Below are 243,793 nucleotides of genomic sequence, written 5' to 3'. Positions count from 1 at the left end.
GTGAAGAGCGAGTACGTTTTGTTAACCCTTTCGCTGAGTATGCTCGGGCGAGCACCGAGTATTTATAGCTGCTCGGTGATATGGTTGAATCGCTCCCGTGTGCATGATTTGCAACTGTTTGACAGCTTTAATACATGTGAGGAATGTCTGCTTCTTACACATTCCTCACATGTAATAAAGCTGTCAAACAGTTACAAATCATGCACACGGGAGTGATTCAAACATATCACCGAGCAGCTGTAAATACTCGGAGCTCAGCCCGAGCATACTCGCTGAAAGGGTTAACAGAACATACTTGCTCTTCCCTACTCACTAAGTCAACCACGGTCCCTGTAGCTTTCTTCAGAAACATAAATGTCCTAGAAGGCGTTCTCCTGCTCAGGACTGCTCTCATTTAGCCAAAGCCGATAAGAAATAGTGTTGCCATAGACTTGGCCCAGTCATCTATCAGAAGGTAATCAAGGGCTTCCCTGGCAAAAGATGTGGCAGGAAAGAAAAATCGGGGAGGGTGAATTTTAACACCTGATCCTTTGTTTTCCCTGGGGATAAGCAGAGATGTTTGACTGCAGCTTAAGCTTGCTATCTCTCCCAACACTCCCCTACACAAGGGTGCTCAACTCAGTAGAGCATTCATGCGTTTTCAATGGGGAGAGAGGAAAAAAACCCTGAAAACTTAAAAGACCCTCAAATATGTCAGATGGTCCTTCCGAAACTGGCAAGTATAGCCTAATTTAATCTAATGTGTATGTTGGCCTTTACTCCTCTTTCCCTTTGAGAACACACGCACGCTCAGCCGAAACGAGCATCCATGCGTATGGAGATTTCAGAAGCAATAGCTGTTTGTCCATAGCTATTTAAGGTATGCGACATACCAGTTTGTGTTAGCTTTAACCATTTAGTGTATAATTAATTTTGTTTAGCGTTCATGTACATATTTTCATTTTTTATGGGTAGGGCAACATTGGCTACTCTATTGCCGTACCACTGCAGCCACAGTCCTGGAAATCCTGAACCAGTGTGGATCATTTCCATACCTTACACAAGCCATTGCATCAAGGTGGTTATCCTCAACACCACACCTATCCATGGGTTGTCTCCAGTACTGCAGCTTGGCCCAACTTCATTGGGAGATAGTTGCATTACCAGAATGATTCTGTTCCTGGAAGAATGTAGCCATGTTTTTCTAATCCAGGCCTATTGGCCATGTGGTCACCAAGTTGCCCACGTTGCACTACCCCAGGTTTGTTCATACCTACTATTTACACCGCCCACATCCTTGACAGCAAATTCTAACAATGTACAAAAAATAGCTTGCTATAAAACGGATCACACTTGCACTAGAAGGACTTTGCATATTAACACGTATCATTTCACTGCTGTATAAAAACAAACATGTACAAGACAGCATGCTGTCCACCTCAATGCATGGTAATCACTACAGGGTGTTATACGGCTGGCTGATAGCAGTGATGTTGCAGGAACTGGATTCTCCTTCTTGCATTGAGTCACGGGGCGTTTGAAGCACTTCCGGTCAGAATTCATCCTCTGAGCTGTCCGCCAGGAGCATCACACGGTCTTGCATGCTGTTAAACTCTCTCTGCTGGCGAGACACAAGGAAAAGCAGTGATTTCTTGAGTTCTGCAATACTGGACATGGAGTTAGTAGTTTCTGCACTTTGTCAAGGTTAATTATGTCCCGGCAGCGATCTTGTCATGTATGGATGAGTGCAGGTGGTTGCTTACCTTTCTTTTATGTCGTTTGAAGCCGTTTCTCCTGCGGCGATTCATAATCTTTATGCTGTACAGAACTCCGAGGATGAAAAGTGCTCCAGCTATACCAACTCCCACAGGTACCAGCATACCAGACATGTATCCCGCCTGCATGGGAAAAAGCCGCCACATAAATATTCAGCATTATTCTGCCTCTTTGGTGCTATTAACCCGATAAAATCCCAAGACTAAATATAATACCTTACACAGCCCTGCTTCAGAATTATATTACCTTCCATTGAACATGTACTTGCAACTTTCCCAATTAGTCTCTTTTAGTTTAGCTTTGTTTATGACTACTGTCTCTTTAAGAGTAACTTTAAAGACCCCATTTTATAAGGCCCTGAATAAAATAAGGAAAGGGCCTAGGACTGTGAGGGAGTTGGTGGTGGGTCCCTTGAGGGTTAATTAAAAGTGTGGGAAGTGGCTGGGGCTGTACAAGAGATTTGGGGGCGTGGTATTCAAATAGTTATACACATGAGGGAAAGGCGGCAAAGATCAATCACACAGCGTCTTACCTGAGAAGAAGAAACCCGCCCACCCCCCCTTTCATTATTTTACGGATGCTATGAAAACAAGTGGAAGAAGAAATTTTTTGGTTTATCAGTGTGGTTTTTGCTAGTTGTCACAGCGTGGCGGTTCTCGTCCATGCTCGATAAGTTTTATTCACAAGGCCCGCTGTAAACCAGCGGTTGGCCTTTGGCATTTTATTGTTGGTTAAAAAAGCAGAAAAGTAGCATGGACGATGAAGGTTTTTTGGCAATGTATGTACGGTGGTTTTTTGGTTAAATAAAAAAGCTGTGGCCAACCCACATAACCCAACATTGGTTTTACAGTATCTTTATTAAAGGTGGCTCCTCAGGCCACGGTCAATGTTTGGTTAATGCAGCCCCAGGACACTGGTAAGAAAAGGTATCGTGATGTGTTACACTCCTCGCAGTCTTACCATCCTCCCATATTGTATTTACCTGTGGTCACATGATATGAAGATCTTGGAGGATACCATTGATCGACTTCCTCTAAACCATAAAAACCCTCATCATCTGCAGGGAGTTTTATCATGATCTGCCCCATACATTTTATAACTAATACCCTGAATACTTGATCTAAATCTAGAATTCTAAAGTGATCAATGAAGATGAACATGTTTCATGTGCTCATACCATGCCTCCCAAACGTCACTGATCCAGGAGGACAGTTCGGGCTTTGGGAAGCTATCTTGCTGTCTGGAGAGGTTGGTGGCATGTCCCGCTTTCAAATGTATCTGCATCTTTAAGATGGAGAACAGGGAACCGTCATCTTCCAGCTCCAACATTCACCTGTGGCATCTGAGGATCAGGGCAGAAGGTGCAATGACATCTCTACATTGTGCCTGCTGCACCTGGCCACAGACACCATGGAGTGGAGATCTGCTCTGCGTATCACCGAAATGGGGCTAGGTAAGTATTTTTTTTATTAGCCAGTGGGGTGGAAGGGCACCATACTGGGAAAAGAGGGCACTGTGGTGCATCATATTGTTTGGTATGGACTGTAGGTGCATCATATTGTGCGTGGGGGCATAACTGTGGGGATGGGGGCACAAAAATGTGTGAGGGGCATTGTGAGAGCATCATACTGTGTGTGTTGGGTCACTGTGGGGGCATCAGTCTGTGGGAGAGACAATATAGGGACATCGTGATGTGTGGGACGGGTACTGTGGAAAGGCATTATGCTGTAGAGGGCACTGAGGAGCATCACAATGTGGGGGGGGTATAATTTAGTGTAGGGGGTACTATGGGGGCATCATACTGTGTATGGGGGTCTGTGGGTGGCATTATAATGTAAGGAGAATCTATGGGGGCATCATACTGTATGTTCAGAGCACCATACTGTGTGTGGAGGGCATCATTTAGTTTACAGGGTACTATGGAGGCATCATACTGTGTATGGGGGAACTGTGGGTGGCATTATTTGTGTAAGGAGAATCTGTGGGGGCATCATACTGGGTGTTCGGAGCATCAAACTGTGTGTGTAGGGCATCAATTAGTGTAGTGGATACTATGGGGGCATCATACTGTGTATGGGAGAACTGTGGGTGGCATTGTGTGTGTGTAAGGAGAATCTGTGGGGGCATCATACTGTGTGGTCGGGGCATCATACCGTGTCTGGAGGGCATCATACTTCTTGGAGGCCATAAAAGCGGTATTAAACTGTATAAGGACACTAAGGGGATTCACTAGGGGCACTATTTCTGTGTGAGCCGACAAAAAGGACTAGGCTAGATTAGAGTTATGGCTGAGCTGTAAAAGAAAATGTTGCCCTTCTTTCCATCAAAGTTGGGAGGTAAACACGATTCCAAAGTTGATGACCACTCATCTGGAGGAAGCAGAAGGCACCCCAGGATCTCTGTATTGGCAAAACATATCAGGGAAATGCTACGAAAATATGGTTGACAGCCTGAGTATGAACTAAACTGAACTAAAAACCGGTGATGAGGTAGAATATTTCTTCTAGTCCAGCTTCTGTAGAGGCACACACATATATTTATGGATACCATTAACTCTTTCATAGAAAGCGCTTGTACTAGGAAATTTATGGCAGATTCTATCAGATCATCTGAAGAGAAGAACAAACACTGGGCTCATCTGGAGTGAGTATCTAAAGCAATTGCCCATCAAAAAAAACAATTTTCAACTAAGTGCACAGGGACCAGGAGCGTCTATGAGCTATGCGCATTAGGATCAGTGCTGCCTATACAATGCAGCCAGACTCCTGGACAGCAGTTGTCAGCTCCATGGAGATGGTCAGGAGACATCCAAGGCTTCAGACAAGAAGATTGTAATGTAACATTACAATATCACATAATGATTGTGAATCTGTTTGTGTCGTTACACGCAACAAAATGTGACCGCAACTGTAGTCAAAAATCCGAAGCTGCCGAGTATGACTGCCATTTGATTGTGACCAGACCAGCTGTTGTTTTTTTTTTAATACAGTCAAATCGCAACTGTAAAAGTGTTACATGATAGCAAATCAATGACATATTGCACCATTTTTTTGTTTGCATGACTTGTCTGAGGCTCAATGCCATGTGTACCCCTAGTTTTGCATATCGCTAATACTGGTAACATTCCCTATGAGTCTAAAAATCTCCAAGACTGTACAGCGCCAGCATATGGGTGGTACCCCCAGTAGCTTGACAACCCTGGTCTCCAGGAAAACACTCAAGATTATAGTAAAAAAAACAGCAGATTTGGTCCCACAAGTAATGAGTCACTCACTGCCAAAAATGTCTGGCAGCAGTTTATATACTTCTACCCATCAAAGTAAACATGCACGCTCAGCTGAGCGTGCATGCTTCCAGGAGAGTTTTGAGAGATAAATATCTGCTATCCAGGGGCCTAACTACAATAGGTGCAGGGGTTGCAATCGTACCCGGGCTCTGGAGCCTAAGGGGCCCAAAAAGTCCCTTTGGCCTATATGAAAAGACCTGTCATGGTACTGTTGCAGGATTTCATGGGGAAAGGGGCTCCTTCCCTATCCCTCATGCTAGGGGGCACCCTAGTCTATCCCTGTTCCCCGGATTACCCCAGAAGGTGGAGACGCCAGGGTCACATACCTTGCTATGCTCCTGTCTTACGCTTATCTGTTCCCTCCCCCACCCAAGAAGGTGTGAGGTGGAAGTGTATAGGATTACACTAACAAGACAGACAAGGGAAGACAGACAGGGATAAATTAAAACTACAATCATACAAAATATAACATCAAACAACAGAGTGGAACACAGGGGAGGGTAAAGTAGGTGAAACCAAATAGGAGAGGATGAGGATGAACACTCAAATAAACTCCACACCGAAGTCTCCAGAACAATGCTCCAAACGCAAACTCCAAACACCGAACAACTCCTCCAACTCCAAACCAGGCAGAATGAACTATCACTGGCAATTCCCAAATGCCAGTAGCAAACATATATACCAGAGGGGAGTGTCCAACACAAAACAGCTGAGACAATCCAGGATGGAGAGCTTGAAATCAACTGAACTGTTTAACTCTAGCAATACAAGAGCAAAGAATACCTGCACTGTTAATTATGATGGTGAAGCAGATCTAACCAGTGCAGGAGTCCGGGTAACCAGACGCTGCAATCTTCTGGTCTCTCTCTGTCGTGGTACCCCTGTGACAAGACCATCATTGTTAAAGACTTGCAATAATCGGGGGCCCTGGTTTTGCATTGGGGCCCTTGAGTTTCAAGTTACGCCACTGCTGTTGGCTTATGTCATTAGGGGTTTCAACACTTAAAACAAAGAGGTACTCATTTTGTGGAGTATCCAGTTTAGTACTGACCATAATTGATCCAAATTGTCTATTATGCCCGCCTTTACACAACCAGTATCGGTCAATGACCGGTGATAACATAAGAAAGCTGCCGGTAAATACAGAGGACATGAATGTTAACGCAACGACAAATTAGCAATTATATTTAAATCAAGAATGGGTTAATAATATGATGTTGTGAACAAAATTCCAATTACAAATTAAAACAGAAATCCAATTATTTTTTCTATAACTTTAGAGTTTTATTCAAAAGTCCAACATTGATATCAGTGAAATGTATATTTTGGGTATTGTAGCTTAGAGGTCAACTCTGCTTCATATTTTTGCTACGTCGTATAAAATATATATAAATTCTGGTAAGATGTCTGTAATGTGCGGTAATGTATACATTTTTCAACAGCTGTCATCTATGCTTCTCTGAACAATGATCAAACAATATAATAAATCTTGATGATTACACACTCCGGCGACTATGAGTGCATATACCGCTATATTAGAACGGCAGGATTATGAGATCTCTGTCATAAAACAGTGCATTATTTTACAGGTATGACAATCATCCTGTCTATTGTCAGCCATTCCATGTCGTCTCTTCCTTATAAATCACAACCCAATATTAATGATATTGTATTTTAAATAGTGGCATCTGTTTTAAATGGATTAAATGGTTAATAAAAGAAACTCCTTGCTCAGGTCCCTTATTTATCATCCAGATAGAGTGATCTATCACTTTGTAGGATTAGAGAGATCTATGAGAACCATGCAATGCTTAAAGAGTAACCGACGTCTTTATTTTTATTTCCTAAATCAATAGTTCAGGTGAAAATAAGAAACTTTGTAATATATCTTATCACAGACATCTGCTTCTTTCTATTCCGGGATTGATCTTTCATTCACAAAATTCTTGATTCTTGGGTAAAATCTGTCTTCACTGAATACAGATTTGCCCATTACTGAGATAGGAGATGACAGTTGGGGCTTATAATGTTCTATGGAGAAATGTAACTGTTGTTTCCGGAGAATGTCTGTGTATGCTCCTAGCTCCTCCCTCTTCATAGAACTTTATGAGCACCAACTGTCATCTTCTATCTCAGTTATGGGTAAACCTGTTTTCACTGAATACAGATTTTACCCATGCATTGATAATGAAAGATCAGTCCAAGATGAGAAAGAAGCAGACTCCTCAAACAAGATATTTATTACAAAGTTGCTTAATTTTATGTGAGCTATGGATTTATGAAATCAAAATTAAAATGATGCTTACTCTTTAATAGCCCCTGTGGTGACGCTGCAGAACATTCGCTAGAAGGTTTCCACACATCTGATTGGCAGGGGATTTCTGCAGCAGGACACCCTGTCATCAGCTTTTTATTGAGCATGCTAACGAAAAGGGATTTCAGAGATGATAATTCCTTAAAAGTAAATGTATGGCTTCTTTTTTTTTTATGGTGATAGATCATTAAAACCATTTGTCCATCTGTACTGATTTGCTAGTTACGTCCTACAGTCTTGAGAACCTGTTGGTGTCACGCAAGGTGTAGGAAAGGCTAAGTGCAACACGAAGGGAAGGGGGCAAAGGGGGCTCAGACTCTAGGGAAAGGGGTAGTGGAGACCTCCTAGGCTGACCTTATATCACCCTGTCTCTCCTAGCGTCCCTATATTGGTTCCACACCAATCGCCGCACAGGAACCTTGCCTTGTCTTTCCCTGGCATTTGGCCCTGGCTAGGGAAGGGAGAGGATGAGCACTAGTCGATCCCCACTGACAACTAAAGACAACAAGCGGGAACAAACAAGGGAAGATAGCTTATCTTTAGTTGACTTCAGAGAGATGAACACACGTCCTCCTAGCTCCAGGGAAGAAGAATTAGCACTCTTGTGCAAGCCTTCACAAGGGGTCATGTGAATATCGCCGGCACCTCCCTCTTACAAACAGCAGGTATTTATACACACAGGCCAAGGTGTTAATTAGCAAGAGGAAGGTAGCCGTTGGGTCCTAGAGATACAGCTTCTAAGCAGGTGTCTGTAATGACAAAGAAAGATCTCCTGGAACCAACTAGGGCTACTATCTGCCACTTCTGACACACCCATGACAGTTGGCTTGGGTTCCACCACAGAGTCCACTAGAAGGTCCTATAGTGACTAACCGAGAGTAATGACATACAAACTGATTGCCATGTAAGCGGCATACTGAATTTTCCATGCTATAACTGCCTACTTGCCAAGAGTCTTGCTTTTCCAAAGAAAATTCCAAGATCCAAACCTCAAAGAAGCATTTTGATGGCAAACCATGCCCAAAAGTGGACATTTTACTGTGGTTCCTGTTTGTTTTGGGGAAGTTTAGTTCCTAACATTATCAAGCCATGACTTGCATGTCCTTGTGAATGCTTATTATAATGAGCATTCACTGCAATGGACAAAAGAGCTCGAGCAATGATCATTCTCCTTCTAGTAACTTCCAAAAAAGGGACCCTTGAGCAAGCAGGTCCCTATATACCAGTCTTGGTGGAGCCAATTCGATAAATCAGCATTTTGCCATGATAGTGGCTAAGTATACCAGTCTTCAAAGAAGCATGAGGATCCAAATAGTCACCTTTTATAAGAATTTCACTTTAAAGCACCACTCCAGGCTTTTTTTTTCTTGCACCGCTGGAGTGGTGCTTTAAATGTAAGTCCCCTGCCCCCTGTCTCATACTCACCTTCCGACGTTTTCATCCGTTTTCGCTGCTGGTCCCGTCGGTCTTCGGCGAAAAGTGATCTGCCTACAGCTCCAGTGTTTCATGGAGCTGTGCGGAGGTCGCTTTAAAATGTATGAAGATGAGAAAGTCTATAGACTAGGATGAAATATTAGTACGGTATATTATAGAATATTTTGTCTGTTTTGTCTTTTATTTCATCTTTTGTTAAAATGTTTATCAAATATTATAGACATCAGTCAAACTGATGACAGACAGGACATTGGGCTCCTCTTATCATCATGACGCCTTTCTAAGAAAGAAAAATGTATCTTGTATTTTCCTCCCCAATGAAAGTGACTGTGGGCCAGGGACGTCTGATGAGAATAGATGAAGGTTGATAATAAACGGTTAAAGGCTGCTGCCCTCTCCAGGGTATGCAATCCGTTAACCTTGAAGACTGTGATGTCATTTCTGACACTGATCGGATTCTTGCAGACAACGCATGGTCTCAGCTCCTAGTACAGCCCTTACCCTTTGCTCCTGGGATACAATGTCAGACAGGAATATTTCGCCTGCTCTTCTCATGACATAACAGAATCATCTCCCTGAGGATCTGGATCGGAGAGGACTTCTGCCATTGTGAGCTAGGTTACTGGGAGAAAAGATGGAGATCTCAAATAGATCAAGACCTCCATTCTAAAAATACAACAGCCTGATAAGAATATAACATGCGTGGTGTAAGCATCAATTAACATTCTGTTGTCGGAAACAAAAGTCGAAAGTCCATACTGCCATTGCTTTGTCACTACTGTCAATGGCAAAGCTGAGTGGCAACCCATATGGCCTTCATGGCTCACACTGGAATAGGTCATAGAACAATAGAAATGATACCGGTTTTGTATTAATCCAATGTGCCAGCCCTGAGAAATCACATGGAAGTGCACTGGGGGGTGTTGATGCACTTGGGGTAACATGACATACCCCCAATTCACTTCCGTGCTTATTTGCTCGTGGCTACTAAGATTGTTTTCTCACCTATACAGCCATATCACTAGTTTAATTAAAAGGGCAACTGTATAAGAAAAAGTTATCACCTATCCACAGGGTAGGTGATAACCTCTAGATTGACTGCTGGGGACCCCCATGATCACCAGAATGGGGCACACCCTTAGAATAAAGAGGCACTGTGCATCCTTGAACTCCGGGCTATTTATTCCCTATGGGACTGCTGGAGCTCTGTATTCGGCAGTCCCATAGGAAACGAATGGAGTGACGATTGAGCATACGTACCCATAGATTTTCACTTCATAAACCTATTAAAGGAATTATAAAAAAAAAATCCTCCAAGAAAGTTTCTTTAATTCAGTCTTGTGAATCGAGATAAGATACAATACCAGACACAGTCCATAAACAAAAGTGGTGCTGCAACCCTTTCATTAGTCTTTTACCAAATGTGTTTACAATTAGTGATTTGTATGGAAAAAAAAGTTATATTTCATCAATAATAATATTTAATTTTATTATTTGACATTCTTTTTAAGTGTTTCCAAGCTGAAGAGCAATCCATAAAAAAAGAATTTTCCTTGGATGTTACCAGGTAAGACAGCGAAGATGTCATTAATGCAGACTAAGAATAGGGGTCAGCAATGCAGGACACGCAGTACATGATGGTGGGAGATTTATGAGGGTTGACTCACGCTTGTTACAAGGGCTCTGTCTCGATCAATACTTAAGAGCAATTCCACTTTGGAATTGGAAAACTGGGCTGTGGTGACAGTAAATGGAGGAGAAGAATTGGAAGATAATACCACAAACGGGGACAATCACAGTGACGCAAACAAGCATAAAAAGACATTATAAGGGCAAGATGACTGTAACATATAAGTGGGCGACTTAATGGTTTCTCAATTGTATTTTACTGATTGTCTGCTTCATAAGGTATAAGGGCACTAAAATAGGCCCAGGACTGATCTTGATAAAGTAATATTGAATATTAGGTTTGTATACCATACTAACAGAGGACCTACCTCCTGGAAAACTTCATGATGTAAAAGGAGACCAAAGAAAGCCTTCATCAAATATATACAGTGCCTACAAGTAGTATTCAACCCCCTGCAGATTTAGTTGGTTTGATAAGATGCAAATAAGTTAGAGCCTTCAAACTGTAAACGAGAGTAGGTTTTATGAACAGAAGCATAAATCTTACAAACCAAAAAGTTATGTTGCTCAGTTGAATTTTATTAAATTTTAAACATAAAAGTGTGGGTCAATTATTATTCAACCCCTATGTTTAATATTTTGTGGAATAACCCTTGTTTGCAATTACAGCTAATAATCGTCTTTTATAAGACCTGATCAGGCCAGCACAGGTCTGTGGAGTTATCTTGGCCCACTCCTCCATGCAGATCTTCTCCAAGTTATCTAGGTTCTTTGGGTGTCTCATGTGGACTTTATTCTTGAGCTCCTTCCACAAGTTTTCAATTGGGTTAAGGTCAGAAGACTGACTAGGCCACTCCAACACCTTGACTTTTTCCCTCTTGAACCAGGTCTTGGTTTTCTTGGCTGTGTGCTTTGGGTCCTTGTCTTGTTGGAAGATGAAATTACGACCCATCTTAAGATCCTTGATGGAGGAGCGGAGGTTCTTGGTCAAAATCTCCAGGTAGGCCGTGCTATCCATCTTCCCATGGATGCGGACCAGATGGCCAGGCCCCTTGGCTGAGAAACAGCCCCACAGCATGATGCTGCCACCACCATGCTTGACTGTAGGGATGGTATTCTTGGGGTCGTATGCAGTGCCATCCAGTCTCCAAACGTCACGTGTGTGGTTGGCACCAAAGATCTCGATCTTGGTCTCATCAGACCATAGAACCTTGAACCACTCTGTCTCAGAGTCCTCCAAGTGATCATGAGCAAACTGTAGACGAGCCTTGACATGACGCTTTGAAAGTAAAGGTACCTTACGGGCTCGTCTGGAAGGAAGACCATTGCGGTGGAGTACGTTACTTATGGTATTGACTGAAACCAATGTCCCCACTGCCATGAGATCTTCCCGGAGCTCCTTCCTTGTTGTCCTTGGGTTAGCCTTGACTCTTCGGACAAGCCTGGCCTCGGCACGGGAGGACACTTTCAAAGGCTGTCCAGGCCGTGGAAGGCTAACAGTAGTTCCATAAGCCTTCCACTTACGGATGATGCTCCCAACAGTGGAGACAGGTAGGCCCAACTCCTTGGAAAGGGTTTTGTACCCCTTGCCAGCCTTGTGACCTTCCACGATCTTGTCTCTGATGGCCTTGGAATGCTCCTTTGTCTTTCCCATGTTGACCATGTCTGAGTGCTGTTCACAAGTTTGGGGAGGGTCTTAAATAGTCAGAAAAGGCTGGCAAAAGAGATCTTTAATCCACACATGTGAAGCTCATTATTCTTGGTGCCTGAACTACTTCTTAATACTTTAGGGGGACCAAACAGAATTCTTGTGGTTTGAGGGGTTGAATAATAAATGACACTCTGAATTAACTTTTAACGTTTTAAAAAAAAAAAAAAAAAATTTGCTGCAGTGCATTTCCCACTTCCAGGCTGATCTACAGTACAAATGTCACAATGCCAAGTTAATTCCGCATGTGTCAACCAGCAAAATCTGCAGGGGGTTGAATACTACTTGTAGGCACTGTATTAATGTGTAAAAGTTTTAGGTAGGTGTGAAAAAATGCTGCAAAGTAAAAATCTTTCAAAAATTGAAGTGTTAATAGTTTATTTTTATCAGTTAACAAAATGGAAAGTGAATAAACAAAAGAAAAATCGAAATCACACCAATATTTGGTGTGACCACACTTTGCCTTCAAAACTGCATCAAACCATCAGTTCTTCTAAATACCCTTATGCAGAGTTTTTGAAGGAACTTGACAGGGAGGTTGTTCCAAACATCTTGGAGAACCAACCACAGATCTTCTGTTAATGTCAGCTTCTTTTGTAGGAGTCTTTCTGACTCTTGATGTAATCGCAAACAGACTCGATGATGTTGAGATCAGGGCTCTGGGTGTTTATGCTGAAGACAGTACTTAATGACATTGGCTGTATGTTTGGGGTCGTTTTCCAGCAGCAGAATAAATTTTAAGCTAATCAGACGCCTCCCTGATAGCATTGCTTGATGGATAAGTATCTGCCTGTATATTTCCGCATTAAGGACACCATTAATCCTGACCAAATCCCCAACTGTTGCCTGTAGACACTCATTATTGTAGCACTTCAGAGAATAAACTGCCTTCTGTTACATCAAAATATTTCGCATTTTGACTCATGTCCCCTGCCGCCATTTTTCGGTGCCCCAGCTTCTAAGTTTTTGCGCATAGACGTAGGAGGTACACTTGTATGGAGTGAGGCAGCTCCCTCTAGTCGTCCACACCCACTAGACGGCTACGTCACTAGACGGGGTGCAGCTTCAGCTCAATGCAAGTGTATGGAGCGAGGCCGTGCTCACTGGCATGTATAACTCATACATACCCTCCGGTCCCGCATCAGAAACAGGGGAATCCCCCCAGAGCACAGTGCGTACGCTGAGGGGATTCATAAGACTGCAGTCACACAGAGTAACGGCAAACTTATTGGTTTTGACTGGACTACCCCTTTAAAATGTCCCTCAAAGTTTCCCATTAGGTTTCTGACCTGGGGCCGGAGGGTATGTATGAGTTATACACTAGCCGGGGGAATGTATAACTCATTCATATCCTCCGGTCCCAGGTCTGAAACCGGCGAATCCCCGCTGCGCACTAACCCCATAGTAAAAGTTTGCAAATAAAGACACAGCACGAAAAAAATCGTTTATTTGAAATAAAAGTCCACACAGTTTTACACATTTATTTAAAAATAAAAAACAAACAGTTATACTCACCTAACACCTGATCCATTGAATTCATTTTCCCCTGTAAAAAAACAAAAATATAAAAGCAAATTTATACTCACCTAGCACCTAATCCCCGCAGCCATTGTCCCCTATAAAAAACAAAAAAGCAAATTTACACTCACCTAACACCTAATCCCCACAGCCATTGTCCTCTATAAATAAAACAAAAATAAAAAAGCACATTTATACTCACCTAACACTTAATCCCTGCAGCCATTGTCCTCTATAAAAAAAACAAAAATAAAAAAGCTAATTTATACTCACCTAACACCTAATCCCCGAAGCCATTGTCCCCTGTACAAAAAAAACAAAAATAAAAAAAACAATATCCCTCACCCGTCCGAAGTGAAGAGATAATCCATACTGTCCCACGATGATCTAGATGACTTGGAGATCAGTCACATTAGCAGTCACTGATGTGACTGCTCTCCAAGACAGCAGGCTCCCACTGACACAAGAGTTTAATCCTGTTAGTGTGAGCCAACTGCCGAGGAGAACAGACAGATGGATTATCTTTGCGGCGGACATGTGAGTATTATGGTGGTTTATTGTTTTTTATCATTTACAGGTGATAAGGGCAATGGGAATTACGTGTTAAGGTGAGTATAATGCTTTTTTATTTCACTATTCATTTTATTTTTTATTTTCTTGGAGCACAAGCACCGCCTGATGAATAGTCCCATCAGCGGCACCTGCTCTCGCTGTTACTAGCAACAGCAGGAGTAGGCTGATGGGAGTAGTACTATCATCAGCCGATGCCTGTGACCAGCGGTAAGCTTTTTACCGCCGGTCACAGTCACAGCTGGGGGCTCACGCTGTCATCTGACAGCGTGATCCCGCAGCGCTGAGACCAGAGGTAAAGATCTTACCGCCAATCAGAGCCCCTGTTTCCCACGCTGTCACGCACATGACAGAGTGGGAAACCACGGATGTTCGGGCCCTCCATTCATATGAATGGGGTCTGGGTTAGAGTACCGTTCTGGTAGCTGAACCAATATTTTTATGGATGTTCGGTCGAACTCGCCGAACCCGAACATCCACAGGTTCACCCATCACTACCAATGACATATATTTGAGAACAGTCTTATTCTTTTATCCACTTTCACTTTTTATGTCTTTCTAATAACTGATAGTTTCTCTTTAAGCCCCGTATTTGTTAATAAATATGAACTACTCATCTATTGTATTTTACTGGCATTTTCTGGTTGTTTTTCTTTTTCCATTCAACAATGAAGAAACTGATGGGAGAACACGCAAAAATATGTCTGGGCATCTTTTCAGTCTTCCCATTGACTTTTATTGTAAAGTATAGAGCGACTTCCGAGCAAAGATGCCTGAAGAACGGGTCTGGTGACTTCTTTTAGCTTGGCGTCTTTTGAAACATGAAGCGGTTAGAAGACAAGTCGTTTTTCCATATAAATGCATATGTTCATTCTTTTGAGAGCTTTATGGGTGTTTTTTTCACATGGATTTTAGGCTGAATCTGCTTGAAAAACATGCTGTGTGCACACACCCTTTTTACATACAAGAAAAATGACTTGCATTGGAACAAGGCCTTAGGTCACGTTCACACGTTCAGTATTTTACATCAGTATCTGTAAGCTAAAAGCAGGAGTGGAACAATCAGAGGGAAAGTATAATAGAAACACGTCACCACTTCTGTATTTATCACCCACTCCTGGTTTTGGCTTACAAATACTGATGTAAAATACTGACCAAATACTCATCGTGTGAACGTGGCTTATATAAGACACCCCCCCCCCCCCCCAACAGGCCTGTCTGATCATTTGGCCTCATTCAGGCGTCAGTTTTATTCACGTCGAAGAAAAACAGATCGAGTATCATCAGTGATTTTCATCAGAGTTTGGTCAGAGTTGCATCAGTTTTTACCACTGATGAGGAAATAAAAAAAAGTTTCTCAACCTTCTCCCACTGTATCGGTCAGTGAAAAATGGACAGCATATGGATGGCATCAGAGTGCTGTCAGATTTTTTTCATGGACCCATAGACTTTCATTGCCGACTTTAATCCAGAACTTGGATCCATATCCAACAAGTGTCTGCAATTTTGCATGGACCACTCGATCTGCAAAAAATCACAGCCCCATAGACTGTCATGTACGAGTGCTATTCATGGAAAAAAATGGATAGCACTTGTACGTGAAAAACTGAGACCTTAATCAGACCATAGAGCAGACTCCTAAATCACTCAAATTTGAGAGCAGACGCCTGGATACATATACGACATGTACCATATATACCAGTCAGCATCATACGTAGAGAGCGGAACCTGCAAGGGGTAACTTCTTTAGGTGTACATTATTATTATTGTGTGTGTATATATATACACATACATTTATATATATTTATTTATATATACAAAAAGAAAGCACAGCAGCACTCAGTAAGGGCCAAGAACCATGAAAACAATGGAAACATTGAATGCAAACTGTATTATTGCTCAGCAAGATTCAGACAAGAGTCAGACAGGAGGCAGTTACAACCTCCTATAGTTGGCTGGCACCAGTTCACACTTAGGAGGTGCTGGTCAGGTTTTTTCACTCATATATACCGTATATGTTTATTTATATATTATCTACAGCTGTGTAAATCCACAAAGGCATAGGTAACAAAGTAGCTTTGTGAGTAAAAAGCAACATGTCAGAAAGTAAATATTTATGTTGTACTATGAGATAAGTAAAATAAGATTATGCGTAGAACATGATCCATCAAGACGGACATGTAGAAATGTTCTCATATCCAGCCTCTTGGACCTGATTCTTCTCCATGTCCAGTGATATCAATCATGTGGATTAATCTGCACTGCACCAAAATGAGCTGCCGCTGATTGTTTAATTATAAGGCAGCGGCTGTCAGCGAGTGTGGGTAAACCCAGCGCTTCTCATCCAATTATCCATGCGAGCATGTAGTCTTGCTGGACTGTTTATTGCGCTTTATTAAATTCCTCACCCACAAACAAGCGCCTGCGCTCCCTGCACTGATTGTGTGCTAGAAAAAACAGCAGGCGCGCTGCTAAGAGTGATAACATAAGGGGAGATTAGAGAATCCAATGGCTTCAACATTTCGCTTTTCTTGGCAGACTCTTGGGACAGTGACGTGCAAAGAGGCACTACATCGTTTTTAGGACCAATGTTACGTGCTGATTACTGAGAATTTCTTAATACGTTCTCACAGCTGTCAGGTCTCCATGTTTCTAAGGCTGGGTTCACACTGTTTTTCACGTTTCACTCTCCTCTCCTCTGAGGAACAGAAAGATTTAAAAAAATGCCTTTTTAAAGGGAATGTGTCAGCAGGTTTTTGCCACCTACTCTGAGAACAGCATGATGTAGAGACCGAGACCCTGATTCCAGTGATGTGTCACTTACTGGGCTGCTGGCTATGGTTTTGAGAAAATCACTGTTTTATCAGCAAGAGATTATCACTAGTGATGAGCGAGCATGCTCGTTGCTTGAGATTTACGAGCATGCTCGGGCGAGCACCTATTATCTTCAGCGTGCTCGGGCTTTAAGTTTTCGTTGCTCTGTGAACATGATTTGTGACTGTTTGACAGCTTTAATACATGTGAGGAATACTGGAAAAACAGACATTCCTCACATGTATTAAAGATGTCAAACAGTCGCAAATCATGTTCACGGACCGACAAAAACTTAACGCCCGGGCACGCTGAAGATAACAGGCCCTCTCCCGAGCATGCTTGTAAATCTCGGGCAACGAGCATGCTCGCTCATCACTAATTATCACTAGATGACTAGTAAACCTTCTGGTTACGCCAACCCCGCCTTCACCACTGATTGGCAGCTTTCTGCCTATGCAGAGTGTACACATCAGCCAATCAGAGGAGTGGGTGGGGCTATACAGAGCTCAGCATTTAAAGGACTGGTTGATCTGCAGTAGATAAAACAGAGATTTTATCAATGCTGCTATAAGCAGCCCAGTAAGTGACACATCGCTGGAATCAAGGTCTCTGCCCCTACATCATGGTGCTTTCAGATGGGGTAGCAAAAACCTGATGAGAAATTCCCTTTCAAGGATGTGAACACCTTTGGGGGCAAAAATGTTTTCACTTAAATGTATGAATTTTAGGCAAAAAAAAATAAATAAAAAATTACATTTGCATTTCATAAAAAATGTTGAACCGTTTGGCTTTTACAGATTTTTTGTGTCTATGCATTAACTATTCATCAGGGAGCTCCTTGTGATGACGTTTGTAACTTTATCTGGCTTTTTTTTACTCCTCTCTGCTGATTTTTGACCATACTGTAGTTCAGCTCCACTTTGATGCTGTCTGTGGCAATAAATTTGCCTTCAAGAAATCTTTACCTTGCAGCCATTTATAGGGATGTATAAAATCTGGAACTGGTAAACACTTAAACAAAAGGCGCATAGTGTATGTGCTTGTTTGGTATGGATGGAGCTAAATACGTTGATTTCTGCTCCAATAATCCTGTACAGAAAGCTGTAAGCATTTATGCAGCGGCAGTAAGTTTTCTGCATCTGCGTCTCTCTGTATCCCACTCCTGTGTTGCGGCCCCCGCAGCAGAAGTTAGTTAATGCACATATACATCCTGACTGTATTCTGTCATATAGGGCAGTTGCAGTAGGCCGTGTTCTGCAATGTACCCAAATTTATCGTTACCAAGTAACATAATAGGGATATCTGTATCTTCTATATGAATTTTTGAAAGGATTTTCTATTCATCCTTGGCTTCTAACAATGATTCCAGGCAACCAAATAATACTAAATAATAATACTTCTACAGCTGTCATTGAATCAACATAATTATACAAGATAAGTCCAGTCTTGAAGCTGACTTATGTTGCTTTTGAACGGTATGAATACATTTGAAACCCATTTAGGAGCGCTCCAATACACCTCAAATGAAGCATTGATTAAAAATATTCCTTATACAGCACCTATGCAGCTGTATGTGTTTTAATAGAAACCAACTACAAGCTATCTCTATATATTAGGTGCTATTTTTATGTTATATGCTGTTTTTTTGCCCCTGTTAATTGTGTGTGTGACGACACCACGTTTATTCTTAATTATGCCTGACGTATTATTGAGTAGGCCCAGGGACATGAGCAATTGTTCATATGAGACTGAACGTTGACTCTTGTTGTAGGTTGAATTGATGTTTGTTGAAGACCTGTTGATTATCCATTGTATCAGCCCTACAATTTATTCTTCTAAATAACCTTAGAGGACAAAGACGCAGGTTAATTGAACAATCAATGTTTGTTGTTTTGCAAACATTACAGGACAAAGTATGCAGGTTAATTGAACACCTGAGCAATGAGAGAGAACCTCTTCCCACCTTCCCCCAAACCTGTGGATAATGCGATGAAGGACAGCTGTGGGTATAAAAAGGATCTCTCTCCTTCTACAGAGAGAAGCTAGAAGACAGCAGCCAAAGCATCATGGCTCCAACCGGAGGAATACAGATGTGACCACTGCCCATCACTGAACCTACGGAGAGGTTTGTAAAAACCACTTGGGGACAATCAGGGTACCTGGCCACATATATTAATGTACTCTGTTAGCTTCCTAAGCTTGCCGCTACCTCCTGAAAAGCAGGGTCCTAATGGTTGGGATAGTTGGCCATGGAAGCCCCAAAGTCGCAGATGTTTTATTTCCAGGCGAGCCAGTGGAAGGATGAGACTCTGTAATTTGCACCATCTTGGGTATTTGCTGGGACTATACTATATGTTATTGTCTATTGAAGGTTCAATAAAGTATTGTCACACTGTTTTACCCTCACCCTGTGTTGTCTGAGTAGTGTTCTGCCCATGGGAAAAGTGTACGGGTGTTTAGTGGGATGAGCCCTGGTCCATGTGGTCTTTCTAAAGACAGCCAGGCCAGCGGACTAGAGCACCCACTGACCCCCGTGTCGCCACAATGTACTATTTTTATTCCTTTAATATTAGCATTAAAGGAATATTCTCATCTTTTTTCTCCAGGAGCGCTCTGCTCCTCTGACTCCTGGCTTCCTGCCTGTCACGAAGAGTGGCGCACCTGGAGATTGACAGTTCAGATCAGTGGCATGGTCACGCCGCTGGCTGGAACTACGTACGCCTTCATGCTGCTAGTAGAAGCAGCTCTGCCTCTCCAGCATTGGAGGAGCACAGGGGCTCTAAAGCTGGCTGGATACAAAAATGCAGCCAGGTTTAAAGAAGCTCAGAAACTATAGCAATCAGCATGCAAGTGCTGAGCTACTTGCCTATGAAACAGGCCACCACTGATAGACTGCAGAGGTGGCTGGTACCTAGGCAATGAGGTGTAAACTACAGAATTAAAAATTCTACCTTTCTTTAGAAAGAAGAGGATTTTTATTAAGAGATAAATTACAAAGTTGCTTGCTTTTATAAACCATTTGCAAATTTGCCTATTTAAGAAGTATAAACATCCCCTTTAAGGTTAGTATATCAGTTGTAAATGTTAAGTATTCTTGTTAATTGGACAGTCTTGTGTGTATGGGTACAGGACCTCTAAAAAAGCAGAGCTAACATTAACCACATGCGATTCATTAGATATCTCCTTATCTTGTGAGATATAAAAAGTATTGTTCCTGTGGGTGTGCAGGGAACATGAACTGTAAAATCATCTGCCAAATTAAAATAATTCTCACATAAGATGATTGTGAGTTGCATTTGCTACCATTACTTAACAGACATATTAGACTTTTAATATTGGGCAGCACGGTGGCTCAGTGATTAGCACTGCAGCCTTGCAGTGCTGGGGTCCCGGGTTGAAATCCCACCAAGGGCAACATCTGCAAGGAGTTTGTATGGGTTTCCTCTGGGTTCTCCGGTTTCCTCCCACACTCCGAAGACATACTGATAGGGGATTTAGATTGTGAGCCCCGATGGGGACAGTACCTATAATGGCTGTAAAGCGCTGTGGAATTAATGGTGCTATATAAGTGAGTAAAATAAATAAATATTGCCAATTTTCTCCTTAAACTGAATATGAATTAGAACATGATTTTGTAACCTTACCTTATCTTTAAGTTTTTCCATCCAACTTCTTACTAAAGAAAAAGAAAAGATACACAAAATAACAATATGTAAATAAAAAATAAGCAATAATATAATATACACATTGTATTATTAAATAATATTGTAAAGAAAACCTCTTGCATTCACACTACATTGGGCACATATGGCAAAAGTATCCATAGAGCCCTGTTGACACATTTTATGCCAAACGAGTGTCTTTTTGACACATAACTCTATTCACTGCCATATCTTTCAACTACAATTTTCAATGCAAAAAGTTATGCCAGTGTATATATTTTTTGCATCGGACCCCATCAGCGACATGTGTCACTGTGTGGCATAGAGTGGAATACATTTGAGCTTTACATCCAGGGCATGTTCTGGGACAGTTTCCTTGTGTATGAGTCTAATGTAAAGTCTGAAAGTAATGTGAACAGAACCCTATAGAGTCAAAGTAGAAAAATGGATATCATCCTTATCACATCGTGATAATCTATGCTTTGCCAAACTACTATCTGGACAATACTCTCCTCCAGCCACGAACTTGTAGTGACGGCTTCTACAGATGTTATTTCCTTACACATCCCCATCTTGTTCCTTACAGTACTGCCCTATCTGTGCGATTTGTCTCATTGAGATCTAACCAAGGTAAAAAAAATGAGCGCAGGAAGCATAATTGCCAAATGTCCATCGGGGCTCCCGAAAAGAGGAGAGACCTCCTGGACTCTTAGAAGAGTTTGGAAGTTTCCTGGGCACTGCTGAAACCCCCCGAACTTCTGAAATGTTTCATGTGCATGACCCTTGAATGTTCTGTCTTTAAATGGGGGCATGGAAGAGGTACAGATGGGCATGGCAAGAAAAGGGCATGGTTACATGGGAAAAATTCCACCATCTTCACCATCCTGGAGGGGAATGTCAAAAAGTTAGTACATATAATCAGAAAATAGTAGTTGCACATTTGAATCCAATTCCTTCTCTCATTTAGAAGATATTTTTGAAAAAAAAAAGTATCTCATTAATTGCCATGGGTAAACTCTGTTCAACGTACTATATTTCTTTTAGTTAAGAACATCTCCATCATTTAACGGAACATACCCATTTTCCTATTGTTTTTCTTTTAGTTGGAGTCTGGACCAAAAAAACCTAAAGCCTCATCAACCATGGAATTAGAGGCATAGGGAGGTACAGTAGGGCCCATATCCAGTATTACGGCTCCTTATAACGCAATGCTTGCAGGAAATATGGCAGTGTACATAAAGCCTAAGGGGCACGAGTCCTGCTTTAGGGTATATTAACTCTTGGTGCCCTTGTGCTGTCAATTCTGATTACAGCTTTTGTGCTAACAAATCCAGACAAGCACGAAAACCATGTGGAGAAGGAAAACAGCCACACACTTTGCCTAAGTTTATTCAATATCAATGTCATGAAAGCCTTTGGGGGGGGATGAGACTCATGTGCATCCTACTGGGACACGCTCTATCATTTCACTAAATGCAAAAACATGATTATGTTGAAAAGCTCTCATTGTGATACAGAGGCAGTGTCTTCTGCAGCCACGAGGCTTTCCATCTCGCTTTTGAAGAAGATATTAGAGTTCTGTTAATATTTAATATTGCAGAGATGTTCTTTTTGTTAATAATACCCCGAGGCTGTTGAAGACCTTAAATACGACTGTGACATAGTGCTCACTACGGAATAATCATCCGCTTGTATAAACAGAAATATTATGTTCTGGGCAGGTTTACAGCAGTCATTCACATATGAAAAGAGCTCTCTATAAAGATGATTATTTGGGAGATAAGTGGAATGGATATTGATGTGCTGATAAAAAATGAAGGGACATTCCCATCTTTGCCTTACATGGCTGAAATTGTAATACCTGCTTCTTTGTACAGGCCACCAGATGAGCTGTAACGCACCTGTCCCGGATCCGGGCTTTGCTCCCTTCACCCAAGTCCGCTAATTCTGTTGTACTCCATATCTTTTCAGTTGGCCTGGCGTGAACCCATGCGATCATTTGCCTATATAAGGCCTACCAAGACACAGGTAATAAGACTCTTAAGTGTTTTGGAGTTCTGTGCCTGCAGCCTCTTGGATTTCTGCTACTTGTTCCTGGTCTCTAATTCGCCAGTGGTCTCCAGGACCTCAGCTACCTGTTCCTGATTTCCTGTCCACCTGCAGTCTCCAGGACCTTTGCTACCTATTCACGGTCTCCAGGACTTCTGCTATCTGTTCCTGGTCTCCTGTCCGCCTGCAGTTTCCAGGACCTTTGCTACCTCTTTGCGGTCTCCAGGACTTCTGCTATCTGTTCCTGGTCTCCTGTCCGCCTTCGGTCTTGGGGACCTCTGCTACCTGTTTCTGGTCTCCCGTTGCCTGCGGTCTCCAGACGTTTGCTACCTATTCCCAGTCTCCTGTTTGCCTGTGGTCTCCAAGACCTGTGATACCTGTTCCAGATCTCTTGTCTGCCTGAGGTCTCCAGGATTTCTGCAACCATTTCTCAGGCTCCTGTCTGCCTGCAGTCTTCAGGACCTCTGTTACCTGCTTCCAGATCCCTATCTGCCAGGGGCTCCAGTACCTCTTTTATATGTTTCCCCGCTTGCCTCACCTGCCTGCTGAACTGATGCTTGTTGCCCATGTGCCCACCCAGACCTTGGGCTTGGAGGATCCACCTCACCAGGTGAGCCTACCGTGGGCGTTCCAAAAAACAATAGGACTTACAGAAAGAGCATTGCATATCTCATAAAAACAGATTTCTGCCAACCATGTAGCTGACTGCTACGTTGTTTTCATAACTCATGTTCATTTCTTAGCGCAACTGCACTGGACTGTTTTCGCAAGTCCACCTCTGGTGGCCGAGGCCTAGAAGCTGTTATTCACAGAGATGGGAATAACCCTTTAGTTGGGTTACCAATTTTCTAAAAAGGTGTACAGCTTTGAAAATGCTTCCAGAATGGCATCCAAATACACTTTTTACGCTTTCTTTATTTCCGCTGTCAGCTCTACACACCTTGTGACATTTTCCATCTCTCATTGACTACATTATCCACCACGCCTTGCACTAGCTTCTCAGCCAGCATTAGCTCCATCCAGCCAAGCCTATGTTTATTGACCCGACTGCTTCTAGTACTCGTTTATTGGCTCGACTACTTCTCCTCTAAGTTCAATCTTGTGACGGCGCATGCGCCAGAGAGGAATGACTAGTCCTCAGATACACTCGGCTTGGAATGTGAATGACGTCAAAAACTTAACAAGTCTGAAAATCGAGGACCAGAAGGTTCATGTGACCTCTATGAAATAAGGGAATCGGCAAGGTTAGTGTAGGGATCAGTTTTGTAACAGTTGAGGAAAATCTTGAAGGTCACATTTGCAAGGAGTTTGTATGTTCTTCCCGTGTTTGCGTGGGTTTCCTCCCTCTTTCCAAAGATATACTGCTAGGGAATTTAGATTGAGCCAAAATGGGAAAAGCGATGATGTCTGTGAAGCGCTGCGGAATATGATGCCGCAATATAAGCCAAGCATAATAAAAGTCCTATGGTTCTGTACTATGTAGCCATGCGCAGTGCCCATCTCGTGTCTACCTGTGCCCATGTCAGACCTTCAGTCCATCCATCTATATGGAGTACTTTTATACAGTTTACAAATATCACTCCCACGTAGCTGTCTAAGTAACCATGCAAGACAGTGCTGCTACTTGCACACTAATCATATCATTGTTCCATACATTAAAAGGTTTTTACAAGAATTTTTACTGAGACGATTAGCAATTAGCTAAATGGGAAAACCTAGCAGTAAATGTTAAATTTTCCTGCACCGCCCCCACAGGGAAAATGTAGCATTACACTGTGATCATTAAAATCAAGGGGATGTCCATGTAATGAATGCTAAGATACAGAACTGCCAAGGAATATTGTTAAACATCTACATAAAGTAATTCAATAGTTGAAGCCTCCGGAGATCTATGTATATTTTAAAGAAAGCAAATTTGTAAGGACAGCCATAAGTTTAAAAGGGAACTTACTTTGTATTTCAAATCCTAGAATAATCTTTGTTCATCATAATTTAGTTAGAAAGGTCATATTTTCCAAATTTTGGGCCATAAGAATACATTAAAAAAGTTTTCATATGCTTCATCAAATCCTTTATTCAGAACACCCCTTTATTAGCCAGACAGCAGGACTTGGCCAATCCCTACATTACATAGAAATTGTCACCATGTAATTTATTTGTCTTGCAGCAGATTGGGAGAATATGGAGAAGGGTCGTCCATTTGGGACAATTCTTTTCAATGCATGAGTCAACTTAACATTAACAGCTAACTTTGATCATATTGCATATTATCTATGTTGGCTAAAAAAAAATTTAAATGTCCCCCATATTGCACTAAAAAAGTTACAAAATGAGTCAAAGACAAAAATAAGAGATTTTTTTTTTATTTTGCTCAAAATTCATGAACCACATGTGTCTTTTTGAATTTCAACAGATACAAGACGATAAGAAAAGAAAAGTGACTAAAACGCTAATGACGTATCGAGTCCATTGTCTACCATCAGTGTCAGACTGAAGAACATTGGGCCCACCAGAGGATTTGATTCTGAGGGCCCACCTTTCTCCCCCCACTCAAGAGCCCCATAGCAGCAGCAAGGTTTGCACTAAGAACTCTCCTGAAGGAGAAGCCAGGGCCCACCGGAGGATTCTCCAGTTCTCTGGTGGGCCAGTCCAACCATGTCTACCATTGTCCACGTGAAAAAAATCGCAGTATGCACTACAGTCTTCTGTACTTCAGATGAGACTCGCCTATTCAAGTCTTTGGGAGCGTAAAAAAAAATTGGATCATCAGAATTGCGTCCACTTTTTATGGATACATAGCCATTCTTATCCTAGGAAACTGTATTTGGTCTTGTTTAATTCTGATGTATAAAAATAGGTGCCACATGGATAGAAAATATGGAATACGGATGAAAATGAACACTATTTTAAACATCATTGTATCTTTAACTTTTAGCACTCCTTCCTCCCATCACATCATCATTGACTTGAATAGAAGGTCAATGCTTATACTGCTTGCCTTGAGTAAAGGAACTATTTCCCACATGGCATTGAATTACAGGAAGCTTAGCTTTCACTCTGCCCACCCAAGATAAAGAATGGTTTAGGTAGCAAAAAGTTACACTGATAGAGTTCGTCCTCATCGTGACACTTGGAAAAATGGAAGGACAGTCTCTCATCCAGCTGTTAACCTTCAATAACCCCACACGTGAGACAAACCAATTATGTAATGGAAACTAGGAGGCATACTGCCAAGAGTACTAAGAATATTCTGTATAAATATAGATTTACCCGCTGATCTCGTAATTTTTTTTCTATCACAAACAACCACAAATGTCATTTACTTCTACTTTTGCAAGCAATTATAGAACGATCTGTGCCACAATTATACAACGATCTGTGCCACAATTATACAACGATCTGTGCCACAATTATACAACGATCTGTGCCACAATTATACAACGATCTGTGCCACAATTATACAACGATCTGTGCCACAATTATACAACGATCTGTGCCACAATTATACAACGATCTGTGCCACAATTATACAACGATCTGTGCCACAATTATACAACGATCTGTGCCACAATTATACAACGATCTGTGCCACAATTATACAACGATCTGTGCCACAATTATACAACGATCTGTGCCACAATTATACAACGATCTGTGCCACAATTATACAACGATCTGTGCCACAATTATACAACGATCTGTGCCACAATTATACAACGATCTGTGCCACAATTATACAACGATCTGTGCCACAATTATACAACGATCTGTGCCACAATTATACAACGATCTGTGCCACAATTATACAACGATCTGTGCCACAATTATACAACGATCTGTGCCACAATTATACAACGATCTGTGCCACAATTATACAACGATCTGTGCCACAATTATACAACGATCTGTGCCACAATTATAGATGCATTACACAATATAGTTTTTTCCCATCAGATAGTTTACAAGAGCACAGCATGGTGCATACTTCACACAGGGTAGGATGGAAAGGATATCATAATGGCGTGTAATGAGACGCCGGGTTACCATTGTGGTTACATCATGGCACTCTAATGCTGGGTCACATGCAGTGCATGCTGATTGCCCGTGAATTTAGCTAAAACTTGAAATCTTAAAGTCACTCTTCTTATTTTGTGTTGTGGAATTTGTTGCCAATTTTTTGCACCAAATTCTTCAAAATGACAAAAATTTTGGCCAAAAATGCTCTTTAATTTTGACATTTCTGGAGTGAAAAATTGCAAGATCTAAAATGTTAAACGGAACACTAACCTTTGTATTAAAATTTTCATTGTATAAAAATAAATCAGAGAAGTACTGGTGTATATTTGAGCAAATAATGAATTGGCTGCAATCATCAGGATTAAAAAAAAAACTATGTCAACGATAAAAAAAACTATGCCAACGATGGCAATGGCAAACAGAGGAAAGAATAGACAACCAAAAAGAAAATAGACTTAAAAATAGGTGCAACATAAAAAAAAGAATTTGACGCAAAACAAAAAACAGCCTCATAATATGAAAAATTATATAAATATAGGCACAGATGCAATAATCAATAAGGCCCTATATCTGCTAAAATGTAGGTGCAGTGCTACAAATGAAATTAAAGGGGCAGTCCAGTGAAAACAGGTTATCGGCTAGGGTCACACCACAGTATTTTCTCATCCGAGATAATCGGGCCATTTATTCTAATCACACTCTGATCATAGTGTGATCTGATTTTATCAGATTTGGAGAAGAATAAATGTCCATCTTCTCCATTCTCTCAGTCTGTGAAAATTGCACTGGTCTTGGATGTCATCCGAGTGCAGTCTGATGGTTTTCACAGATTCATTAACTTGCATGGCAAATCTGAATTTCGGATCAAACTTGGGCATGCTGCGATTTTTTCCTCAGACAGACTTTGAGGAAAAAAATCGGATATGTGCGCGGCGCCATAGAATAACATTAGTCCAAGAGCAATTCCAATGTTTTGTCGGGTCGCACTGGGAATGAAAATATGGTCGTCTCTTCGAGCCCATCCTCTGGTCACTGACTGGTGGGGGGTCCGACCACTGGAACCTACACCAATTGGCAGAATTGGGGAACTTTTATCCTTGGCAGGAAACTATTATCCCTGTTAGAAAATGGAGTGGCAGGTCGAATGCTTGATCCCGCTCCATTCATTCTCTATGGGATCGGTGGAAAAAGTTGAGCACAGTGCTCGTCGGACTCACATGGAATGAATGGAGGGGCTGTTGAGCATGCACGATGCCGCTCCATTGTAATGAAGATAAGAGTGCCCAGTTCTACTGATCAGTGCGGGTCCCACCGATCAATAATGGCACCAGTCCTACAGACAGGCGATAACTTGTTTTCAACGTACAAATCCTTTAGGTTATGTGCGCACAATCTATTTGCTTGCAGAAATTTCTGCAGCATTTCTGCATCTCTTGGCAGCAAAAACGCTGCAGAAAATCCGCCGCGTTTTTTGCCTGCGGATTTGCCATGCGTTTTTCCAATGCATTGTATAGGAACAACGCAGGCAAAAAATGCACAAAGAATGGACATGCTGCTTCTTTTAACGCGCATAAAATTTTGTAAGGAAAAATCCTGATCATGTGCACAGATCTTGCAAAATCTCATAGAAAATGCTGGGATAAGGTTTGCAATGCGTTTTTGGGGCCAATTCCACACAGATTTACCGCATCAAAAACGCATAAAAAACCCACCGTGTGCATTTAACCTTAGGCCATAGACAGTGAATATTCAAATCAATAAGAACAAGTCATCCAAAGCAAGGGACACTTTTTGCAAGTACTCTCATTTCTATCCCCTATTGTGATCTTCATCTCAATGAAAATGGGTCCTCTAGGCCGGACATCTTTTTAAATGTGAAGGAGACCTATGGGAACTTAGGTAAAAACGTATGTAAGGATACATTTGGGGCCATTGATGAGCGTATATCATCCTGAAGTGACCTCAGTCTAGATTGATGCAGTGCTATTCAGCATAGGGACAATTGCAAAAAAAAAGTACAGTATATTGCACAGTATATGTTTTTTTACAGTCACCCTCTGTGTAGGAAGGAGCAGACGGACGCTTAGAGGACATTTTTTGGCCTCAATCTGGTAAACGTGAGCCGATGAGAATGTTAAAGCCTACGCCCAGAGCTTTTTCCACTTTTGCCTAAGTGCACAAACGCGGGTGCACTTAGCATTAGTGGTGAAGAATAAATGAAATCATTAGCGCAAGTTTTAATTCTACGGGTTTTTTTGTTTGCAGCCCCTTAGATGTTAACGACTGAGCATAGAATTGGCTGAGCAATCAATAGTTCCCTGTTGGCTCCTGCTGAAAAATTAGTAGCAAGCACTTCATTTGCTTACATTGATTCCTTGAGCCGCATTCTGTTTTCCTACTTTCACTACCAACTTGATCTATTAATATTCAATTAACCTCAATCCCCGGGATTTAACACAGTGATGAGCATTTTTGTTTCCCCGCAAAATTCCTTCTGCGATTATTCTCCACTGCAACAATGAATATCTTCGATCTTTTCTGCTGCTCTTCTTTGTGAAATGAACTTTAGATGAGAAAAATTTCCTAACATGCGATGTTCCCCTGCGCTGCAGTGCATGTGATGCAGACATATCATTGGCTACATTTTCTACATTTTCTACATTTATTTAATTTCATCCTCTACAGAAGTCATTTATGAGGAAATGTTATCGGCGGCAATGACAAGACATTTTATTAGATATAGTACTGTCTTGCTCTAAACTACACCAAAATCACTTTTACCCTGGCTGGAATATTACAGTGATTCCAGATTATGTCATTTTGACGGACTATGGGCTTCAGTTATCAAAATGGTCTAACTGGAAAACAAGACCAGTAGATGTAAACCAGTAATGTACATTTTATTGGGATGCCCCATGTCCAAGTCAGATTGATTTCTTCAGTAGGGCTCATACAAATTATACAAAATGGTGGCCACTTCTACTCCTTCATTAGCATTAACAGAGTGGCTAGGACTATGTGCCAACATCTTCCTCAAGTGGCCCTGGCAATGTAATAATGGACATGTTGTTATTCCAGGTGTGATACTGTGCATCCGCTCAGCCAGGTGCAACAGTACTCATTCTCGTCAATGGTGCAATCCCAAAATCAGTCGGTCTACCTCCACAGCACCAACTCTTACCAACTGTACAGCCCCAATTATCATTTATTGTATCTTCACAACATTCATGTGTGCCAACACAATACTTGGCCAGGCTAACAAACAATGTCAACCAGTAATGTAAAAAGTAGTTTGATTCCAATAAAAGTTTCTGTGTATACATACAGTACAGACCAAAAGTTTGGACACACCTTCTCATTTAAAGATTTTTCTGTATTTTCATGACTATGAAAATTGTACATTCACACTGAAGGCATCAAAACTATGAATTAACACATGTGGAATTATATACTTAAAAAAAAGTGTGAAACAACTGAAAATATGTCTTATATTCTAGGTTCTTCAATGTAGCCACCTTTTGCTTTGATGACTGTTTTGCACACTCTTGGCATTCTCTTGATGAGCTTCAAGAGGTAGTCACCGGAAATGGTCTTCCAACAATCTTGAAGGAGTTCCCAGAGATGCTTAGCACTTGTTGGCCCTTTTGCCTTCACTCTGCGGTCCAGCTCACCCCAAACCATCTCGATTGGGTTCAGGTCTGGTGACTGTGGAGGCCAGGTCATCTGGCGTAGCACCCCATCACTCTCCCTCTTGGTCAAATAGCCCTTACACAGCCTGGAGGTGTGTTTGGGGTCATTGTCCTGTTGAAAAATAAATGATGGTCCAACTAAACGCAAACCGGATGGAATAGCATGTCGCTGCAAGATGCTGTGGTAGCCATGCTGGTTCAGTATGCCTTCAATTTTGAATAAATCCCCAAAAGTGTCACCAGCAAAGCCCCCCCACACCATCACACCTCCTCCTCCATGCTTCACTGTGGGAACCAGGCATGTAGAGTCCATCCGTTCACCTTTTCTGCGTCGCACAAAGACACGGTGGTTGGAACCAAAGATCTCAAATTTGGACTCATCAGACCAAAGCACAGATTTCCACTGGTCTAATGTCCATTCCTGGTGTTCTTTAGCCCAAACAAGTCTCTTCTGCTTGTTGCCTGTCCTTAGCACTGGTTTCCTAGCAGCTATTTTACCATGAAGGCCTGCTGCACAAAGTCTCCTCTTAACAGTTGTTGTAGAGATGTGTCTGCTGCTAGAACGCTGTGTGGCATTGACCTGGTCTCTAATCTGAGCTGCTGTTAACCTGCGATTTCTGAGGTTGGTGACTCGGATAAACTTATCCTCAGAAGCAGAGGTGACTCTTGGTCTTCCTTTCCTGGGGCGGTCCTCATGTGAGCCAGTTTCTTTGTAGCGCTTGATGGCTTTTGCAACTGCACTTGGGGACACTTTCAAAGTTTGCCCAATTTTTCAGACTGACTGACCTTCATTTCTTAAAGTAATGATGGCCACTCGTTTTTCTTTACTTAGCTGCTTTTTTCTTGCCATAATACAAATTCTAACAGTCTATTCAGTAGAACTATCAGCTGTGTTTCCACCAGACTTCTGCACAACACAACTGATGGTCCCAACCCCATTTATAAGGCAAGAAATCCCACTTATTAAACCTGACAGGGCACACCTGTGAAGTGAAAACCATTTCCGGTGACTACCTCTTGAAGCTCATCAAGAGAATGCCAAGAGTGTGCAAAGCAGTCATCAAATCAAAAGGTGGCTACTTTGAAGAACCTAGAATATAAGACATATTTTCAGTTGTTTCACACTTTTTTGTTAAGTATATAATTCCACATGTGTTAATTCATAGTTTTGATGCCTTCAGTGTGAATGTACAATTTTCATAGTCATGAAAATACAGAAAAATCTTTAAATGAAAAGGTGTGTCCAAACTTTTGGTCTGTACTGTATATATATTCATCTACTAAATTGGAAAAATATAAAGATAATAAGAGCCGAGCTGCAGAACTCAAGAACGGCCATTACGCAATGTATGGAGCTTTGGTATTCTGCCTTCGTAATCTGTGTAGTTCCGGAGTCTATAGGAGCTAATAGCAACTGCTTGGTGGGGTTAACAGGTGTCGGACCCCCAGCAATTTGATACTAAAAGGGTTGTCCAGTGAAAACATATTATGTCCTATTCACTGGATAGGTCATAACTTGTTGATTGGAAGGGGCCCAACTACTGGGATCCAAACTGATTGGCGGAACAGGGAATTTTTATCCCCGTTGGGGAACTGATATCCCCGTTAGACAATGGAGTAGCTCGTCAGACAGCCGACCGCCGTTCCATTCATTCTCTATGGAGCAGCTGGAAGAAGCTGAACACAGCGCTTGGCAGCTCCTTAGGGGAATGAACGGAGCAATGGTAGAATATGTGCACTGCAGCTCCATTGTAACGGGGATAAAATTGGGCCGTTCTGCCAATTGGTGCAGGTCTCAGTGGTCCAAACTCCCACCGGTCAGCAAATTACCTATCCTGGAAATGGGTGATAATTTGTTTTCCCCTGATAACCCCTTTTTGACCAATTCTAAGGATGGGTCATCAATATCTAGTTCTTTAATAACTCCTTCAAATTATTAATTTAATAATTAAAGTAAATGAATAGAAATTGCACCTTTTTATAAAGTAGTGCCTCTATTGTTCTTACCATTTTTAATATAAAGCATATTTTTTCAGAAAAGTAGACAATGGGATGAAACAGAAAGATTTCAAGCCAATAATATTTTTCCAGTGACTCTGCTGAATATCTGCCAAGGAAGTTATGACATTTTTCTAAGTTTTACCATAAATTGTAACTTTTCGATTTAGAACAAATTTGCATTAAATGACTTATGAGTCGGTGTAGTACGTCTGACATTGAGCGGTGCCTTGGGGGGGGGGCAGCTTACATTTTTGCTTATAGAAACTTGTATTAGATATATCATAGAAATCACAGAAGAGAGATGTTTACTGAACCATGACCAAACTGTAGGGGGTCCAATGTTCTTTCCTTCTCTGCCTGGAAGACAGGTTGGACTATGGAGAGATTGTACATGCGATATGTCAGATGGATATGTGTAATACAGGATTTTACAAGACCTGTAGCCTCAATTGTACTATGTATACCCATTTTTATTTCCTACACTTTACAATTCAGTAAAAGACAGGACAGAAAAATGAAATGGTTTGAGGAACTATCAGAAGAAAACACAGCCTATAAATGTGGACTACAAAGCACGAGAAAAGGCTAATTAGACATTGTAAAATTACCAATGAATTGTTAAATTCCCAGCTCATAATATTCCTCCAAATACATGTATGGTTAGCATGTCTAAAGCATATATATATATACACAGATGTAGACAGCAATGTACGAATAGTTAGCGCTACTTCAATTGACTTAAAAAGTAACTAAAACTTTTTTTTTTAAATAATTTTGTCCAGCAGGTAAAAGTTAAATTTGCAAATATCTATATTAGGGAATTCCTGTAAAAAAAAAAAAAAAAGCATGTAAGTGGCTGATAAACCTCTGCTTTTCCCCAGTCTATTTACCTGCCTTCAGCAGCATTGATATCTGGAGTACAGATGATGGCAGTGATGGGTCAGCTCAGCACTCGTGTCACTAACTCTGGGGATAAGCTGCTGCAGGAGATTGTTCTGATGAGCACAACACACAGAGGAGACTGGTGACAATCCATCACTGCCTCATCTGTACTCCTCACTGCCATCATCTGTACTCCAAATGAGTACGCTCTGATATCAATACAACAAAGGGCAGGCAAATAGACTGAGGAAAAGCAGGGGTTTAGAAGCCTCTTCAAAGTAATTTTTTACAGGAATGTAGATTAATCCCCTAATAAAGTGATTTGCAAAGTTTCATAACTGGACAAAATTATACTAAGAAAAATAAAGTTTAGTACTCTTTTACAGCAAATGTTCATTTGAAGCCCTGCACTATTTGCAAAACTCATGTTACCCCTACAGAGGGTGCGCTAAGCGAATAATGTAGGCACCACAGATCACAGATCCCGTCCAGTGGACACTCACCAGGTCTCTAAAATATCTGATGACACATCTCCAGAGCATTGCCTTAACAGAAACCACAAAATGACTCCATTATAGGTCAACTAGCTCTCTTGGGTGACACTCAAATCTGGCATAAACAGAAAGCACAACGGAGAAGTGAACAGAGTCCTACTGAAGGTGCTGCTGATCTTGGGGAGGACAATAATAGTCAACAGGAAAAATCGAAACTTTCTGGACAAATTTTTGTTGAGAACCTAGAGTAAATTCTGCCATATCATTGTCAGCCCTGTTTCATGAGTTTGTCTATGTTGAGTTTAATCGGCCATATCACCAAACCAGCTCTGCCTTTCAAACCTCCTCTCCAACTCAGCTCTGCTTCCCCAGGCCCTCATCGCTGAGTCTCTCCTGCTTACTTGTGGATTGTTCTCTCTGTTCCACCTGTTGCTATAATCTCAACTCTGCGTCATCGGATCTTGCGATTCCCATTATCTAGTCCAGTTGCCATTCTGCAACTACAATTTCATCAGTCTGTGCTGCAGAACAACTGCTCATGCGGATCAAGGGCTTTGAGCATACACCTCACCAGGTGACACATAACACAGGAGGTCTCACTAAACATAGCATAAAAGACTAACAGTGTACTTGAAGGAGTTGTCCAGGACTATATATATTTTTTTTACTATGGGCCTAAGAACTAACAGGCAGGTAGTTGCTAGCAAACTGTTCCTGCCGGCAATTCAGTGGCTTCCGCTGACATCACATCAACAGAGAAGCAGCTTCTCTTCCGCTCTGCTGTGTTGACGGTCTTGACTATGGAAGTAATGCTGATTGATAGCCAGCTCCCCGCTGCCTCACTGCAGGGAGTCAGCATCAATCAGCATCATGTCGGCAGTCACGACCAGTTGACATAGGAACCCGAAAGAGGAAGAGCTGCTCTGTTGACGTGGAACAGCTAAATCACCGGCAGGAGCTGTTCGTGATCTCTCTGAGCCGGTGACGGGTAGAACAGGCAGGTAGTTGTATTTGTTAGTAACTACCTACCTGTTAGTGTTTAGGCCCATAGTAAAAAATAGTCCTGGACAACCCCTTTAAAGGTGCATTTCCATCTTAGACATTTATGACATATGTACTTCTAGTACGCACACCTACTACATCTCTAGAACAGATCCCGCCTTGTGCTAACTTGGATGCTGAGTTGGCCATACATGCGCATCTCTCTTTATGTACTTCTATGGGAGTCCTAAAAGAAACTGAGCACACCTGTTCAGCTACAATTTCAGATTAAGACATGACTCACTAACCAAAGGTTACTATGGCCAGTTTATTATTAAGGTCAATTTCACACAGCAGCAATTTAGTATCAGTATAAGAGTATGGTCCGGACACAGCAGCCAGAAGCAGCACACATTTATCAGCAAACTTGTGCGCCCATTTTCCCCCAGTTGAGAGTATGAACTGACAGCATGTCGCAATTGACCACAGAACTGACTGTACCTTTACAGCCGCATCACCCAGACCACCTACTGAACTGAACACGGATCACCATAGAACCTAGTCCATAGATGTCCATGTCCAAGGTTGGAGTTTTACCACTACTAGAACGGCACAGGTCGGAGACCACTGGTTTATAGCCATGTTTAGGATCACAGTACAAGCTGCTTTCTTAGAACCGCCACAAACGGAGATCTCAAAAATATAAATTGTTTGCTAATATAATTTTAACCGATGTGAAAAAGTATCTTCTACTTGCACATTTTGATTACCATTTTCCTCCAGCATTCGAGACTACTACTGCAGTAATATGTCATGAAAATCTAAAATCTTTGTGCACTTCTTAGATGAGTACCGCAGTCTCGCATTACAAGCGCAGCGTAAATCGAGATTCGTCAAAGATACATTTTCATTCCGACATCGTCACTTTTCTGCGCTCCATTTTTCCAATCTTATAATAAAAACTGTTTCTGAAGGGAAGAACCTGTAAATCTTCACTCTTATTAATTTCTGCTGCTCTAGTGGTGTTCATTGTACCCCACCTTCCTTACTTGTGTCACAGATGCCGCTAACGCTGGCTCCGTAATGCCTACTGGTTACTGAACTGGAAAATTGAAATTCCGGAGCAGTTTAAGAAGGGGAGCTGAGCTTAAGGCAGAGCTCAATCTACAGCAATGGTTCTTTAGCCAATTTAACTCTTTAGCACCAAAGAAGGCTGCAAAGCTTTTTCTTTCTGGTTCCTAAAAGTTTGAAGGAATTTTCCATGGAATATAAATTAGTTATTAATGTGTCAAATTGGTAAAAGCGGAATAATATTCATGCTCAATTGACACTATAGGTCAACTAAATCTCTTGGGTGTCACTCAAATCTGGCATAAAGAAAAGGCCCAACGGAGATGTGAACATAGTCCGACTGAAGAAGCTGCTGATCTTAGGGAAGACAGTCTCCAATCCGGATCAGAGTGGCACCCAAGATACCTGATCCCCCTTGATCTGTTCTCGTTGGCCCTGTCCTTGGCACGGTGGAAAGGGACAGAAATTGCTGCTCAATCAATCATTAACTGAGGTAGACTGTGGTGTGGCAACCAGCTGAGCGGGCATTCCAGTCCTTTCCAGTGTCCACACTAAGACCAAGATCCACAGACATCAACAGACACAGACAGTATTGGAATGGGAGCGGGGAGCGGTCACTGAGACTTCTTTGAGACATTTACAAATCCCTAGAAGACCGCGCTAATGTACCAGCATGTGGTGGTGGGGAGATGATGCCCAACCTTGTTTGATCCCATTTTCTTTCCGTCTAAGTTGCAAAAATTTCTCCTGGACTTTTCAGAGAAATTAAACTGATAGCAAAAAAGGGAGTCATGGGTGGCAACACTTGGCACTGTAATAGGGGAACCAAGTTGATCTTTGGTATTGTGGGCAGCATGATGGATCAGTGGTTAGCACTGAAGTTTGAACATTCTCCCCATGTTTGCGTGGATTTTCTCAAGATACTCCAGTTTCATCCCACACTCTCCAAAAATACCTTTAACAGAAGCTTCTTAATATAATAACCCTAGTGTTTGAGATAGATGAATGATCATGAACCCAACTGGGGACAGTAGATCATGAACTCAACTGGGGACAGGGACCCTATAAGCAAAGGGAAATAAATAATTTCATATGTATGCCACTGAGTTTAATAGACGTAATCAATTGTAACATTGTGCATAAGATTAAACAGATATTTCTAGCATAAGCCTAAAAATAAACCTATTTATGGTAGACTTGAGCACATCAGCCTTCTTGGAAACCATTATTACTGAGTGCACAAATAAATGTTTTGGACTATAAATAAAATATGCCTTTCCTGCTTCAGATTACATTAGGCTGCATGCATAGATCTATAGATGGATTAAATATCAGGAACATCTATCCCTGGATGTACTTGCTGCTGCTTCCAAAGCCAAAACAGCGGCGGCTGCAACGTGGTCTGGTTTCAAAGGACTTTGCAGTTCTTAAGACAAAAACAAACAGAGAATGGAAACATAGGATACGGTCAGCTGTTAGACACAGTACAGTACATCAAGTCCGAGCCACTTTAAAGATAACACCAACCAAGCAATCACTAAAGTCGTAATTGTCTAATATAATAGTCACGTGAGGATCGGAATATGACATGGGGCTTCTAGCCTGAGTGGTATCCGACGCAAAATAGGAAATGCGCCCTTCTCTTCTGCCTCTGGAGAGGAAGAAAGTGCAAAGATGAATTTTATAATCAGCCAAAATGCCACTTTTGGGCTACAAGCCTACAACTAAACGGACAAACATGTAGCCCAAAAGTGGCATGTTAGGCAGAGTAGTTACCCATCAGGGGGAGGTTACCTTGCCATGGTTGATGGGCACACATGAATTGGCCAATTTATGCGCTAAAAACCTTCATTATTTGTAAGTACTTGTTGCTGAGCAAAACAGTTTAGATCTAATATTTTCATTGTTAAGATGTACACTACCGTTCAAAAGTTTGGGGTCACCCAGACAATTTTGTGTTTTCCATGAAAACTCATACTTTTATTTATCAAATGAGTTGCAAAATGATTAGAAAATATAGTCCAGACATTGACAAGGTTAGAAATGATGATTTTTATTAGAAAGAATAATTTTCTCCTTCAAACTTTGCTTTCGTCACAGAATGCTCCTTTGCAGCAATTACAGCATTGCAGACCTTTGGCATTCTAGGTGTTAATTTGCTGAGGTAATCTTGAGAAATTTCCCCCCATGCTTCCTGAAGCCCCTCCCACAAGTTGGATTGGCTTGATGGGCACTTTTTGCGTACCATACGGTCAAGCTGCTCCCACAACAGCTCAATGTGGTTGAGATCTGGTGACTGCGCTCACCACTCCATTACAGATAGAATACCAGCTGCCTGCTTCTTCCCTAAATAGTTCATGCATAATTTGGAGGTGTGCTTTGGGTCATTGTCCTTTTGTAGGATGAAATTGGCTCCAATCAAGCGCTGTCCACAGGGTATGGCATGGCGTTGCAAAATGGAGTGATAGGCTTCCTTATTCAAAATCCCATTTACCTTGTACAAATCTCCCACTTTACCAGCACCAAAGCACCCCAGACCATCACATTACCTCCACCATGCTTGACAGATGGCGTCGGGCACTCTTCCAGCATCTTTTCAGCTGTTCTGCGTCTCAAAAATGTTCTTCTGTGTGATCCAAACATCTCAAACTTTGATTCGTCTGTCCATAAAACTTTTTTCCAATCTTCCTCTGTCCAATGTCTGTGTTCTTTTGCCCATATTAATCTTTTCCTTTTATTAGCCAGTCTCAGATATGGCTTTTTCTTTGCCACTTTGCCCTGAAGGCCGGCATCCCGGAGTCGCCTCTTCACTGTAGACGTTGACACTGGCGTTTTGCGTGTACTATTTAATGAAGGTGCCAGTTGAGGAGCTGTGAGGTGTCGATTTCTCACACTAGAGACTAATGGCCTTGTCTTGTTGCTCAGTTGTGCAGCGGGGCTCCCACTTCTCTTTCTACTCTGGTTAGAGCCTGTTTGTGCTCTCCTCTGAAGGGAGTAGTATACACCGTTGTAGGAAATCTTCAGTTTCTTGGCAATTTCTCGCATGGAATAGCCTTCATTTCTAAGAACAAGAATAGACTGTCGAGATTCACATGAAAGTTCTCTTTTTCTGGCCATTTTGAGAGTTTCATAGAACAAACAAATGTAATGCTCCAGATTCTCAACTAGTTCAAAGGAAGGTCAATTTTATAGCTTCTCATATCAGCCAAACCGTTTTCAGCTGGGCTAACATACTTGTGCAAGGGTTTTCTAGGATTTTCTAAACATCCATTAGCCTTCTTACACAGTTAGCAAACACAATGTACCATTAAAACACTGGAGTGGTGGTTGTTGGAAATGGACCTCTATACACCTATGTAGATACTGCAATAAAAACAAGACGTTTGCAGCTAGAATAGTCATTTACCATATTAACAAAGTATAGAGGGTAATTCTGATTCATTTAATGTTAGCTTCCTTGAAAAAAAATGTGCTTTTCTTTCAAAAGTAATGAAATTTCTAAATGACCCCAAACTTTTGAACGGTAGTGTATCTTGGCCATATGGAGAGCTGCTGCATTCTTTTGAGATTATATATATATATATATATATATATATATATATATATATATATATATATATATATATATATATATATATATATATATATATATATATATATATATATATATATATATATCTCTGATAGATATGCAGATAGATACATATATATATACATATATATATATATATATCTCTGATAGATATGCAGATAGATACATATATATATATATCTCTGATAGATATGCAGATAGATACATACACAAATACAAAAATATATATATATACATATAAATATGTGAGTAAGATATACAGGTGCTTCTCACAAAATTAGAATATCACCAAAAAGTTAATTTATTTCAATTCTTCAATCCAAAAAGTGAAACGTATATATTATATAGAGCAGGGTTCCCCAACTCCAGTCCTCAAGGCCCACCAACAGGTCATGTTTTCAGGATTTCCTTAGTATTACACAGGTGATAATTGCATCACCTGCACAGGCAATAATTCCATCACCTGTGCAATACTAAGGAAATCCTGAAAACATGACCTGTTGGTGGGCCTTGAGGACTGGAGTTGGGGAACCCTGATATAGAGTCATTACGAACTGAGTGATCTATTTCAAGAGTTTATTTCTGTTAATGTTGATGATTATGGCTTACAGCCAATGAAAACACAAAAGTCATTATCTCAGTAAATTAGAATAATTAACAAAAAACACCTGCAAAAGATTCCTACGCGTTTAAAAAGGTCCCTTAGTCTGTTTCAGTAGGCTCCACAATTGTGGGGAAGACTGCTGACTTCACAGATGTCCAAAAGGCAGTCATTGACACCCTGCACAAGGAGGGTAAGCCACAAAAGGTCATTGCTAAAGAAGCTGGCTGTATCCAAGCATATTAATGGAAAGTTGAGTGGAAGGAAAAAGTGTGGTAGAAAAAGGTGCACAAGCAACCGGGATAACCGCAGCCTTGAAAGGATTGTTAAGAAAAGGCCATTCATAAATTTGGGGGAGATTCACAAAGAGTGGACTGCTGCTGGAGTCATTGCTTCAAGAGCCACCACACACAGACGTATCCAGGACATGGGCTACAAGTGTCACATTCCTTGTGTCAAGCCGCTCATGACCAATAGACAACGCCAGAAGCGTCTTACCTGGGCCAAGGAGAAGAAGACCTGGACTGTTCTCAGTGGTCCAAGGTGTTGTTTTCAGATGAAAGTAAATTTTGCATTTCATTTGGAAATCAAGGTCCCAGAGTCTGGAGGAAGAGTGGAGGGGCCACAATCCAAGCTGCTGGAGGTCTAGTGTGATGTTTCCACAATCAGTGATGGTTTGGGGAGCCATGTCATCTGCTGGTGTAGGTCCATTGTGTTTTATCAAGACCAAAGTCAGCGCAGCCGTCTACCAGGACATTTTACAGCACTTCATGCTTCCCTCTGCCGACAAGCTTTTTGGAGATGGAAATTTCATTCTCCAGCAGGACTTGGCCCCTGTCCACACTGCCAAAAGTACCAATACCTGGTTTGCAAACAGTATCACTGTGCTTGATTGCTCAGCAAACTCGTCTGACCTTAACTCCATAGAGAATCTATTATCTATGGGGTATTGTCAAGAGGAAGATGGGAGACACCAGACCCAACAATGCAGACGAGCTGAAGGCTGCTATCAAATCAACCTGGGCTTCCATAACACCTCAGCAGTGCCACAGGCTGATAGCCTCCATGCCACATTGCCGCATTGATGCAGTAATTGATGCAAAAGGAGCCCCGACCAAGTATTGAGGGCATTTATAGAACATATATTTCAGTAGGCCAACATTTTGGATTTTAAAATCATTTTTCAAGCTGTTGTTATAAAGTATTCTAATTTACTGAGATAATGACTTGTGTTTTCATTGGCTGTCAGCCATAATCATCAATACTAACAGAAATAAACACTTGAAATAGATCACTCTGTGTGTAATGACTCTATATAATATAGGAGTTTCACTTTTTGTATTGAAGAATGGAAATAAATTAACACTTTGATGATATTCTAATTTTGCGAGATGCACCTGTATATTCAGTGCTTTGCTTGTGTTGCTTACACTACATGTAATTTATTATTAAATTAAAGAATTTTTGCAAAAAAATGGCATGGGATCCCCCATAATTTTATTAACCAGCAGAGGGAAAGCGGACAGCTGTAGGCAGAGGTTTTTAGCCTGGAAAGGGGGTAATACCCATGGAGGTTCCCAGGCTATTAATATCAGCTCTCAGCTGTATACTTAGCCTTTACTGGTTATTAAAATGGGGGACCCCAATAAAAACTGATGTGGGGTCCCCCTATTTTAACAACTAACAAAGGCTAGGCAGACAGCTGTGGGCTGATATTAATAGCCTAGGAATGGGCCATGAATATCGGCCTCCTCCCAGACTACAAACATCAGCTCTCAGCCGTCCAAGAAATGGTGCATCCATAAGATGCGCCAATTATGGCGCTTAGCCTCTGCTCTGGTGAGGTGACAAGTGGGGTAATATGGTTGGGGTTGATATCAGCTTTGTATTGGCAGCTGACATCAAGCCCAGGGGTTAGTAATGGAGAGGCTTCTCTAAGATGTCCCCATTACTAACCCCATAGTCAAATAGTGAAATAAAACACCAACATCCATAATAAAATAATTCATTTGAATGAACACACCGACGGTGAACCTTCCCACGGTGCGCGCGCTGACGTCACTGAGATGAAAGGAGCTCATTGGATATGAACTCCGATGAACTTTCTGCCGGCACCGCGAGTGTGAGAACTTTCTCACGCTCGCGGTGACCTCACTCAGGTGAACAGAGTTCATTGGATATGAACCCCGCTCAACTTTATCACTTCACTGCGAGTTACTGAAGTGCGCAAGCATGCGCAGCTCATTGTCTCTGCAGGATGTCAGGCTGTATATAGTCGCATCAAGCAACAATGCAGCCTGCCATCTAAATGTCACACCTTCCCTTATGGAAAGTGTCTGCAAACTATCTCTCCTTTATAATTCTGGGGACCACAAGTTTCATGTCTAAGAACGTGCTAGATTTCTTTTTTATAAAAGACAATAGACATGATTACTGGCATAAAAAAAAATGAAGTTCATCTGTCCAATTGTCCATAGTGGTCAGGAAGGATTTAATTCCATTTCATTGCGAAGTACAGTCCCATAAAGAACGAATGGAGCAGTGACACACAAGCCCAGCCATTGCTCCATTCCGATGAGGCATTTCAGAGCTTCAATTTAACAATTGGACCAACTGTTGATTGGTGAGGCAGTAAGATCCCCTATGAAGAGATGCTGGTGGGACACATAATATGACTCTGTTCACACCAAGTAACTTATGCTAGTAATATTGTGCGCAGCGATAATAAATTCATGTGCATGATTGTGAAGAGCAATAATAAGCTCAAGTGTATGACGGTGCAGAGCGATAATAAGCTCAAGTGTATGACGGCGCAGAGCGATAATAAGCTCATGTGTATGACGGCGCAGAGCGATAATAAGCTCATGTGTATGACGGCGCAGAGCGATAATAAGCTCATGTGTATGACAGCGCAGAGCGATAATAAGCTCAAGTGTATGACGGTGCAGAGCGATAATAAGCTCATGTGCATGACGGTGCAGAGCGATAATAAGCTCATGTGCATGACGGTGCAGAGCGATAATAAGCTCATGTGCATGACGGTGCAGAGCGATAATAAGCTCATGTGCATGACGGTGCAGAGCGATAATAAGCTCATGTGCATGACGGTGCAGAGCGATAATAAGCTCATGTGCATGACGGTGCAGAGCGATAATAAGCTCATGTGCATGACGGCGCAGAGCGATAATAAGCTCATGTGTATGACGGCGCAGAGCGATAATAAGCTCATGTGTATGACGGCGCAGAGCGATAATAAGCTCATGTGTATGACGGCGCAGAGCGATAATAAGCTCATGTGTATGACGGCGCAGAGCGATAATAAGCTCATGTGTATGACGGCGCAGAGCGATAATAAGCTCATGTGTATGACGGCGCAGAGCGATAATAAGCTCATGTGTATGACGGCGCAGAGCGATACTAAGCTCATGTGTATGACGGCGCAGAGCGATACTAAGCTCATGTGTATGACGGCGCAGAGCGATAATAAGCTCATGTGTATGACGGCGCAGAGCGATACTAAGCTCATGTGTATGACGGTGCAGAGCGATAATAAGCTCATGTGTATGACGGTGCAGAGCGATAATAAGCTCATGTGTATGACGGCGCAGAGCGATAATAAGCTCATGTGTATGACGGCGCAGAGCGATAATAAGCTCATGTGTATGACAGCGCAGAGCGATAATAAGCTCATGTGTATGACTGTGCAGAGCGATAATAAGCTCATGTGTATGACTGTGCAGAGCGATAATAAGCTCATGTGTATGACTGTGCAGAGCGATAATAAGCTCATGTGTATGACTGTGCAGAGCGATAATAAGCTCATGTGTATGACGGTGCAGAGCGATAATAAGCTCATGTGTATGACGGCGCAGAGCGATAATAAGCTCATGTGTATGACAGTGCAGAGCGATAATAAGCTCATGTGTATGACAGTGCAGAGCGATAATAAGCTCATGTGTATGACAGTGCAGAGCGATAATAAGCTCATGTGCTTGAGGCTTAGATTTGAAGTCTTTATAAGTAGCCAATGGCGACATGTACACTGCCGAAGTAATGGAAGACTTTTCCAACCAGGTCTGCAACCATCAGTAAATCAATATGGAGGGTCATTGGTTGGTTATTTTGAAAAAATTATAGCTGTTGACAAAACAAAGAAAATGATGGCACATTGTGGAAGTTCTAGAAAACCTCTGATTGCAGAAAAAAAATACTGCAAGATAACAACCTCAAGCAGCTGCTGAGAAGATTAAGATGTCTTTCTCAATCACGGAAGCTGCTGGAGTCCTTACAATAATGGCTTGACCACCCCTGAGCTCAGACCTCAACACTATTGAATGTCTTTAGAATATTTGAATCCAAAGAAGTAGAAAATAACCATAATTTTTAAGACCAGAAATGGAGGTGTTTACTAGAAACATGGGAATAAATCTTTGTACATTTCTCCAACTTTTGAACAGTATTATGAACAAAAAAAATGCAGAGAAAAAACAAGCTACAGGGTTAAAATTCAGTGCAATTATAGGAAAATATATCTTTCCTTTATGTAGCTTATAGGAGTAAATGTGGAGCAAATAATGTCTATTTCTGTAAGCCGGCATCATGTATTGACTGCATAAAGAGTTAATGTTTACCGGTGGCAAAGATGGTGATTGCTTATCTGGAAAATAATCCAAAAATTAGTCACAGCTTCCTAGGAAATGCCTGAGACAAGCTCTGTGTATGGGTAGTCCTGTGTCTACAGCTGCAAGCTTTGCTCCCTGTACTGAGAGGCACGCTGGTGCGGAATGCTGGTGCGGAATACTAACGAACCTTGTTAGCTCCAACATTCCATAGATGCATACAAATAAATTCTCCTGCAGCATTTCCAGCCCATTGATCTTACTAGTAGAATGCAAAATGAAGGAGAAATCCATCATTAACATCGGGACCTATTCATTTTAAATGACCCAGACAATTCTGCACACATAGATCTGCCATGCGTAAACTGCAACATGCTTGTAATGTCGTAGTCCGATATATTTCTATATTGCTATGAATAATTCCGGTAGTGTCACCTCCTTTCGGTGATAAAAGCAATGAAACAACACGTTACAGTGCATTTTCCTCTATAAATAAAAAAAAAAATGCAGAAAGATTAACAACCTCCAAGTTCTCTCCTTTTGATATGTCTTAAAGAAGGATTGTCCACTTTGGAGAATATCTTGCTTCTGCAAAGGTTGCTTGAAAAAAAGGATGACCACAGAGTATGGATGGTCAGGGTTTTGGAGCTTTGTGGTAATTACCCTATTGATGGTCAGGGTTATCCAGGTTTGTGATTATTACTCTATGGCTGGTCAGGATTATCCAGGTTTGTGATTATTACTCTATGGATGGTCAGTGTTATTGAGCTCTGTGGTTGTTAGTCCATGGATGGTTAGATTTATTGAGCTTTGTGGTTATTACTCTATGAATGGTTAGCGTTATTGAGCTTTGTGGTTGTTACACTATAGATGGCCAGGGTTATTGGGCTCTGTAATTGTTGATCTACAGAGATGGTCAGGGTTGTTGGGCTCTGTGGTTGTTACTCTATGGATGGTCAGAGTCACTGAGCATTGTGGTTGTTACTCTGTGGATGATCTGTGATTGTCAGTCTATTGATGACCAGGGTTGTTGAGCGCAGAAGTTGTATCTCTATGTATAGTCAGTATTATTGAGCTCTGTTGTTACTCTATGGATAGTCAGGATTGTTGAGCTTTATGATTGTTACTCTATACGTGGTCAGGGTTATCAAGGTTTGTGGTTGTTAATCTATAGATGGTCATGGGTATTGAGCTTTGTCGTTGTTACTCACTCCTTGGATGGTCATGGTATTTGATCTCTGTGGTTGTTACTCTGTGGTCAGGGTTATCGAAGCTTGCAGTTGTTACTCTATGGATGGTTAGGCTTATCTATGTTTGTGGTTATTACTCTATGAATGGTTAGCGTTATTGAGCTTTGTGGTTGTTACACTATAGATGGCCAGGGTTATTGGGCTCTGTAATTGTTGATCTACAGAGATGGTCAGGGTTGTTGGGCTCTGTGGTTGTTACTCTATGGATGGTCAGAGTCACTGAGCATTGTGGTTGTTACTCTGTGGATGATCTGTGATTGTCAGTCTATTGATGACCAGGGTTGTTGAGCGCAGAAGTTGTATCTCTATGTATAGTCAGTATTATTGAGCTCTGTTGTTACTCTATGGATAGTCAGGATTGTTGAGCTTTATGATTGTTACTCTATACGTGGTCAGGGTTATCAAGGTTTGTGGTTGTTAATCTATAGATGGTCATGGGTATTGAGCTTTGTCGTTGTTACTCACTCCTTGGATGGTCATGGTATTTGATCTCTGTGGTTGTTACTCTGTGGTCAGGGTTATCGAAGCTTGCAGTTGTTACTCTATGGATGGTTAGGCTTATCTATGTTTGTGGTTATTACTCTGTGGATGGTTACGATTATTAAGTTATGTGGTTGTTACTCTATGGATGATCAGTGTACTGAACTCTGATTGACAAACTATGGATGGTTAGTGTCATTGAGCTTTTTGATTGTTACTCTATGGATTGTCAGAGTTACTTAACCTTGTACTTGTCACTCTATAGATGGCCATTGTTATTGAGCTATGTGGTTGCTACTCTATGGATGGTCAGGATAACTGAGCTTTGTGGTTGTTACTCTATGGATGGTCAGGATTATTGAGCTTTGTGGTTCTTACTCTATGGATGGTCAGGGTTGTTGAGCTCTCTGGTTGTTACACTGTGGATGGTCAGGGTTGTTGAGCTCTGTGGTTGTTACACTACTGGTGGTCAGGGTTTCTGAGCTCTCCAGTTGTTACTCTGTGGATGTTCAGGGTTGCTGAGCTTTGTGGCTGCTACCTTATTGATGGTTAGGGTATCTGAGCTTTGTGGTTATTACTCTGTGGATGGTCGATGTTATTGAGCTCTGTGGTTGTTACTCTGATAGTCAGGGTGGCTGAGCTCTCTGGTTGATCTGTTGATGGTCAGGTTATCTGAGCTTTGTGGTTATTACTCTGTGGATGGTCGATGTTATTGAGCTCTGTGGTTGTAACAATTCTTTAATTGGTCCTTGCAGCTGTAATTATTATGACGTCCATGTAATTCTCGAAAAGTAGAACTTTTCTCATTCCTACACCTGTAATATATAGATGTAATGCCTGATAATATCTACATTAAATCATGAATTAAATCACTAATTTCCACAAAACTGATATTGCTCTTTTTTCTCTATGCATTTATGGCACAGCGTAGAAAGAAATTCTTTCATCATTACTGACGTGAGCGTTTATTACAAACTGCGTGATGTCCATCAATGACGTGCTGCCTGCACGAGCAATGAGAGCACTGCTGGAGCATGGCAGAAGTCAGGAGACATGTCAGACCCTAGGAAGCTGGCAGCGTAGCTAAAATGCCAGCTGCTAATGTTCTGCTGCAATCTACACCTTAAAAAAAAACTAAATGACATTTTTTGGTGTATCACTGTGTCACATTTTTCAGAGGAACGATCGTTAAAGGAACCTACGATATGAAGCTCCATTACTCATAATACAAAGAATACAAAGTTATTTTTTCAAAAACTTTCTTGGCAAGTGTTATTTGTATGGTTGGCTACCTTGGTGTGTCTGTGGGCTGTCATGTGGTGTCTAACCTCATTGTGGAGTGATTTTTCCTAGTGAGGATGGCTATGGGAGAAGAGGCAACTTGTTGGTCAATATGTCACTTTTTTAGGGACAGTATTGTTTGCTGTAGGTACGCGCCTGGTAATTTAATTGTCATCTTTAAATACCGCCATTTATTACAATGTTTTGTGATATTTGGAACTGAGGGTGACGAGCAGGGTAATAATGCATGCTTGGGTTAGTCCGGTATGCATCTACGATGTGAACATTAGTCAGATTCCGCATTGCTGCCGCAATATACAATCAGTAATTAATGTAATTTCAAGAGTAACTGTATCGTAGGCGTCTGCATAGCCTGATTACCTCTCCCATGTGTTATAAATTATACTGCCGTGCTCATTATAAGAATACAAGATGCAGCTGCCATTACAGTAGGTATAACAGATGCTTGTGCATGAAGGAAATGCATACACAGCAAGTCCCTAATATACACATGGATCATTATTAGAACTGCTACAACAAGCAAAGCTTCTGGGGTATAATGTCTTTGTAATATGGCAAGTGTTTGGGCATCAAATCTGAGTGGAGTAATGGGCACTATATTTGGGATCCAAGTAGCACATATCCAAAAGTGGCACTGTGCATACGGTCGTCCACAATTAGAAACACACGTCTGCTTTCTTCCAAAATCAGCAACACCGGTGGCGGTGGTGCATGGCATTATAGCTCAGCTTAATTCTAGGGAACGAAGCAGCAGTACCGGACACAACCTGTGGATTGGGTAGCGCTGTTTTTTTTCGGGAGAAAGTAGCTGGATGAGGTTACCTTTAGATTAGGGCATCCTACAAAAACTGACCAATGGTTTACATGTAGAGATGAGCGACCCGGGGTTCATACCGGACACCAGTGCTGAACTCCGAACATGGACTTTTCCTGTTCGAGTTCGCGAGTCCGGGGAGGAGAGAGAAACAGAAATTTTCCAGCTCCAAAGTTCAGGTGTTCATTGATTTCTAAGGGGTTTGGGTTCAAGTTCGGGTAAAGTTTGTTACGGATCCGGGTGGTGAAACCTCTGTGCTGCAGTGCAAGGAGGGACCAGAGGGGCGTAACTAGGTATCAACTCGGACTGACCAAGGTCGCACGGCGGCTCAATCTACTCCGTGAACCAGGGAAGGACTGAGCAGAGGGACCAGGTGCTACTCTGGGCTAGTCCTTGTATGAGAGCAGGTGACTCCCACGGGTAACTGGCAGGAGCCTCCGGGTAGGCTGGCTAGTAGGAACAGCAGGTAACTGGTAGGAGCCTCCAGGTAGGCTGGCTGGTAGACACGGCAGGTAACTGGTACGTTCTCCGGGTAGGCAGGCAAGCTTGGCCCATAGACAGACTGGCGGGTTTGTATCGTAGGCAGACCGTCGGGCTGGAGAGTACACTTGGCTGGCGGAGACAGATAGTCAGGCTGGCAGACTGGACTGATGGTCAGGCTGGCAGACTGGACTGATGGTCAGGCTGGCAGACTGGACTGATGGTCAGGCTGGCAGACTGGACTGATGGTCAGGCTGGCAGACTGGACTGATGGTCAGGCTGGCAGACTGGACCTGAGGGCTGAAGCAGAGTTTAGAACACAAAGCTACAACCTTGCACGGGCACCTCCATTTTGGAGGAGGTGCCTTTTATATGAGAAGTCCTCCGGCCATTGGCCGGGGACTCCTTGGGACGGCGCGCGGCCCCTTTAAGAGGGAGGGAACGCGCGCGCGCCCTAAGCACAGTGCCCTGGAAGCTGCACGCGCCGGCAGCAGCAGTAGGAGAGCCGGAAGACGCCGGGTCGGGAGCGCGGAGGTAAGGGGGACGGCGTCTCTGCCTGTCAGAGGGCAGAGACGCCGATGCTACAAAGTTCTGGGACCCGAACCGAACTTTGGACTAAAAACTTGACATACCCGAACTTCCACAGGTCCACTCATCCCTACTTACAGTTATATGAAAAAATTTGGGCACCCCTATTAATCTTAAGCTTAATGTTTTATAAAAATTGGTGTTTTTGCAACAGCTATTTCAGTTTGATATATGTAATAACTGTTGGACACAGTAATGTTTCTGCCTTGAAATGAGGTTTATTGTACTAAAAGAAAATGTGCAATCTGCATTCAAACAAAATTTGACAGGTGCATAAGTATGGGCACTCTTATCATTTTCTTGTTTTAAATACTCCTACCTACTTTTTACTGACTTACTAAAGCCCTTTTTTTGGTTTTGTAACCTCATTGAGCTTTGAACTTCATAGCCAGATGTATGCAATTATGAGAAAAACTACTTAAAGTGGCCACTTGCAAGTTGTTCTCCTGTTTGAATCTCCTCTGAAGAGTGGCATCATGGGCTCCTCAAAACAACTGTCAAATGATCTGAAAACAAAGATTATTCAACATAGTTGTTCAGGGGAAGGATACAAAAAGCTGTCTCAGAGATTTAACCTGTCAGTTTCCACTGTGAGGAACATAGTAAGGAAATGGAAGAACACAGGGACAGTTCTTGTTAAGGCCAGAAGTGGCAGGCCAAGAAAAACATCAGAAAGGCAGAGAAGAAGAATGGTGAGATCAGTCAAGGACAATCCTCAGACCACCTCCAGAGAGCTGCAGCATCAACTTGCTGCAGATGGTGTCACTGTGCATCAGTCAACTATACAACGCACTTTGCACAAGGAGAAGCTGTATGGGAGAGTGATGCGAAAGAAGCCGTTTCTGCAAGCACGCCACAGAGTCGGCTGAGGTATGCAAAAGCACATTTGGAGAAGCCAATTTCTTTTTGGAAGAAGGTCCTGTGGACTGATGAAACCAAGATTGAGTTGTTTGGCCATACAAAAAGGCGTTATGCATGGCGGCAAAAAAACACAGCATTCCAAGAAAAACACTTGCTACCCACAGTAAAATTTGGTGGAGGTTCCATCATGCTTTGGGGCTGTGTGGCCAATGCCGGCACAGGGAATCTTGTTAAAGTTGAGGGACGCATGGATTCCACTCAGTATCAGCAGATTCTTGACAATAATGTTCAAGAATCAGTGATAAAGTTGAAGTTACGCACGGGATGGATCTTTCAGCAAGACAATGATCCAAAACACCGCTCCAAATCTACTCAGGCATTCATGCAGAGGAACAATTACAAAGTTCTGGAATGGCCATCCCAGTCCCCAGACCTGAATATCATTGAACATCTGTGGGATCATTTGAAGAGGGCTGTCCATGCTCGGCGACCATCAAACTTAACTGAACTGGAATTGTTTTGTAAAGAGGAATGGTTAAAAATACCTTCATCCAGGATCCAGGAACTCATTAAAAGCTACAGGAAGCGACTAGAGGTTGTTATTTTTGCAAAAGGAGGATCTACCAAATATTAATGTCACTTTTCTGGTGAGGTGCCCATACTTATGCACCTGTCAAATTTTGTTTGAATGCAGATTGCACATTTTCTGTTAGTACAATAAACCTCATTTCAAGGCAGAAACATTACTGTGTCCAACAGTTATTACATATATCAAACTGAAATAGCTGTTGCAAAAACACCAATTTTTATAAAACATTAAGCTTAAGATTAATAGGGGTGCCCAAACTTTTTCATATAACTGTATATGCCATAGGTAAGCAGAATTTCTGGCAGCTGAGGGACCCTTAAAGAGAGAGGACTTAGTCTCGGTTGATCATATCTTCCTTGCTACTGGTTGGTGGAAACTTGTGCAGGACTCCACAATATTGTTTGCCAGCAATGGGAAGGTGACAAGGGCGTAAATCTAGTAGGTGAAGGGGTTCCAATCGCACCCAGGCCCTGGAGCATAGGGGGAACAAAATGTCCCATATGGAAAGACCAATACTATTAAAGACAAAAAAAGGAGCATGGACTGCACCTCCAAAAAATCATACATTTGATCTAATGCCTCTCGGCAAAAATATATATAACTGAACATGAGGTTCTTAGTTTAACATTCTGATCAGACTGTATGAAGCCCACTGCCACGTCACGGCAAACCTCTTAGTGGGTCCTAACATTTCCTGCCTAAAAAGAGCGACACCGTGTGCCAGCCAACGCCTCAGTGACAATACACCAGCAGGGCGGGCGGCCTGGTGCCTCACAGCACCCATGCAGGAAATGTTAGGACCCACTAAGAGGTTAACCATGACGTGGCAGTGGGCTTCATACAGTCTGATCAGAATGTTAAACTAAGAACCTCATGTTCAGTTTTATATGTTTTTGCAGAGAGGCATTAGATCAATGTATGTTTTTTGGAGGTGCGATCCATTCTCGTTTTCAGTCCAATACTATTAAAGACCTGTGATAGTTAGGGGTCCCATTGAAGATTTTGCACTGGGGCCCACAAGCGTCAAGTAACGCCACTGGAAGGTTACCCAGGGGCCACACAAAGGTCAGTAAAAGAAAATAAACACCAGGGTGGCAAATTTTGGTGCTATAATGAGGAGCTAATTCGATCTATGCAATGGAGCCTCTCTCTTCCATGTACAATACTATTGAAAGTGGAGCTGAAGAAGTGAACTGTGATGTTCCTGCTTACTAGGAGGAGATACTCACCTGCTTGGTTGACAGTTCAGACCAACGGCATCTTTGGGCCATTGGTGCGAACTATTCGCTCTACAATGCTGCTATATGAGGCAGCTGAAGCTAGCTGGGATCATGCGCTAATAGTGCGCTCCAGCGATCACGCTTCAGAGCAGCACTTACAAGCTTATTGGAAAGAGCTTGTAAGCACTGCACATGTTCAGCCACTGCCGATAGACTGGAGCGGGTGGCAGTTAAAGGGAATCTGTCACCCCCTGGGATGTATATAACCTATTAATAGGGGCATACAGGTGATAGAAATGTAAATCTAGTCCCACCTGTATGCCTCATATTAATGGTTTTGATGTTGTGAAATCTTATATTATAACTTTATGGTAATGATTGCTCCAGGCCCCGGGCCCATAAGGAATCCCTACCTCCTCTCTTCAATTTTATCCCCCCTCCCCTGCACATCACAGTGTCCTGGGACGTGCAGTTGCAGCGCTGTAATCTCGCTCCTGTGCGCTAAACTCCCTCCACGATCCTCCCTCCTTCCCACGAGTGTCTGTGACTCACCGGCACCTGCGCAGAAGAATACAGACTAGTGTATTCCGTAATGTTCTGCGCAGGCGCGTCACTGCCGGCAACATCCCCTGTGCTCTGCAACAGACTAAGCAGAATCGGACTGACCCGCCCGCCATCTTCCCGAAGACCTACTTTTACCCTATGGACGGCAGAGTGTCAGTGTGTCACTGCCGGCGCCTGCGCAGAAGATCACGGAATACACTAGTCTGTGATCTTCTGCGTAGGCGCCGGTGAGTCACGGAGACTCGTGGGAGGGAGAGATGGAGGGAATATCATGGAGGGATTTCAATGGGCAGGAGCGAGATTACAGCGCCGCAACAGGACAATGTGATGTGCAGGGGAGGGGGTACTATGATAATGAAGAGAGGAGGTGGGGATTCTTTATGGGCCCGTGGCCTGGAGCAATCATTGCCATAAAGGTATAATATAAGATTTCACAACATCAAAACCATTAATATGAGGCATACAGGTATGAATAGACTTACATTTCTATCACCTGTATGCCCGTATTAATAGGTTATATACGTCCCAGGGGGTGACAGATTCCCTTTAACCTAAGCAATGAGCTAGAAACAATCAAAAAATGACTAAATTTTAATAATTTTAATAGCAAAGACACTGTAAAGTTGATTGCATTTAGCAATTTTACCTAGATAAAAATTATTTTGCTGGGGCCGATATTATATAAATGACCTTCCCTTTAAGAAAGCATAGAGTTTGTATGCTCTCTCCGTGTTTGCGTGGATTTCCTACAGGTTCTCCGCTTTCCTCCCACACTCCAAAGACATCCTGATAGGGAATGTAGATTGTGAGCTCCGATGGGGACAGTGATGATGATGTCTGTGAAGCGCTGGGGAATTAATGGTGCTATATATGTAAAATAAATAAACAGCTTGTAATAAAAAGTCAAGTGTGATAGTTCATGGTTAAAAGGAATCAAAAATATTTAGAAATCAATCAGAATTTCCATGGGATATGGACAATCCTGAAAGGGTAATCGGAAGAGCATTATTGTACAATGAGCTCCGTGTAACAAGCTTACTTGTGTGGGTTGGAAAAACATCAAGAGACTGAATCACTTTTAGGGTTATTTAGAAGTAAAATGTAACAATGAGTCCTCCTTATAACAGCGGAAAATGTAAAGCAATTTCCTGCTGCTCTGACAAATAACATGAGCCGCTGAGCTGTACAGTTCTAAGAAATCATCAATATCAGAAATAAATGTTGTTCCAGTATTTCTCGAACAGTAATTTTCTGCAGCAAATAACTGCACCAGAGACGACGAAAAGAACTAATTTATATCTTTAATCAGTGATCTTATTACTGAAATGGTGCAATATATTATGATCAATGTAAGATTCAGGGAAGAGCAACATTGTGCAGCTGCAGAGGACCCCTCTAAACTGTGGAGCGGGGGGTGGCACTCACCATAAATTTATACAGCAATAAAAATATCTCATCAATTCTTTCCTTATAGTCTATTGCTTTGATTTTATTTTGTCTCTTGTTCCAGTTCAAACTGAGAAATATAAAAGGAAAACTTCTCTATGATTCCTAGGAGATCAGCAATGTCCCCTCTTGCACTTACTCACTGACCTATGTCTGGCTGTAAGACAACTAGCAGCAGCAGCCTGCCTCTCTGCCCTGTCTGCGGTAGGACAGTAATGTTAAGCCCTGCCTTTCAGTCACTCCCCAGTCAGTTCAAAATGGAACTGATAGATTGTGCCCCCCCACAAAACAGTTTTTGTCAGAATTCTGGAGTACAAATGTTTGAAATGACGCAAAGTTTAACAACTTTTCTATGCCAGTCGCGGCCAGCTCTGCCAGCTTCACAGAAGGGATGTAAATGAAGACGGATATATACTCTAGTCTCTGATTGGAGCACATTTCTCCGCTTGAGCATGGCGGTAATAAGATGCGTCAAATCCATTAAGAGGCACATGACACTAAATAAATTTGCCACATCTTACTCCAGTAGATCCTTCATCGAGACAGCCAGGCTTGACGAATTGGGGCCTGTGTGATTTTTTATACTGGCCAACTTGCAGGATTAAACAACTGCCAATGAGCTACATATTTGCCTATTGGTGGTAATTTATTAGCTTGTTTAGATAGGCCAACTGCGTTTACAATACGCCCAAAACCATCACCAATAGATTGTTCTTTGTGCACAGGCTGTCATTGTTTAAACAGAATCATGTGCTGCTGAGTATGATAATTTTTGAGCAAGCTCAAAAATTATTTTGCTTGACGAATGAGAATTTGCTTACACATTAGGTGATTTGCAGCCTCTTTACACATTATTGGGAAAAAAGGGTTCCTAGGAATGCTCACAATAATATTCAAGAGCATAGTTAAGAATAGTTTACAATGAATCTTCCTGTCTTAACCCTTTCTTACAGCGACTAAGTTTCGGTTTTGCACTTTTCATTTTTTCTCCCCTTCTTACAAGAGAATTAATTTTTTTGATTTTCCGTCAATATAGCCATACGATGGCTTTTGCTTTTTTTGAGGGATGAGTTGTAGTTTTGAATGACATTATTCACTTTTCCATTTTATATATTGTAGGGATCGTACTCACTCAGGTGCGATGAGAGGCAAACAGGAGGCATGTTCCTTTAAATATCCATAGCTGCTTATTAACTTCATAAACCGTCAAAAGAAAAATGCAAACAAACAGCCTTTTGTGCAGGCAAAAGCAAAGGAAAACAGCCCTTTAGGCAAAGTCTCTTGGTAAACCGGACCTGTGGTCACACAGGCTGGTAAGCATCCAGCACACAGCTCAGACTGGAGACAACACACAGGAGGCCTTCTCCCTCCAAACACATAGACCATGTGCTAAACAACGGCCTCCATTATATAGGCTGTTAACCACACCCAGAGATGAGGTATGTGGGTAGCTAGAGCCGCCCATCTCTCTAAACTAACTGTATCCCGGCTCCCAGGTGCACCAAACGATCCTCTTAGTGCATGCGTGCACTAGAGAAACACTCCGGGTTACATCACAGAGGACAGCCATCTCTGTGACACATACCTCCCATCGATCATGCGACCATTAGCCACCTTACAATACTTAAAAATTGGGGGGGAAAATCCAAGTACAGCGAAATTGGAGAAACAATGCAATTCTACCACTTATTTGGGGTTTTTGTTTTTATGCATTCACTATGCAGTAAAATGACCTGACAACATGATCCTCCGGGTCAGTATAATTACAGTGATACCAAACTTCTATACTCTCTTTTATTATTATTGATGTGTTGAAAAAAAAGCAGAACTTTGTAAAAAAAAAAAATTGTTTTTTTTGTCACCATTTTCTGACACCATTAACTTTTTTTATTTTTCTGTAGATGAAGATGGGCGAAGGCTTGTGTTTTTGCATGGTGTCTATTTGCTAACATTTTGGGGTTCATAACATCTTTTGATTGATTTTTATTGCATAATTTGTCGCCATTTGGGCATTTAGGGGTTTTCAGCCTTGATACATGAATTAGTAAAATAAAATGTATGCATATTTCATTAACAAAAATACAGCAGCACAAAAGAAGACATAAAATGGTATTTTAGCATAAAAATATAATCCAAAGTAAATGATAGAAAAATGGGGACAAGATATATATAATTAATCTTATACAGCGCTATGAACGGCAATATTACGTTCTTGTGACAAATGCGCTTGAAAGGTCTGAGTTTATTCCCTCTGCAGAATAAAGCGTTAATATCTACCTTGTGATATATAGATCTTTGTATTTTTCCTTCAGCATTTGCTGCATTACAAGCAGAGTAAACCCCGTGAGTGATGGACACATCCCTGCAATGTATTATCTCACTCCTTTTAATATAGACAGTGCCTTTATCTGCAGATGACTAAACACTTATCCATGTCAGCCTTCAGGAGCCTCTGGATGTCTTTTGATAGGATATTGACAGATTTATAGTAAATGATGAGCTCCTGTCAGTGATATACTAGGCCAGGTAGAGACATAAAGGAGTTATCCGGGACATTCACATTGATGGCCTTTCCTTAGGACAGGTCATCAATATCGGATCGTGAGGGTTTGACACTTGGCACCCCCACCGATCAGCTCTCCCCCACCGATCAGCTCTCCCCCACCGATCAGCTCTCCCCCACCGATCAGCTCTCCCCCACCGATCAGCTCTTCTTGGTGCCGGTGGCGGGCATAGGTGCTCGGTTGCGGAACTGTACAGCTCCGTCAACTGTATAGTGGCCAAAGCTGGGTACTGCACATCCACCCCTATTAATTCAAATGCGCTGCACCCGGCCACTGACACTATACAGTTGACGGAGCTGTGCAGATCCACAACTGGGCACATCTGACTGTTGCCAGCACTGGGAATAGTTGATCGGCTGGGGTACTGGGTGTTGCACCCCAACCGATTAGATATTGATGACATACTCTAAGGATAGGCCATCAATGTAAAAGTCCCAGACAAAAACTTTAAACAATGGATACAATTTAATGGCTGTCCCCAAAAAGAAGAATTAAAGGGATGGGGGGTGCAATTATCAGCATATCCATATAAATTTATTCAAAGTCCAGGTCATTAATTATAGACTGAAAAAAAATATTTTAGCATTAAAGGTGTAAATCGTTCAGTTATTTGTCTTCTTACAGTAGAATGGCATGCAGTAATTTAAGTGAACCTGTACATAGTTTTTAATCTACAAGATTCGATTACAGGGTTAAACTACTCATTATTATATGCATCACAGACAGTCCAATGTCGGGGGACAAAAGGATCTGGCATGTCTGATTTTGGACTAGAGTGGGAATAACACAATGCTTCTACCCTGTAGACTTTCTCCTCAGTGTGGGAATAGCACACCACGCAAACACTGGGGACTTTCTCCGCAGAATGGAAACAACACAACACTTTGTCTGCAGTGTGGAAATAACACATTTCTACCTAGAGAACTTTCTTCTCAGTGTGGGAAAAACACAACACTTCGACCCTGGGAACTATCTCCTCAGTGTGGGTATACCACAACACTTCTACCCTGGGGACTTTCTCCTCAGTGTGAGAATAACACAACACTTCTACCCTGGGAACTTTCTCCTCAGTGTGAGAAAAACACAGCACTTCTACCCTGGGGACTTTCTCCTCAGTGTGGGAATAACACAGCACTTCTACCCTGGGGACTTTCTCCTCAGTGTGAGAATAACACAGCACTTCTACCCTGGGGACTTTTTCCTCAGTGTGAGAATAACACAACACTTCTACCCTGGGGACTTTCTCCTCAGTGTGGGAATAACACAACACTTATACCCTATGGACTTTGTCCTCAGTGTGAGAATAACACAACACTTCTACCCTGAGGACTTTCTCCTCAGTGTGAGAATAACTCAACACTTCTCAGTCCTCAGTTTATATTGCAGTGCTCTACTCTTGTGCATAGGATTTGTTGCCTGTAGGTTTTCTCCTAGGCGGGGGAATAACACAACACTTGTACTCTTGGGACTTTCTCCTCAGTTTGGGAATAACCCAACACTTCTACCCTGGGGACTGTCTCCTCAGTGTGAGAAAAACACAACACTTCTACCCTGGGGACTTTCTCCTCAGTGTGAGAATAACACAGCACTTCTACCCTGGGGACTTTCTCCTCAGTGTGGGAATAACACAACACTTCTACCCTGGGGACTTTCTCCTCAGTGTGGGAATAACACAACACTTCTACCCTGGGGACTTTCTCCTCAGTGTGGGAATAACACAACACTTCTACCCTGGGGACTTTCTCCTCAGTGTCGGAATAACACAACACTTCTACCCTGGGGACTTTCTCCTCAGTGTGGAAATAACACAACACTTCTACCCTGGGGACTTTCTCCTCGGTGGGGGAATAACACAGCACTTCTACCCTGGGGACTTTCTCCTCAGTGTGAGAATAACACAGCACTTCTATCCTGGGGACTTTCTCCTCAGTGTGGGAATAACACAACGCTTATACCCTGGGGACTTTCTCCTCAGTGTGGGAATAACACAACACTTCTACCCTGGGGACTTTCTCCTCAGTGTGGGAATAAAACAACACTTCTACCCTGAGAACTTTCTCTGCAGCGTGGAAATAACACAACACTTCTACCCTGGGGACTTTCTCCTCAGTGTGAGAATAACACAACACTTCTACCCTGGGGACTTTCTCCTCAGTGTGAGAATAACACAACACTTCTACCCTGGGGACTTTCTCCTCAGTGTGGGAATAACACAACACTTATACCCTATGGACTTTGTCCTCAGTGTGAGAATAACACAACACTTCTACCCTGAGGACTTTCTCCTCAGTGTGAGAATAACTCAACACTTCTCAGTCCTCAGTTTATATTGCAGTGCTCTACTCTTGTGCATAGGATTTGTTGCCTGTAGATTTTCTCCTAGGCGGGGGAATAACACAACACTTGTACTCTTGGGACTTTCTCCTCAGTTTGGGAATAACCCAACACTTCTACCCTGGGGACTGTCTCCTCAGTGTGAGAAAAACACAACACTTCTACCCTGGGGACTTTCTCCTCAGTGTGGGAATAAAACAACGCTTCTACCCTGGGGACTTTCTCCTCAGTGTGAGAATAACACAGCACTTCTACCCTGGGGACTTTCTCCTCAGTGTGGGAATAACACAACACTTGTACTCTTGGGACTTTCTCCTCAGTGTGAGAATAACACAACACTTGTACTCTTGGGACTTTCTCCTCAGTTTGGGAATAACCCAACACTTCTACCCTGGGGACTGTCTCCTCAGTGTGAGAAAAACACAACACTTCTACCCTGGGGACTTTCTCCTCAGTGTGGGAATAAAACAACGCTTCTACCCTGGGGACTTTCTCCTCAGTGTGAGAATAACACAGCACTTCTACCCTGGGGACTTTCTCCTCAGTGTGGGAATAACACAACACTTCTACCCTGGGGACTTTCTCCTCAGTGTGGGAATAACACAACACTTCTACCCTGGGGACTTTCTCCTCAGTGTGGGAATAACACAACACTTCTACCCTGGGGACTTTCTCCTCAGTGTGGGAATAACACAACACTTCTACCCTGGGGACTTTCTCCTCAGTGTGGAAATAACACAACACTTCTACCCTGGGGACTTTCTCCTCGGTGGGGGAATAACACAGCACTTCTACCCTGGGGACTTTCTCCTCAGTGTGAGAATAACACAGCACTTCTATCCTGGGGACTTTCTCCTCAGTGTGGGAATAACACAACGCTTATACCCTGGGGACTTTCTCCTCAGTGTGGGAATAACACAACACTTCTACCCTGGGGACTTTCTCCTCAGTGTGGGAATAAAACAACACTTCTACCCTGAGAACTTTCTCTGCAGCGTGGAAATAACACAACACTTCTACCCTGGGGACTTTCTCCTCGGTGGGGGAATAACACAACACTTCTACCCTGGGGACTTTCTCCTCAGTGTGAGAATAACACAGCACTTCTACTCTGGGGACTTTCTCCTCAGTGTGGGAATAACACAACACTTCTACCTTGGGGACTTTCTCCTCAGTGTGGGAATAAAACAACACTTCTACCCTGGGGACTTTCTCCTCAGTTTGGGAATAACACAACACTTCTACCCTGTGGACTTTCTCCTCAGTGTGGGAATGAAACAACACTTCTACCCTGGGGACTTTCTCCTCAGTGTGGGAATAAAACAACACTTCTACCCTGGGGACTTTCTCCTCAGTGTGAGAATAACACAACACTTCTACCCTGGGGACTTTCTCCTCAGTGTGAGAATAACACAGCACTTCTACCCTGGGGACTTTCTCCTCAGTGTGAGAATAACACAACACTTATACCCTGTGGACTTTGTCCTCAGTGTGAGAATAACACAACACTTCTACCCTGGGGACTTTCTCCTCAGTGTGAGAATAAAACAACACTTCTACCCTGAGAACTTTCTCTGCAGCGTGGAAATAATACAGCACTTCTACCCTGGGGACTTTCTCCTCAGTGTGGGAATAACAAAACACTTGTACTCTTGGGACTTTCTCCTCAGTTAGGGAATAACACAGCATTTCTACCCTGGGGACTTTCTCCTCAGTGTGAGAATAACACAACACTTCTACCCTGGGGACTTTCTCCTCAGTGTGAGAATAACACAGCACTTCTACCCTGGGGACTTTCTCCTCAGTGTGGGAATAAAACAACGCTTCTACCCTGGGGACTTTCTCCTCAGTGTGAGAATAACACAGCATTTCTACCCTGGGGACTTTCTCCTCAGTGTGGGAATAACACAACACTTCTACCCTGGGGACTTTCTCCTCAGTGTGGGAATAACACAACACTTCTACCCTGGGGACTTTCTCCTCAGTGTGGGAATAACACAACACTTCTACCCTGGGGACTTTCTCCTCAGTGTGGGAATAACACAACACTTCTACCCTGGGGACTTTCTCCTCAGTGTGGAAATAACACAACACTTCTACCCTGGGGACTTTCTCCTCAGTGTGGGAATAAAACAACACTTCTACCCTGGGGACTTTCTCCTCAGTTTGGGAATAACACAACACTTCTACCCTGTGGACTTTCCCCTCAGTGTGGGAATAAAACAACACTTCTACCCTGGGGACTTTCTCCTCAGTGTGAGAATAACACAGCACTTCTAAACTGGGGGTTTTCTCCTAGGCGGGGGAATAACACAACACTTGTACTCTTGGGACTTTCTCCTCAGTTAGGGAATAACACAACACTTGTACTCTTGGGACTTTCTCCTCAGTTTGGGAATAACACAACACTTCTACCCTGGGGACTGTCTCCTCAGTGTGAGAAAAACACAACACTTCTACCCTGGGGACTTTCTCCTCAGTGTGGGAATAAAACAACGCTTCTACCCTGGGGACTTTCTCCTCAGTGTGAGAATAACACAGCATTTCTACCCTGGGGACTTTCTCCTCAGTGTGGGAATAACACAACACTTCTACCCTGGGGACTTTCTCCTCAGTGTGGGAATAACACAACACTTCTACCCTGGGGACTTTCTCCTCAGTGTGGGAATAACACAACACTTCTACCCTGGGGACTTTCTCCTCAGTGTGGGAATAACACAACACTTCTACCCTGGGGACTTTCTCCTCAGTGTGGAAATAACACAACACTTCTACCCTGGGGACTTTCTCCTCAGTGTGGGAATAAAACAACACTTCTACCCTGGGGACTTTCTCCTCAGTTTGGGAATAACACAACACTTCTACCCTGTGGACTTTCCCCTCAGTGTGGGAATAAAACAACACTTCTACCCTGGGGACTTTCTCCTCAGTGTGAGAATAACACAACACTTCTACCCTGGGGACTTTCTCCTCAGTGTGAGAATAACACAGCACTTCTACCCTGGGGACTTTCTCCTCAGTGTGAGAATAACACAACACTTATACCCTGTGGACTTTGTCCTCAGTGTGAGAATAACACAACACTTCTACCCTGGGGACTTTCTCCTCAGTGTGAGAATAAAACAACACTTCTACCCTGAGAACTTTCTCTGCAGCGTGGAAATAATACAGCACTTCTACCCTGGGGACTTTCTCCTCAGTGTGGGAATAACAAAACACTTGTACTCTTGGGACTTTCTCCTCAGTTAGGGAATAACACAGCATTTCTACCCTGGGGACTTTCTCCTCAGTGTGAGAATAACACAACACTTCTACCCTGGGGACTTTCTCCTCAGTGTGAGAATAACACAGCACTTCTACCCTGGGGACTTTCTCCTCAGTGTGGGAATAAAACAACGCTTCTACCCTGGGGACTTTCTCCTCAGTGTGAGAATAACACAGCATTTCTACCCTGGGGACTTTCTCCTCAGTGTGGGAATAACACAACACTTCTACCCTGGGGACTTTCTCCTCAGTGTGGGAATAACACAACACTTCTACCCTGGGGACTTTCTCCTCAGTGTGGGAATAACACAACACTTCTACCCTGGGGACTTTCTCCTCAGTGTGGGAATAACACAACACTTCTACCCTGGGGACTTTCTCCTCAGTGTGGAAATAACACAACACTTCTACCCTGGGGACTTTCTCCTCAGTGTGGGAATAAAACAACACTTCTACCCTGGGGACTTTCTCCTCAGTTTGGGAATAACACAACACTTCTACCCTGTGGACTTTCCCCTCAGTGTGGGAATAAAACAACACTTCTACCCTGGGGACTTTCTCCTCAGTGTGAGAATAACACAGCACTTCTAAACTGGGGGTTTTCTCCTAGGCGGGGGAATAACACAACACTTGTACTCTTGGGACTTTCTCCTCAGTTAGGGAATAACACAACACTTGTACTCTTGGGACTTTCTCCTCAGTTTGGGAATAACACAACACTTCTACCCTGGGGACTGTCTCCTCAGTGTGAGAAAAACACAACACTTCTACCCTGGGGACTTTCTCCTCAGTGTGGGAATAAAACAACGCTTCTACCCTGGGGACTTTCTCCTCAGTGTGAGAATAACACAGCATTTCTACCCTGGGGACTTTCTCCTCAGTGTGGGAATAACACAACACTTCTACCCTGGGGACTTTCTCCTCAGTGTGGGAATAACACAACACTTCTACCCTGGGGACTTTCTCCTCAGTGTGGGAATAACACAACACTTCTACCCTGGGGACTTTCTCCTCAGTGTGGGAATAACACAACACTTCTACCCTGGGGACTTTCTCCTCAGTGTGGAAATAACACAACACTTCTACCCTGGGGACTTTCTCCTCAGTGTGGGAATAAAACAACACTTCTACCCTGGGGACTTTCTCCTCAGTTTGGGAATAACACAACACTTCTACCCTGTGGACTTTCCCCTCAGTGTGGGAATAAAACAACACTTCTACCCTGGGGACTTTCTCCTCAGTGTGAGAATAACACAACACTTCTACCCTGGGGACTTTCTCCTCAGTGTGAGAATAACACAGCACTTCTACCCTGGGGACTTTCTCCTCAGTGTGAGAATAACACAACACTTATACCCTGTGGACTTTGTCCTCAGTGTGAGAATAACACAACACTTCTACCCTGGGGACTTTCTCCTCAGTGTGAGAATAAAACAACACTTCTACCCTGAGAACTTTCTCTGCAGCGTGGAAATAATACAGCACTTCTACCCTGGGGACTTTCTCCTCAGTGTGGGAATAACAAAACACTTGTACTCTTGGGACTTTCTCCTCAGTTAGGGAATAACACAGCATTTCTACCCTGGGGACTTTCTCCTCAGTGTGAGAATAACACAACACTTCTACCCTGGGGACTTTCTCCTCAGTGTGAGAATAACACAGCACTTCTACCCTGGGGACTTTCTCCTCAGTGTGGGAATAAAACAACGCTTCTACCCTGGGGACTTTCTCCTCAGTGTGAGAATAACACAGCATTTCTACCCTGGGGACTTTCTCCTCAGTGTGGGAATAACACAACACTTCTACCCTGGGGACTTTCTCCTCAGTGTGGGAATAACACAACACTTCTACCCTGGGGACTTTCTCCTCAGTGTGGGAATAACACAACACTTCTACCCTGGGGACTTTCTCCTCAGTGTGGGAATAACACAACACTTCTACCCTGGGGACTTTCTCCTCAGTGTGGAAATAACACAACACTTCTACCCTGGGGACTTTCTCCTCAGTGTGGGAATAAAACAACACTTCTACCCTGGGGACTTTCTCCTCAGTTTGGGAATAACACAACACTTCTACCCTGTGGACTTTCCCCTCAGTGTGGGAATAAAACAACACTTCTACCCTGGGGACTTTCTCCTCAGTGTGAGAATAACACAGCACTTCTAAACTGGGGGTTTTCTCCTAGGCGGGGGAATAACACAACACTTGTACTCTTGGGACTTTCTCCTCAGTTAGGGAATAACACAACACTTGTACTCTTGGGACTTTCTCCTCAGTTTGGGAATAACACAACACTTCTACCCTGGGGACTGTCTCCTCAGTGTGAGAAAAACACAACACTTCTACCCTGGGGACTTTCTCCTCAGTGTGGGAATAAAACAACGCTTCTACCCTGGGGACTTTCTCCTCAGTGTGAGAATAACACAGCATTTCTACCCTGGGGACTTTCTCCTCAGTGTGGGAATAACACAACACTTCTACCCTGGGGACTTTCTCCTCAGTGTGGGAATAACACAACACTTCTACCCTGGGGACTTTCTCCTCAGTGTGGGAATAACACAACACTTCTACCCTGGGGACTTTCTCCTCAGTGTGGGAATAACACAACACTTCTACCCTGGGGACTTTCTCCTCAGTGTGGAAATAACACAACACTTCTACCCTGGGGACTTTCTCCTCAGTGTGGGAATAAAACAACACTTCTACCCTGGGGACTTTCTCCTCAGTTTGGGAATAACACAACACTTCTACCCTGTGGACTTTCCCCTCAGTGTGGGAATAAAACAACACTTCTACCCTGGGGACTTTCTCCTCAGTGTGAGAATAACACAGCACTTCTACCCTGGGGGTTTTCTCCTAGGCGGGGGAATAACACAACACTTGTACTCTTGGGACTTTCTCCTCAGTTAGGGAATAACACAACACTTGTACTCTTGGGACTTTCTCCTCAGTTTGGGAATAACACAACACTTCTACCCTGGGGACTGTCTCCTCAGTGTGAGAAAAACACAACACTTCTACCCTGGGGACTTTCTCCTCAGTGTGAGAATAACACAGCACTTCTACTCTGGGGACCTTCTCCTCAGTGTGGGAATAACACAACACTTCTACCCTGGGGACTTTCTCCTCAGTGTGGGAATAAAACAACACTTCTACCCTGGGGACTTTCTCCTCAGTTTGGGAATAACACAACACTTCTACCCTGTGTACTTTCTCCTCAGTGTGGGAATAAAACAACACTTCTACCCTGGGGACTTTCTCCTCAGTGTGGGAATAAAACAACACTTCTACCCTGGGGACTTTCTCCTCAGTGTGAGAATAACACAACACTTCTACCCTGGGGACTTTCTCCTCAGTGTGAGAATAACACAGCACTTCTACCCTGGGGACTTTCTCCTCAGTGTGAGAATAACACAACACTTATACCCTGTGGACTTTGTCCTCAGTGTGAGAATAACACAACACTTCTACCCTGGGGACTTTCTCCTCAGTGTGAGAATAACACAACACTTCTACCCTGAGAACTTTCTCTGCAGCGTGGAAATAATACAGCACTTCTACCCTGGGGACTTTCTCCTCAGTGTGAGAATAACACAACACTTCTACCCTGGGGACTTTCTCCTCAGTGTGAGAATAACACAGCACTTCTACCCTGGGGGTTTTCTCCTAGGCGGGGGAATAACACAACACTTGTACTCTTGGGACTTTCTCCTCAGTTAGGGAATAACACAACACTTGTACTCTTGGGACTTTCTCCTCAGTTTGGGAATAACACAACATTTCTACCCTGGGGACTGTCTCCTCAGTGTGAGAAAAACACAACACTTCTACCCTGGGGACTTTCTCCTCAGTGTGAGAATAACACAACACTTCTACCCTGGGGACTTCTCCTCAGTGTGAGAATAACACAGCACTTCTACCCTGGGGACTTTCTCCTCAGTGTGGGAATAACACAACACTTCTACCCTGGGGACTTTCTCCTCAGTGTGAGAATAACACAGCACTTCTACCCTGGGGACTTTCTCCTCAGTGTGGGAATAACACAACACTTATACCCTGTGGACTTTCTCGTCAGTGTGAGAATAAAACAACACTTCTACCCTGTGGACTTTCTCCTCAGTGTGACAATAAAACAACACTTCTACCCTGGGGACTTTCTCCTCAGTGTGAGAATAACACAACACTTCTACCCTTGGGACTTTCTCCTCAGTGTGAGAATAACACAACACTTATACCCTATGGACTTTGTCCTCAGTGTGAGAATAACACAACACTTCTACCCTGGGGACTTTCTTCTCAGTGTGGGAATAACACAACACTTATACCCTGTGGACTTTGTCCTCAGTGTGAGAATAACACAACACTTGTACCCTGTGGACTTTGTCCTCAGTGTGAGAATAACACAACACATCTACCCTGTGGACTTTGTCCTCAGTGTGAGAATAACACAGCACTTCTACCCTGGGGACTTTCTCCTCAGTGTGAGAATAACACAACACTTCTACCCTGGGGACTTTCTCCTCAGTGTGAGAATAAAACAACACTTCTACCCTGAAAACTTTCTCTGCAGCATGGAAATAACACAGCACTTCTACCCTGGGGACTTTCTCCTCGGTGGGGGAATAACACAGCACTTCTACCCTGGGGACTTTGTCCTCAGTGTGAGAATAACACAGCACTTCTACCCTGGGGACTTTCTCCTCAGTGTGAGAATAACACAGCACTTCTACCCTGGGGACTTTTTCCTCAGTGTGAGAATAACACAACACTTCTACCCTGAGGACTTTCTCCTCAGTGTGAGAATAACTCAACACTTCTCAGTCCTCAGTTTATATTGCAGTGCTCTACTCTTGTGCATAGGATTTGGGGCCTGTAGGTTTTCTCCTAGGCGGGGGAATAACACAACACTTGTACTCTTGGGACTTTCTCCTCAGTTTGGGAATAACCCAACACTTCTACCCTGGGGACTGTCTCCTCAGTGTGAGAAAAACACAACACTTCTACCCTGGGGACTTTCTCCTCAGTGTGGGAATAAAACAACGCTTCTACCCTGGGGACTTTCTCCTCAGTGTGAGAATAACACAGCACTTCTACCCTGGGGACTTTCTCCTCAGTGTGGGAATAACACAACACTTCTACCCTGGGGACTTTCTCCTCAGTGTGGGAATAACACAACACTTCTACCCTGGGGACTTTCTCCTCAGTGTGGGAATAACACAACACTTCTACCCTGGGGACTTTCTCCTCAGTGTGGGAATAACACAACACTTCTACCCTGGGGACTTTCTCCTCAGTGTGGAAATAACACAACACTTCTACCCTGGGGACTTTCTCCTCGGTGGGGGAATAACACAGCACTTCTACCCTGGGGACTTTCTCCTCAGTGTGAGAATAACACAGCACTTCTATCCTGGGGACTTTCTCCTCAGTGTGGGAATAACACAACGCTTATACCCTGGGGACTTTCTCCTCAGTGTGGGAATAACACAACACTTCTACCCTGGGGACTTTCTCCTCAGTGTGGGAATAAAACAACACTTCTACCCTGAGAACTTTCTCTGCAGCGTGGAAATAACACAACACTTCTACCCTGGGGACTTTCTCCTCGGTGGGGGAATAACACAACACTTCTACCCTGGGGACTTTCTCCTCAGTGTGAGAATAACACAGCACTTCTACTCTGGGGACTTTCTCCTCAGTGTGGGAATAACACAACACTTCTACCCTGGGGACTTTCTCCTCAGGGTGGGAATAAAACAACACTTCTACCCTGAGAACTTTCTCTGCAGCGTGGAAATAATACAGCACTTCTACCCTGGGGACTTTCTCCTCAGTGTGAGAATAACACAACACTTCTACCCTGGGGACTTTCTCCTCAGTGTGAGAATAACACAGCACTTCTACCCTGGGGGTTTTCTCCTAGGCGGGGGAATAACACAACACTTGTACTCTTGGGACTTTCTCCTCAGTTAGGGAATAACACAACACTTGTACTCTTGGGACTTTCTCCTCAGTTTGGGAATAACACAACACTTCTACCCTGGGGACTGTCTCCTCAGTGTGAAAAAAACACAACACTTCTACCCTGGGGACTTTCTCCAAAGTGTGAGAATAACACAACACTTCTACCCTGGGGACTTCTCCTCAGTGTGAGAATAACACAGCACTTCTACCCTGGGGACTTTCTCCTCAGTGTGGGAATAACACAACACTTCTACCCTGGGGACTTTCTCCTCAGTGTGAGAATAACACAGCACTTCTACCCTGGGGACTTTCTCCTCAGTGTGGGAATAACACAACACTTATACCCTGTGGACTTTCTCGTCAGTGTGAGAATAACACAACACTTCTACCCTGTGGACTTTCTCCTCAGTGTGACAATAAAACAACACTTCTACCCTGGGGACTTTCTCCTCAGTGTGAGTGTTATGCACACGCCCGGGCTAAGCGGCGTGTGCGTGTGATTGGTAGTGATTCCACTGGACCGTGCCGGAGAGTGAATGCCTGGAGGGGCGTAACTAGGTATTCACCCGATCCGACCAGGGTCGCACGACGGCATACGACGCCAGTGCACCAAGGAGGAACCGAGCAGAGGGACCAGGTGCTACTCCAGGACAGACCCCGGACACGGCTGTTGACCCACACAGGGGAATACAGGAACAGACTGGTAGGCTGGCACACTGACTGGTGGGTATAGGCAGGCACAGCAAGAGTGCAGACAGGGAGGCACTAGCAGGTAGGAACACAGGCGGGATAGGACCCAGTACACACCGGGACTCAGGAACAATACAGGCAGAAGGGTACAGGCAGGGCAGGACAGGACTGCCGGAGCAGCGGGCAGAAGCAGGGCAGGACAGGACTGCCGGAGCAGCGGGCAGAAGCAGGGCAGGACAGGACTGCCGGAGCAGCGGGCAGAAGCAGGGCAGAACAGGACTGCCGGAGCAGCAGGCAGAAGCTGGGCAGGACAGGACTGCCGGAGCAGCGGGCAGAAGCTGGGCAGGACAGGACTGCCGGAGCAGCGGGCAGAAGCTGGGCAGGACAGGACTGCCGGAGCAGCGGGCAGAAGCTGGGCAGGACAGGACTGCCGGAGCAGCGGGCAGAAACAGGGCAGGACAGGGCTCTGTTCACACGGAACAGACAGGAAGGGAAAGACAGAGCCAGACACCCACAGGGTACTTGCAGTGAAGTAGCGAGTGGACCACAAACTCACAAACGAGAGTACAGAGACAACAGGCAGGAGTTAGGTACGAGTTCAGACTCTGCAGAAAAAGGAAGGGAACGAACATAGAGGAAAAACAGGTAAAGGATAGGAGAGAGTTCAGACTGGAACTGAGTGTACGGAGGAGACCGACACTGCAGCGGGATACAGGAGCGGGTCTGGGAATACTGCCCCCAGAGAGGCGGGACGAACAGGCAAGGAGCGTGTTCAGACAGGACAGACAAGATACACAGAAAGGACTCAGTTCAGACACGGGAGCTGATACCGCAAAGCAGGAGACATACAGGACTAAGTTCAGACAGGCCTGGAAATACAGCCTCCAGGAAAGGTAGACAAGGAAACAAAGACGGGACCTGGCACCTTCAGAGTGCAAACACACACTGAAGGAAAACACTATGCTCAGGCAGGGATAGAAGGGAGCTGCTGAGCTATATACCAAGTGACAGACAGCAATAGGCTGAGGACGCACAAGGGGTGTGACCCACAGCAGGTACAAAGAGCAGGAAGTGATCGGGCGCCGCCCTTAAGCAGCAGAGACAGACACAAACAGACAGCATGGAGGGAAGCCAGAGAGACATTCTGGACAGGAGATCAAGTGCGCTCTCTTGCACAGTGGGAGATGGACCACCATGCAAGGACGCCGCCAGGTATGTTACAGTACCTCCCCCCTTACGCCCCCTCTTCTTCAGGCCTGCCAGAATCTTCCGCAGGGAATTCGAGGACCAGTCGTTCACTGGGTTGGAGGGGGACAGAGACTTGAGGGTAATCTCTGCTTCGAGGTACATCTTGTCAAGCTCACAGGAAAAAATAGACGGGTTATCAGGTACATAATGAGGAAAAGTCACTGTCTCTTTGTTATCTGGTGGTATCCCGGAGGATTCAGGAAACAACTGGAGGTCCTCCGCCGGGTCAGAAGAGTGCAGAGGCTCAGAGAAAACAACTGCTTCAGAGTACACTAGGTCGGACTCACTGGAGGAAGCAGGCGAGGTATCGGGTACCGAGTATAGGAAAGTCTCTGTCCATTCACCACCAGGTGGCACCCCGAAGGGTTCTGGAGACAGCTGGCGGTCCTCCGCCTGGTCAGAGGGGTGTAGAGACTCACGGGTAACCTCTGCTTCAGAGTACACTAGGTCGGACTCACTGGACGAAGCGAGCGAGGTATCAGGTACAGAGTATAGGAGAGTCTCTGTCCTTTCGCTACCAGGTAGCACCCCGAAGGGTTCAGGAGACAACTGGAGATCCTCCGCCTGGTCGGAGGGGTGTAGAGACTCGGAGGTAACTACCACTTTGGGGTACCCATTGTCAGGCTCACAGGACGAAGCGGACAAAGTATTGAGTACCGGGTGTAGAGAAGTCTCTCTCCATTTGTCATCGAGTGGTATCCCGGAGGGTTCAGGAGGCAACAGGGGATCCTCCGCCAGGTAGTAGAGGTGCACAGACTCTGAGGTAACCACAGCTTTGGAGCATCCTTGGACATGCACACCGGTTAAAGAGAAAGAAGCATCTGATGCCGGGTGCAGGAAGTTCTCCTGTGTGGAGTCTGGATGGGCAGAAGTCTCTTCGGCCAGGAGAACTGGTGCACTACCCACGCACATTACCCATTGGGGTTTCTCCGGGATACAGGGAGATGAAGCTTCAGTAGGGACTTCAAGGTTGGGGTCAGGAGGTCTCAGGGAGGACAGACCCTGGCGTGACGGCTTGCCTCTAAGTCTAGCACGTCTGGACTGCCTCTTGAGGTTGAGAGAAGTATTCCGGAAAGCGTAGTCACCCTGTGAGGATTCTGGGTGGGCAGTAGTCTCATTGGGCTGGAGGACTATTGCGCTACCCACACACATTACCCGTCGGGGCTGCTCCGGGATATTGGGAAGTGAAGCTTCAGCAGGGGCTTCAGAGTTAGGGTCCTCGAAGACCATACGAAAGGCCACCAGGAAGGCCTGCAGGTCAAGGATGACAGGATCCCATGCTTCCCATAGGGGGGTGACCCATTTCAAGGCATCACCCGCTAGGTAGTCAATCATAAAGGCCACTTTAGCCCAATCGGAAGGAAAATAGAGAGGGTAGGCCTTAAAGTGTAGCATGCATTGCTCCACAAATGCACGACACTGTCTTGGATCCCCATAGTAACGTGGCGGATCCGCAGGAACGAGAGCTGATAGATCCATCTGGACGGGTGCGTAATTCGCCTGGAACTCAGCTAAAGGGGGGAAAAAATTTATTTATTTATTTTAATGCATGTATTCGCTGGAAAAACTTCTCAAAGAGCGAAGGCCGTGGGGCTCAACGGGAACCATGGCCTGAGCATGCTGTTATGCACACGCCCGGGCTAAGCGGCGTGTGCGTGTGATTGGTAGTGATTCCACTGGACCGTGCCGGAGAGTGAATGCCTGGAGGGGCGTAACTAGGTATTCACCCGATCCGACCAGGGTCGCACGACGGCATACGACGCCAGTGCACCAAGGAGGAACCGAGCAGAGGGACCAGGTGCTACTCCAGGACAGACCCCGGACACGGCTGTTGACCCACACAGGGGAATACAGGAACAGACTGGTAGGCTGGCACACTGACTGGTGGGTATAGGCAGGCACAGCAAGAGTGCAGACAGGGAGGCACTAGCAGGTAGGAACACAGGCGGGATAGGACCCAGTACACACCGGGACTCAGGAACAATACAGGCAGAAGGGTACAGGCAGGGCAGGACAGGACTGCCGGAGCAGCGGGCAGAAGCAGGGCAGGACAGGACTGCCGGAGCAGCGGGCAGAAGCAGGGCAGGACAGGACTGCCGGAGCAGCGGGCAGAAGCAGGGCAGAACAGGACTGCCGGAGCAGCAGGCAGAAGCTGGGCAGGACAGGACTGCCGGAGCAGCGGGCAGAAGCTGGGCAGGACAGGACTGCCGGAGCAGCGGGCAGAAGCTGGGCAGGACAGGACTGCCGGAGCAGCGGGCAGAAGCTGGGCAGGACAGGACTGCCGGAGCAGCGGGCAGAAACAGGGCAGGACAGGGCTCTGTTCACACGGAACAGACAGGAAGGGAAAGACAGAGCCAGACACCCACAGGGTACTTGCAGTGAAGTAGCGAGTGGACCACAAACTCACAAACGAGAGTACAGAGACAACAGGCAGGAGTTAGGTACGAGTTCAGACTCTGCAGAAAAAGGAAGGGAACGAACATAGAGGAAAAACAGGTAAAGGATAGGAGAGAGTTCAGACTGGAACTGAGTGTACGGAGGAGACCGACACTGCAGCGGGATACAGGAGCGGGTCTGGGAATACTGCCCCCAGAGAGGCGGGACGAACAGGCAAGGAGCGTGTTCAGACAGGACAGACAAGATACACAGAAAGGACTCAGTTCAGACACGGGAGCTGATACCGCAAAGCAGGAGACATACAGGACTAAGTTCAGACAGGCCTGGAAATACAGCCTCCAGGAAAGGTAGACAAGGAAACAAAGACGGGACCTGGCACCTTCAGAGTGCAAACACACACTGAAGGAAAACACTATGCTCAGGCAGGGATAGAAGGGAGCTGCTGAGCTATATACCAAGTGACAGACAGCAATAGGCTGAGGACGCACAAGGGGTGTGACCCACAGCAGGTACAAAGAGCAGGAAGTGATCGGGCGCCGCCCTTAAGCAGCAGAGACAGACACAAACAGACAGCATGGAGGGAAGCCAGAGAGACATTCTGGACAGGAGATCAAGTGCGCTCTCTTGCACAGTGGGAGATGGACCACCATGCAAGGACGCCGCCAGGTATGTTACAGTGAGAATAACACAACACTTCTACCCTTGGGACTTTCTCCTCAGTGTGAGAATAACACAACACTTATACCCTATGGACTTTGTCCTCAGTGTGAGAACAACACAACACTTCTACCCTGGGGACTTTCTCCTCAGTGTGGGAATAACACAACACTTATACCCTGTGGACTTTGTCCTCAGTGTGAGAATAACACAACACTTGTACCCTGTGGACTTTGTCCTCAGTGTGAGAATAACACAACACATCTACCCTGTGGACTTTGTCCTCAGTGTGAGAATAACACAGCACTTCTACCCTGGGGACTTTCTCCTCAGTGTGAGAATAACACAACACTTCTACCCTGGGGACTTTCTCCTCAGTGTGAGAATAAAACAACACTTCTACCCTGAAAACTTTCTCTGCAGCATGGAAATAACACAGCACTTCTACCCTGGGGACTTTCTCCTCGGTGGGGGAATAACACAGCACTTCTACCCTGGGGACTTTGTCCTCAGTGTGAGAATAACACAGCACTTCTACCCTGGGGACTTTCTCCTCAGTGTGAGAATAACACAGCACTTCTACCCTGGGGGTTTTCTCCTAGGCGGGGGAATAACACAACACTTGTACTCTTGGGACTTTCTCCTCAGTTAGGGAATAACACAACACTTGTACTCTTGGGACTTTCTCCTCAGTTTGGGAATAACACAACACTTCTACCCTGGGGACTTTCTCCAAAGTGTGAGAATAACACAACACTTCTACCCTGGGGACTTCTCAGTGTGAGAATAACACAGCACTTCTACCCTGGGGACTTTCTCCTCAGTGTGGGAATAACACAACACTTCTACCCTGGGGACTTTCTCCTCAGTGTGAGAATAACACAGCACTTCTACCCTGGGGACTTTCTCCTCAGTGTGGGAATAACACAACACTTATACCCTGTGGACTTTCTCGTCAGTGTGAGAATAACACAACACTTCTACCCTGTGGACTTTCTCCTCAGTGTGACAATAAAACAACACTTCTACCCTGGGGACTTTCTCCTCAGTGTGAGAATAACACAACACTTCTACCCTTGGGACTTTCTCCTCAGTGTGAGAATAACACAACACTTATACCCTATGGACTTTGTCCTCAGTGTGAGAATAACACAACACTTCTACCCTGGGGACTTTCTCCTCAGTGTGGGAATAACACAACACTTATACCCTGTGGACTTTGTCCTCAGTGTGAGAATAACACAACACTTGTACCCTGTGGACTTTGTCCTCAGTGTGAGAATAACACAACACATCTACCCTGTGGACTTTGTCCTCAGTGTGAGAATAATGTGACACCCCAGGGGTCTGGTTGCCACAGTAACGTAATGTTATGTCTGAGAGCAGGTGGGAGGTCCTTTAGTCAGGGATCCTGTGCATGCCACACCTCCTGCCCAGTCTTGGGAGGGGAAGAACTTCCCCTATATAAACCTGGGGCTGAGGCAGGGTGAGTGAGTAGAAGAAGAGAAGAAGTAGAGACAGCATAGGAAGAAACAGCAGTTACAAGGAGTCAGGGGCTGGCAGCTGCAGAGTTCGCCCTGACTAAGAAGACTTTTTACCGGACCCGGAGTCCGAGGCTGTGGGGACTAATTCCTGCCCAGCAGCAGAATCCGTCAGGCAGGGGATTTCAGGTCCTCTGGCCCAGAAGCCCGAAGGCACGGTCACACGCGTGGGACCAGCACCGCCATCGTGGAGCGGAAGCCATTAGAAGGCCCCGAGTCACCGGCCATACGGGTGAGCACCACACGGTACACTCAGGGACGTGGGCTACTTACATCAGCTCCTAGCAAGGTAGCCAGAAGAGTACAGTCAGTTTGGGAGGCCTACAACTACGCCTGGCCAGGGGAGATCCCATCTGCTCAAGGACTGACCAGGCCCCATCCGCTAGCAAGTACTCCGGGAGGGTCTTTTGTTGTTACCAGTAAAGACCCTGAACTACACCGTACCGTCTCTGAGTGGTTCCTGCTACCCCCATCATCCACGTCGGCTGCCCTGAGGCCATACCCCTCCCGTTGGGGGTTATACTATCACGCTGCACAATCCCACCATCGGCCTCAGCGGTCTGCCCTGCAGCAGCAGCCCCCTGGCTGCACTCAACGGGTGGCGTAGTCATCAACCATTTACTACTAATGGACTGCCGTCTAGTTTGACTCCCTGGGCACGGACCGGGTCACCGCCACGAGACTACAACCCTAAACAGATCCGGCTCCGGGTAAGCTCCCGCGTGCGCAACGCAGCGCGACACAGGCCCAGGGGCGCGTCAATAACACAGCACTTCTACCCTGGGGACTTTCTCCTCAGTGTGAGAATAACACAACACTTCTACCCTGGGGACTTTCTCCTCAGTGTGAGAATAAAACAACACTTCTACCCTGAAAACTTTCTCTGCAGCATGGAAATAACACAGCACTTCTACCCTGGGGACTTTCTCCTCGGTGGGGGAATAACACAGCACTTCTACCCTGGGGACTTTGTCCTCAGTGTGAGAATAACACAGCACTTCTACCCTGGGGACTTTCTCCTCAGTGTGAGAATAACACAGCACTTCTACCCTGGGGACTTTTTCCTCAGTGTGAGAATAACACAACACTTCTACCCTGAGGACTTTCTCCTCAGTGTGAGAATAACTCAACACTTCTCAGTCCTCAGTTTATATTGCAGTGCTCTACTCTTGTGCATAGGATTTGGGGCCTGTAGGTTTTCTCCTAGGCGGGGGAATAACACAACACTTGTACTCTTGGGACTTTCTCCTCAGTTTGGGAATAACCCAACACTTCTACCCTGGGGACTGTCTCCTCAGTGTGAGAAAAACACAACACTTCTACCCTGGGGACTTTCTCCTCAGTGTGGGAATAAAACAACGCTTCTACCCTGGGGACTTTCTCCTCAGTGTGAGAATAACACAGCACTTCTACCCTGGGGACTTTCTCCTCAGTGTGGGAATAACACAACACTTCTACCCTGGGGACTTTCTCCTCAGTGTGGGAATAACACAACACTTCTACCCTGGGGACTTTCTCCTCAGTGTGGGAATAACACAACACTTCTACCCTGGGGACTTTCTCCTCAGTGTGGGAATAACACAACACTTCTACCCTGGGGACTTTCTCCTCAGTGTGGAAATAACACAACACTTCTACCCTGGGGACTTTCTCCTCAGTGTGGGAATAAAACAACACTTCTACCCTGGGGACTTTCTCCTCAGTGTGAGAATAACACAACACTTCTACCCTGGGGACTTTCTCCTCAGTGTGAGAATAACACAGCACTTCTACCCTGGGGACTTTCTCCTCAGTGTGAGAATAACACAACACTTATACCCTGTGGACTTTGTCCTCAGTGTGAGAATAACACAACACTTCTACCCTGGGGACTTTCTCCTCAGTGTGAGAATAAAACAACACTTCTACCCTGAGAACTTTCTCTGCAGCGGGGAAATAATACAGCACTTCTACCCTGGGGACTTTCTCCTCAGTGTGAGAATAACAAAACACTTCTACCCTGGGGACTTTCTCCTCAGTGTGAGAATAACACAGCACTTCTACCCTGGGGGTTTTCTCCTAGGCGGGGGAATAACACAACACTTGTACTCTTGGGACTTTCTCCTCAGTTAGGGAATAACACAACACTTGTACTCTTGGGACTTTCTCCTCAGTTTGGGAATAACACAACACTTCTACCATGGGGACTGTCTCCTCAGTGTGAGAAAAACACAACACTTCTACCCTGGGGACTTTCTCCTCAGTGTGAGAATAACACAGCACTTCTACTCTGGGGACTTTCTCCTCAGTGTGGGAATAACACAACACTTCTACCCTGGGGACTTTCTCCTCAGTGTGGGAATAAAACAACACTTCTACCCTGGGGACTTTCTCCTCAGTTTGGGAATAACACAACACTTCTACCCTGTGGACTTTCTCCTCAGTGTGGGAATAAAACAACACTTCTACCCTGGGGACTTTCTCCTCAGTGTGGGAATAAAACAACACTTCTACCCTGGGGACTTTCTCCTCAGTGTGAGAATAACACAACACTTCTACCCTGGGGACTTTCTCCTCAGTGTGAGAATAACACAGCACTTCTACCCTGGGGACTTTCTCCTCAGTGTGAGAATAACACAACACTTATACCCTGTGGACTTTGTCCTCAGTGTGAGAATAACACAACACTTCTACCCTGGGGACTTTCTCCTCAGTGTGAGAATAAAACAACACTTCTACCCTGAGAACTTTCTCTGCAGCGTGGAAATAATACAGCACTTCTACCCTGGGGACTTTCTCCTCAGTGTGAGAATAACACAACACTTCTACCCTGGGGACTTTCTCCTCAGTGTGAGAATAACACAGCACTTCTACCCTGGGGGTTTTCTCCTAGGCGGGGGAATAACACAACACTTGTACTCTTGGGACTTTCTCCTCAGTTAGGGAATAACACAACACTTGTACTCTTGGGACTTTCTCCTCAGTTTGGGAATAACACAACACTTCTACCCTGGGGACTGTCTCCTCAGTGTGAGAAAAACACAACACTTCTACTCTGGGGACTTTCTCCTCAGTGTGAGAATAACACAGCACTTCTACCCTGGGGACTTCTCCTCAGTGTGAGAATAACACAGCACTTCTACCCTGGGGACTTTCTCCTCAGTGTGGGAATAACAAAACACTTCTACCCTGGGGACTTTCTCCTCAGTGTGAGAATAACACAGCACTTCTACCCTGGGGACTTTCTCCTCAGTGTGGGAATAACACAACACTTATACCCTGTGGACTTTCTCGTCAGTGTGAGAATAACACAACACTTCTACCCTGTGGACTTTCTCCTCAGTGTGACAATAAAACAACACTTCTACCCTGGGGACTTTCTCCTCAGTGTGAGAATAACACAACACTTCTACCCTTGGGACTTTCTCCTCAGTGTGAGAATAACACAACACTTATACCCTATGGACTTTGTCCTCAGTGTGAGAATAACACAACACTTCTACCCTGGGGACTTTCTTCTCAGTGTGGGAATAACACAACACTTATACCCTGTGGACTTTGTCCTCAGTGTGAGAATAACACAACACTTGTACCCTGTGGACTTTGTCCTCAGTGTGAGAATAACACAACACATCTACCCTGTGGACTTTGTCCTCAGTGTGAGAATAACACAGCACTTCTACCCTGGGGACTTTCTCCTCAGTGTGAGAATAACACAACACTTCTACCCTGGGGACTTTCTCCTCAGTGTGGGAATAAAACAACACTTCTACCCTGGGGACTTTCTCCTCAGTGTGGGAATAAAACAACACTTCTACCCTGGGGACTTTCTCCTCAGTGTGAGAATAACACAACACTTCTACCCTGGGGACTTTCTCCTCAGTGTGAGAATAACACAGCACTTCTACCCTGGGGACTTTCTCCTCAGTGTGAGAATAACACAACACTTATACCCTGTGGACGTTGTCCTCAGTGTGAGAATAACACAACACTTCTACCCTGGGGACTTTCTCCTCAGTGTGAGAATAAAACAACACTTCTACCCTGAGAACTTTCTCTGCAGCGTGGAAATAATACAGCACTTCTACCCTGGGGACTTTCTCCTCAGTGTGAGAATAACACAACACTTCTACCCTGGGGACTTTCTCCTCAGTGTGAGAATAACACAGCACTTCTACCCTGGGGGTTTTCTCCTAGGCGGGGGAATAACACAACACTTGTACTCTTGGGACTTTCTCCTCAGTTAGGGAATAACACAACACTTGTACTCTTGGGACTTTCTCCTCAGTTTGGGAATAACACAACACTTCTACCCTGGGGACTGTCTCCTCAGTGTGAGAAAAACACAACACTTCTACTCTGGGGACTTTCTCCTCAGTGTGAGAATAACACAACACTTCTACCCTGGGGACTTCTCCTCAGTGTGAGAATAACACAGCAGTTCTACCCTGGGGACTTTCTCCTCAGTGTGGGAATAACACAACACTTCTACCCTGGGGACTTTCTCCTCAGTGTGAGAATAACACAGCACTTCTACCCTGGGGACTTTCTCCTCAGTGTGGGAATAACACAACACTTATACCCTGTGGACTTTCTCGTCAGTGTGAGAATAACACAACACTTCTACCCTGTGGACTTTCTCCTCAGTGTGACAATAAAACAACACTTCTACCCTGGGGACTTTCTCCTCAGTGTGAGAATAACACAACACTTCTACCCTTGGGACTTTCTCCTCAGTGTGAGAATAACACAACACTTATACCCTATGGACTTTGTCCTCAGTGTGAGAATAACACAACACTTCTACCCTGGGGACTTTCTCCTCAGAGTGGGAATAACACAACACTTATACCCTGTGGACTTTGTCCTCAGTGTGAGAATAACACAACACTTGTACCCTGTGGACTTTGTCCTCAGTGTGAGAATAACACAACACATCTACCCTGTGGACTTTGTCCTCAGTGTGAGAATAACACAGCACTTCTACCCTGGGGACTTTCTCCTCAGTGTGAGAATAACACAACACTTCTACCCTGGGGACTTTCTCCTCAGTGTGAGAATAAAACAACACTTCTACCCTGAAAACTTTCTCTGCAGCATGGAAATAACACAGCACTTCTACCCTGGGGACTTTCTCCTCGGTGGGGGAATAACACAGCACTTCTACCCTGGGGACTTTGTCCTCAGTGTGAGAATAACACAGCACTTCTACCCTGGGGACTTTCTCCTCAGTGTGAGAATAACACAGCACTTCTACCCTGGGGACTTTTTCCTCAGTGTGAGAATAACACAACACTTCTACCCTGAGGACTTTCTCCTCAGTGTGAGAATAACTCAACACTTCTCAGTCCTCAGTTTATATTGCAGTGCTCTACTCTTGTGCATAGGATTTGGGGCCTGTAGGTTTTCTCCTAGGCGGGGGAATAGCACAACACTTGTACTCTTGGGACTTTCTCCTCAGTTTGGGAATAACCCAACACTTCTACCCTGGGGACTGTCTCCTCAGTGTGAGAAAAACACAACACTTCTACCCTGGGGACTTTCTCCTCAGTGTGGGAATAAAACAACGCTTCTACCCTGGGGACTTTCTCCTCAGTGTGAGAATAACACAGCACTTCTACCCTGGGGACTTTCTCCTCAGTGTGGGAATAACACAACACTTCTACCCTGGGGACTTTCTCCTCAGTGTGGGAATAACACAACACTTCTACCCTGGGGACTTTCTCCTCAGTGTGGGAATAACACAACACTTCTACCCTGGGGAATTTCTCCTCAGTGTGGGAATAACACAACACTTCTACCCTGGGGACTTTCTCCTCAGTGTGGAAATAACACAACACTTCTACCCTGGGGACTTTCTCCTCGGTGGGGGAATAACACAGCACTTCTACCCTGGGGACTTTCTCTTCAGTGTGAGAATAACACAGCACTTCTATCCTGGGGACTTTCTCCTCAGTGTGGGAATAACACAACGCTTATACCCTGGGGACTTTCTCCTCAGTGTGGGAATAACACAACACTTCTACCCTGGGGACTTTCTCCTCAGTGTGGGAATAAAACAACACTTCTACCCTGAGAACTTTCTCTGCAGCGTGGAAATAACACAACACTTCTACCCTGGGGACTTTCTCCTCGGTGGGGGAATAACACAACACTTCTACCCTGGGGACTTTCTCCTCAGTGTGAGAATAACACAGCACTTCTACTCTGGGGACTTTCTCCTCAGTGTGGGAATAACACAACACTTCTACCCTGGGGACTTTCTCCTCAGTGTGGGAATAAAACAACACTTCTACCCTGGGGACTTTCTCCTCAGTTTGGGAATAACACAACACTTCTACCCTGTGGACTTTCTCCTCAGTGTGGGAATAAAACAACACTTCTACCCTGGGGACTTTCTCCTCAGTGTTGGAATAAAACAACACTTCTACCCTGGGGACTTTCTCCTCAGTGTGAGAATAACACAACACTTCTACCCTGGGGACTTTCTCCTCAGTGTGAGAATAACACAACACTTCTACCCTGTGGACTATCTCCTCAATGTGAGAATAACACAACACTTCTACCCTGGGGACTTTCTCCTCAGTGTGAGAATAACACAACACTTCTACCCTGGGGGTTTTCTCCTCGGTGGGGGAATAACACAGCACTCCTACCCTGGGGGTTTTCTCCTCGGTGGGGGAATAACACAACACTTCTACCCTGGGGACTTTCTGCTCAGTGTGGGAATAAAACAACACTTCTACCCTGGGGACTTTCTCCTCAGTTTGGGAATAACACAACACTTCTACCCTGTGGACTATCTCCTCAGTGTGAGAATAACACAACACTTCTACCATGGGGACTTTCTCCTCAGTGTGAGAATAACACAGCACTTCTGCCCTGGGGATTTTCTCCTCAGTGTGAGAATAACACAGAATAACACAGCACTTCTACCCTGGGGACTTTCTCCTCAGTGTGAGTATAACACAACACTATTACCCTGAGGACTTTCTCTGCAGCGTGGAAATAACACATCACTTCTACCCTGGGGACTTTCTCCTTGGTGGGGGAATAACACAACACTTCTACCCTGGGGACTTTCTCCTCAGTGTGGGAAAAAAACAACACTTCTACCTTGGGGACTTTCTCCTCAGTGTGGGAATAACACAGCACTTCTACCCTGGGGACTTTCTCCTCAGTGTGGGAATAACACAACACTTCTACCCTGGGGACTTTCTCCTCAGTGTGGGAATAACACAACACTTCTACCCTGGGGACTTTCTCCTCAGTGTGAGAATAACACAGCACTTCTACCCTGGGGACTTTCTCCTCAGTGTGAGAATAACACAGCACGTCTACCCTGGGGACTTTCTCCTCAGTGTGAGAATAACACAACACTTATACCCTGAGGATTTTCTCCTCAGTGTGAGAATAACACAGCACTTCTACCCTGGGGACTTTCTTCCCAGTGTGAGAATAACACAGCGCTTCTACCCTGGGGACTTTCTCCTCAGTGTGAGAATAACACAGCACTTCTACCCTGGGGACTTTCTCCTCAGTGTGAGAATAACACAGCACTTCTACCCTGGGGACTTTCTCCTCAGTGTGAGAATAACACAACACTTCTACCCTGTGGACCTTCTCCTCAGTGTGAGAATAACACAGCACTTCTACCCTTGGGACTTTCTCCTCAGTGTGAGAATAACACAACACTTATACCCTGTGGACTTTGTCCTCAGTGTGAGAATAACACAACACTTCTACCCTGGGGACTTTCTCCTCAGTGTGAGAATAAAACAACACTTCTACCCTGAGAACTTTCTCTGCAGCGTGGAAATAATACAGCACTTCTACCCTGGGGACTTTCTCCTCAGTGTGAGAATAACACAACACTTCTACCCTGGGGACTTTCTCCTCAGTGTGAGAATAACACAGCACTTCTACCCTGGGGGTTTTCTCCTAGGCGGGGGAATAACACAACACTTGTACTCTTGGGACTTTCTCCTCAGTTAGGGAATAACACAACACTTGTACTCTTGGGACTTTCTCCTCAGTTTGGGAATAACACAACACTTCTACCCTGGGGACTGTCTCCTCAGTGTGAGAAAAACACAACACTTCTACTCTGGGGACTTTCTCCTCAGTGTGAGAATAACACAACACTTCTACCCTGGGGACTTCTCCTCAGTGTGAGAATAACACAGCACTTCTACCCTGGGGACTTTCTCCTCAGTGTGGGAATAACACAACACTTCTACCCTGGGGACTTTCTCCTCACTGTGAGAATAACACAGCACTTCTACCCTGGGGACTTTCTCCTCAGTGTGGGAATAACACAACACTTATACCCTGTGGACTTTCTCGTCAGTGTGAGAATAACACAACACTTCTACCCTGTGGACTTTCTCCTCAGTGTGACAATAAAACAACACTTCTACCCTGGGGACTTTCTCCTCAGTGTGAGAATAACACAACACTTCTACCCTTGGGACTTTCTCCTCAGTGTGAGAATAACACAACACTTATACCCTATGGACTTTGTCCTCAGTGTGAGAATAACACAACACTTCTACCCTGGGGACTTTCTCCTCAGTGTGGGAATAACACAACACTTATACCCTGTGGACTTTGTCCTCAGTGTGAGAATAACACAACACTTGTACCCTGTGGACTTTGTCCTCAGTGTGAGAATAACACAACACATCTACCCTGTGGACTTTGTCCTCAGTGTGAGAATAACACAGCACTTCTACCCTGGGGACTTTCTCCTCAGTGTGAGAATAACACAACACTTCTACCCTGGGGACTTTCTCCTCAGTGTGAGAATAAAACAACACTTCTACCCTGAAAACTTTCTCTGCAGCATGGAAATAACACAGCACTTCTACCCTGGGGACTTTCTCCTCGGTGGGGGAATAACACAGCACTTCTACCCTGGGGACTTTGTCCTCAGTGTGAGAATAACACAGCACTTCTACCCTGGGGACTTTCTCCTCAGTGTGAGAATAACACAGCACTTCTACCCTGGGGACTTTTTCCTCAGTGTGAGAATAACACAACACTTCTACCCTGAGGACTTTCTCCTCAGTGTGAGAATAACTCAACACTTCTCAGTCCTCAGTTTATATTGCAGTGCTCTACTCTTGTGCATAGGATTTGGGGCCTGTAGGTTTTCTCCTAGGCGGGGGAATAGCACAACACTTGTACTCTTGGGACTTTCTCCTCAGTTTGGGAATAACCCAACACTTCTACCCTGGGGACTGTCTCCTCAGTGTGAGAAAAACACAACACTTCTACCCTGGGGACTTTCTCCTCAGTGTGGGAATAAAACAACGCTTCTACCCTGGGGACTTTCTCCTCAGTGTGAGAATAACACAGCACTTCTACCCTGGGGACTTTCTCCTCAGTGTGGGAATAACACAACACTTCTACCCTGGGGACTTTCTCCTCAGTGTGGGAATAACACAACACTTCTACCCTGGGGACTTTCTCCTCAGTGTGGGAATAACACAACACTTCTACCCTGGGGACTTTCTCCTCAGTGTGGGAATAACACAACACTTCTACCCTGGGGACTTTCTCCTCAGTGTGGAAATAACACAACACTTCTACCCTGGGGACTTTCTCCTCGGTGGGGGAATAACACAGCACTTCTACCCTGGGGACTTTCTCTTCAGTGTGAGAATAACACAGCACTTCTATCCTGGGGACTTTCTCCTCAGTGTGGGAATAACACAACGCTTATACCCTGGGGACTTTCTCCTCAGTGTGGGAATAACACAACACTTCTACCCTGGGGACTTTCTCCTCAGTGTGGGAATAAAACAACACTTCTACCCTGAGAACTTTCTCTGCAGCGTGGAAATAACACAACACTTCTACCCTGGGGACTTTCTCCTCGGTGGGGGAATAACACAACACTTCTACCCTGAGGACTTTCTCCTCAGTGTGAGAATAACACAGCACTTCTACTCTGGGGACTTTCTCCTCAGTGTGGGAATAACACAACACTTCTACCCTGGGGACTTTCTCCTCAGTGTGGGAATAAAACAACACTTCTACCCTGGGGACTTTCTCCTCAGTTTGGGAATAACACAACACTTCTACCCTGTGGACTTTCTCCTCAGTGTGGGAATAAAACAACACTTCTACCCTGGGGACTTTCTCCTCAGTGTTGGAATAAAACAACACTTCTACCCTGGGGACTTTCTCCTCAGTGTGAGAATAACACAACACTTCTACCCTGGGGACTTTCTCCTCAGTGTGAGAATAACACAACACTTCTACCCTGTGGACTATCTCCTCAATGTGAGAATAACACAACACTTCTACCCTGGGGACTTTCTCCTCAGTGTGAGAATAACACAACACTTCTACCGTGGGGGTTTTCTCCTCGGTGGGGGAATAACACAGCACTCCTACTCTGGGGGTTTTCTCCTCGGTGGGGGAATAACACAACACTTCTACCCTGGGGACTTTCTGCTCAGTGTGGGAATAAAACAACACTTCTACCCTGGGGACTTTCTCCTCAGTTTGGGAATAACACAACACTTCTACCCTGTGGACTATCTCCTCAGTGTGAGAATAACACAACACTTCTACCATGGGGACTTTCTCCTCAGTGTGAGAATAACACAGCACTTCTGCCCTGGGGATTTTCTCCTCAGTGTGAGAATAACACAGAATAACACAGCACTTCTACCCTGGGGACTTTCTCCTCAGTGTGAGTATAACACAACACTATTACCCTGAGGACTTTCTCTGCAGCGTGGAAATAACACATCACTTCTACCCTGGGGACTTTCTCCTTGGTGGGGGAATAACACAACACTTCTACCCTGGGGACTTTCTCCTCAGTGTGGGAAAAAAACAACACTTCTACCTTGGGGACTTTCTCCTCAGTGTGGGAATAACACAGCACTTCTACCCTGGGGACTTTCTCCTCAGTGTGGGAATAACACAACACTTCTACCCTGGGGACTTTCTCCTCAGTGTGGGAATAACACAACACTTCTACCCTGGGGACTTTCTCCTCAGTGTGAGAATAACACAGCACTTCTACCCTGGGGACTTTCTCCTCAGTGTGAGAATAACACAACACTTCTACCCTGTGGACCTTCTCCTCAGTGTGAGAATAACACAGCACTTCTACCCTTGGGACTTTCTCCTCAGTGTGAGTATAACACACTATTACCCTGAGGACTTTCTCTGCAGCGTTGAAATAACACATCACTTCTACCCTGGGGACTTTCTCCTCGGTGGGGGAATAACACAACACTTCTACCCTGGGGACTTTCTACTCAGTGTGGGAAAAAAACAACACTTCTACCTTGGGGACTTTCTCCTCAGTGTGGGAATAACACAGCACTTCTACCCTGGGGACTTTCTCCTCAGTGTGGGAATAACACAACACTTCTACCATGGGGACTTTCTCCTCAGTGTGGGAATAACACAACACTTCTACCCTGGGGACTTTCTCCTCAGTGTGAGAATAACACAGCACTTCTACCCTGGGGACTTTCTCCTCAGTGTGAGAATAACACAGCACTTCTACCCTGGGGACTTTCTCCTCAGTGTGAGAATAACACAACACTTCTACCCTGGGGACTTTCTCCTCAGTGTGAGAATAACAAAACACTTCTACCCTGGGGACTTTCTCCTCGGTGGGGGAATAACACAACACTTTTACCCTGTGGACTTTCTCCTCAGTGTGGGAATAACACAACACTTCTACCCTGGGGACTTTCTCCTCAGTGTGGGAATAACACAACACTTCTACCCTGGGGATTTTCTCCTCAGTGTGAGAATAACACAGCACTTCTACCCTGGGGACTTTCTCCTCAGTGTGAGAATAACACAGCACTTCTACCCTGGGGACTTTCTCCTCAGTGTGAGAATAACACAGAATAACACAGCACTTCTACCCTGGGGACTTTCTCCTCAGTGTGAGAATAACACAACACTTCTACCCTGGGGACTTTCTCCTCGGTGGGGGAATAACACAACACTTCTACCCTGTGGACTTTGTCCTCAGTGTGAGAATAACACAGCACTTCTACCGTGGGAACTTTCTCCTCAGTTTGGGAATAAAACAACACTTCTACCCTGGGGACTTTCTCCTCAGTATGGGAATAAAACAATACTTCTACCCTGGGGACTTTCTCCTCAGTGTGAGAATAACACAGCACTTCTACCCTGGGGACTTTCTTCCCAGTGTGAGAACAACACAACGCTTCTACCCTGGGGACTTTCTCCTCAGTGTGAGAATAACACAGCACTTCTACCCTGGGGACTTTCTCCTCAGTCTGAGAATAACACAGCACTTCTACCCTGGGGACTTTCTCCTCAGTGTGAGAATAACACAACACTTCTACCCTGTGGACCTTCTCCTCAGTGTGAGAATAACACAGCACTTCTACCCTTGGGACTTTCTCCTCAGTGTGAGTATAACACAACACTATTACCCTGAGGACTTTCTCTGCAGCGTGGAAATAACACATCACTTCTACCCTGGGGACTTTCTCCTCGGTGGGGGAATAACACAACACTTCTACCCTGGGGACTTTCTCCTCAGTGTGGGAAAAAAACAACACTTCTACCTTGGGGACTTTCTCCTCAGTGTGGGAAAAACACAGCACTTCTACCCTGGGGACTTTCTCCTCAGTGTGGGAATAACACAACACTTCTACCATGGGGACTTTCTCCTCAGTGTGGGAATAACACAACACTTCTACCCTGGGGACTTTCTCCTCAGTGTGAGAATAACACAGCACTTCTACCCTGGGGACTTTCTCCTCAGTGTGAGAATAACACAGCACTTCTACCCTGGGGACTTTCTCCTCAGTGTGAGAATAACACAACACTTCTACCCTGGGGACTTTCTCCTCAGTGTGAGAATAACACAACACTTCTACCCTGGGGACTTTCTCCTCGGTGGGGGAATAACACAACACTTTTACCCTGTGGACTTTCTCCTCAGTGTGGGAATAACACAACACTTCTACCCTGGGGACTTTCTCCTCAGTGTGGGAATAACACAACACTTCTACCCTGGGGATTTTCTCCTCAGTGTGAGAATAACACAGCACTTCTACCCTGGGGACTTTCTCCTCAGTGTGAGAATAACACAGCACTTCTACCCTGGGGACTTTCTCCTCAGTGTGAGAATAACACAGAATAACACAGCACTTCTACCCTGGGGACTTTCTCCTCAGTGTGAGAATAACACAACACTTATACCCTGTGGACTTTGTCCTCAGTGTGAGAATAACACAACACTTCTACCCTGTGGACTTTGTCCTCAGTGTGAGAATAACACAACACTTCTACCCTGTGGACTTTTTCCTCAGTGTGAGAATAACACAACACTTATACCCTGTGGACTTTCTCCTCAGTTTGAGAATAACACAACACTTATACCCTGTGGACTTTGTCCTCAGTGTGAGAATAACACAACACTTCTACCCTGTGGACTTTGTCCTCAGTGTGAGAATAACACAGCACTTCTACCCTGGGGACTTTCTCCTCAGTGTGAGAATAACACAACACTTCTACCCTGGGCACTTCCTCCTCAGTGTGAGAATAACACAACACTTCTACCCTGGGGACTTTCTCCTCAGTGTGAGAATAACACAACACTTCTACCCTGGGGACTTTTTCCTCAGTGTGAGAATAACACAACACTTCTACCCCGTGGACTTTCTCCTCAGTGTGAGAATAACACAACACTTCTACCCTGGGGACTTTCTCCTCAGTGTGAGAATAACACAACACTTCTACCCTGGGGACTTTCTCCTCAGTGTGAGAATAACACAACACTTCTACCCTGGGGACTTTCTCCTCAGTGTGAGAATAACACAACACTTCTACCCTGGGGACTTTCTCCTCAATGTGAGAATAACACAGCACTTCTACCCTGGGGACTTTCTCCTCAGTGTGAGAATAACACAGAATAACACAGCACTTCTACCCTGGGGACTTTCTCCTCAGTGTGAGAATAACACAACACTTCTACCCTGAGGACTTTCTCTGCAGTGTGGAAATAACACATCACTTCTACCCTGGGGACTTTCTCCTCGGTGGGGGAATAATACAACACTTCTACCCTGGGGACTTTCTCCTCAGTGTGGGAATAAAACAACACTTCTACCCTGGGGACTTTTTCCTCAGTGTGGGAATAACACAACACTTCTACCCTGGGGACTTTCTCCTCAGTGTGAGAATAACACAGCACTTCTACTCTGGGGACTTTCTCCTCAGTGTGAGAATAACACAGCACTTCTACCCTGGGGACTTTCTCCTCAGTGTGAGAATAACACAACACTTCTACCCTGGGGACTTTCTCTTCAGTGTGAGAATAACACAGCACTTCTACCCTGGGGACTTTCTCCTCAGTGTGAGAATAACACAGCACTTCTACCCTGGGGACTTTCTCCTCAGTGTGAGAATAACACAGAATAAAACAGCACTTCTACCCTGGGGACTTTCTCCTCAGTGTGAGAATAACATAACACTTCTACCCTGAGGACTTTCTCTGCAGCGTGGAAATAACACATCACTTCTACCCTGGGGACTTTCTCCTCGGTGGGGGAATAACACAACACTTCTCACCTGGGGAATTTCTCCTCAGTGTGGGAATAAAACAACACTTCTACCCTGGGGACTTTCTCCTCAGTGTGGGAATTACACAGCACTTCTACCCTGGGGACTTTCTCCTCAGTGTGGGAATAACACAACACTTCTACCCTAGGGACTTTCTCCTCAGTGTGGGAATAACACAACACTTCTACCCTGGGGACTTTCTCCTCAGTGTGGGAATAACACAACACTTCTACCCTGGGGACTTTCTCCTCAGTTTGAGAATAACACAGCACTTCTATCCTGGGGACTTTCTCCTCAGTGTGGGAATAACACAACGCTTATACCCTGGGGACTTTCTCCTCAGTGTGGGAATAACACAACACTTCTACCCTGGGGACTTTCTCCTCAGTGTGGGAATAAAACAACACTTCTACCCTGAGAACTTTCTCTGCAGCGTGGAAATAACACTACACTTCTACCCTGGGGACTTTCTCCTCGGTGCGGGAATAACAGAACACTTCTACCCTGGGGACTTTTTCCTCAGTGTGAGAATAACACAGCACTTCTACTCTGGGGACTTTCTCCTCAGTGTGGGAATAACACAACACTTCTACCCTGGGGACTTTCTCCTCAGTGTGGGAATAAAACAACACTTCTACCCTGGGGACTTTCTCCTCAGTTTGGGAATAACACAACACTTCTACCCTGTGGACTTTCTCCTCAGTGTGGGAATAAAACAACACTTCTACCCTGGGGACTTTCTCCTCAGTGTGGGAATAAAACAACACTTCTACCCTGGGGACTTTCTCCTCAGTGTGAGAATAACACAACACTTCTACCCTGGGGACTTTCTCCTCAGTGTGAGAATAACACAACACTTCTACCCTGTGGACTATCTCCTCAGTGTGAGAATAACACAACACTTCTACCCTGGGGACTTTCTCCTCAGTGTGAGAATAACACAACACTTCTACCCTGGGGGTTTTCTCCTCGGTGGGGGAATAACACAGCACTCCTACCCTGGGGGTTTTCTCCTCGGTGGGGGAATAACACAACACTTCTACCCTGGGGACTTTCTGCTCAGTGTGGGAATAAAACAACACTTCTACCCTGGGGACTTTCTCCTCAGTTTGGGAATAACACAACACTTCTACCCTGTGGACTATCTCCTCAGTGTGAGAATAACACAACACTTCTACCATGGGGACTTTCTCCTCAGTGTGAGAATAACACAGCACTTCTGCCCTGGGGACTTTCTCCTCAGTGTGAGAATAACACAGCACTTCTACCCTGGGGACTTTCTCCTCAGTGTGAGAATAACACAGAATAACACAGCACTTCTACCCTGGGGACTTTCTCCTCAGTGTGAGTATAACACAACACTATTACCCTGAGGACTTTCTCTGCAGCGTGGAAATAACACATCACTTCTACCCTGGGGACTTTCTCCTCGGTGGGGGAATAACACAACACTTCTACCCTGGGGACTTTCTCCTCAGTGTGGGAAAAAAACAACACTTCTACCTTGGGGACTTTCTCCTCAGTGTGGGAATAACACAGCACTTCTACCCTGGGGACTTTCTCCTCAGTGTGGGAATAACACAACACTTCTACCCTGGGGACTTTCTCCTCAGTGTGGGAATAACACAACACTTCTACCCTGGGGACTTTCTCCTCAGTGTGAGAATAACACAGCACTTCTACCCTGGGGACTTTCTCCTCAGTGTGAGAATAACACAACAGTTCTACCCTGGGGACTTTCTCCTCGGTGGGGGAATAACAAAACACTTTTACCCTGTGGACTTTCTCCTCAGTGTGAGAATAACACAACACTTCTACCCTGGGGGTTTTCTCCTCGGTGGGGGAATAACACAGCACTCCTACCCTGGGGGTTTTCTCCTCGGTGGGGGAATAACACAACACTTCTACCCTGGGGACTTTCTGCTCAGTGTGGGAATAAAACAACACTTCTACCCTGGGGACTTTCTCCTCAGTTTGGGAATAACACAACACTTCTACCCTGTGGACTATCTCCTCAGTGTGAGAATAACACAACACTTCTACCCTGGGGACTTTCTCCTCAGTGTGAGAATAACACAGAATAACACAGCACTTCTACCCTGGGGACTTTCTCCTCAGTGTGAGTATAACACAACACTATTACCCTGAGGACTTTCTCTGCAGCGTGGAAATAACACATCACTTCTACCCTGGGGACTTTCTCCTCGGTGGGGGAATAACACAACACTTCTACCCTGGGGACTTTCTCCTCAGTGTGGGAAAAAAACAACACTTCTACCTTGGGGACTTTCTCCTCAGTGTGAGAATAACACAACACTTCTACCCTGGGCACTTCCTCCTCAGTGTGAGAATAACACAACACTTCTACCCTGGGGACTTTCTCCTCAGTGTGAGAATAACACAACACTTCTACCCTGGGGACTTTCTCCTCAGTGTGAGAATAACACAACACTTCTACCCTGGGGACTTTCTCCTCAGTGTGAGAATAACACAACACTTCTACCCCGTGGACTTTCTCCTCAGTGTGAGAATAACACAACACTTCTACCCTGGGGACTTTCTCCTCAGTGTGAGAATAACACAACACTTCTACACTGGGGACTTTCTCCTCAGTGTGAGAATAACACAACACTTCTACCCTGGGGACTTTCTCCTCAGTGTGAGAATAACACAACACTTCTACCCTGGGGACTTTCTCCTCAATGTGAGAATAACACAGCACTTCTACCCTGGGGACTTTCTCCTCAGTGTGAGAATAACACAGAATAACACAGCACTTCTACCCTGGGGACTTTCTCCTCAGTGTGAGAATAACACAACACTTCTACCCTGAGGACTTTCTCTGCAGTGTGGAAATAACACATCACTTCTACCCTGGGGACTTTCTCCTCGGTGGGGGAATAATACAACACTTCTACCCTGGGGACTTTCTCCTCAGTGTGGGAATAAAACAACACTTCTACCCTGGGGACTTTTTCCTCAGTGTGGGAATAACACAACACTTCTACCCTGGGGACTTTCTCCTCAGTGTGAGAATAACACAGCACTTCTACTCTGGGAACTTTCTCCTCAGTGTGAGAATAACACAGCACTTCTACCCTGGGGACTTTCTCCTCAGTGTGAGAATAACACAACACTTCTACCCTGGGGACTTTCTCCTCAGTGTGAGAATAACACAGCACTTCTACCCTGGGGACTTTCTCCTCAGTGTGAGAATAACACAGCACTTCTACCCTGGGGACTTTCTCCTCAGTGTGAGAATAACACAGAATAAAACAGCACTTCTACCCTGGGGACTTTCTCCTCAGTGTGAGAATAACACAACACTTCTACCCTGAGGACTTTCTCTGCAGCGTGGAAATAACACATCACTTCTACCCTGGGGACTTTCTCCTCGGTGGGGGAATAACACAACACTTCTCACCTGGGGAATTTCTCCTCAGTGTGGGAATAAAACAACACTTCTACCCTGGGGACTTTCTCCTCAGTGTGGGAATTACACAGCACTTCTACCCTGGGGACTTTCTCCTCAGTGTGGGAATAACACAACACTTCTACCCTAGGGACTTTCTCCTCAGTGTGGGAATAACACAACACTTCTACCCTGGGGACTTTCTCCTCAGTGTGGGAATAACACAACACTTCTACCCTGGGGTCTTTCTCCTCAGTGTCAGAAAAACACAGCACTTCTACCCTGGGGACTTTCTCCTCAGTTTGAGAATAACACAGCACTTCTATCCTGGGGACTTTCTCCTCAGTGTGGGAATAACACAACGCTTATACCCTGGGGACTTTCTCCTCAGTGTGGGAATAACACAACACTTCTACCCTGGGGACTTTCTCCTCAGTGTGGGAATAAAACAACACTTCTACCCTGAGAACTTTCTCTGCAGCGTGGAAATAACACAACACTTCTACCCTGGGGACTTTCTCCTCGGTGGGGGAATAACAGAACACTTCTACCCTGGGGACTTTTTCCTCAGTGTGAGAATAACACAGCACTTCTACTCTGGGGACTTTCTCCTCAGTGTGGGAATAACACAACACTTCTACCCTGGGGACTTTCTCCTCAGTGTGGGAATAAAACAACACTTCTACCCTGGGGACTTTCTCCTCAGTTTGGGAATAACACAACACTTCTACCCTGTGGACTTTCTCCTCAGTGTGGGAATAAAACAACACTTCTACCCTGGGGACTTTCTCCTCAGTGTGGGAATAAAACAACACTTCTACCCTGGGGACTTTCTCCTCAGTGTGAGAATAACACAACACTTCTACCCTGGGGACTTTCTCCTCAGTGTGAGAATAACACAACACTTCTACCCTGTGGACTATCTCCTCAGTGTGAGAATAACACAACACTTCTACCCTGGGGACTTTCTCCTCAGTGTGAGAATAACACAACACTTCTACCCTGGGGGTTTTCTCCTCGGTGGGGGAATAACACAGCACTCCTACCCTGGGGGTTTTCTCCTCGGTGGGGGAATAACACAACACTTCTACCCTGGGGACTTTCTGCTCAGTGTGGGAATAAAACAACACTTCTACCCTGGGGACTTTCTCCTCAGTTTGGGAATAACACAACACTTCTACCCTGTGGACTATCTCCTCAGTGTGAGAATAACACAACACTTCTACCATGGGGACTTTCTCCTCAGTGTGAGAATAACACAGCACTTCTGCCCTGGGGACTTTCTCCTCAGTGTGAGAATAACACAGCACTTCTACCCTGGGGACTTTCTCCTCAGTGTGAGAATAACACAGAATAACACAGCACTTCTACCCTGGGGACTTTCTCCTCAGTGTGAGTATAACACAACACTATTACCCTGAGGACTTTCTCTGCAGCGTGGAAATAACACATCACTTCTACCCTGGGGACTTTCTCCTCGGTGGGGGAATAACACAACACTTCTACCCTGGGGACTTTCTCCTCAGTGTGGGAAAAAAACAACACTTCTACCTTGGGGACTTTCTCCTCAGTGTGGGAATAACACAGCACTTCTACCCTGGGGACTTTCTCCTCAGTGTGGGAATAACACAACACTTCTACCCTGGGGACTTTCTCCTCAGTGTGGGAATAACACAACACTTCTACCCTGGGGACTTTCTCCTCAGTGTGAGAATAACACAGCACTTCTACCCTGGAGACTTTCTCCTCAGTGTGAGAATAACACAACACTTCTACCCTGGGGACTTTCTCCTCAGTGTGAGAATAACACAACAGTTCTACCCTGGGGACTTTCTCCTCGGTGGGGGAATAACAAAACACTTTTACCCTGTGGACTTTCTCCTCAGTGTGAGAATAACACAACACTTCTACCCTGGGGGTTTTCTCCTCGGTGGGGGAATAACACAGCACTCCTACCCTGGGGGTTTTCAACACTTCTACCCTGGGGACTTTCTGCTCAGTGTGGGAATAAAACAACACTTCTACCCTGGGGACTTTCTCCTCAGTTTGGGAATAACACAACACTTCTACCCTGTGGACTATCTCCTCAGTGTGAGAATAACACAACACTTCTACCATGGGGACTTTCTCCTCAGTGTGAGAATAACACAGCACTTCTGCCCTGGGGACTTTCTCCTCAGTGTGAGAATAACACAGCACTTCTACCCTGGGGACTTTCTCCTCAGTGTGAGAATAACACAGAATAACACAGCACTTCTACCCTGGGGACTTTCTCCTCAGTGTGAGTATAACACAACACTATTACCCTGAGGACTTTCTCTGCAGCGTGGAAATAACACATCACTTCTACCCTGGGGACTTTCTCCTCGGTGGGGGAATAACACAACACTTCTACCCTGGGGACTTTCTCCTCAGTGTGGGAAAAAAACAACACTTCTACCTTGGGGACTTTCTCCTCTGTGTGGGAATAACACAGCACTTCTACCCTGGGGACTTTCTCCTCAGTGTGGGAATAACACAACACTTCTACCCTGGGGACTTTCTCCTCAGTGTGGGAATAACACAACACTTCTACCCTGGGGACTTTCTCCTCAGTGTGAGAATAACACAGCACTTCTACCCTGGGGACTTTCTCCTCAGTGTGAGAATAACACAGCACTTCTACCCTGGGGACTTTCTCCTCAGTGTGAGAATAACACAACAGTTCTACCCTGGGGACTTTCTCCTCGGTGGGGGAATAACACAACACTTTTACCCTGTGGACTTTCTCCTCAGTGTGGGAATAACACAACACTTCTACCCTGGGGACTTTCTCCTCAGTGTGGGAATAACACAACACTTCTACCCTGGGGATTTTCTCCTCAGTGTGAGAATAACACAGCACTTCTACCCTGGGGACTTTCTCCTCAGTGTGAGAATAACACAGCACTTCTACCCTGGGGACTTTCTCCTCAGTGTGAGAATAACACAGAATAACACAGCACTTCTACCCTGGGGACTTTCTCCTCAGTGTGAGAATAACACAACACTTCTACCCTGGGCACTTTCTCCTCAGTGTGAGAATAACACAACACTTCTACCCTGGGGACTTTCTCCTCAGTGTGAGAATAACACAACACTTCTACCCTGGGGACTTTCTCCTCAGTGTGAGAATAACACAACACTTCTACCCTGTGGACTTTCTCCTCAGTGTGAGAATAACACAACACTTCTACCCTGGGGACTTTCTCCTCAGTGTGAGAATAACACAACACTTCTACCCTGGGGACTTTCTCCTCAGTGTGAGAATAACACAACACTTCTACCCTGGGGACTTTCTCCTCAGTGTGAGAATAACACAACACTTCTACCCTGGGGACTTTCTCCTCAATGTGAGAATAACACAGCACTTCTACCCTGGGGACTTTCTCCTCAGTGTGAGAATGACACAGAATAACACAGCACTTCTACCCTGGGGACTTTCTCCTCAGTGTGAGAATAACACAACACTTCTACCCTGAGGACTTTCTCTGCAGTGTGGAAATAACACATCACTTCTACCCTGGGGACTTTCTCCTCGGTGGGGGAATAACACAACACTTCTACCCTGGGGACTTTCTCCTCAGTGTGGGAATAAAACAACACTTCTACCCTGGGGACTTTTTCCTCAGTGTGGGAATAACACAACACTGCTACCCTGGGGACTTTCTCCTCAGTGTGAGAATAACACAGCACTTCTACCCTGGGGACTTTCTCCTCAGTGTGAGAATAACACAGCACTTCTACCCTGGGGACTTTCTCCTCAGTGTGAGAATAACACAGAATAACACAGCACTTCTACCCTGGGGACTTTCTCCTCAGTGTGAGAATAACACAGAATAACACATCACTTCTACCCTGGGGACTTTCTCCTCGGTGGGGGAATAACACAACACTTCTCACCTGGGGAATTTCTCCTCAGTGTGGGAATAAAACAACACTTCTACCCTGGGGACTTTCTCCTCAGTGTGGGAATTACACAGCACTTCTACCCTGGGGACTTTCTCCTCAGTGTGGGAATAACACAACACTTCTACCCTGGGGACTTTCTCCTCAGTGTGGGAATAACACAACACTTCTACCCTGGGGACTTTCTCCTCAGTGTGAGAATAACACAACACTTCTACCCTGGGGACTTTCTCCTCAGTGTCAGAAAAACACAGCACTTCTACCCTGGGGACTTTCTCCTCAGTGTGAGAATAACACAGCACTTCTACCCTGGGGACTTTCTCCTCAGTGTGGGAATATAACAACACTTCTACCCTGGGGACTTTCTCTGCAGCGTGGAAACAACACATCACTTCTACCCTGGGGACTTTCTCCTAGGTGGGGGAATAACACAGCACTTCTACCCTGGGGACTTTCTCCTCAGTGTGAGAATAACACAGCACTTCTACCCTGTGGACTTTCTCCTCAGTGTGAGAATAACACAACACTTCTACCCTGGGGACTTTCTCCTCAGTGTGAGAATAACACAACACTTCTTCCCTGAGGACTTTCTCCTCAATGTGAGAATAACACAGCACTTCTACCCTGGGGACTGTCTCCTCAGTGTGAGAATAACACAGCACTTCTACCCTGGGGACTTTCTCCTCAGTGTGAGAATAAAACAACACATCTACCCTGGGGACTTTCTCCTCAGTGTGGGAATAACACAACACTTATACCCTGAGGATTTTCTCCTCAGTGTGAGAATAACACAGCACTTCTACCCTGGGGACTTTCTTCCCAGTGTGAGAATAACACAGCGCTTCTACCCTGGGGACTTTCTCCTCAGTGTGAGAATAACACAGCACTTCTACCCTGGGGACATTCTCCTCAGTGTGAGAATAACACAGCACTTCTACCCTGGGGACTTTCTCCTCAGTGTGAGAATAACACAACACTTCTACCCTGTGGACCTTCTCCTCAGTGTGAGAATAACACAGCACTTCTACCCTTGGGACTTTCTCCTCAGTGTGAGTATAACACAACACTATTACCCTGAGGACTTTCTCTGCAGCGTGGAAATAACACATCACTTCTACCCTGGGGACTTTCTCCTCGGTGGGGGAATAACACAACACTTCTACCCTGGGGACTTTCTCCTCAGTGTGGGAAAAAAACAACACTTCTACCTTGGGGACTTTCTCCTCAGTGTGGGAATAACACAGCACTTCTACCCTTGGGACTTTCTCCTCAGTGTGGGAATAACACAACACTTCTACCATGGGGACTTTCTCCTCAGTGTGGGAATAACACAACACTTCTACCCTGGGGACTTTCTCCTCAGTGTGAGAATAACACAACACTTCTACCCTGGGGACTTTCTCCTCAGTGTGAGAATAACACAGCACTTCTACCCTGGGGACTTTCTCCTCAGTGTGAGAATAACACAGCACTTCTACCCTGGGGACTTTCTCCTCAGTGTGAGAATAACACAGAATAAAACAGCACTTCTACCCTGGGGACTTTCTCCTCAGTGTGAGAATAACACAACACTTCTACCCTGAGGACTTTCTCTGCAGCGTGGAAATAACACATCACTTCTACCCTGGGGACTTTCTCCTCGGTGGGGGAATAACACAACACTTCTCACCTGGGGAATTTCTCCTCAGTGTGGGAATAAAACAACACTTCTACCCTGGGGACTTTCTCCTCAGTGTGGGAATTACACAGCACTTCTACCCTGGGGACTTTCTCCTCAGTGTGGGAATAACACAACACTTCTACCCTGGGGACTTTCTCCTCAGTGTGGGAATAACACAACACTTCTACCCTGGGGACTTTCTCCTCAGTGTGGGAATAACACAACACTTCTACCCTGGGGACTTTCTCCTCAGTGTCAGAAAAACACAGCACTTCTACCCTGGGGACTTTCTCCTCAGTGTGAGAATAACACAGCACTTCTCTGCTGGGGACTTTCTCCTCAGTGTGGGAATAAAACAACGCTTATACCCTGGGGACATTCTCATCAGTGTGGGAATAACACAACACTTCTACCCTGGGGACTTTCTCCTCAGTGTGGGAATAAAACAACACTTCTACCCTGAGAACTTTCTCTGCAGCGTGGAAATAACACAACACTTCTACCCTGGGGACTTTCTCCTCGGTTGGGGAATAACACAACACTTCTACCCTGGGGACTTTCTCCTCAGTGTGAGAATAACACAGCACTTCTACTCTGGGGACTTTCTCCTCAGTGTGGGAATAACACAACACTTCTACCCTAGGGACTTTCTCCTCAGTGTGGGAATAAAACAACACTTCTACCCTGGGGACTTTCTCCTCAGTGTGAGAATAACACAACACTTCTACCCTGGGGACTTTCTCCTCAGTGTGAGAATAACACAACACTTCTACCCTGTGGACTATCTCCTCAGTGTGAGAATAACACAACACTTCTACCCTGGGGACTTTCTCCTCAGTGTGAGAATAACACAACACTTCTACCCTGGGGGTTTTATCCTCGGTGGGGGAATAACACAGCACTCCTACCCTGGGGGTTTTCTCCTCGGTGGGGGAATAACACAACACTTCTAGCCTGGGGACTTTCTGCTCAGTGTGGGAATAAAACAACACTTCTACCCTGGGGACTTTCTCCTCAGTTTGGGAATAACACAACACTTCTACCCTGTGGACTATCTCCTCAGTGTGAGAATAACACAACACTTCTACCATGGGGACTTTCTCCTCAGTGTGAGAATAACACAGCACTTCTGCCCTGGGGACTTTCTCCTCAGTGTGAGAATAACACAGCACTTCTACCCTGGGGACTTTCTCCTCAGTGTGAGAATAACACAGAATAACACAGCACTTCTACCCTGGGGACTTTCTCCTCAGTGTGAGTATAACACAACACTATTACCCTGAGGACTTTCTCTGCAGCGTGGAAATAACACATCACTTCTACCCTGGGGACTTTCTCCTCGGTGGGGGAATAACACAACACTTCTACCCTGGGGACTTTCTCCTCAGTGTGGGAAAAAAACAACACTTCTACCTTGGGGACTTTCTCCTCAGTGTGGGAATAACACAGCACTTCTATCCTGGGGACTTTCTCCTCAGTGTGGGAATAACACAACACTTCTACCCTGGGGACTTTCTCCTCAGTGTGGGAATAACACAACACTTCTACCCTGGGGACTTTCTCCTCAGTGTGAGAATAACACAGCACTTCTACCCTGGGGACTTTCTCCTCAGTGTGAGAATAACACAGCACTTCTACCCTGGGGACTTTCTCCTCAGTGTGAGAATAACACAACACTTCTACCCTGGGGACTTTCTCCTCAGTGTGAGAATAACACAACACTTCTACCCTGGGGACTTTCTCCTCGGTGGGGGAATAACACAACACTTTTACCCTGTGGACTTTCTCCTCAGTGTGGGAATAACACAACACTTCTACCCTGGGGACTTTCTCCTCAGTGTGGGAATAACACAACACTTCTACCCTGGGGATTTTCTCCTCAGTGTGAGAATAACACAGCACTTCTACCCTGGGGACTTTCTCCTCAGTGTGAGAATAACACAACACTTCTACCCTGGGGACGTTCTCCTCAGTGTGAGAATAACACAACACTTTTACCCTGGGGACTTTCTCCTCAGTGTGAGAATAACACAACACTTCTACCCTGGGGACTTTCTCCTCAGTGTGAGAATAACACAACACTTCTACCCTGGGGACTTTCTCCTCAATGTGAGAATAACACAGCACTTCTACCCTGGGGACTTTCTCCTCAGTGTGAGAATAACACAGAATAACACAGCACTTCTACCCTGGGGACTTTCTCCTCAGTGTGAGAATAACACAACACTTCTACCCTGAGGACTTTCTCTGCAGTGTGGAAATAACACATCACTTCTACCCTGGGGACTTTCTCCTCGGTGGGGGAATAATACAACACTTCTACCCTGGGGACTTTCTCCTCAGTGTGGGAATAAAACAACACTTCTACCCTTGGGACTTTTTCCTCAGTGTGGGAATAACACAACACTTCTACCCTGGGGACTTTCTCCTCAGTGTGAGAATAACACAGCACTTCTACTCTGGGGACTTTCTCCTTAGTGTGAGAATAACACAGCACTTCTACCCTGGGGACTTTCTCCTCAGTGTGAGAATAACACAACACTTCTACCCTGGGGACTTTCTCCTCAGTGTGAGAATAACACAGCACTTCTACCCTGGGGACTTTCTCCTCAGTGTGAGAATAACACAGCACTTCTACCCTGGGGACTTTCTCCTCAGTGTGAGAATAACACAACACTTCTACCCTGAGGACTTTCTCCGCAGCGTGGAAATAACACATCACTTCTACCCTGGGGACTTTCTCCTCGGTGGGGGAATAACACAACACTTCTCACCTGGGGAATTTCTCCTCAGTGTGGGAATAAAACAACACTTCTACCCTGGGGACTTTCTCCTCAGTGTGGGAATAACACAACACTTCTACCCTGGGGACTTTCTCCTCAGTGTGGGAATAACACAACACTTCTACCCTGGGGACTTTCTCCTCAGTGTGGGAATAACACAACACTTCTACCCTGGGGACTTTCTCCTCAGTGTCAGAAAAACACAGCACTTCTACCCTGGGGACTTTCTCCTCAGTGTGAGAATAACACAGCACTTCTACCCTGGGGACTTTCTCCTCAGTGTGAGAATAACACAGCACTTCTACCCTGGGGACTTTCTCCTCAGTGTGGGAATATAACAACACTTCTACCCTGGGGACTTTCTCTGCAGCGTGGAAACAACACATCACTTCTACCCTGGGGACTTTCTCCTAGGTGGGGGAATAACACAGCACTTCTACCCTGGGGACTTTCTCCTCAGTGTGAGAATAACACAGCACTTCTACCCTGGGGACTTTCTCCTCAGTGTGAGAATAACACAGCACTTCTACCCTGTGGACTTTCTCCTCAGTGTGAGAATAACACAACACTTCTACCCTGGGGACTTTCTCCTCAGTGTGAGAATAACACAACACTTCTTCCCTGAGGACTTTCTCCTCAATGTGAGAATAACACAGCACTTCTACCCTGGGGACTGTCTCCTCAGTGTGAGAATAACACAGCACTTCTACCCTGGGGACTTTCTCCTCAGTGTGAGAATAAAACAACACAACTACCCTGGGGACTTTCTCCTCAGTGTGGGAATAACACAACACTTATACCCTGAGGATTTTCTCCTCAGTGTGAGAATAACACAGCACTTCAACCCTGGGGACTTTCTTCCCAGTGTGAGAATAACACAGCGCTTCTACCCTGGGGACTTTCTCCTCAGTGTGAGAATAACACAGCACTTCTACCCTGGGGACATTCTCCTCAGTGTGAGAATAACACAGCACTTCTACCCTGGGGACTTTCTCCTCAGTGTGAGAATAACACAACACTTCTACCCTGTGGACCTTCTCCTCAGTGTGAGAATAACACAGCACTTCTACCCTTGGGACTTTCTCCTCAGTGTGAGTATAACACAACACTATTACCCTGAGGACTTTCTCTGCAGCGTGGAAATAACACATCACTTCTACCCTGGGGACTTTCTCCTCGGTGGGGGAATAACACAACACTTCTACCCTGGGGACTTTCTCCTCAGTGTGGGAAAAAAACAACACTTCTACCTTGGGGACTTTCTCCTCAGTGTGGGAATAACACAGCACTTCTACCCTTGGGACTTTCTCCTCAGTGTGGGAATAACACAACACTTCTACCATGGGGACTTTCTCCTCAGTGTGGGAATAACACAACACTTCTACCCTGGGGACTTTCTCCTCAGTGTGGGAATAACACAACACTTATACCCTGAGGATTTTCTCCTCAGTGTGAGAATAACACAGCACTTCAACCCTGGGGACTTTCTTCCCAGTGTGAGAATAACACAGCGCTTCTACCCTGGGGACTTTCTCCTCAGTGTGAGAATAACACAGCACATCTACCCTGGGGACATTCTCCTCAGTGTGAGAATAACACAGCACTTCTACCCTGGGGACTTTCTCCTCAGTGTGAGAATAACACAACACTTCTACCCTGTGGACCTTCTCCTCAGTGTGAGAATAACACAGCACTTCTACCCTTGGGACTTTCTCCTCAGTGTGAGTATAACACAACACTATTACCCTGAGGACTTTCTCTGCAGCGTGGAAATAACACATCACTTCTACCCTGGGGACTTTCTCCTCAGTGTGGGAATTACACAGCACTTCTACCCTGGGGACTTTCTCCTCAGTGTGGGAATAACACAACACTTCTACCCTGGGGACTTTCTCCTCAGTGTGGGAATAACACAACACTTCTACCCTGGGGACTTTCTCCTCAGTGTGGGAATAACACAACACTTCTACCCTGGGGACTTTCTCCTCAGTGTCAGAAAAACACAGCACTTCTACCCTGGGGACTTTCTCCTCAGTGTGAGAATAACACAGCACTTCTCTGCTGGGGACTTTCTCCTCAGTGTGGGAATAACACAACGCTTATACCCTAGGGACTTTCTCATCAGTGTGGGAATAACACAACACTTCTACCCTGGGGACTTTCTCCTCAGTGTGGGAATAAAACAACACTTCTACCCTGAGAACTTTCTCTGCAGCGTGGAAATAACACAACACTTCTACCCTGGGGACTTTCTCCTCGGTGGGGGAATAACACAACACTTCTACCCTGGGGACTTTCTCCTCAGTGTGAGAATAACACAGCACTTCTACTCTGGGGACTTTCTCCTCAGTGTGGGAATAACACAACACTTCTACCCTGGGGACTTTCTCCTCAGTGTGGGAATAAAACAACACTTCTACCCTGGGGACTTTCTCCTCAGTGTGAGAATAACACAACACTTCTACCCTGGGGACTTTCTCCTCAGTGTGAGAATAACACAACACTTCTACCCTGTGGACTATCTCCTCAGTGTGAGAATAACACAACACTTCTACCCTGGGGACTTTCTCCTCAGTGTGAGAATAACACAACACTTCTACCCTGGGGGTTTTATCCTCGGTGGGGGAATAACACAGCACTCCTACCCTGGCGGTTTTCTCCTCGGTGGGGGAATAACACAACACTTCTAGCCTGGGGACTTTCTGCTCAGTGTGGGAATAAAACAACACTTCTACCCTGGGGACTTTCTCCTCAGTTTGGGAATAACACAACACTTCTACCCTGTGGACTATCTCCTCAGTGTGAGAATAACACAACACTTCTACCATGGGGACTTTCTCCTCAGTGTGAGAATAACACAGCACTTCTGCCCTGGGGACTTTCTCCTCAGTGTGAGAATAACACAGCACTTCTACCCTGGGGACTTTCTCCTCAGTGTGAGAATAACACAGAATAACACAGCACTTCTACCCTGGGGACTTTCTCCTCAGTGTGAGTATAACGCAACACTATTACCCTGAGGACTTTCTCTGCAGCGTGGAAATAACACATCACTTCTACCCTGGGGACTTTCTCCTCGGTGGGGGAATAACACAACACTTCTACCCTGGGGACTTTCTCCTCAGTGTGGGAAAAAAACAACACTTCTACCTTGGGGACTTTCTCCTCAGTGTGGGAATAACACAGCACTTCTATCCTGGGGACTTTCTCCTCAGTGTGGGAATAACACAACACTTCTACCCTGGGGACTTTCTCCTCAGTGTGGGAATAACACAACACTTCTACCCTGGGGACTTTCTCCTCAGTGTGAGAATAACACAGCACTTCTACCCTGGGGACTTTCTCCTCAGTGTGAGAATAACACAGCACTTCTACCCTGGGGACTTTCTCCTCAGTGTGAGAATAACACAACACTTCTACCCTGGGGACTTTCTCCTCAGTGTGAGAATAACACAACACTTCTACCCTGGGGACTTTCTCCTCGGTGGGGGAATAACACAACACTTTTACCCTGTGGACTTTCTCCTCAGTGTGGGAATAACACAACACTTCTACCCTGGGGACTTTCTCCTCAGTGTGGGAATAACACAACACTTCTACCCTGGGGATTTTCTCCTCAGTGTGAGAATAACACAGCACTTCTACCCTGGGGACTTTCTCCTCAGTGTGAGAATAACACAACACTTCTACCCTGGGGACTTTCTCCTCAGTGTGAGAATAACACAACACTTCTACCCTGGGGACTTTCTCCTCAGTGTGAGAATAACACAACACTTCTACCCTGGGGACTTTCTCCTCAGTGTGAGAATAACACAACACTTCTACCCTGGGGACTTTCTCCTCAATATGAGAATAACACAGCACTTCTACCCTGGGGACTTTCTCCTCAGTGTGAGAATAACACAACACTTCTACCCTGAGGACTTTCTCTGCAGTGTGGAAATAACACATCACTTCTACCCTGGGGACTTTCTCCTCGGTGGGGGAATAATACAACACTTCTACCCTGGGGACTTTCTCCTCAGTGTGGGAATAAAACAACACTTCTACCCTGGGGACTTTTTCCTCAGTGTGGGAATAACACAACACTTCTACCCTGGGGACTTTCTCCTCAGTGTGAGAATAACACAGCACTTCTACTCTGGAGACTTTCTCCTTAGTGTGAGAATAACACAGCACTTCTACCCTGGGGACTTTCTCCTCAGTGTGAGAATAACACAACACTTCTACCCTGGGGACTTTCTCCTCAGTGTGAGAATAACACAGCACTTCTACCCTGGGGACTTTCTCCTCAGTGTGAGAATAACACAGCACTTCTACCCTGGGGACTTTCTCCTCAGTGTGAGAATAACACAACACTTCTACCCTGAGGACTTTCTCCGCAGCGTGGAAATAACACATCACTTCTACCCTGGGGACTTTCTCCTCGGTGGGGGAATAACACAACACTTCTCACCTGGGGAATTTCTCCTCAGTGTGGGAATAAAACAACACTTCTACCCTGGGGACTTTCTCCTCAGTGTGGGAGTTACACAGCACTTCTACCCTGGGGACTTTCTCCTCAGTGTGGGAATAACACAACACTTCTACCCTGGGGACTTTCTCCTCAGTGTGGGAATAACACAACACTTCTACCCTGGGGACTTTCTCCTCAGTGTGGGAATAACACAACACTTCTACCCTGGGGACTTTCTCCTCAGTGTCAGAAAAACACAGCACTTCTACCCTGGGGACTTTCTCCTCAGTGTGAGAATAACACAGCACTTCTACCCTGGGGACTTTCTCCTCAGTGTGGGAATATAACAACACTTCTACCCTGGGGACTTTCTCTGCAGCGTGGAAACAACACATCACTTCTACCCTGGGGACTTTCTCCTCGGTGGGGGAATAACACAGCACTTCTACCCTGGGGACTTTCTCCTCAGTGTGAGAATAACACAGCACTTCTACCCTGGGGACTTTCTCCTCAGTGTGAGAATAACACAGCACTTCTACCCTGTGGACTTTCTCCTCAGTGTGAGAATAACACAACACTTCTACCCTGGGGACTTTCTCCTCAGTGTGAGAATAACACAGCACTTCTACCCTGGGGACTTTCTCCTCAGTGTGAGAATAACACAACACTTCTACCCTGAGGACTTTCTCCTCAATGTGAGAATAACACAGCACTTCTACCCTGGGGACTGTCTCCTCAGTGTGAGAATAACACAGCACTTCTACCCTGGGGACTTTCTCCTCAGTGTGAGAATAAAACAACACATCTACCCTGGGGACTTTCTCCTCAGTGTGGGAATAACACAACACTTATACCCTGAGGATTTTCTCCTCAGTGTGAGAATAACACAGCGCTTCTACCCTGGGGACTTTCTCCTCAGTGTGAGAATAACACAGCACTTCTACCCTGGGGACTTTCTCCTCAGTGTGAGAATAACACAACACTTCTACCCTGGGGACTTTCTCCTCAATGTGAGAATAACACAGCACTTCTACCCTGGGGACTTTCTCCTCAGTGTGAGAATAACACAGAATAACACAGCACTTCTACCCTGGGGACTTTCTCCTCAGTGTGAGAATAACACAACACTTCTACCCTGAGGACTTTCTCTGCAGTGTGGAAATAACACATCACTTCTACCCTGGGGACTTTCTCCTCGGTGGGGGAATAATACAACACTTCTACCCTGGGGACTTTCTCCTCAGTGTGGGAATAAAACAACACTTCTACCCTGGGGACTTTTTCCTCAGTGTGGGAAAAACACAACACTTCTACCCTGGGGACTTTCTCCTCAGTGTGAGAATAACACAGAATAACACAGCACTTCTACCCTGGGGACTTTCTCCTCAGTGTGAGAATAACACAACACTTCTACCCTGGGGACTTTCTCCTCGGTGGGGGAATAACACAACACTTCTACCCTGTGGACTTTGTCCTCAGTGTGAGAATAACACAGGACTTCTACCGTGGGAACTTTCTCCTCAGTTTGGGAATAAAACAACACTTCTACCCTGGGGACTTTCTCCTCAGTATGGGAATAAAACAATACTTCTACCCTGGGGACTTTCTCCTCAGTGTGAGAATAACACAACACTTCTACCCTGGGGACTTTCTCCTCAGTGTGGGAATAAAACAACACTTCTACCCTGGGGACTTTCTCCTCAGTGTGGGAATAACACAACACTTATACCCTGTGGACTTTGTCCTCAGTGTGAGAATAACACAACACTTCTACCCAGGGGACTTTGTCCTCAGTGTGAGAATAACACAACACTTCTACCCTGTGGACTTTTTCCTCAGTGTGAGAATAACACAACACTGATACCCTGTGGACTTTCTCCTCAGTTTGAGAATAACACAACACTTATACCCTGTGGACTTTGTCCTCAGTGTAAGAATAACACAACACTTCTACCCTGTGGACTTTGTCCTCAGTGTGAGAATAACACAGCACTTCTACCCTGGGGACTTTCTCCTCAGTGTGAGAATAACACAACACTTCTACCCTGGGCACTTTCTCCTCAGTGTGAGAATAACACAACACTTCTACCCTGGGGACTTTCTCCTCAGTGTGAGAATAACACAACACTTCTACCCTGGGGACTTTCTCCTCAGTGTGAGAATAACACAACACTTCTACCCTGTGGACTTTCTCCTCAGTGTGAGAATAACACAACACTTCTACCCTGGGGACTTTCTCCTTAGTGTGAGAATAACACAACACTTCTACCCTGGGGACTTTCTCCTCAGTGTGAGAATAACACAACACTTCTACCCTGGGGACTTTCTCCTCAGTGTGAGAATAACACAACACTTCTACCCTGGGGACTTTCTCCTCAATGGGAGAATAACACAGCACTTCTACCATGGGGACTTTCTCCTCAGTGTGAGAATAACACAGAATAACACAGCACTTCTACCCTGGGGACTTTCTCCTCAGTGTGAGAATAACACAACACTTCTACCCTGAGGACTTTCTCTGCAGTGTGGAAATAACACATCACTTCTACCCTGGGGACTTTCTCCTCGGTGGGGGAATAATACAACACTTCTACCCTGGGGACTTTCTCCTCAGTGTGGGAATAAAACAACACTTCTACCCTGGGGACTTTTTCCTCAGTGTGGGAATAACACAACACTTCTACCCTGGGGACTTTCTCCTCAGTGTGAGAATAACACAGCACTTCTACTCTGGGGACTTTCTCCTTAGTGTGAGAATAACACAGCACTTCTACCCTGGGGACTTTCTCCTCAGTGTGAGAATAACACAACACTTCTACTCTGGGGACTTTCTCCTCAGTGTGAGAATAACACAGCACTTCTACCCTGGGGACTTTCTCCTCAGTGTGAGAATAACACAGCACTTCTACCCTGGGGACTTTCTCCTCAGTGTGAGAATAACACAGAATAAAACAGCACTTCTACCCTGGGGACTTTCTCCTCAGTGTGAGAATAACACAACACTTCTACCCTGAGGACTTTCTTTGCAGCGTGGAAATAACACATCACTTCTACCCTGGGGACTTTCTCCTCGGTGGGGGAATAACACAACACTTCTCACCTGGGGAATTTCTCCTCAGTGTGGGAATAAAACAACACTTCTACACTGGGGACTTTCTCCTCAGTGTGGGAATTACACAGCACTTCTACCCTGGGGACTTTCTCCTCAGTGTGGGAATAACACAACACTTCTACCCTGGGGACTTTCTCCTCAGTGTGGGAATAACACAACACTTCTACCCTGGGGACTTTCTCCTCAGTGTGGGAATAACACAACACTTCTACCCTGGGGACTTTCTCCTCAGTGTCAGAAAAACACAGCACTTCTACCCTGGGGACTTTCTCCTCAGTGTGAGAATAACACAGCACTTCTACCCTGGGGACTTTCTCCTCAGTGTGGGAATATAACAACACTTCTACCCTGGGGACTTTCTCTGCAGCGTGGAAACAACACATCACTTCTACCCTGGGGACTTTCTCCTCGGTGGGGGAATAACACAGCACTTCTACCCTGGGGACTTTCTCCTCAGTGTGAGAATAACACAGCACTTCTACCCTGGGGACTTTCTCCTCAGTGTGAGAATAACACAGCACTTCTACCCTGTGGACTTTCTCCTCAGTGTGAGAATAACACAACACTTCTACCCTGGGGACTTTCTCCTCAGTGTGAGAATAACACAGCACTTCTACCCTGGGGACTTTCTCCTCAGTGTGAGAATAACACAACACTTCTACCCTGGGCACTTTCTCCTCAGTGTCAGAAAAACACAGCACTTCTACCCTGGGGACTTTCTCCTCAGTGTGAGAATAACACAGCACTTCTACCCTGTGGACTTTCTCCTCAGTGTGAGAATAACACAACACTTCTACCCTGGGGACTTTCTCCTCAGTGTGAGAATAACACAGCACTTCTACCCTGGGGACTTTCTCCTCAGTGTGAGAATAACACAACACTTCTACCCTGGGCACTTTCTCCTCAGTGTGAGAATAACACAACACTTCTACCCTGGGGACTTTCTCCTCCATGTGAGAATAACACAACACTTCTACCCTGGGGACTTTCTCCTCAGTGTGAGAATAACACAACACTTCTACCCTTTGGACTTTCTCCTCAGTGTGAGAATAACACAACACTTCTACCCTGGGGACTTTCTCCTCAGTGTGAGAATAACACGACACTTCTACCCTGGGGACTTTCTCCTCAGTGTGAGAATAACACAACACTTCTACCCTGGGGACTTTCTCCTCAGTGTGAGAATAACACAACACTTCTACCCTGAGGACTTTCTCTGCAGTGTGGAAATAACACATCACTTCTACCCTGGGGACTTTCTCCTCGGTGGGGGAATAATACAACACTTCTACCCTGGGGACTTTCTCCTCAGTGTGGGAATAAAACAACACTTCTACCCTGGGGACTTTTTCCTCAGTGTGGGAATAACACAACACTTCTACCCTGGGGACTTTCTCCTCAGTGTGAGAATAACACAGCACTTCTACTCTGGGGACTTTCTCCTCAGTGTGAGAATAACACAGAATAACACAGCACTTCTACCCTGGGGACTTTCTCCTCAGTGTGAGAATAACACAACACTTCTACCCTGGGGACTTTCTCCTCGGTGGGGGAATAACACAACACTTCTACCCTGTGGACTTTGTCCTCAGTGTGAGAATAACACAGCACTTCTACCGTGGGAACTTTCTCCTCAGTTTGGGAATAAAACAACACTTCTACCCTGGGGACTTTCTCCTCAGTATGGGAATAAAACAATACTTCTACCCTGGGGACTTTCTCCTCAGTGTGAGAATAACACAACACTTCTACCCTGGGGACTTTCTCCTCAGTGTGGGAATAAAACAACACTTCTACCCTGGGGACTTTCTCCTCAGTGTGGGAATAACACAACACTTATACCCTGTGGACTTTGTCCTCAGTGTGAGAATAACACAACACTTCTACCCAGGGGACTTTGTCCTCAGTGTGAGAATAACACAACACTTCTACCCTGTGGACTTTTTCCTCAGTGTGAGAATAACACAACACTGATACCCTGTGGACTTTCTCCTCAGTTTGAGAATAACACAACACTTATACCCTGTGGACTTTGTCCTCAGTGTAAGAATAACACAACACTTCTACCCTGTGGACTTTGTCCTCAGTGTGAGAATAACACAGCACTTCTACCCTGGGGACTTTCTCCTCAGTGTGAGAATAACACAACACTTCTACCCTGGGCACTTTCTCCTCAGTGTGAGAATAACACAACACTTCTACCCTGGGGACTTTCTCCTCAGTGTGAGAATAACACAACACTTCTACCCTGGGGACTTTCTCCTCAGTGTGAGAATAACACAACACTTCTACCCTGTGGACTTTCTCCTCAGTGTGAGAATAACACAACACTTCTACCCTGGGGACTTTCTCCTCAGTGTGAGAATAACACAGCACTTCTACCCTGGGGACTTTCTCCTCAGTGTGAGAATAACACAACACTTCTACCCTGGGGACTTTCTCCTCAGTGTGAGAATAACACAGCACTTCTACCCTGGGGACTTTCTCCTCAGTGTGAGAATAACACAGCACTTCTACCCTGGGGACTTTCTCCTCAGTGTGAGAATAACACAGAATAAAACAGCACTTCTACCCTGGGGACTTTCTCCTCAGTGTGAGAATAACACAACACTTCTACCCTGAGGACTTTCTCTGCAGCGTGGGAATAACACAACACTTCTCACCTGGGGAATTTCTCCTCAGTGTGGGAATAAAACAACACTTCTACCCTGGGGACTTTCTCCTCAGTGTGGGAATTACACAGCACTTCTACCCTGGGGAATTTCTCCTCAGTGTGGGAATAACACAACACTTCTACCCTGGGGACTTTCTCCTCAGTGTGGGAATAACACAACACTTCTACCCTGGGGACTTTCTCCTCAGTGTGGGAATAACACAACACTTCTACCCTGGGGACTTTCTCCTCAGTGTCAGAAAAACACAGCACTTCTACCCTGGGGACTTTCTCCTCAGTGTGAGAATAACACAGCACTTCTACCCTGGGGACTTTCTCCTCAGTGTGGGAATATAACAACACTTCTACCCTGGGGACTTTCTCTGCAGCGTGGAAACAACACATCACTTCTACCCTGGGGACTTTCTCGTCGGTGGGGGAATAACACAGCACTTCTACCCTGGGGACTTTCTCCTCAGTGTGGGAATAACACAACACTTCTACCCTGGGGACTTTCTCCTCAGTGTGGGAATAACACAACACTTCTACCCTGGGGACTTTCTCCTCAGTGTGGGAATAACACAACACTTCTACCCTGGGGACTTTCTCCTCAGTGTGGGAATAACACAACACTTCTACCCTGGGGACTTTCTCCTCAGTGTCAGAAAAACACAGCACTTCTACCCTGGGGACTTTCTCCTCAGTGTGAGAATAACACAGCACTTCTACCCTGGGGACTTTCTCCTCAGTGTGGGAATATAACAACACTTCTACCCTGGGGACTTTCTCTGCAGCGTGGAAACAACACATCACTTCTACCCTGGGGACTTTCTCCTCGGTGGGGGAATAACACAGCACTTCTACCCTGGGGACTTTCTCCTCAGTGTGAGAATAACACAGCACTTCTACCCTGGGGACTTTCTCCTCAGTGTGAGAATAACACAGCACTTCTACCCTGTGGACTTTCTCCTCAGTGTGAGAATAACACAACACTTCTACCCTGGGGACTTTCTCCTCAGTGTGAGAATAACACAGCACTTCTACCCTGGGGACTTTCTCCTCAGTGTGAGAATAACACAACACTTCTACCCTGGGCACTTTCTCCTCAGTGTCAGAAAAACACAGCACTTCTACCCTGGGGACTTTCTCCTCAGTGTGAGAATAACACAGCACTTCTACCCTGTGGACTTTCTCCTCAGTGTGAGAATAACACAACACTTCTACCCTGGGGACTTTCTCCTCAGTGTGAGAATAACACAGCACTTCTACCCTGGGGACTTTCTCCTCAGTGTGAGAATAACACAACACTTCTACCCTGGGCACTTTCTCCTCAGTGTGAGAATAACACAACACTTCTACCCTGGGGACTTTCTCCTCCGTGTGAGAATAACACAACACTTCTACCCTGGGGACTTTCTCCTCAGTGTGAGAATAACACAACACTTCTACCCTGTGGACTTTCTCCTCAGTGTGAGAATAACACAACACTTCTACCCTGGGGACTTTCTCCTCAGTGTGAGAATAACACGACACTTCTACCCTGGGGACTTTCTCCTCAGTGTGAGAATAACACAACACTTCTACCCTGGAGACTTTCTCCTCAGTGTGAGAATAACACAACACTTCTACCCTGGGGACTTTCTCCTCAATGTGAGAATAACACAGCACTTCTACCCTGGGGACTTTCTCCTCACTGTGAGAATAACACAGAATAACACAGCACTTCTACCCTGGGGACTTTCTCCTCAGTGTGAGAATAACACAACACTTCTACCCTGAGGACTTTCTCTGCAGTGTGGAAATAACACATCACTTCTACCCTGGGGACTTTCTCCTCGGTGGGGGAATAATACAACACTTCTACCCTGGGGACTTTCTCCTCAGTGTGGGAATAAAACAACACTTCTACCCTGGGGACTTTTTCCTCAGTGTGGGAATAACACAACACTTCTACCCTGGGGACTTTCTCCTCAGTGTGAGAATAACACAGCACTTCTACTCTGGGGACTTTCTCCTCAGTGTGAGAATAACACAGAATAACACAGCACTTCTACCCTGGGGACTTTCTCCTCAGTGTGAGAATAACACAACACTTCTACCCTGGGGACTTTCTCCTCGGTGGGGGAATAACACAACACTTCTACCCTGTGGACTTTGTCCTCAGTGTGAGAATAACACAGCACTTCTACCGTGGGAACTTTCTCCTCAGTTTGGGAATAAAACAACACTTCTACCCTGGGGACTTTCTCCTCAGTATGGGAATAAAACAATACTTCTACCCTGGGGACTTTCTCCTCAGTGTGAGAATAACACAACACTTCTACCCTGGGGACTTTCTCCTCAGTGTGGGAATAAAACAACACTTCTACCGTGGGAACTTTCTCCACAGTTTGGGAATAAAACAACACTTCTACCCTGGGGACTTTCTCCTCAGTATGGGAATAAAACAATACTTCTACCCTGGGGACTTTCTCCTCAGTGTGAGAATAACACAACACTTCTACCCTGGGGACTTTCTCCTCAGTGTGGGAATAAAACACCACTTCTACCCTGGGGACTTTCTCCTCAGTGTGGGAATAACACAACACTTATACCCTGTGGACTTTGTCCTCAGTGTGAGAATAACACAACACTTCTACCCTGGGGACTTTGTCCTCAGTGTGAGAATAACACAACACTTCTACCCTGTGGACTTTTTCCTCAGTGTGAGAATAACACAACACTGATACCCTGTGGACTTTCTCCTCAGTTTGAGAATAACACAACACTTATACCCTGTGGACTTTGTCCTCAGTGTAAGAATAACACAACACTTCTACCCTGTGGACTTTGTCCTCAGTGTGAGAATAACACAGCACTTCTACCCTGGGGACTTTCTCCTCAGTGTGAGAATAACACAACACTTCTACCCTGGGCACTTTCTCCTCAGTGTGAGAATAACACAACACTTCTACCCTGGGGACTTTCTCCTCAGTGTGAGAATAACACAACACTTCTACCCTGGGGACTTTCTCCTCAGTGTGAGAATAACACAACACTTCTACCCTGTGGACTTTCTCCTCAGTGTGAGAATAACACAACACTTCTACCCTGGGGACTTTCTCCTCAGTGTGAGAATAACACAACACTTCTACCCTGGGGACTTTCTCCTCAGTGTGAGAATAACACAACACTTCTACCCTGGGGACTTTCTCCTCAGTGTGAGAATAACACAACACTTCTACCCTGGGGACTTTCTCCTCAATGGGAGAATAACACAGCACTTCTACCCTGGGGACTTTCTCCTCAGTGTGAGAATAACACAGAATAACACAGCACTTCTACCCTGGGGACTTTCTCCTCAGTGTGAGAATAACACAACACTTCTACCCTGAGGACTTTCTCTGCAGTGTGGAAATAACACATCACTTCTACCCTGGGGACTTTCTCCTCGGTGGGGGAATAATACAACACTTCTACCCTGGGGACTTTCTCCTCAGTGTGGGAATAAAACAACACTTCTACCCTGGGGACTTTTTCCTCAGTGTGGGAATAACACAACACTTCTACCCTGGGGACTTTCTCCTCAGTGTGAGAATAACACAGCACTTCTACTCTGGGGACTTTCTCCTTAGTGTGAGAATAACACAGCACTTCTACCCTGGGGACTTTCTCCTCAGTGTGAGAATAACACAACACTTCTACCCTGGGGACTTTCTCCTCAGTGTGAGAATAACACAGCACTTCTACCCTGGGGACTTTCTCCTCAGTGTGAGAATAACACAGAATAAAACAGCACTTCTACCCTGGGGACTTTCTCCTCAGTGTGAGAATAACACAACACTTCTACCCTGAGGACTTTCTCTGCAGCGTGGAAATAACACATCACTTCTACCCTGGGGACTTTCTCCTCGGTGGGGGAATAACACAACACTTCTCACCTGGGGAATTTCTCCTCAGTGTGGGAATAAAACAACACTTCTACCCAGGGGACTTTCTCCTCAGTGTGGGAATTACACAGCACTTCTACCCTGGGGACTTTCTCCTCAGTGTGGGAATAACACAACACTTCTACCCTGGGGACTTTCTCCTCAGTGTGGGAATAACACAACACTTCTACCCTGGGGACTTTCTCCTCAGTGTGGGAATAACACAACACTTCTACCCTGGGGACTTTCTCCTCAGTGTCAGAAAAACACAGCACTTCTACCCTGGGGACTTTCTCCTCAGTGTGAGAATAACACAGCACTTCTACTCTGGGGACTTTCTCCTCAGTGTGGGAATAACACAACACTTCTACCCTGGGGATTTTCTCCTCAGTGTGGGAATAAAACAACACTTCTACCCTGGGGACTTTCTCCTCAGTGTGGGAGTAAAACAACACTTCTACCCTGGGGACTTTCTCCTCAGTGTGAGAATAACACAACACTTCTACCCTGGGGACTTTCTCCTCAGTGTGAGAATAACACAACACTTCTACCCTGTGGACTATCTCCTCAGTGTGAGAATAACACAACACTTCTACCCTGGGGACTTTCTCCTCAGTGTGAGAATAACACAACAATTCTACCCTGAGGACTTTCTCTGCAGTGTGGAAATAACACATCACTTCTACCCTGGGGACTTTCTCCTCGGTGGGGGAATAATACAACACTTCTACCCTGGGGACTTTCTCCTCAGTGTGGGAATAAAACAACACTTCTACCCTGGGAACTTTTTCCTCAGTGTGGGAATAACACAACACTTCTACCCTGGGGACTTTCTCCTCAGTGTGAGAATAACACAGCACTTCTACTCTGGGGACTTTCTCCTCAGTGTGAGAATAACACAGAATAACACAGCACTTCTACCCTGAGGACTTTCTTCTCAGTGTGAGAATAACACAACACTTCTACCCTGGGGACTTTCTCCTCGGTGGGGGAATAACACAACACTTCTACCCTGTGGACTTTGTCCTCAGTGTGAGAATAACACAGCACTTCTACCGTGGGAACTTTCTCCTCAGTTTGGGAATAAAACAACACTTCTACCCTGGGGACTTTCTCCTCAGTATGGGAATAAAACAATACTTCTACCCTGGGGACTTTCTCCTCAGTGTGAGAATAACACAACACTTCTACCCTGGGGACTTTCTCCTCAGTGTGGGAATAAAACAACACTTCTACCCTGGGGACTTTCTCCTCAGTGTGGGAATAACACAACACTTATACCCTGTGGACTTTGTCCTCAGTGTGAGAATAACACAACACTTCTACCCAGGGGACTTTGTCCTCAGTGTGAGAATAACACAACACTTCTACCCTGTGGACTTTTTCCTCAGTGTGAGAATAACACAACACTGATATCCTGTGGACTTTCTCCTCAGTTTGAGAATAACACAACACTTATACCCTGTGGACTTTGTCCTCAGTGTAAGAATAACACAACACTTCTACCCTGTGGACTTTGTCCTCAGTGTGAGAATAACACAGCACTTCTACCCTGGGGACTTTCTCCTCAGTGTGAGAATAACACAACACTTCTACCCTGGGCACTTTCTCCTCAGTGTGAGAATAACACAACACTTCTACCCTGGGGACTTTCTCCTCAGTGTGAGAATAACACAACACTTCTACCCTGGGGACTTTCTCCTCAGTGTGAGAATAACACAACACTTCTACCCTGTGGACTTTCTCCTCAGTGTGAGAATAACACAACACTTCTACCCTGGGGACTTTCTCCTCAGTGTGAGAATAACACAGCACTTCTACCCTGGGGACTTTCTCCTCAGTGTGAGAATAACACAACACTTCTACCCTGGGGACTTTCTCCTCAGTGTGAGAATAACACAGCACTTCTACCCTGGGGACTTTCTCCTCAGTGTGAGAATAACACAGCACTTCTACCCTGGGGACTTTCTCCTCAGTGTGAGAATAACACAGAATAAAACAGCACTTCTACCCTGGGGACTTTCTCCTCAGTGTGAGAATAACACAGCACTTCTACCCTGAGGACTTTCTCTGCAGCGTGGAAATAACACATCACTTCTACCCTGGGGACTTTCTCCTCGGTGGGGGAATAACACAACACTTCTCACCTGGGGAATTTCTCCTCAGTGTGGGAATAAAACAACACTTCTACCCTGGGGACTTTCTCCTCAGTGTGGGAATTACACAGCACTTCTACCCTGGGGAATTTCTCCTCAGTGTGGGAATAACACAACACTTCTACCCTGGGGACTTTCTCCTCAGTGTGGGAATAACACAACACTTCTACCCTGGGGACTTTCTCCTCAGTGTGGGAATAACACAACACTTCTACCCTGGGGACTTTCTCCTCAGTGTCAGAAAAACACAGCACTTCTACCCTGGGGACTTTCTCCTCAGTGTGAGAATAACACAGCACTTCTACCCTGGGGACTTTCTCCTCAGTGTGGGAATATAACAACACTTCTACCCTGGGGACTTTCTCTGCAGCGTGGAAACAACACATCACTTCTACCCTGGGGACTTTCTCCTCGGTGGGGGAATAACACAGCACTTCTACCCTGGGGACTTTCTCCTCAGTGTGGGAATAACACAACACTTCTACCCTGGGGACTTTCTCCTCAGTGTGGGAATAACACAACACTTCTACCCTGGGGACTTTCTCCTCAGTGTGGGAATAACACAACACTTCTACCCTGGGGACTTTCTCCTCAGTGTCAGAAAAACACAGCACTTCTACCCTGGGGACTTTCTCCTCAGTGTGAGAATAACACAGCACTTCTACCCTGGGGACTTTCTCCTCAGTGTGGGAATATAACAACACTTCTACCCTGGGGACTTTCTCTGCAGCGTGGAAACAACACATCACTTCTACCCTGGGGACTTTCTCCTCGGTGGGGGAATAACACAGCACTTCTACCCTGGGGACTTTCTCCTCAGTGTGAGAATAACACAGCACTTCTACCCTGGGGACTTTCTCCTCAGTGTGAGAATAACACAGCACTTCTACCCTGTGGACTTTCTCCTCAGTGTGAGAATAACACAACACTTCTACCCTGGGGACTTTCTCCTCAGTGTGAGAATAACACAGCACTTCTACCCTGGGGACTTTCTCCTCAGTGTGAGAATAACACAACACTTCTACCCTGGGCACTTTCTCCTCAGTGTCAGAAAAACACAGCACTTCTACCCTGGGGACTTTCTCCTCAGTGTGAGAATAACACAGCACTTCTACCCTGTGGACTTTCTCCTCAGTGTGAGAATAACACAACACTTCTACCCTGGGGACTTTCTCCTCAGTGTGAGAATAACACAGCACTTCTACCCTGGGGACTTTCTCCTCAGTGTGAGAATAACACAACACTTCTACCCTGGGCACTTTCTCCTCAGTGTGAGAATAACACAACACTTCTACCCTGGGGACTTTCTCCTCCGTGTGAGAATAACACAACACTTCTACCCTGGGGACTTTCTCCTCAGTGTGAGAATAACACAACACTTCTACCCTGTGGACTTTCTCCTCAGTGTGAGAATAACACAACACTTCTACCCTGGGGACTTTCTCCTCAGTGTGAGAATAACACGACACTTCTACCCTGGGGACTTTCTCCTCAGTGTGAGAATAACACAACACTTCTACCCTGGAGACTTTCTCCTCAGTGTGAGAATAACACAACACTTCTACCCTGGGGACTTTCTCCTCAATGTGAGAATAACACAGCACTTCTACCCTGGGGACTTTCTCCTCACTGTGAGAATAACACAGAATAACACAGCACTTCTACCCTGGGGACTTTCTCCTCAGTGTGAGAATAACACAACACTTCTACCCTGAGGACTTTCTCTGCAGTGTGGAAATAACACATCACTTCTACCCTGGGGACTTTCTCCTCGGTGGGGGAATAATACAACACTTCTACCCTGGGGACTTTCTCCTCAGTGTGGGAATAAAACAACACTTCTACCCTGGGGACTTTTTCCTCAGTGTGGGAATAACACAACACTTCTACCCTGGGGACTTTCTCCTCAGTGTGAGAATAACACAGCACTTCTACTCTGGGGACTTTCTCCTCAGTGTGAGAATAACACAGAATAACACAGCACTTCTACCCTGGGGACTTTCTCCTCAGTGTGAGAATAACACAACACTTCTACCCTGGGGACTTTCTCCTCGGTGGGGGAATAACACAACACTTCTACCCTGTGGACTTTGTCCTCAGTGTGAGAATAACACAGCACTTCTACCGTGGGAACTTTCTCCTCAGTTTGGGAATAAAACAACACTTCTACCCTGGGGACTTTCTCCTCAGTATGGGAATAAAACAATACTTCTACCCTGGGGACTTTCTCCTCAGTGTGAGAATAACACAACACTTCTACCCTGGGGACTTTCTCCTCAGTGTGGGAATAAAACAACACTTCTACCGTGGGAACTTTCTCCTCAGTTTGGGAATAAAACAACACTTCTACCCTGGGGACTTTCTCCTCAGTATGGGAATAAAACAATACTTCTACCCTGGGGACTTTCTCCTCAGTGTGAGAATAACACAACACTTCTACCCTGGGGACTTTCTCCTCAGTGTGGGAATAAAACAACACTTCTACCCTGGGGACTTTCTCCTCAGTGTGGGAATAACACAACACTTATACCCTGTGGACTTTGTCCTCAGTGTGAGAATAACACAACACCTCTACCCAGGGGACTTTGTCCTCAGTGTGAGAATAACACAACACTTCTACCCTGTGGACTTTTTCCTCAGTGTGAGAATAACACAACACTGATACCCTGTGGACTTTCTCCTCAGTTTGAGAATAACACAACACTTATACCCTGTGGACTTTGTCCTCAGTGTAAGAATAACACAACACTTCTACCCTGTGGACTTTGTCCTCAGTGTGAGAATAACACAGCACTTCTACCCTGGGGACTTTCTCCTCAGTGTGAGAATAACACAACACTTCTACCCTGGGCACTTTCTCCTCAGTGTGAGAATAACACAACACTTCTACCCTGGGGACTTTCTCCTCAGTGTGAGAATAACACAACACTTCTACCCTGGGGACTTTCTCCTCAGTGTGAGAATAACACAACACTTCTACCCTGTGGACTTTCTCCTCAGTGTGAGAATAACACAACACTTCTACCCTGGGGACTTTCTCCTCAGTGTGAGAATAACACAACACTTCTACCCTGGGGACTTTCTCCTCAGTGTGAGAATAACACAACACTTCTACCCTGGGGACTTTCTCCTCAGTGTGAGAATAACACAACACTTCTACCCTGGGGACTTTCTCCTCAATGGGAGAATAACACAGCACTTCTACCCTGGGGACTTTCTCCTCAGTGTGAGAATAACACAGAATAACACAGCACTTCTACCCTGGGGACTTTCTCCTCAGTGTGAGAATAACACAACACTTCTACCCTGAGGACTTTCTCTGCAGTGTGGAAATAACACATCACTTCTACCCTGGGGACTTTCTCCTCGGTGGGGGAATAATACAACACTTCTACCCTGGGGACTTTCTCCTCAGTGTGGGAATAAAACAACACTTCTACCCTGGGGACTTTTTCCTCAGTGTGGGAATAACACAACACTTCTACCCTGGGGACTTTCTCCTCAGTGTGAGAATAACACAGCACTTCTACTCTGGGGACTTTCTCCTTAGTGTGAGAATAACACAGCACTTCTACCCTGGGGACTTTCTCCTCAGTGTGAGAATAACACAACACTTCTACCCTGGGGACTTTCTCCTCAGTGTGAGAATAACACAGCACTTCTACCCTGGGGACTTTCTCCTCAGTGTGAGAATAACACAGCACTTCTACCCTGGGGACTTTCTCCTCAGTGTGAGAATAACACAGAATAAAACAGCACTTCTACCCTGGGGACTTTCTCCTCAGTGTGAGAATAACACAACACTTCTACCCTGAGGACTTTCTCTGCAGCGTGGAAATAACACATCACTTCTACCCTGGGGACTTTCTCCTCGGTGGGGGAATAACACAACACTTCTCACCTGGGGAATTTCTCCTCAGTGTGGGAATAAAACAACACTTCTACCCAGGGGACTTTCTCCTCAGTGTGGGAATTACACAGCACTTCTACCCTGGGGACTTTCTCCTCAGTGTGGGAATAACACAACACTTCTACCCTGGGGACTTTCTCCTCAGTGTGGGAATAACACAACACTTCTACCCTGGGGACTTTCTCCTCAGTGTGGGAATAACACAACACTTCTACCCTGGGGACTTTCTCCTCAGTATGGGAATAAAACAATACTTCTACCCTGGGGACTTTCTCCTCAGTGTGAGAATAACACAACACTTCTACCCTGGGGACTTTCTCCTCAGTGTGGGAATAAAACAACACTTCTACCGTGGGAACTTTCTCCTCAGTTTGGGAATAAAACAACACTTCTACCCTGGGGACTTTCTCCTCAGTATGGGAATAAAACAATACTTCTACCCTGGGGACTTTCTCCTCAGTGTGAGAATAACACAACACTTCTACCCTGGGGACTTTCTCCTCAGTGTGGGAATAAAACAACACTTCTACCCTGGGGACTTTCTCCTCAGTGTGGGAATAACACAACACTTATACCCTGTGGACTTTGTCCTCAGTGTGAGAATAACACAACACCTCTACCCAGGGGACTTTGTCCTCAGTGTGAGAATAACACAACACTTCTACCCTGTGGACTTTTTCCTCAGTGTGAGAATAACACAACACTGATACCCTGTGGACTTTCTCCTCAGTTTGAGAATAACACAACACTTATACCCTGTGGACTTTGTCCTCAGTGTAAGAATAACACAACACTTCTACCCTGTGGACTTTGTCCTCAGTGTGAGAATAACACAGCACTTCTACCCTGGGGACTTTCTCCTCAGTGTGAGAATAACACAACACTTCTACCCTGGGCACTTTCTCCTCAGTGTGAGAATAACACAACACTTCTACCCTGGGGACTTTCTCCTCAGTGTGAGAATAACACAACACTTCTACCCTGGGGACTTTCTCCTCAGTGTGAGAATAACACAACACTTCTACCCTGTGGACTTTCTCCTCAGTGTGAGAATAACACAACACTTCTACCCTGGGGACTTTCTCCTCAGTGTGAGAATAACACAACACTTCTACCCTGGGGACTTTCTCCTCAGTGTGAGAATAACACAACACTTCTACCCTGGGGACTTTCTCCTCAGTGTGAGAATAACACAACACTTCTACCCTGGGGACTTTCTCCTCAATGGGAGAATAACACAGCACTTCTACCCTGGGGACTTTCTCCTCAGTGTGAGAATAACACAGAATAACACAGCACTTCTACCCTGGGGACTTTCTCCTCAGTGTGAGAATAACACAACACTTCTACCCTGAGGACTTTCTCTGCAGTGTGGAAATAACACATCACTTCTACCCTGGGGACTTTCTCCTCGGTGGGGGAATAATACAACACTTCTACCCTGGGGACTTTCTCCTCAGTGTGGGAATAAAACAACACTTCTACCCTGGGGACTTTTTCCTCAGTGTGGGAATAACACAACACTTCTACCCTGGGGACTTTCTCCTCAGTGTGAGAATAACACAGCACTTCTACTCTGGGGACTTTCTCCTTAGTGTGAGAATAACACAGCACTTCTACCCTGGGGACTTTCTCCTCAGTGTGAGAATAACACAACACTTCTACCCTGGGGACTTTCTCCTCAGTGTGAGAATAACACAGCACTTCTACCCTGGGGACTTTCTCCTCAGTGTGAGAATAACACAGCACTTCTACCCTGGGGACTTTCTCCTCAGTGTGAGAATAACACAGAATAAAACAGCACTTCTACCCTGGGGACTTTCTCCTCAGTGTGAGAATAACACAACACTTCTACCCTGAGGACTTTCTCTGCAGCGTGGAAATAACACATCACTTCTACCCTGGGGACTTTCTCCTCGGTGGGGGAATAACACAACACTTCTCACCTGGGGAATTTCTCCTCAGTGTGGGAATAAAACAACACTTCTACCCAGGGGACTTTCTCCTCAGTGTGGGAATTACACAGCACTTCTACCCTGGGGACTTTCTCCTCAGTGTGGGAATAACACAACACTTCTACCCTGGGGACTTTCTCCTCAGTGTGGGAATAACACAACACTTCTACCCTGGGGACTTTCTCCTCAGTGTGGGAATAACACAACACTTCTACCCTGGGGACTTTCTCCTCAGTGTCAGAAAAACACAGCACTTCTACCCTGGGGACTTTCTCCTCAGTGTGAGAATAACACAGCACTTCTACTCTGGGGACTTTCTCCTCAGTGTGGGAATAACACAACACTTCTACCCTGGGGATTTTCTCCTCAGTGTGGGAATAAAACAACACTTCTACCCTGGGGACTTTCTCCTCAGTGTGGGAGTAAAACAACACTTCTACCCTGGGGACTTTCTCCTCAGTGTGAGAATAACACAACACTTCTACCCTGGGGACTTTCTCCTCAGTGTGAGAATAACACAACACTTCTACCCTGTGGACTATCTCTTCAGTGTGAGAATAACACAACACTTCTACCCTGGGGACTTTCTCCTCAGTGTGAGAATAACACAACACTTCTACCCTGGGGGTTTTCTCCTCGGTGGGGGAATAACACAGCACTCCTACCCTGGGGGTTTTCTCCTCGGTGGGGGAATAACACAACACTTCTACCCTGGGGACTTTCTGCTCAGTGTGGGAATAAAACAACACTTCTACCCTGGGGACTTTCTCCTCAGTTTGGGAATAACACAACACTTCTACCCTGTGGACTATCTCCTCAGTGTGAGAATAACACAACACTTCTACCCTGGGGACTTTCTCCTCAGTGTGAGAATAACACAGCACTTCTGCCCTGGGGACTTTCTCCTCAGTGTGAGAATAACACAGCACTTCTACCCTGGGGACTTTCTCCTCAGTGTGAGAATAACACAGCACTTCTACCCTGGGGACTTTCTCCTCAGTGTGAGTATAACACAACACTATTACCCTGAGGACTTTCTCTGCAGCGTGGAAATAACACATCACTTCTACCCTGGGGACTTTCTCCTCGGTGGGGGAATGACACAACACTTCTACCCTGGGGACTTTCTCCTCAGTGTGGGAAAAAAACAACACTTCTACCCTGGGGACTTTCTCCTCAGTGTGGGAATAACACAACACTTCTACCCTGGGGACTTTCTCCTCAGTGTGGGAATAACACAACATTTCTACCCTGGGGACTTTCTCCTCAGTGTGAGAATAACACAACACTTCTACCCTGGGGACTTTCTCCTCAGTGTGAGAATAACACAGCACTTCTACCCTGGGGACTTTCTCCTCAGTGTGAGAATAACACAACACTTCTACCCTGGGGACTTTCTCCTCAGTGTGAGAATAACACAACACTTCTACCCTGGGGACTTTCTCCTCGGTGGGGGAATAACACAACACTTTTACCCGGTGGACTTTCTCCTCAGTGTGGGAATAACACAACACTTCTACCCTGGGGACTTTCTCCTCAGTGTGGGAATAACACAACACTTCTACCCTGGGGATTTTCTCCTCAGTGTGAGAATAACACAGCACTTCTACCCTGGGGACTTTCTCCTCAGTGTGAGAATAACACAGCACTTCTACCCTGGGGACTTTCTCCTCAGTGTGAGAATAACACAACACTTCTATCCTGGGGACTTTCTCCTCAGTGTGAGAATAACACAGCACTTCTACCCTGGGGACTTTCTCCTCAGTGTGAGAATAACACAGCACTTCTACCCTGGGGACTTTCTCCTCAGTGTGAGAATAACACAACACTTCTACCCTGAGGACTTTCTCTGTAGCGTGGAAATAACACATCACTTCTACCCTGGGGACTTTCTCCTCGGTGGGGGAATAACACAACACTTCTCACCTGGGGAATTTCTCCTCAGTGTGGGAATAAAACAACACTTCTACCCTGGGGACTTTCTCCTCAGTGTGGGAATTACACAGCACTTCTACCCTGGGGACTTTCTCCTCAGTGTGGGAATAACACAACACTTCTACCCTGGGGACTTTCTCCTCAGTGTGGGAATAACACACTTCTACCCTGGGGACTTTCTCTTCAGTGTGGGAATAACACAACACTTCTACCCTGGGGACTTTCTCCTCAGTGTCAGAAAAACACAGCACTTCTACCCTGGGGACTTTCTCCTCAGTGTGAGAATAACACAGCACTTCTACCCTGGGGACTTTCTCCTCAGTGTGGGAATATAACAACACTTCTACCCTGGGGACTTTCTCTGCAGCGTGGAAACAACACATCACTTCTACCCTGGGGACTTTCTCCTCGGTGGGGGAATAACACAGCACTTCTACCCTGGGGACTTTCTCCTCAGTGTGAGAATAACACAGCACTTCTACCCTGCGGACTTTCTCCTCAGTGTGAGAATAACACAGCACTTCTACCCTGTGGACTTTCTCCTCAGTGTGAGAATAACACAACACTTCTACCCTGGGGACTTTCTCCTCAGTGTGAGAATAACACAGCACTTCTACCCTGGGGACTTTCTCCTCAGTGTGAGAATAACACAACACTTCTACCCTGAGGACTTTCTCCTCAATGTGAGAATAACACAGCACTTCTACCCTGGGGACTGTCTCCTCAGTGTGAGAATAACACAGCACTTCTACCCTGGGGACTTTCTCCTCAGTGTGAGAATAAAACAACACATCTACCCTGGGGACTTTCTCCTCAGTGTGGGAATAACACAACACTTATACCCTGAGGATTTTCTCCTCAGTGTGAGAATAACACAGCACTTCTACCCTGGGGACTTTCTTCCCAGTGTGAGAATAACACAGCGCTTCTACCCTGGGGACTTTCTCCTCAGTGTGAGAATAACACAACACTTCTAACCTGGGGACTTTCTCCTCAGTGTGAGAATAACACAACACTTCTACCCTGGGGACTTTCTCCTCAGTGTGAGAATAACACAACACTTCTACCCTGGGGACTTTCTCCTCAGTGTGAGAATAACACAACACTTCTACCCTGTGGACTTTCTCCTCAGTGTGAGAATAACACAACACTTCTACCCTGGGGACTTTCTCCTCAGTGTGAGAATAACACAACACTTCTACCCTGGGGACTTTCTCCTCAGTGTGAGAATAACACAACACTTCTACCCTGGGGACTTTCTCCTCAGTGTGAGAATAACACAACACTTCTACCCTGGGGACTTTCTCCTCAATGGGAGAATAACACAGCACTTCTACCCTGGGGACTTTCTCCTCAGTGTGAGAATAACACAGAATAACACAGCACTTCTACCCTGGGGACTTTCTCCTCAGTGTGAGAATAACACAACACTTCTACCCTGAGGACTTTCTCTGCAGTGTGGAAATAACACATCACTTCTACCCTGGGGACTTTCTCCTCGGTGGGGGAATAATACAACACTTCTACCCTGGGGACTTTCTCCTCAGTGTGGGAATAAAACAACACTTCTACCCTGGGGACTTTTTCCTCAGTGTGGGAATAACACAACACTTCTACCCTGGGGACTTTCTCCTCAGTGTGAGAATAACACAGCACTTCTACTCTGGGGACTTTCTCCTTAGTGTGAGAATAACACAGCACTTCTACCCTGGGGACTTTCTCCTCAGTGTGAGAATAACACAACACTTCTACCCTGGGGACTTTCTCCTCAGTGTGAGAATAACACAGCACTTCTACCCTGGGGACTTTCTCCTCAGTGTGAGAATAACACAGCACTTCTACCCTGGGGACTTTCTCCTCAGTGTGAGAATAACACAGAATAAAACAGCACTTCTACCCTGGGGACTTTCTCCTCAGTGTGAGAATAACACAACACTTCTACCCTGAGGACTTTCTCTGCAGCGTGGAAATAACACATCACTTCTACCCTGGGGACTTTCTCCTCGGTGGGGGAATAACACAACACTTCTCACCTGGGGAATTTCTCCTCAGTGTGGGAATAAAACAACACTTCTACCCAGGGGACTTTCTCCTCAGTGTGGGAATTACACAGCACTTCTACCCTGGGGACTTTCTCCTCAGTGTGGGAATAACACAACACTTCTACCCTGGGGACTTTCTCCTCAGTGTGGGAATAACACAACACTTCTACCCTGGGGACTTTCTCCTCAGTGTGGGAATAACACAACACTTCTACCCTGGGGACTTTCTCCTCAGTGTCAGAAAAACACAGCACTTCTACCCTGGGGACTTTCTCCTCAGTGTGAGAATAACACAGCACTTCTACTCTGGGGACTTTCTCCTCAGTGTGGGAATAACACAACACTTCTACCCTGGGGATTTTCTCCTCAGTGTGGGAATAAAACAACACTTCTACCCTGGGGACTTTCTCCTCAGTGTGGGAGTAAAACAACACTTCTACCCTGGGGACTTTCTCCTCAGTGTGAGAATAACACAACACTTCTACCCTGGGGACTTTCTCCTCAGTGTGAGAATAACACAACACTTCTACCCTGTGGACTATCTCTTCAGTGTGAGAATAACACAACACTTCTACCCTGGGGACTTTCTCCTCAGTGTGAAAATAACACAACACTTCTACCCTGGGGGTTTTCTCCTCGGTGGGGGAATAACACAGCACTCCTACCCTGGGGGTTTTCTCCTCGGTGGGGGAATAACACAACACTTCTACCCTGGGGACTTTCTGCTCAGTGTGGGAATAAAACAACACTTCTACCCTGGGGACTTTCTCCTCAGTTTGGGAATAACACAACACTTCTACCCTGTGGACTATCTCCTCAGTGTGAGAATAACACAACACTTCTACCCTGGGGACTTTCTCCTCAGTGTGAGAATAACACAGCACTTCTGCCCTGGGGACTTTCTCCTCAGTGTGAGAATAACACAGCACTTCTACCCTGGGGACTTTCTCCTCAGTGTGAGAATAACACAGCACTTCTACCCTGGGGACTTTCTCCTCAGTGTGAGTATAACACAACACTATTACCCTGAGGACTTTCTCTGCAGCGTGGAAATAACACATCACTTCTACCCTGGGGACTTTCTCCTCGGTGGGGGAATGACACAACACTTCTACCCTGGGGACTTTCTCCTCAGTGTGGGAAAAAAACAACACTTCTACCCTGGGGACTTTCTCCTCAGTGTGGGAATAACACAACACTTCTACCCTGGGGACTTTCTCCTCAGTGTGGGAATAACACAACACTTCTACCCTGGGGACTTTCTCCTCAGTGTGAGAATAACACAACACTTCTACCCTGGGGACTTTCTCCTCAGTGTGAGAATAACACAGCACTTCTACCCTGGGGACTTTCTCCTCAGTGTGAGAATAACACAACACTTCTACCCTGGGGACTTTCTCCTCAGTGTGAGAATAACACAACACTTCTACCCTGGGGACTTTCTCCTCGGTGGGGGAATAACACAACACTTTTACCCGGTGGACTTTCTCCTCAGTGTGGGAATAACACAACACTTCTACCCTGGGGACTTTCTCCTCAGTGTGGGAATAACACAACACTTCTACCCTGGGGATTTTCTCCTCAGTGTGAGAATAACACAGCACTTCTACCCTGGGGACTTTCTCCTCAGTGTGAGAATAACACAGCACTTCTACCCTGGGGACTTTCTCCTCAGTGTGAGAATAACACAACACTTCTATCCTGGGGACTTTCTCCTCAGTGTGAGAATAACACAGCACTTCTACCCTGGGGACTTTCTCCTCAGTGTGAGAATAACACAGCACTTCTACCCTGGGGACTTTCTCCTCAGTGTGAGAATAACACAACACTTCTACCCTGAGGACTTTCTCTGCAGCGTGGAAATAACACATCACTTCTACCCTGGGGACTTTCTCCTCGGTGGGGGAATAACACAACACTTCTCACCTGGGGAATTTCTCCTCAGTGTGGGAATAAAACAACACTTCTACCCTGGGGACTTTCTCCTCAGTGTGGGAATTACACAGCACTTCTACCCTGGGGACTTTCTCCTCAGTGTGGGAATAACACAACACTTCTACCCTGGGGACTTTCTCCTCAGTGTGGGAATAACACACTTCTACCCTGGGGACTTTCTCTTCAGTGTGGGAATAACACAACACTTCTACCCTGGGGACTTTCTCCTCAGTGTCAGAAAAACACAGCACTTCTACCCTGGGGACTTTCTCCTCAGTGTGAGAATAACACAGCACTTCTACCCTGGGGACTTTCTCCTCAGTGTGGGAATATAACAACACTTCTACCCTGGGGACTTTCTCTGCAGCGTGGAAACAACACATCACTTCTACCCTGGGGACTTTCTCCTCGGTGGGGGAATAACACAGCACTTCTACCCTGGGGACTTTCTCCTCAGTGTGAGAATAACACAGCACTTCTACCCTGCGGACTTTCTCCTCAGTGTGAGAATAACACAGCACTTCTACCCTGTGGACTTTCTCCTCAGTGTGAGAATAACACAACACTTCTACCCTGGGGACTTTCTCCTCAGTGTGAGAATAACACAGCACTTCTACCCTGGGGACTTTCTCCTCAGTGTGAGAATAACACAACACTTCTACCCTGAGGACTTTCTCCTCAATGTGAGAATAACACAGCACTTCTACCCTGGGGACTGTCTCCTCAGTGTGAGAATAACACAGCACTTCTACCCTGGGGACTTTCTCCTCAGTGTGAGAATAAAACAACACATCTACCCTGGGGACTTTCTCCTCAGTGTGGGAATAACACAACACTTATACCCTGAGGATTTTCTCCTCAGTGTGAGAATAACACAGCACTTCTACCCTGGGGACTTTCTTCCCAGTGTGAGAATAACACAGCGCTTCTACCCTGGGGACTTTCTCCTCAGTGTGAGAATAACACAACACTTCTAACCTGGGGACTTTCTCCTCAGTGTGAGAATAACACAACACTTCTACCCTGGGGACTTTCTCCTCAGTGTGAGAATAACACAACACTTCTACCCTGGGGACTTTCTCCTCAATGTGAGAATAACACAGCACTTCTACCCTGGGGACTTTCTCCTCAGTGTGAGAATAACACAGAATAACACAGCACTTCTACCCTGGGGACTTTCTCCTCAGTGTGAGAATAACACAACACTTCTACCCTGGGGACTTTCTCCTCAGTGTGAGAATAACACAACACTTCTACCCTGGGGACTTTCTCCTCAATGGGAGAATAACACAGCACTTCTACCCTGGGGACTTTCTCCTCAGTGTGAGAATAACACAGAATAACACAGCACTTCTACCCTGGGGACTTTCTCCTCAGTGTGAGAATAACACAACACTTCTACCCTGAGGACTTTCTCTGCAGTGTGGAAATAACACATCACTTCTACCCTGGGGACTTTCTCCTCGGTGGGGGAATAATACAACACTTCTACCCTGGGGACTTTCTCCTCAGTGTGGGAATAAAACAACACTTCTACCCTGGGGACTTTTTCCTCAGTGTGGGAATAACACAACACTTCTACCCTGGGGACTTTCTCCTCAGTGTGAGAATAACACAGCACTTCTACTCTGGGGACTTTCTCCTTAGTGTGAGAATAACACAGCACTTCTACCCTGGGGACTTTCTCCTCAGTGTGAGAATAACACAACACTTCTACCCTGGGGACTTTCTCCTCAGTGTGAGAATAACACAGCACTTCTACCCTGGGGACTTTCTCCTCAGTGTGAGAATAACACAGCACTTCTACCCTGGGGACTTTCTCCTCAGTGTGAGAATAACACAGAATAAAACAGCACTTCTACCCTGGGGACTTTCTCCTCAGTGTGAGAATAACACAACACTTCTACCCTGAGGACTTTCTCTGCAGCGTGGAAATAACACATCACTTCTACCCTGGGGACTTTCTCCTCGGTGGGGGAATAACACAACACTTCTCACCTGGGGAATTTCTCCTCAGTGTGGGAATGAAACAACACTTCTACCCAGGGGACTTTCTCCTCAGTGTGGGAATTACACAGCACTTCTACCCTGGGGACTTTCTCCTCAGTGTGGGAATAACACAACACTTCTACCCTGGGGACTTTCTCCTCAGTGTGGGAATAACACAACACTTCTACCCTGGGGACTTTCTCCTCAGTGTGGGAATAACACAACACTTCTACCCTGGGGACTTTCTCCTCAGTGTCAGAAAAACACAGCACTTCTACCCTGGGGACTTTCTCCTCAGTGTGAGAATAACACAGCACTTCTACTCTGGGGACTTTCTCCTCAGTGTGGGAATAACACAACACTTCTACCCTGGGGATTTTCTCCTCAGTGTGGGAATAAAACAACACTTCTACCCTGGGGACTTTCTCCTCAGTGTGAGAATAACACAACACTTCTACCCTGGGGACTTTCTCCTCAGTGTGAGAATAACACAACACTTCTACCCTGTGGACTATCTCCTCAGTGTGAGAATAACACAACACTTCTACCCTGGGGACTTTCTCCTCAGTGTGAGAATAACACAACACTTCTACCCTGGGGGTTTTCTCCTCGGTGGGGGAATAACACAGCACTCCTACCCTGGGGGTTTTCTCCTCGGTGGGGGAATAACACAACACTTCTACCCTGGGGACTTTCTGCTCAGTGTGGGAATAAAACAACACTTCTACCCTGGGGACTTTCTCCTCAGTTTGGGAATAACACAACACTTCTACCCTGTGGACTATCTCCTCAGTGTGAGAATAACACAACACTTCTACCCTGGGGACTTTCTCCTCAGTGTGAGAATAACACAGCACTTCTGCCCTGGGGACTTTCTCCTCAGTGTGAGAATAACACAGCACTTCTACCCTGGGGACTTTCTCCTCAGTGTGAGAATAACACAGCACTTCTACCCTGGGGACTTTCTCCTCAGTGTGAGTATAACACAACACTATTACCCTGAGGACTTTCTCTGCAGCGTGGAAATAACACATCACTTCTACCCTGGGGACTTTCTCCTCGGTGGGGGAATGACACAACACTTCTACCCTGGGGACTTTCTCCTCAGTGTGGGAAAAAAACAACACTTCTACCCTGGGGACTTTCTCCTCAGTGTGGGAATAACACAACACTTCTACCCTGGGGACTTTCTCCTCAGTGTGGGAATAACACAACACTTCTACCCTGGGGACTTTCTCCTCAGTGTGAGAATAACACAACACTTCTACCCTGGGGACTTTCTCCTCAGTGTGAGAATAACACAGCACTTCTACCCTGGGGACTTTCTCCTCAGTGTGAGAATAACACAACACTTCTACCCTGGGGACTTTCTCCTCAGTGTGAGAATAACACAACACTTCTACCCTGGGGACTTTCTCCTCGGTGGGGGAATAACACAACACTTTTACCCGGTGGACTTTCTCCTCAGTGTGGGAATAACACAACACTTCTACCCTGGGGACTTTCTCCTCAGTGTGGGAATAACACAACACTTCTACCCTGGGGATTTTCTCCTCAGTGTGAGAATAACACAGCACTTCTACCCTGGGGACTTTCTCCTCAGTGTGAGAATAACACAGCACTTCTACCCTGGGGACTTTCTCCTCAGTGTGAGAATAACACAACACTTCTATCCTGGGGACTTTCTCCTCAGTGTGAGAATAACACAGCACTTCTACCCTGGGGACTTTCTCCTCAGTGTGAGAATAACACAGCACTTCTACCCTGGGGACTTTCTCCTCAGTGTGAGAATAACACAACACTTCTACCCTGAGGACTTTCTCTGCAGCGTGCAAATAACACATCACTTCTACCCTGGGGACTTTCTCCTCGGTGGGGGAATAACACAACACTTCTCACCTGGGGAATTTCTCCTCAGTGTGGGAATAAAACAACACTTCTACCCTGGGGACTTTCTCCTCAGTGTGGGAATTACACAGCACTTCTACCCTGGGGACTTTCTCCTCAGTGTGGGAATAACACAACACTTCTACCCTGGGGACTTTCTCCTCAGTGTGGGAATAACACAACACTTCTACCCTGGGGACTTTCTCTTCAGTGTGGGAATAACACAACACTTCTACCCTGGGGACTTTCTCCTCAGTGTCAGAAAAACACAGCACTTCTACCCTGGGGACTTTCTCCTCAGTGTGAGAATAACACAGCACTTCTACCCTGGGGACTTTCTCCTCAGTGTGGGAATATAACAACACTTCTACCCTGGGGACTTTCTCTGCAGCGTGGAAACAACACATCACTTCTACCCTGGGGACTTTCTCCTCGGTGGGGGAATAACACAGCACTTCTACCCTGGGGACTTTCTCCTCAGTGTGAGAATAACACAGCACTTCTACCCTGCGGACTTTCTCCTCAGTGTGAGAATAACACAGCACTTCTACCCTGTGGACTTTCTCCTCAGTGTGAGAATAACACAACACTTCTACCCTGGGGACTTTCTCCTCAGTGTGAGAATAACACAGCACTTCTACCCTGGGGACTTTCTCCTCAGTGTGAGAATAACACAACACTTCTACCCTGAGGACTTTCTCCTCAATGTGAGAATAACACAGCACCTCTACCCTGGGGACTGTCTCCTCAGTGTGAGAATAACACAGCACTTCTACCCTGGGGACTTTCTCCTCAGTGTGAGAATAAAACAACACATCTACCCTGGGGACTTTCTCCTCAGTGTGGGAATAACACAACACTTATACCCTGAGGATTTTCTCCTCAGTGTGAGAATAACACAGCACTTCTACCCTGGGGACTTTCTTCCCAGTGTGAGAATAACACAGCGCTTCTACCCTGGGGACTTTCTCCTCAGTGTGAGAATAACACAACACTTCTAACCTGGGGACTTTCTCCTCAGTGTGAGAATAACACAACACTTCTACCCTGGGGACTTTCTCCTCAGTGTGAGAATAACACAACACTTCTACCCTGGGGACTTTCTCCTCAATGTGAGAATAACACAGCACTTCTACCCTGGGGACTTTCTCCTCAGTGTGAGAATAACACAGAATAACACAGCACTTCTACCCTGGGGACTTTCTCCTCAGTGTGAGAATAACACAACACTTCTACCCTGAGGACTTTCTCTGCAGTGTGGAAATAACACATCACTTCTACCCTGGGGAATTTCTCCTCGGTGGGGGAATAATACAACACTTCTACCCTGGGGACTTTCTCCTCAGTGTGGGAATAAAACAACACTTCTACCCTGGGGACTTTTTCCTCAGTGTGGGAATAACACAACACTTCTACCCTGGGGACTTTCTCCTCAGTGTGAGAATAACACAGCACTTCTACTCTGGGGACTTTCTCCTCAGTGTGAGAATAACACAGCACTTCTACCCTGGGGACTTTCTCCTCAGTGTGAGAATAACACAACACTTCTACCCTGGGGACTTTCTCCTCAGTGTGAGAATAACACAGCACTTCTACCCTGGGGACTTTCTCCTCAGTGTGAGAATAACACAGCACTTCTACCCTGGGGACTTTCTCCTCAGTGTGAGAATAACACAACACTTCTACCCTGAGGACTTTCTCTGCAGCGTGGAAATAACACATCACTTCTACCCTGGGGACTTTCTCCTCGGTGGGGGAATAACACAACACTTCTCACCTGGGGAATTTCTCCTCAGTGTGGGAATAAAACAACACTTCTACCCTGGGGACTTTCTCCTCAGTGTGGGAATTACACAGCACTTCTACCCTGGGGACTTTCTCCTCAGTGTGGGAATAACACAACACTTCTACCCTGGGGACTTTCTCCTCAGTGTGGGAATAACACAACACTTCTACCCTGGGGACTTTCTCCTCAGTGTGGGAATAACACAACACTTCTACCCTGGGGACTTTCTCCTCAGTGTCAGAAAAACACAGCACTTCTACCCTGGGGACTTTCTCCTCAGTGTGAGAATAACACAGCACTTCTACCCTGGGGACTTTCTCCTCAGTGTGAGAATAACACAACACTTCTACCCTGAGGACTTTCTCCTCAATGTGAGAATAACACAGCACTTCTACCCTGGGGACTGTCTCCTCAGTGTGAGAATAACACAGCACTTCTACCCTGGGGACTTTCTCCTCAGTGTGAGAATAAAACAACACATCTACCCTGGGGACTTTCTCCTCAGTGTGGGAATAACACAACACTTATACTCTGAGGATTTTCTCCTCAGTGTGAGAATAACACAGCACTTCTACCCTGGGGACTTTCTTCCCAGTGTGAGAATAACACAGCGCTTCTACCCTGGGGACTTTCTCCTCAGTGTGAGAATAACACAGCACTTCTACCCTGGGGACTTTCTCCTCAGTGTGAGAATAACACAGCACTTTTACCCTGGGGACTTTCTCCTCAGTGTGAGAATAACACAACACTTCTACCCTGTGGACCTTCTCCTCAGTGTGAGAATAACACAACACTTCTACCCTGGGGACTTTCTCCTCAGTGTGAGAATAACACAGCACTTCTACCGTGGGAACTTTCTCCTCAGTTTGGGAATAAAACAACACTTCTACCCGGGGACTTTCGCCTCAGTGTGAAAATAACACAACACTTCTACCCTGGGGACTTTCTCCTCAGTGTGGGAATAAAACAACACTTCTACCCTGGGGACTTTCTCCTCAGTGTGGGAATAACACAACACTTATACCCTGTGGACTTTGTCCTCAGTGTGAGAATAACACAACACTTCTACCCTGTGGACTTTGTCCTCAGTGTGAGAATAACACAACACTTCTACCCTGTGGACTTTTTCCTCAGTGTGAGAATAACACAACACTCATACCCTGTGGACTTTCTCCTCAGTTTGAGAATAACACAACACTTATACCCTGTGGACTTTGTCCTCAGTGTGAGAATAACACAACACTTCTACCCTGTGGACTTTGTCCTCAGTGTGAGAATAACACAGCACTTCTACCCTGGGGACTTTCTCCTCAGTGTGAGAATAACACAACAATTCTACCCTGGGGACTTCATCCTCAGTGTGAGAATAAAACAACACTTCTACCCTGAGAACTTTCTCTGCAGCATGGAAATAACACAGCACTTCTACCCTGGAGACTTTCTCCTCGGTGGGGGAATAACACAGCACTTCTACCCTGGGGACTTTGTCCTCAGTGTGAGAATAACACAGCACTTCTACCCTGGGGACTTTCTCCTCAGTGTTAGAATAACACAGCACTTCTACCCTGGGGACTTTCTCCTCAGTGTGAGAATAACACAGCACTTCTACCCTGGGGACTTTCTCCTCAGTGTGAGAATAACTCAACACTTCTCAGTCCTCAGTTTATATTGCAGTGCTCTACTCTTGTGCATAGGATTTGGGGCCTGTAGGTTTTCTCCTAGGCGGGGGAATAACACAACATTTGTACTCTTGGGACTTTCTCCTCAGTTTGGGAATAACACAACACTTCTACCCTGGGGACTTTCTCCTCAGTGTGAGAATAAAACAACACTTCTACCCTGAGAACTTTCTCTGCAGCATGGAAATAACACAGCACTTCTACCCTGGAGACTTTCTCCTCGGTGGGGGAATAACACAGCACTTCTACCCTGGGGACTTTGTCCTCAGTGTGAGAATAACACAGCACTTCTACCCTGGGGACTGTCTCCTCAGTGTGAGAAAAACACAACACTTCTACCCTGGGGACTTTCTCCTCAGTGTGGGAATAACACAACACTTCTACCCTGGGGACTTTCTCCTCAGTGTGGAAATAACACAACACTTCTACCCTGGGGACTTTCTCCTTGGTGGGGGAATAACACAGCACTTCTACCCTGGGGACTTTCTCCTCAGTGTGAGAATAACACAGCACTTCTATCCTGGGGACTTTCTCCTCAGTGTGGGAATAACACAACGCTTATACCCTGGGGACTTTCTCCTCAGTGTGGGAATAACACAACACTTCTACCCTGGGGACTTTCTCCTCAGTGTGGGAATAAAACAACACTTCTACCCTGAGAACTTTCTCTGCAGCGTGGAAATAACACAACACTTCTACCCTGGGGACTTTCTCCTCGGTGGGGGAATAACACAACACTTCTACCCTGGGGACTTTCTCCTCAGTGTGAGAATAACACAGCACTTCTACTCTGGGGACTTTCTCCTCAGTGTGGGAATAACACAACACTTCTACCCTGGGGACTTTCTCCTCAGTGTGGGAGTAAAACAACACTTGTACCCTGGGGACTTTCTCCTCAGTGTGAGAATAACACAACACTTCTACCCTGGGGACTTTCTCCTCAGTGTGGGAGTAAAACAACACTTCTGCCCTGGGGACTTTCTCCTCAGTGTGAGAATAACACAGCACTTCTACCCTGGGGACTTCTCCTCAGTGTGAGAATAACACAGCACTTCTGCCCTGGGGACTTTCTCCTCAGTGTGAGAATAACACAGCACTTCTACCCTGGGGACTTCTCCTCAGTGTGAGAATAACACAGAATAACACAGCACTTCTACCCTGGGGACTTTCTCCTCAGTGTGAGAATAACACAGCACTTCTACTCTGGGGACTTTCTCCTCAGTGTGGGAATAACACAACACTTCTACCCTGGGGATTTTCTCCTCAGTGTGGGAATAAAACAACACTTCTACCCTGGGGACTTTCTCCTCAGTGTGGGAGTAAAACAACACTTCTACCCTGGGGACTTTCTCCTCAGTGTGAGAATAACACAACACTTCTACCCTGGGGACTTTCTCCTCAGTGTGAGAATAACACAACACTTCTACCCTGTGGACTATCTCCTCAGTGTGAGAATAACACAACACTTCTACCCTGGGGATTTTCTCCTCAGTGTGGGAATAAAACAACACTTCTACCCTGGGGACTTTCTCCTCAGTGTGGGAGTAAAACAACACTTCTACCCTGGGGACTTTCTCCTCAGTGTGAGAATAACACAACACTTCTACCCTGGGGACTTTCTCCTCAGTGTGAGAATAACACAACACTTCTACCCTGTGGACTATCTCCTCAGTGTGAGAGTAACACAACACTTCTACCCTGGGGACTTTCTCCTCAGTGTGAGAATAACACAACACTTCTACCCTGGGGGTTTTCTCCTCGGTGGGGGAATAACACAGCACTCCTACCCTGGGGGTTTTCTCCTCGGTGGGGGAATAACACAACACTTCTACCCTGGGGACTTTCTGCTCAGTGTGGGAATAAAACAACACTTCTACCCTGGGGACTTTCTCCTCAGTTTGGGAATAACACAACACTTCTACCCTGTGGACTATCTCCTCAGTGTGAGAATAACACAACACTTCTACCCTGGGGACTTTCTCCTCAGTGTGAGAATAACACAGCACTTCTGCCCTGGGGACTTTCTCCTCAGTGTGAGAATAACACAGCACTTCTACCCTGGGGACTTCTCCTCACTGTGAGAATAACACAGAATAACACAGCACTTCTACCCTGGGGACTTTCTCCTCAGTGTGAGAATAACACAGCACTTCTACTCTGGGGATTTTCTCCTCAGTGTGGGAATAACACAACACTTCTACCCTGGGGATTTTCTCCTCAGTGTGGGAATAAAACAACACTTCTACCCTGGGGACTTTCTCCTCAGTTTGGGAATAACACAACACTTCTACCCTGTGGACTATCTCCTCAGTGTTAGAATAACACAGCACTTCTACCCTGGGGACTTTTTCCTCAGTGTGAGAATAACACAACACTTCTACCCTGAGGACTTTCTCCTCAGTGTGAGAATAACACAGCACTTCTACCCTGGGGACTTTCTCCTCAGTGTGAGAATAACTCAACACTTCTCAGTCCTCAGTTTATATTGCAGTGCTCTACTCTTGTGCATAGGATTTGGGGCCTGTAGGTTTTCTCCTAGGCGGGGGAATAACACAACATTTGTACTCTTGGGACTTTCTCCTCAGTTTGGGAATAACACAACACTTCTACCCTGGGGACTTTCTCCTCAGTGTGAGAATAAAACAACACTTCTACCCTGAGAACTTTCTCTGCAGCATGGAAATAACACAGCACTTCTACCCTGGAGACTTTCTCCTCGGTGGGGGAATAACACAGCACTTCTACCCTGGGGACTTTGTCCTCAGTGTGAGAATAACACAGCACTTCTACCCTGGGGACTGTCTCCTCAGTGTGAGAAAAACACAACACTTCTACCCTGGGGACTTTCTCCTCAGTGTGGGAATAACACAACACTTCTACCCTGGGGACTTTCTCCTCAGTGTGGAAATAACACAACACTTCTACCCTGGGGACTTTCTCCTTGGTGGGGGAATAACACAGCACTTCTACCCTGGGGACTTTCTCCTCAGTGTGAGAATAACACAGCACTTCTATCCTGGGGACTTTCTCCTCAGTGTGGGAATAACACAACGCTTATACCCTGGGGACTTTCTCCTCAGTGTGGGAATAACACAACACTTCTACCCTGGGGACTTTCTCCTCAGTGTGGGAATAAAACAACACTTCTACCCTGAGAACTTTCTCTGCAGCGTGGAAACAACACAACACTTCTACCCTGGGGACTTTCTCCTCGGTGGGGGAATAACACAACACTTCTACCCTGGGGACTTTCTCCTCAGTGTGAGAATAACACAGCACTTCTACTCTGGGGACTTTCTCCTCAGTGTGGGAATAACACAACACTTCTACCCTGGGGACTTTCTCCTCAGTGTGGGAGTAAAACAACACTTGTACCCTGGGGACTTTCTCCTCAGTGTGAGAATAACACAACACTTCTACCCTGGGGACTTTCTCCTCAGTGTGGGAGTAAAACAACACTTCTGCCCTGGGGACTTTCTCCTCAGTGTGAGAATAACACAGCACTTCTACCCTGGGGACTTCTCCTCAGTGTGAGAATAACACAGCACTTCTGCCCTGGGGACTTTCTCCTCAGTGTGAGAATAACACAGCACTTCTACCCTGGGGACTTCTCCTCAGTGTGAGAATAACACAGAATAACACAGCACTTCTACCCTGGGGACTTTCTCCTCAGTGTGAGAATAACACAGCACTTCTACTCTGGGGACTTTCTCCTCAGTGTGGGAATAACACAACACTTCTACCCTGGGGATTTTCTCCTCAGTGTGGGAATAAAACAACACTTCTACCCTGGGGACTTTCTCCTCAGTGTGGGAGTAAAACAACACTTCTACCCTGGGGACTTTCTCCTCAGTGTGAGAATAACACAACACTTCTACCCTGGGGACTTTCTCCTCAGTGTGAGAATAACACAACACTTCTACCCTGTGGACTATCTCCTCAGTGTGAGAATAACACAACACTTCTACCCTGGGGATTTTCTCCTCAGTGTGGGAATAAAACAACACTTCTACCCTGGGGACTTTCTCCTCAGTGTGGGAGTAAAACAACACTTCTACCCTGGGGACTTTCTCCTCAGTGTGAGAATAACACAACACTTCTACCCTGGGGACTTTCTCCTCAGTGTGAGAATAACACAACACTTCTACCCTGTGGACTATCTCCTCAGTGTGAGAGTAACACAACACTTCTACCCTGGGGACTTTCTCCTCAGTGTGAGAATAACACAACACTTCTACCCTGGGGGTTTTCTCCTCGGTGGGGGAATAACACAGCACTCCTACCCTGGGGGTTTTCTCCTCGGTGGGGGAATAACACAACACTTCTACCCTGGGGACTTTCTGCTCAGTGTGGGAATAAAACAACACTTCTACCCTGGGGACTTTCTCCTCAGTTTGGGAATAACACAACACTTCTACCCTGTGGACTATCTCCTCAGTGTGAGAATAACACAACACTTCTACCCTGGGGACTTTCTCCTCAGTGTGAGAATAACACAGCACTTCTGCCCTGGGGACTTTCTCCTCAGTGTGAGAATAACACAGCACTTCTACCCTGGGGACTTCTCCTCACTGTGAGAATAACACAGAATACCACAGCACTTCTACCCTGGGGACTTTCTCCTCAGTGTGAGAATAACACAGCACTTCTACTCTGGGGATTTTCTCCTCAGTGTGGGAATAACACAACACTTCTACCCTGGGGATTTTCTCCTCAGTGTGGGAATAAAACAACACTTCTACCCTGGGGACTTTCTCCTCAGTGTGGGAGTAAAACAACACTTCTACCCTGGGGACTTTCTCCTCAGTGTGAGAATAACACAACACTTCTACCCTGGGGACTTTCTCCTCAGTGTGGGAGTAAAACAACACTTCTACCCTGGGGACTTTCTCCTCAGTGTGAGAATAACACAACACTTCTACCCTGGGGACTTTCTCCTCAGTGTGAGAATAACACAACACTTCTACCCTGTGGACTATCTCCTCAGTGTGAGAATAACACAACACTTCTACCCTGGGGACTTTCTCCTCAGTGTGAGAATAACACAACACTTCTACCCTGGGGGTTTTCTCCTCGGTGGGGGAATAACACAGCACTCCTACCCTGGGGGTTTTCTCCTCGGTGGGGGAATAACACAACACTTCTACCCTGGGGACTTTCTGCTCAGTGTGGGAATAAAACAACACTTCTACCCTGGGGACTTTCTCCTCAGTTTGGGAATAACACAACACTTCTACCCTGTGGACTATCTCCTCAGTGTGAGAATAACACAACACTTCTACCCTGGGGACTTTCTCCTCAGTGTGAGAATAACACAGCACTTCTGCCCTGGGGACTTTCTCCTCAGTGTGAGAATAACACAGCACTTCTACCCTGGGGACTTTCTCCTCAGTGTGAGAATAACACAGAATAACACAGCACTTCTACCCTGGGGACTTTCTCCTCAGTGTGGGAATAAAACAACACTTCTACCCTGAGAACTTTCTCTGCAGCGTGGAAATAACACAACACTTCTACCCTGGGGACTTTCTCCTCGGTGGGGGAATAACACAACACTTCTACCCTGGGGACTTTCTCCTCAGTGTGAGAATAACACAGCACTTCTACTCTGGGGACTTTCTCCTCAGTGTGGGAATAACACAACACTTCTACCCTGGGGATTTTCTCCTCAGTGTGGGAATAAAACAACACTTCTACCCTGGGGATTTTCTCCTCAGTGTGGGAGTAAAACAACACTTCTACCCTGGGGACTTTCTCCTCAGTGTGAGAATAACACAACACTTCTACCCTGGGGACTTTCTCCTCAGTGTGGGAGTAAAACAACACTTCTACCCTGGGGACTTTCTCCTCAGTGTGAGAATAACACAACACTTCTACCCTGGGGACTTTCTCCTCAGTGTGAGAATAACACAACACTTCTACCCTGGGGACTATCTCCTCAGTGTGAGAATAACACAACACTTCTACCCTGGGGACTTTCTCCTCAGTGTGAGAATAACACAACACTTCTACCCTGGGGGTTTTCTCCTCGGTGGGGGAATAACACAGCACTCCTACCCTGGGGGTTTTCTCCTCGGTGGGGGAATAACACAACACTTCTACCCTGGGGACTTTCTGCTCAGTGTGGGAATAAAACAACACTTCTACCCTGGGGACTTTCTCCTCAGTTTGGGAATAACACAACACTTCTACCCTGTGGACTATCTCCTCAGTGTGAGAATAACACAGCACTTCTACCCTGGGGACTTTCTCCTCAGTGTGAGAATAACACAGCACTTCTACTCTGGGGACTTTCTCCTCAGTGTGGGAATAACACAACACTTCTACCCTGGGGATTTTCTCCTCAGTGTGGGAATAAAACAACACTTCTACCCTGGGGACTTTCTCCTCAGTGTGGGAGTAAAACAACACTTCTACCCTGGGGACTTTCTCCTCAGTGTGAGAATAACACAACACTTCTACCCTGGGGACTTTCTCCTCAGTGTGGGAGTAAAACAACACTTCTACCCTGGGGACTTTCTCCTCAGTGTGAGAATAACACAACACTTCTACCCTGGGGACTTTCTCCTCAGTGTGAGAATAACACAACACTTCTACCCTGTGGACTATCTCCTCAGTGTGAGAATAACACAACACTTCTACCCTGGGGACTTTCTCCTCAGTGTGAGAATAACACAACACTTCTACCCTGGGGGTTTTCTCCTCGGTGGGGGAATAACACAGCACTCCTACCCTGGGGGTTTTCTCCTCGGTGGGGGAATAACACAACACTTCTACCCTGGGGACTTTCTGCTCAGTGTGGGAATAAAACAACACTTCTACCCTGGGGACTTTCTCCTCAGTTTGGGAATAACACAACACTTCTACCCTGTGGACTATCTCCTCAGTGTGAGAATAACACAACACTTCTACCCTGGGGACTTTCTCCTCAGTGTGAGAATAACAAAGCACTTCTGCCCTGGGGACTTTCTCCTCAGTGTGAGAATAACACAGCACTTCTACCCTGGGGACTTTCTCCTCAGTGTGAGAATAACACAGAATAACACAGCACTTCTACCCTGGGGACTTTCTCCTCAGTGTGAGTATAACACAACACTATTACCCTGAGGACTTTCTCTGCAGCGTGGAAATAACACATCACTTCTACCCTGGGGACTTTCTCCTCGGTGGGGGAATGACACAACACTTCTACCCTGGGGACTTTCTCCTCAGTGTGGGAAAAAAACAACACTTCTACCCTGGGGACTTTCTCCTCAGTGTGGGAATAACACAACACTTCTACCCTGGGGACTTTCTCCTCAGTGTGGGAATAACACAACACTTCTACCCTGGGGACTTTCTCCTCAGTGTGAGAATAACACAACACTTCTACCCTGGGGACTTTCTCCTCAGTGTGAGAATAACACAGCACTTCTACCCTGGGGACTTTCTCCTCAGTGTGAGAATAACACAACACTTCTACCCTGGGGACTTTCTCCTCAGTGTGAGAATAACACAACACTTCTACCCTGGGGACTTTCTCCTCGGTGGGGGAATAACACAACACTTTTACCCTGTGGACTTTCTCCTCAGTGTGGGAATAACACAACACTTCTACCCTGGGGACTTTCTCCTCAGTGTGGGAATAACACAACACTTCTACCCTGGGGATTTTCTCCTCAGTGTGAGAATAACACAGCACTTCTACCCTGGGGACTTTCTCCTCAGTGTGAGAATAACACAGCACTTCTACCCTGGGGACTTTCTCCTCAGTGTGAGAATAACACAGAAAAACACAGCACTTCTACCCTGGGGACTTTCTCCTCAGTGTGAGAATAACACAACACTTCTACCCTGGGGACTTTCTCCTCGGCGGGGGAATTACACAACACTTTTACCCTGTGGACTTTCTCCTCAGTGTGGGAATAACACAACACTTCTACCCTGGGGACTTTCTCCTCAGTGTGGGAATAACACAACACTTCTACCCTGGGGATGTTCTCCTCAGTGTGAGAATAACACAGCACTTCTACCCTGGGGACTTTCTCCTCAGTGTGAGAATAACACAACACTTCTACCCTGGGGACTTTCTCCTCAGTGTGAGAATAACACAACACTTCTACCCTGGGGACTTTCTCCTCAGTGTGAGAATAACACAACACTTCTACCCTGGGGACTTTCTCCTCAGTGTGAGAATAACACAACACTTCTACCCTGGGGACTTTCTCCTCAGTGTGAGAATAACACAACACTTCTACCCTGGGGACTTTCTTCTCAGTGTCTCAGTGTGAGAATAACACAACACTTCTACCCTGGGGACTTTCTCCTCAATGTGAGAATAACACAGCACTTCTACCCTGGGGACTTTCTCCTCAGTGTGAGAATAACACAGAATAACACAGCACTTCTACCCTGGGGACTTTCTCCTCGGTGGGGGAATAACACAACACTTCTACCCTGGGGACTTTCTCCTCAGTGTGGGAATAAAACAACACTTCTACCCTGGGGACTTTTTCCTCAGTGTGGGAATAACACAACACTTCTACCCTGGGGACTTTCTCCTCAGTGTGAGAATAACACAGCACTTCTACCCTGGGGACTTTCTCCTCAGTGTGAGAATAACACAGCACTTCTACCCTGGGGACTTTCTCCTCAGTGTGAGAATAACACAACACTTCTACCCTGGGGACTTTCTCCTCAGTGTGAGAATAACACAGCACTTCTACCCTGGGGACTTTCTCCTCAGTGTGAGAATAACACAGCACTTCTACCCTGGGGACTTTCTCCTCAGTGTGAGAATAACACAGAATAACACAGCACTTCTACCCTGGGGACTTTCTTCTCAGTGTGAGAATAACACAACACTTCTACCCTGAGGACTTTCTCCGCAGCGTGGAAATAACACATCACTTCTACCCTGGGGACTTTCTCCTCGGTGGGGGAATAACACAACACTTCTACCCTGGGGACTTTCTCCTCAGTTTGGGAATAACACAACACTTCTACCCTGGGGACTTCTCCTCAGTGTGAGAATAACACAGAATAACACAGCACTTCTACCCTGGGGACTTTCTCCTCAGTGTGAGAATAACACAGCACTTCTACTCTGGGGACTTTCTCCTCAGTGTGGGAATAACACAACACTTCTACCCTGGGGATTTTCTCCTCAGTGTGGGAATAAAACAACACTTCTACCCTGGGGACTTTCTCCTCAGTGTGGGAGTAAAACAACACTTCTACCCTGGGGACTTTCTCCTCAGTGTGAGAATAACACAACACTTCTACCCTGGGGACTTTCTCCTCAGTGTGGGAGTAAAACAACACTTCTACCCTGGGGACTTTCTCCTCAGTGTGAGAATAACACAACACTTCTACCCTGGGGACTTTCTCCTCAGTGTGAGAATAACACAACACTTCTACCCTGTGGACTATCTCCTCAGTGTGAGAATAACACAACACTTCTACCCTGGGGACTTTCTCCTCAGTGTGAGAATAACACAACACTTCTACCCTGGGGGTTTTCTCCTCGGTGGGGGAATAACACAGCACTCCTACCCTGGGGGTTTTCTCCTCGGTGGGGGAATAACACAACACTTCTACCCTGGGGACTTTCTGCTCAGTGTGGGAATAAAACAACACTTCTACCCTGGGGACTTTCTCCTCAGTTTGGGAATAACACAACACTTCTACCCTGTGGACTATCTCCTCAGTGTGAGAATAACACAACACTTCTACCCTGGGGACTTTCTCCTCAGTGTGAGAATAACAAAGCACTTCTGCCCTGGGGACTTTCTCCTCAGTGTGAGAATAACACAGCACTTCTACCCTGGGGACTTTCTCCTCAGTGTGAGAATAACACAGAATAACACAGCACTTCTACCCTGGGGACTTTCTCCTCAGTGTGAGTATAACACAACACTATTACCCTGAGGACTTTCTCTGCAGCGTGGAAATAACACATCACTTCTACCCTGGGGACTTTCTCCTCGGTGGGGGAATGACACAACACTTCTACCCTGGGGACTTTCTCCTCAGTGTGGGAAAAAAACAACACTTCTACCCTGGGGACTTTCTCCTCAGTGTGGGAATAACACAACACTTCTACCCTGGGGACTTTCTCCTCAGTGTGGGAATAACACAACACTTCTACCCTGGGGACTTTCTCCTCAGTGTGAGAATAACACAACACTTCTACCCTGGGGACTTTCTCCTCAGTGTGAGAATAACACAGCACTTCTACCCTGGGGACTTTCTCCTCAGTGTGAGAATAACACAACACTTCTACCCTGGGGACTTTCTCCTCAGTGTGAGAATAACACAACACTTCTACCCTGGGGACTTTCTCCTCGGTGGGGGAATAACACAACACTTTTACCCTGTGGACTTTCTCCTCAGTGTGGGAATAACACAACACTTCTACCCTGGGGACTTTCTCCTCAGTGTGGGAATAACACAACACTTCTACCCTGGGGATTTTCTCCTCAGTGTGAGAATAACACAGCACTTCTACCCTGGGGACTTTCTCCTCAGTGTGAGAATAACACAGCACTTCTACCCTGGGGACTTTCTCCTCAGTGTGAGAATAACACAGAAAAACACAGCACTTCTACCCTGGGGACTTTCTCCTCAGTGTGAGAATAACACAACACTTCTACCCTGGGGACTTTCTCCTCGGCGGGGGAATTACACAACACTTTTACCCTGTGGACTTTCTCCTCAGTGTGGGAATAACACAACACTTCTACCCTGGGGACTTTCTCCTCAGTGTGGGAATAACACAACACTTCTACCCTGGGGATTTTCTCCTCAGTGTGAGAATAACACAGCACTTCTACCCTGGGGACTTTCTCCTCAGTGTGAGAATAACACAACACTTCTACCCTGGGGACTTTCTCCTCAGTGTGAGAATAACACAACACTTCTACCCTGGGGACTTTCTCCTCAGTGTGAGAATAACACAACACTTCTACCCTGGGGACTTTCTCCTCAGTGTGAGAATAACACAACACTTCTACCCTGGGGACTTTCTCCTCAGTGTGAGAATAACACAACACTTCTACCCTGGGGACTTTCTTCTCAGTGTCTCAGTGTGAGAATAACACAACACTTCTACCCTGGGGACTTTCTCCTCAATGTGAGAATAACACAGCACTTCTACCCTGGGGACTTTCTCCTCAGTGTGAGAATAACACAGAATAACACAGCACTTCTACCCTGGGGACTTTCTCCTCAGTGTGAGAATAACACAACACTTCTACCCTGAGGACTTTCTCTGCAGTGTGGAAATAACACATCACTTCTACCCTGGGGACTTTCTCCTCGGTGGGGGAATAACACAACACTTCTACCCTGGGGACTTTCTCCTCAGTGTGGGAATAAAACAACACTTCTACCCTGGGGACTTTTTCCTCAGTGTGGGAATAACACAACACTTCTACCCTGGGGACTTTCTCCTCAGTGTGAGAATAACACAGCACTTCTACCCTGGGGACTTTCTCCTCAGTGTGAGAATAACACAGCACTTCTACCCTGGGGACTTTCTCCTCAGTGTGAGAATAACACAACACTTCTACCCTGGGGACTTTCTCCTCAGTGTGAGAATAACACAGCACTTCTACCCTGGGGACTTTCTCCTCAGTGTGAGAATAACACAGCACTTCTACCCTGGGGACTTTCTCCTCAGTGTGAGAATAACACAGAATAACACAGCACTTCTACCCTGGGGACTTTCTCCTCAGTGTGAGAATAACACAACACTTCTACCCTGAGGACTTTCTCTGCAGCGTGGAAATAACACATCACTTCTACCCTGGGGACTTTCTCCTCGGTGGGGGAATAACACAACACTTCTCACCTGGGGAATTTCTCCTCAGTGTGGGAATAAAACAACACTTCTACCCTGGGGACTTTCTCCTCAGTGTGGGAAATACACAGCACTTCTACCCTGGGGACTTTCTCCTCAGTGTGGGAATAACACAACACTTCTACCCTGGGGACTTTCTCCTCAGTGTGGGAATAACACAACACTTCTACCCTGGGGACTTTCTCCTCAGTGTGGGAATAATGCGACACCCCAGGGGTCTGGTTGCCGCAGTAATAGAGATATTATGTCTGAGAGCAAGTGGGAGGTTTCTCTGGTCAGGAGCCCTAAACATGCAACACGGCCCACCCAGACCTGGGAGGGGAGGAATCTGCCCTTATAAACTGGGTCTGGGGCGGGATTAGAGCAGTCAGAGCCTGGAGTTCAGTTCCAGACACAGGGAAAGCAAGAACAGGAGCTCTGTAGGAGCAGTAGCAGAAGTCCAGGGGCTGGAGCTGAGCAGAGTTCGCCCTGGACGAAGATACTAAAGCCGGACACAGGAGTCCGAGGCTGTGGGGACTGATATACACCCAGCAGCAGAAACCAGCTGGCAGGGGATTCCAGGTCCTCTGGCCATAGAAGCCCGGAGGCTCAGTCACAAAGAAGGGACCAGCGCCGCCATCCAGGAGCGGAGGCTAACAGAAGGCCCCAAGTCACCAGCCATACGGGTGAGCACCACACGGTATACTCAGGGACGTGGGCTACTTGTAACCGCGGACAGCAAGGTAGCCAGGAAGAGTGCAGATAAACGGGGAGGCCTACAACTCCACCTGGCCAGGGGGACTCCTGCTTGCTCGCAGACTGACCAGGCCCCTTATACTAGCCAGTACTCCCGGGAGGGTCTGCCTTGTACCATCAGTAAAGACCCTGAACTGCACCTCACGTCTCTGTGATTCCTTACAGCACTAGCACCATTAGCACTGGGACGCTCGCGCCATCACTCCCATCATCTCTCACATTAGCTGCCCTGAGGCAATACTCCTCCCGTGGGGAGTTATCCCATACTCGGCTGCGCAACCAACATCAGCCTCAGCGGTCGGCAGCGCAGCAGCGGTTCCCACTGACCGCAATCCACGGGTGGCGTAGTCAGACTCTTATTACAACATTTAGACTGCCACTGGTTTGACCACCCTGGGCACGGACCGGGTCACCGCCACGGAGAACTACAACCCCCAGCGATCCGGCTCCGGGTATTCCCCCTGCACATCAGCAGCGCACAGGCCCAGGGGGCGCGTCAACTTTGGCGTAGTCGGCAGGATTTCGTGCCCGCAACCACCGGGTACTGCGTGCTTGAAAAAGACTTTTATACTTACCTGTGGTGAAGTTTCCCGCCGTCCGGAGTCGTTTCCCGCCATCCGGAGCCGATTCCCGCCATCAGACGCCATCTTGGACCGTTTCCCGCCGTCTTCTGCCTTCTTCCCGCCATCCGCAGCTGCTTCCCGCCTTCGGACGCCATCTTCGGGACGCCGCACGGGAAGAAGAGGGGCGTGGACGCCGAAAGCGCGCGAGATCCGAAGCTCCGCCCCACGCTCCGCCCCACGCTCTGACGCTGCGCAAGGTCCTGGAAGGGAGGAAGAGCGACGCTGACGTCATCGGAGCGCGACGCCAGGTCCTCAACCCCGACGATCGACTGCGGAGCCGCGGCCTACGGAAGAAGAGCATCGCAAGGTAGGCCACGGTCCACTAGGGGGGAGGAGGATGCCGGATACCGAGGGGAGCTCCACTGCCACAGCCACCGCCAGCGCAACCGCTGCAACAGTCATGCCATTCACCATGCCCTATATCCCGGGGGCAGCCTGGCTACCCCAGTACTTAGGGGAGTCACATACCCTAAATGACTTTAGAGAAAGACTGGATAGCCTCTTCCAGGTGTACCCCCTCACAGAAGAGCAAAAAGTGAGCATCCTCGTGGCCCAATTAATCGGGGCAGCCCAAAGGGAGGTAAAGTCCTGGCCACCTGGGAGGAAGAGGACTGTCAGAGAGATACTAGCCCGGCTGAAAGACACATTTGACACCCGCACCTCAGCCGAAATAAAACTAAGATTTTATGGGTGCAAACAACGGGCACATGAGAGTATAAGAGACTATGCTCTAAACCTACAAGAGGCCCTGAGAGCCATTAAGCAGGCAGACCCTGACAGCGTGGGAAATGAAGATAAGCTGTTGACTGAACAATTTATTGAGGGTCTACTGTGCAATGCCCACCGAACCCAGTTGCGGGCAATGGCCTTACAGGACCCTGACCTGGACTTTGCACAGTTCAAGGACAGAGCCATCCGGGTGCTCCGAGAACCGGCACCAGGTGGCGCTGTGACCCACAGGCGCCCTGCTATCACTTACCACCAGGAGACAGCGCCCTTGTCTGCAGGGCCTGTGGGAGCTGATGCGCAGGCTTTAAACAGTGACCCGGCTACAGACCTGCACCATCAGGTCCAAGAGCTGACTAAGAGCGTTGCCGCGCTAACCAGAACTGTGCAGTCTTTACAGGTCTCTTCTCCAGGAAAGATCCAGCTGGCATCCGGACCGGAGGACGTCCCGTGGCGCCGACTGAGGAGGACCCCACCGGCCAGAGGAAGACCCAGCGACAGATACAACGAGGACAGACGACCCATCTGCCGCCGCTGCAATCAACCCGGACATGTGGCAAGGTACTGTCATTTAAACGGGCACAACCTGGGGTAGAGGGCCAAACCCAGGCATAAGACCATCAGGCCCATCAAACTGGCGTGATAAATACGTAGGGGGACGTCCAATCTTGCCTGTGGTACTGGATGGCATTCCTATGAGTGCCCTACTAGACACTGGGTCACAGGTGACCACCATCCCGTACGTGCTCTTTAAACAGTACTGGAATGACTCGGACATAACCCGCTACCCAGATGACGACCTGAGTATCATCGCCAGCAATGGTCAGCCCGTGCCGCAGGTGGGATTCAAAGAGGTGACCATTAAGATCGGTAAAGTCGAACTGGCGGCACAAGGACTGATTATAGTGGACATAGACTGTCATGAGAGTCACCCTAGAATAACCTTGGGAACTAATGTGATTGAAAATTGTCTTGCAGAGGTGATTCTCATTTTACAGCAGGTTGCCAAGAACGCCAGTTCCGGCCAGCAGCGTGTGCTCCAAAAAGAGATCCGGGCACTGATGAAGCGGCAACAGGTGGAACTATCTGGTGGTGAGATAGGTAGCGTGAGAATGTGTGACCCGTTCCCTATTGCCATGCCCCCAAAAAGTGAGATGATGATTTGGTGCTGGGCAGCTATTGGTCTAAGAGGTAGAGACTACCAAGCAGTGGTAGAACCCGTCTACTCAGACAGTAGGCCCACCATTTTGACGGCACGGGGTGTGGTCGATGTACGCCATGGGAGGGTGCCCGTTCGCATCATAAATATCGGGGAGAGAGAAGTATACCTGCCCCGGTATGCCACGCTAGCCAAATTGTTCACCATAAACCAGAATTCTGTACAGGCCGTGGAACCCTTGCCTCCATCTCAACCAGAGGAAGGTAACGGCTCTAAGAAACCAATGGAGGACTGGTGTCAGCAACTGCATTTGGGTACTGACTCCACTCCCTCACACCAGAAACAGGGAGTCTATCGGGTGGTTCGAGAGTACGAGAGAGTGTTTAGTAAACACCCGCTAGACTTCGGGCGAGTAAAGGGGGTAGAACACCACATCCCCACGGGAGACCATCCTCCCATAAAGGAGAGATACCGACCCGTACCCCCGGCACACTACCAACACGCCAAGGGGATGCTTAGAGACATGAAGGAGGCTGGGGTAATCAGGGACAGCTGTAGCCCCTGGGCAGCTCCACTAGTCTTAGTGAAAAAGAAAGACAACACCATGAGAATGTGTGTAGACTACAGGAAGGTCAACCGTATCACACACAAAGATGCGTACCCGTTACCAAGGATAGAAGAGTCCTTAGCTGCATTAAAATCTGCTAACTTCTTCTCTACTTTGGATCTCACTAGCGGGTACTGGCAGGTTCCTGTAGCAGAGGCGGACCGGGAGAAGACCGCATTCACCACCCCGATGGGTCTCAGCGAATTTAACTGTATGCCGTTCGGGCTCTGCAACGCACCAGGAACCTTCCAACGGTTGATGGAATGCTGTCTGGGACACCGGAACTTCGAGACGGTCCTGTTATACCTGGACGATGTCATCGTCTATTCCAAGACCTACGAGGACCACCTGAAACACCTGGCAGAAGTGTTCGAAGCTCTGGCAAATTACGGCCTAAAGGTGAAACCCTCCAAGTGTCACCTCCTGAAACCAAAGGTGCAGTACCTGGGACACGTGGTGAGTGCTGACGGAGTGGCTCCCGACCCTGATAAGATCACCGTGATTAAGGACTGGCCAAGACCCTCCAGCATAAAGGAAGTGCGGCAGTTCCTCGGGTTGGTAGGCTACTACCGAAGATTCATTCCCGGTTTCACCAAAATGGCAGCCCCTATGCAGGACCTCCTGATAGGCCAATCTCGGAAAGCCAAAAACCAGAAGCCGCCCTTTAGGTGGGAAAAGCTGGAAGAGGAGTCCTTCTGCCAGCTGAAGATGGCCCTCACGGGGGATGAAATCCTGGCATATCCAGACTACAGCCAGCCCTTTATCCTCCACACGGACGCAAGCAACATCGGGCTAGGAGCCGTACTGTCCCAGATCCAGCAAGGGAAAGAACGGGTAATCGCTTACGCCAGCCGAAAGCTACGGCCCACGGAGAGGAACCCTGAGAATTATAGCTCATTCAAGCTGGAGTTCCTGGCAGTAGTGTGGGCAGTGACTGAACGTTTCAAGCATTACCTTGCCTCCTCCAAATTCACCGTGTACACGGATAACAACCCGTTGACACACCTGGACACTGCAAGGCTCGGTGCCCTGGAACAGAGATGGATGGCCCGCCTGTCCAACTTTGAATTCACCATCAAATACCGGGCATGACGATCAAATGCCAATGCGGATGCCCTGTCTAGAATGCCGAACTTACCGGACGTAGGGGAAGATCCAGAAGATCTGGAAGAAGTTGAGCTCCCTGCGTTCCACCGTCATGGGATTACCCTGTATTCCCAACGTGTGAAGGACAGGCGCTCCGTGACGTTCAATCCCTTGCCCCACTACAACTGGGCGGAGACGCAAGACAGTGATCCCGCAGTCCATTTGGTGAAGGAAATGCTGACCCAGGCCGATGCCCGTCTTGACCCAGATGCTCCGGAGGAGACCAAGCAACTGTGGAAGGAGAAAAGTAAGCTGTTCCTCTACAGGGAGAAGCTGTGCCAGAGAATGGTTAACTCTCGAACGCATGAGTTGACCTGGCAGGTAGTGTTCCCAAGACGAGACGCGGCTATGGTTCTGGAGGCATACCACAACGGAGCAGGGCATTTCGGATGGAAGAAGCTGGAGTTCTTGTTGCGTGAACGGTTCTACTGGGTAGGCATGAGAGGAGCCATCGAGAGGTGGTGCAGAGACTGTGGCCCGTGCCACCTGAGAAGAAAGGACCGTGCCAGCCAGAAGACTCCCTTGCAGCCCATCATCACCAGACAGCCACTGGAACTGGTAGCCCTGGACCATGTGAAACTGGCTCCAAGCAGATCTGGGTATGTCTACGCCCTCACAATCGTAGATCATTACTCCCGGTTCCTGGTGGTGGTCCCGGTCAAGGACTTAACGGCTCAAACAGCAGCTAGAGCCTTCCAGCAGCACTTCTGCCGTCCACACGGGTACCCAGACCAAGTGTTGACAGACCAAGGACCAGCCTTCGAAGCGGAGGACTTCAGGAGTTCTGCAACCTGTATGGCTGCAAGAAGATAAGAACAACGCCCTATCACCCTCAAACCAATGGACTCTGCGAGAAGATGAACCAGGTGGTGATAGATCTGCTAAAAACATTGCCCCTGGAAGAACGCAGTCTGTGGCCTGAGAAACTGCCCGATCTGGTGGACCTGTATAACAACATCACTGTAGGTTCCACCAACTGTACCCCGGCTTACCTAATGAGAGCAAGACCTGGTAAGCTGCCTATTGACCTGGATATGGGAGTCCTGAGGACACCTCGCCAGAGGCAGACTGGGATACAGAACGGCAGCATCAGTATCGGAAAGTACAGGAAAGCGTCGAGCGAAGTCTGTCTCAAGCTAGAGAAAGGCAAGAAAAGGCTTATAACCAGTATGCTCCCGCTGTTCCCCTGGTACCTGGAGAGCAGGTCTTGAAGAGGAAGAGGCGGCTCCACAAGTTGGACGACCAGTGGGAGAAGGACCCGTACACCGTACTGCCATCAAGTCATGAGAACCCAAAAATCTGCGTAATCAGTAAGGATGGAGGAGAAACCACCGCCATTGTCTCCAGAGACCACCTGAAGAAGTGTCCCGAGCAGCTGCAAAGCCCTGAAGAAGATGAAGAAAACCCTCAACCCGCAGAGGAAAGGGAAGAAATGATCAGTACCGTACTCGGAGACTTCCCCCGGTCTTGGACACAAGTAAACGGCGGTGTCGTGGTACCCGTCCTCACCTTTCTCCAGCCAGCCCCGCAAGTGCCTACATAGGAACCGGTAGAGCTGGAAGAGCAGCCGGCCCAAGAGGCAGAAGAGTCCACACCAGCAGTACAGGAGGATCAACCCTCTGCTAGTAGTGAGCCTGCCGTGCCACTAGTGAGCCAAAGAGTGCGCAGAAAGCTGCCCAGCTTGCCCATAACACCTCCTACACCCTGTAGTGCAGAACCAGTTAGTGAGCTCCGTAGGTCCACTAGAGTCACTAGAGGTCAGATGCCCGCTCGCTGGAGAATCTAAACCAATGCACTGTAAAGTTGACTGTTTATTGAAAAATGTTTATGGTTTATGTGTGTTGTTACTAATTATGTTTCTCAGTTACCCTGCAGATTTATTTGGACTAACAGGTTATGGACACTGGATAACCGGAACAGTTTTGTAGATAGTTGCACCTTGGTGCCTCTTGTGAAGACGGCCGCGGAAGAGAAAACCTGTCTGGCGTGGCCTCCTTGCGGCCCAAAGTAGTTAGTCTAACCTTGCAGCCACGCCCAAGGACAACGCAAGGGGTTTGCTTTGGACAGGTCCCCTATTCTGTGCCAAGACTTCGCCTTGTTGGGTGATATGGACACCCGGTCACGGAAACGCCGTGACCTCTACAGACTAAAGCTTCTTGTAAATATGTTGTCTTGTTATTGTTATACCTTGTATTTATGTTTCTTTAAAAATGTGTTTAGTCCCGGAGTACTAAAATTTACTAGGGGGGAATGCGACACCCCAGGGGTCTGGTTGCCGCAGTAATAGAGATATTATGTCTGAGAGCAAGTGGGAGGTTTCTCTGGTCAGGAGCCCTAAACATGCAACATGGCCCACCCAGACCTGGGAGGGGAGGAATCTGCCCTTATAAACTGGGTCTGGGGCGGGATTAGAGCAGTCAGAGCCTGGAGTTCAGTTCCAGACACAGGGAAAGCAAGAACAGGAGCTCTGTAGGAGCAGTGGCAGAAGTCCAGGGGCTGGAGCTGAGCAGAGTTCGCCCTGGACGAAGATACTAAAGCCGGACACAGGAGTCCGAGGCTGTGGGGACTGATATACACCCAGCAGCAGAAACCAGCCGGCAGGGGATTCCAGGTCCTCTGGACATAGAAGCCCGGAGGCTCAGTCACAAAGAAGGGACCAGCGCCGCCATCCAGGAGCGGAGGCTAACAGAAGGCCCCAAGTCACCAGCCATACGGGTGAGCACCACACGGTACACTCAGGGACGTGGGCTACTTGTAACCGCTGACAGCAAGGTAGCCAGGAAGAGTGCAGATAAACGGGGAGGCCTACAACTCCACCTGGCCAGGGGGACTCCTGCTTGCTCGCAGACTGACCAGGCCCCTTATACTAGCCAGTACTCCCGGGAGGGTCTGCCTTGTACCATCAGTAAAGACCCTGAACTGCACCTCACGTCTCTGTGATTCCTTGCCGCACCAGCACCATTAGCACTGGGACGCTTGTGCCATCACTCCCATCATCTCTCACATTAGCTGCCCTGAGGCAATACTCCTCCCGTGGGGAGCTATCCCATACTCGGCTGCGCAACCAACATCAGCCTCAGCGGTCGGCAGCGCAGCAGCGGTTCCCACTGACCGCAATCCACGGGTGGCGTAGTCGGACTCTTATTACAACATTTAGACTGCCACTGGTTTGACCACCCTGGGCACGGACCGGGTCACCGCCACGGAGAACTACAACCCCCAGCGATCCGGCTCCGGGTATTCCCCCTGCACAGCAGCAGCGCACAGGCCCAGGGGGCGCGTCAATAACACAACACTTCTACCCTGGGGACTTTTTCCTCAGTGTCAGAAAAACACAGCACTTCTACCCTGGGGACTTTCTCCTCAGTGTGAGAATAACACAGCACTTCTACCCTGGGGACTTTCTCCTCAGTGTGGGAATATAACAACACTTCTACCCTGGGGACTTTCTCTGCAGCGTGGAAACAACACATCACTTCTACCCTGGGGACTTTCTCCTCGGTGGGGGAATAACACAGCACTTCAACCCTGGGGACTTTCTCCTCAGTGTGGGAATAAAACAACACTTCTACCCTGAGGACTTTCTCTGCAGCGTGGAAATAACACAACACTTCTACCCTGGGGACTTTCTCCTCGGTGGGGGAATAACACAGCACTTCTACCCTGGGGACTTTCTCCTCAGTGTGAGAATAACACAGCACTTCTACCCTGGGGACTTTCTCCTCAGTGTGAGAATAACACAACACTTCTACCCTGAGGACTTTCTCTGCAGCGTGGAAATAATACATCACTTCTACCCTGGGGACTTTCTCCTCAGTGTGAGAATAACACAACACTTCTACCCTGGGGACTTTCTCTGCAGCGTGGAAATAATACATCACTTCTACCCTGGGGACTTTCTCCTCAGTGTGAGAATAACACAGCACTTCTACCCTGAGGACTTTCTCTGCAGCGTGGAAATAATACATCACTTCTACCCTGTGGACTTTCTCCTCAGTGTGAGAATAACACAGCACTTCTACCCTGAGGACTTTCTCCTCAATGTGAGAATAACACAGCACTTCTACCCTGGGGACTTTCTCCTCAGTGTGAGAATAAAACAACACATCTACCCTGGGGACTTTCTCCTCAGTGTGGGAATAACACAACACTTATACCCTGAGGATTTTCTCCTCAGTGTGAGAATAACACAGCACTTCTACCCTGGGGACTTTCTTCCCAGTGTGAGAATAACACAGCACTTCTACCCTGGGGACTTTCTCCTCAGTTTGGGAATAAAACAACACTTCTACCCTGGGGACTTTCTCCTCAGTATGGGAATAAAACAATACTTCTACCCTGGGGACTTTCTCCTCAGTGTGAGAATAACACAACACTTCTACCCTGTGGACTTTCTCCTCAGTGTGAGAATAACACAACACTTCTACCCTGTGGACTTTCTCCTCAGTGTGAGTATAACACAACACTTATACCCTGGGGACATTCTCCTCAGTGTTGGAATAACACAACACTTATACCCTGGGGACTTTCTCCTCAGAGTGAGAATAACACAGCACTTCTACCCTGGGGACATTCTCCTCAGTGTGAGAATAACACAACACTTCTACCCTGCGGACTTTCTCCTCAGTGTGAGTATAACACAACACTTATACCCTGGGGACTTTCTCCTCAGTGTTGGAATAACACAACACTTATACCCTGGGGACTTTCTCCTCAGAGTGAGAATAACACAGCACTTCTACCCTGGGGACATTCTCCTCAGTGTGGGAATAAAACAACACTTGTACCCTGAGGACTTTCTCTGCAGCGTGGAAATAACACAACACTTCTACCCTGGGGGTTTTCTCCTCGGTGGGGGAATAACACAACACTTGTACTCTGGGGACATTCTCCTCAATGTGGGAATAAAACAACACTTCTACCCTGGGGGTTTTCTCCTCGGTGGGGGAATAACACAGCACTCCTACCCTGGGGGTTTTCTCCTCGGTGGGGGAATAACACAACACTTCTACCCTGGGGACTTTCTCCTCAGTGTGAGAATAACACAACACTTCTACCCTGGGGGTTTTCTCCTCGGTGGGGGAATAACACAGCACTCCTACCCTGGGGGTTTTCTCCTCGGTGGGGGAATAACACAACACTTCTACCCTGAGGACTTTCTCTGCAGCGTGGAAATAACACAACACTTCTACCCTGGGGGTTTTCTCCTCGGTGGGGGAATAACACAACACTTCTACCCTGGGGGTTTTCTCCTCGGTTGGGGAATAACACAACACTTCTACCCTGGGGACTTTCTCCGCATTGTCGATATAACACAACACATATTTTTTATGTGCAGTGGAAAATCTGCTGCACATTTTATCTCTGTGTTAGCAGAAAGGAGAGATTCTAATATTAAAATATAACTTTGAATAAATAATTTAAGAGGGATGGTCCCACACACAACCTAAAATGAACCAGGTACAAACAACCTAAAAACAAAACACAGAAATTATGGCATGGGTAAGCATAGATATCATGCAGGTCAAAGATGATAAAGTGCAAATGGTCAACCGTACCAATAATAAAGGATATGATCTCAGCCAATTAGAAGAGAAGACGTCATAGTCCGATGAGTCTTTTTGGACAACAGTTATGGATAACCGAGAGCAATTCCTAACCCTGTCGTGCCCAGTGCTGTTGCTACTACCTTTTACAAGGGCAGTACCCAAGTGTGGCACTAGCCCCGAACAAGATAAAAATCCCTCCCGACGTGATTCTTTCTCAATAGTGAGGGGTCATCAGAGGAGTGAACGTGTAAGGGGGGAAAAAATATTAGGAATTACTCTCGGCTATCCATACTTGTTGTCCAAAAAGGCTCCGCGGACTATCACGTCCTCTCTTCTAATTGGGTGAGATCATAAGATTTATCATTGGCATGATTGACCATATGCACTTTATCATCTATGACCTGCGTGATATCTATGCTTACCCATGCCTTACTTTCTTTGCTTTGTTTTTAGGTTGTTTGTACCTGGTTCATTTTAGGTCATGTGTGGGACCATCCCTTTTAAATTATTTATTATAATTTATTTTTTAATGCTAGAATGTCTCCTTAGTTCTTACACATTACCTCCTGAGAGATCCGTTACTGATTAGACAGATCGGTTGATTATTGCTATTACATATTTACCCTCTGAAAACATACCCAATAATAATAATAAAATGATTATTTGGGGACTAGAAGTATCCTTTAAAAATTGTAGCTTTCCATCAGTAAATAAATAATTTCATGTATTGTATCGTCAGAATTTTTTTTACAGAAATTGCCTCAAGTCTCTCTGTAATATCCTAATAATTAGTTTGGGATGTCACGCTTTAGGATAATTACAGGATGCCTCATAATCTTCCGCTTCTCAGAATGACATCTCAGTTTGCCTTTGAGGACACCTGACATTATTGCTTCCACCGAGATAGGGAATCATGGAGGCTAAATTACCATCAGACAATAAGATCCGTTAAATAATTAGAGAAACGTAGACGGCTTTGTTGACTGTTTCTTGAATACCTTTCCGGAAGAAGAGTCATTCTTGTAGAAAATTGCCCTGGCTACAAGGTGCCTTTGAACAGCTCAGGTTTATAGATAAAGTCATTACTATCGTTTTGAAGCTTTAGATAGTCTCATTACTATTCGCATTTAAAAAAGTGGCAGATTGCTCAATAGCGACAAGTTTATAACAATCACTTAAAGGGACATTGTAAAAGTCATCTATGGCTACGTGACTTTAATGATTTATGTTATAACCTACCCCAAAATATATTAAAGTGAATATGCAGCATTTAACACTATTTTGAATTTACCGTCGGTAAAATGTCGCAAATCTTTTGCATTGGCAAAGTTAAGTGATAACATTTTGGATGTCTGCAGTCATCACTGGGGGAGCTTTAAAGGCTAGAAACACCTTTGGCGTAGAAATTTGTTTTTTTTTTCACATATGTTAGTGGTTACTTTTATTTAATAAAATTGCACTATGTCTGTAATCTTCATTTCTTCATTTATTTAATGTTCAGTCTTCAGTCTGGTTCAAGTTTCAGATAGTTCTGTTGTAGGAGTTTCTCTCCCAGTAATATAGGCTCGATGTGAGCTCTGAGTGTATCCATGGTATTGCTGTCTTCACTAGTTCATATATCAGCACAGCTTCTTTCCTGCAGTTATTTCCTCTTCATGTGTTCTCCACCTTATCTATAGCCTGTTTTCTCTGCCCTCTATAAGACTTTGCATGCTTTCTCACCTCTCCACCTTCACCTTAAGGTAATCTGTCTGCAACCCCCTGAGAGATGGAAGGGGGAGCCAAGAGAGCTGTCACAACTGAGCAGGAGCTCTTACAGCTTTGTCTTTCTCCCCTCTCCACCTAGTGGAAATCTGTCTGCAACCCCTGAGAGATGGAAGGGGGGAGCTGAGAGAGCTGTCAAGACTGGGCAGGAGCTCTTACAGATTTGTCTTTCTCTCCTCTCCACCTTGTTGAAATCTGTCTGCAACCCCCTAAAAGATGAAAGGGGGGAGCTGAGAGAGCTGTCAAAACTGAGCAGGAGCTCTTACAGATTTGTCTTTCTCCCCTCTCCACGTTGTGGAAATCTGTGTGCAACCCCTGAGAGATGGAAGGGGGTAGCTGAGAGAGCTGTCACAACTGAGCAGGAGCTCTTACAGATTTGTAACATTTTTGCAAAACACTTAGCTAGATAAAAGACTTACTGACACTGCGGCAGCAAAATGATAAATATTTAATGAAGACCATTTAGTTGCTAAAATGGGTTTTTCTGACCCTTTTTTTAATTTTATGGCCCCAGCGTGATCAAAAAAAATAAAGAGTACTATATATTCACCCTCCGATCCCCCGCCATCCCTCTGTCCTACTGGATGTGCCCCCCATTGGTCTCTTTTTCACATGCCAACTACACCAGAAGAGAAGAAGAGACCAGTGGGGGTCACAGACTATGGAAAAGAGGAGCAGCAGGAGATCAGAAGGTGAGTATATGGTATTTATTTTATTTTTTTACTATACTGTGGCCATATTTAAAATGATATAAAGGAGAGTGAAACCCATCAACTTTGCCTTTAGGTGATCCAGCACCCCTTATTTCTGCAATGGCAAGTGCAAGTTAGTGCTGCTAACATGCATCCAATGGCCACTTGCCAGATATTGTGCAAGGTCCTATTCTTGTTAATAGGACAGGTGAACAATATCTGTTAGGAATTCACGAGACCTGACAAGCTGCCATCGAAGACAATAATTGCGGAAGTGCCAGATGCTGGGTGGAATGGACAAGACTGAAATATCTTACAATTTGGGATCCAAATATTGGGTGTTATGCTTACAGTCCAACAAACACAGAAAGTCACAAGTAGCTGAAAAAGAAAAACAGATGTGCAAAAAATCTTTACATCACAATCCAATGTACTGTCCTGATGATTTATATAGTTTTTTGCTTCTTATGAATATCAAAATTTGTATCAACCGGGACATTTTAATGGTTTCTTGCATTTTCTGGTCTCCATGGTGAAAAGTATTGTCCAGGTCAGAGGTAATTTATATTTATTTGTACTTGTTCTTAAAATTAATCCTATTGCTTTCTGACTCATTCCACGTCTGCTTTATTCGTTCTTGTCAATTTACTTATTTATTTTTTTGCTTTTATTGCTTGGAAACTAGTAGGGGAACATTTACTTTTTAGATAACTTGATATTCCTTTTCACCCGGGTTTGGTAGACATACTTTGTTTGGGCAAAAGTATGTGCCCCCACCACATTACACCTACAAGAGCTTTTCTGACTTCTAAATCCAAAGACACTAATATGTAGTCAGCCCCCTGCAGATCTAACAGCTTCCATTCTTCTGTGAAGGCTTTTTACAAGGTTTTGGGATGGATTTTATGTCGCCTGAGAGGTCAGGACTAGTGTTGAGCGAGCATGCTCGACACTGCTCGGTACTCGCCCGAGCATCTCACTACTCGGGATGTTCGGCGAGCACCGAGCATTTTCGGGTTACTCGGACGGGAGCTCGGGTCTCCGCCTTGCATGTTTGGTGCTCTTTACAGAGCCAATGAACATGCAGGGATTGCCAGCCAGTCACTGTAATGCCGCAGCCATGTTGGTTGTGGGCATTACAGTGATTGGCTGGCTGCACAGCGTCACCTCAAGTATTTAAAACCAGGCGCCGCCATCTTGGACACAGTCGCTCCGGATCAGACAGTGTAGGGAGAGTGCTGCTGAGCTAGGGAGAGATTTATACTGCGAAATAGGTAGTGTAGGGTCTCTAAAGCCTGCAAAATCAAACAAACAGTCCTTCTGAGGACTAATATCCATCCCAGATAGACAAGGACTTGCACGGGGATAGTTGCAAGTCTGCATCTTCTGATGCGGCAAGGATCACTTCTAATGGGCACACTTTTAGGCAGTGCCCTGGGTGTCAGAGATGCTTCCAGGGGTCTTCCCCATGCTGTTCCCATGTCTTTTCAGCACTGTATGCATGTGTCACACAGCACATGGCCAGATAAGGTTGTAAAATGTTAAAATGACATTTCCCGGTGAATGCATTTGTCACGGTTGAAAGCAATAGAAAAGTGCAAAAATGCATAAAAAATGCTACTTGTGAACATAGCCCAAGGTGTGGAGGAGTATTTTTGTTTTTGGTTATTTATTTTACCTTATACATAAGTCTTTACCCTGGAAAGGAACTTCCTTAACATATTTCACAGGAAAGCAGTTTCAGTTTCGTTTTTGAACGTTTTATTGTGAGCCCGTAAAAGTGGCTTAATACCTCTGACCACGTTGTTGACAGCAGTGACCTGGGGGTCAGAAATGCTTCCTGGGGCGATCCCCATGCTGTCCCCATGTCATTTGAGCACTGTCACTATCGTTTTGGGCACTTTTTAGGCTTTCTACAGACTGCCGGGGGTGCCGCCGCAAAAATGCTCGGGTCTCCCATAGACTAACATTGGGCTCGTAGCTCGGGTCAAGCACCCGAGTATCATGGTGAGCTCGGCCCGAGCTTCGAGCACCCGAGTATTTTAGTGCTCGATCAACACTAGTCAGGACACAGAATGACCAGCTCTCCACTTTTCCCATACGGAGAGCCAGTTGGAGTAATGTGGAATTGTGTGCAGGAGCTCAAAATCTAAGATGGCAGCAAACCCCTGTGCTGGCACCACCTCCTCCTGTTCTACATCGACACAGCGGGTGCCATCTTTGAAACCGAGCACAGTCAACCAGCACAAAAAATGAATACAGTCAGCCAGCACAAAAAGTGAACGCAGACAACACAGTCAGACAGCCATCATTTTTGTGTAGTTCCATCTTTGAATCAGAGCAGACGCACCCGGTACTTAGAGTCTAAGATGGACTGCTCCCCATGCTGAGGTCTGGCACAGCTCTTAGCCCAACTACCCAGGGACAGCTCTCTTAGCCCTACTGCCCAGGGACCGCTTCCTTAGCCCTACTACCCAGGGACAGCTCTCTTAGCCCTACTACCCAGGGAAGCTCTCTTAGCCCTACTACCAAGGGACAGCTCTCTTAGCCCTGCCACCCAGGGACAGCTCCCTTAGCCATACTACCCAAGGACAGCTCCCTTAGCCCTACCACGGAGTGACAGCTCTCTTAGCCCTACTACGGAGTGACAGCTCTCTTAGCCCTACTACCGAGGGACAGCTCTCTTAGCCCTACTACCGAGGGACAGCTCTCTAAGTCCTACTACGGAGTGACAGCTCTCTTAGCCCTACTACGGAGTGACAGCTCTGTTAGCCCTACTATGGAGTGATAGCTCTCTTAGCCCTACTACAGAGTGACAACTCTCTTAGCCCTACTACCAAGGTACAGCTCTCTTAGCCCTACTACCCAGGGACAGCTCCCTTAGCCATACTCCCCAGTGACAGCTCCCTTAGCCCTACTACCCAGGGACAGCTCCCTTAGCCCTACTACCCAGGGACAGCTCCCTTAGCCCTACTACACAGGGACAGCTCTCTTAGCCCTACTACCCAGGGACAGCTCTCTTAGCCCTACTACCCAGGGACAGCTCTCTTAGCCCTACTACCCAGGGACAGCTCCCTTAGCCCTACTACCCAGGGACAGCTCCCTTAGCCCTACTACCCAGGGACAGCTCCCTTAGCCCTACTACCCAGGGACAGCTCCCTTAGCCCTACTGCCCAGGGACAGCTCTCTTAGCCATACTACCCAGGGACAGCTCTCCTAGCCCTACTACCCAGCGACAGCTCCCTTAGCCCTACTACCCAGGGACAGCTCCCTTAGTCCTACTGCCCAGGGACAGCTCTCTTAGCCATACTACCCAGGGACAGCTCTCTTAGCCCTACTACCCAGGGACAGATCTCTTAGCCCTACTACCCAGGGACAGATCTCTTAGCCCTACTACCCAGGGACAGATCTCTTAGCCCTACTACCCAGGGACAGCTCCCTTAGCCATACTACCCAGGGACAGCTCTCTTAGCCATACTACCCAGGGACAGCTCCCTTAGCCCTACCACCCAGTGACAGCTCCCTTAGCCCTACCACCCAGGGACAGCTCCCTTAGCCCTACTACCCAAGGACAGCTCTCTTAGCCCTACTACCCAGGGACAACTCCCTTAGCCCTACTACCCAGGGACAGCTCTCTTAGCCCTACTACCCAGGGACAGCTCTCTTAGCCCTACTACCCAGGGACAGCTCTCTTAGCCCTACTACCCAGGGACAGCTCCCTTAGCCCTACTACCCAGGGACAGCTCCCTTAGCCCTACTACCCAGGGACAGCTCCCTTAGCCCTACTACCCAGGGACAGCTCCCTTAGCCCTACTGCCCAGGGACAGCTCTCATAGCCATACTACCTAGGGACAGCTCTCTTAGCCCTACTACCCAGGGACAAATCTCTTAGCCCTACTACCCAGGGACAGCTCTCTTAGCCCTACTACCCAGGGACAGCTCTCTTAGCCCTACTACCCAGGGACAGCTCCCTTAGCCATACTACCCAGGGACAGCTCCCTTAGCCCTACCACCCAGGGACAGCTCCCTTAGCCCTACTACCCAAGGACAGCTCTCTTAGCCCTACTACCCAGGGACAGCTCTCTTAGCCCTACTACCCAGGGACAGCTCTCTTAGCCCTACTACCCAGGGACAGCTCTCTTAGCCCTACTACCCAGGGACATCTCTCTTAGCCCTACTACCCAGGGACAGCTCTCTTAGCCCTACTATCCAGGGACAGCTCTCCTAGCCCTACTACCCAGGGACAGCTCTCTTAGCCCTACTACCCAGGGACAGCTCTCTTAGCCCTACTACCCAGGGACAGCTCTCTTAGCCCTACTATCCAGGGACAGCTCTCCTAGCCCTACTACCCAGGGACAGCTCTCTTAGCCCTACTACCCAGGGTCAGCTCTCTTAGCCCTACTACCCAGGGACAGCTCTCTTAGTCCTACTATCCAGGGACAGCTCTCCTAGCCCTACTATCCAGGGACAGCTCTCCTAGCCCTACTACCCAGGGACAGCTCTCTTAGCCCTACTACCCAGGGTCAGCTCTCTTAGCCCTACTACCCAGGGAAAGCTCTCTTAGCCCTACTACCCAGGGACATCTCTCTTAGCCCTACTACCCAGGGACAGCTCTCTTAGCCCTACTATCCAGGGACAGCTCTCCTAGCCCTACTACCCAGGGACAGCTCTCTTAGCCCTACTACCCAGGGACAGCTCTCTTAGCCCTACTACCCAGGGACAGCTCTCTTAGCCCTACTATCCAGGGACAGCTCTCCTAGCCCTACTACCCAGGGACAGCTCTCCTAGCCCTACTACCCAGGGACAGCTCTCTTAGCCCTACTGCCGAGGGACAGCTGTAGCGTCGGCGTCCCTGCCTCCTGCTAGGCAGGGACGCTGTTCCCCTCACCTCTCCGCTCTGTGCCCGGCGTCTTCCTCCCGCACTGCTGGCAGCGCGCGCTGCTTCCCGGCCACGGTGCTTAGGGCGCGCGCGCACTCCCCCTCTCTTAAAGGGGCCGCACGCGCCGTCCTAAGGAGTCCCCGGCCAATGGCCGGAGGACTTCACCATATATAAGGCACCTCCTCCAAAATGGAGGTGCCCGAGCAATGTTGTTGCAAAGCCTTCACTCTGCTTCAGCCCTCAGGTCCCGTTTCCAGTTACCTTCCAGTCACCTGCCAGATTCCTGCCTGTTACCTGCCAGTCACCTGCCAGATTCCTGCCTGTTACCTGCCAGTCACCTGCCAGATTCCTGCTTGATACCTGCCAGATATCCGTTTACCTGCTTGCAAGCCTGCGGTCCGACGGTCTGCCTTCCGACACCTGTCAGTCTGTCTATGGACCAACCTGCCCGCTCACCTGGGAGCGCTCATCTGCTACCTGCCTGCTAGTCTACCTGGAGGCTCCGCCGTCACTTGCCGTGACCACCTGCCTGTCCAGAGACTCTTGTCTGCTCACCTGGGAGCGCTCATCTGCTACCTGCCTGCTAGCCTACCTGGAGGCTCCGCCGTCACTTGCCGTGACCACCTGCCTGTCCAGAGACTCTTGTCTGCTCACCTGGGAGCGCTCATCTGCTACCTGCCTGCTAGCCTACCTGGAGGCTCCGCCGTCACTTGCCGTGACCACCTGCCTGTCCAGAGACTCTCGCCTGCTCACCTAGGAGCGCTCACCTGCTACCTGCCTGCTAGCCTACCTGGAGGCTCTGCCGTCACTAGCCGTGACCACCTGCCTGTCCAGAGACTGTCCCTGTCACTTGCCGTGAGTACCCGTCCTTCTACCCAGAGACTGTCCCTGTCACTTGCCGTGACTACCTGCCCTTCTACCCAGAGACTGTCCCTGTCACTTGCCGTGACTACCTGCCCTTCTACCCAGAGACAGTCCCTGTCACTTGCCGTGATTACCTGCCCGTCTTCCCTGGGAGCCACCTGCTTCCTTACAAGGACCGCCCCCTTGTATAGTTGCTCAGAGGTTCCGCCTCCCAGACCCGTTACAGTTTGCTCGGGCCATGGAATCCGGTGGCACCCAAGCTCCCTCGCTCTCGGACCTATGTCATGAACTGTCCCGTCAGAGGTCCCAACAGGAGTCCATCCTGAGTCACCTGCGGAGTGTCAACTCTCGCCTGGACACTGTCTGCTCCACCTGCAACCACCGCTAGTGTCATGACTCGCAAACCGGCAGCGCCGCTGCCCACCAATACCATGGTATCCTGTCCCGGACCCCGGTTTTCTGCACCTCCTCGTTTCGGAGGTGACTCCGCTCAAGCTCGGGGCTTCATAAACCAGTGCACCCTGCACTTTGAACTCTTGTCCCACCAGTTTATCTCCGACCGGTCCAAAGTAGCCTTTATCATGTCCCACCTCACGGGGCAGGCTCTGGCTTGGCTAAATCCTCTGTGGGAGAGAGGAGATCCCCTGGTGTCCGACCTGCCAGCCTTTCTCACGGCTTTCCGGAAAGTCTTCGACGAACCCGGACGGAAGACCTCATCCGCATCGTCTCTGCTACGCCTCCGTCAAGGAGATCTCACCGTGGGCCAATATGCCATACGGTTCTGTACCCTTGCTTCGGAGCTGGCCTGGGATAACGACGCTCTGGTGTCTGTCTTCTGGGAGGGTCTGTCCGGCCGTATTAAAGATGAACTCGCCGGTCGGGACATTCCTACCACTCTCGACGACTTAATAACACTTGCCACCCGGATTGACATCCGATTCCAGGAGCGCGCCAAAGAGGTCACCCGTGAGAGGAGGTTTCCAAGTCTAGCCCCCACCTTCCAGAAATCCGTCACTCCCTCCGTTACTCCCCAGGCACACACACCTGAGCCTATGCAGGTCGACCAGACCAAGATGGTCAAAACCCGTCAAGACTTACGCCGTGCCGAGGGGAGCTGCTTCTACTGTGGCAGTAAGGAGCACCGGATCCGTTCCTGCCCAGAGAGGTCGGGAAACGCCTGTGTCTAGGATCGCTCAGAGAGGTCGCCCTAGACAAAAGTAAACCCTCTCCATCTCTGATGCTGTCAGTCTCTATCACCTGCGGAGAGAACCGCTATTTCGAACTGACTCAACTTGACTCAGGAGCTGCTGGAAATCTCATTTCTCAGTCTCTGGTAGAGAAATACCGCATTCCCAGCAAACCTCTGGCCGTACCTTTATCTGTCGCCGCCGTGGATGGGGGCCTTTTACCACATCCCATCCAACTCATCACCGAATCCATAACTCTGCAGGTGGGAATGCTGCATTCTGAGAGCATCTCCTTTCATGTTCTGCCTGGACTCTCTCACGCACTCTTGTTAGGCCTACCTTGGCTCCAGAAACATGCACCCGTGCTTGACTGGCAGATCGGAGAAGTCCTTCACTGGGGACAGGACTGCCATAGGACTTGTCTAGTTCCCGTTCATCCTGCTCGTCCTTCTCCTACCCCAGTCAGTCTACCTGGTCTACCGGTTCCCTATTGGTCTTATGCGGATGTCTTCAATAAAAAAGAAGCAGAGACATTACCCCCTCATAGACCATACGATTATCCAATCGACCTGATACCCGGCTCTACTCCTCCCCGTGGGCATATCTACCCTTTGTCCGCAGCGGAGACCCGGTCCATGTCAGAATATATTGAGGAGAATCTGGCCCGGGGATTTATCCGGAAATCTACCTCCCCGGCGGGAGCAGGCTTCTTCTTCGTCAAAAAGAAGGACGGCTCACTCCGTCCATGTATAGATTATAGAGGCCTTAACCAGATTACAGTGAAGAATAAATACCCCCTCCCGCTCATTCCTGAATTATTTGACCGCCTGAGGGGGGCTAGAATCTTCACCAAACTGGATCTCCGTGGGGCGTATAACCTGGTCCGTATCCGTCAGGGGGATGAGTGGAAGACGGCATTCAACACCTGGGACGGCCACTATGAGTACCTTGTAATGCCCTTCGGTCTCTGTAACGCTCCTGCCGTCTTTCAAGAGTTGGTCAATGACATCTTCCGTGACCTTCTCTACTCCTGCGTGGTGGTGTACCTGGACGACATCTTGGTCTTCTCTCCGGACCTTTCTACTCACCGGAGGGATGTTCGTCAGGTCCTGCTCAGGCTCAGGCAGAACCACCTCTACGCTAAATATGAGAAGTGCATCTTTGAGCAGACCTCTCTTCCATTTCTGGGCTACATAATCTCTCAGAACGGCCTACAAATGGATCCTGAGAAACTGTCTGCCATCCAGAAGTGGCCCCGACCAGAGGGGTTGAAGGCTATTCAGCGGTTCCTGGGCTTCGCCAACTATTACCGCCTCTTCATACCGCACTTCTCTTCCCGGACTGCCCCTATCTCTGCGCTCACCCGTAAGGGTACTAATCCCAGAAGATGGCCGCCCGAAGCTGAGGAGACCTTTCTTTCCTTAAAACAGGCCTTCTCCTCCGCCCCGGTGCTGCATCGTCCGGACGGCAACAAACAATTCTTCCTAGAAGTTGACGCTTCCTCCTCCAGAGCCGGGGCGGTACTTACCCAAAAGTCATCTTCCGGAAGAATGGTAACCTGCGGTTTTTTCTCCAAACTCTTCTCCTCTTCTGAGCGCAACTATTCTATTGGAGACCATGAATTGTTAGCCATTAAGCTGGCACTGAAGGAGTGGCGTTACCTGCTCGAGGGGGCACTTCACCCGGTAATAATTTACACGGACCACAAGAACTTGGCTTACCTTCAGAGCGCCCAGAGACTTAACCCGCGCCAAGCCCGGTGGTCCTTGTTTTTTGCCCGCTTGGATTTTGTTCTTCATTTTCGCCCGGCAGACAAAAACATCAAAGCTGACGCCTTGTCCCGATCCTTCCTGGTGTCTGATCTAGAGGAGGAACCTAAGCACATCATTGATCCCGCCAGAGTAATGCAAGTGGCTCCCGTGAATCTAAATCGTCTCCCTACCGGTAAGACGTTTGTAACTGTACCTGATCGGAAGAAGGTCCTACTCTGGGGTCATTCGTCTAAGCTAGCTGGCCATGCCGGTCAGAAAAAGACCCTCCAGCTCATTACCCGGCATTACTGGTGGCCTACCCTGCACAAGGATGTAATAGACTTTGTTTCTGCCTGTGTGTCCTGCGCCCGCAACAAAGTTCCGAGACACCTGCCAGCCGGTCGCCTTCTTCCTCTTCCAGTACCTACTGCCCCATGGCAGCATATTGCTATGGACTTTATAACGGATCTTCCTGTCTCTGCCGGTTGTACGGTCATTTGGGTGGTCGCTGATCGCTTCTCCAAGATGGCGCACTTCATTCCCCTGCCGGGTCTCCCGTCTGCACCCGAACTGGCTAAAGACTTTATCCGCCACATCTTCCGTCTCCATGGCCTGCCCCTCCACATCGTGTCAGATCGTGGGGTTCAGTTCACCTCACGCTTCTGGAGAGCCACATGTAAGTTGCTTGATGTCACTCTGGACTTCTCCTCCGCTTACCATCCACAGTCCAATAGTCAAGTGGAGCGGATCAATCAGAACCTGACCAGTTACCTCCGGCACTTCGTTAATGCCTACCATTCGGACTTGGTGGATCTCCTACCATGGGCCGAGTTCTCTTACAATAATCACGAGAGCGAATCTTCCTCCAAATCCCCGTTTTTTGTAGTCTTCGGTCAGCATCCTCGGATCCCATTTCCCGTCTCCACCTCGGTGGACAATCCGGCTGCGGAATCTCTCGTTCGCGAATTCTCCTCCATTTGGGAGAGTACCCGATCCGCACTCCTTCAGTCGTCCGAACGGATGAAAAAACACGCTGACAACGCCTGGATCCTCCACAATTCCGTCCTGGAGATAAAGTCTGGCTCTCGTCCAAATATGTCCGGCTCAAGATTCCCTCCTACAAGTTAGGGCCTCGGTTCATCGGCCCACTGGAAGTTATCAAACAGATCAACCCGGTGGCCTATAAATTAAAACTCCCGGCCAACTTACGGATCCCTAACTCCTTCCATGTATCTCTCCTCAAACCCGTGGTACTTAACTCTTTTTCCAAGTCTACAGGTACGCCTCCTGCTCCGGTTTCCGCTGAGAACGAGTTTGAGGTAGAGAACATTCTGGCCACTAAAAGGGTAAGAGGAAAAACCTTTTTTCTGGTAGATTGGAAAGGGTTTGGTCCTGAGGAGAGAACATGGGAGCCCCGGGAGAACATCCATGCCCCTCTCATCCTTGATAAATTTCTCTCTGGCCTAAAAAAGGGGGGCCTAAAGGGGGGGGTACTGTAGCGTCGGCGTCCCTGCCTCCTGCTAGGCAGGGACGCTGTTCCCCTCACCTCTCCGCTCTGTGCCCGGCTTCTTCCTCCCGCTCTGCTGGCAGCGCGCGCTGCTTCCCGGCCACGGCGCTTAGGGCGCGCTCGCGCGCGCGCTCCCCCTCTCCTGCCTGCTAGCCTACCTGGAGGCTCCGCCGTCACTTGCCGTGACCACCTGCCTGTCCTGAGACTCTTGTCTGCTCACCTGGGAGCGCTCATCTGCTACCTGCCTGCTAGCCTACCTGGAGGCTCCGCCGTCACTTGCCGTGACCACCTGCCTGTCCAGAGACTCTCGCCTGCTCACCTAGGAGTGCTCACCTGCTACCTGCCTGCTAGCCTACCTGGAGGCTCTGTCGTCACTAGCCGTGACCACCTGCCTGTCCAGAGACTGTCCCTGTCACTTGCTGTGAGTACCCGTCCTTCTACCCAGAGACTGTCCCTGTCACTTGCCGTGACTACCTGCCCTTCTACCCAGAGACTGTCCCTGTCACTTGCCGTGATTACCTGCCCTTCTACCCAGAGACTGTCCCTGTCACTTGCCGTGATTACCTGCCCGTCTTCCCTGGGAGCCACCCGCTTCCTTACAAGGACCGCCCCCTTGTATAGTTGCTCAGAGGTTCCGCCTCCCAGACCCGTTACAACAGCTCTCTTATCACTACTACCAAGGGACAGTTCTCTTAGCCCTACCACCCAGGGACAGCTCTCTTAGCCATACTGCCAAGGGACTGCTCTCTTATCACTACTACCCAGAACAGCTCTCTTAGCCTTACTACACAAGGGCAACTCTATTAGCCATACTGCCGAGGGACAGCTCTCTTATCTCTTATCACTACTACCCAGGGACAGCTCCCTTAGCCCTACCACCCAGTGACAGCTCCCTTAGCCCTACCACCCAGGGACAGCTCCCTTAGCCCTACTACCCAAGGACAGCTCTCTTAGCCCTACTACCCAGGGACAGCTCCCTTAGACCTACTACCCAGGGACAGCTCTCTTAGCCCTACTACCAAGGGACAGCTCTCTTAGCACTACTACCCACGGACAGCTCTCCTACCCCTTACACCCAAGTACAGCTCTCTTATAGCCTCTGGCCAGACCTTGCATTGCAGTCCATGCTTGTACCATGTCTCCACGAGCCCTTACAATTAGAAGTGGCCTTCTGAAGGCAACCATAATGTGTACGTGGCCCTCTGTGAAAATGAGTTTGACACCCCTGAATAGTGTATATAACTGCCAGATCAGCAGTACAGTTAGGAAACTACAGGGAGCGACAAGTATGCTTTTACACTTTTACACATCGGCTAGAAGCACTGATTGGTATTGGAGATCAGGCGTCGGACATGATGCTTCCGGCAACATTTACTGGTGTGTACTGCCACTGGCTAATAATTTCTCCGCTAGCAACCAATAAAGCAAATGAAGTATAACTTAGCGGCTTTTAAAATGAATGATGGCCTATATAATATCTGGATAGGTGGAGTTCAGGGCAAGAAGCGCTGCTTGTTACCTACTCCCTTCTTTTCCTAAAGTCTTAATGTTCTAACAGGGCATATGTACATGGGTTACCTGGTGGAACATCCCCTCTAACTTCAGCTATTTGTGTTCCTTTCTAATATTTAAAAATGAGAATTTATGACTATTTTGGCAAAATTGTATTGATCAATATCATAAAATAATAAATAACCATCTAAATAAATCTTGATGAAAGAACACGATGGCTCAGTGGTTAGCAGTGTAGTCTTGCAGCGCTGGGGTCCTGGATTCAAATCCCACCAAGGACAACATCTGCAAGGAGATTGTATGTTCTCCCCGTGTTTGCGTGGGTTTCCTCCCACATTCCAAAGACATACTGATAGGGAATGTAGATTGTGAGCCCCGATGGGGACAGTGATGATGATGTCTGTGGAGCGCTGCGGAACTAATGGTGCTGTGTAAGCGAGTAAAATAAAGAAATATCAACATCATGGTTATGTATGAACTTGTCTTGCTAAATCACGGAGAGACTAGAAAATGATGATCTTAAAGTATGTACACGTAGACATGGGCTGACAAAACATTAAACCAAGTTTCATTAAAAGTATAAGTGTTTTTGAAGAGAATCATCAATTATACAAAAGAAATATATATATAAAAGACCAATGTAGCAATGAAAATGTCATAGGAGTATTGTCAGTCATCGATCACCTCCTGCCAACTAAAGACATCCCCCGAGGGGATCCATTGATTTCTGAGAGAGCCAACAAGATAACCAAGTAATAGACTAGTAATAAGATACTGTAGTAAGTGTCATACATCTGCTGGACCTGACATGGTGCTGAATTAAATTTTAATATAACTGGCTTTCCTCTTAAGTGTAAAGTAGTTACATTGCTTCAATAAATCTTACATGGTCAATATATTTAAAGAGGACTTGTCACCAGGAAAAAGGTGGCCAATTTATGCTCTTATTTTATTTCCACTGAGTATTCCGGGTTTTGTTTTGTTTTTTAATCCACCGTACAGTTCCAGAGATATGGACCTTTTTATTTAGTGTTCATTCTCATGGTCCTTACAAGGGGGCGTGGCTCTCAGGACCCTCTGGGGCGTGTCTTTAGACCACTTTACATAATTAGCTTCTGAGTCACGCTTCATTGTAAAGACCATAAAAATAAGCACCCAAAAAAAAAGGCCCATATCTCTAGAACCGTATGGCAGATTTAAAAAAAAAGGAATACTCAGGGAAGCAGCAAGAATAGAATAAGAACAAAAACTAGTTGCTTTTGACCTTGTGACTGGTCCCCTTAAAGCAGGTCATCCAAAAGCTTTGTCATTTTGGGCCTAAAACTGACCTGTTCTGTTATTGTGCCATGTGGAAACACGGACACCGCCAGAAAGGAGCACAGAGTCCAAAATTGCCTACTTTGAACTTCATTTATGTTATTATACTCAATGCCTCTTTTTGGGACTCCATCGGAATCCTGTTGTTGGTGGCTAAAAATTATTTTTGCAATTGGATTTCATTAAACATTTTGCACCATTTGGCTTTTACAGGTTCTTTGACCCCCGATCAATGAAGACCAGCATTTTTCTTGAGAAGGTGAAGTAGGGTGAGATTTGTGGCGTAAAGAAAGCCTCTGCTCGTCATGAATTTGATGATCGGCGATTGCCATGCCCCATCCTGCCCAGTTTGTCAGAGCTGGACAAAAATTATATGAAAATGTCAAAAGTCACAAAATTTTAGCACAGCCTTGAGTTATGCAATTTTTTTTTTACATATTTTCACACCAAAATTCTGGCGTAAAAGCTTTGATGAATCTTGGCCTTTGTGAAGTGGTCTGTCATCATAAATCGCCTGAGAGGAGCTCAGAATAAAAGAGTTACAAACTCTTCCCTAAGACATCAGCACAAGCTCATTTACGGATTCTCAGTTAGCTCATTCTGCAGCTAATAATAGACATTACAACTCAGAGGCTATAGAAGGCAAACGGTGCAAAATGTTTAATGAAATAAAATAGCAACAACATTTTTTAAGTAATAAAAGAAAAATTTTTCATCTTAAAGGAGACCTTTCACCAGCTTCAGCACGCTAAACTGTCCACACTGTGGAATAATGGTTGTAGAGCTGAGTAAAATGTAGTTTTTATTTATTAATTTCTCCTTTCTGTTGTGGAGATATTAGCTTGTAAAGTTTAGGCTATAATTTATGTTATTATTCAACTGCGTGTTACCAGAGATTTATCTCTGGAGGTGTGTACTTCTTCCCCTGCATGAGGTTGACCAATCATAAGCAGGCAAGGTCATACAGGGGAATAAAGAACACGCCCTCCTCTCCTCACTGATCTCTGCAGTTAATGTGCTGAGCTGAAACCACTGTGAGATGAGAAAACTGGTAGATCTGCAGCAGATAAAACAGTGATTTTATCAAAACTGCAGCAAGCAGCCCAGTAAGTGATACATCCCTGGAATCAGTGTCTCTGTCCCTACATCATGATGCTCTCAAATTAGGTGACAAACATCTGGTGACAGATTTCCTTTTAATTGGTTGTATAAGCATAGAAAAAAAATACATTTTTGTCCAGAAAGAACACCACTGTGTCCAGTTTTGCAGTCCAGTCCATTCAAATGTTTTCTGCAACTGGATGCAGCCCATGGACAAGAATGGTGCTGTTTCTGAGAAACAAGTAATCAGTTCATTATATTATATTAGAGTTGTAGAGATTCCCTCTCTTTGGTAAGCATTAGGCAGGTAGCATAGGTAGCATTCACACAGTCAATGCAGTTTTGGTCCAAACACGTGCAGTTTTTATTGCTTTCCAAGGGTTGCACAGCACCAAAACAAACTCGTAGATATAAATCCCTAGCCTTGTCCATGCGCTAACTAAACAGAACAGACCCTGACTCCTTATACACGGCTGAGCTAGCTCCTGCTTGGTCAAACAAACAGTTTTTGTCCATAGGAGCCACTGATCCTTGCAGTTCTCTGCACACGGCCTGTGCAGACTCTTCTCACAGAGGGATTCTGGCCAGTCTTTCTCTTCAGCTCCCAGATCCATAAAGTCTGGTGCACACGGTCTGTGCATTCACCAGCTCACACATTCGCCTCTGCTCCATCCAGCAGATGGACACTTCCTCAGGAGACTGCCACACAATGAACCTACTTCCCGCTTCTTAGAGAAACACTGCAGGTGCTTCTAATCAAACACTGCAGAGCTGGGATTTAACCCTATTCTTCCCAGCTATGCTACACAGCATACATTATATACTGACTTACAGGAGAGAATAATCAAGGTATTTGGGGTGGCTTTCCTTCATGAATATCCTACTTTCACTAACATCTACTCGTTTCGCACAGCCCGCGTCAGCCTCTATACCGCTGCTTTGGATATGAATTATTATGCATGCAGCTTCTGAGCAAATCCAAGTGAAATTATAAGTACACTTTAGAAATTCTAGACACCTTTACCTTCAAGATTTACATTCTAAGCATAAAAGAAAAACGTCATGGCTGGTATTTCAAGTGAAAATAATTTTCCCATCAAGTCCTGTGAGTTTTAATGGAAGAGGCAGCGATGTCACGACAGCAGTCATCTATGAGAGTGAACAAAATCTGCAGACGTGCTGTACTGGTGGTCTCCGAGGGGGATCCACACATCACTGCACTCACATATGGCCACATGGTAGATATAAGGAGTTTATTTTTGTACTACAAGGAATCTACCAGCTGAGAAGATTATAATAAGGGACTTTTCAAAAATGTAAGACGTCCTTCGGGCCCTTGAGAAGTCTTACATATAAGCTTCTGAATCGCCCACTATTCAATAACATGATATGAAACAAGTCCCAGGCTGGGAGGCAGCGTTCTGCAGCAGGAACCTTCCCTTACTGGTTCGCCTGCAGTGAGACTCTACATAATCCAAAATCCCGTCCTCTTTGGCTACGTCACATTCTCAGATGTTCACGACTGAAAAGGAAGGATGGGTATATATTCATACCTACCAGTTGTAATATCACTGACACAGTTTACAGTGTATGTTGTTTCCTACATCTCTCTATATTTACCTTTTGAGAAATTTGTGACATAGTTTATATGCTCCCTTGGCCGGTTCACATTCTTGGTACAACTTCTTTGCTTTTTTTAAAAAAAATAATTTTATTAATAATTTTTGTTCAATAAACTGTATACTCCTATTTTTTCTATGTAGGATTTATTCTGACAAACAATAGCAGATAGGAAAGGACCAACCAGGCTGCGCACATGCCCTCATGGTGCCATAGCAGCTTCATGATCTTCCTTCTACGGTAGGGATGTCAAACTCAAATACACAGAGGGTCAAAATTAAAAACTTGGACAAAATTGCGGGCCAACCTTGATATCTATTAAAATGTGTACAATTAAGAATGTTATTCCTTATCATCCAATATGGAAACAAACATAAAAGGGTTGTCCCACAAACAAAGTACATTTTAATTAATAAATCTTAACAGACAGACCATATGACCAGATTGGGTATTTCTTTGAGGGCAGGGGCGTACAAAGATATCATGGTGTCCCATAGCACAAGTTCTAACTGGGCCCCGCCCCCTCCAAAATAAACATAGTATTCAGTGGGGTCACAGAAGAGCATACCCACACCTTTGCAGCCCTTACAAAGTACTTTTCCTCCTATTGAAGCCCCTAGATTGCCCTTTCATCTCCATCTATAAAGTATGATGTCAACAAAAGTGCCCCTCAAACATAGTATAATACCCCACAGAGAATTCCTCCACAGTACACTCTGCATGCACGATATGATGACCCTACTGTACCCCACCTCAACTCCCCTGGCAAAGAATGGCAACCCCATCACAGTATGATGCCAAACTGTGATCCTCATAAAGCCCTCTACACAGTATAATGGGCCCCACATAGTCCTCCATACATTATAATGGGCCCCACATAGTCCTCCACACAGTATAATGGCCCTACATAGTCCTATATACAGTATAATGGCCTCACATAGTCCTCCACACAGATTAATGGCCTTACATAGTCATCCATACAGTATAATGTGCCCTACATAGTCCTCCATACAGAATAATGGGCCCCACATAGTCCTCCATACAGTATAATGGCCCCACATAGTCCTCCATACAGAATAATGGGTCCCACATAGTTCTCCATACAGAATAATGGCCCCACATAGTCCTCCATACAGCATAATGGCCCCACATAGTTCTCCATACAGAATAATGGCCCCACATAGTTCTCCATACAGAATAATGGGTCCACATAGTCCTCCATAGAGAATAATGGACCCACATAGTTCTTCATACAGAATAATGGGCCCACACAGTCCTCCATACAGAATAATGGGCCCTGGAGAGTCCTCCATACAGTATAATGGGCCCCACATAGTGCTCCATACAGTATAATGGGCCCCACATAGTCCTACATACAGAATAATGGCCCCCACATAGTCCTCCATACAAAATAATGGCCCCTCATAGTCCTCCATACATGTGACATCGCAGGCCAAATATAATCACCCCTAGGGCCATATTTGGCCCAAGGGCCAAAGTTTGACACATATGTTCTATGGTATGTACATATTGTTTGTCTGCAGATACATACAGAACTGTGCAAAAGTTTTAGGTAGGGTGGAAATATGCTGCAACATAAGAATGCTTTAAAAATGGAAGTGTTAACAGTTTAGTTTTATCAATTTACAAAATGTAAAGTGAATGAACAAAAGAGAAATCAAATCAATATTTGGTGCGACCGGCCTTTGCCTTCAAGACAGCATCGAAGCATCAGTTCTTCGAGGTACACTTGTACTTGTGCACAGTTTTTGAAGGAACTCTGCAGGGAGGTCGTTCCAAACATCTTGGAGAACTAACCACAGATCTTCTGTGGATGTCGTTTGTGCAAATCCTTCAGTCTCTTCATGTAATCCCAAACAGACTGGATGATGATGAGATCAGGGCTCTGTGGGGGCCGGATCATCACTTCCAGGACTCCTTGTTCTTCTTTATACATTAGTTGTATGTTTGGGTTCGTTGTCCTGCTGTAGAATAAATTTGGAGCCAGTCACACTCCTCCCTTATGATACTGTATGATAAGTATCTGCCTGTATTTCTAAACATTGAGGACACCATTAATCCTGACCAAACCTGCGACTCCATTTGCAAAATGCAGCTCCAAACTTGTAGGACTCTCCACCATGCCTCACTGATGCCTGCAGACATGCGTTATTGTACCCCTCTCCAGCCCTTTGATGAACAAACTACCTTGTTGTATTACAGCCAAATATTTCACATTTTTGCTCATCAATGCAGAGCACCAGCTGCCATTTTTCTGCAGCCCAGTTTCTATGCTTTCGTACATAGTTGAGTCACTTGGCGTAGTTTCCATGTTCAAAATATAGCATTTTGGCCACAATTTTTCCATGATGACCATTTCTGGCCACACTTCTCTGAACTGTAGATGGATGTAGCTGGGTGCTACTGATTGCTGCCAGTTCTGAGCTGATGGCACTGCTGAACATCTTCTGATTTCGAAGAGAAATAAGCATGATGTGTCTGTCATCTGCTGCACCAAGTTTTCTTGGTCGACCACTGAATCTACGGTCCTCAACGTTGCACGTTTCTTGGTGCTTCATCAAAAGAGCCTGAGCAGCACATATTGAATCCCCAGTCTGCTTTGAAATCTTTGGTTAGGAGAGACCTCGCTGACGCAGTATAACTACCCTGTGTCTTGTGGCTGTGCTCAATCTTGACATGGTGTGTGACTATGACATGAAACTGTTTTACACAGCCTCACCTTTGTGGCAGGGTATAACTGTTCATCGGCCAGTGTTAACCCTCCTACACAGCTGTTTCTGTTTCCGTTAATGACTGTGTTTCAAACTAGATATGGAAATGATGATCATGATAACCTATTTGGTATAATTGGTTGCTCGTACATCTGACTACAATCCTACAAAATCCCTGACTTTGCACAAGTGTACTTAGAAGAATTGATGCTGTTTTGAAGACAAATGGTGGTCACCAAATATTGATCTGATTTATATTTCTCTTTTGTTCATTCACTTTGCAGTTTGTTAATTGATAAAAATAAACTATTAACACATCTAGTTTTTGCAAACATTCTTACTTTGCTGCATTTTTCCACACCCGCCTAAAACTTTTGCACCGCACTGGATATATCACTTATACCTCGCATTTACTATACAAATGGTAATTTGCTCGTATATCTTAAGCGACTGAATGAAGGAATGTAATCATTAGCGGCTGAAATAAAGTCATTATTCATTATCATTGGGTACTGTTTGCATTATTAATGGATTAGCGTTATAGATTACTCTTAGGTTTTGTCTGCTTGCAGTATTCGCACTGTTACGGCACAATGTGAAGGATGAAAACATTGGCGTAGTTTGTCTTGAATTTGCAGGAACACTGCCATCTAGCAGCGGCTCGTTCTCCGTGTACCTCTAATCACAGATGTAAGTCACACATCCCACGTGAGATTGCAGCTTTCAATATTTTATAGATGTTTTACTAGAAGTTGGTGACATGTAGGAAAAACAGAAGATGAAAGAGACTAGAAAAAGCAGCGGGAGTGCGGAGGGAAGAGCTATGCGGCATGAGTGCAGTAATATCTGCCGGCAGCTTGACCCATTGCCAGCAACAGCAGCACTGCTCGCGATATATACAGATCGGAGCATTTGTCACTGCTAACAAAACGTCACTTAATAAGCCAAATGCTGAAGAAGGCTATGTTCACATGCAGCATTTTTTTCTGCAGCCAAAATATACTCTCTTGTCAGTAAAAACGCAGTGTTCAAAATGCCAATTTTGCAGTGTTTGATGCATTTTTTGGGGCGGATGACATGTGTGGTTTGTTTAAAGTATACGTTTAACAAAATGTGTTGCATTCACCAAAAACGCTTGCAAAAATATGAGTTTTCTGCAGTATTTTTTTCACTTTCTCACTGCTTTCTAAGGGTGAAAAATGCTGCAAAAATTCTGAAAGAATTGACACACTGCAGATTTAAAAAAAAAAAAATGCTGCAGTTCTCAAACTCAGTCAGGAAAAAGCCAAGCGTGTGCATGACATTTCTGAAATCTCCAAGCTTTTGCATCTTTTAATTTGCATAAAAAAAAACACGGCAAAAAATCCAATGCAAAAACGCTGCATGTGAACGTAGTCGAAAAGTAAGAAAATGAGTGAACAAGCTCCAATGAAAGAAATACTTTGGAAGTCATATGGACGAGGCATCAAGAAGTACATCAATGCTCATATCTTAAGCAGCGTGCCCGAGGGGCTGATATATGACATAAGGATGCTTTCTTTAGTACTCTTTAATCAATTCATCATGCACCCTCTTCCCCAAGCCCTGAACTAGGCAAATTACACTTCTGTCTAAAGTTTTACCTGTAAAGAGGATGTTTTAGCTACTGTTTATATCAAGTTTTATTTTGCATGTATTTATTTTTTTATTTTCTATATCACAATCTGTATAACAAAAAAAATTAGGAATCTTGCAATTTTCACACTGGCCACTGGGGTTATTCTAGACTCATACATCTTGTTTCAGGAAATGCACATGCACATTAGCAGCAATAGATTGGCTCCTAGCCTATTTTTTAATTGAAGCATCTAATGAACGTGTGCAAAGGTAATTATGAAAGGAGGGGGAGCAGGGTCATCTGCAACATCTCCTATTGTTATTGTTGGTGCAACGCTGAGTCACTTCTCACAGTCAAACTGAGAGCCATGGTAGTCAAGGAGTCCGAGGTCAAGAGCCAGGAGGGTACGTCATAAACAGAGAGAAGAGAGGCGTAGTCAGGTCACAGTCCGAGGTCAGAATACCAGGAGGAAAGCAGATCAGAGCAAAGGGAGCAGGCAGAATGGATGGTTAGAACGAGGTCCAAGATCAGGCAGCAAAAAGATCCAAGAGCAGAACCCAAGGCACAGAGAGACAAACCACACAGAGCTGAATGTACAACTGGCAGAGATCTGGGACTGAAAGCCTAGCTAAGTAGCTGGGCAATCACCTGGGACAGGCAACACCTGAAGGCAGCCCAGCACTTCTGTCATAGATTCGCTGCCTGGATTGGACGACTGAGCTGTCAATCAAAGTACCGACAGCTTCAGCACACCCCTGCACCAGATTGAACGGCTGAGCTGTCAGTAACTGCATCCCAGACACATTGAGGGGTGGAATCCTGACAGCTGGATTCTGTATTATCAGAGGCATTACCTGCCGTTGTAATCCTGCTTCTGATAGTATGAGACTGCTGAAAAATCTTCTGTAAAGAACAATAAGTATGAGTCTCATAAAGCCGTAGTGGCCTGTGTTTAAATTGCAAGATTTCATTTTTTTTTTCAATACAGGTTGTGTGTGAGATGAAAAGTGAAAAAAATCATTTAACATAAAAAAATGATTTAAACAGTAGGTAATCTTCTGATGGCACGTTCCCTTTAAAGCATTGTTAATCTTCCTACCAAGGAAACAAAGCTGGAACGTTCTGCACTTCTGTTTCTTTATCCATTTGGAATTCAATTCAATGAGTGACAACACAAACACCCTGGAAGTGTGGCACATCCAAATCCTAGCATAAAGCTTTTCCAGGGCTTCATTTAATATCTTCCTGACAATTTCTTAATCTCCACTAGTCTGGTAAACACGGCTGTAATCCGGCATGGTATTATTATTGACTCTTGTGAAAGAAGTCCATTTAGTATCTGTATTCAGAAGAAACGCCGCAGCCTGTGTGTTCTCTAAGTTGGTGAAGATGGAAGAAAGCCATACTAGCCCATTCATGAATTATTTATGTCCAATCAATTCAGTCAATGATCTACTTGTTAAGATGCACGTTGGACTTTTCTGGACTGTGAGTACACTGCCAACGGAAGGATGGAATTAACTACGTTCAAATATTACACTTTGGAAACTTTCCTAATATCTTATATATATTTCTACACTTAGAGAGCAAATCAGACACAAAGTACAGAATTATTCTTATAGCTCTCCACCCAGGTATAAGTTTGCCCATTCTAAAATCAAGTGTCCATGGGACTGCCGGCGATCTATGTCACTCATATAGGCATTGAATGGAAATGAAGTAAATATGAGTCAATGAATTTGAGTGGAATTGATTTGTACTCAAATTTTACAAAAATCTGCATTCAACAAAATATGGATTTTCAGTAATTTGCTTCCGTACGGATTCAGCAAAATGTTGGCCGCTGAACCGTAAAAGGCGATCAAAATGTTAGAAAATTAAAAATAATCCTTATACTCATCTAAGCAGCCCCTCATAGTCACCCGTCTGGTCTTTGTCGCATCTTCAGATCGCTACCGTTTGCACTGAAATCCATGTGCCCCTCACTCCGGGCCAGGACTTTTGGCTTTGATGAAGTCCCGGAGGATTCTGACCAAGAGCGCAAAAGGTCATGATGTCATAACATGCGCTGTGACCTTACACACACATGCGGAGAACCCTCCTGGGCTTCCTCAAAGCCAGAAATCCCAGTCCAGCGTGATACAACAGGGATTTCAGCGTGAACGGGGCGATCTGAAAATGCAAAGTGGACGGTTGACAGTGAGGAGCAGAGGGGCCGGAGAGGTGAACAGTAAGGTGAGGGATTTTTTTTATTTTTTACATCTTATGTTTAATATGTTCTGGGGTCATTTCGGTTATTCTGGATTCTGGGAAAATCCACTTGAACAGGCAAATTAAAATTTTGCCTGATCTGCTGATCTACAAAAAGGATGGCCACCACTGCACCATTGCATTGACATTTCTCCAAAAGGGTGATGAGTAGGGGTCCTAGATGTGGGATCTAAGTGATCAAATATTTATCAACTATTCCTGTTTCTGTTACCTGTGTTGTCTGAACCTGAAACCGCTCCAGCGGTACCTGAACCTGAAACCGCTCCGGCGATACCTTAACCTGAAACCGCTCCGGCGGTACCTGAACCTGAAACCGCTCCGGTGATACCTTAACCTGAAACCGCTCCGGCGGTACCTCAACCTGAAACCGCTCCGGCAGTACCTCAACCTGAAACCGCTCCGGCGATACCTTAACCTGAAACCGCTCCGGCGGTACCTGAACCTGAAACCGCTCCGGTGATACCTTAACCTGAAACCGCTCCGGCGGTACCTCAACCTGAAACCGCTCCGGCAGTACCTCAACCTGAAACCGCTCCGGCGATACCTTAACCTGAAACCGCTCCGGCGGTACTTGAACCTGAAACCGCTCCGGCAGTACCTGAAACTGAAACCGCTCCGGTGGTACCTGAACCTGAAATCGCTCCGGCAGTACCTGAACCTGAAACCGCTCCGGCGGTACCTGAACCTGAAATCGCTCCAGCAGTACCTGAACCTGAAACCGCTCCGGCGGTACCTGAACCTGAAATCGCTCCGGCAGTACCTGAACCTGAAACCGCTCCGGCGGTACCTGAACCTGAAATCGCTCCGGCAGTACCTGAATCTGAAACCGCTCCGGCGGTAACTGAACCTGAAATCGCTTCGGCAGTACCTGAACCTGAAATTGCTCCGGCGGTACCTGAACTAGCACCAGTGTCCTTCCTGTCCAGTTACCCAGAATCCGTGTTGTCTGAACAGGTTCCGACATCTAGTCTACCTGTGATTTCAAATCTTGTCCTGCCAGTGACCTCTAGTCCGTGTCCGTGACTGCGATCCTGACCCTTGGGGTCAGCTGCTGCAGTCCCAGGCAGCACCTGGCTGCTACCTGCAGCTCAATCCCGGGGTAAACCCGGCCTGTGGTGCAGTCCATCCATGATCCACGTGCGTGACCGCAGCTCATCCTAGTTAAAATGAATAGAGTTAATCTGCGCTACCACTGGTGGCCCCGATTTTTTTTATCTCGTCTTTTTTTTGTGCTTGCTAATTTGGCACCAAATTCTTCAAAATGGGGAAAAGGGACCCGTTTATTTTCATTTGCCTTTTTTTTTAAGTAACTTTGCTGCCTCATGGACTTATTGTCATTTTGTCGAGCCAAATTATTCAGAATGTTTACGTAACATCTGTTTCGGTCTCTGCTTCGTGCCGCTGGGTGGCACAACGCCGCTGTCACGGGTGATGCTTGATAGCATCAATCCTATTTTATTCCTGGGACTTGTGGCTCTGGCCAGTCTGAAAGCTACGGGGTTCATCTTGTTGATTTGGTTTCTATCTGCTGTCAGCACTGGGAGGGGCTCTTTGATATAAACCCCTGAGAGACAGTCTCCACTGGCAGTCTATAGTGTTGCTATTCTGGTGTATACTGCCGTGCCGTACCGTGCCGCACCGTGTTCGTTTGTTGTTCTGATTTTCCTGTCCTTTGACATTGGCTTGACTTCTGATTACCCGCTAGCTTTACAATTTTGTCTCTGACATGACCTCTTGGCTTTGGCCCTGCTTGGTGATCATTCCTACCTCTGGTTCTCACTTTTGGATGGCAGCCCTTCGGTGGGAGCAATCCACTGGATCCTGTTATAAAACCAGATCCTATATAGGGGTTAAAGGGTATCAGGGTTTCTGTAGAATCTGCCAGACGGAGTTGCTTGAGCCAAGTCTGTCCTATATAGCCTTTTTGAGCAGGTGGCCTCAGACAAATATGACAGGTTAAGTGGAGTAACTTGTCAGTGGAAAAGCTGCCAAGTTTTTCATTAAAAAACTCAAGAGAAAAACATAATCATCAAATAGCCTGCAGTAAATAAATCAACTGCAATAGTGCATGAAAATAATATAGGGTGGTTAGTTAACACAATTTTGATCAGAAAATGTAAAAGCCATCCCACCACATCACGGTGACCCTATTCAGCTCGGCCCTAACCCCTAATATTAAAACCTACCATTTGTCAAGTGATGTACATGTGGATAAGGGCTGAGAAGGACTGAGACTAAAGCTCAAAAGACATTACATTCATGTAGTTCCCCATGGCTGCGTGTCCACTAGCCGGGTCTCGGTCCTTCTCGGCCCTTATCCACATTTACGTCACTTGACAAATGGTAAGGTTTTAATATTAGAGGTTAGTACTGTTCCGAATAGGACCACCATGACGTGGTCGGATGGCTTTTACATTTTTTGATCAAAATAATGTTAACTAAGCACCCTATATTATTTTCATGCACTACTGCTGTTTATTTATTTACTGCACGGTATTTGCTTATTATGTTTTTATCTTGTATTTTGTCTGTTTAGTGGCCAGTGTGAACATGAGCTTACATGCAGCATGCACACCAATTTATATTCCAGTTCATCTCTTTAGGTTTTTTGTTCAAGTTTTCCATGAACAGCTCCCCCTTACATTAGGACAGATGAAAAATCATTATCCAGTTGGGCCAACCCCTTCATTGTTGGTATAGTCAAATATGCAATATATATTCCTCATCTAAGAACAGAAACTATTAACTATTAGTGAACCTTACAGCCCATCAGACACTAATACAGTTAATCAGTTACCTTTTAATGGAAGGGGAGAGAGATGTTCATACATAGTCATGACTCTGCACAGTGTGACAAGGGCTTCGACAGTAACGATTAAGTGGTCAGTAGGCTGCTGGGAGGGTAATGAATTAGTATCGACAAGCTGAATTTGCTGAGTTGCTGATAGATTATTGTGGAATATTAATTAGGAGAGAAGAGTGAAACCAGAGGCAGATGAGTCAATGTGGTCTTCATCCAACGCCTGACAATTTGATCTCTTATGGACCCGGCTGCTCCACATAATAGACCATATGTCCTTCTTGAGGAATAAGGCAGAGCAGCCATCAGCACTACATTCCTGCAACCCTGGCAAATGGTAAATCCACAGCATTTCTGCAACAAAATGTGCAATCAGCTGCAGATTTTTCACAGTGGATTCTTCTCGGGGGAACATACCCTTGGAGGGATTTTCCACCAAGACAGTGTGAATGAAGTAAGCTTCCTTCAGTTTCAAGCAGTCAGTGTGACACCTTTTAGATCTATTTCTATGCAGACGATCAGCAGAGAATTAAAAGATCTACAAATGACGTGATGATTAAAGTTGGAGTCACACTTTAGGAATTGAATATCTCATATCCTTTACTTTATATGTAGCTTTGTGTTTTCAAGTCCTGAAAAATTGCATTTCATTATTAAAGAGGACCTGTCACTTGCCCTAAAAATCTATTATTTTTACCCGAAGTAAATGCCGCTGTTCTCCTGAAGACTAGAGTTCAGTGGCAGATGACAGTTAGCCATAAACAAGAACATCTAAAAGGCCTTTACACTGCAAGTTATGCTCATTTATGCATAGAGATATATACAGCTCTGGCAAATTAAGAGACCACTGCAAAATTTTCATTTTCTCTGATTGTTCTCTTTATAGGTATATTTTTGAGTAAAATGTAAGTTGTTGTTTTATTCTATAAACTACTGACAACATGTCTCCGAAAGCTAAAAATTTTGTATTTATTTGCAGCAAATGAGAAATCGTCAAAATAATAAAAAAGAAACAGTGCTTTCAGACCTCAAATAATGCAAAGAAAACAAGTTCTTATTCATTTAGAAACAACAATACTCATGTTTTAACTCCGGAAGAGTTCAGAAATCAATATTTGGTGGAATAACCATGATTTTTAATCCCAGCTTTCATGCGTCTTGGCTGCTTTCCACCAGTCTTTCACACTGCTTTTGGGTGACCTTATGCCACTCCTGGCACAAAAATGTAAGCAGTTCTTCTTTGTTTGATGGCTTGTGACTATCCATCTTCCTCTTGATTACATTCCAGTGGTTTTCAATGGGGTTCAGGCCTGGAGATTGGGCTGGTCATGACAGGGTCTTGATGTGGTGCTCCTTCATCCACACATTGATTGACCTAGCTGTGTGGCATGGGGCATTGTCCTGCTGGAGAAACCTGTCCTCAGAGTTGGGGAACATTGCCTGAGCAGAAGGAAGCAAGTGTTTTTCAAGGATAACCTTGTATGCGGCTTCATTCATACGTCCTTCGCACAGATTAACCTGCCCAATTCCAGCCTTGCTGAAGTACCCCAGATCATCACCGATTCTCCACCAAATTTCACAGTGGGTGCAAGACACTGTGGCTTGTACACCTCTCCAGGTCTCCGTCTAACCATTAGATGACCAGGTGTTGGGGAATGCTGAAAATTAGACTCATCAGAGAAGATTACCTTACTCCAGTCCTCTATGGTCCAATCCCTATGGTCTTTGGCAAACTTCAGCCTGGCTGTCCTTTGCTTCTCATTGATGAAAGGCTTTTTTCTAGCTTTACATGACTTGAGACGTCTAGGAGCCTGTTACGGTCTGTTCTTGCCGTGCACTTCACCTCAGCTGCCATTTGCCATTCCTTTTGTAGGTCACTTGATGTCATCCTGCAGTTGCTGAGTGACATTCAAATAAGATGACGGTCATCCCGGTCAGTGGAGAGTCGCTTTCGCCCTCTGCCGGTTTGTAGCTTTGTTGTCCCCAATGTCTGCTGCTTGACCTTGTTGAAATGGACTGCCGTCTTTGAAATTTTAAGGATGGAGGCAACATAACGCTCACTGTATCCCTCTGCTAGAAAAGCCAGAATTGAGCCCTTCTTTTCGTCACTCAAGACTTTTCTTTTCAACTCCTTTGGCATGGTTAAAAGTTATTTTTTCATTCAAATTACTTTTGGGCTATTCCTAGCACTTGTTTTGCCATCCAGCTTGTCCTACTGCAAGAGGATTGTGAAGACGACAGCAGTGTTTTTTATACTTTCCCTCATTACATAAGATTTGGTTCAGATGATCACCTAATCAGAAGCACATTAAGTAGAATGAGGTGGACTTTGGTTGGAATTGAACTGACACTGGAATGGAATGGCTGTCAGACATGTAGAGATGGGGATTTGTAGAAAACTGTGCAGTGGTCTCTTAATTTTTGCCAGAGCAGTATATATACACAGGTTTAGAAACACATATGGATGGATGCATAGATATTATTTTTAGACATACACTGGCATTCATACAGCTAACTGAGACAGGTGCATTATAATTGCATGTATAATTTGCACAATTTGGTAAATTGAGCCTTACATCTTCACCGCAGTTTAGGTGCACCTGACGATACCACGGCAGCTAGAAAGACCTGTAATTGGTGGAATAAATCACTCCTGCTCCCTACCGCGGAATAAATCACTTTTTCTTGATGTGAATTTATCTCAATCACAAATCCACCATCAGAGAATTTTGGAGACATAAAACGAGGGATCTCCTGTGTCAATTGTGATCTCACTGTGGACGCCGATATGTAATGTGAGGAACAAGAATATTACTTGTGGGTTTAAAGGGATTGTCTGGTGAAAACAAGGTATCACCTATCCTATCTACTTATTAATCGTGGGGGTCCGACAACTGGACCCCACACCGATCGGCAGAATGGGGCACTTTTATCCTTGTTAGAATGGATCAGCATTGTGCATGCTAGGCCTCCTCTTCATTCATTGGCCCCGATCCATTAAGATTGGCATTTTTCACACCGGTCTTGTTGAGGGGGCGGGGTGGAGTATGAGACAGATTTATTAAGAGGCGAGGTGCAAAGTACCTTGTACCTCCATGTGTGCTTCACGACAAATCTCACTCCAAGGACTAGAGTAAGTGACGCTGCTGCTTGTCATGAATTTGATGAGTGGGGGTCTCCAAGCCACTTTGTCGGAGCTGAGCAAAAATTACATGAAACCGCAAAAAGTTGCTACATTTTTGCACAGCCTAGTGTTCCACAAATATAATGTGACTTTTCAAAGCTTGATGAATCTGGGTCATTGTCTATGGGACCGCTGGAAATGAAGGAGCGCTGTACACAACTTTCTCCAGCAGCCCCTTAAACAGTGAATGGAGCAGAGGTTGAGCATGCGCAATGCTGGTCCATTCAAGTCAGGACCTTGCAGAGCATTTTTTCCGGGTTCTGGAACCCCGTTCTCAGGATGGATGGATGAGGAGTTCCAGAAGTTAGACCTTCGGTGATCTGTAGGTTGTCCCTGATCTTCTGCACAGGAGATAGACTACTATCTGGGGAATAACCCTTTAAGTGTTTTTAGCTGCATTTGTCCATTATATATGAATAAAGTAATTTTTGTGGATTCCTCACTATAAGCACACATCTTTGATCGCCACTCCAGTTATCTAATGTCATTGTATTGAAAATAAAATTGTTTGACATGATGCCAACCCTCATATAGCGCAGATCTGCAGAAGAAATGGAACAAAAAGTCTATTAGAGAAAACATTTTCATACCGATTCCAAAGCAACGGTGATAACTGGCCCCGCCACACATAGTACTAACCAAGAACTCACATCACCATCCACCTAATCCTCTACTGTGGCTTCAGTTCTCCAGGAGAAATCTCAATGATATCTCAAGGGACATTTTAAACATCCATTAAATGAAAGTCACCTTACGAACTAATTATCATAAAGTCCCTATAAGTGACCCTAGTCCACAATTAGTGACCCCATAACCAGAGATTCACAGGCTTCTTATAACGACACAGCAACTCAATGGGTCCGATTCATCAAGACCGGCGTTGATCACACAGGTGTTGATGAGGAGGCACGCTGGAGTAAGGTGCTTCTTCATGAATCTGAAGTATCTGACAAGTGGTGTGCTCCTCTGTGCGCGGTGCCAGAAACAGTACAGTGAGATTTATGGAGTAAGGAACGCCACAACTAGTCAAGAATTAGACGCCCCAGCTTCACCCATATCGTCAGAGCTGGGAGAAACTGGCGTGAAAATGACAAAAGTTGCAAAATTTTGGAGCAACTCCAAGTTGCACCTAAAGTTTGAAACGTTTCAAAGCATTTATGCCAGAATTTTAGCATGAAAGCTTTGATGAATATGGACCAATGTATCTAATGATTAGGCATTTTACAGGACAGCCAATGCGATTTGAGCAATATTTTGCCCGGGGTGCACTCTCGGCAACAGCGACCGGGCCCGTGCGGGAGGGGGCCTGCCGACACCAGCAATTATTTCAGCTGAATGTGCATTGGAAGACACTGGCTCCCTGAACTGAAATACACACTCCCAACCAATCAGTGGCCGGCAGCTGACATCCGCGTGCAAGTCACTTGCACGCTGACGTCAGCTGCCGGCTTCTGTGTCGGCTATGGAAGAGGAAACAGCCCGTTTGTGGGAGCGGGGGAAGGTGAGTAGAATAAATTTTTTTCCTTAATTTGTTGGAAAAGAGCTGCAGAACAGGGACATTATTACTGGAAGAAGCCCGGGATGGGGGGCATTATACCAGGATGGGGGTCATATATTACTGGAACGTACCCAGGATGGGGCACATTACACCAGGATAGGAGACATATGTTAGTGTAAGGGGCCCAGAATGGAGGACATTATACTTGGATGGGGGACATATATTACTGGAACGTCCCCAGGATGGGGGACATTATATCTGGATGCGGAACATATATTACAGGAAGGGGCCCAGAAAGGAGGACATTATACTTGGATGGGGGACATATATTACTGTAAAGGACCCAGGATGGGGATCATTATTCCTGGATGCGGAACATATATTACTGGAAGGGGCCCAGGATGGGGGACATTATACCAGAATGGGGGACATATAATACTGAAAAGGGCCCAGGATGGGGGATATTATTCCTGGATGCAGAACATACATTACCGGAAGGGGCCCAGAATGGAGGACATTATACTTGGATGGGGGACATATATTACTGGAAAGTGTCCAGGATGGGGCACATTATACCAGGATGGGGGACATATATTACTGAAAGGGGCCCAGGATGGAGGACGTTATACCAGGAAAGGGAGACATTAAACCAGGACAGAGGACATTATACTATGGAAGGGCACAGGAACAGGGACATAATTATAGTAAGGGACCAGGACTGGAAGCATTATTACAGATGGGGGACATTGTTAAATGTGGGGAGCGAACATGTATGTCTTCACAGGATCTGGAATGCTACAAAGGCAAAAACATCTGACGAACATGAAGGCGGGGGGCCCAAGTCCAAATTTTGCACTGGGGCTCATCGGACTCTAGTTATGCCACTGTATTTGTGGCAGGGGTTCTCATAGCATTAAAGGGTTACTCCATGATAGAAGGCTCAGGAATTAATTCTCTTTACGTAAAGGGGTATTCTCAAGTTTGGAAGTTATCCCCTAACTTATTTGGAAAGTTGTTTAACTTTGCAATTGGGAATTTTTTTTAAAAAAAAAAATCTGTGTGAAGGAGTATATAGACTTTAAGCAAGAGCCTAAGAGTTAAAGATTTAGAGATTTTGCGGTGCAGCATTAAATACATTGTGCATAAATGAAAAATACTTGTTTGCACAGACCAATCCCATTAATAATTCACTTTAATGGATACAGAACATGGATTTACAACTTTCTAAAATCCTAGGTGATTACATCATTTCTATAGAGTTTGGAGATTTTATAAAGGCCTTAACACATAAAAAGCTCTACTAATTACATTTTTTGCTTATCCAACAGGGAACCACATACAGGGTGTGAATTAATCCTGGGAATTTACAGAAATACATTTTATGATTTTCTATGTACATAAAGATTTGTTATACAATTATCAACAATGTCTGGGGGGAAATCTCTGCTTTATTTCCCATGTTAGTTCATTTCTTACATAAGTCAACAGAGTTGGAGCAAGATCTTTAGAAAAATATTATGTGCCATAGAGTATTGAAATAATACTGCCATGCAATCCCAAGATAATACCTTTTCTATAAAGTACCCAAATAAATGTCCACAAAAGGAGATTTTTTTTTTGTTGACAATCAACACCTAAAGAGCAAAATAGTTCTTCTCTTTTAGATATTGCCCTATGGACTTAGGGAAAAAGATTTCAGCACTTTTTCTCCTGTAGTGATAAAAGGTATCAAAATACGCTCAGTGATGATAGTAAGCACAATAGGTGACAGCAGAGATCACTGATTGGCTGCAGCGGTCATGGTCATTGCTGGCTGCCTGTACACAAAGACAATCATAAAATCTCTGCTGAACTGCCTGGATCAGTATTAAGGGTTTATTTATATATTTTTTTATTATTATTATTTTTATACATTTTCAAATTTAAATTAAGAGTTTAGTTTAGAACATTTACAACTTTTCTTTTTTTTAAAGTACAACTATGGGATTAATCCTTTATAACTTCTGTATTGCACTGTCTATTACTGGCCTCAGAATGAGTTAACTGAGAATCCATCAGTGACAGGAGCTTTTGTAATTCCTTTATTTCTCTTTTTTTCTGAGATCATCTCCGCTACCGTAATTTATGACGACAGATCACATCAAAGTTGAATATGCCGGGAAAAACAAAGAGCCTGTGAAAGCCAAACGGTGTCAAATTTTTAATGCACCCCAATTACAAAAATAATTTTTAGTCCCAAATACATGTATTTAAGTAAAAATAAAAATGATCTCCAAAAGTGGACAACGTCTTTTTAATCATCTATCCACTGGATACTTTTGGCGCCCTATATGGGACTAGTAATTTCACAGTAATGCATAGTGCATAAGCCCTGTAGCCAGCATAGATCACTCTGCCCCTATCCATTGAGCCACATTATCATTTTTTATACTAGCAAGAAATTGAAGCCACCATTGCAATGCGCCTTTTCTTTTCTCCCGCTGGCCGTGACTTATTGTTCATTATTACACAACGGCAGCATACAACGCCCATCCTATAAGGCGCTTTATGCCCATTTTTATGGCAATTAGACGCCTGGGTTATTTCAGAGCACTTGCTATTTTTGGCCGCCCTCTGGGTAGCTCGTTCTTGACAGTTTTCTTTTTCTCTGCCACAATTGAAAGCTGATGATATTCATAACTATGACGAGATATAAGGACGAGCAAGGTCAGGCTGAAATGACACTGATAATACGAGGTAGCGCGACACGTACAGCGCACGCCGGCACTGATTATTGGGCTGGAACAGCGAAAATCTAGTTATAGAATATCCAAAAGGGCAAATTTAATAATATGCAAATATACAGAAGATTATATCTGGGGGACATGTACTGCGATCTATTACATATACCGCCAGACAGTAACATCGTGACCCACATTGCACCATATTCACTAAATGACATCATTATTTGTCCCCCCCGGAGGGGTGAACGGTGGGTGGCCAGAAGAATAATAAGATGATATATTTTCTTTTGGTCGCAGATCTTTGCTGCCCTCTAGGGGCTAAATTTGTCACAAAAACAGGAAAACTGATTTACAAATTACATTAAGGAATTGCATTATGAGCAATTGTCCAACCTGAGTTCTTTTTCGGAATGAGCCCAATTTCTCATTGCTATCTAGTAAAAATCTGAAACCAGAACATTCTGCAGCCTATAACTTGACAAAAGATTAAACAGAGCAGGTATTAAGTTATACGGACACCTGCGGCACTTTTTTTTTCACCTAAATGCGTGTATTTGGGGCTAAAAATAATTTTTGCAATTGGGTTTCATTATAAAGTTTGCAACAATGGGTTTTTTACAAGCTCTTTGTTTCGCTGCACATTTCTGGCTGCAGAATGAGTTAACTAGGAATCAGTCAGTGAACTTGTTCTGACGGGGAGATAGTAAGGTCTCATTAAAACTTGATTTTCCAGGATCCGATCAGTCCGTGCAAAATTGTGGAAACGTGTCCAATGTGTTGGATCAGAATCGGTAATGCAAGTCTACCGGTCCGTGAAAAAAATAGGACAGCAATTGAATAGTATCCGAATTAGGTTTGATTTTCACGCAGTGTCACATAGGAGAAGGTGGAGAAACGTTTCTTTCTCCACATATAAGAAAAACTGATGATACTCAGACCAAACTGATGAAAATAATCGGTCCATTTTTCTAGTATGTGAGGCCTTTCTCTTGTATCTTCCATTTCCTGAACTCCCTTGTGCTGATTTATGAACACAGACCACATCGAAAGAGGAGCTGAAGTCTGATGTGATCACATATCAGCTGAGAGGAGTTCAGGAAAAGACAGATCAAAGATTTATAAACTCCCTGTCAAAACCAGCTCACTGACAGATTCTTAGGTAACTCATTCTGCAGCCTAATGGTGAAAAAGACTAATTAAACGCAAATGTAAAAATTGTTTTATCCCATAATACATGCATTTAGGCAAAAAATAATGCCCCCAATGATGCCCATACCCTATAAATATAATGCCAGGCATTGCATCAGTCTATCCACCTAATGCAGACGGCGGTAAAGAGCAGATTTAGTCTGCAGAAGGCACTATCATTTCCCAGTCATTCTGTGTTCCGGCAACATACGGAATAATGCACTCCTTTCTGTAAATTATAAGAGTGCATGTATCAATATTTTTAATAATTTACTGCAGTAAGCATATTATACTAAATAATACACACCTCAGCAGCTGCAGAACCTCTTTTTGAAAAGTAAGTTGGAGATTCCTGCTTACTATTGATTAATAATAATTTAAAAAATAAATTTAAAAAAATCATTGTCCTTTGCAAAAAAGAAGATCTGCAGTGTCTTAGATTTGTACTGTGATGTTCTTCAGCAGCTGTGGCGCTGTACTGTCTAACGCACACTGCAGCTGCTGTGGAATCTCTTTTTTTAAAAAAAAACAATAGTGTGATGACAGAGGTGTTTATGACATGATATAGAACTAAAGATGTGGTCATGATTAAAGGGAATCTGTCAGCAGGTTTTTGCTATGTAATCAGAGAGCAGCCCGGTGTAGGGGTTGAAACCCTGATTCCAGTGATGTGTCACTTGCTGGTCTGTTTGCTGTCATTTTGATACAATCATAGTTTTCTCTGCTGCAGATCTAGCAGAGCTCTGAATGCTGAGCCCTGTATAACCCCGCCCACATCCCTGATTGGCAGCTTTCCGTGTACACTGTATATTGGCAGAAAGCTACTAATCAGTGGTGGGGGCATGGTTGGACCAAGAAGCACAAGACACCTAGTCCTGTAGTGATAGTCTCCTGCTGATAAAACACTGATTGTATTGAAACAGCAGCACACAACCCAGTAAGTGACACATCGCTGGAATCAGGGCCCCTACATCATGATGCTGTCAGATTACATAACAAAACAGATTTCATTTAATCCCTGTATTATCAGAACATTCCCATTACTATGAAACAGCAATTCTCATAGTTACAGTAAGGAGTTGCAATTTAGCAGTTGTCTGAGTTTGTTCCTAGAGGGTTTTCTGTAACCTTGCACTTTATAAAACACTGTTCCAATATCATATATGAATAGCGCTGGGCACTTCTTACCTAGTCCTTGATTTTGCTGTTCCCACTCCATGGTGTCTGGGACTGGATAAGCCGCTCCTTCAATCAGGGCAACATTACCATCATCTTCGAGAGGTTCTTGGGAGGACAGTCCTGGGAGGGTGAAGAGTGGGAAGTCCGAATCCTTTTCGGAGCTTTCATCCACTGAGTCATTATCTTTATTATCCTCCTCCTCTTCTTCATCATCTTCATCAGTCTCATCATCATCTTCATCTTCCTCATCTTCATCCTCCTCATCTCCCTCTGTACCAGCAAGAACAATACAGGAGGTTAAAGGGTCTTCTATGAACCATCCACCATACTTGTGCCACCTGGAATATATCTGTCTATTCCTTCTATAATGTACTTGTATGGGGAAGCACTGTTTTACTAAAGGTGCCAACAGACGTTAGGTGAGTTGGCCGAACATCTAATGTGAATTAGGGTTAACAAACTCTCCTCTGATAGGAAACATAAAAGAAAAGGATCAGGCATGTTGAAATCTAACCCTTTTTACCACTGAACATAAGCTGGTGCCAGAGGTTTCTGGCACTTACTTAATACCATCTCACCACTAAAACTACATGTATACTTGAACTTGGAGGAGCCATGCACACATGTGTAAGGAAGAGTAGGAAAGAATAAGGATTCAATAGGATGGCAGGGAAAGCTAGTGAATGGGCCACAAGTCTCGCATCCCCGTTACTTTAAGGATCGGTGGTGGTCCCAGAGGTTGGACTTCCACCAATCATAAAGCGATATTCCGAAGATAGTAAGTTATCTCCTACTCATAGGATACTTCCTGGTCCGACCGCTGAGACCCCCAACAGAGTTCTGAACAAAAGAACTGGGCTCCGCAGAGTTTTGTCTTGCATGCAGCAGAGCTACACATGCTCGACCTCCACTACATCGTCGATAGGACTTCTGGAGAAAGTAGAGAACAGCGCTCCACTATTTCTGACAATCCCATGGACAATGCCTGGAGGGAAAATTGAGCACGAGTACCTCCACACTATTCAAGATGGGACTACAGAGACCAGTTCCCAGGTTCCAGAGCCTTTTCTTGGGATAACTGAGGGTCCCAGCGGTCAGACCCACAGCGATCATTAAAGGGAATCTGTCAGCAGGTTTTTGCTAGGTAATCTTCGGGCAGCATGAGGTAGGGACAGAGACTCTGATTTCATGGATGTGTCACTTATTAGGCTGTGTGATGTTGTTTCAATACATAAAGAGTTTTATTACTGCCGGACTAGCTGCCCCTGTGCCTCCTGGTCCAACCACAACCCCAGCACTGATTAGCAGCTTACTGTCAGTATACAATGTACACAGAAAGCTGTAGTGTGGGTGGGGTTAGCTTTCTGAGCTCTGCTACATCTACAGCAGAGAAAACTAAGATTGAATCACAAATGCTGCACCAAATAAACTAAGTGACACATCGCCGGAATCAGGGTCTCTGTCCCTACATCATGCAGCTGTCAGATGAAGTAGCAAAAACCTGGTGACAGATTCCCTTTAAATTTCCCCCTATCCTATGAATCTTATGGATAGGGGATAACTTACTATCTTGGGAATAACCTTTAAATAGAAAATATAACATTCAATAGGAGCTGTCACCGCAAGAAGCCACTATGATGGTGTCTCAGCAAGCAGAGAGAGTAGTTCAGTATTGCCCCCCCCCCCCACCAACCCAAAGGGCTAAGCAGAAAGGTTATTGCCCAGCAGCACAGGTGATCGGGTTGTACTAAGCACCCGCCACCAAAGCCCCTGCCCTCTTCACATTGCCCTCGCTGATCAAATGTCAGTCTTTACTGCCATTCTAGGATTCCAGATCAGCATGGACAGAGGTTTAGGCCCCTCGCACATAGGAAGGGCACGAATAAAAGAAGTGTACACTAAGTACACTGGCACCATAAGGGTTAAAAATTATGCTGGTTTCATAACATATGCTATTCACTAATAATCGTGTCACTCTGCGTCCCTTTTTGGCATGAGGCATCTCATTTTATATAGTCTTATTGTTTTTAATGTGATTAATAAAATTATATTTTTATTATTCTCCTTGTTTGCACACTTCTTGACTTGAGATTTTCTTATCAATGGTCATTATGTATTTATGCCTTATGAAGTGTTACCCTCCCATTGGTTAGGGTAACAATGTTAAAAGCATTTAAACCCCACACAATCCCTAAAAGAAGATTTATCGCCAGATGAGAACTGGGCAGTTTTTGCTTTTATTTTATTCCCGCTGTTCCCTTGACTATTCCATTTTTTTTTATTTTGTAAATCGCCCCACATGGTTCCAGAGATATCGGCCTTTTAATCTATTTTCATTTTTTTGCTCTTTAGCTCGGGGGGGGTGTATCCAAGGATCCTCTGGGGCGAGTCCTTAGGATGCGCTGAATTATTACTGTGAGCTCTGCCCCCTTAGTAAAGACCAGGCTCAAATCTAGTGGATTTACAAAAGAAAAAGGAATACTAAGAGGAGCAGAGGAAATAAAATAAAAGCAAAGTCTTCACCCTCCTGATCTAGTGACAGGTCTTCTTTAAAGGGGTTGTCTTGTGATTAAAGGGTTGGAACCCACACATGTCTCCAGAGCGGGGGTCTCCCAGTGCCACTTTTCACCCCCTGCTTCCGACCACAAGCAAGTGAAGATGAGGCAGCGCCTGCACCGACTCTCTCCATTCATTGCTATGGGAGTTCTCAGAGTATTTGCTCCACCATCGGAATACGCATCCCTCTTTGGAACAAGGTTTGATTTCAAAAGGAGCGTTAAAAATTGCAGAGCATCCTTGCTCCGAAAATTGCAGAACATCCTTGCTCCGAAAATTGCAGAGAATCCTTGCTCCAAAAATTGCAGAGCATCCTTGCTCCGAAAATTGCAAAGCATCCTTGCTCCGAAAATTGCAGAGCATCCTTGCTCAGAAAATTGCAGAGCATCCTTGCTCCGAAAATTGCAGAGCATCCTTGCTCCGAAAATTGCAAAGCATCCTTGCTCCGAAAATTGCAGAGCATCCTTGCTCCGAAAATTGCAGAGCATCCTTGCTCCGAAAATTGCAAAGCATCCTTGCTCCGAAAATGGCAGAGCATCCTTGCTCCGAAAATTGCAAAGCATCCTTGCTCCGAAAATGGCAGAGCATCCTTGCTCAGAAAATTGCCAAACAAGTGTGCATGGCAATTTTTAGAAATCACATAGTAATGAATGTACAGATCCACCTCTCCTCTGGCAGATAAATGCAATGTTAGTAGATAGATGATGATGGTTTCAGCAGTATTTAAGGCTGAGGACATGACATGCACCATATTATGGATCTAATTATGTATTTCTTTACCACTACTATCATAGGACTTAATATAAAATAATAACCATCATTTCCGACATGGGTCATTGAAAAGATGTAAGTGGTACAATGTTTCCAAGCAATGATGTTTGGTGCAAAAAAATATTTTATGATAGTAACAATTATTACAATGCTGAGAAAAATGTTTTATATTAGTCTTATCTGCAGGGAAATGTTCTATGGACAATTAATATGAAAGAGTAGGAAATCTCAACCACACGCCTGTACTACAGTAAATATTGTGGATTGTAGTGCCCTCTGCTGGACAAGCAGTGTAACATCCAGTATCCCAAAGTCTGGATGAGCTACCAGTATTGTTCTGGAGGCATGTAAGGACTGGAAAGAAAATGCCTGGGGCAAAGAGTAATCAACCTCTTCATGGTGTCACTGCACTGGAAGGAAGCGCTATAAAAAGAATGGCTCAGACTGACTCCTTGCAACAATGCTCAAGTGGGAAATTTATTGTAGCACAGATATGATCCAGAATTACTACAGATACAGAGATTACACTGGGTTCTTAAATGGGGATTTCTCAGTTTACAATTAAGCCTCTATCCACAGGATATGTGATAATTTCCTGATTGCTTGCTGTCCGACTGCTGGGACCCCCACTGCTCCCGAAAACTAAGGCTCTGAAGAGCCCTGTAAGAATGGAGAGGAGATCGATCATGTGCATCTCCACTCCATTCATTCTGAAACCCCCGGAGATAGCTGAGCGCAGCGTTCAGCTGGTCTTCAGTACTCCCATAGGAATGAATGGAGTACCAGTGAGTATGATCACGTGATCATGGTCTTCCACTACATTGACACGGGGAACCCTGTTTTTTTGGAATCGGTGGGGTCCCAGCAGTCAGACATCCAAATGTGTCCATTAGCCACAAAAAGTGCGAATATGAGAAACTGCAACCAAAATAATGTAAAAAAACAAATGAGGAGAATATATTGGAGGGACGCTGGGAGCAACAAACCAAAGTATTATATCTGGAAAGTGACGACATGCATTGAAGATGTGAGATACAGTTGAAACCAGAAGTTTACATACACTATATAAAAAGACACATATCCATGTTTTTCTCAATATCTGACATGAAATCAGAATAAACCTTTCCCGTTTTAGGTCAATTAGGATTACCATAATTTTTAATATTTGCCAAATGCCAGAATAATGAGAGAGAGAGAATGTTTTAAAGCATTTTTATTACTTATTGCAAAGTCAAAAGTTTACATACATTTCTTTAGTATTTGGTACCATTGTCCTTAAACTGAATGACTTCGGTCAAACATTTGGGATATCCTTCCACAAGCTTCTCACAATAGTTGGTCAGAATTTTGTCCCATTCCTCCTGACAAAACTGGTGTAACTGATCCAGGTTTGTAGGTCGCCTTGCTCGCAGCCTTTTCAGCTTTGCCCATAAATTTTCAATATGACTGAGATCAGGGCCTTGTGATGGCCACTCCAAAACATTGACTTTGTTATCCTTAAGCCACTTTGTTACCATTTTAGCAGTAAGCTTCCGGTCATTGTCCATTTGGAAGACCCATTTCCGCCCAAGCTTTAACTTCCTGGCTGATTTCTTGAGATGTTGCTTCAGTATTGCTACATAATCTTCTTTTCTCATGATGCCATCTATTTTGTGAAGTGCACCAGTCCCTCCTGCAGCAAAACAACCCCACAACATGATGCTGCCACCCCCGTGTTTCACAGTTGGGATGGTGTTCTTAGGCTTCCAAGCTTCTCCCTTTTTCCTTCAAACGTAACGATGGTCATTATGCCCAAAAAGTACAATTTTCGTTTTATCAGACCACAAGACATGTCTCCAAAAATTAAGGTTTTTGTTCCTGTGTGCATTTGCAAATATTAATCTGGCTTTTCTATGTTTCTTTTGGAGTAATAGCTTCTTCCTGGCAGAGTGGCCTTTCAGCCCTGTTGATACAGTACTCGTTTCACTGTGGATATTGACACAATCTTACAAGCTTCTGCCATCATCTTCACAAGGTCTTTTGCTTTTGTCTTTGGGTTGATATGCGAATGTCAGACCAAAGCACGTTCATCTCTGGGACACAGAACCGTCTCCTTCCTGAGCGGTATGATGGCTGGACTTTCCCATCTTGTTTGTACTTGCGTATAATTGTTTGTACAGAGGAACGAGGCATCTTCAGGGATCTTGAAATTGTACCCAAGGATGAGCCAGACTTGTGCAAGTCCACAATACTCTTCCTGATATCTTGGCTGATTTCTTTAGACTTTCCCATGATGCTACACAAAGAAGCAGTGTGTTTCAGGTTTGCATTAAAATACATCCACATGTGTGTTTCTAATTAACTCAGATGTTGCCAAAAAAACTATCAGAAGCTTCCAAACACATGACATCATCATATGGGCAGTCCAGAATTATTTAAAGGCATAGTAATATTAGTGTATGTAAACTTTTGACTTTGCAGTAAGTAATAAAAATGCCTTAAAACATTCTCTCTCTCTCATTATTCTGGCACTTGGCAAATATTAAAAATTATGGTAATCCTAATTGACCTAAAACGGGAAAGGTTTATTCTGATTTCATGTCAGATATTGAGAAAAACATTCATATGTGTCTTATTATATAGTGTATGGAAACTTCTGGTTTCAAATGTAGATAAATAGATAGAGACAGACATAGAAAGATAGATAAACAGATGGATAAATAATAGATAGATGGAGAGATAGATATAGATATATTACACATACCTTCAGATTCTAGCCTGTCCAACCCATCGGATGCTGTGGTAGTGATTCTTCTGGTTGGTGGGATGTCTACACTCACAAGGGACACAGATGTGACTGTACTGATAATGGTGGTAGATTCAAGCTCTGTGGTGGCCATTGGTGTAACAGGAGAGATAGAACTTGCCAGAAACTCCTCATCCTCCTTAGACAAATGAATCAAACCTACAACAATGTTAAAACACAGGTTAAAGCTAAATCTACAAATACTATTTATTATATATATATATAGGGGATTCTTTACGGTCAGAGCCGTGAGACTCTGGAACTCTCTGGGAGAGGAAGTGGTGATGTCCAACTCACTTACTGAGTTCAAGAGAGGCCTGGACGCCTTTCTTGAGAACAATAAAATTACATCTTATGCTTAGTGATAGTTAATTAATCCAGGGATTTAATCTGATTGCCAGATTGGAGTCGGGAAGTGAATTTTTCCTCAATGATGTAAATTGGCCTATACCGCATGTTTTTTTTTGCCTTCCCCTGGATCAACGCTGCGGAATAGCTGCAGTGCACAAGAAATAGGCTGAACTGGATGGACGCTTGTCTTTTATCGGCCTTATAAACTATGTAACTATGTATAAACTATGTAACTATGTAACATATTATAGACATCAGTAGCATAGCTACCGGGGGGGCAAAGGGGGCGGTGGCCCACGCAGAGCTACGCCAGTGTAACTGTATCCGGTGTGCGCAGCACACCGAATACAGTTACACTCCAGGCAAAGCAGGGAGACTCTGTCCCTGCACTGCCCGGCGGCCGCTATGGAGCCCTTGAGCAGGAGGGGGGGCCCCCGGTGCCAGCATCAGGCCCCCCCGCCCATCACCGCCGCAAGTTTACTGATGAAAGAGGGAGCGTGACACTCCCTCTCCCATCAGTCCCCTCTCTGTGACGGACGTCTCTGATGTCATCACTTGGCACCCGGCCCGCTGTGCTGAAGATGTGTGCGGGCCGGGTGCTTATTTATTTTTTGCCGGGCGGGCGGCATTATATTACAGCCTCTGCCTATGGGGAGAGGGGGAGAGCATTATACTAAAGACTCTGCCTATGGGGACGTGGGGAGCATTATACTTAAGACTCTGCCTATGGGGAGGGGGGGGAGCATTATACTAAAGACTCTGAATATGGGGAGGGGGGGAGCATTATACTAAAGACTCTGCCTATGGGGACGTGGGGAGCATTATACTTAAGACTCTGTCTATGGGGAGGAGGGGAGAGCATTATACTAAAGACTTTGCCTATGGGGAGGGGGGGGCATTATACTAAAGACTCTGTCTATGGGGAGGGGGGGAGCATTACACTAAAGACTTTGCCTATGGGGAGGGGGGGGGCATTATACTAAAGACTCTGCCTATGGGGAGGTGGGGAGCATTATACTTAAGACTCTGCCTATGGGGAGGAGGGGAGAGCATTATACTAAAGACTTTGCCTATGGGGAGGGGGGGCATTATACTAAAGACTCTGCCTATGGGGAGGTGGGGAGCATTATACTTAAGACTCTGCCTATGGGGAGGAGGGGAGAGCATTATACTAAAGACTTTGCCTATGGGGAGGGGGGAGGGCATTATACTAAAGACTCTGTCTTTGGGGAGGGGGGGAGCATTATACTAAAGACTCTGTCTATGGGGAGGGGGGGAGCATTATACTAAAGACTCTGCCTATGGGGGGGGAGCATTATACTAAAGGCACAGGGTTTGTACTTTCTTTGGTGTTGGTTTGTTTGCCATGTTTTGTTATTTTTCATTGTTACCGTGTGCATTCAGCTTGATATATTTACTTCCTATTTACCTTGCTGTGCACAATAATACCAAGTTATTTATTTGTCTCATTGTTTACACACTTACCCTGCTGTCTGTTTATTTTCTTATATTCCATTTATTTATTGGTTTTGATTGTTATTTATTTACACTTGGCTACCTATGTGTTACTCCCTCATTCCCTCCTGCTGTGTTTGTCACCCTCTAGTGTTTCCCCTATTTTATTACTTGTCTTTTAAAGATTTGTTGTTACAATAAACCTTATACTTTTATACCCTATTTTGGCTATACACGTTCTTTTTGTTGGTTCTGATAGATAGACAGACAGATAGATACTGTAGGTAGATAGATCGTAGTCTTCACAGAATCCTGTATATATATATATATATATATATATATATATATATATATATATATATATATATATATATTTACCTTCACTGTCGGGGGCTTCACCATCCTGGGTTTTACCATTAGTTTCATTCTGCGGGACCTCCATGTGCAGAGTAGAACTATCCGTTCCTTTCTCTCTCACTTCAGGCTCCCCGGTGGTCTCTTGACTTGTAACACTCACAAAGATGGCAGCTGTCACAGTCGCATTGCTGTTTTCAGTTATATTTGTGGTCAGCTGCTTAACACCTGGCAAAAAAAGATAGGTCTTAACAGTATTGGTCTTCTCGTATGGGCCAAAGGAACCTGTTTGGCCCCTTAAGCTCCAGGGCTGGGGGTGACAGCAACCCCCACACACTATAGTTACATCCCTGTGTGCCTCTATCTGAAAAAATTGGGACCCTGCCGTGTGCCCCCATAGGAGAGGTGGCCACACATACATGTCTCTCCATTAATTTCTATGATAGCTCTGAAAATTGTCGAGTGCTCCCATTCAGCAATATTCCTCCAATATTACAGGACGACCTCTCCTCTGCATGTAAGGCAGATGTGGATCCTATTGCTATGGGACATTTGGGGCATATCCTGTCAATATCTATAATAATATCCCAGATGGAAAAACCCTTTTAAGTTTAAATGCACCATAATTAGGAAGTATTGGATATATTTCCTGAATATATTTTAGAATTTCTTAATAAAGGAGCATCCCTCAAAATGTTTAGAGCATTGCCCATTTGAACTGCAAATAAAGAAAATAGTAGTGAAGTATTTGGTCACCTAGCACTGCTAGGTATCCCATTACAGTCAGGGCCACACTGCCCACTGCCCATTCTATCAAATGCCAGATTGGTCGGTCCGGGGGTGGTCTGCTTGGATCCACGGCAGCACATATCAGACAGTGGCGGCATGATTTTAGCCATATATGTTAAAACCTGAAACGCTGCAGCATCAGAGAAAAATATAGTGTAAAAGCTGATGGGGACCGAGCCGCACAGGAGACTAGTCATACAAGTGGGACCCCGGCGGCTTCTCTCCCCCCACTGCCAGTGACTGACTGACAGGTCTCTCTCTGTATGGGAGTCCACGGAGCACTATTAATACATGGAGGCACATAGGGGGCGCTAATAGTATATGGAGGTACATAGGGGGCACTAGTAATATGTGGAGGTACAGAGGGGTCACTATAACTATACAGAGGCACAGAAGGGGACAATTCTATATTGAGGCACATGGGGGGACTATTACCATATGAAGGCACATAGGTGGGCACAATTAATATATGGAGGTACAGAGGGGTCACAATAACTATATGGAGGCACAAAAGGGGATAATTCTATATTGATATGGGCACTATTACCATATGGAGGCACATTTGGAGGCACTATTGCTATATGAAGGCCCAGAGGGGGCGACTACTATATGAAGATGAGAGAGGGGGCACTATTACTATATAAAGGCCCAGAGGGGGGGGCACTACTATATGAAGATGAGAGAGGGGGCACTATTACTATATGAAGGCCCGGGGGGGGGGCACTACAATATGAAGATGAGAGAGGGGGCACTATTACTATATGAAGGCCCAGAGGGGGGGGGGGCACTACTATATGAAGATGAGAGAGGGGGCACTATTACTATATGAAGGCCCAGAGGGGGGGGGGCACTACTATATGAAGATGAGAGAGGGGGCACTATTACTATATGAAGGCCCAGAGGGGGGGGGGCACTACTATATGAAGATGAGAGAGGGGGCACTATTACTATATGAAGGCCCAGAGAGGGGGGGGCACTACTATATGAAGATGATAGAGGGGGCACTATTACTATATGAAGGCCCAGAGGGGGGGGCACTACAATATGAAGATGAGAGAGGGGGCACTATTACTATATGAAGGTCCAGGGGAGGGGGCACTACTATATGAAGATGAGAGAGGGGGCACTATTACTATATGAAGGTCCAGTGGGGGGGGGCACTACTATATGAAGATGAGAGAGGGGGCACTATTACTATATGAAGGCCCAGAGGGGGGGGGCACTACTATAAGATGAGAGAGGGGGCACTATTACTATATGAAGGCCCAGAGGGGGAGGGGCACTACTATATGAAGATGAGAGAGGGGGCACTATTACTATATGAAGGCCCAGAGGGGGGGGGGGCACTACTATATGAAGATGAGAGAGGGGGCCCTATTACTATATGAAGGCCCAGAGGGGGGGCACTACTATATGAAGATGAGAGAGGGGGCACTATTACTATATGAAGGCCCAGAGGGGGGGGGCACTACTATAAGAAGATGAGAGAGGGGGCACTATTACTATATGAAGGCCCAGAGGGGGAGGGGCACTACTATATGAAGATGAGAGAGGGGGCACTATTACTATATGAAGGCCCAGAGGGGGAGGGGGGGGCACTACTATATGAAGATGAGAGAGGGGGCACTATTACTATATGAAGGCCCAGAGGGGGGGGGTCACTACTATATGAAGATGAGAGAGGGGGCACTATTACTATATGAAGGCCCAGAGGGGGAGGGGCACTACTATATGAAGATGAGAGAGGGGGCACTATTACTATATGAAGGCCCAGGGGGGGGGCACTACTATATGAAGATGAGAGAGGGGGCACTATTACTATATGAAGGCCCAGGAGGGGGGGGCACTACTATATGAAGATGAGAAAGGGGGCACTATTACTATATGAAGGCCCAGAGGGGGAGGGGCATTACTATATGAAGATGAGAGAGGGGGCACTATTACTATATGAAGGCCCAGAGGGGGAGGGGCACTACTATATGAAGATGAGAGAGGGGGCACTATTACTATATGAAGGCCCAGAGGGGGAGGGGCACTACTATATGAAGATGAGAGAGGGGGCACTATTACTATATGAAGGCCCAGAGGGGGGGGCACTACTATATGAAGATAAGAGAGGGGGCACTATTACTATATGAAGGCCCAGAGGGGGAGGGGCATTACTATATGAAGATGAGAGAGGGGGCACTATTACTATATGAAGGCCCAGAGGGGGAGGGGCATTACTATATGAAGATAAGAGAGGGGGCACTATTACTATATGAAAGCCCAGAGGGGGAGGGGCACTAGTATATGAAGATGAGAGAGGGGGCACTATTACTATATGAAGGCCCAGAGGGGGAGGGGCACTACTATATGAAGATGAGAGAGGGGGCACTATTACTATATGAAGGCCCAGAGGGGGGGGGGTCACTACTATATGAAGATGAGAGAGGGGGCACTATTACTATATGAAGGCCCAGAGGGGGGGGGGCACTACAATATGAAGATGAGAGAGGGGGCACTATTACTATATGAAGGCCCAGAGGGGGGGCACTACTATATGAAGATGAGAGAGGGGGCACTATTACTATATGAAGGCCCAGAGGGGGGGACACTACTATATGAAGATGAGAGAGGGGGCACTATTACTATATGAAGGCCCAGAGGGGGGGGGCACTACTATATGAAGATGAGAGAGGGGGCACTATTACTATATGAAGGCCCAGAGGGGGGGGCACTACTATATGAAGATGAGAGAGGGGACACTATTACTATATGAAGGCCCAGAGGGGGGGGCACTACTATATGAAGATGAGACAGGGGGCCCTATTACTATATGAAGGCCCAGAGGGGGGGGCACTACTATATGAAGATGAGAGAGGGGGCACTATTACTATATGAAGGCCCAGAGGGGGGGGCACTACTATATGAAGATGAGAGAGGGGGCACTATTACTATATGAAGGCCCAGAGGGGGGGGGGGCACTACTATATGAAGATGAGAGAGGGGGCCCTATTACTATATGAAGGCCCAGAGGGGGGGCACTACTATATGAAGATGAGAGAGGGGGCACTATTACTATATGAAGGCCCAGAGGGGGGGGGCACTACTATAAGAAGATGAGAGAGGGGGCACTATTACTATATGAAGGCCCAGAGGGGGAGGGGCATTACTATATGAAGATGAGAGAGGGGGCACTATTACTATATGAAGGCCCAGAGGGGGAGGGGGGGGCACTACTATATGAAGATGAGAGAGGGGGCACTATTACTATATGAAGGCCCAGAGGGGGGGGGGGTCACTACTATATGAAGATGAGAGAGGGGGCACTATTACTATATGAAGGCCCAGAGGGGGAGGGGCACTACTATATGAAGATGAGAGAGGGGGCACTATTACTATATGAAGGCCCAGGGGGGGGGCACTACTATATGAAGATGAGAGAGGGGGCACTATTACTATATGAAGGCCCAGGAGGGGGGGGCACTACTATATGAAGATGAGAAAGGGGGCACTATTACTATATGAAGGCCCAGAGGGGGAGGGGCATTACTATATGAAGATGAGAGAGGGGGCACTATTACTATATGAAGGCCCAGAGGGGGAGGGGCACTACTATATGAAGATGAGAGAGGGGGCACTATTACTATATGAAGGCCCAGAGGGGGAGGGGCACTACTATATGAAGATGAGAGAGGGGGCACTATTACTATATGAAGGCCCAGAGGGGGGGGCACTACTATATGAAGATAAGAGAGGGGGCACTATTACTATATGAAGGCCCAGAGGGGGAGGGGCATTACTATATGAAGATGAGAGAGGGGGCACTATTACTATATGAAGGCCCAGAGGGGGAGGGGCACTACTATATGAAGATAAGAGAGGGGGCACTATTACTATATGAAGGCCCAGAGGGGGAGGGGCACTAGTATATGAAGATGAGAGAGGGGGCACTATTACTATATGAAGGCCCAGAGGGGGAGGGGCACTACTATATGAAGATGAGAGAGGGGGCACTATTACTATATGAAGGCCCAGAGGGGGAGGGGCACTACTATATGAAGATGAGAGAGGGGGCACTATTACTATATGAAGGCCCAGAGGGGGGGGCACTACTATATGAAGATAAGAGAGGGGGCACTATTACTATATGAAGGCCCAGAGGGGGAGGGGCATTACTAAATGAAGATGAGAGAGGGGACACTAATACTATATGAAGGCCCAGAGGGGGAGGGGCATTACTATATGAAGATAAGAGAGGGGGCACTATTACTATATGAAGGCCCAGAGGGGGAGGGGCACTACTATATGAAGATGAGAGAGGGGGCACTATTACTATATGAAGGCCCAGAGGGGGAGGGGCACTACTATATGAAGATGAGAGAGGGGGCACTATTACTATATGAAGGCCCAGAGGGGGGGGCACTACTATATGAAGATGAGAGAGGGGGCACTATTACTATATGAAGGCCCAGAGGGGGAGGGGCACTACTATATGAAGATGAGAGAGGGGGCACTATTACTATATGAAGGCCCAGAGGGGGAGGGGCACTACTATATGAAGATGAGAGAGGGGGCACTATTACTATATGAAGGCCCAGAGGGGGGGGGCACTACAATATGAAGATGAGAGAGGGGGCACTATTACTATATGAAGGCCCAGAGGGGGGGGGCACTACTATATGAAGATGAGAGAGGGGGCACTATTACTATATGAAGGTCCAGGGGGGGGGGCACTACTATATGAAGATGAGAGAGGGGGCACTATTACTATATGAAGGTCCAGGGGGGGGGGCACTACTATATGAAGATGAGAGAGGGGGCACTATTACTATATGAAGGCCCAGAGGGGGGGGGGCACTACTATGTGAAGATGAGAGAGGGGGCACTATTACTATATGAAGGCCCAGAGGGGGGGGGGACTACTATATGAAGATGAGAGAGGGGGCACTATTACTATATGAAGGCCCAGAGGGGGGGGCACTACTATATGAAGATGAGAAAGGGGGCACTATTACTATATGAAGGCCCAGAGGGGGAGGGGCATTACTATATGAAGATGAGAGAGGGGGCGCTATTACTATATGAAGGCCCAGAGGGGGGGGCACTACTATATGAAGATGAGAGAGGGGGCACTATTACTATATGAAGGCCCAGAGGGGGGGGCACTACTATAAGAAGATGAGAGAGGGGGCACTATTACTATATGAAGGCCCAGAGGGGGAGGGGCACTACTATATGAAGATGAGAGAGGGGGCGCTATTACTATATGAAGGCCCAGAGGGGGAGGGGGGGCACTACTATATGAAGATGAGAGAGGGGGCACTATTACTATATGAAGGCCCAGAGGGGGGGGGGCACTACTATATGAAGATGAGAGAGGGGGCACTATTACTATATGAAGGCCCAGAGGGGGGGCACTACTATATGAAGATGAGAGAGGGGACACTATTACTATATGAGGCCCAGAGGGGGGGGGGCACTACTATATGAAGATGAGAGAGGGGGCCCTATTACTAAATGAAGGCCCAGAGGGGGGGCACTACTATATGAAGATGAGAGAGGGGGCACTATTACTATATGAAGGCCCAGAGGGGGAGGGGCACTACTATATGAAGATGAGAGAGGGGGCACTATTACTATATGAAGGCCCAGAGGGGGGGGGGCACTACTATATGAAGATGAGAGAGGGGGCACTATTACTATATGAAGGCCCAGAGGGGGGGGCACTACTATATGAAGATGAGAGAGGGGGCACTATTACTATATGAAGGCCCAGAGAGGGGGGGGCACTACTATATGAAGATGATAGAGGGGGCACTATTACTATATGAAGGCCCAGAGGGGGGGGCACTACTATATGAAGATGAGAGAGGGGGCCCTATTACTATATGAAGGCCCAGAGGGGGGGGGGCACTACTATATGAAGATGAGAGAGGGGGCACTATTACTATATGAAGGTCCAGGGGGGGGTCACTACTATATGAAGATGAGAGAGGGGGCACTATTACTATATGAAGGTCCAGGGGGGGGCACTACTATATGAAGATGAGAGAGGGGGCACTATTACTATATGAAGGCCCAGAGGGGGGGGGGGCACTACTATATGAAGATGAGAGAGGGGGCACTATTACTATATGAAGGCCCAGAGGGGGGGGCACTACTATATGAAGATGAGAGAGGGGGCACTATTACTATAAGAAGGCCCAGAGGGGGGGCACTACTATATGAAGATGAGAGAGGGGGCACTATTACTATAAGAAGGCCCAGAGGGGGGGGCACTACTATATGAAGATGAGAGAGGGGGCACTATTACTATATGAAGGCCCAGAGGGGGGGGGGGGCACTACTATATGAAGATGAGAGAGGGGGCACTATTACTATATGAAGGCCCAGAGGGGGGGGCACTACTATATGAAGATGAGAGAGGGGGCACTATTACTATATGAAGGCCCAGAGGGGGGGGCACTACTATAAGAAGATGAGAGAGGGGGCACTATTACTATATGAAGGCCCAGAGGGGGAGGGGCACTACTATATGAAGATGAGAGAGGGGGCACTATTACTATATGAAGGCCCAGAGGGGGAGGGGGGCACTACTATATGAAGATGAGAGAGGGGGCACTATTACTATATGAAGGCCCAGAGGGGGGGGGGGTCACTACTATATGAAGATGAGAGAGGGGGCACTATTACTATATGAAGGCCCAGAGGGGGGGGGCACTACAATATGAAGATGAGAGAGGGGGCACTATTACTATATGAAGGCCCAGAGGGGGGGGGCACTACTATATGAAGATGAGAGAGGGGGCACTATTACTATATGAAGGCCCAGAGGGGGGGACACTACTATATGAAGATGAGAGAGGGGGCACTATTACTATATGAAGGCCCAGAGGGGGGGGCACTACTATATGAAGATGAGAGAGGGGGCACTATTACTATATGAAGGCCCAGAGGGGGGGGCACTACTATATGAAGATGAGAGAGGGGACACTATTACTATATGAAGGCCCAGAGGGGGGGGGCACTACTATATGAAGATGAGAGAGGGGGCCTATTACTATATGAAGGCCCAGAGGGGGGGGCACTACTATATGAGATGAGAGAGGGGGCACTATTACTATATGAAGGCCAAGAGGGGGGGGCACTACTATATGAAGATGAGAGAGGGGGCACTATTACTATATGAAGGCCCAGAGGGGGGGGGGCACTACTATATGAAGATGAGAGAGGGGGCCCTATTACTATATGAAGGCCAGAGGGGGGCACTACTATATGAAGATGAGAGAGGGGGCACTATTACTATATGAAGGCCCAGAGGGGGGGGGGCACTACTATAAGAAGATGAGAGAGGGGGCACTATTACTATATGAAGGCCCAGAGGGGGAGGGGCACTACTATATGAAGATGAGAGAGGGGGCACTATTACTATATGAAGGCCCAGAGGGGGAGGGGGGGGCACTACTATATGAAGATGAGAGAGGGGGCACTATTACTATATGAAGGCCCAGAGGGGGAGGGGTCACTACTATATGAAGATGAGAGAGGGGGCACTATTACTATATGAAGGCCCAGAGGGGGAGGGGCACTACTATATGAAGATGAGAGAGGGGGCACTATTACTATATGAAGGCCCAGGGGGGGGCACTACTATATGAAGATGAGAGAGGGGGCACTATTACTACATGAAGGCCCAGGAGGGGGGGGCACTACTATATGAAGATGAGAAAGGGGGCACTATTACTATATGAAGGCCCAGAGGGGGAGGGGCATTACTATATGAAGATGAGAGAGGGGGCACTATTACTATATGAAGGCCCAGAGGGGGAGGGGCACTACTATATGAAGATGAGAGAGGGGGCACTATTACTATATGAAGGCCCAGAGGGGGAGGGGCACTACTATATGAAGATGAGAGAGGGGGCACTATTACTATATGAAGGCCCAGAGGGGGAGGGGGGGCACTACTATATGAAGATGAGAGAGGGGGCACTATTACTATATGAAGGCCCAGAGGGGGGGGGGGTCACTACTATATGAAGATGAGAGAGGGGGCACTATTACTATATGAAGGCCCAGAGGGGGGGGGGCACTACAATATGAAGATGAGAGAGGGGGCACTATTACTATATGAAGGCCCAGAGGGGGGGGCACTACTATATGAAGATGAGAGAGGGGGCACTATTACTATATGAAGGCCCAGAGGGGGGGACACTACTATATGAAGATGAGAGAGGGGGCACTATTACTATATGAAGGCCCAGAGGGGGGGGGCACTACTATATGAAGATGAGAGAGGGGGCACTATTACTATATGAAGGCCCAGAGGGGGGGGCACTACTATATGAAGATGAGAGAGGGGACACTATTACTATATGAAGGCCCAGAGGGGGGGCACTACTATATGAAGATGAGAGAGGGGGCCCTATTACTATATGAAGGCCCAGAGGGGGGGGCACTACTATATGAAGATGAGAGAGGGGGCACTATTACTATATGAAGGCCCAGAGGGGGGGGCACTACTATATGAAGATGAGAGAGGGGGCACTATTACTATATGAAGGCCCAGAGGGGGGGGGGCACTACTATATGAAGATGAGAGAGGGGGCCCTATTACTATATGAAGGCCCAGAGGGGGGCACTACTATATGAAGATGAGAGAGGGGGCACTATTACTATATGAAGGCCCAGAGGGGGGGGGGCACTACTATAAGAAGATGAGAGAGGGGGCACTATTACTATATGAAGGCCCAGAGGGGGAGGGGCACTACTATATGAAGATGAGAGAGGGGGCACTATTACTATATGAAGGCCCAGAGGGGGAGGGGGGGGCACTACTATATGAAGATGAGAGAGGGGGCACTATTACTATATGAAGGCCCAGAGGGGGAGGGGTCACTACTATATGAAGATGAGAGAGGGGGCACTATTACTATATGAAGGCCCAGAGGGGGAGGGGCACTACTATATGAAGATGAGAGAGGGGGCACTATTACTATATGAAGGCCCAGGGGGGGGGCACTACTATATGAAGATGAGAGAGGGGGCACTATTACTATATGAAGGCCCAGGAGGGGGGGGCACTACTATATGAAGATGAGAAAGGGGGCACTATTACTATATGAAGGCCCAGAGGGGGAGGGGCATTACTATATGAAGATGAGAGAGGGGGCACTATTACTATATGAAGGCCCAGAGGGGGAGGGGCACTACTATATGAAGATGAGAGAGGGGGCACTATTACTATATGAAGGCCCAGAGGGGGAGGGGCACTACTATATGAAGATGAGAGAGGGGGCACTATTACTATATGAAGGCCCAGAGGGGGGGGCACTACTATATGAAGATAAGAGAGGGGGCACTATTACTATATGAAGGCCCAGAGGGGGAGGGGCATTACTATATGAAGATGAGAGAGGGGGCACTATTACTATATGAAGGCCCAGAGGGGGAGGGGCATTACTATATGAAGATAAGAGGGGGGGCACTATTACTATATGAAGGCCCAGAGGGGGAGGGGCACTAGTATATGAAGATGAGAGAGGGGGCACTATTACTATATGAAGGCCCAGAGGGGGAGGGGCACTACTATATGAAGATGAGAGAGGGGGCACTATTACTATATGAAGGCCCAGAGGGGGAGGGGCACTACTATATGAAGATGAGAGAGGGGGCACTATTACTATATGAAGGCCCAGAGGGGGGGGCACTACTATATGAAGATAAGAGAGGGGGCACTATTACTATATGAAGGCCCAGAGGGGGAGGGGCATTACTATATGAAGATGAGAGAGGGGACACTATTACTATATGAAGGCCCAGAGGGGGAGGGGCACTACTATATGAAGATAAGAGAGGGGGCACTATTACTATATGAAGGCCCAGAGGGGGAGGGGCACTACTATATGAAGATGAGAGAGGGGGCACTATTACTATATGAAGGCCCAGAGGGGGAGGGGCACTACTATATGAAGATGAGAGAGGGGGCACTATTACTATATGAAGGCCCAGAGGGGGGGGGCACTACTATATGAAGATGAGAGAGGGGGCACTATTACTATATGAAGGCCCAGAGGGGGAGGGGCACTACTATATGAAGATGAGAGAGGGGGCACTATTACTATATGAAGGCCCAGAGGGGGAGGGGCACTACTATATGAAGATGAGAGAGGGGGCACTATTACTATATGAAGGCCCAGAGGGGGAGGGGCACTACTATATGAAGATGAGAGAGGGGGCACTATTACTATATGAAGGCCCAGAGGGGGAGGGGCACTACTATATGAAGATGAGAGAGGGGGCACTATTACTATGTGGTGGCATAGAGGGATGGAGAGACCTGAACTAATAGCCTCATGAATGCCAATGTTTAGGACAGGAGACCCGTGAAATATGGACTTCTGATTTCAGACTCCGTTGTATGATCGCACTCCACACTTTCCACAAACCAGACAGTCGTTTCGCTATGTAACAATAAGTTCACTGGGCAACGCTCTGATTTCTCACAGATGAAAGTCAATGGCCATTAGTTATGTTATTCTAACATTTCTTTTATGTTTGTGAAGCTATGTGACCACAGAGGCCGAGAAGATAGGAGCAAACCAAGTCCACGTTTCAGAGTTATGTCATACATTCACCGCCGATAATACACAGCCAAAAACTTCAGAAGACTGAATATACAGAAGTATATAGCCTGACGTATACCTCGGTGCACCACCCTGAAGTATACCTCGGTGCACCACCCTGACGTATACCTCGGCGTACCACCCTGAACTATACCTCGGCGTACCACCCTGAACTATACCTCGGTGCACCACCCTGAACTATATACCTTTGTGCACCACCCTGAAGTATTACTCGGTGCACCACCCTGAAGTATACCTCGGCACACCACCCTGAACTATACCTCGGTGCACCACCCTGAACTATACCTCGGTGCACCACCCTGAAGTATACCTTGGTGCACCACCCTGAACTATACCTCGGTGCACCACCCTGAACTATACGTAGGTGCACCACCCTGAACTATACCTCGGTGCACCACCCTGAAGTATATCTCGGTGCACCACCCTGAACTATATACCTTTGTGCACCACCCTGAAGTATACCTCGGTGCACCACCCTGAAGTATACCTCGGTTCACCACCCTGAACTATACCTCGGTGCACCACCCTGAAGTATACCTCGGTGCACCACCCTGAAGTATACCTCGGTGCACCACCCTGAACTATATACCTTTGTGCACCACCCTGAAGTATTACTCGGTGCACCACCCTGAAGTATACCTCGGTTCACCACCCTGAACTATACCTCAGTGCACCACCCTGAAGTATACCTCTGGGCATCACCCTGAAGTATTACTCGGCGCACCACCCTGAAGTATTACTCGGTGCACCACCCTGAAGTATACCTCGGCGCATTACCCTGAAGTATTACTCGTTGCACCACCCTGAACTATACCTCGTTGCACCACCCTGAACTATAACTCGGCGCGCCACCCTGAACTATACCTCGGTGCACCACCCTGAACTATACCTCGGTGCACCAACCTGAAGTATTACTCGGTGCACCACCCTGAAGTATACCTAGGCGCACCACCCTGAACTATACCTCGGAGCACCACCCTGAACTATACCTCGGTGCACCACCCTGAACTATACCTCGGTGCACCACCCTAAACTATACCTCGGCGCACCACCCTGAACTATACCTCGGTACACCACCCTGAACTATACCTCGGTGCACCACCCTGAAGTATACCTCGGTGCACCACCCTGAACTATACCTTGGCGCACCACCCTGAAGTATACCTCGGTGCACCACCCTGAACTATATACCTTTGTGCACCACCCTGAAGTATTACTCGGTGCACCACCCTGAACTATACCTTGGCGCACCACCCTGAACTATACCTCGGTGCACCACCCTGAACTATATACCTTTGTGCACCACCCTGAAGTATTACTCGGTGCACCACCCTGAAGTATACCTCGGTTCACCACCCTGAACTATACCTCAGTGCACCACCCTGAAGTATACCTCAGGGCATCACCCTGAAGTATTACTCGGCGCACCACCCTGAAGTATTACTCGGTGCACCACCCTGAAGTATACCTCGGCGCATCACCCTGAAGTATTACTCGTTGCACCACCCTGAACTATACCTCGGTGCACCACCCTGAAATATACCTCGGCGCGCCACCCTGAACTATACCTCGGTGCACCACCCTGAACTATACCTCGGTGCACCAACCTGAAGTATTACTCGGTGCACCACCCTGAAGTATACCTAGGCGCACCACCCTGAACTATACCTCGCAGCACCACCCTGAACTATACCTCGGTGCACCGCCCTGAACTATACCTCGGTGCACCACCCTAAACTATACCTCGGCGCACCACCCTGACCTATACCTCGGTGCACCACCCTGAACTATACCTCGGTGCACCACCCTGAAGTATACCTCAGTGCACCACCCTGAACTATACCTTGGCGCACCACCCTGAACTATACCTCAGTGCACCACCCTGAACTATACCTCAGTGCACCACCCTGAACTATACCTCGGAGCACCACCCTGAACTATACCTCGGTGCACCACCCTGAACTATACCTCGGTGCACCACCCTGAACTATACCTCGGTGCACCACATTGTCATCCACATTTAGAAATGCTCTACAGAAGACACAAAGACATATATTTTCAAAATTATTGAGATTGTACTGATCCTGACTTACTGAAAGTACTACAACCAAGAGCTGCATTCACAATTCTGCAGATCTGAAATATCCCAGTGTTCCTTGTCAGCTTAAAGGTGATCTCCAGTGGAAAAAAATAGCCTCAAATGTGCTCAAACTAGAAACTTATACAACTTCATGTCTGAAAAGTGCCCCACTCTTCAGCTATAAGCTACATTCCTGGAATCTTTCAAGTTCTTGTGCTTCCTGTGTCAGCAGGTGAAGGGGGCTGTCTGGATGCTCATTTCAATTGCTAAGCCAGCCCCCTGTCAAAGTCGATGCATAGACTTGCTAATTTGAGGACTTTCTTTTTTTATGCACTGAACACCCCCTTTAATGCCTTACAGCAGTGATCCCCCTATTCTAGAGACCATTGGTGGCTTATCCTAATTTCAATGATGATGACCAGCACAATGGTGAATGCAGCTCTGAAGTATTATGCAAGCTGAAACTCTGGATCCGTACAAGATAAGTAAAGCAATACATTAGTAAAATCACTTCATTTGTCATGCAGATTATATCTAAATATAAACTATGAAGTGGGGTTCAAAAGTCAACATTCTTTGTAATAATGTGAAATTTCCAGGTCTACCATAGTAATTCCTTAAAGGGGAAACTGGCAGCAGGTTTTTGCTATGTAATTTGAGAGCAGCATAATGTAGGAGCAGAGACCCTGATTATAGTGATGTATCACTTACTGCGCTGTGTTTTGCTGTTTCAATGCAATCAGTGTTTTATCAGCAGGAGATTATCACTAGAGGACTAGGTGGGATGCCTCCTACTCAACTGCTCTGTGTAACCCCGCCCCCACCACTTATTGGCAGTTTTCTGCCAATATACAGTGTACACAGGAAGCCGCCAATCAGTGGTGTGGGCGGGGCTATACAGGGCTCAGCATTCAGAGCTCTGCTAGATCTACAGCAAAGAAAACTGTGATTGTATTACAACTGATGCACCCAGTAAGCTAAGTGATACATTGCTGGAATCAGGGTCTCTTCCTCTACATAATGCTGCTGTCAGATTATATATCAAAACCTGCTGACATATTCCCTATAATTACAGCAAAAGAAGTCAGCAAAATTTTATGTGCTGGTCAGAAAAATCTATGGGATGTTAAATGCTTTAGTGCTGAAAAACAAACAAAAAAATAAAAAGCCGAAAGTGTTATAGAAGCGAGACCTTTATTAACCAACTATTTCAACTGGGTTTTGCTGTAAATTTTGACATCTCCATTGAACTCAATGGAAAAATTTGCAATTAATCAGTAAAAGAAATGAACTTTCCGTGGATGTAAAAATTGTACCACAGTGGAATTATCATCGACCACCTCTGTGCTCTGGAGGGTAAAACATCAGGTTCACAAAATGTGCAAAAAAAAACAGAAGTCTGATCTAATCTTCTCGGGCAGCCGTGACTTTTACTGTCTCCTTCCTATTAATTGAATCAGTGAGCATTTCTTACGCCTTACACAAAATAATTCCCTTCCTAGCAAAATAAAGCTCAGCAGCGACAGCAAGTGACTGCCTGAGGGTAATCGGAAAAATTCAAGAAAAGGTCTCTGCTTCATCCGATAGATCTATCAGCTGAAAAATGAGCAGTGGTTAAGACTTCCATCTGCAGCACTTACTCCCTCCGCGGTCATTGGATCGTGAGCCAGGTATAAGAGCTACCAGATGTGACAAGGAAACACCATCAATTACAGTGACCTCACACTGATGTGACATTTTTATTTTGCTACGAGTCTCTTGTATTATTTCCTCCCCTTACCTGTGTTTGCTGCGGAGAGGTCTTGACTTTGGTTCACCTCTACGTTTGGTTGAGGTGTAAACATGGAAATCCCGAGTTCTGGATTTAACTCAGCGGAATTGGTGACTTTTGGAGAAACTCTTCCTTTCGTCACAAGAGTATTTTCTGTAACATTGAAGACAGATTTGTCGTCGGACATCACAGTGATTCCAGGAGAAGTAGTGAACATCGCTGCCTCGGGATGTTCTTCTTCCATAGGGCCTTCCGTAGTAAGCTCAGTCCTACCTAGGTTTTTAGGACTCTGGGTTGTAACTTTTGTATCATCCCAGTCTTCTCCTATTTCTGGGACAATCAGTTCTCCATCGTCAACGCTTTTAATGATTATCATTGTAGGGTTCAGGTCTTCAGGAAATTCAGCGTTGACTATAGTCAACGATTGGGCAGCAAGCTGAGAAGATACTGTAGAGTAGTCAGTGTCAGTTTCAACAATGCTGGTCCTTGGGTTGGTAGTTAACATATCTATGGTGTTGACCTGAGATGAATTTTCCAAATTGCTTTGATTTAAGCCAGTTTTAATATTTTCTGTTTGGGGAAAACTTTTCTCAACATCTTCATTTTTGGTTTCTATAGCAGGTGCCACACTTTGGACAAAACCAATGGTGGAACCAGCTGTGGTGAGAACTGGATTCTCATCTGAAGTCTTACCTTGGCCAATCGGACCAACTCCAATAAGTCCAAGAGTATCAGCTTCTGGGCTTATTTCAACCACTATGCTGATATTTTGTGGCTTCAAGTCATTTTGAGATTCTTGGGGAACAACAAGTTCTTTGTTTGATGAGGTCATGTAAGAAGATGTGTTGCTGATATCTTTTTCGAAGGTAGATGGAGTAGGTGGAAGAATGTCATTAGCATCTGTGTTAACTGTTCCATCAAACCCTCCGTTGACTTCAGGGATACTACGCTTATATAGCCTCTGAAGGGAAAGACATGTTGCATTTGGTGAAAGCAGCAGGATGCAACATAGCACCCCACATATATGGAAGACGAGTGACCTCTTCATGGCGGTTGATGGGACTGCTGATATATGCAGAAAGCAGAATCCTTAAAGAAAGTAAAAAAAGAAATATATTACTACAAAGATATAACTATAGGTTAAAGTGTCATCCAGGATTAGAAAGAGCACCACTCTTGACTGTTGTGAATGAGAGATGAGAAGATCCTATTAACCAGAGCAACACTGTACAAGAGAAAACTGTATATCTTTATTCCGACACTGGACAATCCACTTTAAAGGTGTCATTTTTGGAGATATGTTTGTTACCTAAATGTATATATTTGGGGCTGAAAATAATTTTTGCAATTGGGTTTCATTAATATTTTTGCCTTATTTGGCTTTTACATGCTTTTTGTTTCCCAGCACATTCAACTTGGATGTAGTCTATGGTCATAAATGAGAGGAGCTAAAAAAAAGACAGATAAAAGAGTTATAAACTGTTTGCCAGGCCTTTTTTCTGAGCTGACTGACGGATTCTCAGTTAACTCATTCTGCAACCAGCAATAGACAGTGCAACGTAGATGCTATCGAAGGCAAAAGGTGCAAGATATGTAATGAAACCCAATTGCAAAAATTATTTTTAGCCCCAAATACATATATTTAAGTAAAAAAACGGGTCAATAAAAAAATATATCCCTTTAAATAAAATTATTAATAATATCACTTTTATAGCCACAACATTAATTTTAGTTCATGATAAGGCAATATAATAGAGGGTGTGTTATGGGCAAGCCCAGAGAAATATCAAAGGAGAAGGTATTTCTAAGACATGTTTGCCGAAGGTGTTATTCTCGGCATGAGTATAATAATCACAGGCCGTAGGTCAATGTGAGAAAAATATATTGCACCAAGGTTTGTAATAACAAAAAAAAAGCATTCAATGCAAAATCTGCAACAGAGCCCCCACCTACCATGTGCCATTGATTAAATGGCCAAGTGTTTCCTCCACACCCCATGTGTCTCCTAGTACATTCTGTTGTAGTTTTAGCTCGTTATTACGTTGGAGTAGTACGTCCACACGCAGTTTTTACAAGAATATTTACAGTCCCTCCTTTGCAATCTTAACCTTATCATTAAAATAGGCTCCAGGTTTGCAGCCCCCCTAAGGGAATATACAGTATTCACAACGCCTACTTAACCCTTTAAAGGGTAACTAAACCAAAGTTATATTACATAAAAAGTCAGCCAAGCCACCAATATTTTTGCGGGATTTGGCCGACAGTCTAATGTGTATGGGGGCCCCCTGAGTCTCTCCTGACGGATGAGGTCAGGGAAGATAAGGGTCAGGCAATTTAGATTTTTTTGTCATTCAGGAGATAAGCTGCTGCCAGAGCCATTTGGCAGCGGCTTTCTCCTCTTTGCCCTTTAAAAACACATGAATGTTCTGTCGAGCTGAAAGCTCGTGTGCATGGGGACGTTGGGAGAAATAGCCGTCAGTCAAACTGTTTTTTTAAAGGGGTGAAAATAAGTTATTATCTATCCACAAAATAGCGATCCGACCTTTGGAAACTACAGCAATCGACATAACGGGGACCTTTTATCCCAGTTAGAATGGAGCCGCAGTGCACATGCCCGACTGTTGCTGCATTCATTCCCTACGGGGCGGCTGAACGTTGCACTCTGCTTTTCCAGCAGCCCCATAGAAAATGAATGTTCGGGTGTCTGACTTGCTGCTCCATTTTGCAACAGGGATAAAAGTGCCTGGTTGGGAATAAACATTCCCCGTTCTGCCGATTGGTGCAAGTCCCAGCGGATCAGACAGTTATCACCAATTAAGTGGTTAGGTGGTAACTTGTTTTCACTGGAAAAAAACCTTTTAGTTACAGTCTTTCTATCCGGATCCCACAATGAGACCATTAAGCTCACTGATTTTCTGTAAATAATTGTTTGATTTTTAGACTCACCAGATGCCATTGCCAAAAAAAACTTCCTTTTCCCGATCCTCTATATCTTTCCTGACTGGTTCCAGGTCTAGTGATCAATAAAGATACAAAAAACACTTCACATCTCGCTTTCTTTTTTGTTTGCTTTTATTGATAAGTGTGAGGCAGGATTCATAGTAAGTGCTATGTTTCCTCATTTTCCTACGCAGTATTATATTAATCCTTTCTAGCTTTTTTCATTTCATTTTGTGATTAGTCATTTTTGGGGTGTCAGGTCCATCCGCACATCATATTCTTATCAAAGCTTTTTATCCTCCCAGTCAATAATTATTGGAGTAGTTTCCCTCGACCATCATAGTCGGCTTCCCTTTATGCCTCCCTTTATGCCACCAGTTTCCATGTCTACAACTCTGCTTCATCAGTTCCTATGGTTCCAGTTCTGCTCTAACAGTTTCCCTTTGCTTTATCAGCATCTGTTGTTCCTACTGCACCATCGCCTTCTGCCCGTGCCGCATTAGCACTGAACTACCGGACTAAAGGCTTCAAGGATCCCCCTCTCCTGGTGAGACATTACAGCCCCTTTATGCCGTCCGTATGTTGCAATATATCATACTAGCAGAATCTGCCTAAGCGGACAAAACCCGTAAAAAGCTTATTCCCATCTTCCATAGGTGGATATTGTTGATTAGTGCTATTAAGTACAAGCAATTTTGCAATTTACTTCTTGTTAAAATTTGAATCCCTTCTTGAGATATTAACATTTTTCTTTTGTTTTCAGCTAGGTGCCTAGGAGACCGACCACCGCTGCTGTCTAACTTGTAAGCGCTGTGAAGCTCGGGATAAGGATATAACAGCACGCTCCAGCTCAAAACAGGGCTTCCTACCTGACTAGAAAAGAGCCAGTAAGCACTGCACATGTTCTACTGTATAGCAGCGGTGGTCGGTCTCCAAGGCAACAAGCCGTAAACAAAAGAAAAGTGTTAATATCTCAAGAACGGCTGTAAATTTTACGAAGCAGTAAATGGCAAAATTGCTTGTATTTACAAGGACTATCCGACAATATCCAGCTATGAAGGAGAGGAATAACCTTTACCTACATTTTGGAAAGAATTCTCATTAAGGGTCATGAAATGATTATATTGCAATGATTTTTTTTTCTGTATATTTTACCTTGAGACAAATGATACAATAAAGCGATTGCAAGGAAATCTCTGGAAAACAGAAGCACAAATGGTGGGGGGTGGCCCCCTGTGACCGGCATATTGTGTCTGAGTAATGAACCAATTCCCACGGGAGATCTCTGAAGACGGAAGTGGTCTCGGGGGACTCCTCAAGTCTAAAGCAGCACAAGTCATAAATGACTTTCTCCAGGCATGACACAAGGAAAATGAAAGATCCCTGTCTGTGCTTTATGGTGTAGACACGTACTACAACTCCCATTTTCTATTTTTCATTCATATATATATTGAGAATTAGGAATTTTACCTTCCAGTAAGAGCAAAGTCCTTACAAGTTGTAAACAATACGTACTCCATCGAGCATGGAGGGCTACCGTCTGAGGGTTACCATGGAGACGCTATCATCCTACCGATGAACGATGACCCACAATGCAATGTTTCACAACACCCCCTGTGACTGGCATACAGTGGCACTGCAGTCGGGAAGGACTACGCTCCGTCTTCCAAACAGGACTGCAATGCAGTAAATGCTGACAATGGAGTCTATTAACCTGTTTCATGCCAGATGCCCCTGCAAATACACCTATACATAAGGTGGGAAACGATCAAGGAGAGCCTCGTTCCTACCATAAATTTACAAAAAGAAAAAAAAAACACAAAAAGGGAAGAAAGTAGATAGGAGAAGGCAGGAAGATATTTAATCACATTTAGAGAAAAAAAAGACCAAGTGAATAAAGTAGCAAAAATAGTAAAAAAAATAAAATATAAAAAAAGATCAATTAAAGTATAAAATCCAAAGAAAAATGAATTGTCTTGAAATGTTTATATATATACACCAAGGCTCTGCTAGAGTCAGAAGTTGTAAGACGTGAGCTAGGACAGAAAAGGGCCCCTGTGCAAGAACAGTACATGGGCCCTGTGCAGTCCAATAATTCATTATAATGCACATTTCCACCTGCTTTAGAGGAAGCAGTGGCCCCCTTACCTCTCAAGCCCCTGTGCGACTGCACTGGTTGCACCTCTGGTATGTCCGCCCCTGCTAGGACTGTAATGTACTAACTGTTTATTCCAATGAAAGAAGGAAACAATAAATAATGTAACATTTTTCTTGCTCTAGATAAAAAGTTTGTTGACTTTTCTAACTTCATGTTTACTTCCTTAAGTTTGGATGATAGGTCTAGTAGTAAGTTTAAGGACACCCAGATGCTAATTCCATTTCTGGTCTGGTATACACAATGCCCCACAGTCACCTTCCTGAGCCCACCAGCTCTTGCCACAGTGTCAGCGTCCTGCTGCCCCACAGTAGTAAGCAAAGTAAGTCCTTATGGCACTACATGTGATTTCTACTGTACTTCACCTCAACTCCTCCGTCTCTTACACCCAGCTATTACTCCCTATTGTTCCAATCCTGTGCAGCCAAGGCGCAGTGCCCAACACCCAGTGATGTTGGCACAGTTTAGACTGTCAAAAATTAGCAAGAAAAGGGGCAAAATTCATAAAAAGGGACATACACAAAGATACAGAAGTTGGAGATAGTGTGAAAACAAAAAGGAAACAAACAAAATATACCAAACCCTCAAACTAATCATGATGGATCACATTCCCATCATAACCCCTTTATTTAAAAAACCATCCCAGGATCAGAACTGTGCTGGTAACTACAGACCGGTCTCTAATCTTCCATTCACCTCTAAACTCCTGGAACGCTTGGTTCATTCCCGTTTAATCCGCTATCTCTCAGATAACTCTCTCCTAGACTCTCTACAATCTGGTTTCCGCTCCTTAAGCCCCCGTCTCACATAGCGAGATCGCTGCTGTGTCATGGTTTTGGTGACGCAACAGCGACCTCACCAGCGATGTCGCTATGTGTGACACTTTGCAGCGATCAGGCCCCTGCTGTGAGGTCGCTGATCGCTGCAGAATGTCCTGGACCTTTTTTTGGTCGTTGCCCTCCCGCTGGTCAGCACACATCGCTATGTGTGACCAGCGGGAGCAGCGATGAGGCTGGTAACCATGATAAACATCGGGTTACTAGGGGCACACGCGCACCTAGTAACCCGCTGTTTATCATGGTTACGAGCCTGCTAAAGTGAGCGGTAACCTCCCGCTCACCATAGCAGAGTGGTAACCATGATAAACAGCGGGTTACTAGGTGCGCGTGTGCCCCTAGTAACCCGATGTTTACCATGGTTACCAGCCTGCTCCTGCTTCAGCTGGCTGGTAACCAGGAGCAGGACATCGTGGAAAGATTCTTTCCACGATGTCGCTGCTCCCCTGATCGTTGGTGAGCCTGCCTGTTTGACAGCTCACCAGCGACCACATAGCGACGAGGCCTTTACACTCCACTGAAACTGCCCTCACTAAAGTCTCTAATGATCTACTAACAGCTAAATCCAAAGGTCACTGCTCCCTGCTGATTCTCCTGGATCTCTCTGCAGCATTTGACACTGTGGATCACCAGCTCCTCCTCACTATGCTCCACTCTATAGGCCTCAAGGACACTGTTCTCTCCTGGTTCTCCTCCTGCCTCTCTGACCGTTCCTTCACTGTATCTTTTGCCGGCTCCTCTTCCTCTCCTCGTCCCCTTACTATCGGGGTCCCGCAGGGCTCAGTCCTAGGCCCCCTCCTCTTCTCTCTATACACCAGCCCTATTGGACAAACAATTAGTAGATTTGGGTTCCAGTACCATCTCTATGCTGATGACACCCAACTATACACTTCTTCCCCTGACATCACCCCTACCCTAATACAAAATACCAAGGATTGTCTGTCTGCTGTCTCTAACATCATGTCCTCCCTCTATCTTAAACTGAATCTCTCCAAAACTGAACTTCTTATGTTTCTCCCTCTACTAACCCAACTCTGCCTAACATCGAAATTACCTTGGAGGGTTCAACCATAACTCCCAAGCAGCACGCCCGCTGCCTTGGGGTCACATTTGACACTAAACTTTCCTTTACTCCCTATATCCGATCACTCACTCACTCTCGTCATCTGCATCTTAACATCTTAAAAACATCTCCACAATCCGACCTTTTCTCACCTTTGAAACTGCTAAAACTCTTACTGTCGCTCTTATTCACTCTCGTCTGGACTACTGCAACTCTCTTCTGATCGGTCTTCGTCTAAACAAACTGTCTCCTTTTGACTCCATCCTGAATGTGGCAGCCAGGGTCATATTTCTGTCCAGCTGTTTCACAGATGCCTCCGTCTTGTGCCAGTCATTATACTGATTACCCATTCGCTACAGGGTCCAATATAAACTCATCGCTCTCACGCCCACAAAGCTCTCCACAGTTCTGCACCGCCTTATATCTCCTCTCTATCGCCCAACACGTGCCCTCCGTTCTACAAATGACCTAAGACTAACATCCCCCATAATCCGAACCTCGCACCTCCGTCTCCAAGACCTCTCTCGTGCTGCGCCAGTTCTCTGGAATGCTCTACCCCAGACGATCCGACTGATGCCTAGCCCCACATCTTCAAGCATGCCTTAAAAAACCATCTCTTTAAACAAACCTACCACCTCAACTCAGTAAACTAACCTTCCCCCGTATCCTCCTTCTAATTATTATTCAGAACCTGCTCCCTCCTATTCATCTGTCTCCACACCCTCCATGCACACGATAACTGAATTCGATACTTGACTATTGCACTTAAACATATGGGCTGATGACCGGATCATACAGTCTTAGGCTATGTGCCCACGATGCAGAAATGCTGCATATTTTTTACGCTTCTCCCTGGCAGGAAAAATGCATGCAGATTTTACATGCGTTTTTTCCGCCAGGTAGAAGCGTTTGTCAAGCATCTTTGCATGCATTTCTGCATGCGGGTTATCAAGCGCTTTTCCAAGCGATTTTAGCATCACCTGGAAAAGTGCTTGACAACTTGGTCACACTATATAAATCCATGCAACCAGCATGGATTTATAGTAGTGTGACCAAGTTAGTTAAAAAAAAAGAATAAGAATGGTAAAAAATAAAGTTTATACTTACCTTCCGGTGTCCTCCCGGTGTATTCTTTGCTGCGTCCGGTGTGTTGGGCGGCTCGCGCTGCTGTGAAGGACCTGCGGTGACATCATTGAGCCATGTGATGGGTCACATGACTCAGTGACGTCATGGCAGGTCCTTCACAACAGCGTGAGCATTGCAAGAGATCAGACGGAGCAAACAAAACACCGGGAGGACACCGGAAGGTAAGTATAAACTTTATTTTTTATTTTAAATTCTTTTTTTTACAGTTTCTATGGTACCCGGGTCTGGACGAGAGTCTCCTCTCCTCCAGACTTGGGTACCATCCGCACATAGAAACGCATAATATCCGTGTGTACAAATGTACTGACACGGATATTATGCGTTTCGATGCAAGTCAATGGCGGCGATTACGCTGCGTGTCCGCAAAATTAATGGACATGCTGCGAATTTTTTGAGCAAAGCATAAATGCTGCGGAAAAATCCACAGCATGGGCATTGACATTGCGGCTTGTCATTGGGGACCATGGGGGACGGATTACCAAGCGTTTCCCAAGCGTTTATGCTGCGGAAATTCCGCAGCATATACGCTCGTAAAACGCTACGTGGGCACATAGCCTTATATGAAAATCCCTACTTATTATAATTGATAGACCTGAAATAACAAGCATTTTTCACCTACTGTGTCCCCCGTATTCCCTTGTAGATTGTAAGCTTGCGAGCAGGGACCTCACTCCTAAAGTAACTGTTTAAACTGTCTTACCTTGTATCGAATTTATTGTCCCTACATGTCCCCGCTTAATTGTAAAATGCTGCGGAATATGTTGGCGCTATAGAAATAAAAATTATTATTTATTATTATTATTCCTATTTAGTGGACTTGCAAAAAAGACATAAGAAAGTTTCTGTAAAATATTCCATTGTTTTCATGCTGACCAAATGTCCATAGAAATAATTGTGTCCTCCTAGTATATATTAGTATATGTTTTAGTAACTTAATTATTGCTATGTGCAGGATCCCTTCAGTCTTCTCCTAAACTGTGTTCATGGCATTACACGATTATTCCCATCTTACTATTTTCCAACGTGTAAGGATATGGACTACTGCCCACGTTTCCCCCTTGAAGAGACAAGTTTCAATGTTGTGAAATATGTTATGTGGTATAATGTGAAATGTAATAAGTGTTAATGATATGTAATCTGAATAATGTATTGTGTCAATAACATGTGTAGTTTGACTATAGGAACGGTTAGCGTTAATAGTTGGGAATAGCCCACATTGGGAGGGGCTAGTATAAAGGAAAGTTTCCTGATAGAAAGCCAGATAGGGATAGGGCTTGGACCTTTTGGTAGTGAGCGGACCAAAAGGTCCAAGGTGAACAGGGGCGCATTTGAGGGTGACCCTAAAAGAGAGGAGACCGAAGAGAAGGGATAGGGAGATCCTGAGCATAAGTGACAGAGAGACAGATTGATGGGTCCAAGGAGAGGGGTCCTAGCCATGACACCCTGAGCTTGTGAGGCTGGAAGGTAATGGGCCTAAACAGGACGCAGTGATTGGGACTAGTGAAGGGTCCCGAGTGGGAGATCCAGGGCGCCAGTAGTGGAAAGAGGATGTAGAGCCACAGAACAAGTAAAGGACACTTGTTAATCAGGATTTAAATGTTAAATTTGGGTTGTGGTGAAGAAGGGAAAAACAGTGGACATAGTGAACAATAGAATAAACTACTAAGGAAGGAAACTGTATGGAAAATGCATCGAGTTGTAAAGGAAAGGTTCATAAGACTTTGTACCCACTATCTCCTGTATACATTCCCTACCAAGTTACCCTTCAGTAAAGAGTTTATTTTTGAATGTTGGTCTCCCTCGTTGAACTGTGACACATCTGGTCCTGGTAAACCAGCAACATCGGTTACATGTGGCCTGCACGGGTGTAAGGCCCTCACAGCACAAGTCCACACACCCAGCCAGGACCTTCACTTTCATGTAATGTGCTGGGCCGCTGAGGACGAGTGCCTCGCCCACTGCTACCGCCCTGTGCCACGTTACTTGTCCCCAGGATGCAGTTAGTTTTCAGAAAACTAATTTACTCACCCTCCCCGGGTCCGGTGCTGAGTCTCCACCGCTGCTCTCGGTATCTATTATTGTCTGCAGTGCTGATGTCACATTGATAGGGCTGCAGCCAATCAGTGAGCTCAACGATTCTGAGCGGCTTGTGCAATCAACTCGGACACAGCCGCTGCTGAAATTACAGACATCAGGAGCAGTGGCAGAGACTCAGCGCTGGACCTGGGGAGGGTGAGTAAAGGACTTTTTTTTTTTTATAAAACTGCAGCCGATGGAAAAGGGTTTTCAGAAATGGAAGCCCCCTTTACGAAGGTGGGAATAACACCGCTTTAAAGTAGTCCACAGGAAGGTCTGATATAAATCTCAGGCAGGAAGATTCTACATACAGTGGGTGCGGAAAGTATTCAGACTCCTTTAAATTTTTCACTCTTTGTTTCATTGCAGCCATTTGGTAAATTCTAAAAAGTTCATTTTTTTTCTCATTAAAGTACACTCTGCACCCCATCTTAACTGAAAAAAAATATGTAGAAATTTTTGCAAATTTATTAAAAAAGAAAACTGAAATATCACATGGTCATAAGTATTCAGACCCTTTGCTCAGACACTCATACTTAAGTCACATGCTGTCCATTTCCTTGTGATCCTCCTTGAGATGGTTCTACTCCTTAATTGGAGTCCAGCTGTGTTTAAATAAACTGATAGGACTTGATTTGGAAAGGCACACACCTGTCTATATAAGACCTCACAGCTCACAGTGCATGTCAGACCAAATGAGAATCATGAGCTCAAAGGAACTGCCCAAGGCACAGATCTGGCCAAGGTTACAAAAGAATTTCTGCATTACTCAAAGTTCCTAAGAGCACAGAAGTTTGGGACCACCAGAAGTCTTCCTAGACCTGGCCGTCCAGACAAACTGAGCAATCATGGGAGGAGAGCCTTGGTGAGAGAGGTAAAGAAGAACCCCAAGATCACTGTGGCTGAGCTCCAGAGATGCAGTAGGGAGATAGGAGAAAGTTCCACAAAGTCAACTATCACTGCAGCCCTCCACCAATCGGGCCTTTATGGCAGAGTGGCCCGACGGAAGCCTCTCCTCAGTGCAAGATGTATGAAAGCCCGCATAGAGTTTGCTCAAAAACACATGAAGGACTCCCAGACTATGAGAAATAAGATTCTCTGGTCTGATGAGACAAAGATAGAACTTTTTGGTGATAATTCTAAGTGGTATATGTGGAGAAAACTAGGCACTGCTCATCACCTGCCCAATACAATCCCAACAGTGAAACATGGTGGTGGCAGCATCATGCTATGGTGGTGTTTTTCAGCTGCAGGGAGAGGAAGCCTGGTTGCAATTGAAGGAAACATGAATGCGGCCAAGTACAGAGATATCCTGGATGAAAACCTTTTCCAGAGTGCTCTGGACCTCAGACTTCGCCGAAGGTTCACCATCACCTTCCAACAAGACAATGACCCTAAGTACACAGCTAAAACTCTGTGACCATTTTTGACTGGCCCAGCCAGAGCCCTGATCTAAACCCCATTGATCCCCAAAATCCAGGTGTGAAAAACTTGTTGCATCATTCCCAAGAAGAGTCATGGCTGTACTAGCTCAAAAGGGTGCTTCTACTCAATACTGAGCAAAGGGTCTGAATATTTATGACCATGTGATATTTCAGTATTTCTTTTTTAATAAATTTGCAAAAAATTCTACATTTCTGTTTTTTTCCGTCAAGATGGGGTGCAGAGTGTACTTTAATGAGAAAAAAAATGAACTTTTTATTTACCAAATGGCTGCAATGAAACAAAGTGAAAAATTTAAAGGGGTCTGAATACTTTCCGTACCCACTGTATTTTTATAAAATGAAAAAAGTTCTCAGCATGGACGAAACTAGCATCCAAGATGGAGAACAAACAAGTAGATATGCCAAGTCTAGGGGCAATGCACGTATCAGAAAGACACTAAATCTTTCGCCTACCGGCTTTATAGGCAATGTTAATCAAAGGAGGAGGGTCACTTTTAATTAAAGGGGTTCCAAAAACTTTTCCTGATATGTCCAGTTTGTTGTAACAAAAAAAAGCAAACGTCACGTAAACAGCGCTGCAGACAATCAGTGAGCTCTGTGACTCTGAGTGGATTGTGCCATTAACTGTGGACCTGACGTCAGGGCTATAGAGCATAATAGAGCGGTGGCGGAGACTCAACGCTGGACCTGGGGAGGCTGAGTATTCTGAGGCCATGTTTCCACTTAGCGTAAATGCTGTGTTTTTTTTTCCGCTACGTTTTGTTGTGCAGAAAATCTGCTGCGTTTTACAGGTCAAATGAAGTGGATGTGATCTCAGGAATACTTATGCCAACTGTGCCTTTAAAGACATTGTGCTCTGTTGAACTCTACGTTTTTGGTGCATTTTTTCCCTATAGTTGTTGTTTTAAAGGTGTTGTCCACTACTTGGACAACCCCATCTCAATCAGCATGTTTGCCTCCAGTAAAATAATAACACTAACACTCACCTCTGGTGCCGGCGCTGTTCCAGCGGTGTCGGCAATGGCTCTCCCAGGGATTGCGTGACATTATTATGTCATGCGATCCCTGCGGCTAATCAGTGGCCGCTTCACTCTCCTCTCCTTCAGACTGATTAGACATCAACAGGAAGTGAGAACTGAGGCTGGACGCTCACTTCCTCTTGATGTCTGATTCGTCCAAAGGCGGGGAGAGTGAAGCTGCCATTGATTGGCCACAATGATCGTATGACATAACAGTGTCACGCAATCCCTGGAGAGCTAGTACCGACACCGCTGGAACGACGGCACCTGAAGTGAGTATAAGTGTTATTATTTTATTGAGGGGAAACATGCTGATTGAGATGGGGTAATCCGCGTACGAGGGGTTAAGTGCCCTTTATATATTAAAAAAAAAAATGAACAAAAACTATACAGCAAAAATGCCTCTGTTAAAGTATTACAAAAAAAACGCAGCAAAAACTGAATAATAAACTTGCAAAACAAACACAGCTTTTTATATGTGGGAACACGGCCTTTCCTATACCATGTACATCACACAGCCCGGCGCCCGGCTAAAGGACCTGAAATTACTAAACCAATGATATTCTAATAATAGAGATGATTCACACGTCAGGGAGCTTTTAGCAGCGTCATCAGACTTTGGTCAGTGTCAGTTTTTACCATTAGAGTGTGGTCAGAGTTTCATTAGTTTGTCTTGGATGAAAAAAAAAACTGAGGGTGTTTTCTCAAGCTTCTCCAATCAAACAGTCCATGAAAAATTGTCATCCAAGTGCTGTCAGATTTTTTTTCAGAGACTTGCATTGGCGTATTTGTTACAATACTTGGCCCAATATTGGACAAGCCTCCGTGGTTATGTTCAGACTGCTCGGTCTGAGGACAAAAATTAAGCACGTGAACTACTCCATAGACAATCATATGTACGAGTGTTATCTGAGAAAAACCCAGCACTCATTCGAGAAAATCTGATGTGTGAATAAGCCCTTACACTAGAGCATTGGGAAAGAGGCATTTTGGGGTATGTGCATTGCCGGACACAGACAGAAGAGACCCCTGTGCAAGAACAATTTATGGGCCCTTTGCAGTCCTAGATTGTATATGATGGCTGCACAAACTACAGTTTTATGCATGTTTGAAAAAGACGAATACCGCTAGGAGAAAAGGCAGACAGTGTCCACAGTGACTCCGCCGGGGTTCCTGTTGGAATACAGTTTTTTTTGGTGATTCCGACAGTACCCATGACCCCTCTCTGTACTCAATGACCACTTTTTCAACTTTTGGCAAATATTGAAAATATTGTGCAATTTGGCCGTAACTTTTTGTAAGTTTTAGCACAATTTGTGACTTTTTGGGTCATACTTTATGCAGAAATCTGGTCAACATGTTTGTGGCCTTTAATGAAGCTGCGGATATCACTGATATCTACATGTACCGTAATCCAGAGGTTCTCAGAAATACAAATATTGGAAATACAATAGTGATCATCAGCCATATATTTTACTTCTCAGTAGCCCCCATTGATGAACACTACAGTTTCCATCTCACCAGCCTGAAATGGCTGACACCAGGGAACAAAAGATTGCATTGAATAATGGGATAAGTAAATGGTGAATTTAGGTGTAAGGCATTTAATAGTTTGGTTTGGAAGAGGTTAATTGTGAAGAGACAATTCATGTCCCCATGATTAGATCTGCCAGAGGCAGTAAATTGTATGGAGTGGAGTGGCTGCTACATTCAGCTGGTTCCCAGTTGGTCCAGATAATATGTCACTTTGTAAAGCATTATCCACAAGGACAAGGAGATTAATTATGTGATGGCATTCATTATAATATCTGACTCTACTGGCGGCAGCCGGCCCATCAATTAGAAAGTGACATCTTTATGCATCGTAGGAGCAGACTGCAGCATTCTTCTGACCTGACACGTGATGTCATGTTGTGATGTCATCGCTGAGGGTCGTCCCAAATTCTATCTCAAGTCAGTAGAGGAATAGTCATAAAGTTCAACTTCAGCCAATTATTCATGAATGTATTTTATAATTTTTGTATTATACACCGCAATGAAAAATTAATATGGAATCCAGGTGCCGCATAATGTGGGGGACACATCACTAAAATGTCAGCAATTAGCAGTGACTTCATCAAAAGTTCCTAAAGGTCTTAAAGGGGCCGACGGTAAACAAACATTTTTTTGCAGGCACGGATTGCTTAAAGGGAACCTGACATCTAATTCATGTTGCCCAAACTGCGGGCAGCATGAATCAGTTCCTCGCTGCCTGATTGCAACCAGGCATGTTTTTGTCTGAAACGCGCCAGCATTTTAAAGAAAGTACGCCTTAAAGATCTGGACGGAGACCATAGACAGAGACCAGACTAGTCCAGTGCCACCTATGGCCCAGCACTTCCCAGCGCTGCTATAGGTGATTGACAGGTATCTCCCTGGTGTGTACATAAGGAGAGACCTGTCAATCACCTGCTGAGGCCAAACTAGTTTTGTCTACATCTATTGCCCCTCGCCGGATCTTTAGACTAGTCTGGTGTTGCCTCTGACCGGTTCTTCCCAGCGCTGCTACAGGTGATAGTGAGAGAGCTGTCAATCTCCTGCAGTAGCTCTGGGAGAAGCCGGCCAGGGGAGCAGCCGGACTAGTCTCGTCTCAGCCTATAGTCTATGGCCGAATCTTTAGACTAGTCTGGTGCTGCCCCTGACTGGTTCTTCCCAGCGCTGCGGCAGGTGATAGTGAGAGACCTGTCAATCTCCTGCAGTAGAATTGGGAGAAGCCGGCCAGGGGAGGAGCCGGACTAGTCTCGTCTCTGCCTATAGTCCATGGCCGGATCTTTAGACTAGTTTGGTGCTGCCCCTGACCAGTTCTTCCCAGCTCTGTGGCAGGTGATAGTGAGAGAGCTGTCAATCTCCTGCAGTAGCACTGGGAGAAGCCGGCCAGGGGAGGAGCCGGACTAGTGTCGTCTCTGCCTATAGTCCATGGCCGGATCTTTAGACTAGTCTGGTGTTGCCTGTGACCGGTTCTTCCCAGCACTGCTACAGATGATAGTGAGAGAGCTGTCAATCTCCTGCAGTAGGTCTGGGAGAAGCCGGCCAGGGGAGGAGCCAGACTAGTCTCGTCTCTGCCTATAGTCTATGTCCGAATCCTTAGACTAGTCTGGTGCTGCCCCTGACCGGTTCTTCCCAGCGCTGCGACAGGTGATAGTGAGAGACCTGTCAATCTCCTGCAGTAGAATTGGGAGAAGCAGGCCAGGGGAGGAGCCGGACTAGTGTCGTCTCTGCCTATCGTCCATGGCCGGATCTTTAGACTAGTCTGGTGTTGCCTCTGACTGGTTCTTCCCAGCGCTGCTACAGATGATAGTGAGAGAGCTGTCAATCACCTGCAGCAGCACTGGGAGAAGTCGGACCAGGTATGGAGCCGGACTAGTCTTGTCTCTGTCTATGGTCCCTTGCCAGAATTTTAAAGTATATTTTCTCTGAAATACCAGAGCGTTTCAGAATAAAATATATACCGGCTACAATTGTGCCGCTAGGCTCTGATTCATGCAGCCCGCAGTTTGGGAAGCCTGAATCCAGGTGACAGGTTCCCTTTAACAACAATAATGCAAATTCAATTTCCAATGCCCCCTAGATATCCAGGGTAGCTTATTTTGGATGTCTGCAGCAGCTTTAGGAGCTTTGACTGCCCCGTCCAGAAGTCACAGCCTGTAATTGTCTGCAGCGGTCAGATGAGCAGAAGAGCGGTATGCCTTGGTTTATTATTTTTCATTGATGCATGTTTAAATAAGATAATAATTTTACTGTCGGACAAGCCCTTTATATGAGCTCCACTGCCTTTTATAAAAGTTACAGAGCTATAAAATGAGCTCTGCATTAAAATCTTATTGCCCCAATGCTGGACTTGGACTTGAGGGTGCAAATAATAAATATAAAAACTCCAGAGTGTAATTTGTAAAAAAAAAAAATCAATCCTGATGCATTTTGATACAATAGTCAGAACTCCAAATGACCTACACTCGGAGTGCTTACATGAACCCACCTCCAATCTGGAAGACCGGAGCCCCAATAAGAACATATTAAAATGGGCTGTAATTTTACACCACAGAGAAATTTGCTATCTGATTTTCACAGGGATTTAAATGCAGATTTGTCACAGAATTACTGTGGATTTTGCATTGCAAAAGGGTGAAATTCACAACATTTTCTTTGCAAATTGGCATCTAATTCCACACGTAAGGTATTTGTCAGTGGCGTACAATGATGGTTCATCTGTATGTATTCACCAACAGGAGATATGTCACAAACCCTCTATAAATGTCCCATTCATCTGCACAGATCCTGCAGAAATTCATCAATGGGACCGATTTTCACTAGTTTTCGCTGTCAGACCAGTCACTTCCATAAATTCTGGATGCAACTCTGCATATTCTTCCCCATCGCAGACGGGTGGAGCGGCCCGTCATTATATATACTGTTCTTGTATGGAAAAATGGATGAGAATATGCAGCAATATTTTCCACATAGACCTAATGTCACTGTGGAAAATAGCTCATGTGTATGAGCTCTGTGCTTTACATTGGTCAGTGGCCGTCCGCGTGCATTGACAGCGCCCTGACATAATAGACAGTTGCCTGCTGGACGCAGCTTAATGGAAACTTAAAGGGAAGGGTGAGTTTGTAAGGTCCAAACTCTATCTGAACCTGATATTTGGTAATTGGCCTTAGAGCATGACAGGTAAACACTAAAGCAGCAATTCATCATTTGCAATTTTTTTTAAACTTTTCTTTTTTTGTTTTGTGGTCTTCATTGCCATTTTTTTTACGCCAAATTCTTCAACATTGCGCATTCGAGTTGTATAATTTTGCACAAAATCAAAGATGCTCTTTTTTTATTCAAAAAGGTAAAAAGAGTAAAAAAATCACATATTCCTTTAAAACGTCTCACGTTAGTCTTCAACTATGCAAAAATAAAATTAGACAGATGTTGTACTCCGCTAGGGTACTGGAGTACAATTCTGCAAAAATTTGGAGACATTTTGAAAAGTTGGAAATGATGAATTATGCTGAAATTATCTGGATATGGAAAACTACGGCCATAATGCAAAAAAAAAAAGAGAAAAAAACAAGTATAGATAGTTTTAAAAAGTCGCAAAGGCTTAAACATAAAAGTCACCATTAGAATCACTTTTACTTTAAAAAAAAAGGCACAAAGACAATGGTGAATCAGCGTGTATGTTTTTTTGATACAATTGTAATTAACGACATATAATGCAATTTTTTATATTTTCATGAACAACCTGTATATTATAAATGATCAAACACCGGCTGCTGTCATTTCACTTAATTTTATATTAAAATGGATATTCTAACCAAAAGCATTTATTACTTATCCACTGGATAGGTGATCAATGCTAGATCCGTGGGGGAAAGGCTAATAGGTGATCAATGCTAGATGCGTGGGGGAAAGGTTAATAGGTGATCAATGCTAGATCCGTGGGGGAAAGGTTAATAGGTGATCAATGCTATATCCGTGGGGGGAAGGCTAATAGGTGATCAATGCTAGATCTGTGGGGGAAAGGCTAATAGGTGATCAATGCTAGATCTGTGGGGAAAAGGCTAATAGGTGATCAATGCTAGATCTGTGGGGAAAAGGCTAATAGGTGATCAATGCTAGATCTGTGGGGAAAAGGCTAATAGTTGATCAATGCTAGATCTGTGGGGAAAAGGCTAATAGGTGATCAATGCTAGATTCGTGGGGGAAAGGCTAATAGTTGATCAATGCTAGATCCGTGGGGAAAAGGCTAATAGGTGATCAATGCTAGATCCGTGGGGGAAAGGCTAATAGGTGATCAATGCTAGATCCGTGGGGGAAAGGCTAATAGGTGATCAATGCTAGATCTGTGGGGGAAAAGCTAAGAGGTGATCAATGCTAGATCTGTGGGGGAAAGGCTAATAGGCGATCAATGCTAGATCTGTGGGGGAAAGGTTAATAGGTGATCCATGCTAGATCCTTGGGGGGGGAGGCTAATAGGTGATCAATGCTAGATCTGTGGGGGAAAGGCTAATAGGTGATCAATGATAGATCTGTGGGGAAAAGGCTAATAAGTGGTAAATGTTAGATCCGTGGGGAAAAGGCTAATAGGTGATCAATGCTAGATCTGTGGGGGAAAGGCTAATAGGTGATCAATGCTAGATCAGTGGGGGAAAGGCTAATAGGTGATCAATGCTAGATCAGTGGGGGAAAGGCTAATAGGTGATCAATGCTAGATCCGTGGGGGAAAGGCTAATAGGTGATCAATGCTAGATCAGTGGGGGAAAGGCTAATAGGTGATCAATGCTAGATCAGTGGGGGAAAGGCTAATAGGTGATCAATGCTAGATCCGTGGGGGAAAGGCTAATAGGTGATCAATGCTAGATCTGTGGGGGAAAGGCTAATAGGTAATCAATGTTAGATCAGTGGGGGAAAGGCTAATAGGTGATCAATGCTAGATCAGTGGGGGAAAGGCTAATAGGTGATCAATGCTAGATCCGTGGGGGAAAGGCTAATAGGTGATCAATGCTAGATCAGTGGGGGAAAGGCTAATAGGTGATCAATGCTAGATCAGTGGGGGAAAGGCTAATAGGTGATCAATGCTAGATCCGTGGGGGAAAGGCTAATAGGTGATCAATGCTAGATCCGTGGGGGAAAGGCTAATAGATGATCAATGCTAGATCTGTGGGGAAAAGGATAATAGGTGATCAATGCTAGATTCGTGGGGGAAAGGCTAATAGGTGATCAATGCTAGATCCGTGGGGGAAAGGCTAATAGGTGATCAATGCTAGATACGTGGGGGAAAGGCTAAAAGGTGATCCATGCTAGATCCTTGGGGGGAAGGCTAATAGGTGATCAATGCTAGATCTGTGGGGGAAAGGCTAATAGGTGATCAATGATAGATCTGTGGGGAAAAGGCTAATAAGTGGTAAATGCTAGATCTGTGGGGGAAAGGCTAATAGGTGATCAATGCTAGATCTGTGGGGGAAAGACTAATAGGTGATCAATGCTAGATCAGTGGGGGAAAGGCTAATAGGTGATCAATGCTAGATCAGTGGGGGAAAGGCTAATAGGGGATCAATGCTAGATCCGTGGGGGAAAGGCTAATAGGTGATCAATGCTAGATCTGTGGGGGAAAGGTTAATAGGTAATCAATGCTAGATCCATGGGGGAAAGGCTAATAGGTGATCAATGCTAGATCCATGGGGGAAAGTCTAATAGGTAATCAAAGCTAGATCCGTGGGGGAAAGGCAAATAGGTGATCAATGCTAGATCCGTAGGGTAAAGACTACTGGGAACCCCCAATTTTCACCCTACAGTCGCTTGTCCCTCCCTTCTGCAAGAACAAGGTACCTGCAATGGCACAACAATCAGACATATGTCCTGCTGTTCTAATATGTCAATGGAAGTCTTGCAAGGTATGGTGGGACCAGTGTGCTCCTTTCCAGGTGACTTATGGGGGTCCCAGCGATCTAGCTGTCCAGTGGAGAAATTTTGCTCCTCATAACAAAAGTTCTCCATCAATTAAATACTGTGAAACGCCTAAAAGAACAAAACATGAAGAACTGAAAAAATGTATAATGATTTATGGTCCTGTCTGGAATATCTTGTTAGACATGCTGTTTGGCTTATACGAATCACTTCCTTTTAAATATATAAAAAGACACTGCGTTGCTAAAATTTGTAATCACTTATCATTGAGTTATATGCAAAACTGTTATCTGGTCATGGGAAAGCTGGATGAAAATAACTCTAGTCACGATTATATTTTCCATGGTTCGCAATTATACATTTATATCATGTTATTGAAGAACTAAGTCTGGACTTTAGGAAAGTTGAGTGACAATCTATATATTTATAGTGATCTCATTACCTGTAGCTCATCTTTCTAAAAAATAAATACAACTAAGAAACTGCAGTTTAATATTTTTTTTTTATGTAAAATAAAATCACATTTTTCTTCCAAAATTTAAGGGGTCATCAAAACAATAAGACAAAATCCTCTTAAAAAAAATAGATGACCAAGCAATTAGCTGTTCTCCAATGCTCCTGTGGCTGGAACCCCAGGCAATTAGTTGTTGTATTACATGCCTGTCATTTAAATGAATGGCAAAAACACATAACTAATGAATGGGCCCGGAGTGCAAGAAAAAGTCACACTTCTCTGGGGTTTCCCAGTCTATACATACTGTACAACCCATTTTTAAAGGTGAATTGTTCTTTATAAAAACAAAAAATATGCAGTGTGTCTATCACCGAGTAATATGTACTTTAGTGGTGATCTGGGCAGTCATATAACAAGTATTTCTGCTATTGAAGCCGCAGACATGTTTTTCCAGATCTCGCCCACTGTCACATTTTCACACATTTGCTTTAAAGTCTATAATAGAAATTAATACCAATTTGCCTTGGAATTAATTATTTATCAGTGTGAATTATTCAGCCATGATGTCTGCGAACAGGGAGAGACATATGAGGAGTCGAGAGGCAGATCTGACAGTCTGGAGTCTTGGAAAGTTGGGTGACAATCCCTATGCCATTTAGGATGTCACCCAACTTACCCAGAGGTAAATCCAACTTGACATAAGAGGGAAAGTCATGAAATGCTAGTTTTTTCCTCTTTTAAGATGTAATTTCTTTCACCCTTCAGTTGTATACATTGTATCTTATTTTGTAAATATTTTGGTTATCGATTGTCTGGAAGGTAAATAAAGTCTGATCCCCTGGAAATGGCTCATGTGACAGCCTTACCTTCTAAGAAAATAAAAAAAAAAGTTAAGTGTGCCATCCTGCACCATGTCCTAACCTTGGCATGTACAAGATCACTTTGTACTCTGCACCATGGCAAAATTGCAATAACAATAATAGAATTGTTGCTGATCATTGTCTTTTTGCAATGATCAGATCTGACATTATGTCATCTGCAATCAAAACAAACCATAGTAAAGGTGGCAGCATGAGGAGGACCCTTACCAGCCAGTCTGGGGTGCAGCTTGCTCTTCCAAAGAGCCATTGGCATCAGTCATGTCCTGTGATCAGCATCCTCTCCTGCCATTCAGTGCTGCCCTTCCTACAGTCGGATGGTTGGAGTAATCTTCCTTCTCCGGTCTCCAGTGATGGACCCGCCCAGGCTGGTGCTATTCTCCGGAGAGGGGCAGGTAACACATCAATCTCAGAGCCTGGCTGCACTCTACAGCCCCAGCCTGGTAACGCGCATGCGCAGCCCTCCTCCCTCTTTGCTCACACCATTCATTCCAGCCTGAAGATGTAGTCACAGCATGGGCAGGAGGGGTGCAGGGAAGTCACCTCCACTCTGGTATGGGCAGCTGCTTGTAAAAATGCAGGGTCAATCAGCAAACTCTGGAACATTTCAGTTAGTTTTTTTTTTCCCCAATCCATGCACTAATGCACATGATGCACAACAGGATTATTATTGCATTCATCCAAGGCTGCATCAGCTTTACTCCTGACATAAAAAAATACAAAATAATATAAAAAATTATATATATAATCTTTTGGGATGGACACAATAATAATATTGTTGTACATGTATATTGATATCTATCTGACTAGATAGATATGAGAGATAGAACAGATATGTACAACAAGAACTACAAGATTATTATTGCCTTCATGACCCCACGCCAAACAAAAAAAATATATATATATATATCTGGATATATATATATATATTTTTTATTATTATTTTAGAAGTAAAGCCCAATCAAAATTGGATGAATGCAATAGTACCCTGTTGTATGTTTCCAAAGTTTTAAAAAATGCTGATATATATATGTATGTATATGTATACTGTATATATATATATATATATATATATATATATATATATACACTGTATATACAGTACAGACCAAAAGTTTGGACACACCTTCTCATTGAAAGATTTTTCTGTATTTTCATGAGTTTAAAAATTGTACATTCACACTGAAGGCATCAAAACTATGAATTAACACGTGTGGAATTATACACTTAACAAAAAAGTGTGAAACAACTGAAAATATGTCTTATATTCTAGGTTCTTCAAAGTAGCCACCTTTTGCTTTGATGACTGCTTTGCACACTCTTGGCATTCTCTTGATGAGCTTCAAGAGGTAGTCACCGGAAATGGTTTTCACTTCACAGGTGTGCTCTGTCAGGTTTATTAAGTGGGATTTCTTGCCTTATAAATGGGGTTGGGACCATAAGTTGTGTTGTGCAGAAGTCTGGTGGCTACACAGCTGATAGTCCTACTGAATAGACTGTTAGAATTTGTATTATGGCAAGAAAAAAGCAGCTAAGTAAAGAAAAACGAGTGGCCATCATTACTTTAAGAAATGAAGGTCAGTCAGTCCAAAAAATTGAGAAAACTTTGAATGTGTCCCCAAGTGCAGTTGCAAAAACCATCAAGCGCTACAAAGAAACTGGCTCACATGAGGACCGCCCCAGGAAAGGAAGACCAAGACTCACCTCTGCTTCTGAGGATAAGTTTATCCGAGTCACCAGCCTCAGAAATCGCAGGTTAACAGCAGCTCAGATTAGAGACCAGGTCAATGCCACACAGAGTTCTAGCAGCAGACACATCTGTTCAACAACTGTTAAGAAGAGACTTTGTGCAGCAGGCCTTCATGGTAAAATAGCTGCTAGGAAACCACTGCTAAGGACAGGCAACAAGCAGAAGAGACTTGTTTGGGCTAAAGAACACAAGGAATGGACATTAGACCAGTGGAAATCTGTGCTTTGGTCTGATGAGTCCAAATTTGAGATCTTTTGTTCCAACCACCGTGTCTTTGTGCGACGCAGAAAAGGTGAACGGATGGACTCTACATGCCTGGTTCCCACCGTGAAGCATGGAGGAGGAGGTGTGATGGTGTGGGGGGGCTTTTCTGGTGACACTGTTGGGGATTTATTCAAAATTGAAGGCATACTGAACCAGCATGGCTACCACAACATCTTGCAGCGGCATGCTATTCCATCCGGTTTGCGTTTAGTTGGACCATCATTTATTTTTCAACAGGACAATGACCCCAAACACACCTCCAGGTTGTGTAAGTGCTATTTGACCAAGAGGGAGAGTGATGGGGTGCTACGCCAGATGACCTTGCCTCCACGGTCACCAGACCTGAAC

General features: G+C 45.7%; 1 protein-coding gene across 5 annotated transcripts; it reads right to left on the bottom strand.

Annotated features, from left to right (window-relative positions):
• Positions 1–247: 247 nt before the first annotated feature.
• ARMH4 (armadillo like helical domain containing 4) lies at positions 248–241,900 on the bottom strand. Of its 5 annotated transcripts, none has more exons than XM_073638767.1 (8): positions 241,642–241,900; positions 219,992–221,071; positions 204,736–204,939; positions 202,510–202,710; positions 196,449–196,709; positions 20,673–20,704; positions 1,743–1,877; positions 248–1,600 (listed from the first exon to the last, which is right to left on the bottom strand). In XM_073638767.1, exons 1-8 carry the CDS (start codon positions 241,685–241,687, stop codon positions 1,532–1,534), a joined length of 2,028 nt encoding a protein of 675 aa, XP_073494868.1. In that variant the 5' UTR covers positions 241,688–241,900; the 3' UTR covers positions 248–1,531. The 5 variants fall into 5 exon arrangements, with proteins under 5 accessions (XP_073494868.1, XP_073494869.1, XP_073494872.1 ...); XM_073638768.1 differs by having other exon boundaries at positions 248–1,597; XM_073638771.1 differs by having other exon boundaries at positions 204,772–204,939.
• Positions 241,901–243,793: the final 1,893 nt, after the last annotated feature.

Source organism: Phyllobates terribilis, unplaced genomic scaffold, assembly GCF_046119375.1.
Source record: "Phyllobates terribilis strain yellow unplaced genomic scaffold, ASM4611937v1 Scaffold_7__3_contigs__length_470593459, whole genome shotgun sequence".
NCBI lineage: Eukaryota > Metazoa > Chordata > Amphibia > Anura > Dendrobatidae > Phyllobates > Phyllobates terribilis.
Note: the sequence above shows the minus strand (reverse complement) of the source record. Positions and strands in the feature narration are given on the sequence as shown.

What these genes read in the sequence shown, in the direction of transcription:
- ARMH4 (XM_073638767.1), bottom strand. Translation starts at nt 241,687, where the DNA reads ATGCCAATGGCTCTTTGGAAGAGCAAGCTGCACCCCAGACTGGCTG. An exon ending in GCTGCACCCCAGACTGGCTG is followed by an intron (nt 221,072 to 241,641) that starts GTAAGGGTCCTC and finishes ACTTTCTTTAAG; the next exon opens with GATTCTGCTTTCTGCATATA. An exon ending in CCTCTCCGCAGCAAACACAG is followed by an intron (nt 204,940 to 219,991) that starts GTAAGGGGAGGA and finishes TTTTTTTGCCAG; the next exon opens with GTGTTAAGCAGCTGACCACA.